The following is a 216,601-nucleotide window of genomic DNA, read 5'->3' as shown; positions in this document are numbered from 1 at the left end:
ACACTCAGAGATAATTGCGGGTAACCGGTTAGTTCCAGTACTCAGCTTTGTGGGTACAGGTTTGCAAAACTTAACGTGTGCAGAACTCTGTCTTCAGAGACAGACTAATTTTAATTAAGGTTTGTTTAATTTCTTTTAAATTCAACTTCTCCTTTGAATAAAAATATATTTTCCTCTGTCATGTGTCTCCCTTTAAAATAGCAGGAAACAGCTCTGAGCAGAGTTGAGAGGAAGCTTAGTGCCAACACAAACAAACTACCATCACGTTATCAGCTGAAGAAGCAGTGAAGCTACCTACAGCAGGAGGTACGATATCCAAAAAGCTGAGACACCAACTTGCTCTTCACACTGACGCTTGAAGTTTCATTACAAAAGGGAATTTTAGATTAATGGTCAATCAGTTCCTTCTGCTAGCCTGTGACATCTGATCCATTGAGGAATCCAGCAAAGGTTTCTGGGAAAGTTGAAACAAAAGCCAAAACTCACAAACTCACCCATTATGAAACAGACAAGTAGATCAAAGTGAGAGTGACTCAGAATGCATCCACCTTCTCTGCTCCCAGGTGGAGTCACAAGTCAGTCAGTGAAGGATCAAAGACAGAGAAAGACAAGAGTGTTGGATCCAGGAGTCAGTTCAGTACGTCTTCAACACGACAAGAGGACCCTGAATCCCTTCAACTGACTGACCTCCGACTGCACCGCACCAACGATTCAGGCGGAGGCTCGCAGACGTTACTTTCATGCTGCTTTCCTCACAGACACAAACACAAGCTGATCTGATCGCTGTCAGAAACGTGGGGAAATATTTTGGCTGAGTCACCTGAAAAGACATGAACTACACACAGGAGAGAAACTAAACTGCTGTTACCAAAGTATTACATAATGTTACCAATGAATTACGTAAAGAAACATTGCCGCATCTAAAATGCTGAAGACAAGGATTTGTGTCGGGGTAAAGATGCTTTCTGTGTACAGGTTGTTTTTCATTTATAATTCATATGGTGAGAGCACATGCAATGTAATGGCAGTTATTTTGTTTGTTTATTGAGAGAAACATTTTTTCTCCTACTCCACTTTTCTTAGGTTTGCTTTAAAGGGGCACTCCACAAATATCACAATTCTATAATGTTTGTGGCTTCAAGGAACCATCAGGATTATCAGTCTGCATTAAAAATGGAAGTGTGGAATTGAAATACTTAGAAAAGTATATAAGAAAAAAAAAATGTTCTAACTTAATCGTAGTAAGCAGTATAAAGTTATAAAGTAATTCAAAGTAGCTCCACCTCCAACAGCTACAACAGTGACATTACAGCGAGTGTTTCTGTGACAAAACACAGACCAGTCGTACTCTTCTGGGATGAAAGATCATATAAATATGTCACACTGTGTTGCTGATCAGTAGGGCTGCACAATTAATTTAAATATTGTCATAATCGCATTACGGCCAAGTGAAATATCCATATCACAGAAGCTGCAATTATTTGATAGAGGAAAAATGTGAGGCAATACAGCATTATAATAAAGTATTGTAGCACTGCAGAGATGCCCTGGTCTACAAATCTTTTACTCCAGATGTACACAAACTAACTATAAATCAAATAATAATATCATGCAGACCTACTGATCAGTCATGTAGAGTACAAAACACAGTTACTTCAACATTCCTGATTAAAAGACAGAAAGTTGTATAGTGTGAAGAATGCAGCCATCTGACAACTTTGAAAGTCATGTAGTGTGACCAAGGTATTACATTACCTGCTCTACCTCACTCTGACTGAGATGAGTTCACTATAGTTTGCCAGAATTATACTTGTGTTCGGTGAAGTCCTATTATCAGTCAGTACAGCTCACAAGAGTCACTTTTTGCTCTGTTGTTTATACAGTTGTTTTTAGCCGTTGTCTCACACCCCTTAACAGAATACAGATAGGCAAGAGTCTAAACAACTGATTAGCAGCACTACAAGTGAGTAAGGGCCACCTAGCTCACATTATTATTATTATTCTTTACTCTATCAGAACAAATACTTCAATAAAATCAGTGTCAGTCTGAAGGTGTAACACAGGCACATTCTGAAATGTTTTGAGGCCGTTTTTCCAGTTGAAATATTTTAGTTAAAACCTCACTTTTTGTTTGCCGTGTGACTTCATGTTAATGTCCACTCCTGAAGGTGGATTTGTGCAGAAAGGTACTACAAAATCCAAACTGTTCACTGTTCAAAAATTCACAGGGGAACATCTTAAGAAAAAAATATGTCCTGGGCTGTGTCCAGATTGTCTAAAATGTCCCTTTCTTCTTCTTCTCTTTTGTTCTACATCAAAGGAATCCTCAGAGGACTATCTAACAGCTCACTCCAGAATACTAAAAATCAATGAAAACACATCTAATAAAAACAGCTAAAAAAAATAAAAATAAAAGTCACATTGCTACATTATGTATGTCCCTCCTCATCACACACCTCAATTTGATGAAGGCTGTCATGTGAGACGACTCAACACTTTGAACAGAACCAGAGTTATAATATGTCCTCCACAGCTCTGAAATGTTAAAAATGTCCCATTATGAGACACTCAGTATGACCTAGACATAATTTCACCACAAACATTCGAAAGGGAAGCACAATCGGAGGTAAAAGCTCAGCTGACCCCGCCTCAACTCTAATCTTCTTTTAAAATAATGTAATTACAACTTAAAATATCAATTGTGTTGACGACAAAATGGACACATTAAACAGGATGGACAGTCAACACCTCATGTAGACTCAATCTTCAGGCTGCTTAATAACCTTGATCAGAAATTAAAATTTTCCCGTGTACAGTTTTGAGACTATTTTGTCTTTGCTCTTTGACGTCTTTTGTCTCCCAACCTGTGACAGCAGTAGGGCTAGACTGCAATCATAAAGTTTAGAGGCTGTGTTTGAAGTAAGCATTTGACAGCCAAACACGGAGGAAACGAAAAGATTTCACCACAGGAGCTGATGAGAGCTCTCAGCGCTGAGCAGAGTGAGTCAGCTCCACTGATCCCACAGCAGCGTCAGGTCTACGAAGACGAGCTGTATGAGGAGGTGGACGTGCTCCTGCCTGTCTTACGTTCGTAGTTCACCAGTCGCTGTCCAACCAGGTATCTGGAGGAGAAACGGGGTAGACGTGAGTCGTTGACAAATCATGTTTAACATTAATTCATACAACTAAATACACACATCTGTTTGCTGGCTGTAAGGTTCACAATCAATTTGGTGCTACCCACATAACTCCACAAAATCCCACAACACAGTGTGCTCTATGTATCCTTAAATTGCACAGCATGAAGATGATCCTTCTCACTTCTTGTCATCATGAATCTACCCACTAGAGCTGTGTGACTGAAACTATATAAACACCAACCATGATAGAAAATTTCCCCAACAACAAAATGAGAAATACTGATATAAAATACTCGGGGCTATAGGCTACTGATCAGCAACATCCACCATCCAATAGAATTCCCGGATTGAAATCTCTGAGGCTACTATCACAATAATATGCTTTCGTTTAAAAAAAAAACATTTTAAAAATTAAAACCACCTCTGTCCACACAAGTGTTTTAGAACTGTTTCAGGAATTCAGAAAATTAACACACCCAAAAACTGCTTAGATGTCACTAAGAATTAAAAACCAGCATTCAGACACGTTCCCTGCTCTGACTGTGATGCTATCTGCTTTGTCTAACATTGTACCCTACAGCCAATAATTAACTCCTGAATAACATCCTGTATGCTGATGCTTTTTTAAAGGACACTGTTGCAAACATGCAGAAAAAGATTTTCTGTTTGCAGCTCTAGTCCGATTTTGAAACTACTTCTGGGAAATTTTAAAGGGAATCTTTATGATCAACAGAAATATCAACTCATCTTATACTGTGATATATATGTAAATATTTATGATATGACAACAGTTATCAGAAAACAATGTTTTGCCATATCACACAGTCCTACTGACCACTGACTTTACTTTCTCTGGATCAGTAAACAACATGCCTGGAATAAACACTGAGCCTCTTTGGCCCCATGTGTTATTTAGTTCACAGATTTTTTGTTTCGACTGACTTGTCGTTCTTGATGTGTTCGTAGAGGCGTTTGAACTGTCGTATCTGGAAGGAGAGGATGGCCAACAGAATGACCACCATCAGCAGGAACGGGTAGATCCTCCTCTCCACCAGTGTCTGCATGTCTGGCTGCACACCTGTACAGGGAGAAAAGGAAGGGGGGGGGTATCAGGGGAGGCAGAGGAAAGAAAGAGAAGGTAGAGTAAACATTTGAACAGAGTCTCCTCTTAACGAGTGTGTGCGTGTCTGTGATGTCTTATCTGTAGGAGCCGTGGAGGGAACAGAGTAAATGAAAGACAAAAAGCAATCAATTGCACTTTGCCTTGCACAATGGCTAAAATCCTGATTACCACAGGGGCTGGGAATTCATAATTGACTAGCTGTTTAAATGCAAGTGTTGTCTGAGTCAACATCAAAAACACTTGTCTAAACAAAAATTGGCGCCTTGGGTAGGCTTTGCATAAAAAGCACTTCTCAAATGAGCCCTGCATCCATATTAGTAAGGATCTGCCTGTGCTGCGGCCTGATGAGCGTGTCTGCTGCCTCCTTGCCTGAATTTTATCTGACACAATTTCTAATTTAGTCACTACTCAAAAAAAGAGACCAAATAAAGTTAAGCTTCCTTTTAGTTGTACTTTCTTACATATACACTGGTAGGGCTGTCAGTTTTATTAAAGACCCTCTCAGGTGAAAATCATATTCTTAACCTTGTTAACATGCGCATGTGTTGTTTTTCATGTGTTACAAGACATGTCAGGAGTGAAATAAGTAGTAAACGCCATGCCAGAGCATTTCTTGCTTGCTCAAAAAGACAGATTCAGTCAGGCTGTGTATATGATGTCATAAACCTAAGGACCCAATCCCATTAATCTAGGGGTGGAGCTAAAAATACCATTAGCAGCGATGCCGAGCCCACAGAAGAAGCCTGGTGTCACTGGTTACTGTGATTAGCTAGCAAAACAGAGGAGAAGCCAGGTGCAGCTATTTAAAGTTAGGAATGGAAGGTGTGGAGAGGGTGGGGACAATTGCATATGCACAAATCATTGAATACTAAATGAAGATAAGGTGTAGACCTATACAAGTTTAATCTTATTTTACAAAAAAATAAAACATACACCATTTATTAATTCCTGCAGAGCATTTTATGTTGTTTAAAACATGACTGAAGGTGGACTGGAGGATAAAAACTGAAACAAAAATTCTATTGCTAATTCCCAGTAATTTGAGTGATTTTACAGTAAATTATTAATGCCAATTAATTATAGAATTTTCATTGAGTTCTTCTATTCATCTTGAAACAGTATAGAAGTTAAATGACATGTATGTACTGTAGCATTTCAAAAATTAAATTTAAAGAATGCTTGCATTGGAAACGTAACTTTCGATAGAAGGCAATGTGCCTATTTATGAGTGAGAATAAAATATGCAATGCATGACGAATGCAACTGAAAAAGTACAAGTGGAATGCCATTTTGTGTTATTTGCAGACATAAAATTCACATTCTGAGCTATTGAACAAAATTGAGTGAATCACCATTAATGTAAATGATCTTCCTCAACTAAAGAGAATAAAAACTGAAGGTATTTTTCTTCATTAGGCCAGCTTTGACCCCTCTCACAGAAAGTTGATGATGGATGGGAAACTGAAGCAGTGAGATCAAGGAAGCTTAAATCTCTTCACTAAACTGATGCTCTCTTAGAGTGCATGAAGGGACCAGAAAACTTGTGCTAAACACAGACACATAAGTACACATAAGAGACTCACCAAGCAGTGGAGTTACACCCTTTGAGATGGTGTAGGGCACACAGAGAGAAAGCAGCAGGACGCAGATGACTGGGGCAGCCAGCCCTCGCACGATGAAATGGAGGTCAATGTTACGGATACCATTAGCATATACCTACAGATAGAGAGAGAAGATACCGACAGGTTTGTTTTACTTCATTCCAGCTCAAGTTCAAATCTTTTGGACCTTAACAGTAAATTACCACAATAAACACACACATTTGAATAAGCAATCTTCAATACAAAGTGGACAATATGTATTTTGCGATGATATAGAGATATACACATAATGTATAATCGTCTTTACAAAGTATTTAAATAAAAGTAATTCCATTTTATTTTCATGAAGCTAGAAGGATGTGAGACTGACCTGCTCGATGACAGTTTTGAGCCACCACTGAGGGCCCATCAGAGTAATAGCAGCAATGATTTTAGCATGAAGCACACCCAGGGCCCAGTCCTGCCACACACAGAACAATAATTTAACAACCAACACACAATGAGATTTGTTTCAAAATTTTAGCATCTGCCAAGTTTCAAAGTCAAAACCTGTTTTTGTGTCCTTGACAAGACAGTGAATGCCAGCTGGTATTGTTTGAGATTTGACACTGATACCAGTGATACAAATTTTAGCAAATGTACCAAAAGTGTTTTCCCCCAATACCTTACTAACTTTAAGAAATATTAACAGTTTTTTCATGTCATGAAATATGCCAAATATTAAATGTCATAAACCCAAATAGCCTTCACAAGTAAAATAAAATTGTCTAAAAGTGTAAACATAATTATATTATATCACATATTATATTATACATTCAGCCATGACGTATGGAAACAAACAATAAGTAAGCAAGATTTGACCTGACATTTGATGTTTGAGATGATAGTAATTGTTGAAAATGAAAAAAATGAAGCCCTGAAGGCTTTTTTAAATACCAAAACTAATGTGCATTTTCTCAGCAACTGCTTTGGGGCACTTACAGCACACACGTTAACACTGCACTTGAATGTGGAGGCAATGGCAGATAGACGCAATTTCTGGAAGACTAAGGTAAATGATGGTGCGTTTGTAATGAAAGCTAATTTAGCTCATTTACGGCGGTAAACCGGACTGGATATCAAACCTCAGCAGCCACTTTTTGTGTTTGACAAATCATTTAGAAAACTCATCGGTGTGGATTCTCTGATTAATAGGTCAAAAGCCGTTTAAACTGTTGTGCTTATATCCTATTCCAGGTATACTGTCCATTTATTTAGTTCATTAGAAAGTGTGTGACAGTGATCCGACAGTAATAAGCCCTCTGGCTTGACCATATTTGTGAAAATACTGATTAAAATTAAACTAAGTTGATCTTATGTAGCACACCAATTTTGATTTGCCGATGTGTAATTATTTCACTGTACGTAATTATTTTAATACAAAATAACTGCTTCCATGTCATGTGATCCAGTAACTCCTTGCATTACTACACTGGACAAACTTTTTTTTTCCCTTTTTATCTCAGTTTCTTTCTCTGCCCTTAAGTTGCTAAGCCAAAAACAAATTTTGATTTTTTTCATTAAAATACAGGACATGCTATGGGTGTGTGCACAAAATGTACAGCCGCGTATGCTACTGACGTCATGTGCATGCACACACAGTCTAATCACTCATCAGCAAATAAATAATCCATGATTTCTCAGATGGGTAAAATCGAACAGTGTGTATTATCTGACATAACAACACATACAAACTCCACAGTCCTACCTGCCAGGGGTAGAAGAGAGGTGTCTGGTCCAGTGGGACTCTGAGAGGAGCTACGATGACCAGCTCAAACAGCAGACCCAACAGCAGAGGAATCACACCGGCTAACATCACAGCCACCACAATGGTCTTTAAAATCTGTTCTCACCAACACATCACATCCACACCATTCAAATCATTTGCAATTTAATAAAGAACAGACATCAGCTGGGAGGGCTACAGAGACATCCACATTACCATGAGCGTCCACTCGTGGACTTTGAGCATGATGACAGACCGTCCCTGTGGCATCCATGACAGCAGCACGGTGGCAGCTCTGATGGATAGCCAGCAGACATACAGACCGCTTGCCGCTGTGTACAGCTCATGAACCATGGCACTGCCCATCCAGAAAGACATCAGCCAGCGACCTGCACACACTGGGAGAGAGGAGAAAGAGGACTGGTAAGAATGGAGGTGTAAAGAAAGCCAGACCAGAACAGGAAAGAGGAAAGGTAAAAATGCCTTCTTGTGACCACAACTTACCTGGCAGTGTGAGGCAGATCAGACTGGCCAATAACAGTGTCACACACATGAAGACGACCAGCAGAATGATCTTAACAACCAAAAACACACAAAAGAAGAAAAATATAATAATTTTCAGGAATCAGCAGCAGTTCAGGCTTCCACAGTGACAGGACACATGAATATGTGATATGAATAATGATAACTAGGTCACCTTGAGGGGGAAGTTGAGGGGCCGGTGGTACGACTGGAAACCCACAGGACCACCCTGCTGAAGAATGGCCTGGTGGGCAGCGTGAAGCCCTTCCCCAAGGCCAGGGATCCTGTTGTTGTTATGGCGACCAGGAGGGTTGTTGTTTAGTTGGTTGTCTTCGTCTTCATGGTCCCCCAGCAGGTAGGAGTGAAGGTCTCTGTGGGGAAACCATTGGTGAATAATTATGTTGTCTGATTACTACGATTGAAGTGACATAATGACACTGGACATAAAGAGCACACTGTAATTTGTGGTTTTTCAAGCCCTGTCAAACTGTGGTCATTTTTTTCTGTGGCCCACACTATTCACAAATTCTGGAAGATGAAAAGTCTTAAAAATAACTGATAATTGAATATTAATTTTGCTTAATTTCTTAAGAAGAAAAGTCAAGATTCTCTTGATTCAAGCTTCTTAAATGGTAATATTTTCTGGTTTCTTTACTCCTCTATGAAGTAAATGTAATATCTTTGAGTTGTTGACATTTGAGGCACCATTTTCTGACAATTTATAGGCAAACAACTATTAATCAAGAAAATAATTGACTAAAAATACAGACTTTTTGCTGTAGTTTTTGGTGACAATGTTTTTTCATTTATGTTGTGATAGTCAAAATTTTCGTTAACAAAATTAAGACTGCCAGAAAGTTATTTTAATGCCATTGTATTATTTTAAATCTAAATTTGCAACTGGTGTATATGTTTGTCTCCAGCCTACAGCATGTATCCAGCGGTGAATGTCCAGGCGTGGACGAGCCGTTTAAGCCACTGGCGCGTGTGACCCTGCTCCAGCAACGCCGGCAGAACAACCTGAAGCAACAGCAGCTCCAGCGACAGCTCGCTAACCGGAGCATCACTGCACACATGAGACATAAACCAAACCCAATTCACATTCACTCTCTAACATACACATATCTAGAAAGTTAAATGATTATGTGACTGACAGTGTTGTCATGCGTACCTGTAAAGCATGACATTGTAAGGAAGGAAGGTTGGGAAGAGCAGTTTAATGATCCTGATGGGAAGCCAAAGCATCAGCAGAACTATGGACCCAAAAACCACCTGGAAAAACACACAGAAAAACACAATTTTTTCACCAGAGGTGTCACGATAAACCAATGTGCAACTTTTACAGGCTCAACTATTTCTAAATGAAATTCTGAAAAAAGAGGGAAAAAAGATATGGCTGCCAAAAAAAAATCTTTCCAATTAACTCTCCCTCCCTGCAACCCTGTGCCTCTACAACAGAGATTCTCAAAGTTGAGTGCCAATTTAGGCAGCCAGCATACAATTGAAGGGCGCACACGAGAACTCACAAAATTGTCATACTATTTGTGATTGGACTCATCTGCCATTCAAAATTAAATTCCTTGAGCACTGAATTCACATTTTTCCAGATGAGGCACATCACTCTATCTGTTCCCCAGCAGCTCAACAACATAAGAATTAATCCACTTTTCCTGAAACCTCCTTCTCTACTCAACCACACAGTATTTTCCTGGGTGGCTTTTCCATCTCACTTCCATATTAAAATGCTGCGTTGTCCACCGAAACCGCTAACCTTAGCTATCTGCACTAGCATTGATGACAGAACACAATCCCTGTGACACTCTTGAGGTGCTATACAGCCACTAGTTTTCCACACGTCGTAAATCTAACAAATGCTTGTTATCACAACCTAGGTTATGACAAGATATCTTAGACGGGCACAGTCTGACACAGTAGCCACATGGTGTACTAAATGTAGGCTACTGAAAATCAAAAGCGCTGAAGTGGAACACAGCTGATTTAAATATAATTCATGTTCAGGGACTGGACAAAATACTTTTAAGGGCTTCAATTAGCCTGTAGACCTCAATTCAAGAATCCCTGCTCTCTAGCATGTGTCTCAGTGTGAGCAACCCACACCTTTCCTGCTAGCTCACTACATCCTCCAATCACATATCTACTTCATGCCATCAACAATATTCACAGATCAAAGGAAATGTTTAATTTCAGACCATTCTGCTTTCACTTTCTTTCCATTGAGAATTCCTATTTTTTGCTTTTTCTAATTCCACTTTCCCACACTGTCATAATCGCTTTCATTCATTTCTGATGTCATCTGGTCGATGTTCTTTCTGCCCGTGTTCCTTCAGCCAATAAGTCCTCAGATGCAGTTCTTTAAATATCACTGTGTGTGTCTCATTGCATCTTTCAGACCTATGATTGCACAAACCACCACCTCCAAATCACTTGTGCCTCAGGATGATCCAGGTGTTTCAACTGAACGCTTCCATGGTTCTTCTCAACCACCACAAGCAACTCTGGGTAATTCAACCTCTCTCTTATCCATCCTACATTAGTAAAGTTCCTAACCGTTGTAACTTCAATAAACATTGTTGCGCTTGAATAAGTAGAGATCAGTTGAAAGTGTATTTCTAGCTACTCATATTGTTTTTAAAATCCCTAATTTTGTCATTTTTGCACTTTGACTTTGTTTAATGGCAATTCTAGCAGTGACAAATACAGAAATGTGGGCACCGTTTGGGAAAGAACAGAAGAGGAGAATGCTTGACTGACCACAGAGAGAATAAACCTCCGTAGATGTCTGTAGATGGGCAGGTGGATCATCTCTTGGACTGGGTTGAAGTCCGGATCATTCAGGTTCCTCAGGAACCACAGCACACCAGGTCGGAGGACCTGCAACCAAACAAACATATGAAAGCTTAAGATTTTAAGAGTTATGAATGGTTTGTGAGGTTTTCCGTAAGTCACAATGCATGACTGTGACCGTCTGAAGTCCTTCAACTTTACCTCTCTTAACAGAAGAATGAAGGAGGCGAAGTAGAAGACGTAGACCATGCCGACCAGCCAGTGGAGGAACATGGTGGTTCCGGGGGCAGAGTCAAAACTCTGCTCCCTGTCCTTCAGAGTCGCATCAAACATCTCCTGTGATGAACAAAGGACATGCTTTATTGTCTGTTTTTTCAATACCAATGATAAAATCTGTCTTTAGGAATTGGTCAAATTACTGTAACATTTTGAGATTTGTTTTTTTCAAATTGAGTGTTCATCAAGTTTCTTGATCAAATTTACACCCACTGAAGCATCATGATTGCATGCGGTCTGTTTTGTTAGACATTCAGAGCCAGCATGCGACTGTTTACTCTGCATGATTGTCTTACCAGCGAGCAAATGTCGAGCCACCAACCACAAATCAGTGGGAACAAGCCTATCTCCATGACAACCAGCAGGGACACCTGCAAAATATAAAATTAAAAATGCAATTTAGTTTCTGTTTTCATAATTTGTTCCTGTAATCATAATTTACCTAATTACAGTTTCAACTGAAAGCTTTGCAAGCGTGATAAAACAAAAATAAGCTTTCTGGAAACATTCCAATCTTTTATCTCTAATTTACCTTGACAACAATGTAGCAGACACCCAAGAGGCGTCTGGACCGCTGGAACTTCACTAATGAAGCCAGCGCCTGAAGGATGCACAGTTAAGGACTAACATCAAAATGTGAGATAAAGAACAGTCCGTCTGTATTTTAGGCATAGCAATTGAGGATTTCTCATTAACACATTTCGCCCAAACTTGTGGAGAAAGATACTTCTTGCAAAAAGCGGTGGCCTTGATTTAGGTTATACAGCATATTACAGAAAATTTAAATAACAATGCACAAAACAAGCAAAAATTACTAAACTGATACTAACTCAAGTATCACACAGCCATAATAACAATTTCTTGCATATACAGGATACATGGCAGACTATGAGAGCTCCAGCCAGGAGGATGTACCCCAGTATGGTGGTGATGAGTCCATCAAAATGTGAAGCTTTGATCTGCAAACAGATATAACATTATCATCATATACATTCTATCATTGCATAACAAACCCAAATACCCATAAGAAATCCCGTTATGTATTTCTGTGCACTTACATAGTCTTCAAATCCCAGTCCAACTACCGAGAAATGGCCGATGTGATACGGGCAAAAAGCTAAAGAAATACAGAGGAGGTTAGAATCTGCATATTATGGTGGACAACCTGCTTCAATGAGGGGTAATTCCCCTGTAATAGTACAACTAAGGCTTGATAGATTCTCACAGGTAATGACTGGATGTACAGTGTATCAGCACAACATTGCAGATTTAACTTACCAAAGACCAGGATGAAGAGAGTGTTGAGCGATACCACCCAGAACACATGCTCCTAGAGATGAGATGCACAACAAGTCAATGTTAAACTATTTCTAGCTTTAGAGCAATGAAGATTGTGCATGTGTCTTATCAGCATATAACTACTGAGGTTGTTAAAGGTAGATTCAACAGTCCGAGCCCTGGTCCCATTTGTCCAAGCTATTTGTGAGCACACCAGAACGATAGCTGATTGTTAATTTTAATTCCCGAGAAATCAAATACAGATATTTAGGGTTGGCAAAGCATCCCAAGCCCAGCAAAATAATGTGAAAATAAGGAAATACACCCAGAGGATGGGATCTCTGCAGATACAGACACAACCACACACTTTTAGTGGACCATAAGTGATGATTAAATAGGATGAGTCTGTACATTCTGTTATACAATATTTCAACCTGGCATATTTCCTATAAATGTGGCGATTGTGACTCTATGGGTATGCTAACTTTGCATTCACCACCTTCATTGTACAGGTTCGCAAAAACGAGGACTCACAAAACATGTGATTATGGGCGCCCCTATAGCTCAGTTGGTAGAGCACGCGCACCATGTATTGAGGCTGTCAGTCCTCTGCAGCGGCTGCTGGTTTGACTCCCGCCTGCGGCCAATTTGCTGCCTGCCTTCCCCTCTCTCCACCCCCTTTCCTGTCATATCTTCAGCTGTCCTATCACAATAAAGGAAAAAGCTCAAAAAATAATCTTTAAAAAAAAAACGTGATTATGTTTGAGCATGTATGTGTGTGTGACAGATTGTGGTATACTTTAGGACAGAATCAGTGACGAGCGCTTGAAAAGACTGCAAAAAATTGGGCTTATTTGGACACTGTTGTTGGATGTTTAAGCAACTTGCCCCTATACATATTGCATACATCCTTGTTCCCCCCAAATTCCTTCTAGTCCAACAAGGACAATTGCAAGTGCAAGGTTATGGCCAAAATACATGGGGCATGGACGCACCATGTCACATAGATGAAGTGGAGCTTTTATTATTATTATTATTATTTTACCAGCTTCACAGACTCAGATTTCACAGACATGTGGTTGCATGCCAGCCAAGGTTTCTAAGGAAATTTTTTCCCCTTAGATCCTAGGTTCCCAAACTGTGGTTTGAGTACTATTTCTAGACCATTTCAGGCAAACATGTTAATAGTGAAGTGTACAACAGTGGACCAAGCACAACTGCTAGTGGCTACTCCACTGTGCCTGTTAGCAACAAACGTTAGTACTTGGAGAGCTCATAATTTTTTGAGGTGGTACACGGTGTAAAAAGTCTGAGAAACACTGCCTCAGATGATCAGCTTCAATGTCTGCATTCTGACTTTTGCCAACTGATATTTAATTAACTAGACTGCTTTAACTTACAGGATCAGGGATATACATTGAATTGACTGATTCATTTTAATGTAAAAACACCAACATCATTACTCTGCTTTGTCACATTGCCTCTGGAATTTATTTCAATCATTTTTCAACATAATGTACTATGAAGTTTATGTAGTTTTTAGTTTAGTAGCTTTTTTTAATAATAAGAGATGAGCAGCACAAAGCATGGGCAGTTCTTGTTGTCAATGTAGCAGCTTCAGTTGATTATAATGGACATGCTCTACTGCAGCAGACAGTACAGTGCTGCATCCGTGCACCATACTTTTTGGCCTTTACCTTCCATGAAGTCACGATTGCCAAATTTATGGGAAATATGCTAGGTTCAAACATACAGGCAGCTCCCTTTATGCCACACATGAAACTGTGAGCAAGAGAAGAAAGAGAGCGTGAGCGCTTACCAGAAAAACTAGGGAGCCATCCAGCCCCAGCATCTGGAGCATAAACAGAAAGCAATGTCATAATAATCCTTTATGAGACATATAAATGAATATGGTAATACTACTAGTTTTACTACAACTGCTGCTACTATTAATACAACACTTCTAATAAAACAAAGAAGACATTTATTGACCCCAGGCTTGCTACAAACCCTGGAAGTAGCAAGAATTCATAGTGCTGCTTAAGCGCACTATAGCAAGATGGATATTCCCTGTTACAGGAGCTTTTAGGCCAAATTCATCTGCCAACCAACTGCTACCCTGCGTACACACTGCCTTTTTAACATCATGTCCTAGCTGTATCACACCACTTTATGGAGCAGGAGACAGAGGGATTAAAAAAAAACTCAATTCCAACCCTTTCCCAGGTCAGCTCCTCTGCTGCACGATCCCACTCCAGTGCGTTCCAGTTCAAGTCTTCTGTGAAGGACATGAGAACAGTGTAATTCCATTCCACAGAAGAGCTATAAGCACTTCACACTGTTAAGTAAAAAGCTTCAAAGCCACTATTTGAAAGTGCATCGTATGTCTACATTTTCATGCTCATGCAGACCTTGTCCACCATTATTGGCATCAGCAGCATCCTCTTCCCTGCCTTCCTCGTCGTCTTCCTCTTCCTCCTCTTCCTCTCCGTCGTCGTCTTCTTCCTCATCGTCAAGTTCAGCCTCATCTCCATTGTTGCCGGCTTCATGTGGGTTGGCGGGTGCCAGACCGTCTGGAGCGGGGTCTGCAGGGTGCTGGGCCACTGCGCCATCTGCAGCAGCCTGAGCGTTGTTACCACCTGCACCCTGTAGAATCATTAAACAATAATCACAGTTACAGCAAAGCCTGCACACAGTTAAAGCCACTATAAGGAGTTTTAACTGGTTGTGAAACAGTATCAGTTCATTACAGATGCCTCCATTTGACCTTTGTAAGTTAACAAAATCATCTACGTAAAGTCTGTAGAGTTATTCTCAATGGCAGCCACCAAGTGAGATTATCCTTGAAATCAGATGAAACAGGCCTGTGCTTACATATTTGCACAAAGAAGTACATTAGTTAAAAAGTTAGTCAGTTAAAAACAGGCATGATGTGATTTTTATTTAGATAATTATAGTTTTGGCATTATATTTTGTGGCTATTAAGTTGGAAACACTGATGCTTTTGTCCACAGGGGCCTCCAAAATCAGTAAAATACCAAAGTACTTTGTAGTAGCTTTAAAGTGATAATATCTGGTTCTTAAATGTTTAATAACCAATCTCATTATTTTCCCACAATTTCTGGAGCGGCTGTTCTCAAACTTAAAACATGATATAAAACAACTGCTTTGTCACTAACTAAGATATTTCAGACCTAAACTGTATTAGTCATTACCAAAAACAACAGCAGAGGCTTGATATAATCTGTCAGTCACTGCTTTACTCATTTGTCTATGTGTAAACACAAACAAATGTCAGGTCCAGCTTGGCAAGCACATTGTCTATCAGAGAAGATAAATATGCTACAATTTCCTCTGAGAGAACACAGAAAACTGGCAAAATGTGAAACAAAGTTAAACTTGTATTAATCATTTTTCATCAAACCAAAATACTTAATGTAACAAACAACAGTCTATTTCGAAATAGACCAAAACAATCTGAAAATAAATGAAAATCAAGTCCACTTGTTTATTGTTTTCAGATAAGAACCTGTCACTGTGCCAACTATGTCAGAGTGCATTAATGGTAGAATACACTGTACAGAGAAGAACTTGAGTAGGCCTCTCTCAGTTCTGTGTGCAAGAGGAAAAAGTTGGGGACAAACTGATCTCACCTCATTAGCTGGTGCAGGGCCGTTGGGCTGATTAGGAACCAGTGGAGGCTGGTTTTGCTCTAACCACTGAGGGGCGCCACCGTGGACAATCTGCTCTCTAAGCCACACCAGGCTGATGAAGGCACATAGCGTGCAAGTGACCACAAAACAGCCCTGGAGGCAGTCTGCAAGCAGGTTTTGTCTGTGATGAGGAGATGAAACATTAAAGGTTTAGAATACATTTTGCAACAATTTCACTCATTACACTTACAAAAGAACATAAAATATAACGTGATGGACGGAAGGAGCATCATGAATAACCCCACTTTGAACTCCCATCAGATTTTAACCATCTTCATGGAACTCCAGTGTAAAAAATATGGAAAACACACAATTACAATATACAGGAGCATGTCACTGAGAGAGGGAAGGGCCAAAACCAAAACCAGAGAGTAATTCAAACTTACGTTGAGAGCATATCTAATGGCAGGGTAAGGAGAGAGCTCACAGAGCCGGTAAATAAACACTTGTAGATACGACCTGGTAGACAAGCAAACACAAAAAAAAAGAATCAGAGAAAGTGATAGCTGGTGTACAAATAAAACCAAACTTAAAACTCAATTATTTTTTTAAATAAAATTTTAATGGTATTGCACCTCATGCTGAAATTATGTCCACCATACATGAATAAATTATCAAAGTACCTAAGCCTGCACACAGAGAGAGAAGGACTGAATTGATATACTTTATTTTTATTTTTATGAGTTGACTGTTTTGTTTGCAAGTCATGTTTCAGCAATTTTGTTTGTAGGCACAGTAAATACCGAGTTCTATTCCCTAAATAAAGCAGATATTTGTAGTATGAAACATTCACATTCATTTGTTGCTGCAAGCTGAGTAGAATGGTTAAATTTGAGTTGTTTTTTTTGTATTTGGGTTCAGTTCCTCTGAACTTTAAATGACTGCTAAACAGTCATTTTCTCCCCAGCTACAATGGAACGATGTGACATACATGCTGTCAGAGGCACCACTCCGAGCCAGGCAAAGGCCACCAGTGTGTAGTGGAACCAGTATCTGATGGCTGTTCCGATGCTGGTGACGAGGCCAGCAAATATGTCCTGGACCGGCAAACGGGATGGCATGTCTGGAGAGTAGACTAGAGGAAAGAGAGAACAGTGACAGAATGAGGATAGTGGAAGTGAGGGAAATAGACTGATCCAATTTGATTAAAAAAAAAACTTACTTGGTGTAAATGCAAATCGATGTTTGCATAATTCACAGTATTCTTTTCTGCTGTGTTTCAACCACTGCAATAAGCTGTGAAAACAAAAGGACATACTCTTTTTATTCTATGGAAACTTAACATTGTTTGTAGCCCTCGTCTGCAGCAAAATCACAAACATGCAAAGATTCTTCACAACTGAAAAGTGAGTGCTCCCTACCCCAAAAAGTATTTTCCCTTTCTGTTTGTGCCCTTCTGTTGTTATTATTGTGTGTCAGGTGAGTAATTATTTATGAACCACACTGAGGTTTATTCCTGTCAGGTGATCTCTTGGTTATAATTTCTGCTTTTTATAACCTCCTCAGAGTATTCTTTCCCCATGTCGGAATATATTGGAACAACAACATTCAAACAAATTCAACAACATCTGTGACAGAATGAAACTGTAGACAGATAAGATACATTTTAAGGAAACAAAGGAAGTAGAAAAGAATGGAATCATGCACATTTGTAGACGTACCATTCCTGATGGATAAATTTGATGCTGCCAGTGCAGACACAGGGGTGGTAGAGCGGCTTGTCCTGGGTTCCCTCTGAACGACATACCCGACAGATGTCTGCTGCACAGAAGGCACACAATAACATTACTTGGCATACCAAGACATCTTACTCAGAGTTCAATGTTCATATATATTTTTTTCACTTGCCCAGTCAGAGAAGTGGGTTAGAAATCTACTTGCCCAAAGTCTTGGGCAAGTTTTTTTTTTACTTGACCCTGTACAAACTGTTTTACTTATTAGTGGTTATCAAATAACAACAAAGAGTCAGGTAACTGTCATGTTTAATTTAGGGCAGCAACTTCTTAAAATGTCAGAAAAGTCCAAGGTGATATCTTTAAATGTCTCATTTTGTCTAAAACCCAAAGATACTCAGTTTAATATGATAATAAATTAAGAAAAGTGGCAAATCCCCATATTATAGAGGCTGGAAACAACATTTTGCATGAAGAAATTACTTAAATGATAAATCAATTTAGGGCTGGGCAATATATCGATATCGTATTGTGATATAAGACCAGATATCGTGATATGGCCTAAGAGTCATCTTTTCTGGGTTGCCATTGCAAAGTGATGTAATTTTCTGAACCTCTAGGACTGTTCTTTTATTTGACTTTACTCACTTAGTCAATATATCCACATTATTGATTTATTTGCAAAAATATTTCAGGTTAATATTTTGTGAAACATCAACAGTCATCCCAACAACATTGTCATAATAGTGAGGTAACAAAAGGTCAGAAATATTGTGATATAGTCTCATCTTATCTACTCAGCAGCTTCCACCCCTTAGACTACAAAACATATCGACGGTCACAACCTACACGATCGATATCAACCAATATTAAACTTCACCATCGTGATAGGTTTTTCAGTTATATGGCTCAGGCCTACATCAATTATCAAAATAGTTTAATACATTAATTCTTATTTTTTTATTTATTTAAATGCATTCCCATTAGCTAGTGCCCATGACACCACTTTTACAGCATCACATTAGTCTTACAATATGTTCATCACATGTGCATCTCAATTATTGTGCATCAAAAACAGTTAATACAAATTTCACAACCATTAATTCCAAAGTACATTCCTTTCTGACTCTGCTTACGCTGTGAGTGATGGTAGGTCAGGAGGAATTTTCATCATAAAGTAATATCACAGGCCAAAATCAGAGAAAACAACAAGACATTATACTTAAGCAACACTGGACTCTTGAGCAGCTGCATAAGTAATACATCTTTAAATGGTATTTGAATAAGGATTTACTATTAGGTTGACGTATGGAAATGGGACAGCTTTTATAATAATTGATGACACGATAAATAACTGTTTTTTTAACCACTTGGCCAGTCGGGACTGAGTCTCAGAAAAACAATGAACAATTTGGATTGTACATCAACACACTCAATAATTTCAGAATTTGATACTGAGACACATGAGTATGGCATGAGTATCTGTCTTTAGTGATCAGGACAGGTCATATACTGACAGTAGGGCAAACTGTAATCCTTGGATTACCTGTGTCACTAGATGCCCAAAATAAAATAAACTATAATTAGCCCTGGTTGCAAGACCATAATACCGTTAGGTTACCTAGAGTACATTTTGACTGACTGACTTTATCTTTAAAAAAAAAATTACGCTATATTCATAACATAAGAATAACACAATTTGTGAAAACAGAACAGTTGACCAGCAAGCTACCGACCAGTCATTTTTCCTGTAGCATTAAAACGTTCAGACAAAAGGTGCTGCGTTAACGTCATTTGTCCGAGGTTACATGAGTAAGAGAAATACTATTACAACATTAGAAGGTATGTTGAGCATGTTGGCCTTATTAGCTCTTTTAATCTTTGGTATCACTGTAACGTAGTAAACCAGCCTCATCAGCTGGCAGGGCTGACCGGTGTGTCAACATGACGTTAGCTGGTCACCGTGCTGTACGTAATGTTATGATAACGGTGGCATTAAACTTACTCAATATTAGCTTGTAACTAAATAATTGGGTAGTTTACATATAACTTTAACATGAAGTGACTGTATTCTGAGATTTCTACGACGACAAGCCATTTTGTGGCAGACAGACAGGTAGTGTTTTTGAAAGCAGAAACCAGCAACCTAACGTTGCTGACTTTATTCACAACAGCTGGTAGCTAACGGGAGTAAGCTAATGCTAGTTAGCTCCTTAGCTAACGCTAATTGGTTAGCGGTTTTTAAAATTCAGATGAACAGCTGTCAAGGCTACTGACAGAGGTCTGAAACTAGTTAAGAATGTGCTAATATAAGACACAGACATTGTTTAATCTGCAGATTTTACCGGCTGAATCTAACAGTTGGGGCAATTACGTTTTAACATAGCTAGCTACCTTCCTCGGCGGTGTCCATCTTGGCTGGCTGCTGAGGCAGCTCTGCTCCACAGTAGTCAGCCTAGGCAGTGTATAAGCGATGACTGCGAGCTATCTGCATATAAACATTTCAAGTTAGTGTTTAGTTTAAGCTCCTATTGTCTCTGACATGCTCACGTCAAGTTTGGAAACTATATAAAGCCTTTCCACTTCATAGTACATCAGCCAATGGTCAGGACATACTCAAAGCAACATGTGATTGTGTGGTACTTTCACCACTAGGTGGCACCCAAACGCAATCAGCTAGCTTGACAAATAGGCTACATGTTGATTTTACACAAACCTAAAAATAGGATGCACAATAATTTAATGTGGATATACAATATGGTAGCTGTATTTGTTTGAAGTGGATCCCACCTGGAATGATCTTGTGCAGGAATGCAGATAATGATTGTTACCACACTGGATTAATCTGATTATCCTCTCATTTAATCAATTGATTGGTTCATAAAAATTATGAAAACAGACATTACCCCACAATTACCCTGCGCACAACTTGACACCTTCACTGTTTGTTTTGTCCAACTAATTATTCTGTATTCTTTCCTAATAGTTAAAAGTACAGTTAAAGGTATTCAACATGAGTACGCTGTTGCAGTGTACTTGGGTAATTCTACAGAAACAGTTGAATCTGGTGACAGAAATGTGCTGAAATGTATTTCTTCTTACAGACCTAAAACTTATTTAATAGCAATAACCAACTTCTTGACTTGATGAATGAAATGAAAATGGTCCCTGTCACTGTCGTATTACTGAGTAAGATATTTCTGGATTAATATTACTGCTGCATTAATGTGTCTGTTGCATTTTACTGCAATGTTTTCTATAGAATTCTATGTTTGTATCTTCACTTTCCAAAAAAAGTGAAATTTTCATGGTGTCAAAAAAACAGGAATGTTTTAAGCTTTGTCACAATGTACTTTCAGCTCATCCAAGAGAGAGTTTATTTAGCTTAAAAAGAGACAGAACTTTCTCAACTGATAGAGAAACACTCAATCCTTCAGTTTATCAGAGACATTCAAAATCACCACATCGGGAGATACATGGTTTTCATTGGACAGGAAGGGTATGAAAAATTGGATTCTGAAAATTATGAACTAGTAACTAGAGATGTCAGACAAATGTAGTGGAGTAAAAAGTATAAAATTTCCCTCTGTGATATCACAGAGTAAATTTCTTAAAATGGAAAAAATAAAGAAGTAAAGGACCTCAAATTTGTACTTGTAAATATACTTGGTTTCATTCCACTGTCTGTAGAGGCTGTCATGAGTTCAAACATGTATAAACCTGTACTGCAAATTTCTATTCATGACCAAGTTATGGAGAGCACCACTGTTTCCTATTAGGAATTTATTTTTCAGTCATCACCTTTTACTGATTCCTGGTCTTGTTTTGGGCACCACACATGTACTGAATATGAAATGCATGTTTCATCAAGCAGCCCAGATTAAGAGCGAGCTTGCACGTCTGCAGAGATGCAGGTGACTCACTGTTCGCTGACTGTCCTATGAGGTATGGAACCATCTGACTTGAACATGGGGGTAACCACTTATCAAGATCAGGGCAGCATCTTTCTTTTTCCTACTTTTTTCATACCCAATCTCAAACTTGTCCACTGAGGTAGGAGGAGTAGAAGCTGCATGGATTTAAAAACATCCCAGTAACGCAACACATGATGACAACTTAGCAACAACATGTCAGTGTTTGCATTTATATGTGTGAGTCTGGTGTGTCCTCGTGTTCGGCTGTCCTTGTCCTTGTCATTCCATGTTGCTGGAGTGATTTAAATGTCTTGGCATCATACACCCACACAGTGTCTATGCCCTCCCCGGCGGTGAGTTCAGGGACCCACGTAGGGAAGGGAAAGCGGCAGGCCACCACCTTGGCTGTACTGGGTAACTCGCTTGCCAGCTTCAGCTCCAGCTGCTCCATCTACAGATACAGACAGTGACAATGAGACTGTGGAGTAATACTGTGGGATTCTGAAAACTTACTCGTTAAGGTCAAACATAGAGCTTTCAGGGGATTCAGTGACACTGCAGGTCTTCAGTTCTTCACCCAACAGAGACTAAGAACAGCTGATTATATTTGAATCAGAATAACTGTCTCCAGTGAACTGACTGGTGCCATTTCTCACCAGGGATGAAGAATTTCATCACCGATACATGCATCTATTGTATGTTATGTTACTGTCAAATTTCTCAAGGAGCCTGGACAGTAACTAGAAGTTGGAGTACTTTACAGTAGAAAATGAGCTAGAAATAATGTTATTTTACAGTTTCAGTGACTTAAATTGGGACACGATATTCTAAGAAAATGCAATGATTAAAATGTTAAGAAAAATGCTGTAAGACATCAGAAAAACTTACCATCTGAGGGACTCCAAAAATTACGACATTGGAGTACTGAGCAAAACTGACCTAGCAAAAAGAAAAAAAAATCAGAGAGATCAAACCTTTATTTTAAATTACTTTTTTTTTATTTTGCTTTATTTACTTATTTTAATTTGGGCAAGATAGCAGATCCATATTGATTAAACTCAGTTTAATTCCCGTTTATACACTTAAACTCAAATTTAGATTTTTTTTAATGGTGCAACAAAGCTGGATTAACTCATTTTAAAGCTAGTTTTACTTAACTCTGATTAGAACTAATCTAAGATTAAATTAAACCTTCTTGGTGCACCACAGTCTTAGTGAGATCTGTGGAAGGACTGAGAGGCAAGTGAGAAAAAAATAGTGACCCAGTCTTTTTGACTTAACAACAGATGGGAAAAAAGCTTTGGTTTTGATCATTTTTATACCTTCATTAAATTATTTTTCATCTTTGAAAGAGGTGGAAAAAGTTTTGCAGGTGATTTTTTCTGAGTTTGTTGTTGTAATGCTCATTTTGGCCACAAGAGGCTGCCGTGCATCACTACCCTTTTGTTCTAAAGGAGACTAAAAGCATTCATGTTTTCTTCCAGGTGAGTTTTAATTTCTCCATGCACTCTAAACACAAAGTCAATATGTTGTGTGTCGGCAAGTTATGTAAAATTACACACACATCCACAGAGAAATTAAAACTCACCAGTAGGAAAACATGCATTTATGATCCTGACAAAAAATATTTCTTAATGTTAATGACCTATTTTCACAAATGGAAAAAAACTTGATCCTGGGAAAACTTTATATTCACCTGTTCTCTCTAACAGATAAAGGAACACAGGCAAGAACATTTTAGATCAGACTGTTCTCCCATGCCTCTCAGGGCTTCCAGATACCAGATTTCTCTAACAAAAACAAGACATTAAATGCTATGGTAAAATAAAGGCACTTAACAAAAATTAAAGCTCCAGTGTGTAAGATTTAGGCGGAATCTGGTAGAAATGTAATATAATATTCCTAAGTATGTTTTCATTAGTATATAATCACCTGAGAATAAGAGTTGTATTGTCTTAGAATGAGCCATTTATTTCTACAGAGATCGTCCTTTCAGTTTCACAGCCACTGCAGATTCTCCTGAACACCTGAAAGTGGAGGTGAAAGCCTCATGGCTGCAAGCTGCAAGCTCATCACTAGATGCCACTAAGTCCTACACACTGGCCCTATGAGTCACAAGTCACTACACACTGTATTTTATTAATCACGTATGATGACTGACCTTCCACAAGTCAGATATGTGGAAAGAGGTGGAGCGGTGGACACCCTCTCTCCAGGCCTTGTAGCGAGAATACCACACCAGCCAAGGGTTCAGTTCAAAGCCTGATGCCTGAAAGCCATGTTTAGCTGCTGCTATCACCTGCAAGAGGAAGAAGGACGGAGGGACAGTCAGTTAGACTGGCTGGTACTTAAATGTTTTCACCACTTACCACCGCTGAAGTTTGAATGTGTGTAAGTGCTGCTTTTTTTAGATGTATAAAGGTGAGGTTAAAAAATATTCAAGGCTCAAATAAAGTGACAATAACCTGCAGTAATTGCCTCAATTGTTAGAGCTCAACCACTCTTGTGTCCCAAAAGGATGCTAAAGTGAAATTATTATGATTTTATATATGAGCGCTGCAACGATTAATCGAGTCATCAATTATTAATTGACTATTAAAATACTTCATATATTTTGATGATCGATTAATCGTTTTGAGTTATTTTTTTTCTATGAAAAAATGCCCAATTTTCTCATTTCAGATACTCAGATGTGAATATTTTCTGGTTTCTTTGGTCCTCTCCGACAGTAAACTGAATATCTTTGAGTTGTGGACAAAACAAGACATTTCAGCACGTCATCTTGGGCTTTTGGAAACACTGATCAACATTTTTCACCAATTTCTGACATTTTATGGACCAAAGAACTAACTGAAAATAACTGACAGATTAAATGATACTGAAAATAATCGTTAGTGGCAATAATAACTTGTGTTCCATTCAGGTCAACAGAGTCAGGGTGCTGCCGTGTGTCCTCACTGGAAGGGCTACACTAAATGGAACAAGACAGTTACTATCATTGATAACACCAGTTAGTCTTTCCCCATTATTTCATATATATTTTGTTCTGTTGTGGTTCTGTTTATCTTGAATAAAATCTCTTCTATGCCTTTGTATACCCACAGGATACCAGCCAGCACTTACTATTCTTCCATCTCCGCTCCCAATGTCCACCAGTGTTCCTGTTCTGGCTCGCAGCACCCTGAGGACATTTTCCACCTGAGCTGTGGTCGCTGGGACGAAGGGGAGGCACACTTTTCTCAGTGCAGGGGTGACAAACGGAGCAGCCACAGCGTACAGAACGACCAGCGACCCTCCCAGCACCCCGGTGACGATGACACCCAGCCGGCTTTTACTCTTCGTCTCCTTCACACCGCTCTGAAACTGTTCCGCCGGGGCTGAGTCGACAAAACCCCCCTCTTGTGACATGATACTATCTTAATAGAAACGGTACGCGTTATAAATTCAGTACACAGCGTTAGCTAACATTAAGTGCATGAATGACAGCTGGGACTGCTAAAGGTTAGCTAGACAAGCTAGCTGCCCGAGGTGAGTGTCATGAAAGAAATGAGATATTAAGCAAACCGAACATGCTCATCATGCTCAGTGCCAAGTCTTATCGTAAAACAAACAACTAAAACCCAAATATTTAGTTATAGATAGTGGTAGTTCTGTCCACTACCCATGCATTGTAAAAGATGACCTGTGCACCGCTATTTTACGTCCGTATGGATGACAAGGATAAGCTGACGAAGGTTCCTCTCAGCCTTCGTTCCGCACCAGATACTCAAGCAGCAAGCAGTGCTGAAAATCTATACTCAAGCAAAAGTTAAAAAATAAATAAATAAATAAATAAATAAAAGTAAATTAAACAAAAGTAAACTCTATACTCAAGTAAAAGTGCGCTCCAATAAAAATGTGAACACACTTTTACACATTTTTTAAAAATATTTTCTTTTAATTGCTCTATGCTATATATATTTCTCTATTCCTGAATGGGACCATCTGCAATGTGAACAATTTTCCGCATGGATCAATAAAGTATTTCTGATTCTGATCAAAGCTGCCAAACATTTTCCCCTGCAGACTAACTAGCTGTAACGAAGGTATAAATGTCAAATGTAGTGAAGTAAAAAGCACGTGCCTCAAAAATATACTTGACTAAGGACTACGGTCTTTAAAAAAGAAACATGAAAAGCACTTGTTCCCTATAAAACTACTTTCTGTGTTACCTGTAATTTGTTACTATGTACTTTTGACAATGGTGAGTAAATAAAAAGAAGTAAATAAAAAAATGCAGAGTAAAGGAAAAAGAAGATATTTAATGAAATAAATAGAGACAGTCATATAATAAATAAATCAGCCAGAAAATGTGGGACAAACCAAATTGAAAAATTGATACACGTAAATAAACACCAATAAATACTCCAAAACAAACAAAAAACAATAATTAAATAATTTATCCATTTACACAGCATCAGAAAAGTTTCAAGCCCACTGGGTATCCTATATTGCAAAACAGGATTTGGCATGAAACATGTTTGTGCGCCAACTTCACTGGGATGACTGATATGTTTCCACTATATGCTGTCCTCATTAATGTCAGGTTCAGTGTTTTTCCTAATTGATTCTAACAGAAGCATATTGCTGCCACACCAGAAAAAGAAAAACAGGTCAGTATCATGTCATAAGGTGAAAAATTCATTGTCATAACATTTGTCATAACATTTCATGTTATAATAAAATGTTTCACAACATAAAAACGTATAACATTTGGACACACTTCTCACCAATGTTTTTTCTTTACTTTTTCTACATTGTAGATTAATACTGGAGCCATCAAAACTATAAAATATGGAATTATGTAGTAAGCAAAAAATGTGAAAACAAGACAAAATATGTTTTTGCTTTCAAGAATCTAAAATTAAAAGTCTTGCACACTGTGTTTTGCAATTGCAATCAAAGATTTAATAATATCACTGTTATGAAACCTTAGATTGCAAGTGCAGAAGACAGTGTGCAAGACTTGTCGGTTTTTATTGTTGATACATGGTCCTCTCCTACACAGCTGTCAGCCTACAAGTGGGCAAAGGTTTTTTGCTCTTTGACTTTTTAGATTCTTCAAAGGAGCCAAATTTTGCAGCGTGAACACTACTGATATAATCTGAACCACCAAAGTGTGTCCAAACTTTTGATGGGTGCTGTATACTATATACTTATGTTGCTATAATGTGAAAAGTTTCATGTTATAATGTGGTAACATATATTGTTATAACATGACATTTTAAACATGTAAGTTATAGCAATATAGGTTATCACTTTATAACATGAAACATTTGATGCTAAGACAAAACTTATGTTATGACATGAAACATTTTACATTATAATAAGATAAATACTGTTGTTCTTTGTTGTAGTAATGCTAAAACAGCTTGTTATAACATGACAATATCTGTTATAATGTGAAAAACATCTTGTTATAACAATCAAGTTTTCACTTTACAACATGATAGTGATCTGTTTTTATTGGCGTGACAGTAATACTCTCCTGCTCTGGACCAGTTCTCACCACAAAACATCTTTTCTTTTGGAAGAAAAAGAATAGTTTAACAGTTGTGGCAAGTTTCTTCTTGATCCAGTGCAATAAAGTCTAAGCATACAGGAAATATTACAATGCATCATTCATTTATAAAATAATCTCAAATATAATGCAGTCATACATATATTCTACCCCAGAGTTGAAACTTCAAGCCAGGCAAGGAACAAAAAAGGACAAAAAAAAGAACAGTGATGCATTAGAACAAGTGGGAATTCAATTCTCTCCATATCTTTGGATATAAATACCTTTTTGATCCATCCCTGTCAAATCCTGACAGCTTATTTCCCTGTCTCGTCCATGCACAGTCACATTACTACAGCAATGTAATATTCAAGAAGCATGACAGATGCTGCTAAACTCTTTGATGGCGGGATATTTTTATTATAATTACAAGTGTGTGTTTCACAAACCATTCTGCATACAATATAAAATCTATTTATCTGGAATATGAGACCAACACTTACAAGAGCTGGAAAGATCAGCATTAATTTACATAAATTAAATAGAAATCTAATTCAAAAAGGAGTTTAAAGGAGGATATTTTAAACTTTTATTATACATATATGTCCTTACTTGCAATGTCTCCATCTAGTGGTGATTGTTTTTATTCTTATAATCAACAGAAAGAATTGAGATGATTATGTGCTTTTACCGTACATTAGAAGTCATTAGACAGTGTACGGTGGACAGTGTGATCCAGCCCTGATGGCCCATGATGCATCTGATGGTGGTGCATGTGGTGCTGGCTGGTGGTGGGACCATCGTCCATCATCAGATCATCCTCTTCCTCCGCCCTGTACCCCTCTGCCCCGTCCTGAGAGTAGCTATGCTTCATCACCAGGATGCTCCTTCGGCCTGCCGGTGTGGTGTGGTGCGAGAGGCGCGGTGACTGCTGGCTCACCATCACCGGCGGCAGCGGTGGCACGAGAGTCCCCCCGTCTGTCGCAATGGTGGCGTCCCTCATGCTCAGGTTGCTGCGGCTGCCGTGGACGCTGCCGTGCATGCTCCCCTGCTGGGAGCCGCAGTGGTGGTCGCGGATGCATTTGGAGGAGGACCGGCGGAGCTTGTGGAATTTCTCAAAGTCCTCAGCCAGGGCGGCATCAGTCAGGTCGCCGGACGGAGCGCGGCGCAGAGTGCAGAGCTCATAGTGAGGAGGCTCGAAACCAGGGTGGAGGAGGGCAGGGTCAAAGTCATCTCTGTGGATAAGTAGAGGAAAGAAGAGACATACACTCACACAAATACACCAACATATGAGAGAGACATTTTCTGAATCCAGAGGAAAAACTGTCAAATGGGAATGCTTTCAAATCCCTTAACAAATCATTTTGTCATTACTCTGTGACTTTCACTGACAATTTTCTCACCCAAAATTATGTTAATGTTATGTTAAAATTATGTTAATTCTACTAAATCCAGTAGGCAACTGGATTAGGGTGAATGAGAGGAGACACCTCTAAAATGACCAAAATCCACCTTGTTAACCTGCCAACCCCCTACTCCATCCTCCAGTAGCAGAGAGAGTGCAGGGGTCTTGTTTAGTTATGATATATGATATATGTTAATCTAATCACTGATCCTTTATCTGACTTGTGTTTATGCAGGTAAGAATCCCGACCATGGCTCTGAAACATAAGTAGTCTAACAGCTGAGTAATGATAAAGCCATGGCGCTGTCCAAGGTGGTAAGTAGGTGACAGGTTTATAATTGTACCATTTGCGCCCAGTTTCATCTCAGGGGAATTTAAAAATACAGAACCAATCGAGTCATTCATGAGTCAGTTTGCTAGCTGCAAGTCAGTAGTGGCCACCCCTTCTTTTAAAAATTAACAACTGCTTACTGTATAAATCGTTTATCGAATACCAACTAAATGAACTGGTCCATGTTGCATTTACCAAAATATGAGCTCTTTACACTGGAGTTTAAGCCCTTGTTCGCAAGTTTGCTACCTTGGGGCAGTAGATCTTGTTCAAAACACGACATTGACAAAAACATGACCTAAACTTGTTGGCAAGCTACGAAAGGTGAGAACAGCCATACATGTAAATATTTTTTTAATGCCATTATCTCAAGATCGAGTTGATTATACTGCTGTCTCTGGATAACAAAGCTTGTCTTCCCATGATAATAGGATAATTTATCTTCTTATCTCGAGAAAGAAAAGGCGGTTTTCTCAATATAATTTATCATGAGAAAATGATCACTGTTGTGCACTCTGTCCTCACCTGTGAAGTTGCAGCTGAGCCACATGAGGACTCATATGAATGTTCTCTCTAACAGAAAGACACAAGGCAACTTCTGTTTGTGTTAGAGCTTGGCTGAAGTACAGTTGGATGCATTGATCAATAATGGGTGCTCCATGACCTGATATGTTCAGCTTAAATCAGTTGCTGCATTTAGACACCATCTAATGTATGCTTGTGTAGCGGAGTTGACATTACTTGCCATTTAGTGCCATGCTGTGACTTCACTATTTTATTTTTGTCAATATTGTTTATAATGTGTTACTATTAGATAACAATCAGTCCTCATCATTTAAAGAGAAGACTAGTCCAGCTGACCCTTCTCAATAATGACCACTGATTAAAGGGTGTCTTGTTGTAACTGCATAGTTGACTGCTCCAACCTGTGGTTAATTTGACAGTCAGTAATGGAGGAGCCACAGCTGTGTGTCTCTGGCTAGTGTCTTTATTCACCAACATGCAACAGTACTTCTTGATCTGACATTTTCAACTTAAATCAGATGCTACTGATGTCAAGACACCATTTTTGCATACTGTCATGGCACTCCTGCACTCTGATAAACATTAACTAATACGATCATTAAATAAAATGATCTCATTACTTCAAGAAAATGACTTTTTGTTTTCTCAAGATAACAAGACATATGTTATATTGAGATCACAAGTTAATTAATTCGCTTCTTTTAGTTATTTGATCCATTGTTTCAATAAAAATATTGATTAGTGCAGAATGTAATTCCCCCAACTGTCTTAAGTACCTTGCCCAGAATATAAAATGTTGTAATGAGATATGCTGTAAGAATTACATTTCAGAGTGAAGTTTAAATATGTCACCTGCGGATGATGTATTTCTTGCGAGGCTGTTTGACCTGGATGATGACAGAGATGATGAGCAGGATGACAACCAGGCCACAGGTTACTCCAATGATGGTGAGGTTGGTGTTGTCCAGTGTGTCCAGGATGCTGGCTTTCCTCTTCTCTAGTTACGGAGAAAACATGGAGAAGAACGAATGACTTTATGCTCAGCCACAGCCAATATATTGCTGGTGTTGAGTTTCCCAGCCTGTGTGTCTGGGTACCTTTGCAGTGGTTCTCGTCCCATGGGTAAACACAGTTCTGGATACCGTTGCAGACCAAGGTGTGGTTGATGCACATGTTGCTGTGGCAAAAGAAAGTATCTCCTTCACATGGAGCTGAAAAACAAAAGAGTCATGCAGCTGTTGTACACAAACATCTGAATTTGCCTCCCTTGCTCTTAGAAGGATTTAATATTTCCTAGTCCTCTCTTTACATGGGTGAACACACAGTTATGTCAGGCCCGGTCATAGGTCATCTGACCTGAACATGCATTCTGACAGTTCTAGCTGTCTTCACACTTTATAGCAGGGTACAATACGTGAGCAAGGTCGACAGATACAGTAATTTAGAGCAAAAGAGGTATGCATAGCTTCTTGTTTTTCACTTAATGTCCAATAGAATTTGTGCACACATATGGATAGACACATTAGGTCCATACAAGGTAATGAGCGGGATTCCAGGGCATGTTAAGAGACAGTTAAATAACGTCACCCGAGAAGTAACCTTCAGAATTATGTTGGCAGTCACAATACCTCCTGTGTATTGCTAATCTGAATTCTCCTCAATCGAGCTTCTTTAAATACTCCTGTGTAAGTCATCTGGGACTCCCGAACTCTTATTCAGTGTCTGAGTGAACCACTCTTCAGAATTTCCACTACAGCAGGCAGTAAAACCAAAACAATTACCAAAACTATGACAGGTCAAAAGCTCTATGTAGTTGTATAGCTGCAGAGTCAGGTTCTAATTAAGAGGTCAAGTTTTCTGTTCCGTTTGTCAGCAGGATTAGGAAACTACAGCCCTGATTTTCATATTTCCATGTGGAAGGGTTTAACAAGGTCACAGAAAAAACAATTACATTTTGGAGCAGAATCAGGACACAGACTTATTTTTCACTTTTATGTAACTGTAATCCACCTAATTTGGTCGCATATCAATTAATGTCTTAATTAACTGATGATCTATGAAAGTAGAGTAGAGAACAGTAGCAGGCAGTTTATTTCTGGCATAATTTGGCAAGAATTCCATATTCCATCTCCAAATATTGTAATTCAAGTAGAGTTTGTCTGTGCCTGAACCCGACGGGACCGCTAGGTTTGGGTTTGGGTTGGGTTGGGCCTCATTTCTCACACATTTCACTGGCCCACATCGGGTTCGGTCTCAGATTTAATCCTGGAAAATACTTATAACATAATAGATTGTGGGCCTATTAGACCAGGACACAGCCTTCTGATGGAGGCCAGTTTGACAACCAGGACTGCAGCAGCACTGAAGTGACTTAACTGTACAGCAGCTCTGATCAGCATTGTGACTCCAGGGACGATGTTCAATTATATATTGAACAGGCTGTGGAGAAGCTATCGTTTAATTTTTGTGATTTCCTTGTAAAGAGAGTTCGTCGTGACACAGATGAATGGAACTGACACTCACGTTCGTGGAAGGTCGTGAAGAGGATCCTGAATTTGCTCTTCCTGCTCCCCTCGTCTGCCCACAGTCTCACCACGCCCACAGAGGACACCAGCATGACATCATTGGCGACAGTGGAGCAAAACTTATTCTTCAGGTGCTCAACCGAACTGCTGCCATCATAGATGGCAACAAAGTTACGCTTGCACTCATTGGAGTTGTGCATCTCATACTCCAGAAAACGCATGTAGATCTGTGGGTGAAAGGTTGAGTAGAATCAAGAAAAGGTGCAGTGAATGAACCAGGATTTGATGACATTTAGCTACTCCTCCTTGCTCATCTTTCATAACTTGTTTTTCTAACTTTCTTATGATGCATTTTAAAGGAATATACAAAAATATTTTTTTGACAGTGCATTTGTTGGAAGTTCTGGGATGTAAGCTATGATCTAATGGGGGACCATTATTTTGAAAAGTCACACATTCATTCAAGAAATTATCTATCTGTATTGGTAAAATTGCAAGAAAAAGTATCTGTATCATACTGAATTTAAAAGTTTGGTATCTCCCATCCCTGAGACACAAATAAGTGCAAACCAAAACTGACAAACAGCTACATGAAACACCACTCAACAAGACTAGCTTTTTGGCTTTTTGACATATACAGACCTTTGCTTTTGGTGGAGCCTTGATGTACCACCTGCAGTCTACAGCCTCAGTCTGCAGCGCCCGGTTTTCTCTGGTTATCTGTGTGGATTCTACAAAGCCTTCTGGACCGCTCAGCTCAAAATCACAAACTGTGGATAACAATATGTTTGCGTTAAAGTGGTGCTACTTTTGAGACCATAAAATTTGTCTGCCTGTAAAATTGTAGAAAGAGCAGAAACACATTAAATAAATTCATCACCTTTTATATGAGCAAAATATTATTCAGTTATCAGTAAATCTACATTAAATCAAAGCTGTTGACCTGCAGCAGGACAAATATTAAACACAAGCTGAAAACTCACACGGCAGAGCTGGCAGTTCCCCAAGATCTTTGAACTCAGGATCTAAAAGCAGAATATAATGCTGTTAGAAATAAAGACATATTTATAACATTTATTCAAGTCATTCCACAATTTGGGGCCCAAAGTGTGTCCCAAAGCAAAACAGCTCCAAACTTTTACTCTGCAAACACAGCACACAAAATGCATTTCACAGTCTAGTTATGGACTAATAAATGCTTTTAAAATTTTTGGAACAGAACAAGGCGCCTTAGATTATTTTTACATTTGTCCTATAGCTCAGTTAGTGGCGCATGGGCCCCATCTGCAGCGGCCACCAGTTCGATTCCTGCTCATTTGCTGCGTGCCATCCCTTCTGTCTCTACCCCCTTTCCTGCCATGTCTTCGCTGTCACTATCAAAAATAAAGGCAAAAGCCAAAAATAAAACAATGGAGTCAAACATATGTCTTCCCTTTTCTACATCAACATTATCTGAAGCGCTAAAAGTGTGTGCATGAAATATTCACCGCAACAAATGTTGTCTCAAGGGTAGAGATTAAAACAAAAACTAATACCAAGAAAAAATAATCACGAAAACAATAATATTAAAGACATACGTTATTGCAAGACAAAATAAAAACACAGCTGGTCAAGGCTTACATAATCTATGTACCAGCACACTCCCTCTGGCCTCATTTAAACTCCCTGAAACCCTGATGCCCTTCGTCAAAGAAGAAAAACACACACTTAGCATCAGACAGGGAAGAGAAATTGTGTTCTAAACCTTTGTGCTGATGAATCTACTTGCTAGGTGGATTATAAATCCTGATATACCAGCTTAGTTGGGGACAGATTAGGCCCCACCAGCAATGACGACCTGGTGATAAAAATGTCCCTTCTTTTTGTATTTTCAAAATTCTCCTAGAGGTATCCAGTTTGACACCGTGTGAGGGAAAAACCCAGAATTCAATAAAACAACCAAATAAAGGAACATATACAAATTACACAAAATGAAGTACACGGAAAATGTGCTTTAAAATGAGGCAGTGTGAAGCAGAGAATGAGGACATTTTACATAAAGTTTAATTTAAAATCTTACAAATTATTTTTATACTTGGTAATGCAACACATTGACCAGCTGCTGTGATGTAAGAAGAGCAGGTGATGGACTTAACTGACGCTCAAATCAACAAGGACTCTTATAATCCTCTCATGTTTCTTTCCCCTACTGCTGCTTCAGGCTTGTCCAGATAATTCACATTCATTCATTATGTGTGTGTGTGTGTGCGTGTGTGTGTATCATTGTGTGTGTTGCAACAATACATTCCCAAAGGCTTTATACCTAATATGAGGAAAAAACATAAAGATGAGACAAAGGCAAGATATAGGATGGCTTATGTAAATCCTCTCCTAATATTATTCAAAATGGGTGGTACACACAAGAACACTGGGGATTAATACAACATATATTTACTTAACTAATGTGGAACCACAAAACATGATTGCTGGGATATTTGACTACTGGGTTTTTAATTTTCCACTGTGACCTGTCTGGTACAAGGATGTCAAAAGCAAAGGCTTCAAGGTCCAGTCTGATTTAGGAGGATTTATTGGCTTAATGTGGCAGAAACTGAATATAATATTCATAACACAAGTTTTCATTAGAGTATAATTACTTGAAATTAAATATCACTGTGTTTTCATTATCTTAGAATGAGTCACATGTACCTACAGACTGTGCAGGTCCTCTTCCTCTCTAAAGTAACCCATAATGGACAAACTCTAAATATGCACTTCCACGTTTTGTGATTCATGGGTTTCGCTGCCACTAAATCCTATACACTGGTCCTTTAAAATATGAGTTTGCAAGACTCTAAACACTTCACTCAACAGAGACTGAGGACAATCTCTGGATGGAAACAATTACAGATGTTTTTTAAAAACCTGCATTGCCAAACTAATCCAAAGTCTTTAGGGTGGGTCGGCGATTACAATATATGCTTACTACCAAGGAGAATGAGGGAGAACATCTTTTCGGATAAGGCATGTCCTTGAGCACATAGGCATTTGCAGAACCTATAATGACATCACAGAAACTTTGGGTCTTCTCAGAATTTCAGTTCTTATAAACTCATTTATTACAAATAATGTTAAATGTTGCTGTGTTAGACGTATGCTACTGGATGCCCAAAGAATACTTAAAATAACATTATTTCAGTTAATTGATTAACTTAATTACTGATATTACTTCACACTGTGTGTCAGGTTGGCAGCTAAAATTAGCTCTGGGTCCTTTACCCGCAGACACTGTGATCCTCTTCGGTCTGAAAAGGTGAAGTGTTTTATACATTAATGTGTAAGATTTGTATTGCACAGTGCAAAGAAGCGCGCATTTCAGCTGCGTTTAAAGTATGATTTGGCGATTGTAGACTGTGATTAACGTCTTCAAATGGCTCTTAATACACACAGTATTTTTGGAAAGTGTTTACATTATAAATTCTGCAAAAACATTTTAATGCTTTCTGAGTCTTTTCTTAGTGTTAGAATAAGACCTAATCTAACCCGGCTTAGACCTGAGACACTGAGCCAGAGTGAGAGGCAGTGACGTTGGCCAACTTTGATTCCACACCAGCCCACATAGACCTCCTCTAATTGCCCACCTAACAAATGCAAATGCAGCGGAGGTAAGCTAGACTTTCAGACTCGGCGAGTATCGCTCTTCTCAGAGCCTTCTGCACACCACTTAAACATGTAGAGAAACGTTAAGCTTGACAGGCCTGCAGCGCCCTAGTTACAGTTGCTAAGCTATGATTGGACAGTTGCTGTTTGTCACAAATCACCGTCTGCTAACAGGAAACCATATGGGAATTAAGAAGTTTGGACTTGTTTTCTTTTAGTTTTTAAGTTCCAGTGTCAGTCAGTGAAGTGAAGTGAAGGAAGTATATTAGAACATGTGCATGTGGATGAATTAGTTCTCTCCTGCCACCAGTGATGAGTGGAATTAGACAGGAGATTAGCATTTGGCATGGAAGACACGATAGGTTTTATGTAAACAGACGAAAAACAGCTTCTTATGATCTGCCATTAAAGAAAAGTATCTTCTTAAAGGGATAGGTTCATGTTTTTAAGAGCCAGTTTTTTAATGGAAAAACTGCTTGCTGAAGTGTTTCAGTTTCTGAAAATATAAATGCTTAAGTATGCTTAGAAAGTTGTTAACACTGGAAGGTAGAGTGGCTGCACTGTTAAGGAATACAGAAGTTGTGTCTGATGTTTTCAGAAAAAAGCACTGAGCCCCAACACGCACAAGCAATCTACCACAGCCCCTAAGCAACTGAAAAACTAGGGTGCGTGGGACAGACTCACAAGTCTAAAACTGGAACATCGCTCACGGAATATAAAGATAATGTACAGAAGCTCAATCATACTACTGTAAGAAAGAAAGAAAGAAAGAAAGAAAGAAAGAAAGAAAGAAAGAAAGAAAGAAGGATGGCTGGATGGATGGACAGACAGTGGGATGCAGATTAATCTTTGCCCCTGTCTGTGTAGGTGGCCTATAAAATCTGCTGTTAATAAACCCTCTGCCTTGGACTCCCTTAAGCTGCTACTGCGGCTCAGCGCTGACAAGCTGTATTCCCCTGAAGACAAGCTTTCATTAACTGGTGTGTGTGTGTGTGTGTGTGTGTGTGTGTGTGTGTGTGTGTGTGTGTGTGTGTGTGTGTGTGTGTGTGTGTGTGTGACAGAGGGAACAAGTGCCTGCGTGTGTGTGTGTGCGTGTGTGTGTGTGTGTGTAGGCCTATGTGCATGTGTGTATATGCATGCGTTTGAATAAATGCTCCCTTCCTCTTCCCTTGCCGGCTGCAGCTGGTGTGCCTGCACTATAAATGGAGATGTGAGTACATTCCCAGCAGCACGCCACCAGACTACTGTTAAAGTTGCAACGTGCAACTTTTTGACAACACAAACATGATTAAAAACAGCATATATTGTACTCTGCCACACATCCTTTAATTTAATTTAAGAATCACAGGGTTTCTTTGTGGTATTTATCTTATTCCAGTACTTTACTTTGTGGCACCGGATATAGAAAGAGTGTCCAGTGTGCAGCCAAATGTGTGTTTTAATTGGACTATATAACAAACCAGATGACAAGGCAGGACTGTGTCAAAGAAGTAGCCAGTTTTGGCATGTGGCATCCAACAAACTCACAGCAGGGTGGTGGATTGGGAGAAAGTGCCAAGGAAAGGAGTCGAAGGCTTAGAGCCGTAGTAATACTCTACACACAAACATCCCCTGCCAGAAAGGGCTGCAGCTCCTATGATACAAGAGCAACAACATTGCAGAAATTCTGTGAAAAAATGACATTATTGTCTGTTTTCCACTTTTTTTTTGTCACAGTTCCAAAGGGAACTGACAGGAAGACTGTCCACAAAGGAAGCAGTGGATGGGTGGGTCAGCAACACTGGACTAACCCCTGACTCTAGCAAAGCCATTTTAACCCAAACCACAATGTTTTCCTAATCTTAATTAAGTACTCATTTTAACCCAAACAATGATGTCTAAATCTACCAAAGATGTTTTTGTGCCCAAATCTAACAAAACTTCTTCTTTTGGACAGACAAATGTCATCCTGCTGGGGTGGTCACCTTTCTATGTGATATTGTAGAGGGCGTGGACAAACATAGTGTTTTGTCATTTAATTTGGACTGTTGTACTGGACTAAGGTCTAATGCCATTTCACCGTATTCAAATTTTTATGTGCAATAACTTTGTTGAATCAAAAAATAGGATGCTGCCGTTACCTGACTTCTCTTAAGTGTCTGTATTTCATTTAAATTTTTTTTTTTTAACACAAAGTGCACAAAAGGCAAAGAAAATGCAGCCTTTTTTAATTATTTATTTCAGCTATAGGTGGTCAGACTGACCACACAGAAACTGTCATTATTTTTTTTCTTACTTTTTGCACAGTTTCAGATGCTTAGCAACTATCATGGTCTCTGTCAATAAAACTCCACAAGCGGTCTGCTGAATTAATAATGAATTAATTAGACTCAATTAAGTAAAAAGTAGGGGAGACCCGGGACAGGTGTAACATGTCAGTCCCTATAACTCACTGAATTTTTGTGTTACAGCACTCAAATTTTGAAACAAAGTACCCATACTTATTGCAAAGTCTCCAACTTTTTTGATTATATTTTTATACTTGTTTCCAGCCTTTTCCCATAGATTATGATCTTTTTGTGATGATTCCTGGCGGAAACTTCTGCTATTGGCATTCTGCTAATTCCAATTTAATCTAAAATTTGAATCAAATCACCGACTGTTATTATCCTACAGAAAAATAGTCTGGTATTTATCATGACAAATTGTAGGATTTAGAAGTCAAAATGACCTCTTATCTCTGACTTCTAGTGTTAACTTTGTCTAAAACAGGGGTTCTCAAAGTTTTGATGACTCAGAGCCATTTCTGTACAGGAAAACCCATTAACCTGTCGTAAGATTTGTGGCTGGTCTCACAATTTCACATTAAATTCCATGAGAACAAAATTTCATCTGTTTGCAGATATGAAAGATCATTTAATCTGCCTCCTGGGGTCCAAAAAAAGTCATTCTTCTTTTCTTCTCAACCATAAAGTGTGTTTCCAGTGGTGGCTTGTCCATCTGACTTCTATATTAAACTGCTCAGCCATCCAACAAAATCACTATTTTTTGCTAACTACACTGATGAACACTGAAGAAAGATGTTAAGGCTTCCCACACCTTTTCTGAAGCCAAATGTAAGCACTTTTCAAGTGTTTTCAAAGTACATTTTTAAGGTTTTCCAGCACTTTTTCCAGAAGGTTTTTCTGTATGCTGTGGTAAATGTTTAAATTAGATAGAAACATGTTCTGTTACATGACAGAATTCTACAGCAGTGAGACAAATTAAAGCAAAACAAAACAAAGTTTCATATTTCAAAATGTGTCCGTAAGTAGAGTTGGATATTAGAGCAAAAATAATTAATTAATCGGTTATTCAATTCTGATAATTGACTATCAGTTTGAATCATTTCTTAAGATGTCCAAATTCTCTGATTTCAGCCTCTTAAATTTGAATATTTTCTAGTTTCTTTTCTCCTCTTTGACAGTAAACTGAATATCTTTGTTTTGTGGACGAAACCATACATTCGGGAAACACTGATTAACATTTTTGACTATTCTCTGACATTTTATGGACCAAACAACTTATTGATTAATCAAGAAAATAATCGACAGATCAACAATGAAAATAATCATTAGATGCAGCCTTAACATCCTATATAACCTAGCTGAGCCAATATAAAACAATCACACAAACAATTACTGGACTTCAATTTCAATGAAATCATTTTCTTCTTTTTCCATCTTCATGCCAACACTCATTGAAACGACCTCCCCACGCGTTGAGTGGCTGGCGAGGCTCAAGTGTCTTCATTTTGAGCAAAGGGCAAAAGAAATTAGGCTCCCTCTGACTCATTTTATTTCCTTATCTTTATCGCTTTTCAAACATTGAAAACTCCACATTAAAATTCAAGCATTTGGAAGGATTTCCAGCGCCTGTAACAACCCTGAAATGTTTGTTAGGTACTGTGTCACAGTTTGACACAGTAGCCAAGTAGTGTATTAAATGTAGGCTATTAAAAGTCAAAGTACTGAAATGGACCACTAATGGTTAAAATATAATGCATGCATTTCATATCATGTTTGGGGGGGGACCGAACCCTGCTAACCTGTGTGAAAATCCAACATCTGATCCACCCATCTACCCTGGGATCCTCCCTAAGACGACTTTCTCACTCTTTATAATATATCCATTCCTACTATTTTGACAGTATATTGACAATTTGTGCCCATGTAGGCTTCACAAATCTATATCACACACTGCTGTGATACTGGGCTGGTACGACAGAGTCAGATGTAATTCTGTGGAGATGCAACACTATGAGCAACACCCATTCACACACGCAGTCACTTGATCCTCTTTTAATCAATGTTGACGACCTCAGCTTTAAGGCCATGTTTAGCTCATTTAGATTACTTTGTAATCACTCACCTTGTGTGAAATTATACCGGGCAGAGAAGCCAATGGCCTCCAGTTCACCATCAGCAACAAACTTGATGTAAAGATACCTCCCACTGGAGCGGACATATGACGGGCTTTCCTGCCCGCAGTAGCGACCAATGATGGGCGAGAAACCAAAGGGCCCATCGCGGACCTCGATGTGGTCGAACTTGCACTCCCAGGACGGCTCTATGGAATACTTGTCATCAAAGAATAAGTCGATGCACTGTCGCGGAGAGGCTGGAGGAGGACGACAGGTTGAGAGGAGGTGAGATGGGAGCAGAGGAGGTGAGTGAGAGGCTGGAAAACAAAAAGATTAAAGTTTTACCTTCTATGATGTAGACACATTCCCTCTCAGGTGGGTATTTATCAGGGTAGTTGGGTGAGGTGAAATACCCTCCATCAGGCTCCTTTATCCAGGTCCCACACTGCCCAGCTGGTGTCACACCTGAGTTATTCTTCACTGGAAACACACACAGCGTACAGACAGACAGATGAAAGTGTTAAGGTCACCGCAAGTTGGACAGCTGTCTGTCATGTCTTCCTTTTAAAAGTCTCAAACTGCAGTTACAAGTGTTGATTGGCTGTTGTATTAAAAGTGAATATAACTTTCCAGGATGTTATCTTTAAATTATAAGTGTACAGTTCATTTAAGTTTTATAAGGCACTGTGTTTCTTAGCATCACAAAGCTAACTTAGTGTAGGTTGAACTATCAATGATTAATTTAATGTAGTTCTAACCAGAGTTTTAGCAAAAATAGGTGTAAAATAATTAAATCCAGCAATAAATCCATCGAAGAAATTAATCAATATGGAGATGCTTCCTTACACAAATTAAAATAAATGAAGAAAAAAATCATTTGAGAGCTGTCAGGAACTAGTGAGTTTAAAAGAGAGGGGAAACCATTAACTTTCATTGTTCTGTATTCCTTAACAAAACCTTACATTGTTTGCTAGGTGGCTAAAACATTAGTTAGCCTGTTCATGACAGCTCAGTAGAGAAGCTGGATTAAAAAATGGACAACAGCACAGTAAGGAATAGGAACGGATAGACAGGCAAAACTAAAACTTCTCCAGTCTAAGTTTAAAGTCAATGCTGGATCACATTTTAAATGGGAGTTTAACTTTTTGGTGCAACAGAATTAAACTGAACCTAGGTTTAGAGCAATAACTAAACTGAGGTTTAACCATAAGTTTAATATGAATCTTTCTTATCATTATTATTGATTTTAAACTACTTTTAAAGTTTGGTCCAACATAATGTAAAATGAAACCATGATTTAATCAGATTTAAAAATGTATTCTTGTGGGTGCAGCCTACAACTAATGGAATTGAAATTGTATGAAATTGTTCAACTGACAAGAAAATTGCTTCCCAGAGCTCAAGGTGACGTCTTTAATTATTCAAATTACACAAACAACACTGGGTTATAAATTGACCTAATTTGGAGTCAATATGGCACCGACACAACACTGGATTAACTTCACCCAGTAACAGTGGTGTTATTTTTATATTACTGATCAAACAGTCCTTCTGTTGGGTGGTTTAACCCAGGAAAACAGTAAATCCTCACATCCTCAAATGTGTGGCTTTTTGCCTAATAAATTATTCAACTGCTTCATTATCAAAACAGCTGCTCATTAAGTTCCTGTGTATCAAACTAATCCATCAATCATTTAATTAGTTTAACTGAACCACATTTCAGTCATCTTGGTTTTTTCAAGTTAAACACTGAAACACACTGTTCAAAATCAGTCATTAATCCATATTAGTTCAAAACACTGTCCACTTTTTATGGGCTTTAAAACAAAACAGCCAAAGTCTTAGAATGGTTAAGAGTGAAGAATGAAGAGTGACTCAGTACGTGATACCTTGAGTTTTTGTTTTGGTGTCTGAAGCACCTGACAGCCCAGGTGAGATGAGGCTTGCTGCTAAAGCTGAGAGAAGAGACAAGTGATTAAAGATTGTGATTTTTGTTTGCAATTTGTCAGAAATGATGATAATTAAATAAAAAAAATACAAAGTCCTGAAACCAGAAACCGCTCATGCATTAAAATATGTATAAATGTATAAAATAACATAAAATCATAAAATATTGTTGTACTTACATCAGAGGGGTGAAGTACACCATAAACTTAACATATGTGCTTCAGGATTATGTTTTTTTTTTTCTAAAAAGCACCAAATGTAATGCTTCTACAAACAGGCGACATTATGAAACATGTTTACAGCAGTGAACTTACCGATGGGCAGCAGAAGTTTGTGCACCATTTCTGTTCCCTGAGGACGGGCAACCCTGTCTCAAATATTGCCATTAAATAGTCTTCACTAAATGTCCCATTATTGGGGAAAAATTGTTCTTCAGCCCATCAGCTCCTCACAAAACGCACCAAATCCGAGAGCAAAGACTTCGACATTTCCATCCCTGTCTCTCTGTCTCCCTGAGAGCTCAAAGGATTACAATCCCGTCCGCCACAAACCTTCACAATTTTTGCTCCACCTTTAGGCTGCATTAATCCTCTCAGAAGATATACGGTCATTGACAAAGCTGCACCCATTTAAAGTGGGCCGAGGCAACTGACAACTGCCTTGTGTGTGTGTGTGTGTGTGTGTGTGTGTGTGTGTGTGTGTGTGTGTGTGTGTGTGTGTGTGTGTGTGTGTGTGTGTGTGTGTGTGTGCATCAGTCAGCAGTTTAGCTCACCCTCTAGCCAGTAGCACAATCAACACCATTTTCAACGCTAAAATTTAATTAAATCAAATGCAATTTCATGAATTCATTTTCTAATATCTGTTTTTATTTATGGATTTGGATTTTAATCCATTTAGACCACAGAGTGGTTGTGCGCCAAAGGTGGAAAAAATATTCAGATTTTTAACTTAAGTAAAGAGAAAATATAAAAATACTCTGCAATACACTGCGAGTAAAAGTCCTGTATTGAAACTGTTACTGAAGTCAAGGTAATTTTTTCAGCAAAATGCAGGGATGTAACTATACCAAAAACTCACACCATGGTAAAAATTCCACGATACAATATTTATTGTGATATTAAAAAACAAAGAAAAATGATGACTTGAAAAATGTCTTGCATTAAACAAATCTTATTTGTACAGATTTTGTGCACATATTAACTAATTTATTTTTCTGTTTAACTTGTGCTTCTGCTTTCCTTTGTGAATAAGATAAAAATGAACGTAGCCAGCCATGACCTGAGCATATCATGTCAAGATTTGTCTGGCAATGGACGCTTGAATTGTGTATGCACAATTGCAAAAGAAAAACAATGCAGCAGTCAGTAGCACTGCTTTTATAAATGAAAATAAAAGTAATAAAACAAAATAATTAACTGTGTACTTGGTATATATCATCAATATTCATTGCGGTATTTAGACATTTTTTATCGCAATATCAAGATATTTGGTATATTGTTACATATTAAAATTAAAAGTTCTTATTATGCAGCAGAGTCTCACAGATTGTGTGAGTCAGTGAGTGACACACTGCACTCAAATAAAGATGTCACTTTATTATACATTATAATACTCTATAGCGTAGATTTTACTTATATATTTTATTGCATGTTATATTATATTTTATTCTTTTAGCTGCTGTGATATTTACGGCTTAGAGTATAGGGACAGACTTCTGAAGTCATTGGGCCACAAATCCCCTAAAATTTGTAGTCAAAGTACATTTTTTGGTGACCCAATGTAAACTTATGTAAAACATTAAGATTTGTTATAAAGCCTGACCGATATATCAGAAAAATATTGGCCTGTCACAGCTCTATCAGTCTATATTGGTATCAACATATATGTTGTCTGATATGCGCCGATATGAAAACATTTATATATCATATAGATATATCAGTATTGGAATAGTTTTACTCCCTTATAATGGGAACGTTGAGCTCTAACATGTCATATAAATATCACATTTTACAATAAGAAAAGACAATTTAGCACAAGTTATCACAGCCCTCTTTAATTGTCACACCTGTTGGAGTATTAAAAAGTAGCTAAAAGTTACTGAATTTACAGTACTTTTTGCATTAGACATGTAAGTAATTATTCTTTCAAATTAATAACACAATTGCCGTTACTGAAATATAACTGAAACCCGTTACTCGTTACTTTTAGCTTACCTGAAAACAACAGAAAACCGCAGAGGACAGCAGAAAACTGTTCATCATATAATTATTTATTAACTAGAGGAGTAACGTTTGGTTGACTTACACACTGCACGGTCTGTGGTCCACTGGTCTACACCAGAGGGACTGAAGTACAGCTTACAGGCAGGAGCGCGGGTCATTACTGCCCTCTGGTGGTCTGATGTATTAATAACTCATATCAATGAGTAGAATGATAGATAAAAAGTGACAGTTGTCATTAAAATAACATAGCTACACAAACATAATATAGCCACAATATAATAGCTCATATGGCTGTGTGCATTAATAAAATAATGAAATCAGACATCTGAAAGTAACACAAAAGTTGCTTTCCCTAGTAACTAATTGAATTTCTTTACCAATAACAACATTTAGTTTAAGTATTAAATGCAGTCACTGATTAAGTAAATATTTTTCTTTCATTTTATTTTATTTACTTAGAACATAAATAAATAAAATGAATAGAAAATGAAACATACAAAATATCATAAGGGAACAGATTTTAAATGACTTTTGAGAGAACTAGTAACTGTAAATAATTAGTAAATTTCCCATTAATTATGATGTGGTCATTCCCAATGTTTCTGAAAAAACATTAATGTTCAAGTTCAAGTAAACTTTATTATCCCAAACAGGGAATTAAAAACAGATTTAAAAAAAAAACATAAAATATATGGTCCAGTTCACATCATCCTGACACACATGCATGCACACACACACACACACACACACACACACACGCACACACACACACACACACACACACACACACACACACACACACACACACACACACACACTAACATCACTAAACAGAACCTTAATTACATTCGTATCATTGACAGCACGTCTTTACCCAGCTATTTCAGATTAAATATGGCTGATGTGAAAAAGATTTCCAAAACTCCTGTTACTTTTGATTGATCATCTTATTTAAGTATGCTGGCTGAAAAGTCCTCACTGAGGGTAAAGGATCTCACAGAACACAGGATCATTTTCACATGTCTGAGTTTTGCTTTTATTTGACTGAATTCAACATCAAAGCAGTAAAGTGTGCAAAGTTGGGTGCTGAAGGTGCTTCAGTGTGTTCAGTGAACAGCTGTGGTGACATCTGACTGGTTGTGCGATTGTGGCACATAAAGCAAGTATGAGAAAAGAACATCAGGCATCAACATCATGTATGATTCATTCTTACTCTTCTGTCCTATGTTGGTTATTCCTGCCTGATGTCTATACACATTTTATCAGTCACAATTCTGGCTTCATATATTCGACTGGTTTCATGTTGCATTATGTATGTTTTATTTATTTTTATTTTGAGCATAATCAAACTTTTTCACAGCTGGATTTGGAAAGTGGTCAGTGAACTACTCTGCCCAGTTGCCAAGGGCATTGGCCTTCAAGTCAAAATCTTCTCTTTGAGCAATCCTCGCACCATCCAAAAGTCCAATTCCACATGAGAGTTGGAACTTGGCATTTAACCATTCCAGCTCTGCAACCTGGAGCAGCATTGTCTTTCGTAAACCAGTTGACAAGTATCCTTTAAAGTACTGTTGGGTGCGGCTGTCGGATTTTTGCACTTGAGCCACAAAATCTTTGTCAGCTGCTTCTGGATCACAGTTGAGATTGAAGATAAGAACAGGTGGTGTTCTTTCATTAGACCTGCCCAGCTCATCAGCTGTACCATTTTTGATGCGGAGGAGATGAACCTGCAAACTGTTTTCAAACCACTTTCCCAGACCGCAATTTAGTGTTGTGATGTCTTCATATATTGGTATGCTGTGGTTTCCTCCCAGTTCAGACAAAGATCGGTCATCAGTTGCTAACCGCTTGACGTACCTTGGTGTGATAAAAAGACAAAATAATCACACAATCTGACATACAGTCCTATACACATTCAGTACTGGGAAACTGATTTTATAGGGTAGATATAGACAAATACTCATCACAGTACCTACCTCTCTGTCTCCTCTCTCATCCTGGTGGGGTTGTTTGCGATGTGGGGTACCAGCCTCAGGTACTCGCTGATGGTGTAGACATGTGGTGGGTAGTATCCTCTCAGGTCTTTGAAAAATAATCCTGGAATGGGCCCTGAGTCTGACACCCACTCACCCCTGACCTGTTTAGCAAGCGTGTCAAACAGCACAGCCAGGGACAGAGCCACTACCCCCACGCCACCAAGAGTGACCCTGCCCTCTCTCCCAAAAGTGGTCCTCAGGCTCTGGGTGAAGTCCTCCAGCTGCCTGGGGGTCAGGGAGGACTGCACTGCCATGTAGTGGTCCTTCAGCTGAAGTGAAGAGTTGGCAGACAGCATGTTGATGAAAAGAGGACTGGGGTTGTAGTCTGGGAAAGGGCAGACGTCTCGAGTGACAGAGACCAAAGGGGAGAAGTCCTCAGGAGGACAGATAGTCATCGCCATCTTGCCAGGAATTTGACTACCAGTGATCTCAGCAGAATAAGTTTAAACTGCACAATACCGCTTGTTCCGTGACCGACTGACAGGCTGTCCACAGACATCACAAATAAATTCACAGTGGGACTATGACGTCTGTAATTAATAATTCACCTGATTCCAACATACGTGCTCATGTCTGAGTCTGTGACTAATGTTTGATCTGCTGGTCATCTTGCCAAAGCACATCGATTTTTTTGGGAAACTTTTATGAGTGAGTCCAAAATAAAGATAATGGGCACAATGTGCCATGTTTGAGTAATAAGGTCATTTCCAGCTCAGCACATCAAAGCAGTGCAGCTGTACAAAAGCTAGTATTTTCCACTATGATGAAATTTAAAATTTTTCTGCTTACATACAAAAACATTTTGGTTTTGGAATTTTTCACAATAATGCAGTTACTTTGCAGATAACATTTACTTTCATCAGGAAAACAGTTTGTGTCAATGTCACTGTTTGTGGTGAGAACATAATATCTCTGTATTTTCCACTATGATGAAATTTACAATTTTTTCTCAATTTAAAGAAAATCAGAAAAAAACTCCTTCACACTGTCTCGCTTTCTTGTTGATTTATTAAGTATCCAACGTTTCGGTCTGGACGACCTTCATCATGTATACCTGAAGGTCGGGAGTTTTTTCTGATTTTCTTCAAGTTGAATCTTCCTCCGATGCACCTGTCATACATTCAGGTGTGCAGAGACATTTTTTTTTAAATGTTTTAGTATTTCTCAATTTAGAAAATATTTTTTCAAGTCGAGACAGTTTCAGCTTATTAGTTATAAATTATATATAGGGATTAATTATACATAGCTACATAAAACTATTATTTGTTTTATGAAGACGGCACTTTGATGTTGTACTACCACAATTTAGTGGGTATAATACTATATATTATGTTACTGGCAGACCAAGATCAAATCATCACACTTTAGTCACCAAGGCTGCGCTTTCACATAACAAGACAAACAGGAAAATCACAAAAAATTGTCAAGTAGACCGTTGAAAAAAAAATAAACACAAAAATGTCCAGTTTCCCATCCTTCCTGGAAAGGAAAGTGATCCCAAAAGGAGATTAATAACCATGTCTGAGCCTCCAAAAAGCAGTTATGCACCTTTAATACGGGCCAAAAAAAAACAAAACCCACTAACGCCTGCTAACATCTGCAAATTCATCTTGTGAATTTTGTGCAGCCTTGCAAGTTTGCAAATTTGACATCATACATGTACATCTCAATGAACTGACTCCTTGTTCTGTTTTATTTTTTGTTATTTTTTGCATTGTTATTTCTTTATTTTGTCACAGGTGCTGAAAAGAACAGACAATTTCTCTTCGTTATTGACATTTGTCAATGCTCTGTGCACTTCATCTACAAATAAAGCATATTTTGTTTCAGTTTTTGTACTCTTGAGCCTTTTTGGTGAAGTATAGGGTGTGGTTTTGTTCTTCCTGTGTGGGGTAATGATGAGATGCACAGCCACCTCCACCTGCTGAGAGCGGACTGCCCTCATTGTACTGGACTTGGCACTGCTATTTCAATTTATATAATCTAATCTAACACAGACAAGCGTTTAAAGAAGGTTTATCATTGGAGAAGTAGCTCTTGGCAGGTCACAGGTGATTAGAAAGCCTGTTAAATTTATACATGGTGCAGATTTAAAAATCTACTTAGGAACTAGTGCAGATTATCAGACTGATATCTCAGTGTATAACATTTAGACTCTCTCCTTCTCCTGCCGCTCTAGTCATAAATTATATTCCACTAAATATGTCAGTCACAATTATCATCTCCACCTCTGCTGGTGGTGAAATGTCCCAGAAAGCACCTGATTAAGTCTTACAAAATAAAACACCTAATAATAGCAGGTGTCTAGTTCCAGTTACTTCATCATTTATTATTATGCCATCCCTTCTGATTTGTCCATTACTGAAAACTGCAGCCCCAACATCATTGTCCACCCAAGCCTTACTGATAAATGATCTGATTCTGAAGCAATATCTTGACATGACTAGTTTATGTGAACCCAAATTAAAGGGCCTGGTAGCTCGGTTATTTAAAGCTCTGGAATTAAAACCATCCCCATTATCTAGAAACTCCCTTGTCCAAGAACTGGATTCCACCTTGTGATACTTTATAGACCATCTGGCCCTTACTCCAGATACTGGTGTCACCAACCTAACCAACCTGGTGTCACCTGAGAATCACACTCTGAAGTATAGACTTCCATTATTTGTTTCTCATGACATCTGTCAGTTTTTTCACTTCCTAAATACAAAATAGAGGCTCATGACTTGAAATGTAAATTTATTGACACATCAAACATTAACACATTGAAAATCCAGGGCATGTGTGCTGGGAATACAGTTTATACCTACATACATCACACTGATAGCCATTTTTCAATGATAATTACAAATGACACTCAGGTAGTAACTAGTAGCTGGAGATGCAACACTGTTACTCACAAAGAATCAATACAGAAAATTGGACAGAGAGTGACAAATGTTAGGTACAAAATGGTCTCAAAGGGTCAAACAAACAACCAGATTAAGCAAAAAAAGAACACTTCATCAGATGTCAAAACCATGACTGATCATACTCATTTTTCCCATGTTGCTTGGTTATTTCTGCATGATGTCTGTGCACATATTATCCTTCATTAATCTGGCTTTATATATTTAAGTTTCCTAGTTTCATGTTACACTTTATGTATCTGATCTTGATCTATCTATCTAAAAATTTAGTTTTCTTTTGAGTGTAGACTTTGGGATTTTTTATTTTTTTTTTTTCAGATGTATTTGGAAAGTGGTCAGAGAACTACTCTGCCCATTCCCCAAGGGCATTGGCCTTCAGGTCAAAATCTTCTCTTTGAGCAACAATCACTGATTCCTCGGTATTTCCAATTGCACAATAGAGCTTGCAACTAGAATTTAAGAGCTCCAGCTCTGCAACATGGGCCAGCCATGTCTCTCGTGAACGAATCGACATGTATCTTTTAAAAGCCGCTTCAGTGCGGTTGTCGGATTTTTGTATTTCAGCCAAAAAGTCTTTGTCAACTCCTTCTGGGTCACAGTTGAGGTTAAAGACGAGATTACGTAACCGTCTGTCATTAGAGTTGACCAACTCATCAGCTGAAGGGTTTTTGATGCGGAGGAAGTGAAGCCTCAAGCTGTTCTCAAACCACTTAGCTAGAATCAAATTTTGTGTTGTAATATCTTCATTTATGAGTATTGTGAGGTTTTCTTCCAGCTTGTCCAAAGACTGGTCATCAGTTGTTAACTGCTTGAAGTACCTTGGTGAGATAAAGAGAGAATAAAATCACACAAGCTGACAGAGTATACACATTCAGATGTGGCAAACTGATTTTGTGGAGCACACACAGACAAATACAGATCGCAGTACCTACCTCTCTGTCTCCTCTCTCATCCTGGTGGGGTTGTTTGCGATGTGGGGTACCAGCCTCAGGTACTCGCTGATGGTGTAGACATGTGGTGGGTAGTATCCTCTCAGGTCTTTGAAAAATAATCCTGGAATGGGCCCTGAGTCTGACACCCACTCTCCTCTTGCTTGTTTAGCAAGCGTGTCAAACAGCACAGCCAGGGACAGAGCCACTACCCCCACGCCACCAAGAGTGACCCTGCCCTCTCTCCCAAAAGTGGCCCTCAGGCTCCGGGTGAAGTCCTCCAGCTGCTTGGGTGTCAGAGAAGACTGCGCTGCTGTGTAGTGGTCCTTCAGGTGAAGCGAAGAGTTGATGGACAGCATGTTGAGGAAAAGAGGACTGGGGTTGTAGTCTGGGAAAGGGCAGAAGCCTTGGGCAACAGGGGTTAGAGCGGTTAGATCCTCAGGAGGGCAGAGAAAGAGTGCCATCTCAACAGGAATTTGACAAAGATCTGACTGTTAAGAGAAGGTTTAAACTATACAACACTGCTTGCCCCGCGTGTGTCTGACAGGCTGCCCCTGGACATCACAAATAAAGTCACAGCTGGATCGTGACGTCATATCTGTAATTAATTATTCACCTGATATATCCCATACTTGGCTGTGTCTGAGTCTGTGTCTTTCACTTATGTTTATTCTTGTTATATTTGGTTTTGGAGTTGGGGATGGGTTTATGGTGGGGTTGAGTTGATGGTTTGGGCATGAAGTAAGAAAAATTATTTATATAATATGTAGTAGCAGTGTCATAATGTCCAAATGCAATTGAAAACGGATCTAAGTGAGCGTTCAGTTTCAATAATCGAACTCAAAGGCAGAATCAGCTATTCTTTTTCATTTAACTATTTGCGGTGTGCAGGGCATCTGCATGCTACAGATGTATGAGAATTATGTTTCATGTCTTGAGCTTATTTGCAAGACGATGGACACAAATACTGACTTGCATGACTCAGCTCAAACATCACTCATGCATTGATGGTTAAGGTTTTAGTTCTTTTCGACTGAAGATCTCTTCTTTATCCAAGAGAGGGCAGCAGATGCTCTCAATAATCACTAAGAATTTTCAGACTTTCAACATTGCCTTTCTATTAACTAAGGACTGAAACAGGCTGTTGTCTGCACATAAGGCTGTCCTGACTAAACATATAAATTATACCAATTTTCCAAAGGACAAATATGTATAAGATAAGAACTGTCCAGACCATGGCCAAAGAGAAGCCTGTCCAATGACCTATAGTCCCTGTGGGCTGCTTGTCATTAGGCTGAACCAGAGACACTGCTGATAGTGTTCAAAGACATGTTTCACCCCCAAATCAAAAACACGTATTTTTCCTCTGGTCTGTAGTGCTATTTAACCATCTAAATTTTTTTTGGTGTGAGTTGCTGAGTTTTGGAGATATCAGCTGAAGAAACGTTACACGATGGGGCTACATGGCACTCGGTTTGTGGTTCTCCAAGAGCCAGAAAAAATACATTTAAAAAATTCAAAACCGGTGTCTCTTTCCAAAAGTCATGACCCAGTGACTCAAGATACTCCACAGACCTTGTTGTGAGCAATTTTATGTATGAACTACTTTCTTTCTAGTAGAGGAGAAAGTAGTTCTGGTTAGTAGGTCTGGTAAATTCTAATGTTTCCATGAGATCAGTTATTGTATATTTACAAGTTCCTGAATAAAAGCAAGAGCTACTGATTATTTTGGTTAGTGGACACTAGGATTCTGGGTGACATGTGATAATACCTAAATGTGATCCCACTGTCTGAGTGACAGTATCTTATTTAATATAATTTCCCACATGTACTTTTGTTAGCTTTTATTTGGATTATTCTATCTATTTCCCTTCATCTTGTTTTGTGTTTATACCTTTATGACAATTTAAAAGAAACAGTCTTCTTTCTGCAGGACAGTCAGAGTACAGAGGAAGCGGAAACACACACACACACACACACACACACACACACACACACACACACACACACACACACACACACACACACACACGTGGGCATGTTAAAGCAGATGAATCAGTGCTTTGTGGTCGTGTCGGAGGGAAATACTGGCCACCCTGCTGCTGCTGCCATTCTCACACACAGCAAAAAACTTGATGTGATCTCAGACATGTTAAGCCTTCAAGGAGAGAAATACACCACTCACTCACAGATGCTTGGTAATAAGATGCTTGATACATTATTATTACAGTATTATGTAATAATAGGTAATAGCAGAAAATATAGTAGCTATTTTCTATTGGATACTGTACAGATACGGCTGCAAGCTGTGTTGCATACAGTGATACCATAAGATGACAAGTGGAAGCTGAGGAGTGTTGTAACACGGTGTTCATTTGTAATACTCTCAGTTTGACCAATCAGAAAAGTGCTTTGGTGATGTCACTGATGCTGTTGTTACAACCCAATAGAAGTATCAATAGAAGTTAAAAGTAACCTGGGGAAAAAAGAAGAAGGGAAAACTGAGACAAATGTACAAACAAGTATTCTTTTGAATAAGAAATCTAATTCAAATTAAATTAGACATTTAAAAACACAGGAAAATTAACATAAAATGCTAAGCAGACAGTGAGTAGATTCCACATGACGCTAAAGACAACTAGTATTTGACAGCAAAGGAGGGTAGCAAAGAACATGATACACAAATAGACAACAAGTGTGTTTGCACAAGTATCGCACACTGTGGCACAGAACAATCGTACCCTGCAATTCTTCCTTGAGCTCAGAGGAGAAGTGACATGTCGTTGTGAGCAACACTGTGGATTTTGCAGCCAAAAAAAAAAAAAAAGATTATCAGGGAAGTTTTATGGTAAATGCTATTTGCACCCAGGGTGCAGTAGCCCGTGTGTATGTAGCCTAGCAGGGCAGAGGCAAGCACCCAAGTGTCTGTTAAGGCTGCTTGATTATGGCAAAAATCATAATCATAATTATTTTGATTGATATTTAAATAATTGTTGATTTGAGAACATCATAGATGACCCTAAAATAAGAAATAAATGAAAATGAAAATGGCCTAAATAAATAATATGTAAAACGTAGTAAAGATCTAAATAAATATCACCAACCATGTTGTACAGTGTGTCCTTTAACACAGCGAGTCAGCACTGCAGAATCAAAAGAGATGTGATAACATCTGCTCGTTTATAATCACACAAAGAGCTGATAACCTCATGGATTTATCACACAAAGTTTTTTATGTGTTCCTGGATAAACGGGCCGTAGCTCCCTCTGCTACAGACAAGTTAAAAAGATCACCTCGTGTGATGATCTGATGATGATTTCTCTCCTCCTGAATGTTTGCGTGTTTTTACTTAGTGCAGCTCTGTGTCAGCACTGTAAAAAGTGTCCCCCTCTCTCTCTGCTTAAACAGCTCACAAAAGTGCAGAATAAGTTCATTTCAATTCCACCTGACACAGACAGCAGCAAACATGTAACTCAGCAGCGTCCTGCCCCACCGTGCCGGCTTAGTTTTACCTTTCTTCTTGACCAAAGGTTGCCTTTCCGTCATCTTCCACAAGTTGTTTCAAATTCAGTCGGCATGAGCTGAAACCAAAACTGGCTGGAAAGGAGGGATGTGCGCTGCTTTTACAACACAAGACAAAACACCACCGCGGAATGCAGCACAAAAATCATTTTATTCTGATTATCTTCTTTTAATAATGGTGGGAAGCCAGTTGAAATCGAAGCTTGATTCACCACCCAGCTTGCATGAACAGTGCCATTTGAACCTGGTGGCAAAGGCAAACCACAATCCTTTCCTAAACCTAACCAAGTACTTTTGTTGCCCAAACCTAACCAAACTGCTAATGTAAAATGTAAATAGTAATAAAAAAACAACCAAAATAAAAAGTCAACCGTGTCTACAAATTTAATAAACGCTGACTTCTATTTTCACACTAGCACTACCAGACTAAGGGGGTCTGGTGTGAATAGCCACATATGCTATGTTACGCTATCTGTACAATATCCTCATTTATTAATGTTATTACATGTTACTATTCCAGATCCATGGCCCCAAACTTTGGCTGCGAGAGCTCTGGTTGCAGGCTGCTTTAATTTTCTGTAGTCGTACTTGTGGCTGGTTGCTGTGTTTTCAGTCTGGACCAGCTCTGCTGAGAAGAATGCCAGGGAGACACAGTAGTATAACTTCTTTTTCTCTTATCTGGCAGTGAACACAACACATGGTCTACATACTTTACAGCTGACTAAAGTAACTTAACTATCTCTGATAATGTAAAGCACTTTTCTGCAGCTATGTGTTGGTATTTCTTTCACATGCCAGAGGGTGATGCAACAATGGGCTCTGAGTTCATGTATGTCGGCAGGTACGCATAAATCATCCACCCAGCCAAACATGGCAAGAATTGTAGTAAATTCAAGTAACAAAACTAAAAAAAACTGTAGTTGGAAACCTGAGAGCACAGAGGATAAACTCCAGAGGAGAAAGATTGAAATAATCAAAGAAGTTGTGCTGCTGTTCCTTGTGCGTAGATGTGCACACAGCATCCTTCACTCTCCCTCTCTGTGCCTCTGGTGAGACGCAGCCTGTTTCCCACCCACAACCATTCCTCTATACGTCAGAATGTTCATTTTTAGGCCCACCTGATACGCAGATTAACCACACCACCTGCAGTTGTGACTGCATCACTTCCCCCCAATAAACCTGACACACAGCGTCACATACACCCACACCTTCCTTAAGAGGTCGGGGGGGTGCTTGATGACCATGAAGACACACTATACTTCATCATGTAAATTCACTATTACAGTTTTTTGTTGGCGGTGCAGACAGATTTTGAAAAAGTGGCTTCAGTATTGACCAATGCTTGTTAGTGACTGAAAAAACAGATGCCATTACTTTTTTGTAGTTCTTTCAAATGCCAGTTGAATTTATTGTCTATGACAATTTTATAATGTGTTTCTGCCTGTTTTGCATTAGGATTGGGGATCAGAAAGAAAGAAAAGTCTTCAGGAAAAAAAAAATAATAGTTGCACTTCACAGATTTTTTTTTCATCTTTTTGTTCAAAAATGGCTCTTTTGATTGCAAAGTTTGCAGACTCCTGGTATAGACTATTTTTAGCCTCCAATAACTAGTTTTGACCTTGTCTTCCTGTCAAACAAAAAAACCCTGGAAAAAGCAAAGTGTGCAATATTTGTAACAGGAGTGGGCTGCTCTCATAACATCTCCAAGTTTACTCTCACGTCACTTCTAGTCCGATCAGGTGCCTCCTCAAATAGATCAGCCCAACAGATCCCCGCCGGCTTGTGTGTGTGTGTGTGTGTGTGTGTGTGTTGGGTGGGGGTGCGGTTAAGGGGAGCAGCACAGAGGTTTTGCGGAGGCGTGGTCCTCCGGGTTGCGCGTTGCTAAGCGCAAATTTGGCATATAAGCGCAAAATGAGCAGCGGTCCCATGCAGCCAACAGCGCACTGAGCGACCTGAGGAATTCAACAGGTACCTAAAGACATTTCTGAGCTCTCTTTCAAGCGTGGATGTACAGTCTGAACGAGAACCGACTGCCTGCACTCCTTTTGTGTGATGGATGGAATTAAAGGCTCCCTGGACTGGAAAATTGCCGCTCTGCAGTGATCTCGAGGCGCTCTGGCATCTGGAATACTGCACCTGGGAGATACTTTGATCAGTTTGGCGGAGCTGAAAGGTAAACTGGCACTATTACTACCCAATAATGACTATATTATTATTATTTAGTGTCTTTGTTACTCACAAGTGATCTTACTGTTGTATGGAAGCCCATTCACGCCAAAGTGATTAAAGAAAAAACTGTAAGTCATTCTAACATTTATAATAATAATGACTTAGTATCTCAAAATATGAACTACTAATGAATAATATTTTGAGAGATACACTCATCATTTTGAGATACCAAGTCAATATATTAAAGGTACTAACTCAGTATTTTGAGATACTCATTATTCTTTGAAATACTAACTCAATATTTTGATACTGAATATTGTGCACTAAATCTCCTGCGCTGTATTTGATAAGGCAGTACTTTGAGGTATTAAGTCATTATTTTCTTGCTATTTGAAATATTGACTCAATATTTCCAGGTACTAACTGAATGATTTGAGATACTAAGTCGATATTTTCAGATAATAATTCATTATTTTTGAAATATTAAGTCATTTTTAAGATAAGTTAAGTTTCTCTTTTTTTATTACAATGGCAGAAATGGGCTTCTACAGAATAGCAACCATATCAGACTTTTTGTCTTTAAAAGTATTTCTGTGACATCACTAGAATGATTTTTTGGGTTGTGGAAGTTGTTGAAGTAATTGGAACTAGTTTTCCTGTATAAATAAATATAAAGTATTTTTCTACTTGAAGAGATGATTTAAAGAAAAGGTGAAATGTTTAGTATGATTTAATCCCTGTTTTTAAATCCAGAAATTGAAGTGCTGCAAGCCTCCCTGTGGTGCATGTTAGCACACACAGTGCAGTAACTCACGCATGTGCACTAAATCTCCTGCGCTGTAGCATAACGTGTGAAAAGTCCGTTTACACTGGTCCTACTGTGTGCAGTGATGCAGTGACCTGCAGATGCACTCAGGCTGCTGAAAGCTGTATTAGCTTTACTGTTTGAAGTGAAGTCCCCCTATAATTACAGCATTATTAAACAGGGACAGAGGACGGATTCAAGGTGTCTTTGGGCTTCTTATAAAGATGCTGCAGTGTAGAAAAGTTTGCTAAGAAGGGGGAAAAATTAATATGTACACTGATGTAAATGCTAATGTTTAGGCTGGATTTTAGGAGTCCAAATTCTGGTTTTATTTTTTAAAAAATGCCAGATGATTAGCTAATAATGAGCTGTGCATTATACAACATCACATATAAAACAGCTGCATGGAAACTTTGCTCTCATATGCGAAAAATAAACAGTCTGAATGAACACTGATGGACTGCCTGCCACCAGTGGTGGTCAACCCCCCACCCCCAACCCACCATGCCTCTATGGCACATAAAACATAAAAAGTGTCCTCTAGGGTGCCTTTCCAGTGGACAAAACATGACAAAGTGTCTCGTGAGGTACTCTTCCAGTGGATAAAACAAGTGCATATAGATTACCCTAGAGTACAGAAATAGAAATCTAAATCAGAGATTGGAAATGATTCCTGTGCCGCACTCATACATCTATTTATTTTGTCACCCTTGCCCCTCATACAACCAGACACCACCACCGCAAGAATGAATGAAGCTGAAATTGTACATAAACATGCACTCTGTGTTTTGCAGGCAAGTTTTTTTTTTCGTTCGGCAGCAGCAGTTTCCCCGTCATGAAGGGGTCTCTTCCTTTCCCGGGCTGGGTTAGAGCGGCGAGCTTGCTCCTGTATTTGACCCAGACTGTCCTGGCCATGGTCCTCACCAACTCCACAAAACTCGAGTCCATCCTGGACAAGTACAGGGACAAGGATGAGGATTGGTGGAGGGCCAGGTCGAGAGGGAAGAGGGCCATCAGCGAGGGAGACATGCACCTCATCCTGGACCTGCACAACAAGTTGCGGGGTCAGGTCCACCCTCCTGCCTCAAACATGGAGTACATGGTGAGTGCTGAGGACAGAGCTGTCTTATCACACCGGAATACGTCTTATCATTTGAAAGAATTCAAAGTTGGAGTTGGGGATAAGGAATCAGAATTAAATTCTTGAGTTCAGACAGGGCATTAGTATTGATCATTCACAAAACCCCGTCCAATCATACTTTAGCAACATGGAACAGCAAGTCTTTCAAGCTTTTGATTTCTAAAACCTTCTCCATTGGGCTCCAAGAAAAGCAATACTCTGCATTTAAAGGGATAGCTCCGGTTGCAGTGGGGTTGTGAGGTACTTATTGATGGTCAGTGGATTAGCTACAGTTGATGGCGGCTGACATGCCCCCAGTGTGAAGAGGCAGAGAGGATTACCACCACACAAGTAAAGCAATGCACTGCTGTGGACAGGGTCAGGAGCATAACACATTTTAGCCAATTCTTCACAGAAAAAAAAATCTGTATTCGTTTAAGTGTATGCTTTATTTAGAATATTTTCGCAGATTTACTTTGACATCAGACAGCCTTTTCCTATAGAGAGAATGATAAAATCATGAAAATATTATAAATAATATAATGTTAATAAATATAGTGTACACTAAAAGTGATATTAATTTTTTGGTGGATAAAATACATTGCTGACCCTGTCCACAGCAGTGCATTGCTTAGTTTCCCACACTGATACTCCTACTGCTTCTCCATACTGGGGGCACGCCGACTGCCATCTACTACTGACTGTCAGTTCCCTGCTTTATGGGCAAACTGAGCAGCTTTCATATATCTGTATCCAGTTCTGTCTTAGTACATCCATGTTTAGCCTCAGTCTTTTTGCGTGATATCATATGAAGTCATCAAGTGCCTATTTAAAGGACCAGTCTGTAGGATTTCATGGCATCTAGAGGTGAACTTGCAGACTGCAGACACCTTGTCTCACCCTCCCTTTTCAGCTGTGTAAGAGAACCTAGGCCGGCCACAAAACTCATACAAAACACACAAGGGTGTATCTAGAGTCAGTATTTGGTTTGTCCTTTCTGGGCTACTGTAGAAAAATAGTGGTGCAATATGGTAACCTCCGCATGCTCTGTAGGTACAAACGGCTCATTCTTAGGTAACACAAACACGATTCCTATTTTTTGGATTCATAGATTAGTGAACACATACTTATGAATATTATATTCTATTTCTGCCACATTCTGCAAATAGATCCCTCCAAATGTTACACACTGGCCTTTAAAACTATTTGATTTAAAATGCATCTAGAAATATTAAATAGTCAACTTATTCATGAACCTAATTTTAGTTTCATTATTTACCTCACTGATGAATTCAGCCGACAAAATCAACGTTCGCCAAGTAAAACTGACAAGCTACTTTCGTCCCTCTCACTGTCTGAAGTCAAGGATGAGTTCTGAACATTACTAAGAATTTTGTGTGGCAAATCTGCCACCGTAATCATTGCAAAATGCATTTGTCTCATGCTAGGTGTAGCAGGCATAGCTGCAGTAACGGACAGTAACTTGTATGTGTTCAGGATGAATAATGGGGATCAGTGTGTTTGTGTTTGTTCCCTTATGACTGACTGCATGCCCACATATACTGTAATACAGTTTTTCTCATGGGTACGCACATTGCTTCAGGTCTGTAAAGACAGAGTAGTAGGAAAGTCAAGACAGAGGGAGTGAAATCTGCAACCCAAAGCCACCATCTGGCTAGCTCTATACCTCCTGCCTCCTGCTTGCCCGCCCTTGCTGACCCTGGCCCGTATCCAGCTTTCACCCCCGCAGTGTTGTCCTCCACTCCACCTCAACCATCCTGCCCTCCCTCCCTCCCCTTCCTGCCCTGCGTCTCCTTACTCTATCACTCCATTCCTCCTCCTGCTGACTCTCTTTCTCCCTGCCTTGCTCTTTCGTTTTCTTGATCCTCAGCCTCACAAGCGTTCCCTCAGGCTTTTCTTCGCCCTCTCCCTCCGCCTCCTCTCTCCCCATCCATCGCAGCTCACTCAAACCTTGGCCGAGGCTGATGTTATCTTTTATTTGATCCTCCACGCATCTCATTTTGGGTGCCACAGCGGTGAATCTATTTCAAACATGTCGAGCCACGTCGTTTGAAGTGCGGGGCATGGTAGTGTAAATGTATGTTATGTACGTTAATCCAGTGTTTCTTTAGCAAGGGATACTATTACTGATGATAATGATGTGGTGAAGCTGGGGACTGATGAGGGCCACGTATTTGGTTTTCAGATTGCAGGATTTGGAGGCCAAGGGGGCTGCACTTTCATTGCAGCTTTGACTCCTTAATTTCATATAAAAGCAATTCAGCAAATGCCTTTAAAGCACTGTTGCGTCCGTTAATCTAAAGCACGTCACTTCTTGCCCAGCAGAGTTTCTTGAGAAATGGAGACCTCCTAAAAGGCTCCCATAATCACAAGCACTTTCTACACTGTAGGTTGAATTACAAGCATTTACGTGGAGCATTTTGCATACTTTAAATTCCAAACGCAAAGGATGGCTTCTTGTTTTCTTCCTCAACATATATGTATGTATATATATATATATATATATATATTTTTTTTTTTGTAAAGAGCTACTCTGAGCAGACTGCACATCTTGCACTTAGTTCTGAGCAGAGGTGGTCCTGGCAGATGGCTGGAGACAGCTCTGTATTTTAGGAACTTAATGCTCTTTGGAATGCAAAAGGAGATTGGTAGTTGTTACCGTGACCTTTCTCCAAAGGCTGGCGGGCAGTCCATCTTCCTCTCTGCTGGATAATTGAGGGTGAAGAATAACAAGAACATGGAGAGAATAATGAACTGGCAGAGATCATTAGTATCCGCTGTAGATTGTTTGCAGTGAAAGCTTTGTGCTGAACTCGAGTTTCATTATAACCTGTGGTGACACATGGGCTGTGCAGGTGGGCAGTATTGCCTTATAAGTAGAGTTAAGGGTTCAGTATGCTTCAAACAAACCAGGTTCTATGAGGGTTTGTCCAAATGTATCTAAAGGCAAAAGTGTTCGAAGGTCACAGAGAGGGGGCAAGACATGATGGTCGACAATTACGTGTATTGACACACACCTTCATTAAAGGAATCTATGGTAGTGCACTCGGTTGCACACATGAAAAATACCTCAGTAGTGAACTAATAAAAAAAAGAGCAAAGTCCATTACTTGCATACTATGTCATTTGTTGCGTTAAGCGGTCATGCTTGTCAGTTTGTCGATTTTGGAAAGTTAGAAATTGTCACATTCAACCCGTTTCAGGAAGGTGTCAGGAGATGTTAAATGTTTTGACAATCTGAAACACTTTCTTGAAGCATACTGATTCCTTCAGGAAATGCTACAAAAGTACAGTTTTGTAATTAAATAGTTTTTCCTCCAAAAGCAACTTATATATCAAAAATGTCTTGACCATTCCAAAAAAAAGACCAATATCAGATTTTTCAATGTTGTTACCACTATTTATACAATAAAAGAATTAAAATTACTTTTACATTTCTACACTCTTATATGGTTATGTTGCCCAGAATGGCTGACCCTGACTATACAGACTTGTATCTGTGCAAAGTTTGTCACTAGAGATGTGACTTCCTCTACTGAAGGGGGAGATGTCGGCACACTTCCCTTAAGTCTGAGAATCAAAAGCACTGTGGACAAGCTAGATTTGAAAACCAGTGTCAGCCACTGCCAGTTAGTAGCAAGCTACCTAGGAACATAAACAAATAAGAGATGCTAACTGCACGTAATATTTTGATACTGCCGCTAGTCTCTGACTTTGTTGCACAACAAAATTCTCATCTGGACCTGGGTCTAACTGAGACTCAAACATGTATGGCTGATTCTCTTGGATGTTTCATCTAATGTGAACTTGGTGCACACCGCTCTTTCACTGGTCATCCTACAGTGGTGCAGGCAGCAGTGCTAGGCTGTTACACAAAATATTAATTCAAGCAGAGTCAAAACTTATCTGGAGGGCAACTTTAAGAGAAACCAACATTGGTGGCCTGGTAGCTCAGCTGGTAGACCATGTGCCCTAGGTGCAGAAGCTATGGCAGCTCTGCAGCAGCAGAGAAAAATTCAGATTCACACAGCTTTTACATTCAATTGTCCAGCATCCCTAACATTAGCACTGCATGAAAAAATACAGTGTCCCCATTAATTTCACTGATACCACTGTGCTGATGGAAGGGGTTCCCGCTGTAGAAAAATGTTGGCTATGTGGCAAAAAAGTTAAATCTGTATATTTCTGCTACAACGCAGTGTTGTAAATGTCATTTGGAAAAAAAACATTGCATCCAAGCGCAAATTGTACAGATGCTCCAATGCCATTTTTTTCCTTCCTGATACCAATTCTGATACCTAATTTTGCACATGGGCCAATACCGAGCACCAATCCAATGTCAGTGTGTTGAAAAGATATTATTAATTTCAACAGTTCTATACTACTAACCCTATATACCAGATCCAGTATTTTAGACTGTATTGTTGTGTCAGTCAAGATTCAGTAGTTGAAACACAGGTCAAAATAATTTCTTCTTTGTGATTCTTTGTCATAGTCTTACACACTGTAAACCCTCAAATTCAGGGATTCTTACTCAAACCTGCCTTGCTAGATCATACTTGTTCGTGTTAATGGTACCTGCAGCAACACGCTCCCACCAACGCAGCCTCTTAAAGACCTTTTTGGTCATAATTACATCACGGCGTTAGCTGGAGGCAAAATGAAGGAAAAGCTGAAGCCCAACACAGAGTAGTATGTCACATAACCAAGCTTATTAAAAAATTTATCTAAAATGCCAGAATCTAAGTAGTAATGGCTCAAAATGGAAGTTTTACCGCATACCACCTGCTACTACAGCTGGGAGATTACCAAAAAATGTAGAGAAAGGAAAATTTGTCTTTTACTGAACTAAAACAAGTTTTAATCGCCTTGTCACCTCCGTAGAACACACTTCATTTAAACTCAACAGACAGAAACAAAGTATGACTCATCAAAAGCGTCTTAGTCAGTCTGGTCCCATTGGTTAAACTGAAACTTCATCAGTAACTTGCACGGTCCTGGAGGGTGACTGACTGTACCTTTTTCTTTAGCCATTGTTAAGAAACAACTTGAATTATTTTGAAAAAATATATAAATAGGATTATTTTGACTGATATTGCAAGTGTGATATGATTTGCAATATTAGAGGTCATGATAATTTTTACATCATTATTCTTATTTTGATTGAAAAACATGTAAAAATGACTATGGTGTGATTTTTTTTCAGGAATCTGCACCAAATGAAGATGTTTTTTTAAGTCTGTAGAATATGGTTTGTAGGACAGGACGTCTCTGCCATACCATTTAACAGAAAAGGAGTCTATATGCCCAGTGAAGGTTGTAATGCTACATCAATCTGAATCAATACATTGATTCAATGTTCATTGATCCAGTATTATCCATGCAAAGTGAAAATTTCATCTTCAAGATAAACTTTTATTTTGAAATTCCCATGGCATGTCTGCATCACAAATGTCTGTTAATCTAGTATTATTAGGTTAGATTAGTTTAGTTTGAGATTAGTGATTATTAATCAATTATTAATCGATTATTAAATTAAGTGCCAACTATTCGGATAATCAATGAATCTCTTTGAATTTTTTTCCAAGGAAAAAGTATTTGATTCCAGCCTCTTAAATGCGAATACTTTATGGTTTCTTTACTACTTTATGACAGTAAACTGAATATCTTTGGGCAAAATAAGACATTTGAGGACATCAGCTTGGACACTGATCAAGTTTTTTTTTTTTTTTTTTTTTTTACCATTTTCTGACATTTTATAGGCCAAACAACAAATCAATTTATCAGTGATGAAAATAGCTGTTAGTTCAAATGGACACATGATATCATCTGATCACTCTAACCCTAATATCGTATTGTGATGAAACTTGTGATTTTGACCCCATTTACCTCAAATAAAACCCCACACAACAGACAAATTCAAGCATGTGTTTCCTGTGCATTTTGAGTTTTTGCACAAACATCATTTGTCATTTTATAGCGAGTACAGTTTTCCTCAGCCTATAAGTCCCACACAATCTTTTAACTGTTGAAGCTGAATAAAGATAAAATCACCAACAAGTACAATATAATGTAATCATGGAAAAATACAGTATCACATGGAGCCATGCAGGAAGTTAGAGCAGAAAATCACCTCAGTGTTGGTATCTCAGCCACAGCTGGACTGTGGCCAAAGAAGTAAAGAGTCAAAATATCACTTCTCCAATCAGGCCTGAACAGTAAGCAGCACCACAGTGAACGGGCAAACAGTGTGTGCAGTGTGTTAGCCTTACCAAACATATGGAACACATTATGTTGGTCAATCAGAGCAGTTACAACTCCACACATCAGCATTATCCTGTTAGTTTTTACGTGTGATAGTCGTAATTCAACCAAATAGTATGCAGCACACTGCAGCTTTTCTTCTCCCTCCCCAACAAAGTCAATTAGTAATCAGTAAATTAACTTTGCTGCAACATTTGAGTTGCTCAATCCTATACCTATGGTCCGCTTTGTTCAAAACAAGAATTGCGTGAATAGTTTTTCAGGTGTTTTTGGTTCAAGTGAGTTTAAATATTTTCAAGTTTTTACAGTAAAGATGGCATCAAGCCTCGAAACAGAGCCTCACTGTTTTGGTAGCTTTTTTTTGTCAGCTGTTTCTCTCTCAGCTTGTTTTATGAGACCAAAACTTACTGGAAACAAGCTATGAAACAACCACATTGAATAGTAGCACAAAGCTGCAAGTTGCTGTGGTGGTGCTGGTGATACTTCTCTGTTTCCCTCCTCTCTCGTGTACGTGCCTGCGTGTAAGAGCGTGTGTGTTTCATAGGAGAGGCCTAGTTTTGACTACGCTGTGTTAAATTTGCGAGAGGCAGCCGAGTAAAGAGCAGGTTCATCTTTCAGGTTCACTTTGCCTCGAGTATGTAAGGTTACTTTCAGATTAGCCTCAGTGGAATTTGGTGTAGTTTGGTTCCCTCGAAGAGGACGATGTGATACGTGAAAAATGTAATGAGTAGCAATTAAAGCCGCAACTACGCTAAGTGGCCACTTAGCCCACTTCAATCATGAGGGTCATCCAGAGTGGAGTTTCAGGTCTGCAAACATCTGTCAGTAGACTCAAAAAAAAACTTGTTGAGTTTAACCTGGAGCCTGAGGAAAAACTAATATTACCAAACCTAATGCGTTAACTGCCAGCTGAAAAAAATATTAGCTACTCACCCCAACTGACCTCCAGAGGTGATCTTCTACTCAGAGGAGAATTTTGTTTCTCACTGTCTTTTCTTTTCCTTATGAGAAATAAACGAGATTCTTATTTTGAGCTTACTATAGTCTCATCCGTTTCTCTTTTGCTGCTCATAGGTGTCTCAGAGGTTTACTTAATATAGAGCAACAAGACTTTAATTTGACCACTGAGACAATTTTAAGATCTCATTTAAGACAACTGAGTTTTCTTTTAGATCTCAGAGTTATCTCAAGTGCTGATTATTTAAGACAAATTTAAGATCAGACAAAAAAAAAAAAAAAAAAACATTTTAGGATCTTCAGTTGGGCTCAAAATAGTCTCGGGCTGAGACGAAACAAAGTCTCTTTCTCAGGAGCCAAATTTAAGAAGTACGAGAAAATGATCTCATATTAGTCTTAAATTGAGCTCATTTGTGTCAAGGAGACACAGACTAGACAAGGACGAGATCTTATTTTGAAGTCTTCCTCTCGTCCGGGTAAGTTCATATTTTCAGAGGAGAAAACATTTTTAATGAAGAAACTGTGTGTTGTTCTGCGTGTGTGTGTGTGTGTGTGTGCTGCCCAGGTATGGGATTATGAGCTGGAGAGGAGCGCAGAGCACTGGGCACATACCTGCCGATGGGAACATGGACCAAGCCACATGCTGACACAAATAGGCCAAAACCTTGGAGCGCACTGGGGCAGGTGTGTATACAATGAAGGTGGGGGGAAGTATAGTAGTATAGTATATATAATTCACTTACTACTGGACCCATCAGTCTATTGTTTTTGTGTACATTTGTGTATACGTGTATTTACATCTGTATTATGTCTACTCTTGTGATTAACAATTTTTGAAAAAACTTTTTTTGTGTTTGCTCTAAAAGTTAACTATAACTGCAAAGCTAAAAACAAGGCTTAACTACTACTACTGTCACAGGCCACATTTTGACTCAGAAACTGACATCCACAAAAAAAGTTTCATTTCATCTTAAACTTGAGCTTCTTGCAGATTGATTCCATACATGATATGTGATCCATGAAAATTAGGCACAGTACAAGATAAATTAATCATTGTCTTTTTAGCATCACTGCCATCTCCGCCATGCATTTGTGTGGCTGTTGTATTGGAACATTCATTGTCTGCTATTAAACAAATGAGAGATGCAGACTTCACTACAAAATCGACTAATTCTAATTTCAATGAAATTTGTTCGAAAAATAAATAAAATATTGAGAGGGATGCTCGGTTACAATACCATTGAACTATGAGACTATACTAAAGATAATTCTGCATACATCTAGATAAGAAAATTTTACACTATACTAAACTATACTGTACAAAAAACTATTCAAAACTTAGCAAATCTTCACTGGAGTTGTGTTGGCATTGCAGTAGGTGCTTCTCCATCTGTTGTTTGGTGGAGATCTACAGTCTACTTAGTGACCTCTTCTAGCTGTCAAATGTTTTTTTTTTTCTTTTTTTGGTGATCAAATTAAAGGGTACAGTATAACATCCTGTCTGTTACTTTAGGGACCGCCCCCCTACCTACCATGTCCAGGCCTGGTACGACGAGGTGAGGTACTACAGCTATCCCTACGCCCAGGAGTGTAACCCACACTGCCCATTCAGATGTTCAGGGCCTGTTTGTACTCACTACACTCAGGTAAGGACTTTTCTGATTTCTATGTCTTAGAGGCCTTTGGAACATTTAAGGTTCTTGATTGCTATTGATTTGTTGGGGGAAAACACTGAACACTTGCTAAAATGTAATATTAAAACTCTAATATGGAATGGTGCCCACACAGGTGGTTATAATTAATCTGACTAATTAACCTCTAAGAATGTCCCTTACTAAAATGAGTAACACCTGTATGGTTGTACTCAGGGAGATTAGCAGCTTTAAGACTGTCTTTATCAGATCAATTCGATTAAAACAAGTCTTATCTTCTGAGGTGCATATACCAGAATAATGTAAAATCATGCCGTGCTGCAGGTACTAACATTTAATGGCTGCTGCCATGTGTGTGTGCGTGTGTATATGAATTTCCAGCTGGTGTGGGCGACGAGCAATCGTATCGGCTGTGCCATCAATGTGTGTTACAACATGAACGTGTGGGGAATGATCTGGGCTAAAGCTGTCTATCTGGTCTGCAACTACTCTCCACCGTAAGTTTCTGCTTCTCACAACACCATGTGTTTACTCAGGTTAAGTCATTTATAGTATTTATTTTCAGAACTTAGAAACATGAGTTCTTCCAACTTGTCCTTTGAATTGGAATGAGGTGAATATATACTGTTCAGAAAACTAATTAAATTAAGTTTCTAAAGAAACATGGTCAACATATTAGCAGACTTCCCAGCATACATTGTGTAAGACTTTAAGCTCTCCTGAGACCCTTTTTTTTATAGTTTAAAGAAAATATACATAATGAAACATTTCTGTGTCACTAATACACATTAAGATAAATCGTGGTTGCTTATTTTCACAATTATTGTGAACATGTTTTCTTGAGTAGAACTGAATTAACATCAAATTTATATGACTAGAGAAGTTTATTTTGTTTTAAATCATTGATGAACTGCGTCTTGCCTGGAAAGGAGGCGGTGATAAAAAGCTGCAGTCACGTCTGACAGTTTCCAGCAGACTTCGGAGAATAAACAGGACGAGACGCCAGGCTACCTGTAGTTTGTAGACTATATTCATACATGAAGAAATAAAGTGGGTTCTTGATTGCTGGTTGAGGCTGAAATGAAAGAAGACAACGCACCCTTGTTAAAGCACTTTGTCACTGTTAGTTTGATCAATCATATATATAACCATTATTATTGTTAACAGATTAAACCTTAATTGCACGGCAGGAGACTAATGTATGTAGTGTTAAAAATTACAGTCACATAGAATATTTGTGTTTTGTACAACACGTAATGTTTGTTGTCAAAATTAAGAGCCAATCTGAGCCTTTCAGCTCATCGATCAGGTGACAGCCAGGCGCTTGCAGTCGGTAGAGAGCAGCTGTGGCGCCTTGTCCCACAGACTACGGCCGCCTTGATCTTGTGAGGTTATCATTGACCACCTGTGCATGACGTCAGAGTCAGGACCATGCCGGACAGAAATCTAACCAGCATGCATTGATCGCTGGTGATCGATTCTGCGTAGGCCTGGTTCATCTTGAACGCACCTGTTATAAAATTCATTTAACTTGTCAATCAACTTATGATTTTAGGTCAGCCTAGACATTAAGATTATTAATGATTTCTTCTCAAAATAGAGACTTACTCATACACTGAGCTTTCTGTGTTAATTTGAAGTCTAATTAACATGAAATAGGCAAATAAAAACAGCCTGGAATAGAATTTTTAAAGACGGACACCACAGGTGTAGCCTTAATGTCAGATGAGCGAATATTTCAACTTAACAGGTTTCCTTGATCTCTGATGATATATCATTGTCATTTTATGATTTATTGCAGAAAAAATATCACAGACCTCTTTAAATTAGTGAAGAACCCTTTTAAGATCATTAAATAATTCACAAAAAATATACACCTAAAAACTAATCGGGCACGTTTCTGCAGAGAGCTGTTTCAACCAAAGAGTATTTCATTATGTTTTAGTAACAGTGTTGCAGACACCTGACACCACTGAATGCAGTAAACAAATATAATGAAATACTTTTCAGTAATTTACAATCATTTCTGGTAGTTTTTCATGGTTCTCCCTGTTTTGCTAATAACAACATTCAAATAAATCAGATTGTGTCGTGTATGCACGTTAAGCAGAGCAACTAAACAAGATAACGGACCCAAAAATGTCGACTGAGACTGAGCTGAAACAATTTGAAGTTAATAAGCAACAAAAAAGTAATTGAGCAACAGGTTTTCATAGACAGCTAAAGCTGGTAAAATCCAAAATCCAAAAACAAGGAAAAAGTCCACAATTACAAAAAGAGAACTGAGAAGGACTGAAATTGTCAACACAGAGGACAACGTTGAACTGTCAACTAAGGACAAACACATGACTGAATACAGATGGAAACCAATCAGGGGAAGGTGAAAACAATCAATGATCAAAAATGGAGGGAATAAGACAAAGACAGGAAGTAAAAGTAGAAACAAGAGGGAAGGTAAGAACTTCAAAAGAAAACAGGAAACAACTAAAAACCTCAAACCATGACATATTTTCTGCACAAACTTTGAACAAAGTCTATTCAAAAAAACTCAAAAAATGTTTTGGCCTTTTGTTTTAACTCTGACCAAATTCCTGTCCTTATTTTTTTTTTCAGGGGCAACTGGTGGGGTCATGCCCCGTACAAATATGGAGCTCCTTGTTCTGCCTGTCCTGCCAGCTACGGGGGAGGCTGCAGGGACAATCTCTGCTACAAAGGTGGGTTTGGGACAAAATTGTTGTTTTCTGTCATGTATGTAATATTTTTATGTGCCCAGTGTAGCTTCCCAAAATAAGAAAATATATTACCATATTAATTTTGAGTAGAGCTTGACTGATATGCTTCTTATTTTACAACCTACATAACTAACTGACAGTATTAAAAGCCAGCAAGTAACTGATTCTGATGTTTATTTAGCTTATTTATTTAGTTATTTTCTCAATTTTCATTTCTAGATAATGGTTGACAATGTTTAAATTAAAGTTATTAAAAATATTTAGATCAACTAAAGTATTCTTCCGTAAAGTTATTTGTTTAAGAAAGTAGCCTTTTAAGTACCTTTGCATCCTCATATTCATGCAACATCCACATAGATATTGTTTAAAAATTCACTATATCAGACGCTACATCGGTAATTGGTGAATTTTTCCCCACTAAAATTTGCATTTGCATTGGTCTCAAAAATTCCACATCTGTCAGGCTCTAATTTTTGAGACTGAAGTGCAACTTGTATCAGTGTAAGAAAAGAATAGCATGTATTGAAACAATATAATGGCAAACTGTAATCCATGTTTTCAGAGGGGGGTGTTGACAGGCGTCCAGCTCCTGAGATTGAGGAGACCAACTACATTGAGCCCGAACCGGAACCAGTTAGAGACAGGGAGCCCCAGCCCAGGGCGCAGACGCCAGACCCCTCGCCCAACGACAACCTAGAGAGAAACCAGGTCGTCAGCACAGAGCAGATGTGTAAGAACTGCTCCAAGTCCTCCCAAACAAAACTTCATCTCTCTGAATGGTGCAGTTTTAAGAACATACTGCACATTATTGCTTTTATTAAGCTCTTGTTTGTTTGTTATTTTAGGCCAACAGGTCGACTGTGAGACTAAACTGAGAGATCAGTGCAAGGGAACGACCTGTAACAGGTAAATGCAAAGGAATATGGTGACAACAGATGAATGTCAAATATATATGCAAAATATTTTATGTATAAAGATGGGTGAGAATTATCAGGACAGTAAGTGTAAGACTTGGGATTTGGGTGAATTTTGAATTGATTATTTCCTGTGAATATTTCATTAGAGATGAGTCCTGATAGTTTTAGGAACATTTTATACAATTCGATGTCTCTGTTATGTATTTTTTTTCCATTTATAATTATAATTATATTTTTTGCCAAATTCAGTGTTTTCTTCTTCCTGATGTTTAGTCATTCTTACAGTAGCTCTTTTGTTGTTTAACTGCATATCTAATCTAATACAGGGCGAGTCTGTTCAGCAGAGTGAAGACTGTGAATATAGCTTGTGTTTCTTCATCCTGCCCTTATCTAACTGTTGTTCCTGTCCACAGATATGAGTGTCTACCTGGCTGCCTTGACAGGCCTGGAAAAGTAGTTGGGACTGGATATTATGACATGGTAAATGATCACCAGTAGCATATTATTATATATTTATTATATTGCATACTATGGAAGTGTATAGCATTCATGGAAGAAGAGAAAATAGACTTAAGGGAACAGAATGGGCTGGAGAACAGCTGATTAAGTTACAGCTTTAATAATGTAAACAGACCAATATTTCAGCACTACTGTGTCTTTATCAGGGTCTAGTCAGAGTCAGACTAGTTTGTTTGAACTATTAAAGCTGTAAATTAATCAGTTGTGTTCCAGCCCCCTTTGTTCCTTCATATTTAATGTCCTCAAGCTGAGAGGCACCTGCACTGTAAAAACATGTTGAGACAACTTAAAATTTCAAGGCATGGCACTGAAATTTTTGAAATAAAATTTTGAAATAAACTTTAAAAAGTTTGGTGACCTGTAATCTTTAGTTGAGGTAATTGACTTTTCTTCTTCAGAAAAAATTGCATCTTTGAGTTTTAGAAGCCAAATAAAAAAATTCAAAAATTGGTCACAGTGAGCTGAAAAATGAAATAGTTTCACTTCAATAAATTCACTCAATATTTTTAAGTACAATGTTTTGACTTTCTAAAATTCGAGGCTTTAAGTTTATCTAAAGAAGAAAAGTAAATTATTCCAACAAAAGATCAGTAGTTGGTAAAACTTTTTAAAAACTTAAGAATTTGAGTTGGGTTCAAAACTCAAAACTATATTGCAGTCTGTTGCCTTGAAATCTTGAGTTTTCTCAACTTTGTTATTTTTACAGTGTAATTCAGATACATTTTGCTGGAATATAAACAGACAAAAAAAATAAGACACCTCATCTTGTAATTATGAGTTACTATCTTGTTATTACAAGAAAAGATATCATAATTACAAGACAGTCAGAATTAATTTTTCCCGAAGTCTCATGCCGAGAAGATAATTAATGCCATAGCGACATCGCTACCCACTGTCTTGTCCTCTAGCCAACATAAGCAACAGCTGATAACTACCTTTACTTTTACTTCACAGGTAATTAGATATTGACATATTTTCTCATAATTCCAATACCCTGATTTAATAATTAGGCAGTCTTTTCTGATAATTACTAGACACATCAATTCAATGTTCAATGGCCCAGTATTGTTGCAAAGTGACAATATCTATCTATATTGTCATTTTTTAAATGCACCTTTATTTTGAAAATCAAATGGCATGTGTCATAAATATCTGAAAAAGCTCAGTCATTAAATTGTCATAATTTAGTTGCTCTTTGTTAGTTGGCATTAATGTAACTGAATGTGTTCTCATTATTCTGATATAGATCATGATCTTGTAACTGTGTGATCTTTTCTCATAGTCACGTCTTTGTATTTCACTGTAGCAATCCAGTGTGTGTGGAGCTGGCTTACACGCTGGTGTTATTGACAATGATGGAGGATGGCTGGATGTGACCAGACTGGGCAGAAAACAACACTTCACCAAGTCATACAAGAATGGTATTCAATCCATTGGGTATGAATCAGTCTCTGTATTTAGTCTTCATCAAAAAATGCTCAGCCAGTATAAAATCAGAATCAGCTTTATTAATCAAGAATATGTAAACATACAAGGAATTTGTAAAAACTTGGACAAGAAAGCTGAACAAAGATAAAATACAAAAACATACATATACATGCAAGTAGGTGAAGAAGTAAAAAGTAACAATATGTAATGTCTGTATTAGAAGTCAAGTGTTTGTGTATTTTATATCTCATTTCATAGGATCTATTATTATAGATACACATTTGATCCCTTCATGGGGGATGTTCAACTCATGATGTGTGTAAATGAAACACAAACCATAACCTGATACAGTTTTCTATAAATTCACAGGAAAAACAGAAGCGCAAATTCCTTCAAAGTAGAGTCGGTGCCTGGTAAGGAGCATACAATCATTTCACTTTAAAAGGACTGTTCATGCCAAAATCAAAAATACATATTTTTTTCATCTTACCTGTACTGCTGTTTATCTATCTAGATTGTTTTGGTGTGAGCAGCTGAGTTTTAGAGATATCAGCTGTAGAGATGTCTGGATGAAACTACATTTGAAAAGCTCAACAGCAGCGTCTCTTTCCAGAAATCATGACCTGGTTACTCAAGATAACCCACTGACCTTGTTGTGACCAGTTTTATTAAGTTCGAGTAGATTCTACTTTGAAAGAAATGTGTTCCCTAAGAGAAACTGCTCCCATCTTTTATTGAGATCATTTACTTTAGAAATGCAAAAAAAAAATTGGTACTTCGAAAATTGTGCACAGTGAGCTGCGAACCCAATTTGTCATTAGTTGGGTGCTTGAAACATAAATAGTTGCAATTGAAAATATTAAATTATTAACCATTGCTCATGTTTTTTTTTTGTTTCTAAACCTCCCAGATTCAAGTTTGTTTACTTTTTAAGAACAAAAGGATATTAACAAAAGATTACAAGTTGGAATTTTCTTTTTAAAGTTTATTAATTAAAAACTAAAAAAAATATATATTTAAGACAATGCCTTTGAAATTATGAGTTCTCTCAACGCTTTTTTTACACTGTTTACTCACATTATATTTGAGAGAAAGCAGATATCTCTATGGCTGATATTTACAAAACTCACAACTCACACCAAAACAATCAAGATGAACAAATAGCACATGTATTTTTGATTTTGGGGTGTACTGTCCCTTTAAGGGATATAGTTACAGTAACATGTTGTCTGTGAACAAAATCATTTTAATCTTTGTGACTTTTTTTTTTCTCCCAGTCAAGGCGGTGAGATGTGATACCACCGTGGCGCTTTTCTGCCCTTATAAGAAACCTGTACGACACTGTCCCAGGTAACCCGCTGCTCTGGACTGAGTCATAGAGAACATCTGGAAACACTGTTTGAATTAAGAACCACGGTCGACAGAACCAATGATCTACAGTCACTATAAGTCATAAAAGATGACCCATGTGACCTTCCAAATTCTGAGTAATGTCTACATGAGTGAGGAACAATTACCATTAGGATTTTGATATATGTCATGTTTATATCTGAAGTTATATCTTAGCAAAAGTTATCTGCTCTGCCATTTATAGTTTTCTTTTATTTACAACCCAACAGCCTGTGGGTCTTTACTCAGTGAGATCGTTTCAGCCTGTAGATAGTTCTGTCTTCACGACAGCGAGAACGTTCTGTGGTTCTGGTGTATGCGCTGAAAATATCCAGGGACCTAACGTGAGCCCTTGCTTTTTCTTCAGGTTGTACTGTCCCAGGAACTGTCTACGTGACAGTCGAGCCCGGGTCATTGGGACAAAATACTACTCAGATGTGAGTTCTTGAGTCAGACTTTCATTGATTCTATTGGAAACAGTGGGTCTTTTTTCACAGAGGACATTTTGACTAATCATAGCAAGGAAAGCACAAGTGTAATTAACAACATTAATGATGGCTTGATTCCATACCAGTGAAACTTAAATTGCTGCGAGTGCTCGACCAATCAGAAATGTTCCGTACTATAAGCTCCACCCTCAGTGTTCCTGTACTTTTATAAAGCACTAACCCCAAGGTAGGGACTTTTTTCAGTTAAAATACTGCCCCTGGAACTTAATTCCACTAAGCCAGACCATCACTGCTGCATGCCAAGTCAGCATGAGCCTTTCAACTTGATTTATCTAAAGGCTAAAGATATCAGAGCCTTTAAACTTGACTTGACTTGACTGACTGAAATCCAGCCTACATTAATGTTATTTAATTAGGTTTTTGATGGAGATGTCATTAAAAATGTGATCTGCCAGGCCTACACACTCTTAAAAATGCTCTTAAAAGCAAAATTAGCTGTTTTGTAAACTTGGTTTTTATACCATGTTAACACAAATTATTTGTTCCTTTTTTAATTTTTTTTTATTTTTTTTATTTTTAAATTCCAGAAATCCAGTATCTGCCAAGCAGCGATTCATGCCGGAGTGATCCAGAATGAGTCAGGGGGGTACCTCGATGTGATGCCCGTGGACAAAAGGAGCCAGTACAGTGGCACTTACCAGAATAGCATCACATCAGAGAGGTATACTGAATGAATGTCAGATATGAGGACTAACTATTAACTATACAGATTTTTAATTTAAGCGCATTTTATTTTAAATTAAAATGTTTTGAGTTTAAAGTCTTATATGCAATAACATCTGTCAGTGTCAGCAAAGTTCAGTGACTAGTCAGTATTAAAATACATCTGGGTACTTACTATTAAAAACAACACAAACATATACAGTTAAATTGATCTATCTAAGTCGGGGTGGGCAATTATTTTTCATCGGGGAGCCACATGAGAAATTGATCAGGCTGCCGTGGGTAAGACACAAGTGATATAATGTCCTAATAATGAACAAATCTCTAATAATGAAATGATCAGAAATGTTCTATACAGGGCACTTCTACTGTTGGTCACTCTTTCTGAATTGCCATGTGATGAATTGTGGGGTAAAATTTTGTTGGCAATGTTCAAAACGTTGTTTACATACAGGTTGCAATGATGGTAGCAACAAAAGTAGAAGAAGAGCAACATAAACAACATGGATGTGAAGCACTGAGTGAATAAAGTTACAGTTTAATATAAAAGATACAGTTCATTGTTTTACCAATGAACACAGCACTGACCTTCCAAAATAAAAGTCTGATAACAGTTTAATGGTCAGCAAAGTGCTATAGACTTTCTTTTCTAGATTTTTTGGTATTTCCATGATGAGAAATGTGACTAAATTTTGACAATTACACCCTATTGTGTTATAAATAACATATATATATATATTATATTTTAAAAGTGGTGATGAGGTCGAAGAAGAACAGGAAGAACTCTGGGGTCTGGGGAGAGAGAAGAACAGTTTTTGAAGTTTTCCAGCAGCAGTGTGATTGGCTGTTGGAGATCGTAGCAAAATCTGATTGGTTTTAGCTGACAAAAGTGATTGTGAATGTTTGTGAATGAATGAAGTGTAAAGGTTGGTCTTCCTGATTGAAGTTACGCTGAGCTTCATTAAAACATTTTTGTTTTCTCCCTGTTCTTCCTCTTCCAGCCTACTGAACCCAACAGGTGGAAAAGCCTTCAGAGTGTTCGCAGTCATCTGAAAAACCACTCTCAACAGACAGAGCACCACCAAACATGGCCACTTCACATCCAGCAAACCCACTCATCATCATTGTACAACCTGTAATTACAGCCATTCCTTACAGTAAATAATTCAGCTTCTCAGCCTCTGACACCAAAAGTACGACGTGACTTTGCTCAGGGCTCAAAGTTTGGTCATGACTGAATCAGTGTCCAATAATAGCAAAGGATGTTTGGTGGATGATGATCCTGCATGTCTTTAGCCTTACATCTTTTCTACAGCCGACCGTAATAATCACATTTGGTCGCTGTGCATCTTTTGATGACATGATATCATGACATCATGTGTTTTAATACTTAAAGTTGAATATACCCTCACAGATTTAGCACCACTCCAAAGGCTTCCCATAATTTCAGACTTTGAAGGTTAAAATATGACATCAGTGGTTTACCAAAGTATTTTAAGATGCATCAGCTCTATGTAGAGATACACCTGGTAAATAACGGGGCAGCCAAATACAGAGTCATAAAATCTGTTCATTTTTAGCAGAGTCATAAAATCAGAATTTTGTGGGAACAAGATGAGCCAGTCACTGTGAAGTGAGAGCAGTCATGCTGAAATGAATTCTCTGCGCATGTGTTGCCCCTCACATGTACGAGTATAAATGATAAGGGGCAGAATTAACATTTATTCATATAGCACTTATCAAAACCAGCATTACATGGTGCTATACAGATAAAACACAACAATTAAGTAAAAGTAATGAATACAAAAACAAGCAAGCATAAGGAAAGCACAATGCATGATTAAAAACCCTAAAATACCAAAGATAAAATATACAAACAATTTGTTCATTAAAACTGCGGGAGACTGTGCGAGACTTAATGGAGAAATATGTGGGACCCTAGCATTGAAAAATGAGTACTACTGTTTATTAAATAGGTCAAATCCATATTTACTATGTAATCTATGGTTGAAGTGAGTGGCTTCCCTCTGTCCCGTCCTCCCCAGTCTTGAAGCTCATGCAGGTTGTCTGTACATGACGACACAACGACAGACTAACTCATTCAGCAAACATTCAGCATTAATTTGAACTCTAATAAACATGAAACAGGCGAACAAAAGAGTTGTTCCAGCCTGGTATTGCTTTTATTTTAGCCCCGGTTGTTTAAGTGAGATTGGCCAATTGCTGTTCAAGGGAGGGGTTTAGCGAGTTGTCAGTTCATGGGAGCACTGTATTGAGGTCCGGGCTGATTCAATCATGAGTTGGGCTCTACTCTCAATCAGGACATGAAACTCCCTTTTTATAGCATCAAATAATGAATTGTAATCAAACTTCTCAAAAAGTTAATAAGTGGACAAACATCAGCATGATACAAACCACCTAAAATGTTAGAAGACATCTTTGGGCATTGTGATTTTTTAAATTTGACTTTTAAATTTGACCAGGGGGCGATCAAGATGCTTTGGCCTCACATATGAAGAGAGCATGTTGTCTGTCTTTATAGACAGTGAGTGATTTAGTCTGGTTTGGGCCTCCAAGCATCCTTTGTTTTCGTTACAGTGGTAATACAAAGTATAGCAACAATGCAGGCAGTGAAATCCAGATTGTATATTTTTGTACATAATAATGTTGTAAATAGTATTGAACACTATGCTATGAAATGCTTGCTACTGTTGCTTTTTTCATTTACATTTCTAACACCTTGCCAGCCATCAGTCAAACGAGCAATAAACAAAAAGCATTAGATGCTGAATCAGATTCTGTATGCAAAAAAATGTATTGGTCTCTCAAGCTTTTATTTTTATAAAATACAAATTTCACAATTTTCATAATTTTAGTATATTCATATGTTTGTAAATATTGTGTATGTAACATATTGTTTTATTTTATGCTGCATTTCCCAGCTTTTGTTTATAGATTTATATAAATGGACCCTGGCTGGCCAGGAATGTGCATGGCAGAATTTCAATAAAAATACTTAAAGATAAAATTGAAATGTGTTTTTTGTGTCATATCTAATTGTATCAAAGTTTTTCTTCAAAACAAATTCTGCATGTTAGAAAATAGCTGCTGAAAACATGTGAAAAGACTGAGAACTATGTGGTACTGAATTGTGGAGTTAAACCATTAAACTGTTGTTCATGATTTGTGTTCAGGATTTTTCGCATGGAGCTGAAACATGACATGGCGATGTGCTGGAGCTTTGGTCCCCCGATACTGTATAAGCCACACAAATGACACCGGCCCCTCGGTCAGTTATAAACATACTTTGAGTAAAATCAGCCCAGCAGTTCACTTCAGCTCACTTCAGTTCCAACAACCCAACACAGAACAAACAAAAAAATACCATCCTGTCACCGTCCTCTGGCTCTGGTGGCTCAAACATATCTGGACGTGTCCGATAAAGCCGCTAGATGGAGCATCCATGTTTCAGCTCATTTTCAGGTTGTTGTGGTGTTTGACACTGCGACAGTACAGGGGACACGCCCCAAATGATTCAGAGCAGAGAAAACTGCAAATTTTGTGTCATTTTGAGACCAAATGTTATAGAATTATGGATTTCTTTAATAGTGTAAATTTGGCTGGGTGGTTAATAACCAGGGTTGGGAAGGTTAATGTATTCCAATACAGTTAATAATTACCTGTTAAAAAATGTAGTCCCTGCAGTACCCTAATCCAAGTATCACAATAAAGTGATTACTTTCTGTTACTTTTGGATTACCTCAATATAAAATATGGTGAAAGTGTTTAACCTAATACAGTATAATGTTTGATGTTCGTTGTTAGGTTTATTAGTTTGTCCAACTCTTCATTCCTCTGTTCTGTACAATTTATTGACTGATTGACTCAGAAGTCAAAAAAAAGGTGAACTTTCCACCCAGTGAAAGGATACTTTTTACTAGAGGACATGATAATGAATTGACAACTGTAAGATCAGCTGTTTTCACTGAGATCAGAGTGGTGCTGTGAGACTCATGCACTGGTGTGAATGCATGGTAGTACGTTGTTGTAATCTGTTACTCCCAAAACGTATTAATAAAACGTTTCTGTGGTGTGAGAAACTCACAACACACATTTATTGTTGCTTTACAGTATCTTTAAAGAGTGTGGTATAAAGTCATTAAACTATATTCTGCTGCTCAGGATTATATTCTCAGAAAATAATCAACCTAAATTCTGGAAACCGCTGCTCACAGGCTTGAATCTGCTTCTCAGTTTACATTGTATTAAATTACACTTGTTTTCAGTTTTTGCAGACATGTGGTCGAGTGGCCACATTATTTTAATATCGGTCCCCGCAGCGTCCAGATAGCCTGAGGAATCCAGGCATTAACATTTCAACCACCTCTCAAATTCAGCTGTGGATCAAACTTTCAAGTGAACGTTCTTTCGAGGAAGCTGTGGGTGTTTCCAGGAACTGTGGGGAGCACAGAGGAAGAGAAAGCTGCTTGTTTCAGGTCCAGAGAGGAGATCTTATCTACCAGTTGGCCTTAAATGTTTCAAGAACAGGGCGAAAAAGCTGTCAGTTCAGTCAAAACAGTAGATGTCATTACCAGCTAAACTAAACACATAAGCTTTTCACATACTGTCAATCCAACATAAGATCTGACATGACCAAATGCCTAAAATAACACCGCTCAGTTCAGGAGTGCTGATTTTGGATGCGGAAGATTCACAAAACTTTGCTTTCTAGGAATAAAATAAGTTTTAGAAACATCACAGTTCAAGTCTGTTCAGCAGAGGTGGCAAAAGTACACGCATTCATGAAGAAATACAGATACTAATTCATCTTCTTTACTCAAGTAAAAGTGAAAAAATACAGGCTCTGAAATGTACTCAAAGTATAAAAGTAAAAAAGTCTTCTGTCCTCATCTTGAGTATTTTATGTATTTATATCTTATTATGTCCTTTATGTCTCATTACTTTTTGTTTGTTTGTTTGTTTACTTGTCTTCTGCATCTGGTTAGGTTTTTTTTTTTTTTTTTACATCTTTTACATCTTGTTACATAATTTACATCTTGTTACCCCTTTGCATTGATTTTCATACACTTATAACTTTTTTGTCTCTACTTTACTTTGTAGTTACGCCTGTTATGCATGATATGCACTGATGTATACACCAAGGAATTGTAGTTTAGTGTGTTATTGTCCCGTCCATTTAGGTTGAAAACAGTCCTGATGTTAGGATGGCAGCTGCAATGATGCAAAGTAAAAATGTCTGAATGTCTGAAAAATAAATACTCAGTTAAACTGCAGATACCTGAAAATTCTATGTAAGTAAAGTCATAATTTACCACTTCTGCTATTTAGAAAAAAAACACAGCTTTAATACCACCAGCCTGACCTGAACTCTGTGTTAAAGGCTTCATCTGTCATAGTTAACTCATTTTGGATCTATCAGCACGACACTTGAAGGCATTACTTCATTTGTGTATATTCCTGTAGTGTTTTTTTTTTTTTTTATCACTTCTCGTTTTTCAGTTCAGCCTCAGTGAAAGGAGTTAACTGATGCTAAAGTGCTCAGAACCACTGGCTGTGCCAGCGCCCGGACAGAGACCAACTTTGTGTTTCGTTGATCTCAATCTCTCAACTTCCCAGGATGCATTTCCGTTCCTTCATCTGGATGGGGCACAGATGTGGTCAGGCTCCAGCTAAAAAGTCCCCATCAGTCACCTCTCAACACACCAAAGAAGAACCACACACACACACACACACACAGTGCACACATACATTACACATCAACATAAGACAGACACAGAAAAACATGCTCACTTTGCAAAACTTTGAAATTAAAGGTGAAATATCTGTTTGCTATGTAAAGATATGGTGGAGTGATAGAGTACTGCAGGGATGATATTTTGTTGGTCAACAAGAAAGGACATTTCAAGAGGGGGGACACAGGGGGCACTGGCCACCTCTAAAATCTGATTGGCCACCCCAAGTGTGATCCCATTATCCTCAATGATATGATACTGACATGTTTTGTTCAGCAATATCTTCACAAATGAACACCAATTTTGCAATTTTTAGTGTAAATGCAATACATAAAAGGCTAATATTAGTCTATAAATGAACTGCGCTAATATGTAGGTGTTTGACCATTTTCATGACTGTTAGATTACTGTTAGATTGCTGGAACATCTGAAAGAGAATTTAGACCACAGGACACTAAAATATCACACACAAAAACAACTGTAAAAGGCCAGTGTTGGTCAATATAGTCTAAACTTGCCAGTCTAACCAGCACATGGGATAAGTGTTATACCTATGAAGTGGACATGACCTTTTTCCCTGAATGTATATCACATAAAGAAACTATGAACCAAGACTAAATGTGCTACCTGGGTTTGGGCCAGGTCTCCTGGAGAAAAAAGGCAAGCATCGCAGTGCTGTCAAAATTCACAGGACCCTGTTGCAGAGGCGGCCATTGGCACAGGATCCCTGTGAACTGCTCTGGTCAGTCAGTCTGTCAGTCAGAAAAGAGTCACTCAGCCATCATGTGAGGCAATTAGAGGCTTATCCAAGCATAGTAGCAGCGGGGTAGACTGGCAAAACTTCACCAGTATGAAAGTCAGTTTGTACGTATTACTGAAAGTCTATCAGTCAGACAGGCATTTAGCTTGGTCAGACAAATAGCCACCCACTAACCCAAGCAGTCCATTACAGCAGAAAACAGACTTTTCAGTCAGTCAACCAGGCTGGAAGCAGTGGGAAATGGCGAGCCTAACTCTGTCCAAAGTCTTATCAGCAGAGGGCACAGCCACCACCTAGTGTGTCATTAGGTCAATATGTTTTTGAGTCTTTACGGAAAATGTTGCATATTATGACTTCAAGACCCCAGGACATTACTGCCAACAGCCATTTGCCAAAAAATACATTTAATACTTCTGATTAAGTTCCATAGTTCTTCACTACACACTTTATTTGAGTCTGGGCACACATGGATGTAAACTGTAACTTGACCGTGTGGTGGTGACATACAACTGTGAGACAGAAATTTTATTTTTTGATTGCTCTATTTCATACGCATTGACAGCTGACCTCTCACTCTTCTTCACAACTGATTCAGTTTGAAATCTTGTTCCAGCTCGGGACAATGTATGAGTGAGTCATGTTAATGTTGGCAGAACTTTGCAAACCTCCACAAGCTGCATCTGGCAGCGACATTGCAGAAGGTGCTTCACCATCTGTTGCCTGATGGGGATCTTCACTCTACTGATTGACCTTTTCTAGTTTGCTAATTTTGTCAAAATATAGTAAACTAATTAACATTAATGCTAAGATAATTGAGAAAAATAACCTCACCTTTACCAGCTGTGACATTAAAATGATTTTCACATTATGCATCAATTCTAAAATTGGCCATTATACATAATGAGTACTTTTACTTTTGGTACTTTACTCAGGTATTTTTCTGCACTGTGGTATGGCTACTTTTACTTAAAGCAGTGTGTAGGATTCAGGGGCACTGTGTGGTGAGCATGCAGATTGCAACCAACTCACCTCACCCTCACCATCAAAGCATATAAGAAAATCTATAGTGGCCTTAAAACTTGTGCAAAATATAAAAGGTTGTATTTATTTGATTATACACTAATGAAAACATATTTGGTAAGGTGAACTGTAAAATAGAGCAGGAATTCAGTGGCATCAACTATTCTTTTCCCATTAACTTAACACAAATACACAAGTTTTATTTACTTAGGTTAATTAAGCTTAAAATTTCTAGTATTTATTTTCAGAACACTTCAAAATACTTAAACTTATGAGTTCCTCTAACTTGAACTGATGAGCTGCACAAATGAACAGTAGAGAGTTCAATCAACCCATTAAGTTTCTAAAACTAAAAACTTCCCAGCATGCATAGTTTTAGAGTTAAAACTCCTGAGACTCTTCTTTTTTATATAGTTTGAAGAAAATGTATATGATGAAAACGTACTGTGTGTTTCTAATATACAACTGATGCTTAAGGTCTTGATGTGAAACTAAGAACTGACTGAGAAAATGCTCATGTTTGTCAGTCTGACTGAAGAGATGTTGTTTCAACTTAATATCTTAAGCTCATTGAACATGTTTTCTCAAGTACAGCTGAATTAACTCTTTCCCCGCTAGCGTTTTAAAAAAAAAAAAAAGTTGCCAGCCAGTGCCAGCATTTTTGACAAAATTCACTGATATTTCAACACCCAAAGAATATTCAGTTCTACGAATATGTTAACACGTAATATATCAAAAGAAAGAACAGATCTTGTAGTGTCAGACACAAAAACATGTTGCTTGTTTGCTTCATTCATTCTTTTTTATAAGTACTTAAATGTTGGTTGGTTGCATCAAAAAATCTACTTTTCAGACATAACATTGTCTCAAAAACGGAGCCTCAGGGGCTGCTGCTTTTTTAATTCCAGTGATACTCTTCTTCTTCTTCGAATGAGAAATTTTGTCAGATTATCCATCACAGCATCCCCTACTGCCTGGCAGTGAAAACAGAAATTGATGGAGTATCTCATCAATAGCAGGGAAGTGTTGCATCTTAAATGACAAGCTATTTTGTCAGCTGTGGGGAAAGAGTTTATATTAAGTTTATTTAACTCTGCAAAATAACCTCAACTAATCTTTTCAGATTCAGTCAACTTTAAATGTTAAGGCAGCCTAGACAATGTATTTTATGTTCACAGTGGATGTTCAATAGCACTGGATTAATAGCTGACACAACACATTCATTGAGAAGAAATTTGAAACAATGTATAACACTCAGAAGGTGTTTCTGTCTTCCTTGAAACATAGCAGAGTATGCAGTATTCGTAGCGGACCAGGTGCACTGCTAGGAGGTTTAGGCCCCCTGACAAGAAAGGAAACTTGACCCCTTGACCTTGACATGTTGAACTTAGCACCAGCATCTTTGAGCGGACCCTCACCGAGCGCGAGGACGGTGCTCGCCACACTTCTCAGCAAGCCACTGCATACGTTGAATGCTTCAGTAAATCTGCATCAGGGCCAAAGCCTTCTAAATGTTCACTCTCAAACCAAACTAAACCGAGTCACCCTACTTTACTTCTACTTATAGTCATAACTGTCATCTCATGATTCTTTAAATAATGCTAGTTACAGGCCTTGAAAACTTAATCCATAACATTTAGCTGTAAGGGAAAGTATGAGTCTTTTCATAGCAAATGAATAAATAGTCCTGGCTGGTATTTGTGTAAGTCTAACAACACACTCCTGTGTTGCCAGTTTTAGCAAAAAAACCTTTCTGATTGTGTATGTTGGTCAGTAAAATACAGAAACGTCAAATAGACGTAGCAATTATGAGGCTTTTTGAGATATGTTTGAAATTTGGACACAGCTGGCTATGCCTGAAACACACCGGTGTGTGTGCATATACATGTGTGTGTGTGTGTACACCTACATGGACAGATGTGTACTTCTGCATGTGTCGGGCATGTGTAGAAGTGAGACTCTTTCTAAATATGACTCGTGCAATCACTCTCATGCTTTATGGCCGGCTCCTCAGGCGGTTAACTCCTGGGCGGACACACACCGTGCATGTGGGCTAACAATCACTGCGGACAGGATGAGAAGTGACTTGTGTGTGTGTGTGCTGGTGTTTGAGTGTGTGGTTGCACTTCCTCTTCTCAGCCCTCCACCTCTCATAGATTTAGACGTTGTTATTATTTTAACATAGTTAGCAGCTGTGTTTTGGTGGCGAAACATGGTCATTATCTGCCCAATGGTGGGTTGTCTGATGGTTGAGGTGTATTTATAACTGTGAACTGTTTCGCTCCACTTTCTCATGACACCATGCTGATCTGGAAGCTTCTCAAAGTCACAGAATCATGTTTGGTCAGCTTTTATGTCAGCTCATTTGCCCTGATAGAAAATATAACATATTCCATTTGAGTGAAGTGATCTATAAGAGGATTTTCTGAGTTTATTCATTAACATATTGTTAGTTTACTAATACAAAAGCGATATGAATAATGAAAAAATGAAAGCATGAAATGCTGTCAAGACCTGCAGTTTCACAAACCAAAGTAAAAATAAAAAATAAAACATTAAGGTGTGGTGTGGTAAGGGATAGGGATTAGTATTTTCCTGAAAATTACACATGTCCTGTCCTGGGGGATAGGGATCACACTGTGCGTGTTTCACTATTCAACATAGTCAGCTTAATAAAGTTAATGATCACACAAAGTTAAAATGCAAAACTCTAACAAAGCTTGGATTTTGGCATCTTTATTCAGGGATGGGCACTTTTTGCCACAGCCAACTGCTGATGGTCCACCATAATCTATTTCACCCAGAAGTGTTTTGGATAAACTATAAATCCAGTGTTTTTGAAGCTTTGGGCTTTCATCTGGAATTTTGTATGACTGCACGGCTTCTTATTTGGCCTCTAATTTGCCCTCCTGCACAAAAGTACTTCCATTTGCCCACCAGGCTGTGACTCCATTTTACGCTCCTTTCTTTTGACACTCACCAGGACCCATCTGAAAAGTCTGAGCTGTCTAATTACTGATGGAATAAGCCTTTGACAGATCGAGAGTCAAAAAGAGTCCAGACATTTGCAAACATCTGCAATGCTGATTTCCTGTGAAACTCCAGCAATGTTTTGTGGACTAAACAACTAAACCTGGCCTTCTATCAGCATGAGGGTGAGTAGATAATGATTAGATTTTCATTTTTGGGTGATCTAACCCTTTCATCTACTAGGCCTATAAATGACATTTCAGTCCTAAAAGTTCAAACACCATTACTTGGTCCAAGAAATTTGCAGTAGACTATCCTTCCCTTTGGCAGACTGCCCTATCCATCATGTCTATGCTTCTGAAGGGACAGTGTTTAATAGAAGAGGAGGGGTGTGTCGTGTCCGTTTTATGTCAAGAAGCTAACATAAAGAAGATCATTGATTGTACTAAACAACAAACAAAAACAAAATTTTGAAGACTTATTTTTTGCAGCTTGAAAGCATTTCAAGGCTGGTGATTCTTGGCCTCACCGGGGCTCCACACCTCCTCTCCTACCCGCCAAACACACTCACACACACATACTGATCCCAAACTCAAATTATAGGCTTGGCAGCTCTCCCTCTCCTCCTGTTTTGTTGGTTGGCCACATGCAGACCTCCAGTGCCAGCAGAGTGTGGCAGAGGGTCACCGGTTCCCACAGTCCCACAAGAGTCACAGACTTTATTCTTACCCCCTGATCCTCTGCTGATGGTCCCCGCCACCGTAGAATCCCCGTCGAAAATTTTCCGCTTGTACCAAAAATAGTTGTCTGACTGCTGGCCGCGCTCGCCTGGTGCCCTCCTGTCGCTTACGGCAGGCTGAGTACACACACACCGACAACAAGACTATTTTCGTCTTAATAGTCATGAAATTCATTAATTTGTTGTTTTTGTTTTTTATGAACATCCAGTTTGTGTGAGACTGTGCGTGCTAAAAGGACTGAGAGTTTGAGAAAGTGGGAGATGAAATAAATGAAAATACTACTGGGTGTTCTGGGCATTGCTGTATGTAGAGTGGGCATGTCCCTAAAATAAGATGAGGGATGGGGACAAGGTAGGCACTGTATATGATCATCAATGCTACTATACAGTCGACTACTTGGCCAAAATAGCCAATTTCTTATTTAATGAAAGGCTAAAATTGTAAAATAATATGGTTTAAAGATTATATGCTCACACAGCACTGTTCACACATACTACACTCTTAAAATGCTCCCATGAAAAGGGTGAATAAGGTTCCTCATTGGTTCTGTTCCTCAAGAATCTTTTGCCACAAAAAAAAACTGATACAAGATTTATAGAGAAAAAAATGTACGATATATAAATTCTGCTGCTAAGGGTCTCTTACACTCAGATAATACAAGATGTACTTCAATAACATCGTGAAACAGTGAGGGATTATGGCAGAGATGTAAAATAATTAAGTACAAATACTTATTAACTTAACTTATTACTTTTACCTCCCTACATTTTAACACAAATCTCTACTTTCTTTAGTTTTGATGCATTTGAGGGCATTGTTGATTATTTTTATTTTTTCATTGTGTGCCGTCTTCCCAGCACCAAAACTGAAATGGACAATGAACAGTGCATGTCGCATATAACAAGACAAAAACATGTAACAGACGTGACAGGACAAAAAAACATGTACAAATGTAATAAGACAAAAACGACGTAAAAGACTTAACAAGAGAAAAAATATAAATGTAAAATACAAAACAAGACAACAATGACATTAAAGCCATATCGATGGAGGCAGAGGGCACACTGGCCAGTCTATCTATCCTTTATTTAACCAGGAAGGTCTCACTAAGATACTAGATCTCTTCTTTCTGCACATGCAGCTTCACACTGAACACACAATACATTAAAATAAAACAATACAAGGGAAATAGTAAAAGAGAAGAAGCATACAGGACATAGCAGCGATATCCATATCCTTTCAGCTTTAGCAAAGGTGTATATAAAACAGAAACATGTTTCCTTTAGGGCCATTTGTAAAAGGCCTTTGAAGGCATTCAAAGACAGGAACACTTCTAAGGTTATGATATTTTGCATCTCATTCATCTCATGCCCAGAGTGCATAAAAAGAAAGAATAGTTTGATCGAGATGATCGGAGATGCCACTGCAAGGACCAAAACACACCTATGATTAATTAAGAGACTAAATACAACTCCTTTGTGTCCTGAACTACTTTACACTCAGATTATACACCATTTAAATACCAAAAATGAAGTTGAACAAGCCCTAAACGCATTTGCACCATGCACTTTAGACTATGCGCTATACATTAATTAAATAGTGCCCTTAGTGATTTGGATTACTTGAAAACAATTTGTAGTAATAATAATAGTAATAATATAATTATCTAATCAAAATGCAAACTTTTTCTGTGACCCAGTAGAAGCTTTTAAAGCTTATATACAGGCATAAAGAACACTAGCTAAAAAGGTTTAATAAAGACCCACTTGTTTTAATAGTTTATGTTAGATAATGTTTGCTTAAGTTATGCAATGCTCAGTACATCTTCACAAAACACTGCACTGTTGCACTGTATTAAAGCAAACTGTGATGCATATGTTATCAGTATTAATAGTTAGAAGTTGTATTGTCATATCAGATGATTACAGAAATGAAGATACTGAAGCCAATCCACTGAGAGAATAAAAAGTGCATCCCAGCCCTGATAAACATGAATCCTTTCGCCCTCATATTGCGTTTTGTGGTCCAACAGCACAGTGCAGGCAGTTGAAATTTATCCCCGGTGTGATGACACAAGAGGTCGTCCAAACCCTCCAGTATGTTTGCGCAGCTACCTGGTTTTCGAGTGGGGGAGTCAGTAAACAGGTAAAATGCTACAAATAGAATCCAGCCACTTAAGAATATAGTCTTGAGGGAGGGCGGCCTGTTCCCGGGTCTGCGTCAGCACTGACCTTTTTGCTGTTTGCTGAAGGGATTTGATTTCACCTCGAACTCCCTTGCTTTTCCCTTTTTTTCAACATTCACACTTAAGCCATCTGAGGAGGATAAAATGGCAGTTTTGTGCATGAAGGAGAAGCTGCGGTGGTTCAGTCACGGGCCAAGTGATAGCACATGAACGATAAGCTGCTGATTCCAGCAAAGAAATGTTTGGCATTTTTTAAGCAAGGTGGTTGGAGGTTTTGCATCATTCCAAACACCTCTATGAGCAAGCATGCATACTTGTGAAAATACATGCATGTACACATTTTGCACAGTGGCGGACTCTGGCTGTTTGAGGAGCAGGAGTGAAACAAATAGCAAGGGCACCAGCTGTATGCAGGGGGGAACCATGTTGTGATGCATTTATGGTGCGTTTATTGCTTGAATTAAAGTACTAGACATACTACATGTTTGTAATAAAACCACATAGGGAACTATTAACTATTTAACAATTTAGAGGCATGTGGAGAATCATTTTTTAGCACATAGGGCAACCTACAGGACACTTTATCAAATTTTTCCCACCGGAAGGTACTCTATAATGCACTTTATTATATTTTCTCTACTAGAGGGGCACCCATCTGGGCATTTCATCATGTTTTCTCTGGAAGAGCATTCTCAAAGGCACTTCATCGTGTTTTCTCCACTGAAAGGAAGCCCTAGAGGTCAGTTTATCACATTTTTTTTGTCCCCCCTCTTCTCCCACCCCCTTGAGTCCACCAGTGACTAATCATTTCAGTAAGGGGTCAGAGGTCAGGGCCAGCACAAAACATTGATTGAGTGCCTTGCTGAGGGGAAAATTCAACAGTGTAGATGCTTGTTGTTTCAAGTCCTCAAACCATGAAATATGTATCTCTGATTATTGCCACTGCCTGCTGTGAACCATCACTAAAACCTATTTGCAGTCACCTCCTCACTGGTTACTCACAAACTATAAATATGTGAGTTGGACATGGGCCGAACATCTCTCACTTTCTACTGTTCATTCTCAGCTTTAATGCTTCGTCCTCATGAACCTACAGCACCCTCTGCTGGCATCACATGGACTGACCTGATGGCTTCACTTTATCCTGTCAGTGTGTGTTGGAGAAAGTTTATATATCTTAAAAAACCTACAGAGACTGATTAGAATAAGAATCATACCAACATGAGCCACTTACACATAAAAAAAAAAAAGACTGATTAAAGTGAAGGTCAATAAAAAAATAAAACTCATGTAGATGTAAGATGTTTTTGTCTTGTGTCTTGTAGAGCTGGAGAGGGGAAAAAAAAGGAAAAATAATACTTACAGCTCCATTATACACCACTGTCTGAACAAAGCTGAACAAATAGAAGTTTTCTTTTGTGGTATGCAGTGTGGCTTTTGTGGCAGGAAGACTATCTGATATCAAGCCAGCTGCACAAGGGGTGTCCACAGGTTAAACATGAGGCATGTTTGCTTTCCCTACTGTTCCAGTCCAGTTCTGTTTATTGACGTCTACATTTCATGGCACACTGTATTTCATATTAACTCTTACATGTTTCAGCAGTTTTGAAATTGGCCTGGGGACGAATCGTTTTCAAAGACAAGCATCTGGTCAAACATCAGTTTCTATTTTCAAGAGATCTAATCCAGTATCAAAAATACATGTAGTTATTTTATTGGCGTGAATTGCAATTGGAGTTTTGGAGATATTGGCTTTAGAGGCATCTGCCTTCTCTCCAATATAATGTGACTAAATGGCATTCAGCTTGTGCTGCTCAAAGCTGAGAAAATATTTTAAAAATTCAAAACCAGTGTCTCTTTATAAAAATTTTGACTCAGTTACTCAAGATAATCCATAGACCTTGTTACAAGCAGTTTCATGTAGGAACTATTTATATTTATCTTTCAAGTTGAAAGAAAGTAGTTCCAGTGATTCTACCGAAAAAATACAAAAGTACAAAACAGTAGTTCCTAGATTTTTTTCTGCATGAAGGAAAAAGAGAGTTTTTCTTCTAAACACATTATACATGTTAGGACATAGTTACTGAAAACATTTGAAAAGACACTAGAACTATGTGATACTGAATTGTGGTGTTCCCTGTTGTTCACGATTCCTGTGTTCAAGATTCTTTGGGTGGATCTGGATCTCGGTGACGTGCTGGAGCCATGGTCCCCCAAGACTACATAAACCCCACGAACTGACACACAAATGACACCGCCTCGCCCTCCATAACGGTCAGTTATGAACGTACCTTCAGCGACTCTCTCAGTCCAAATCAGCCCAGCAGTTCACTTCAGCTCACTTCAGTTTCAGCAACCCGACACAGAAGAAAAAAAATATCACCTTGTCACCGTCCTCTGGTTCTGGTGGCTGAAACATTGGACATGTCCAATGTTCAGCTGTTAGATGGAGCGTCCATGTTTCAGGTCATTTTCAGGTCGTAGTGGTGGTTGACAGCTGAGCGGACACACCCTCAGTATTTCAGAGCAGAGAAATCTGCTCTCATTTTCATGATTTTGAGACCAAATTTTATATAGAATTTTATAAATAATTTTTTTAATCATTTAAATTTGTCTGGGTGTGTAATAAAACTTTTCTGTGGTGTGACAAACTTAGAACACACATGTGTTGTTACTTTACAGTAAAAGGGACATTTATAATACAGTTGTACTGAAGTGTCCAACAGAAATCCTACAAAAAAATAGTTACTGATAAAGACTCTTTTTATTACTTGCACTATTGTTTGAAGCTTACAGTGACAAAGATAAATGTCCAAACTCTTTTAGAAAACCTACGTAAGAGTGCCAGTCAAATCATTCCCACAAACAGAAAGACAATTCATGTTTACTTGTATTCATTGTTATTAGTTCAGTCATTTCTCCCTGTGGAGAACAGAGGAAAGTCACTGTCCAAGGTGTTTCCTTTGCTTTCACAATGCTTGTGCGCATGTGAGCATGTGGTGTCACTCTCTCCTTAACATCAGCACTTCACCGCTACCCATAATGCACTGTGGGAAAGGTAACACCCATTTTGTTTACCTGGAGGAAACCAGAGGCAGCAACTCCCTGAAGAGAAGAAGAGGAAACAAAGCCAGAAAAGAAAAGTTTGTGTTTAACTTTTCCTCATTATATATGAGCCAGTTGTTTTTGTAGTAAAAGGGGATTTTAGAGATACTTTGGAGACTTTTTAATAGAGACTTTAGAATTTGTTTTCCTACCTTTTGGCATTACAAAGGTGTGCGTGAGAGAAGTAGGACAGTCAGAGTAATGGGAGGAGCTGCAGGGCTCTCCATGTATGGACTCCAGCCTCTGTTCATATGGTAAATAGAGGGTCACATGGGGCAATAGTCTTGGAGCAGTGGGGGGGAAAAGGGAGGGAAAGGAACAAGGAGAGAGTGAAGACTCACTGCAGGACTTTGGCCTGCCTCACGTGCAGGAAGAGGCACTTTCACCCTGAGTATAGAGGACACTGAACAACAAGAAGGAAACAAAACAGTTGGAGTAAGTGCCATGTTGTAGTAAATCTGAATTCCCAGCTTTCCCAACTGGGGACTTAAGTCTTCCACTTGAATTCCTTTGGATATATTTCTCTTTCCTTGTGAGGCTGAGTTCAACGGAGAGTGCCTTCCTGGTTGTCGTCCCTGGACACATCTTCATACTTTCTTCCGGACAGCTGAAGTGCCAAGATGCCCACTAACTTCACTGTGGTGCCAGTGGAGGATGCAGAAGGAGGCAGTAACAGCGCAGCTGCAGCTGGAGACAACAAACCGGTCAGTTTGGGAAAACTTTTTGGACAGGCGAAGGATGAAGACAATTCACAAGAACCAAACTCAGGTAAGAATTCAGTGTAGGACAAAACCAGACATACACTTAAGGGGGGTCTATTTTCAGTACTCCCCTATTCCTGTTCAGGGTCATGAGGGAACTTTATCCTATCCCAGCATGCACTGGGTGAGGGATAGGTGTTAAAATCAGGGTTCCCATGGGTGCTGGAAATCCTTGATAATGCTTGATGAATGAATGAAATGTTTAATTTAATTTAAAAAAAAGCAAGACAGCAGCTTGTGATGTGTTTCAGCACTGATTTCAGCAGATATCCAAATTCAGGTATTGGAACTGGATCAGAATCGCATCTTTAGTGGGGCTGCATGATTTGGTAACACACTCACATTGTGATTATTTTGACTGAAATTGCAAAATGCGATACAATTGGGAAAATGATCAGTTTTGCATTACAATTTTCATGCTCACTGAAAAAAAAACCTATCAAAATTGTGATGATGTGATATTTATTGAGGCCTGAACCAAACAATCTCATCTGGAGAACAAGATTTTTAGGACAGGTCATCTCTGCTGCACTATAGTACCTCATTGTAATGCTGATTTCTCATGCATTTTTCCCTTTTCAAAATGTTGCGATTTGGTTCTGCAATTTAGATATTGTAGTATGTGTATAAATATGTAATTTACCACTGCTGGTAGGTGCTGGAAAAGCTTGAAAATGCACTTTGAAAAAACTTGAAAAGTGCTTAAATTTGTCTTTAGAAAAAGTGTAGGAACCCTGCAAAATGTGTAAGAACTATATGTGTCACTGTATAATTGAACATGGAAGTATGCTGACACACAGTCAGATACATGCTAGGGCAGGCACAATACACAAGCAAACACACAAACACACAGAGCTTTTAAGTATGACGTTGTTTGACTAGTTCGAACTTGCAAGGCAGCTTGATTGGTGTGGTAAGAAGGTGACTGTATGTTGTTATTGAAGTCCACACAACCCTGATTGATGGTTGAGGCTCTTGGGCTGTAGTGGAGAGCTGTATGTCTGTTATAAAAGAACATAACTTACAAAACCAGAGAGCCCTCACAGCAAACTGTGCAGAAGTAGCGGAAAAAATGTGTAAACTTTAAGAATTCTGTGAAACACCCCCTGAAAGTAGACATTTTGAACTATCTTCACTTTATACCTTTTTTAAGGGTGATCAACTCCAAATGTATTTCCACAATACTCGTCTGACTCACCAGTGGTCTGTATTATGAACAAAGCTCAACACAGCCACACTGTCTTTGCATGAGCTGGCTTGACAAAACCTAAAACTCCTGTCAGAGATAACTGGTATAATGATGGTGGTTATCAACTTGCTTTGTAAACCCAGACTTTCTTCTTTAGGTGCTGTGCACAGTTACATAAAAAGGAGCATTTGGTGTGCAATTAGACTCTTCTTCTGCACAAAAGAAAGCGATCATGAGTCGCCCACTTCTGTCAAGATGAACAAGTGGTTATGATGGAGAACCATGAAGAATATAAGAAATATTTTTATGGCACTATTGCTGTAAATGAGGATAGAGAGGATCGCTGGCAGAAAATCTCTAATCAACTTGATACGCTTTTTTTTTTATTTCTATTTCTAACTGACAGCAGCACATTAAACAATTAACGGTAATTAAATGAAAAAACTGAATGTCATTGATTCAGTATTATGCATGATAAACAGGATAGGCTAATCAATTTTCCAATCAGTGTTTGAGCTGCAGTATTAGCAGTGCAACACAGACATGGCAGCAAATAAGTTTCAAGCTTATAAACATAATTTGGGTTGGGGGGGTGTTTGGGTTTTATGTGCCCCCAAAGTTAAAGATAGGGGTGCAACGCAATTTCACTGGGATTTGAAAGGACCACGAATAAAGTGTTAGCATATGCTATGTGGTTCCTAATATTTAATTTACATAACATTTATGTTTTATGCAAAACACTTCTGGGTAAAATACTGGCAGAGACGGCAGCGTATGATTGGCTGTAGCAACAAATGACCCTCACTGAAGGAAGACGGCCAAAGAAGACGCCTGAAGAATCAGTCTGAAATCTCACACAAAGTGAGAGCTTTATCAGACTTTTGCTTTTTACATTTGAGTGATGATTAACTTTATGAGGCCGACGATATTTGACATTGCAGCGCACAACATTCAGAGGCAGTGGAAGCCTCTGAACGTGAACAGAATATGAAATCTGTCTCAGCTCAGCAACTATCATGACTTTGAAAACACCAAATGACTTGATTAGTGAATTTTGTTAGTTTATAACATGAAGAACTGTAAAATATCGCTCAGACAGACAGTGACAGATCACAGGCAGTAAACTTGGCATTTCGTCCTCACAGCGTAGCGAAGGTCAAGCTGCATGCAGCATGCAGAGTTGATATATGTTCATTATAATGTTGATTAATGTTTTTGTGCTTCTGTAATTATTACCATCATGAGACTGGTCATCTAACATTATGTAGGCAAACATTTTTGTCCCCTCAATGTTTAAGCCAAGTCAGCACCCATGAATACGAAGATAGACTTAAGGGAAGGTATGACAGATCCGACTAGTCAAGTCGTTTGGGGATTAATATGAATACATGTGATCCACTTTAATCATTAATCTGATACAATATGACAGAAGACAGTATGTTCGGCTGCTAGGTGGCTGCATCTGATGAATTCTACTCCAGATGACCACATGCTTTCGTTTCCAGGCTGACTGGGCATGTTTTACAGCAACATGCATAAACATGGCAATTCCTGTTGAGCAGGAATCTGTGGTCTATTTTGTGTTGTGACACAGATCCAACTAATATGGGTTGGTTGTTCTCAGTAAAAGCTGTGACATCAGTGTGGAGGTATTTGGAGCTGAGTGGTTAAGTCCTGGAAATGAAAGTAAATCAACTGACAGCAGCAGAGAGAGGGACAGTTTGAAACTTTGACTGCAACAAGATGATTGGCTCATTGAGGTCAGCTGATTGAGCTGAAGGGGATGGGGTGGTAAATAATGAGTTAGTATGAAAATAGTCTTCCTGATTTACCTTAATTTGCAGGTATTCTACAACCTGTTCCTTTAAAGTATCTCCCAGTTTGTAGGAAATGACAGCTTTATATCTCTTTATCACACCCAGACAAAGACAAACTGATTGATCATGGATGTGTTTATTTATCTGTCTGCATGCAGTTTGAAGCTGTGAGACTTTAAGAATCACACACACATACAAACTGATCTTATAGACATGCAGTTACTAAGCTAAGCTAAGCTAATTTAAGGGTCATTGCAGCCTCAAAGTTCTCCTTGCAGAGACACTTTTTTGTTTCACTCTCACATAAGTCAGGGGGTGTACAAGACACAGACGTAAAGATCAACGATTGAACTGATGCAGAAGCAGAGATGCCTTCCTGCATTTCTCATCATGCAACTCAATAGCATGAAATTTCCAACTTCAGACCTCCAAGCATTCCGGGTGCATGATGCAAAATGCAAGCAAATAACATGGCCAACTGCGACAAAGTTGTTTGGCAAGCCTACACACAATCTCACCAGTGCAGGTCTCTTGTCTCTTGTCACTAAACTGAGGAGGAAATCGTAACCAGATACTTGATAGCATTGGCAACATATCAGAATCAAAATCAGACATACTTTATTGAATTCCAGAGGGAATATTATTATTACATCAATTTACATGCAGAAAAGTTTTTACTAGATGATATTATGCATCCCTTTTAGTTGATGGTTTGCCTTTTTAAATGTGTGCTTCCATGGGTGCTGCCAATGTTCTGTAACGTCAGACAGCTGCTTCTCCGTGTAGTCAGGGTAGATGGATTTGAGTTTATAGGAATTTAAATTCTGAGTGTTGCTCGATTGCATTTTCCTAGTAGGAGGTTGGAAATGTCCAGGTTCTGAGTTGTCTGGAATGTAGCCCCCCTGCCCATGTGAATAAAGACCCACATTTTTCAAACTCCATACCACCTGTTTGTGATAACAGTTTTCTCTTAGCTGAGTTCTCCACTGATTTATCTCTGGACTCACATTACATTAATGGACTCATGATGGACAGTTAAAAAAAAAGTAGCAAAGTTGCTGCAGCACAACCAGGGACAAAACCAGTGCCTGCATTACCCACAGTGCAACAGGACTGCCAGCGGTGCAGCCAGAGATTCAGGTTTCATGCTACTAGCCACTTATATGGTCTCAAGCAGATGCGGAGCTAGATGAGGCTAGCTCACGTTCTAACTACCCGGATATTATTTTATTTAGGGTTATTTTCTATGACTCAAGAAAGCTCCCCCAGATCCACAGAAGAATTTTACAACTGTTTTCACAGGCTGAGCTGTATCCCTTATAACAAGTTAAAGGAGCAATATGTAGGAATTCAACATGCTAGAGTTGGAGCCATCAACTGTATATTAGGTTGTAGTCCTGTTTAATATATTGTCTGTGGTTGAAGCTAGTTGTTTTCCTCCTGCCCCCTCCTCCCCACACTCAGGGAAGCTCAGACAGGCTGCATGAACACTGCAGGAGTGCAGGATGCATGCCACATCGTAAACTGACAATAACAAGTAATGACACATCCTCCACTTTAAGTTGGTCAGCTGTTTATAACCCTATAAGTTGTCTGTCAATGTAAACCTAAGCCCATTGTCCTGAAAACAAGAGCCCACTGCTCTGAAAATACACACTGGACTATGAGTTAAGTGATTGTCTCACTCTGCCAAACTCCATTAACGTTTTGCTCAATTTAACATTAATAAATATCTATGCTTTCTGCAAAATGATTAATGATTTCTTATGACTCATAAGCTAACTCATGTTTCTGTTATCTCTGATGACACATCATTGACATTTAATGTTTTGTCGCAGTAAATATATTACAGATTTATCCTTTAACTGAACTTGATGTGAAAGATTTCTGGAATCTGCTCTAGCAAAAAATCTACGCCTTTAATGAGAGTGCTGTAAAGTATCATACATTCTTTTGTTAGTGTCAGTTCAGTGGGCACTTTTAAAGTCACTGAGTGTGCAGTGCTCTAAAGGGCACACACCCATATATATGTACACACACTGTGCTGATTAGACACGATTCCATCTCGACAAACAACAACATCTCAGTCCCATCATTTTCCAAAGCAGTATCTTATGACCAGTGTCATGGTTCATATTGTTCCATTTTCTGCTGCTTTCCAGGTCTTGAAGAAACCTTTATTTATTTGTTTGTTTGTTTTTCTTTTGCTGCCTTTATAATTAATAAAGGATAGCCTAAGGTTAACAGGGAAAGAGGAGAAAGATAGAGGGGACGACATGCAGCAAAGGGCCATGGGCTGGAATCAAACCACTGTTGCTTCTGAGTACAGACCGTCAGTATAAGTGGCGATGTCCCCTGAGCATTTAACACAGAGCACTTCTAGCAACTGTATAGCAGAAAAGGATATTAATCATGTAGCATTGTTTCCTTTGTGTTTGTCTGGTGGGGTTGGCTAACTGCCAGAGGCTGCCGTCCTGCTTCAAAAATCCTCCTGCACAGAGAAAAGGAAGTGTATTTTTAGTTAAATCCCCTGTGACCTTTGTTTGGTTGGTTATCACTTGTGTAATTACTCAACAGGCCGGTTTTGACACTCAGTCTCTGACTGACTTGCATAGGGTGTGTGGATAGAGATATGGGTTTGACATATTGATTTAGCAGCATGTTGTTGTACACGTCTGTATTGTACATAATGTGATGCTGAGTCTGCTGCTGTATAAACAGAAATATGGACATCTGCTGGTTAACATGATGACTGCATGGGAAGCTTTTTAAAATCATGGATCTTGTCTAAGAAAATGAAAGAACAGCATGTGAGCATGTGAGAAAATTACCACAAGTAGTCTTAATAAAAATTAAGTTTCAAAATAAGGCATCGAATGAAGTACTCCATCGGTAGCCCTAATAATATATTTACTGTACTGAATCATAAAATGACCATGATATGTCATGAGAGATAAAGAAACTGCTAAACTTTGCTAAGCTAAAATGCCTGTTGGTCCAACAACAACTCTGCAGCCATGTTACCTGTTGAAATTTCCATTTTAGTCTGGAATGTCCGTTTTTGTTTGTCCGTTTCATGTTTATTAGAGTTCAAATTAACGATAAAACACTTTAATAGAGAGTCAATCTATACCATCTATGGCTCCAATTGACTATTTCAACTACTTGTTTTTGTCAGGGGCTTATAAATTTATTTTTCATCTCCAGTTTGAAGTGACTACATGGAGTTATTAACTGGTTATTGCAAGACAAAATTATACTTTTTAATCAAATAATGTTTTATGTTATATACTAAATGGTTCAACTGAATCGATGGAAAAAAGCTACTGTTACATCGGGCCAAAAATTAGCAATTATATTTATTGTATTTAACAGTCTGAAACACACTAAGGAACCTATAAAATACTTTTTCCAAAACAATACTATTAAGATGTTAAGGAGCAGTATTTTACTTATGGGTAAAGTAAATAATTGAGTTGGAAAACTGAAAGCCTTACACTGTTGATCTGACAGCAATCAGATTAAGTAAACTGGACTTAAAGCCGCTGTACTCACATAACACGTTATCTTGAGTTGAAAAACTTAATTTGTTTGTGTTACCACTTGAAGTGATTCTTCAAAGTCGGTCCAACAGTTCTCATTTTTCAGTTTATGTTGAAATGTTAAAAATAAGTGGGAGGAGATTCTTTTTCTTTACTTTTGTGGTTATTTGAGTGGAAACACTACCGTTTTGTACACAGGGACCTCTAAAAGCAGAAGAGAAAAGTTCCTTACTGCAGTTTAAAACGTAATCCAGCATCAACTTCAAACTTGCACTCGGGGATGTTTAACTTTTAAACTTGACACTCATTTTTAGATGCACTGAGCAAAAATAATCAAGTTCCTATAAGAAAGTTAAGGGACAAACTCAACTCAACAGACATTTTACACAGCGGCCATATTGATATGAAATAGTTTGGTAAACACAGGTGTTACCAATGATACTAATTAAGATTCTGTTCCATTTAGTGTAGCTGAGCCTTTCCATTGAGGAAACATGAACAACAGCAGCAGCCTGACTCTGTCTGACCTAAATGGAACAGAACCTTAATTAGTATCACTGGTAACACCTGTGTTTATCCCACCAGGTTGGCGCGCTCGTTTTTACCACCAGAGGGGGCTGCTCGTTACAGCAGCCTCATAAGTCTTCTTCTACTAAATCATTATTTGCGCTAGTTTTAGGGAAAACTGCAGTGGAAAAAAACTCAGCAACAAGTGTCAGGTGGACCAACAACATCACCACAGACGTCTTTTGAAGCTGAAGCTAGGGTGGAGAGAAAGGGCAGGAGGAAGACTGCACAGGAGGAAGGGTAGAAGTGGAAAGGTAAAGAGCTAGCTAAACTATTTTTGCTAATGCTCCTGTTTTTCCTGCGTCTACCCAGAGACCCCCCGGTGGCGGTCACTCTAATATAGTTTTATAGTATATTAGTAGCTTCGATTGAAGGTCAAGTTTAGTTTTTTTATTCCACAAAACACTGCTGGAGTTTTACAGGATAACAGCTTTGCAGAATCTTCCAGACAATGAGAGTGAATGGTGACCAAGTTTTAAATGGGGGAAAAACAACTGGAAAAACAAAAACACGATCGGCACTTTCCCTTTGAATGCAGAGTGTTCCTTAGTTATGCTGAAATGCTTTAATCAGAGATTGAGGAAATGTGCTACGCTGAAATACTTTCTTCTTTGACAGCAAGTCTTCAGTCAGTATGTCCTCTTTTGAAATTTCCATGTCAGTTTCTGACAGGCAGTGCCTTTTTTTTCTTTCTATGCTGTTATTCATTTTTTGCTGTCATTTGCTCACATTGCTGGATTAATTTGGCCAACAAGGTCTTCTCAAAGGAGGAGAATTTAGAGCTTCTCTGCCAAGTCATCATGAGTAGGCAAGTTTTAACTAACTTTTTTTTACTTAGCTAGCAAACAATGTAATGTTTTGTTAATCTTTTGTTTATCTTGCAAACAGTGCAACGTTTTGTTAACTTTATAGCAGGTAAGCACACATTGTAACATCATATTAATAATGTAGCTAGTTTGCAAACAATTGTTAGGGAATACAGAGCTGCCAAAAGGGGTTTCCTCCCTTTTTTTGCAGGCCCTGATTTATATTCAGAATTATTTATTATTTAGATCTTTTTTTTCATTCATTCATTCATTTATTTATTTTTAATTTGAGTAAGTATCTCCATACTGATTTAACTCTAAATTCGGTTTACACAAATAAAGTTGGATTTACTAAATGAAGATTAATTGTTAATTTGCTAATTTTAAACCTAAACTAATCTTAGATTAAATTCATCTTTGCTGGTATCAAGATTCAATCAAGAATCAACCAAGTCGAGATTAACAAGATTTGGTCAAGGTTCACACACAGTAAACATATGTGTGTTAGTTTCTAGAGTCCAAAAACAGTCCACATAATTAATAACAACAACAAACAACAACAAATAGTAATTACCAACAATTGTTAACATTTATTGCATGCGCTGCTGACAGAAATAAAGTATATAAGGTTAAGAGGTAAATATTGCCCTTTTTACAGCATGCATGTGCTGTTATCCAGCTGGTGTCCACATGAAATTTTACATGTGTGTGGTGTGAGAGGCCTTCGATGCACTGCAGTGTTTAAGCATCTACATATAGGAAGTTAGCTTGTGTATGACAACTTCATTATTGTTGTTTTCATGCTTTATCCTGCCTCCTGTTGGTTTTACATCACTGTGGTGAACACAGTTACCATAGAAGTTATGAAATATTTATCAATGTGGCATAGTTTGTCACAGCTGACTTGATGGAGCCCAGGTGTCTCTTTGTTTATTATTCAGTATTATTTAATACAATTTTATGTGAATATACAGATGATCACAAGAGTTATCTTGCCATATTCCTGAAACCACAATATCAGCACAGAAAAATATGACTTTATTCCCTGTGCAAACAAAGGCAGAGAAGTTGTCTTACTTCCTTATTTCCTTTCTTCAGCCTAATGTATTCCCTTGTGTCATTTATATTCCTGTAATAATCCAATCAACAGCTTAAGATAAAAAGAGAGTGACTTCTCAGTGCCGCAAAGCTAACACTGATTACAGATCTAACCCTGACCTTAACCTCTGCACAATGGTGTTATATATTTTTCAGAAAGAATCTTTCAGTTTGTTTAAAGGGCTGAGGTTCTGGCTTGCAGCCCACTGTGGACATGAATGTCAGAGAAACTATCCATTGTACTCAAATAATCTTCCTCATTGATTCCTTATTGCATGCTTGGATTTTGTTATAATCCTCACCGTGTCATGTGTCATCATTCACAGTAGAGTGTTCTTCTTATGGCACAGATCTTCAGTGATCTCACCGCTATTTAGGCCTTGGGTTCTTCGAGGCAATAAAGACATCAGTGTGCTACGTGATAACATATCAGACATATTAAACTGAGACCACTGACTGCAAAACAACCAGGGGCAAGAGAAATCAAACTGAGAAGCAGCTTGAAAGGCACTTCTTAATGTTACTCTATGCTGCTTTATCTCCTCAAGTGTGTACAAAAGCTGATTGTTGCCAAAGGAAACTGAAATCTTTGGCCTTTATTTACCATAAAGCATATCGGACCCTACTATCACAAAGTTTAAGAAGAAACAGCTGTATAAAAAGTCATTAAAGTATGGAGTGCTATGAATCCATATAGTAATTCGGACTGATACAGGTGTCATCTGTATCACATTGTTGGATGGTTTACTGGTTAACAACAAAGAGAAAGTAGTGATTTCAAAAATATCACTATATCAGTATTGAATATTTGAAGTAGTTTCAATACTTTGTTTTTGCAGTATTGATAGGGTGGCTTGACATTTCATGAGTTACACATGTGGATGCTACCTGTTCATGGCTGAAACCGATGCACCAGACTTTTGTAGTTCCTTCAATTTCCCGCCTATCAGTGGCTGTATAAGACGCTTCTGTGATTGGCTGTTGTAAAGACCGCCTGTGCTGTGACTCGCTTTTGTCAACTACTCCCGTGTGGTAATTGGCTTAGGGCTGCACGATATTGGAAAAAACTGACATTGTGATTTTTTTTAACCCTGCGATATATATTGCAATATGAAAAAATACAGGAATTTTCACCAGATGACTTGAATAGCACTTTATGTTACTGCTGCCATCTTGTGGACAATTAACCTGCACTGATCTTGCGACTCACTGCATATGCAGGGGCGTGGTCCACTTTGGCAAACTGATTAAGAACGATTGTGATTGGTGGATCGCTGCACGCGGTGTGTGTCAGGTACCCTTAAATTAGGTGATTTCGTTTGCCTCCTACATTGCAGGACCTGCGATGTGACTATTGCGCACACGTACATTGCGATGACGATGCTCAAACGATATATTGTGCAGCTCTAAATTGGCTGTTGTAAAATCCCTTTATGCTGTGATTGGAAGTTCTAAAAAACACCCTGTGCTGTGATTGGCTGTTGTTAAGTCCCCCTGTGTTGTGATTGGATGTTGAGAAAAATTGTATTTGCTGTGACTGGCTATTGTAAACTCTGTTATAAAATATATCAAAATGAGAAATTTCAGTATCGTGATAACACTCGTCCAGTGTGAAATATTTAGGGAGATTTATTGGCAGAATATAGCAGGAATGGAATAAAATATTCCTATGATTTCATTAGTATAGTCACCTGAAAATAAGAATTGCTGTTTTCATTAACTCAGAATGGACTGTTATATCTGCAGAAGACGTAGGTCCTCTTCCATGGAGGACAACATGTTGCATCTCCATGTTTCTATTGTAGCCCAACATGGACAGACCAAATACTGCTTCTAGCCTTTTGTGTTTTGCACAAGTTTCACAGCCGCTGTAGTTTCTCCTACATATTTGGGCAGGGAGGAGAGATGCTCGCAATGTGCAGGCTCACTATTAGATGCCACAAAATCTTAAACAATGGTCCTTGAATTTTACAGCGTGCATGTGAATTTTCAAATAAGTAGCCCCATTTATTCACAAAGACCTCACTGTTAACATGTAAATGTTCAGTGTCTGGCAATAATTGTTGGAAAGCCATATATATATAAAGATATAAAGCCTTAATTTTCATTTGTGTTGTTTCTTTTCTACAAAAACATCTCTCATTGTCTGAAAGTGCCCTAATCAGACAGCAGCAATAAGTTTCATTTTACCTGCATTTGTCAAAAAAAGTCGACTGATGATGACACAAATTAAATGCCATTGAAAATCAGCATCCTCCTTCCTTTGTTTTCTTGTTGCTCTATTAAAGTGTGCATCTTTCAGTATGGGTATTTTTCCTGTGTGCCCCACTAGGAGATGACAGTCAGAGAGAGTCCAGTCCATTCATCAGCTCAGACAATGACACAGAACACTATTATGAAGGCAAGAACATGGCCTTGTTTGAGGTAAGACAAAATGTTTTTTTTCAAATGTTCACTGTTAATGATGGTTAAAATATTTGATGCAGATAACAAAAATCTGTGTATGTTTAAAGCAAATTCAAGCATATGATCAGTGATGCAAGAAGATGCATTTTGTGTGAGATAACAAAATAACCAATTGCAGGTACATTATTGAAAGCTGACACAAAATGAAAGACTGGTATATAATCAGAAGGTTGCTAGTTCCAAACCACCACATGGGAAACAAAGTGCTTCACACTCTGCAGCAAATTGAAATCTACTAATTATATAAGCATTAGATGTTTGTCATAAGACAGATAAAACCAATTCCAGTAATGTAAGATAAAAGAAAAGAAAAAGACAATCAAGAATATGAAACACAATCCAAGTAAAATAAAAAAAAAAAAAACACAAGTGAAATCAATAAAACTATGAAGAGCCTGAACAATAATTAATAAGATCCTAACATAAGTTTTAAAAATCTTGGATAAAATGGGAGTGATGTGGTCAGGCCTCTTGGTTCTGGTTGTTAAAGTGCGCTCCTGTTGTATGTGGTTGTACTGTTCAGATGTGGTAAGGTGTTGATAGAAAAGAACGTGCCTGCTTTTTTCTCATTCTGTCTCTCTGCAGGAGGAAATGGACAGCACCCCTATGGTGTCATCACTTCTCAACAAGCTGGCCAACTACACCAACCTGACTCAGGGTGTTCGTGAGCATGAGGAGGCTGAGGACGGGGTCAGGAGGGTCACTGTCATGGTACGGACCACTTTTTTTAAGCTGCTGAAAATTTTAATGACAGAAATTACAGATTCAGGTTTACAGCCTGTATGATCTTTAGTCCGGATAGTCAGCAGCCTTGATACTTGCTGTGATGTCTTGAGAGGTCGGGAGCTTTTCTCTTGGGCTTTTGAGGTGTAGTTGCAGGGAATGATAAATTCATCAGAAATTCACTTTATTGAGTCTTTTCTTAACAGGACAACATATTCTCAGCAGATAAACAAAACCAAAACTGGGATTTAAATGAAACTGAATTATGCTGTCTTCTTTCTAACAGCAACTCTCGCCCTGGCTGTCCTCCTGACTATGGGTTTTGTAGTCCTTTAATGGATACCGTGATGGGTTGTAGTCCTTACTGCAGCAATTGGGATGGGATATATTTCTTATCTATGACACAACCTCTCATGACATCACATGCTGTAGAAACAAAGTCTGGCAGGTTTTTTTATCATCTAAGGGGCACTTCAGTAGTGAAGTCCTGCTTGGATAAATTTTCTTCAGCCCGCATTCAGAGTAAGCTCTGCCTTAAAAAACACACAACCCTCTCATTCATTTGAATGAATGCCACGCTCCCCTCAACACTGTGTAAGCCCCATGAACTGACAGACGTTGGAGTTTAAGACTTTTTTCTTAAAAAATGCTTAAACCAATTCATCAAGAATCAAAATTAATTTAATAACTGATTATTAATCGATTAAGTTTTCATGTGTGTTTGTTCTGAGTTATTGCAACAAGGCCTTATCACAGGCTATCAAATACCGATGTTGCTTTGTTATGCTATGTTATGTAACTTCAAACTCAAGTGACAATTCTTGGTTTTCACATGGGTACTAACCCCAGCCTCCTTGACAAAAGTCCTGTTTTTGTTTGAGTCAATGCCAATGTGGTGAAACTTGTTGAGCGTACAGGCAGAGGGCTCTATAAGATATAGACACCACCACACACTTGTAGTGGGTCATAAGTGCAGATTATACATTTAAATACATACCAGCATTTATCAACCAGTTAAATATTTCCATCTGTCATTATGAAACCCAATTCATATTTTTTATAAATGTATTAAATAAAACCACTGGAAAAGATATAGTAATTATTTATTGGGTATCTTATTTGTTATTCAGGAATCTTTAAGATAAAAAGCATGATAATAAATGGAATATCCTTCAGATTTTAGGTGTAGGATGAGTTTCAGCAGAAACAAGTTTTGCTTTTCAGTTTTCAAGTTTTACATACAGTTTACTGTGGACTTTGATCTCTGGAAAGATATCCCGAGGAGATCAAGTCGCTCATAAACACTTCTAAAGAATGGGCTGTATTGTAAGAGATGTGACTTTTAATAAGAATGACTGAAAGTCTTTCATCTTATAATTAGTAGATTTTGATGTTATACAGAAGACATACAGTTAACAGTTAGCTACTCAAAGGGACTCAACAATATGAAACTGCGTGATTGTTATGCTACAGATTTAGGTTTTAGAGACTGTTGTGTCATTGCTGAGTGGCAAACATGCACCACATGGGGTGTCTATTTAATTATACAAAAAATCTTTGATGTATTTGAGGACCAGTTTTGTTTTTGACATTTTTTGTAATCATTCATTTAATTTTTTAATTACTTTTTCTTTGCAGATTTGTTCCTCTATAATAATATTTAATCCTGTATTACATCAAGCTTTAAGATACACTTTATAATCTGACCATGTTAGCACAGTCGCACATGTTTTGTGTGTGTGCTTACATTCACTTTAGTTAACAGTGTAGAAATTGTTGCCATTTCAATGCACAAACCCGCGATTTTAGAGGACAGAGTTTAAGAAACGTTACATTAGTTCCATATGAATAAGGTGCTGAAATATTGCTGTCTAAATACTGTAGCTGCCTTTTGAATGCATTGTAGGTTTAAAACAAGTATTGAACAATATAATATTTATATTATGTATAAATTATGTATAAAAAATCCTATACATAAATATGCGTGGATGGAAATGGATAAAAAGTTATTTTAAAGCACTTTTCAGAGCTTCCAGTTTGCACAGTGCAATTTACTTCTGCTTTTCCAGTGAAGGACATAAGTAGGGCTGCAACTAATGATTATTTTCATGATTGAATATTTTGGTGACTTGGCCCTGGATTAGTCAGTTTTCCCAAGGTGGCATGTCAAATTGCTTTTTTTGATCATTGATAATTAATCAATTAGTCAACTAATTGTTGCAACTCAACACTAGTTAATTTCTGCAGTGGAATGTTGAATTCAGCACAAATTGTGAAAAATCTCTCTTAAAACTGTGTCTGAAATTAAGAAAAAAGTACCTTATTTTGGACACCGTAGGTTGTCAGTGCATCACTGTCTCCCAGTTGAGTGGCTGGATCTTTTTTAAATCTGACAAAGTGAAGTTTCTTTGACGATATTAGTGAAGAAGAAGGAGAAGTGGAAATGGGTTAGATAGCAAGAGGAATGGGGAGACAGAGGTAAGAGGTGTTTTGAGGCAGATAGTGAGGACCAAGATATCCTTCCCTTTAAAGTCTGTCTGTATTGAATCACTTGAGGTTCATGTGACACAATGGATGATCTGAGAGGTGAGGGCGGGCAGCCCATGAAAAAAAGGGAGGGGAAATTGCTGTGTAGCAGTGGCACTATAACATGCATGCAGCTATATGTTGGTAGGTTCCTTTTATCTGTCGCTTTAGTATCTATATTCTTTAGATTAATTCGCCTTATAGATATAGGCTTTTAATGTGAATTTATGTCCCTCAAAATTTCTGGGTGAAGCAGACAAGATGTAACTCTTTTTTGCAGCAGTAAAATGGCAGAAGCGAAGACACTAGAATAGAACTGAGTGAGTGCTGTTTTCAATCAACATAACAGCACAAATAACTGAATGATATTGTTGCATATTGGACAACATATATGCCGATATAGACTGATACAGCTTTGATCATGTTGATAATATTGGTCAACTGATATATTGGTTGGGCTCTGATATAAAGTGGAAGGTTAAGGGTAAGCTACAAAAACTGATTTTGTGAAGTTTTAAAATGCTCCTCCCAAAGTGTTTGAATATGTCAAATAATTTTCAGAATATTGCGCCGTTATTTTCGGGAAGGCCCCAGAATTCTGATGGTCCTCACACCAAATGTACATAATGTCCCAAATGTTATTAGCGTTACTAGTTAAACCAAACACATATCAACTGATTAATGACATAACACTCTCTGTGGGCCCTCTGTGAACAGTAGTGCTACTCACACTTAAGTGCTTTACAAACAACCTAATGTGGTTTCTTTGATAGTATCTTGATAACTGTAGTTATTATCAACCTTTGAACACAGTCACAAAGTCACAAGGTCAATCACATCACCTTTGTACACAGCCTGGTGTGTCATGTAAATAACCTGCTTAGCGTGGGAAAAAGACCTGATATCACAGTAACTTCACGAGTAAGACTTGTGTAAAGGTTGTGGTCAGGAAAGACACTTTTCCTCTGCTCAAATACAGAGTGCAGCTGTGAACTCAATGGGTGTGTGTAGCAGTCAGTCTTCTCACTGCTGGTTGGCTAACAGCTGTTCAATCTGCTCAGTAAACTTCCCCTCAGCCTTCACAGAGAGGAGAACTATGTCAGTGGTGTGGGAGTTTGCGTTTAAGCGCCAAGTGGACGTGGACACTGGAGGCGTTTCCTCCCTTTTGTGCCAGCTGGCATACTGGCTGCTGATAGTGTTTAAAATGACACACACAAAGATAGAGCTCCATGTTCATATGTGCTTCATGTGGTGTTTTAGTGGAATTTCTGACAAATTTTATCCATTCTTGATCGGTAAGAAAAATGTTACATTTTGCACCGAATCAGTATAACCTAAAAACCACTGTTTTAAGTTTTTTTTTAAACTTATGAGACATAATAGAGCATGGGAATGTCCATCATATACTTCCATCATTATGTTCCAAGCCCTTCTACACTCTGTGACTAGAAATACTTGACAAAGAGTGCATCGAATTAATTTTCAGGTTCCCAACTTTAAGATGATGCATACCACTTCTATGTGGCATATACTGTTGACCTGCTATCTCCCCCTAAAATACCCCATTAAAAATGTCAAAAATAATCCTTTGCTGAGGAGGGGTGGAGTTTTTTTTTTTTTTTCAAAGTTTCCCTTTTCCATTCATGGATGATGCCTACAGTTTATATTATATAAGGATACTGAGTGAGTTGTGTATAATTAAAATATCATCTGGTTGTGTGTGGGATTAAATGGACTGTGTCCATGTATCATCAGTGACAGACAGCTCTGTACTGTAAAAGTCAGTCTCTTTATTGTTGCTCATGAAGGGCAAAATCAGTTAAAGGAAACAGCTAAAGGATTAGTGTGACATTTTGGGTAATACTCTTTTTTTTTTCTTGAGGGTTAGATGAGAAGATTAGCACCACTCTCATATCTATCTATTGAAGCTACTACAGTTTTTAACTGGGTATGAAACAGTCCCAGTGTATCACTGATGCCTCTGTGTGACCTACATGACCAAAGGCAAACATCAGCCTGAAGATCGTCTATTTTTATATAGCTGTTCTTAATGGCTGCCACCAGGTTGGATTTTCCTTGAAACTAGATTAAATAAACCTGTGTTTACATTTTCCCAGGCGAAATTACAGTGAGTAGTACATTAGCCAATTAAAATGAGAAACACATGTACACATTTACATGTTTGTTTTGACAGTATATTTTGTGGTTATCACTTTTGTCCATCGGGGTCTCCAAACTCAACACAATATTAATGATCCTCGTAGTCACTTTAAATATGAAGCTACAGCCAGCAACACACTAGTAGTTTAGGATAAAGGCAGAAAGTGGGGGGATGTGCCAGTCTGACTCTGCTTGAAAAGAACAAAATCCTCCAGCTCTAAAAGTCACAAATTAACATTCATTCATTTTCTGTAACTGCTTGTTCCGTAAGGGTTGCGGGCTGCTGGAGCCTATCCCAGCTGACATTGGGCAAGAGACAGGGTTCACCCTGGACAAGTCGCCAGTTCATCGCAGGGCTGACACATAGACAGACAACCAGTTACACTCACATTCACACCTACGGGCAATTTAGAGTCACCAATTAACCTAGCATGCATGTCTTTGGACTGTGGGAGGAACCCGGAGAGAACCCACGCAGACACGGGGAGAACATGCAAACTCCGCACAGAAAGGCCCTGCCCCAGCTGGGGAGCTGGGGGATCAAACTCAGGACCGTCTTGCTGTGAGGCGGCAGTGCTAACCACTGCACCACCGTGCCGCCCACAAATCAACATGTTATATCTTATTCCATAGAAAACAGTATAAACAGTTGACAAGTTATAATTTTATGGGTGTTATGTGCTCCACTGTCTTGTGGCCAAGCATATTTGCTTTGTCCCTTGTTAACATGTTAATTAGTGAGTTTTAGAGTTGCTGGTAGGTGAGTTTTGTTACATCCAGACAAAGCCAGGCTAGCTTTTTCTCCATCTCCAATCTTAAGTTAGTAGTTACTGTAGTGTAGTTGGTGTCTGGGTTGCCTTAAAATTTTAAGGTGATTGAATTTGAAAAGACAAGTTGAGACAATTTTGTAATGATTCAAAACAAATAAACTTTTCTAGTCACAAGTCACTGAGAAGTCAGCTGATGTTGATGTTTCTTGAGAAACTTAATTTAATGAGTCGATTGAACTGCATTTCATTCACTGATCTCATCATTTCAAGTCAAAAGACTTGTAAGTTAGAGGATATTGTGTTAAGAAGTTCTCAAGTCTTTGAAATTGAAGTTGATTTGCTAATTGGCTGCTGGCTTTCCTCAGTTTCCAGTATTAATGCTATGCTAAGCTAGCTAGCTGTAGCTTTATATGTCACAGGCCTGATATGAGATCATTTGTATAGCCCAGGTTGAAAAATTTAATGCAATATACTGCAATAGATTTTTGACTTTTGAGAAAAACTTTAAAACCTCAGGGAGAGCCACAGAAGAGGGATCCCCCACTCAGGATGGACAGATGTGCAATAGATGTCACGTGTTAAATACAGAATTTGATGACAGAGTTTAAGCACAGCTCCCAAAATGTCAAACAATTCTTTTAAGGATAAGGTTTGTCCATAACGAAACTAAACTGGATTTGTAAGGCTGTTGCTCCAGTGCACAGCAACCAGTATGAGTGCAAAGCTATGTGTCACTTGCTTTAAAGTACATTTTACATGGAATAGATTACTATATTTTTGAAAATTTAGCCTACAGGCATTTAAAAAAGCAGATGGAATGTGAATTACTTGCATCTGATGACATTTTCATCCCCCCACACTGTGAGGAATATAATTCCTGCAGGGAAATACTGAACCCTGTATCCTGTGTAGGTAATCAAAGAGAGTTCATCTAAATATACTGAGTCTGAGGAGTCAAATCATATGAAATCACATGAGAATATGCTGCAGTTACTACACTATTTGCCTCCTTGAACATCCAGAATCTTTGGGTGAACACACAGGGGGACCTTGGACTGTGGCTTTGTATAGAGGCATTGATGATGTTTTACTAAAACCCGCCCCCTGAATGATAGCTGTGTTTCTTCTTTGAGAGATCTGAGGATTGAGACAAAAAAGAAGGAGTCAGCTTATGCAGACAGAGTGAGGGGGAGAAAAACGGAAAAGAAAAACAGAGTAACACAAGAGAGAAGATGTGGGAGATCTGGAAATCAACATCAGGCACGTCACAGTATTTAGACAGACAGCTGAGTGCAGTGGAGAAAGCCCAGGACAAAGTGTTTGTATCTCGAAAAATGGTATGTAAACTTGATTTTTGTGCTGTCTGTGTGATGCATACTGTTAATTTTATGGAAGACAATAAGAAGGGATAATGTTACTGTGACTGTTAGAGCCTAAACAAAATAATGTTGCTTTGTACCTAAAGCTGTTGTATGGATCAAGGATGATATTTTACCTGAAGAACCTGCTCCACGTTCAAGGTAGAATCAGTAGGGTTTGTATGAGCTGTTCATAAACACACCAGAAAGTTAGCTGATTGTTGGGTCTCATCTCCAGGATGTTGGTAAAGCATCCCAAGCACAGCAAAATAATGAGAAGATAAGGAAATGTTTATATGAGTGTATAAATTGGAGCGGCGGGGGTTGAATTTGGTGTACTTCGGTGTACTTTTACTTTATTAAAAATATTTTGCTTTTGTGTTTTTTAATATTGTCAGTGTGGATCTTTGAAATTTAACATTTAATTAATAATTTCATGTTCAACACAAAGAACAAAGCAATTACAGTTCTTAGTCCTAGTCTTCTCAGCTCCCTTCCCTCTTTTCTCTTCCCCCTGTTTTTTTTTTGTTTTTTTTTTGTTTTGATTTATTTCAATTTGTATTGCCTTCAGGCACATCCACCAAAATTGAAAATCCTTGTAAATCATTTTTGTAGGGTATCTTTGGGTCATAAATGACAAGCAAACAGCTGTGTTGTGTTTTTAAACTTTGAAGTCCCCCTCCTCTAGTGTTTTAATAGTAATAAATAATAATTATTTTTATTTATAGCGGCTCTCAAACAGGGGGTGTAACTCAAAGACATTTATAAAGAAGTGAGGAAACAAGATAATAAGTGTAAAGTGCAAAATCGGAGGATAAAACCAAGCAATCAGATGAATAACAAGTAAAAGAGGAAACAGATAGCAGATAGATAGTATGCTAAGAATGATAGAATATGTGAAACATAATAAGACACGCAGTGGCACTTAGAAGCAGTGTTAAATAAAAAGTTTTTAACTGTACTTTAGAAATGTTCTCAGGGCTTTCATCTCTCACAGCCTCTGGTAGGGGACTTAATGGTTTTGGGGCGCAGTTTAAAATGGCTTATTTGTGTGATGGTAAAAAAAAAAAAAAAATAGCAACAGAGGATCTAAGAGGCTGTGAATAATCATAAAACGACAAAGAATTGGTAATGTAGGCTGGTCCCAAACCTTTGAGAGCCTTGTAAACAAGTAAAACAAGATTTGGTTATTGTTCATTCACCTGGATATTTGAGCTTCACTGTGCAGAATAATGGCCTTTTGGCAAATTCATCCGCTGAAAGATGAAGGTTTTCTCTGTGCTCATCTTAGATCTCAGTATGTGCATATGAGCTGATTTTGTGACATTTTTGTGAAGGTTAGTGGGAATGTGGTATTTTGACACTTTTAGCGCACATACACGGAGAAATTTAGATGTTTCACTGATGTAGAAGACATCTTATATCCAGCAGTTTAAACTGAATGTAAAACATATGACATAAATTATTATTCAAAATAGAGTACTTTTTCATTTTTTTTTTCATTTGCATTTTGAAAGAAGTTCATTCTCTCAGTTAAGCCAAATAACCAAATAAGAGTCCTTACTACACAAATGGCCTGTAAAATTAAATTGCAATTGAAGCTGGCTTTGACAACAGCCCTAACCCTAACCCTAACCCAACTGAGCTTTAGGGACGCCACATAACATGCATGCTCTTGAGAGAGGCAGTGTCCCTCCCCTTCCAGCATTCTACATATGAACGTATTGGAAAACATATATCTGGTAGACCATGGTGAAAGATTAATCATTTTTTTGATCCTGTTTGAATTGTGCCATTAATTACACAGATGATGTTTATTTAAAAGAACATTTTACAAGGCAATAAAGTCACAATTAAATTTCCTCTATTGAAAACACAGCATTCTGAGCCAATTCAGGTTCTTTGTAAAACTCAACCATAGTTGTAGATTTTTTAAAATGCATGTTGATTAAAGGCCTTATGTATAACAGCACATTACGCAGTAATATGTCAAATCTCCAGCACTGACTTACTGTAGGGCCCTATGAAATCTGCGTGATGGCTGCAACTAATGGTTATTTTAATTATTTGTAATTAATTAATTGGGTGATTATTTTCTCAATTAACTGATTAATGGTTGTTTATTTTCAGATGTCAGAAAATGGTGAAAAATGTTGATCAGTGTTTCTTGAAGCCTGAGATGACGTCCTCAAATGTCTTGTTTAACTCACAACCCAGAGATATTCAGTTTACTATCAGAGAAGAAGAAGAAACTGGAAAATATTCACATTTTAGAAACTGAAATCAGAGAATTTTGACTTCTTTTTCCTTAGAAAATTGCTCAAACCGATTAATTATCAAATATTTGACAATTAATTTAATAATCAATTCAGCCCTAATTATGCTACCACAGAAACTATAGGGCCCAACCTTAATGCTGCCATCAGTCTGATTTCAGTCACATTTGTTGGGGGAGACGTTGAAATTGTTGCAAGTGATTCTTTGACAACCTGGGAATGAGATTCAACAAGCAATTGTCTTTCCTCAGAATCACTTGTAGCAGCTTTAAGTTATGATAAGATGCCAGGGCATGATTAGGATAGGACGCAAGCCATGAGCTTAGGAATTGATTCTGAAATAGGAAGATATTTTTTTCCTTTCCTTGATAGTAGTACTTGGTACAAATCAGAGGATGTTTACTGAATGCAGTCTGAATACAGTCATGGTGTAGGTTTGACTTGAACAGGATGATCAATGATGTGATGTACCAGATTGTTGAATTAATGACATTTTTCATTGGAATTCTCCTCTCTTCTCTTTCCCTCTCGTCTGTCTGCTCATCCACAGGTCTCCCAGATGGGAACCTTCATTGGAGTTTACCTGCCCTGCATGCAGAACATCCTGGGTGTGATCCTCTTTCTGCGTCTCACCTGGATCGTCGGCACAGCAGGGATCCTGGGATCCTTCGCCATCGTCTCCATGTGCTGCATCTGTGTGAGTCACTTATGAATCCAACAACTAAACATGCTTTCTGACAACAAGTAGGAAGCTAATCCTTTTCTGCACTTTTATGACTGTATGTTCATGTCTCAAACAGAGACCTCTACAGTTATATTTCATCTTAAACCAGAGTGTCTGTTGATTGATTCCATAACAGAGAAGTAATGATTCACCAAAGTTAGACATGATACATGATGAATAAATCTTTTTGTTGGCTTTGTGACCATCTCTGCTATACATCTGCGTTGTTGCCATATTGGAGTGTTAAAGATCCACTTTTCATGAAATTTAGTTCATGTTAACTCTGATGAATATAATAGTGGTCACTTGCTGGAATTAAATTACCAAAATCTTCTGCATAGCCACAACTTCCACTGGAACATGCAGGCTCCAGTCTATGAACAGGCAACATCAAGTGTAGATCAATTAGAAATTCAGCTTTTGTGAATTTCTCCAAAATTATAGATTTCTATATTAGTTATACAGGGTGTCCATAAAGTCTCTTTACATTTTAACAAATTTATTACAAAAGCAAATGAATCGACAAATCTGTGGAAATTATTACAAAATGAAAAGAAGATATTGAAGTTTTTTAATACACCTCTATATGAGCACCATTAGTTGCACGAAGCACATCAAGACGGTACCTGATTTCTTACCATGTTCACTGTAGCACAGCCTCATCAATGGTGGCAATGGCATCAGTGATCTTTTGCTTCATGTGTGAAGCATGAATGTGATTAAAACTTTGATAACCACTGAGTACATAGAACAAATCTGATTAACATATCTCATCAACTGATTTTGTAATGAATTGTGAAGAGACTTTGTGGACACCCTGTATTGTTGTGAAGCACCCAGCTTGTAGTGTTGTAAAGTAAAGGGATACTTCACCCAAAAATGATAATTCAGTTATTATCTGCTCACTCTCATGTTGATTGAGGGTTGGGTTTATTTTGTTAGTCCGCAAACATTGCTGGAGTTTCACAAAACAGTGTTGTAGAATCTCCCAAACAATGGAAAAGACTATACTATACAAAAACACTTCATTAAAAACTTTGTGTACATCTAGATAACAGGACATACACTATACTATGCTACAGGAAAATATTATTCAACACTTTGCAAATCTCCGCTCGTTGCATCTGGCAGTTGTGGCGACTTTGCAATAGGTGTGTCACCATCTGTTGCGTGGTGAAGATCTACACTCTCCTGAGTGACCTCTTCTAGTTTCACTGTGTGTTATCAAAATTTGAAGAGTGGCATCAATGATATTGTCTGTGAATGAAGGAAAGACTAACAAACAGAGTCGCTCTTGGCCATTCTTCATCATTTTATAAATGCTTGAACGGAACAATGACATGTCTGAGATTTAGAGTAAGATTTACAGCATGGAAGTCCAACTGGGAGGCCAATCAGTACACCCTCCTCTTAATTTATGATCATTAACGACACCATTAACTTCCACGCCTGAGTTCAGAGTAGACTCCCCAGAACAAGCGGAAAATTAATTTGCTTTACAACTGTGTCTCCTACGTCAGCAGCTCCACGTGGCCAAACAAAGAGTTGACTGTTTAAAAAGTTAGAACTTAATTGCTCAGCACTCATGTGATGTGTGATAAACTGCACAGAACACCGTCCTCCCATATAATCCCCACCATGTCAGCCTCTGATGCTGTAGACTGGTGGTCTGCAACCTGCAGCGCCAGAGTCGATATGGTTCTTTAGTTCTTTGGTTCCCCTCTCCAGTGGCTTCCTGATGCTTTAATAAAAAATTGAATGAAAATGTTGTTTTATCTTATTATTGTTGTAGGCCTAAAGTAATTCTGTAATGTATAGTCTATACACACGAAAGATACATTTTAAGATATCATCAACTACAATATGGATGCCAAATCCAAAAAGTGAAAAGTGAAAGTAAGCCTGGCAAGCCTCAACATGTTTTTTTTACTTACTTTTATTCCATAGTCCCCATCCAAACTGAAAATTTGCCATTTAGGTCATTTTATTTAAACAAACTACAACAACATTTAACATCTGAAAGTTCAGCTGTCACTCCTCTACCCTGTGGTCATCTCTTATAGATAATATGACTTGAAAAGATAGGACTTGAGAATAAATAAAGCAGTGTGTCTGTGTCTGTAAAGTTTCTGGTGCCCCACCACATATAGCTGGTGCCTTTTTATTTTTGTCACTCCTGCCCTCAGACAGCCAGAGAGCCTGAGAGTCGACCTTTAGGCTTGTAGAGTCAAATAGAGCTTATACACACATGCAGTGTCAGAAACAGGTCATGATAATGAAAAGGAATAAAAAAATGTGCAAGTTTGTCAGAAATCAAGAGAAATACAAGACAATTATGATCCCAGGAGGAATAATGACAAATGCGAAATCTGGAGGGTTGGCAAGTATGTTCTATTTACTCCCCCACTGGAGAAATAAAATAGCTGTGGAAAAATAGCTGCTGCTTCAGCTGCAAAACTTTTGCAGGGTACATCAAAGGTTCTGAGAAAGTATTTGTAGGAAGAGGATTTAGAGTTTTTCTATAGGTGATTGCAACTGGGGTTTTGCTGAAATACAATTTCAGATAATAAATCATTTCAAATATTAATACACAGAGTTGGAGACTTTAAGCTTTTTCAGTTCTACAGTTCTTGGCCTTTCTTTCATATTAGGAAGACTAGGACAGGGGGTGCTGCACAGGGTACAGTTTGTGAAGCCCCCTGAGGCAAATTGTGATTTGTGATGTTACAAATAAAATTTGACTTGACTTAAATAAATTTGAATGCACAGTCTGGACTGTAAACAGAGGACTTGGTGGACTGGCATGGGAATGACCGATTGTTGTGACTGGTAACTTGTAACTTTACTTATTTTTTTATTAATCTGTAAGACATGTTCTTATTATCATGTTTGACTGACCAGAAGCAGTATTTTTTTTATGTTTTACCCTCTCTTTTAAATTGTTTATGATTTAACAAGTAAAAAAAAAGTTTTTTTTGTTGTTGCTTCCATCCAGAACTTAACATCTGTCTTCTGTATCTTCACACAGACCCTACTCACAGCCATATCAATGAGCGCCATAGCAACCAATGGAGTTGTCCCAGGTACATTATAAGATGTTGCATTAAATATTTCATGTATTTATGTATTTTATATAAACAAAAAATCTGAACTTTTTTATATCTGAACCTTTAAATTCAATTAAAACAAAATACTACTGCCTTTTAATTGTGTTGTCTTTTACTGATGATCAGTTCTTGAGGAATTATGTGGAATTTAAACAAAAGGAATAAATCTGGCAGTAGTCTAACCAGGATTTAATTTCTCAAAAGCTGGTGGCTCGTACTACATGATCTCCAGATCACTGGGTCCAGAGTTTGGAGGAGCAGTGGGTCTCTGCTTCTACCTCGGAACCACTTTTGCTGGATCCTTGTACATACTGGGCACCATAGAGATTCTACTGGTATGTTGCCACGGACCAGATGTCAGCTACATTACATCAGTAGTCACTTTTACTGTGTATTCACATTCACTCTGTTTTTGTTTCTTCCTGCTGCCAGACGTACATCGTTCCTACAGCGACAGTGTTTGAAGAAGGACAAGACGCGGCAATGCTCAACAACATGCGTGTCTATGGCACATGCTGCTTGCTCCTGATGGCACTGGTAGTGTTTGTAGGGGTGAAGTAAGTGTACACACAAGCGCGCACACACACATGCACGCACACATGCCAGCACAAATACTCAAATTTACTCCCATTCCCCCTGCAGGTATGTGAACAAACTGGCTCTGGTGTTTCTGGCCTGTGTGGTTCTCTCCATCATGGCCACTTATGCAGGAGTCATCAAGACGCTGATCGGACCACCGGAGTTTAAGTGAGTGTTACCAACGGCTAAATAGGCCACTTCCCATCACATGTTGTCAAGACTGAAATATTCGTTTTAACAAATTGCAAAATAGATTGTCTAGACAGTTGTTGGTATTTGCTGCCATGATCTCTGGATTGACTCTAAATGCAGGCTCAGTGTGTTTGATTTGAATGCTTGGTTTTGGTTTATCTCAACATTTCTCTAAGTTTTGGAAGTTCCCATAGTAACTAGGAGGATGTAAACAGAAACTACAATGTTGCCATGGATTTAGTGAGTTTGCTGTGGGTCACAACTTGAGCCCTACTTTTATTAGCCTATATTTGTGTACATGTTGGTAAATTGGCACAATTAAAAGTAAAGCTGCAATGATAAATTAAATAATCGATTATTAATTGACTATTAAATTAATTGGCAAAATTTTGATAATTGATTAATTGTTTTGAGTTATTTTTTTAAGAAAAGATGTCTAAATTCTCTGATTTCAGTGTCTCAGATGTGAGTTTTTTGAGGTTTTTTTTTTACTCCTTTATGACAGTAAACTGAATATCTACGGGTTGTTGACAAACACAACATTTGAGGACGATTAATTTATTAATTAATCGATAAAATAATTGACAGATTAATAGATAATGAAAATAATCATTAGTTGCAGCCCTGTTTTAACTGATTGAATATTTGTGGGTCTTTTCTCATTTGTGCTAATCCGTAGCAGCAGCAGTTGTAGCAAAAGCTAATGTTAGGTTTATTAGCTTCACCCTCTGCATTTTTACTGGTGGTCTCTGGTGTCGAGGGGGAGCACCCTCAGGCTGGCTGAGCTGCAAATCTCTGTCATTGCAGCTCGATAAACACACGAGTTTATCATGTGTGTATCACTGATCACATGCAGGGGCTGTGTGTGTGTTGGGAATTGACATCATTGTGCTGGCTGAGCATCAGATTAAAACTATTGTATTCCTGAACATTTGTGTTCTGTTAGATTTGATAATAAAATACAATTCATCATCATCACTGGGACAGAATCGTATTTTAATAATATTTTTTACATTTTAATCCATGATTCGTATTGGTTTGGTTTTGAAGGGCTACAGAGTTGACATGTTATGGTTGAGACACATCTGATGCAATATTATTGAATGAATTTGTCAAAAAATCTTGCATAACATAAAACCTTTTAAGGCCTGATTAAATCATGTTTTTGTAACAATCAGATGAACATTGTTATAAAAAAATATATTTTAAAAATTAGATTAATGTAATAGCCCATTTTTAAACCCATGTTATCAGAAGCTATTGTTAGTAAATTTTGAAGGCTTTTAACACTATTTTTTAAACACTTTTTAAAAATAGACAGAGAGAGAGAGAAAAGCATTGTCAGTTCAAGATTTTAAATTGTGGATTCTTGTCTGTGACAAGAGTGTTTTCTGTCACATAACAGGTTTAGAAATTAAAGAAATTAAAGTGAACCAAAATTTCGTATATTTTATATGTGTGTGTATATATGTGTGTATATATACATACTCGATATTAGTGACTGAGTGACATTTGAAAGAGTAATCTTGGACATTGTTATGCATGAAATCCCCTCAAATGTGTGTTTTCTGTTAAACTGACCAAGGTTGAAAAATTGAAACAAAACCTTTTATCCTATTGTTCAATACCCCCAATTTTGTTTTAGCCTGAATCACTGTGATATGTTTGGAAGAGATTGATCAATAAAGTTTTGAGAAGATATATTCTTTATCTATCAAGAATAAATCACATTGTCACAATCATTTCATGAGAAGAGGTAAAAAATATTTTATTCCAACTTTATGGGTAACATGGAATTAGTTTTTGATTCTTATGAATGGATATAATATAATATAATATAATATAGTATAGAAGCACTGTGGTTTCAGGTTTAGGATGGATTAGAGAACCAGAGCTACTCAACAAATCCAGTTGCTTCCATCTAACTACACTTTTCTCTCCCCTGCAGCGTCTGTCTGTTGGGAAATCGATCTCTGAGGAATGACAAGTTTGAAACTTGCGCAAAGAGTCAGATGGTGAAAAACAACACTGTGACCACCGAACTGTGGAGCATTTTCTGTAACAGTAAATATCCCAATGCAACCTGTGATCAATACTTTGACTTAAACAACCTGACAGAGATGCCTGCCATACCTGGGCTCCTGAGCGGAGTTATCAAAGGTGAGAAGGCTGAAACATCTGCTTGGTCTACTTGAAAGTCTCTGCCCCACAGAATGAATCCTGAACTGACAATGCTTTTCTCTCTCTGTCTGTCTGTCTGACTGCTAGACAACTTGTGGGGTGACTATGGTCCAGCTGGTATGTACATAGAGAAGAAAAACCAGCCTTCAGTAGAAGTTCAGCAGACGTCCACAGATGTCGATAAGCGCTATGTCATCAATGACATCACCACCTACTTCACTCTGCTGGTGGGAATATACTTCCCCTCTGTCACAGGTAGATGATTACTTTGTCATATACCAAACAAATAATAATATGTCACAGTCAGAGATTATATCCAATAAGTAAAGACAGTATTTGTAAGGCTTTATGTGCTCAGTGTGTAATGACTTTTCAGACACTCTAATCTGTGGTGGAAAGTTCAATAAAAAGTTCTGTATTTAAAGGGAAAATTTAGCAGTTTTCATGTGGATGTCCAGATAGTGTTAGATAGTGTAGTCAATTGATTGAAGCAAGAAATTCCTTTGTGTGCTGTATTGACAGAAGAAACCTGAAAGCTGCTGCAAAATGTGTTGTTCTTCCTGCATCCAACGATGTCATAGTGATGTCGTAGAACTAAACGCCATTTCAGCTTGGATATCTAAAATCAGAATGGGTGTGGGCATCAGAAGCTCACACACATTGCATCCTGGTACATGTAGGCACTGGTGGCGCAGCTCCCAAGCAGGAGAATGCAGCTTTCTTGGTCAATATAGCAACACTGAGGGATTTATTGTTCCAATTTACTGTATTTACCATCAACACTGACTAAATGAACAGTACCAACTTTTCCCTTTAAGTACAACTGTGAGGTCATTTACTTTAGTATTTCCATTTCATTCTACTGCACTACATAAATTGTATATTGTAATATTGTACTTTTTCCTTGGGCTACAACTAACAATTATTTTCATAGTTGATTAATTGGTCTATTATTATCTTGATTAATTGATTAATATTTGTTTGATCTAAAAAATGTCTGAAAATAGTGAAGAATGTTAGTCAGTGTTTCCCAAAGTCCAAGAGGAGGTCCTCAAATCTCTTGTTTTGCTCACAACTCAGAGATATTCAGTTTACTGTCACACAGGGGTAAAGAAACCAAAAAAATTCAAATTTAAGAAGCTGAAATCAGAATTGAAAAAATGACTCGAAGAGATTAATCATTCATTAAAATTGTTGACGATTAAGTTACTAATCAATTAATTGTTGCAGCTCTATCTGATTGCTTGAGTTACTTAACATTTTGGATAATGCAAACCCTGCATCTAATCATACTAAGTGATTGACGCCTATCAAGACAAACTGTTTTAAGAAGATCCAGTTTTCCTTCAACAGGTTGAAAAATCTGGAATTGCACAGTTTGATAAATGACAATCAGTTCAATGATAAATGTAAAACAACCTGAAAAAACTTATTCTACATTAAGTACATTTTGCTTCTGAAACTATTTAATTTTTCTGAAGTGAAGCATTAAATGCAGCATCAACTGAAGTTAGCAACAGTCTCCCAGACAAAGCTCTATATAACAGTGGTTTGTTGTGCGTCAGTGAAAACGTGATGGAAGGAAAGATAGTTGAATGGGTCCTTATAGAAAGCAAAAACAAACATATTCTTTTCATTTAAAATCTGGGAGAAGTCCATGGACCTCAGGGCCCTACTAGGTTTGTATCCGTCGAGCGTATCAGAAATGTACTCTGAGTTTAAACCATTCATTGATTTATATAGAAGTAGCAGCACTTTAAAATCTATTCTATAGCTGAGAGGGAGCCTATGCAGAGATTTTAGGACTGGTGTAATATGAACTGTTTTCTTTGTCTTTGAGCAGCAGCATTCTGGATGAGCTGCAGTTGTTTAAAGGTCTTTTTAGGGAGTCCATTTAAGAGACCACTACAGTAGTCCACTGTCAGTACACTACCTGAATACTAACTAATGTGTGTGTCTTTCATTCCAGGTATAATGGCTGGTTCTAATAGGTCTGGTGATCTCAGAGATGCTCAGAGATCCATCCCAATAGGAACCATCATGGCTATTCTCACCACCTCTTTCATCTGTATCCTAAAGACTCTATATTGGATGTTTCTGCACAGCTGATGTGGGGAGAAATAAGAGTGATTTTATCAGTTCTGTTTTTATTTCTTTGTGTTATAATGTCACAGATCAGGCTGTCCCTGCAAGTATACAGTGCATGTTTTTCCTTCTTAACTTCATGGTCAGACATCTCTTGTGTGGTCTTGTTTGGAGCCTGTATTGAAGGAGTGGTGCTGAGAGACAAGTGAGTGTATTTTTATATCACTGTACTGTAGTCCATAGAAAAACATTATTTAGTTTTTGAGACAAATTCATCTACGTTGAAACAATTTAAGTTTGAAATCAATAACTAGTGGTTTACTGTGATGTCAAAAGTAAAATGTGAAATGTTCAGTTTTTCCATTTTTTGCTAAGGATGCTGTCCATTCATAGGGTACACAACATTAAATATTGAGACACTGCATAGTCAATTATTTACATACTGAGACAGAGGTGTAATATAATAATGTACAGACCAAGCACACTTGGTAAACTGTATGCATGCTTGTTGCTTTTTCAGGTTTGGTTACTCAGTAAAGACGAACCCAGTGATTGGTATCCTGGCCTGGCCATCACCCTGGGTGATTGTGATTGGCTCGTTTTTCTCCTGCTGCGGGGCGGGGCTTCAGAGCCTCACAGGCGCCCCACGGCTGTTGCAGGCCATCGCTCGGGACGGCATTATCCCGTTCTTACAGGTCAGTGTTAGAGAGAGCTTTATTTTCCGTATGTCACAGTCCTGTATATACAGTACATGCTTTACAATCAAGCTTCACCCAAACACAGAGTGATTTTGATTATTTGGTCTTGAATGAGTCTTTACACTTTTTTTTTTACATCTCATGCCACTTGATTTAGACCAACTTGTAACCTCAATTAAAACCAAGTAACAGTAATGTTACATAACCTGCTAACATACAGTGTATGTACCTTTGGAGTTCATGGAGAAATTAAAACTCACCTGGAAGAAAACATGAATGATTTTAGTCTTAGAATATGGGATAGTAGTACACTTCACCCTCATGTGGCTGAAATTAGTATTGCAATGACAAACCCTTGGAAAAATGACCCTGATACCCAACAAAACCTTTTTCCCCCTGGTTCACATATTTAGAAAAATCCTGGCAAGGCTTTTACTTCACAGGAGAGAAAGCAATGTAGATCAGACTCAAACGTTGTTGGGCTTGCTTTGGCCCCACTTCAGAGTAGGTCCATCTTGGACATGGCTCGGTGTGATAAGAGTGGTAATGCAAATGCAATCAGCGCAGCATGGTTTGACTTGGCGCAGCCAAAAGCACTAGTGGAAAATCCCCATTAGTAATAAGATGTGTTTGTATTTGTGTTTTTGTATTTTTTATTGTATGACTTTTTTTTCTCCGCGTTTGTCACAGGTCTTTGGTCATGGGAAGGCTAATGGTGAGCCCACCTGGGCTCTGTTGTTGACAGTTGGGATCTGTGAGATAGGAATCCTCATTGCTTCTCTGGATGCTGTGGCCCCCATCCTCTCAATGTGAGTGGTTTAAATACAAAAAAAATATCTCCATTCTGTCACACTTACTTCCAGTCCGTGTTACATTTCTTGTAACTGTTCAAGACAACGTGATATGCATTGAATTAAATTTCTTTCTCTCCTAATCTGTTCTGTCTGTGTGTCTGCTCAGGTTTTTCCTCATGTGTTATCTGTTTGTTAACCTGGCCTGTGCTGTTCAGACCTTGCTCCGCACACCCAACTGGAGACCTCGCTTCAAATTCTATCACTGGTAAGAACAGCTAGCAACAAAATAAATCCTGCAAACTTTGTGTAAGATTTACAGTAAAAGTTCCAAGGTATTAAAACCTTGGAACCACAGATTTTTGCTCTTTAACTTGTAATCATATGTACTGTATGTCTGTCCTGTAGGACCCTGTCCTTCTTAGGGATGAGTCTGTGTCTCTCTCTCATGTTCATCTCCTCCTGGTACTACGCTCTGGTTGCCATGGTGATTGCTGGCTGTATCTACAAATACATTGAGTACAGAGGGTGAGTCTCGGGGTTTCAGGTTAGTTAAGTATTGTGCAACTTTGGTAACATGTCAACCAACACTTCAGAACTACCTGATTGAGGCAGTGGTAGACCAGCAACTTCCATGTTATGTGAGGTAAAATTACTGATTTTGTCAAAGGAGTCTGGTGGCTTTGGAGAGGGGGATATAATTTTCCGACTGGGGCCCAGCTGTAAAGAAACAGAATTAGCCTATAACATCTTGCACACCAGTGAGACTGGATAGAACATTTGAATGTCCATTCTATTCATAGACATTTGGAAAAGAAGTGAAACGTTCCTGTTTGGACTGTTTGGTTGCAGAGCAGAGAAGGAATGGGGAGACGGGATCAGAGGTCTGTCCTTAAATGCAGCACGCTATGCTCTCATCCGGCTGGAGGAAGTACCACTACACACCAAAAACTGGAGGTGAGTGTGTGTGTAGTGATTTGTTTTAATCATAATGAGGCCAGGGAAACTGAGTACTGAGTAAGAGTGCTGCAGGAATGAGTCCAAAACCCTGGAAATGAGTAAGCACTTTTGCACTTAGGGTTCTCTCATCTGGAAGTCGATAGGTTTCTTGAACGGATTTTTGATTCTAATCCTAAAAGAAGGTCTGTGGTTAACACAAGATTAAGAGATTTTCATGTTTTGTTCTAGATTGTTTGATTGTTGTGGACATTAAACATCATCACACCGAATTAGTTAGTTTGTTTTTTAACTTCTGGAGATTGCATCTATGCTTCAGAAATAAAGAAGATTATCTTACCAAAGAAAATGTGTAAGTATCACACACTTTTGTTCACGACAGAAACTTTTTTACTTGCAAGAATTCAAAATCCAGTGAAAAAAAATCCCACTGGCCTTTTCCAGAGGGAATCAAAGCAATGCTAACATCAGGGTCGTACAAAAACACGTCACCCCTGCATCACACTATTATTTGTGGGGTATTTCTTGTTATGTATGGATTGTTTCTGAAGTTGTTTTCCATAATCTCTGCATTTATCATTTGAAATGAAAAAAATATATATATTATTACTTTATCACTATTACTTCCTCTTCCTTGTCAAAACTCGGTGCCTATATTACCCACAATGCACACCTGTATAACATTTTGATGTGTAAAATTGGTGCTTTCTCCCCTTTAATATAACATGGTAATGTATTAATATATATTTTTTTCTGTCTCCTCAGGCCTCAGCTGTTGGTGTTGTGTAAGTTGGACTCGGACCTGGCGGTGAAACACCCTCGTCTCTTGTCCTTCACCTCGCAGCTCAAAGCAGGAAAGGGACTGACCATCGTCTGTTCAGTTCTGGAGGGAACCTACATGACCCGGGGGGATGATGCCAAGACTGGAGAGCAGGTTTGTCAATTTGTTCAGGTCTCATGCATGGAAGTCAGGGTCACAGCAGCCATGTAGTGGTAGCACTGATAGAAAGGAAGTCTGTCCCATTCTGTTGTGGACCAAGCGGTCAAAGCACATGAAACACAAGTTTAAAATTCCCCTCAAAGCAAATAAAGCCTTTTCTTTACTCCACTTGCAGAGCCTGAAAGCAGCCATGGCTGCAGAGCGGACAAAGGGTTTCTCCCATGTAGTGGTGGCGTCCAACCTGCGGGATGGTTTCTCTCTGCTCATCCAGTCAGCAGGACTGGGTGGAATGAAACACAATGCTGTGCTGATGGCCTGGCCAATAGGTTGGAAACAAGCCCGTGACTCCTCCGCAAGGAAGAACTTCATAGGTAAATTATTCAGGAAGCATCCTGAAGAAAAATGACGATGAAGTTAATATGAATATGTGTAATATGTGTAATATGTACACGTTCCATATGTTTATCCTTATTTAATTAATTTTTCAAGGCAAGATTTCCCATATCTTTAGTAGGCATTTTTCTCTTCTGTTGCTAACAACTTTACTGGTTTAATTTTTTTCAAGATTCTATGGTTTTAAGACAGAAAGGAGTTCTAACAAGTAAAGGGAACCTTTATCTCTGCAAGAGAAACAGGGAAAGACTCAAGGAAAAGACTGAGGGACAGCAGACGGTGACAGACCTTATGTGGCATCATCCCACAGCCCTGACATACAGTGGAAACACTTGAAACACCGTGCCAATATTCTCTTTTCTCTCTTTCTGCAGAAACAGTGAGAGAAACTACATCCGCTCATCAGGCTCTGCTGGTTGCTAAGAACATTGACCATTTCCCCAATAACCAGGAGCGCCTGAAGGAAGGAACCATTGATGTGTGGTGGATCGTACATGATGGTGGACTGCTCATGCTGCTGCCATTTTTACTGAGCCAACACAAGGTGGGTCTGGTTGTGTCGTCTAAGTCGTTTTTTCCTTTTAACTTTATTAATTAATTAATATATTTATTATCATCAACCAGGACCATGGTTAGGTCAAGCTTCTTTTTCAGATTGATGTTATTGCTAGTTTTCAACTAATAAAATTAAGATTCAATTAAGATTAAGATATAATTAATCTAATCTAATTAAGATTCAATTAGCCTTCAATTAACCTTTAAACATCATCTTCTTTGCCCTTACTATGGTTGCTGCAGTATACCAGTTTGAAGGTATACTGATGCATGAAAATGACACGTATCATACTGTGTAAAATGGCTTATATACAGTATTAAGTTCTACCATATTAATTTTATTTTAAAAAAATCAAAGTTCACATCAAGTTTCAGGGTCTGTCAAGACAAAATATTTTGTGAAATTGTAGGGAAAAAAATCCATTTTCATTCCTTTGAAGGACAAGTGTGTTGTATTTAGTGACATCTAGTGGTTAAATAGCAGATTTCAACCAACTTATCTGCAAAGCATGTAGAAGAAACTGCAGTTGCCGCAAAACTGGCTGTATCTAGAGCAAGTGTGTAGTTTTCCCAGTCTGGGCTACTGTGGAAACATGGGGATTCCATGAAAGAGGGCCTGCAGTCCATATATATAAATGGTTCATTCTAAGGTGACAAAAACAACAATTCTCCTTTTCAGGTGATTATACACTAATGAAAACATACTTATGAATATTATATTCCATTTCTGCCAATAGATCCTCCTATGTTGCACACTTGGCCAGCAAGGATCATTGTAACTGATAATAATAAGCCGTGATATTTTAGGAGACTGTTATCATTCAATGAAAATCTCTGCCCTACCATTTTTTCTACCGGTTTAACATGTTAGTACAGAATGTTAGTACAAAAGCTTTAGCACAATTTGTCTTGCTCTATAAAGCAAAATCTGTTTGTGCCATAAAATAATCCAATGGCTATTCAGCTCAACATAGTCCGGTGTTAGTCCTCACTCAAAATAATAAAAAAAATTAAGATGGTTTAATTACTAAGAGTTTGTTGTTCACATGTCCCTCGTACTGTCAGATCACAGAGGACTTAGTGCTGTTGGCTTGGCAGCTGATACTGATACATGCCTTATCTCCGCAGGTGTGGAGGAAATGTAAAATGCGAATCTTCACCGTGGCTCAGATGGACGACAACTCCATCCAGATGAAGAAAGACCTCCAGATGTTTCTGTACCATCTTCGCTTGGATGCAGAGGTGGAGGTGGTGGAGATGGTGAGACTGTTCATACATTTCTCAAATTAATTTTTGCATCTCATGATGGTTGGTCCATGTTGTATTTTACCTTCAAGATACTGATATACATTAGCTACAGCAAATACATCAAAGGACTTTTATTTTTAGAAATCCAAAGTTGCAAATGTTCTGTGTCCCTCCAGCATGACAGTGACATCTCAGCCTTCACCTATGAGAAGACACTGGTGATGGAGCAGAGGTCTCAGATGCTCAAACAGATGCAGCTGTCCCGCACTGAGAGGGAGAGAGAGGTAACGTGACACTCGCTTTCTAACAGGTCCACTGTAAGAAATCAGCCACTGTAGAAACAATTAGGTAATAACTTCTTTACAAGTCATTACACAAATATTATAAAGACATTGTTCTGATTCAGTTAAAAGATAAGTTGTGTACATGTATGAGCAGTTAGCAATGTTAGCAAGATGTAGCATCAAGGAGTGACCAAACTCCGATAAAAATTATATTACAGCAATAATACACATAAGCAGCTATTTTCCACCCAAAGAAAAAGGGTAGCATATTCTTCTCATGGTCTCTTCTGCTGTTGTTGACCTTTGAACTCTTCCCCCGACCTGGCTTTGTGATTGGACAATGGGCTCAGATTCAGAGCATCACAGATATTTCACGTGGCTCCATCAAGCGGAAGAAGTCGCCTGTTGCTGGTACTCCATCCCTCCACACTCTGTGCATACCAGAGGATGAGGTAGCCTCAGCAGCCGACCATGATGCCATTGGTCCCTCCATTTATCATACCATCCTTTTTCGCCTCATCATCCATTCATTCATAACAACTCTGGGAACTCTGGGATATAATGTTCAGCCTCAGCCTTCTTCCTGCTATCCACAGTACTAGAGGTGCTAACCTGGCAGAGGCACAGAGACCAAGAGCTGCCACTAGAGGAAGACATATTCCTCATTGAGTGTCTTGATATTCACACCAGACTCACAGTAGTGGAGGTCCGTTCAATCAGTTTTCAGCTGAAAATCTGTCTGCTGCAGGGAAAATAAGACTATGGATTGTTCTTCACAGAGTGGGAACTAAGATGGAATACAGTTGTTTTGGATTATGTTTCTAGTTTTGAGTATCAAAATTTGGTTTTATTCCTGCAGGATCCCAATCCTGTTGTTATTAGTCAGTAATGATTGGCATACTCAAGTATGGTTTGAATTTGCATTGGAACTTTTATTTGGTTCACATTTTTCTTGACTAACGTGAAGAGTAATGTTACATTTAATACCAGAAAGTCGGCACTATTACCCTACCATATATTTTTTTGCACCAGGCAGCTGGATCACCAAACTTTAACTGCTAGGTAAGAGAAGAAATGTCCCGGTGCCTGCATGAAGCTCATTTGCTTTTGCTTTCAGTGTTGTTATAAAGACATTTCAGAGTCGATCTGGGCAATATAAAGATATAATATTGATACTGGGATATGAGTCTAGTATCGTCTTAGATTTTAGATATTGTCAATTTTTTTTTTCTTCTGAGATATTACTTATAAACCACATCACCCAGCTCTGTTTCAGAGTGAGTGATATGCTGCATTGTTTAATTGCTATAGTTGAAAGTTTAATAATGTTATAAAAAGATGGACAAGCATCGGAGCGGGGAAGGTGAGGATTCACCTGAGCGAAATATCACTGATCGTGTCATTTTTAGGCTCGTCGTCATCATCGTGTTCATTTTCAGTTGTGTTAATTTCCATATCAGCATTGTCACAGTTCAATCTGACATTTAAAATCCCTGTGATGAAAGGGAAGTTAGAGTGTGAGACAATTAGAACAGAATTAGAACTTGGAAACTGTATTTTCTTTAAAGGAGATCATTTAAACTGACCAGGAGGTTTGCTGTGTCCGCTGTAAAAGGCAGTGTGTGTGTGTTTCTGTGTTCTTTTACTGCATGTACTGTCATCACCATAAACCATCGCCAGACTGCCCTAAAAATAACTACATCTACATCTGTATAGTTTGTCTTCATACCTTCTTCTGGTCATATGTTCATGTCCCTCATAACTATAAAGCCATGACATTTTTGCAGTGATTTCCATCTTTGTGACAATGATGCTTTGTGGTTAAAACAGAAATGTAGAATCAGAATAATTCAGTTTTATTTTCAGAGAAGTTGTAAAATCATATTGTTGTTTATCCACAGACACAAGAGAGTTTGATCTTTTTGAATTAGGCCTTAAAGTATGAATACATATATCTAATATAAATTGAGTGCAACTGGAAATCTAATATTTTTTATTAGAAAAGAGTAAAGAACAAGGATGTAATATGGCTGAAAACTGCAACCACCAAACTATCATTTTATCATCCGTCCTTTGTTTAGGCCCAGTTGATCCACGACCGAAACACAGCGTCTCATTCTGCGATGAATGACAAAGCTGCAGGCACAACACCAGATCGTGTCCACATGACCTGGACCAAAGACAAGCTGGTCCATGAGAGGAACAGACACAGAGAAGGCATGGGTGTCAAAGACATATTCAATATGAAGCCGTAAGTACATCCATGAGGAGAATTTTTTGCTTGTTGTTGCTGTTGTACTGCACTTACCTATGAGCACCATTTATGATAAAGTTTTAGCTGTGGCTGTAAACCAACTAAATTGCTCAATCTTAGGAATATGAGCTCTTAAAGGTGCAATGTGTAAGAATATCAGTTTACAGAAATTGCTAAAATGATCAACAGAATATGATGAAATAACAGTTTTGGTGCTATTTCAAAGATGCATTTGCATTTTGTTTTTGCAGAGATAGCTACTGAAGTTAGCATGCTAACCAGCTAGCCCTGGCCCATCCTTTCTCATAATACCACTTTATACCAGAAGAGTATATTTAAGTATTTATATTTCCTCTATTTTCCTTACTAAACAGAAAAATACAACCATACATCTCCTGAATTCAAGTCTAAATTATCCTGCACTAAGACAAGGTTAACTGCCTTGTTAACTAATCATACGACAACACATCATTCAGACTTGAAAGTCACAAAATAAAACTTACCAAAACCCACCTTGGTTTTGTCCTTTGCTATAGTTATAAACAACATCACTCCCCTGAGTCAGCTAATAGGACAAGTTTGCAGGAGCTGGCAGCTTAACTGAAAAAATAATTGACTGATTAATCAGCTATTAATATAATCGTCAGCTGCAGTCCTATAATTCCTATGTATTGCACCTTTAACTGCTCATATCATATTGTATTATTGCAGGGTTGTACCCTGAAATGCAAGTTCAGTATTTTTGCTATTGGCTTGCATGTTTGTATTGTAATTTGTTGATACTGATTGATGATTGTTTAACCCCTTCTGCATCTAGATAATCAAAAAAATAACGAATGAAGATCTCAAGACAATAGAATCATCTAACTAAGCTGAGAGGATCAGCCATTGTTACTGTGTTAATGTCAGATGTTGTTTTTTGCTCCCTTCCTTTAGTGAGTGGGAGAATCTGTAAGTCCCATTATTTTTTTCTTTTTGTTTGCATTTGCATGAGCTTTCTCTGTACATATGCTGAGAATGATGAATTTTTGGCATGCAATTGTGTGATTTAGATCACAGGTTAGTTTGCATGAGCGTCAGAGTGCAGATATGCAGCTTGCATGTGTCTCTCGCCTACAAGATCATCAGATTCACAATCCCGTGCTTCATTGATGATTTTGAATTATATTATACTGAAACAGTCCTCTGCAAAGAATGTCACTATAACAGGGATTATTATTAATGCCTTTCATTTAATGTAGCAACCAGTCTAACGTGAGGAGGATGCACACAGCTGTGAAGCTGAACGAGGTTGTGGTCAAGAAATCCCAGAATTCCGAGCTGGTCTTGCTCAACATGCCAGGTCCACCAAAGAACAAGAAAGGGGATGAGAACTGTATCCTTTTCCAACCAATCAGTTGTTCATTCAGTCAACAAGTCATTCAGTCACATAGTCAGCTAAAGAAATGTTGGCTTATTAAAGGAAAAGCTTGACATTTTGGGAAATACACTCACTTTCTTTCCAAAAGTTGATGAGAAAACAATACCATTCTGATGTCTGTATACGAAATATCAATCTAGAGCCAGCAGGCGGTTAGATTAACTCAGCATAAAGACTGAAAATAGGGGGAAACAGCTAGACTTGCTCGACTGAATGTTAACCATTTTTGTTAGCCAAGCCGGGCACTGCCAAGATGGGGACAGCCAGAGCCACCATACTGAGAGCTTCACAGTGGCTCTTCAGAGGTCTATGGGTAACGTCACGGAGACTAGTCCATATTTTATACAATCTAATGTATCTAATGTACAGTATGTCCTTGACTGCAGTGTGTCTCTCAGATATGGAGTTCCTTGAGGTCCTGATGGACGGCCTGGACCGTGTCCTGTTGGTTCGAGGAGGAGGTCGGGAGGTCATTACTATCTACTCGTAGCACCCAGAGCTTCCTCATTGTTTGGAAGGGCGCTGGGAGGAAACATTGTTGGACAGTATGCCCTCAGATGTTTGGGGGGGGTTCGCCAGAGGTGGGTCATTACTTAGAGATGGGACATGGACAGAGATGTCATGTCAGACAGAGGAAGCACAGTGGACCCCGTCTCACACTGTCAGGAGAAAAAGCAACAGTGCCCCAGTTGCTGTGAAGGACAGGGAGTCTACCTGCAGTTCAGCCTGAAATCAGTGCATCGTCTGGGGGCACAGAAGTCTTTCTATACCCCCTCCTCCTGGGTCTCCTCAGCTTTGCCACATCTGAAATGACAACTTTGTGGCTGCACAGTGGAGTTCTTTCCTCATATAAAGAGCTGTCATTTTGATTTAACATGTTTTATTGCTTCACCAGGCACTTGTTGCAGGAAAGGACACTAACTACAGCTTGTTGTCTATTTTAGCATTTCACTGATTGTAGGAGCTGGCAACTAGCTCAGTGGTTTCAACGAGGAATGCTAACATAGCTGACTATCTTTACATATGACAAGCACTGACTTTGGAATCATGGGATGAGTTTTAAAGCCATTATATTTTCATCATGTTTGCCTCTTATTACTGTATCAAAGTTAAAGCCAAAGTTCAATTGATTACTATCAGGACAGTTAAAGGGCAAATATGGCAGTATTTATTGTAATCTGTAGATCTCTTGAACATTTCTTATTCACTGTTTGTGTTGTCACAAATAATATTAGTGTGTCATTTGTGATCAAAAAGGAAGAGATAGTGAAAATGTAACAAAGGAACTGGAGCTGATTTTAGCATTTTAGTGAATTTTAGTTGAGTCAGTGATTGCTGTGTTTAAGCAAAATCTTATGCTCCATGTGTGAGCTCAATTCTGAACTGAGAAACATGGACCCTAGTATGTAGTAGAATTTTAGTAGGACTATTTTTAAGCAGAGATAACTTTATCTACACTGTGTTGAGTTTGCTGAAGAAACACACATTAAACAACCCAAAAAGAAGTTAAGTCTGGAGCTCTGAGTCTTTGTGACATTGTTTTTTTTATATATTTCTTGTGTTCCTGTTGAAGGCCTAATCATGGAGGTATAATGTGAAAGACAGTTTCTGTCTTAATGTGGTGGGTTGAATGATATGTTTGCTCATTATGTACAACAGCAATGCACTCAAGTCAAGAAAGTATAGTAAGTATAATTACCATATATGTGGAAAGTTTAAATAAAAAGTAGAGCAATCATAAGTGGATTTGATAGAAGACAGTTACCAGAAACTGTTAAATCACACTTCTAAACTGGAAGCTGGTATTTAACCATAAATTGTTCAGCAAAGTAGCAAATAAATAAACAATAAATCTTGACAACAATAAATCAAGAATTGGATATTATTAACAGGTGAAAGATTCATGTAATGTATATGTAGCACTCATGTGAAAGTAAGAGATTAAAATGGGTTAGTTCCTAATAAAGTTGGATGAAAACAATTCAGTTAAAAATTAAACAAAGTAATTAATTTTAATAAAGGATGAAAAATTGTTAGCTGAGAGATTAAGGTAATTTAGTCATAAGGTAGGGTGTAAATAGTTAAATTTGTTCTTGAAACTGTTCTTAACAACACTGAAGGCAGACTAAATGAAAAAACCATTGAGCATTTAGTGTCGTGTATTATTTCATTGGTTATTGTATGTATCAATCACAGTGCCACCTGTGGTAATTAGCTGTAGGTAATTAAGACAGCGGGAGAGGGCGGGGTCAGAACAAAAAACATGGGAGAAACCAGGGTTGCCAGGTCAGATTGCAACTTACAATCGATAATATCCATATTATCCATCCATATTATAGCCATATTTGGACTGAAATTATGTTAATACCCAAATCCTATCAAAGTGACTCCAGTCCAAATCAGCACATATACACATGTACACAGACTTTACTGTATCATAACATAATTACACAATGCTTTTTTTAGGACCCAGGTGAAAGATTTTTGTCAGTAATTCATTTTGCAACGACAGCAATGCTGTTGGATGCTAAAAAAAAATGTATAGGGTTTTTTGTATGGGCATATTTTGAATTCTGTTATTGGGCTGGTTTTGTCACACACCTGGCAACCCTGGGGAGAAAGGAAGAAACATGAGCGGACAAGTGGAACAAAAGCTGAGAAGACCTTTGTAGACAGTCTGGTTATTTAAATAGAAAAGAAGAAAACTGTACTTTTGTGTAGACAAAACGCACATTTCTTGCATAATGACAGCAAGTAGGGCGAAAGTTTTGTGCTAATTTGTCGGTGCTAAGTTAAAGCTAACATAAAGTCGTTCAGACTTGGACCTTGTACTTCCTGACAAGAACTTTACCTCAGCTACTGTTTGGTTTCATCTTTCTAACTTTCTCCAGGACCAGGACCGAAGAAGAATTGTGGGTTGAATTTTCAGTGTTTCTTTCTGTTAAGGTTTTTGTTTGCCACTGCATGCTAAACAAACAGGAGGACTGCAACTTTTTAATAGTACTTTTCCACAGCAGCCATTTGTCATTAACTAGGAGGCTAAACACAGGTGCTAGCCTACCAATTATGCTAATTAAAGTGTGCTGCGCCTTGGCCATTGGAAAGGCTGTTATAATGAATGTAACAGACCTTAATTAGTATCATTGGTAACACCTGTGTTTATCCTGCTATTTCATATCAGTATTGCTGGTGAAAAGAGTCTATTTGTGTGTGTATGTGCCCACTGTGGTGTTAATTGACATAAGTCTGCTATAACTGCTACAGATAAATGGCATTAAAAGGAATTATAAATGGGGATTTCCCATCAATGGAGGTTTGGGGTTGTAGTATGTTCATATAGTGGTATTCAAACTGGGGGTCCTGAACCCCACTAAAAAAGATTTTGGGCATATGTCTCAGCGTTTCATTCGTTTCTGTGAAGAAAACTAAATGAAATTGTAATTTTTAAAGTTTTTCAAAATGTTATGTTAGGATGTTAAAATAAATTTCACAGGATAGGGACATGGTGAAGACCTGAACACAAACTATAAAAAGAGGCAAAGTACCCCTTCCGGTCTGCCCCATGGGATCTTACTTTGGAAAAAATATGAATGGTAGTGCATGGTGAGACAAATCAAATGTTCGAATTGTGTTATGAATTACACGTGATGTTTATCAGTTTGAAAGATAATTTTGCAAGTCAAGAATGTCCCAGTTAGTCAGTAGGTTTGATGTAGTTTTTTTGTGAAACCACTTGCACAATATACATCACCACCACCAACATCGCTGTCCCTTGTAATGTCTTACCTCAACTGTTTTGTCCAGTGAGTCCTGGTAGCCAGGAAGTGAAAGAACAAGCAAGATTCATTACTTGTATGACTACATCCTGGTACAAAAACACACAAGCACAGTATCTTCAGCATCTAGCATTAGCTTTGGGAGGGAGGGAGTCTTTACGCCACAACTTGGGTGTGTAGTGTTTCTAATTGCACATCTTCCCATTCTTGTACTTAAGCAGTTTTACGGCAAATTATTTTCTTAACTTGTAAAATTCTCTTTTAATTTACAATCATCATCTTTAATTTGTGGCACAATTCATATGGGATTAAAAATGTAATTGTCTCTTATCTACTCTGCTCATGTATTTACAGAAGTAAGGTCCCATGGTGGTTCATCGACTTAGGGTGTTTTTTTGCTTGGCTGGGTACGGGAGCGTTCTTTGTTTTTGACGCGCTTTAGTTGATGATGTCTAGACTTTGCCATGGATGTGGTTCCCAGATTATGAAGAATTCAACTTTAAAAAATGACTTTTTTATGACGATCAAAATGCCATGCTGTAATGACTAACTGACGTGAGCATGCCAGCGGTAAAAACCGTCAGATCTCCCCGCTACCCATGCTTCATTACCCAGTCTGTAGCATCTGTGCTATATAGATTCACCAACACCCACCTATGTGACAGCTATGCTCAGAGTTCATCTACCACAATAACCCACACTGCCACCCGTGATAGACTCGATATAGGCTATAAACCATAAACAGACACCACCTTAACTAATGGCTCCTAGAATATGTATGGCCTATATGAAATTCAGTCAGTAACCAGTCCTTCAGCGCAGGTATTTTCCCTCATTAACAGGCCAAGAGCTGTTAAAACTGCTGTGCTTGTATCGTACTCTGTGTGCTTTGTCAGATTAAAAAGTATGTGACAGCGATCCCGCAATAATGCAACTATATGTCAAACACATACAAAAGGCTGGTGAAGAGCAGACACACTCCCTCTTTCCTCCTACACACTCTGTGTGAACGAAGGAAAACCAAAATCCCGGTGCTTTCTAAATTCTTTTCCTTTCCTCCCAACACTTCTGTAAACTCAGTATATAAAGAGCTACAGTTGTCAGATGCAGAGCTGCAGTGTACTGTCACTGTGTGGACATTGCATAAATAAACATTCCTGACCATTTTTACTGCAACACCTTGTCTTATCTTGATGCATTTTATTGAAATCATACACATTTTCAATACTTCATTAATGAGAAATAATTTTATATAGGCTCAGTTAACAGGCCATCTTATTTATCTTTTTGTTTTATTTCCCCTCATCAGAAAAAAAAAATATATGGGACATTTTAGCCTGCTTCATAAATGAGACAAAATAAGTGCATTTTGGCAGAATTAACAGGCTCTCATTTTTTCCTCTCATCAGTAAAACAACATACACCTTTTTAATATTTGCTGAATTTCTTCCATAGTCTTTTATTTATATGGTGACACAAATAAAATCTTCTGTGACCCACCTGTGAGTCCTGACCCAGTGTTTGGGAATGACTGTTATAGACCAAACAACTAATTCATCAATCGAGAAAATAATTGTCAGAGTAATCATCTTTTAAAATAATGGTCGGTTGCAGCCCTAGAGCCAATATTCACAGGAAATAATTTGCTCAAAATTCATGCAAATTGCTATACAAACTTCCTGCAGTAATTGTGTTCACTATTTGGGTTAATTGTACAATTTACCAATTATTCTCTATTCTCATTGTTCGACACTGAATATGAATGAAATATCACTAGACTATATCACTTAGACAGGGGTTGTCAGTTTACTCAATAATAGAAAAGGGGTCCCTTGAGAAAAATTGCTGAGAAACATTGATATAGAGTGCTAGGGTGCATGTAGACATATATGTAGACATGTTCATCTCTATTGGAATTGAAGGGATCATTTGTGCCTACTGTATAAATAAGGAGCTGGCAGAGGTGTTTCTTCAGACTTGGATGGACACTCCCATAACATGACATGAAATGTGCATCTATAGACACACACAGACAAAAAGCAGGAAACATCAGAGCAGGAAGTCTGTATGCAAAGGAAATGAAGCAGAATGACAGATGTAGACCCTTTTTCTCTAATTGCTCTCTTTTCATCTCAGCTGTTTTTTTTTTTGTTTTTTTTTTTTTAACAAAATCATTCATGTCTATCGTAACGTACACCCTGAAGGTGATGTGTTCTTGTCACATGGCACATGGTTCCTGTCTGACCCACATGAGAGCTGAGCTGGACTGTTGTCATCTTTTACATAACTGGCCCAGGCTCACTTTCCAAAAATCAAATTAATCCTAAAATCATCATTGTCTCTTGGCTCGCAAAAGAACAAAGACAATCTTGGAGCTGCAGTAGGAAGCTTTCAGGGGAACTTGGCCTGGGATAAATGGCTTCCTGTTTGTCGCACAGAGCGGTTAGCTGGGTCAGCACGCACAGAGCAACAACAACAACAATCTCGGTCTGATGCTCTGATCGCTGTCTGAACTACAACTCTGCTGCATTCTGTGCTCGTCTGTAATCTTTGCTTGTTGCTCAGTTTAAAGTACAGCCTGTTTTTTGCTAAGATTCAGAACAGTTAACCTAATTTGACACTTTATTGTTTCCTCAATGGGAATCTTGTCTTGTGGCCAGGATCCACATAAAAAAAACACCATGACCACAAGTGTTACTGTATAAAAAAAATTCACAGGGCTCATGAAAAACGAGAAGGGAAAATAATGGGTTCGCTGAGGCTTACTTTCTGCAAACATGGGAGGTTTTGCCACCTAGAATATCTTGCTTCTGTTGTTTAAGTTCAGTTATAGATCCATAGACGTGCATGACTGCATGCTGCAGTCATTCACAGATAAGCAGTATTATAGATGGACGTATGGACAATGGTAGTTGGCCATGAAAGAATGTTTTCAGTGAGAGAGACCTCAAAAAGTTACAAGCTTCAATTATTGTTTTATTTAGAAAATAAAACTGAGGCCTACAATGATCAGTCTTCATTGAGACAAGATGACTGACTGGCTGCATGTACCTAGGGCTGGGCAATATGGCTTAAAAATAACATTAAATATTTTTAGGCTATTCTGCAACACCTATATAGATATCCACATTTTTTTCAAAATAACATTCCATAAACTCTCAAATAGTGCAAACATATCATTATAAAATATCTGTATCTTATAAAATATAATGCACAAACATACACATCAATACAGTAGTGATATTAATCCAGAAACCTTAGATACAACAGTGAAACACTGACAGGGACCATTTTGCTGCACAATAACTACTTTAAGTAAATATTGTTATAACACTTGCATACTTTTATCTTAGTCAAGTTTAGTATGCAGAATTTTTACTTGTACTAGAATATTTTCAACATGGGGGAGTGGTCCCTTTGCTTAAGTATTTAAGAATTATCCTCCCACTGTATCTGTTTTACCAAACAAGCCTTCCTTTAAGGAGTGGCTTGTGGGTAACCTGTGTGACAGAGGTCTAGAGGGTTTGTTGTGAAACCTCACAGAGCCACAGACTCTTTTCTTCCATATCCATATCATGGTAAACATTTGGCCCACCCAACATGACAGTGCAAGACACAACTATTTGTATATCAAACATGACATGACATCTTCTGGTGGCACATACACAACCAAAAGTAACCACTAATTATATGTATATATTATAATAAATTTGTAACATGTTTATGTCCAAAAGTTGAAATAAATTGTACAATGAATTAATTAAGAAAATAAATGCTTTAAGCCCAAAGTTTATCCTGACAAAGGTCTATTTTCCTCACCATCTACACTTTCTCCAAGTAACTGACTAATTTATGTTTTGTATGTTCATATAAATTTTCACTTTATTAGATAATTGTCATATCATATTTGCATATTTATACTTTATATTCTTAAATGTATGCAATTTTTGTTTAGCGTATTGTTGTAGGGCTGCATGATATGGTAAAAAGTCATAATGTGATTATTTAGGCTTTTGCTATTTGGATACTGCACTGGGCCATATTGTGATTTGATAATGTTGTGATCCGTTGTGCAGCTCTTATTTGTCATTAGCCCACTGTTCTTCACTCTCAGATCTCACTTACAATCAGCATGTCTGTCACTGAGGCCACAGCCATCATCTTCTCACAGCATCCACTGACCTTCCATCCAAAGCTTTGGCTAAACATCATTTTCTTCTATTTTGGAGAATCTGCCTATCTGAGAGCTAAATCTATGAGGAGAGCTAAAGAGGCAAAACACAAGTGGCTGAGGAAGGGCCTGTAAAGATGAGAAGGACAGAGTGTAGGGGGAAGAGGAGGAAAGGGAGGGTAACTTTCTTTCTCTCCAGGCCATTATCATTCCAGGATCTGCTAATAGTGGGGTGTTAACATCACAACATGGATAATTTCACTGAGACTCCCTCTGACCTTGATGACCCCAGATGCTTTGTCTTTGTGGCCTTGGGAGACAAAGTCCAGCTCCGACTGGGCCAGTTCTTTCTGCCTTTTGCTCTGAAATGTAAATTAAAATACAATTATAGTGAATGCTATATAGTGAATACTATTTTTTTCTAATTTTCCCGGGGCCCACCCTGGAACTTAACTCTGCCCCCCTAACCCCACTGTGAACTCCTGAACTTGTTCAAATACTGCTGCATGTTTTGCTAATATAATTGCTCTCTACAGTATATGACTTGACTGTTTATTCAAGAACAAAGCGACCTATTCTTTGACAATCTTTTTAGCAATTATGTTAAACTCATTCAGCCTGAGGCCACTCAGATTAATCTGATGATTGCAATCTAGAAATTGTCTGCCTTCAGTTGTATTTCTGTTCAAAAGATTATTGAACTGACAGTTGGGTCCATTTATTTGAGTCTCTTGGTCTTACATAAAACTAAAATTTTTTACATGTGGATTTTATTTATTTATTTATTTATTTTATTGGGTTTTTTTCTTCAAGAAACTCCTGGCCAAAGCTGGTCAGACTCCCATTCCCATTTGTTGTTTATTTTTTTGTAAAATGACTAAATACCATAAGACTTAGACTAATGGGTGTTTTTGCACTGTCAGACGTCACAGAGTTTGTGATCAGTACAGTCAGTGTGCCAGTATAAGGGTGTGACTATAATGGTTGGGAAATATTTTTGTTTGTCTGACTGATTAAAGGGCTGAAAATACTTGGAGCAACCAGACAACAATTGGTGATGCATAAATGACTCATCTGAGTCAAACAACCTTTCTGGAGCAAATGGTCTTTGTGTAAGTTCCATTTCAGTTTTGGAAACCAGACGTTTACTGGTCAGATATCGGCAACTCCTTCCTGTTCATAAGAGGACTGTGTTACACTTGCAGGGGCCAGTGACTGGGCCAAGTTAACATCTAGTATAAGATCAACATTTTAACAGAAATTATGCAACTGGTAAACAGTAGGACTAAACTGTTAATAATGCATTTCAGCTGACAGGCTGTGCAATGATTTATTATCCCCTTCTTTAGCCACAATTATTTTTTTAGAGATGTTCCTATACCATTTGTTCCTCTAGATACTGATACCTCAACTTTGCCTATTGACTGATACCAGACGTGGATCTGACACCAGTGTATTGAAAAATGGATATATAACTGCTGTAAACTCCTAACCCTGTATAGATGTAATATGATTGCTATCAATTTTGAATGGCCTGGCTCAGGTTAAAATCAGGTTTAAAATTCGATTTACAAGCTGCACTTTGGGGCTAACAACTTGCGGGATATTGGATTGTTGTGTAGACTCACGTATTGACTGATATCCCAGTCAGCACTTTAGGCTGTATCTGAGGCATTTTTGATACCAGTGTTGCTATTGGAACAAGTCTGTGCTTTTGAAAACTGCACTAAATGTACAAAAACCTTTTATCTATAAAATGCTGACATGTAAAGTGGGTACCTGCACCACAGACCCAGGTCTACAGGGGACTCCAAAGTCATTGTGCATCAGTTTGATTATTTGCACATTTCAAGAGAATTTACACCACTAAATCAACATGGTAACCAAGGTGGATCCTACATTATTACCTGATGATGTGGCCCAGTCTTGTAGAGGGGCAAAATCTAGCTTCAAAGTGGAATGACATAACCTTTTGCACTCAGAGTTTAGCTGCTACAGCCTTACTTGGTCTTGTTTGAGCAACAGTTTATGGTAGCTAAGGTTAGCTAATATAAACCTCAAACAAATACTGTGTGATATTACTTAATCAATGCACTGATTTTATGACCCAACTTTATTAGTGATAAACTTGTGATGACTCTGTGATTGCGTTCTTTTTTTCTGTGTCTGATTGTGTGAGTGGAGTCAGGTGTGTTGGAGTCAGCAGAGCCATACCAGCTGCATCTCATCTCAGTAATCAAGACCTCTACAAACACTAGGCCCTGCAACTTCCACTCTGCCTGATGCTACAGTAGCTTCTGCTTCAGTCGGTCTACACTTCAAACTATTTTTGTGCATTTATCCTGGTTTATGTCTGAAATAGTTTACTCACTCACTATCCCCTACTCACTACCTGGGGATTTCAATGTAGAGAATTATAGTGAGCTTACTATAATAGTGAAAAGAAATGTTTTTTGGACACTAATTGCTGCGCTGTTAATTATGTCATTGTTTTTCTTTCAGCATAATGCATTGTGGTATATAATGCTTGATTACTGACCATCACTTAGTGACTATCAGTTGTAAACTACTTTTCACCATGTATGGTGGGATACTTTGAGTCGTCTGTAGATGGTATAATAATTCTCACTATACATTTGCATACACCACACTATTTTCTTGCTATGTCCTCTTTTCTCCTGCTTAACCCTGTCTCATGTTCCCTACAATTCCATCTACTTTGTTTCTGGTCTCTCTCTACTGTTCCCTTGTCTTCTTGGCCCTGCTTATGTGGGAGAGCTAAGTATAGGCAGTTTTTGTGTATGTATTACTATTTCAATACATGCACAGGAACACACATTATTATTAATAACACACATTTATATAATTTAATAATAGTGAAAGGAACTTGACTTAAGTAGCAGCAGGTTAGGAGAGAGGGTCCACTGAGTGGGTAAGGGGGGAGTTTTTTTTTTTCTCAAAGGAGTCAAATTTCCCAACTCTGTGGGTCTGAGAGAGAGAGAGAGTCACTCAGCTCAGAACTGAGAGAGGCTTTGTACCGACAGAGAGAGAGAGAGAGAGGGAGAGCAGCAGTGTGACTTCAGGTCTGCACACTGAAGCAGAAGGACCAGAGGGTTTACCAGAATTTCATCACACACATGCACTTGGAGTTCACTTCTAAACCTGGATCTTTATTAATTTGCTCGCTAAAATGTTTCAAGGGTAAGGGAACTAAATATTACCTCAATGTTTTCTGCATGCAAGGAAAGCAGAGTGGATTGTAATCCACTTTACCTTTCACTTCATATCTTCACTTTAGTTACATCTCAGACTAGACTTGTGATGTAGCAACATTTCTTCTACATGTAGCTTTTTTGTGCTCTACATTGAAAATTTCACTTGAAAAATAAGCTCTTCTGTATGAATGTTTTGACATTTTAAACACATTTTTAATGTTTTGACATCTGCTTAAAACTTACCCAAACTCAACTTACATTACATTGCTGATGTGTGTCCCCAGGTGGTCTCTTGCCCTGCATCTTGTCCTGCTGTGCTGGCTGACTGCTGCCCTGCAGGTTATAAAAGGTAAGACTCATGCTACTCTGTCCCAACACTACCACTGTAAAGACATATACAGCTGGGATGAATCCATGAGAGGAGAATGTGAGGGCTAAAACAGTTTGGTATTGACCCAACAGATGTTTTATTAAAGGAGTGAGGTGAAGCTCTTCATCATGTTGATGATGTATGTCCAACTATAATCTTTGAATACCACTAGAAAATGGGAGGCAATTCAGTCTGTGATATTTACCCATCATATAGCATTTTTTAAAGTGATTTATTTAATTTGATACAGTGCCTCAGATTGTGGCTGGGGTATCTGCTGACGGGTCAGTGAAATTCTAATGCAGCCTAGTCAGGGTAAGAATATTTATCATGTGGCAGTAAATACCAGATTCTCAGCTATTCAGAATTATGAAATTAAATGCTTAATCATCAGAATCGTCAGACTATGATCTCATAGCCCAGATGTTATAGCTGCTCATGTGATTGCTTCAGAAAAGCACACAGCACAAGACAGTCGCAGCTATTCTTAATGTTAGGAGGAAGGTTTGAACATGAAGAGATTTCAGGGTAATGTGTGCATATGTCGACTATTAAATCATAAAATATACAGTAAGATGATTCTATCAAAATTATTCATTCTGTGTCATTGATTATGAAGTTGGCAGAATTATTACAGGTTATAAAAATTTGCAACCTGGCTTTACATTGCATTTTATATTGCGCTAGATTTCGTAGGGAAATTTACTTGGTTGCTTTTAGGTGGAAAACATGAAAAGGTTTCCTCTGAGAATAACGGGCAACTTTATGCCTAGTGACTGACAAACAACTTCAACAAATGTGATAATCACAACTTAGCAGCCATAACTAACTGAAGGTTGGCAGGCTGTCAAGCTGTGAATGTTGAAGCGCTATGTATGGAGCTGTAGTAAGAACTGATTCTCTGGTATATAAAGAGGTTGGATGGCGGTTTCTTTAATTATCCTCTCCAAAAAGTACAAACAGTATGGATGGACAATGGATATTTAGTCTCTTGTATAAATGTTCCAGGGGGGAATGTTGTGTCGTTACTCCACCTCGTTGTTCTATCAAAAGGTACAAACACGTAATCAGGGACATTTATATTCCGCCTTCAAACTAGCAGTGGAAAACTGAATTGATGTCTGGGAACCATCAGGATGGGACACAACACTGTTGTGTTACTCAGTGATGCTGTTTGTGATTTAAATTTCTTATTCCACATATTTTTCTGGTTTGTCTAAGCAAAGAGGGAGACACAAAGACAAACACACACACACACACACACACACACACACACACACACACACACAGGCAGGAGAGAAGCCTCTCCTCATAGATCATCATAGTTGATGGTCCTTTTAAATTGTTGCTGAACAAGTTACGCCCAGTTAAGCCAGGAACATATAAGAGCTTTATTTTATAAATTCATGAGGTCGTCCAGAATCACTTGATGATCGAGACAGGCTAATGCTCCTGTGTATTGACATATCATGGCGCTTCACAGAACTCTGAACCCAGCATCACGCCTCTTTTGCTTCTAGAACACTGGCTTGCTATGTAGAATCACACATTAGAATGATATTATGCTCTTGTTCTTGTTTTTGTCTTCTGCTTTTGCCTGGTAAGAAAGAAAATTGACGTGTAACTAAACACAAGAGACAAAATGCTAGATCGACTACACGAAGGACCCACTTGACTCATTGTACTATAAGCATGTATAATTTGGACAATGATCAGGGATTAAATATCTTTTTGGACTTTTAGAAGATTTACCAAAAGGATGCAGTAAAATGTGTAATGGCAACGAACTAAGGTAAAAAGTATTTGATCCACACCTCCCTCAGAGACCCATTACGAGACACATACTGTGGGTCAGCCCACCTTTTAATTTCCATTTTCACACCTCTGTCTGCTGCTGCTGCTGTGGTTTTCATTTAGTTACTCCCTGCTGTGGGGCTCCCCTTATACAGCTCTGTAGGAGAGAGATAGTTTGTTTGTTTGGCAATAGACCAGGCTTCCTCTGCCCTCTTTATCCTCTTTGTGTGTGTGTACATTGAGGTACTTGGAAATGGCAGGCGAGTCAAACGCTACACCAGGGTGAGAAATGAAGTGTTTAGTTTGTATGGTAATGGTGTGAGGGGTTTCATCTGCACTGCACTTGCCGTTTGTGTGTCTGAGAAAATCAAAGAGCAATGTGTGGACTGGTTCACTGGGCTCTGAAGTGAGAGAACAAACTTGTCAGCATGCCAGTTTAATGTCAGCATGTGAAGGTACGGGTGGGTGATTTTTGACAATGGATGACGGAAATAATTTTCTATTTTGAACATTTAAAGAAAGAACTAATCCAGGACAAAGCTTTTCTGCAGGATGCTATTGGTGCTGGAGTTATTTATTATTCATACACTGAACACAGCTCATCACATTGTGGACTGCCAGAGGCTTGATGGTTAGAGAGACTGTCTTGTGACTAGGAAATCATATGTTCAAATCCCCAAATCAGCTTGGAACATCAGACTGTTTCAACTGTACCCTTGAGCAAAACACTTGAGCACCAAACTGCTGAAGTGCAGCTACATCAATGTTTTTGAGCAATAAATATCAGCTCTTTTCACTATCACTGATACCTGGAATGCAGTATTTATTCCCACTTTATCCATTTATGCCAGCAGCCTTTGCATTACCTGTTGGTGTTTGGGTGTTTGGTAGTTGGGTAACACTTTATTTGAAGGGGTGTGCATAAGTCTGACATGACACTGTCATAACCATGACATGACACTGTTATGAACAGTGAGTCTTTATGAATGTTTCTGACAGCCATTAAGTACCATTTGGTCAATTGTCATTTTTAATACAAAGTTGATATTGTTTGAGATGTATAAATTATGTCAACTTGACATAAACCAAACCAAACAAAAATGTCTTTGTTATGACAACTTGACCTTAGCCAAGACAAAAATGTCTTTTTTCATTATGATAATTTGACATTAACCAAGACACTGTAACCTGTCATAAGCTGTCAGCATGCCATAGCAGGCCTAATTATCAAACTTAAGGAAACTGTTTAATTTTTTATTTTTACCATTGTAAGTGTTCCATGAACATTTTCCTCTATCTTGACTTGGACTTGTCCATGGACTGCGTTATTAAATGTTATAAAGCCAGCTTGATGTCATAGTGCGGTACCAAGTTGATGTACAGAATTCCCTGATAGACAGATAGCTTGCTTTGCTTGTTGCTAAAGTAGGTTAACCAAACTGTAGCTGGCATTAGCCAGTTAGCCCAGTTAGCCAAGCAGCTAACTGTGCTATTAACCGACTCTGTGACAGGGTGCCAGGAGCCAGACCCAGCAAGAAAACCACCTCAGTGTTGTATTCCCAGTCAAACTGGCCACCACCGATCTTGGAGGCTGTGTTAGGTCCTGGTCCAGCCATGTCCAGTACATCTTGTGTCAGTACAGTGATCAAGTCGATGTCAGTGGTTTATGCTGCTGCCATACTTAAAATATGTGCCAAATGAACTCCGAATGACAATGGCTTTGTCAGAAAACAGAGGTGACCATCTTGGGGGTTTGTAGTTGTTTCATGTAATGACGGAGACTTTGAAAACAGTAACGAACAGATAGCAGAAGGAGAATTATGACCTAAATAATAGCAGGCTTATGCACACATCCTTCTTCCTGTGTGTCAAACCAGTTTGAAACCATCTAGTTTGTACAACGCAGCATTTGACCACACCAGATGGCAAAAATGCTAATAGCTGCTTGGAACTGCCACACTCAAAGGATGGATTAAAAGCCCGCTGTCAAAGAGAGGGTCAAGATGCAATAATTGTTTAAATAGTAGGATAACGGCAGACAGTTTGGGACAAATGGTGGAAATAGCTGTGTCCTGCCACACTGCATGAAGTGGGTGTGATTGTTGGATGGGCAATTTCAGATAGTCACAAACTTTTTTTTGGATGCAGCCCACACCAACCTCAACAGTGGACTGGTTTGTGTGTTGTGAGGGAGTGGGGTTGGGGGGTCAGATTGTCCAAAGCATACTGGGTGGAGTTTGGAGTTTGGGGTGATGGAGGGCATGCAGGAGACTGGAGTTGCCTGTTATTACAGATCAGACACAGTGAATCACCATATTTTATTTGCTATAACCACTATCTTTCCCCAACCCTATGTAGTTCATACCAGTTTCCATGTGCAGACATTATAGAATCTAAATGTCATACAGACACTGGTACTGGATAATAATGATAATAACAACAACAACAATAATACATTTTATTTAGTGGCTCCTTTTATGACACTCAAGATCACCTTACATCAGAAAATGACAACAGCATAGATCACACATAGAAAGCATACAATCAGAAACAACAGTAGCAAAACATACAGAGCAGAAATAAATTAAAATCAGTAACTGTACAAGATAAATGAGATTCCATCAAAAGAGTTAGAGTAAGTATGTTAGTTTGAACAGATGGGTTTTCTGGGCGATTTTAAATTTTGCAGCAGAAAAAACAGTTCTTTTGCAGAGTCATCCAACAGCAAGGTTCTTTAGGTAGGTTTTAGCTGGTTAGAGTTACACATTTAAAAATCTATTTTACTGGCTATTATGGCACAACAGTTGCCAGATAAGTGTTTCTGACATCTTTTCAGACGTTGATGAATCTTATCCCTTACATTTGTCCATTCTCCTATTGTGTATTTGTTTCAGTGTTGATAGGTAACTTAACAAAAAAGAAATCCTGGAACACTTATCTGAAGACGCACATTTTACACATTTTAAGCATCTTTTTCTTTTTTTTATTTAGATTATTATTTTATTTAGATTTAGTCAGTTTAGTGTGAGCAGAGAGCATCATTGTTCTAAATTTCCAGGCACACTTCAGCTGAAAAAGGACATTTTATCTTACTGTTTCCACACAAACTTCAACCCTGTCCCCCCAGAAATACTCTTACTCCTGGCTCCAGGAACCTTCACTTTCCATTTACCGTTGGTTGAGTTGCTCTGAAAGGATTCCATGTTTAGCCAATATAAATGATTGTGAGGTGAGCCCAGTAGGAGTCCGTTTTCGCCGAGACATTCCTCTGTACAGTAGAACTTAGTCGCATTATTTTATTGTTGACAGTTTCATCATATTTAATTTCAGATCTACAATATCGGGCATGTTTTGGTTCCCCCTGTTGTTGAATGTTTGCTGTATAAACTGCTGTATTCACCTGTAAGAAACCAGTTTACTGCTGTCAGAAACACTTTCTTTCAGTCATGTTCAGTCCTACCTATATGCGTTTCAGCTGCTTTCACTCTTGACCTTATTTGGTCTATGATGTTACTGGAATAAAAAAAAAACCCACCAGCTCCCTTTAGTGTTTTATGAGCCTTAAAACCTGGCAAGCGAACATGTCATAGGGCTGTATGAAAGAGCCTCTACCTAAATGTCTTCAGTATATGAGAGAACTGAACGCCCTCACTGCAGCGGCGTCCTGTCTGGAATGTGCTCATTGAGCCAGAGTGACTTTGATTTGAACACAGTTGGGCACAATGGGCCAACTGTAAAAGGTGTCATTGCTGTTATGTGTGTAACGGTCAGCTCTATGGGATTTTGATGGAAAAAAAATCAGTCAGTGGAAACTTAAAAATAAGAATGGGTGTTTCTTTTAGGGTGTCTTGACTTTCCGTTGAAAACGGTTTGTATGTTCCATGATGTGACGCTCACTAAGATGATGTAGTTCTTTAACTTCATTGCCATATAGTGGAAAAGAGACTGTGCTTGGATTTAAAACAAGGAGAGAAAGAGCTGTTGTTGTTGCAGACGACGTTAAACTAACATCAGAAGCAGTTATTAGATTGACCTGATTATTTTTAGGATAAAAACTCAGATTTACAGTTCATACTGTAATATTTTCAAGAAAGGAAACATTGAAATGTCACTGCTTTTCTGTTTATAGCTGTTTGGGTACACCGTTTCTATGGTTACTGTATAAAAGGTTGATGATGAATCATTATCATTGTGTATCTGTTGCGTGCTGTCTAGGCTTTGGGGCAACAAACATGCAAAGGAAGTCTTTCTACTGAGAGAGTCTAAATCTTCATTTACTTGAGGAGAGTGTTAACATGCGGTTTATGTGGACACTTTTATTTGAGATATTTACATGCATTGTCATTGCCTGCTCTGTATTAAAATACAAGATTAGAAAATTACTACTTAGTAAAACTTGGTAAATCTTAGTAATAGGAGCTGTAACATCAAACTTTTGTTTGTTCAGTTTAGGGCTGCAACTAAGTATTATTTTTATTATCAGTTCCTCCTTCAATAATTTTCTCAATAAATTTATGAATTATATTCTGTCAGGATTTAGATAAGACCAAGAATAACAGCAAATCAGGTGATTGTTTTTAATGATTAATCTACAAAGTAAAATCAGGGGAGTGTCCACACTTTTTTAACAAGGGCAGCCCAAGTGGGGCACTGATGCAGGGGTGACATGAAGTGTGTGCGTGTACACACACATACATGCCTTAGAATAGCGTTAATTAACCATTTCTAGTATCTGTATCTTTCATTACCAACATTATACTACCTTACAGTTTCTTGCATTCCTGTGTTTAACATTTTTATGTAAAAGATAAATAGTCCTACCAATGACAACACAACAGAGTGACACCATAAAAATACAATGTACAGCTTCCATACAAATCAATTGTATCTCCATTCTGCCTCTATCCTCAGGCTGCTCAGGAGACTCCTCAATTCAGCCTCAGTATTTCACCATGAATAATATTGTTATGATTTATCATTTATTTTCCTGTTTGTATATATTGTTTTGTGTACGATTTTATTTTTGTTAGTAGCATGAAGAGAACTGCTACTCAGTTCTCATTTTACAACCCTTTGTTGTAAAATGTTCAATCAAGTAAATTAACCTAGTAAAAAATTAAAGGTGGGCTAAATACAAAAGAAAAAGAGTGTACATTTAAAAATACTTCTCACCTCTCCCTGGGTAGATAGCCAATCATCCTTGATGGTAATGGGGTTAGTTTTAGGATTGAGACTTCCATCAACAGTTTAATCAAATTATTTTCATAAATTTTCTGTATATCAATTAATCCCTTTATTAGCCAACTGTTTCAGCTCAGCTCAATTACTCAGCTTCTGTGTGGTCATGTTTTAGGAGAAAAGACAGGTGTTGGCCATGTCAAACCAATTCATGTCAATTACTTATGGATTTTAACGCAACAATAGTCAGGAATTTATAGAAGATAAAAGTTTCAAGCCTAAATGTTTGGTGCAGCCTCAAGCTAACAAAGTAAGTTTTTGTTTCTTACAAAGTAGTATTTTTATAACTTCTCTTTACTCTAAAAGTCTGTGTCTTAGTACAATCGTGCAGTTACCTTTCGCAGGTAACAGAAGAAGAAAAGGATCTACTCTCGTTCGATTCACTCTTGTCTTGCACTACTGCTTCATCCCCAGAAGTGTTTTGGTTATAGACACACCTGGAGAGAGGACACACAGCTCTAAATATGTGTCATCTCACACACACCTTTTATGAGATCTGTCTTTCTCCATTTGACACACAAAAACACATCTGTACCCATCACCAGTGGCAACCCGCTGCATCTGCTGTCTGTCACGTAACACCTGTCGCTCCTCAGCCCACAATCATTCACAGCTTGTACACTCTGTCCACTGATAATCAGGTAAAAGTATTTGAATGACTGTTGAACACCTCTGCAGAGAAGAAAGTGATTATAGAGAGCTAATGAGATGGCATCAGCCAGAAGCTGGCAGACTGACAATAACAACCTGACCTAGTCCTGGCAACAAGATTGATAAAATGTGTCAGATATATGATAGATTACTACAACACACAACAGTTATACGGAAAGTAGATCTTGTAGGCATATTGTGTTTTTTGTATGCATCTTTCTGTAGTTTTGTGGCTCTTTGTGGTTATTTTGTGTCTCTGTGATCATTTTGTTTCTCTTTTCAGTAGAGCTGGGCAATATATCAGTATTATATTGATATTGTGATAGGAGACTAGATATCGTCTTAGATTTTGGATATCGCTGCATAGTGATATGGCATAAGTGTCACCTTTACAGTTTCTGAATGTACCAGACCCTTACCACTGTTCTGTTATTTGTCTTTACTCACTTAGTTGTTTTATCTACATTACTCGTGATTATTCATCAAAAATAATGATTTTGTCCACAACACCCTCCCTACTTTGCAGTGTTTTAGTCTCAGTGTGGTTGCATTGTGTCCTTTTGTAGTCATTTTGCATATATTTGTGATCATATTGTGTCTCTTTTGGTCATTTTGTGTCTCTTGCTGGTCATTTTGAGTCTCGTTGTGGTCATTTTCCATCTCCTTATGGTGGTGGTTTCTTTTTGTAATCAGTTTTGTGTGTCTGTGAATGACATGTTGTAGGTGAAGCCCAGGGGGACCCCTGACCCGTTGGGCCCCTGGACCTGTGCCAGGTAGGCCTGTTCAGTAATCCATCCATGCCGAGTAGAAGATTTTTTATTTCAGTATCTGCTTGAAATTAAGAAAACCAAATTCTGTGGGGCGGCTGTTTAGCTCAGGTGGTAGAGCGTCTGTCCTATGTATGGAGACTATCAGTCCTCTGCAGTAGCCGCTGGTTCAACCTTTGCTGCGTGTCATCCCCTCTCTCTTCACCCCCTTTGCTGTCTACTCTTCAGCTATCCTATCTAATAAAGGCAAGAAAAGCCCAAATACATTACTTTAAAAAAAAATATAAAAAAATTCTGAGATTAGTGGCATGGAGGTTTCCTTCATCATGAATAGCTCAAAAGATCAGTTCTTTTTTCCATTAAATGTAAAAACATTTGGATATTTTTTTAACCTGTGACGAAAGATTACATTTCTGTAAATATGAGAAAGAAAGATTCTCTCTTAAGTTGTCTGCATCTCCAGCCAGGATTAATATCTAATAAAACAAAAACCTCTCAAGATCTCGACCTAGCCTGATAATCAGTCTGAATTGCCACTAGACTTCAGTCCTGTATTATTAGTAAATTATCTATTGCTGAAAAAAAAATCTGACATTTTGACAGCAATGCAGAAGTCTGCAGCCAAGTCAATCTGGTACATGGACCTTAAAAGACCTTTTTGTGGGGTTTTATTCAGCTAATTTGTCCAGATGACTCACAGTGAATGTCACATACTGTCCTCCTGTGGTGTCTTTAATGCTTGACTTTATGTAACTACTGCTGTGCAACATCTTGTCCACTTTCACATTGAGGTAACCTTTAATAAGTGCCTCAGTTTTAAAGGAAAGGTTGAAAGGACACTGTTCTTCTGTGTGCATGTTTATGCTCAGGTATGCTTTTGCATATTTGGGTCTGAGTCTGTGGCTGAAATTATGGCCATTTGGCTGTTTGCAGTAGGAGAGAAACACACAAACACACACGCACACCAACACTTCCTCCTTTTAAGGACAAATGTGTTTGTCAAAGTACTACATTTTAACAGTGCACCTAACATCCTGGCACATGTTACATTCTTCCTGTCCTCTATGAGGAGGTAAGACACATACACTTTGTCAATTCCTGTGTTATAAAATTGAAGAATCAACTGGAAAACTGTTTTTTTAAAGTTGCCTGTTATTCAAAAAGCAATTAGAACTAGTTTAAAATATCTATCTCTAATTTACAGCAACTTGGAATACAATAGGCATTTTGCATCCTTTTTGATTGTATGCAGCCCAAGCCCTCCATCCATCAGCTTTTCCACAGGTTCTGTGTTTTGACATTCTGTGCCACAGCTGGCCTTTTACTATTTACTTTTGGATTAGATACGGCAGCTCAAATCCTTCTCCTTCATTTTTCCTCTGTCCTCCCCTGAGGCGTTGTGGATGTGCTAAGTGCCAGCTCTTTGGTCTCTGTCTTGGTTGTTGGTGTTCTTAACGAGTGCTATTATATCACTGCTGAGTCAGATGAACATACCTGTGAAAAATATGCAGTGTGTAGTGAAAGATGTTGGTCAGACATTAACAGCAATGATCAAAACAGGACTGTGCTGCAAAATCATCTGCCATGCATATGTCATAATGAAATAATGAAATAATGTGTTCATTCTATTATAGGAGTGTGTTGATGTTCCCTGCAATTAGGTGGAAAAAATATGTATGTATGTCAGCATCAACTTCAGCAATCGACCAAAATTAATTGCAAAATATTAGATATCAACAAAAATCCGACTTTTACATCCCTACTCTGTAACATGTTAAGAATAGCCCTATTTGAGGCAAGCTTAGGTAACAGTGTTACATCTCACTCTGGTGTTCACTGCACCTGTACATGTCCCCACCTGCACTACCCTACAAGAAAGTCTCAACAGACATACAAGCAGAAACGCAGAAGGAACAATACAACATTGCACAACATTTTACTTCTGCACTTCTGAACAATGGTGAATTTTGTGTGCGGCATCAGTGGGTGGATGTCAATAGATGGTACTCTGCCAGAGGGACTGTGGAGCGAAAATGAGATAATATTTTCCTGTCACATTTCTCTGAAGGTTGCCTTTCATTCTGAGCAAATGTCTGTCACAATACACAATGTGGAGCACTTCCAAAAATACAAAGATGACATCAGTGACCTGCAGGACTTCAGTGTGCTCACAGACATGGTCCAAAGCGCTTAACAGTGCCATGAATGCCTTCATTTGTCACATCAAGGGTCCCACATGGGAATCACACCTTACACAATGACAGTGATAGACACTTTCTACAGTATTGCATGTGTAAAAGAATTCTCCATTACTGTGCTTCCCCTGGGCTTCATTAACATTCGTATTGGGGGAGGAGATGAGCCCATGCGAGAAGCTCCAAGAGGTTGTTTGCACTGACAACAACACTTGCAGCTGAGCAAACAACGCCAACACCCTACATGCGTGCACGCACACACAGAATCTCACTTACAATGCCTTGTGCCCTATGCATAATCAGGACATAAACAGATGTAAATATCCAGCTTGTATCTATGATACCACATATTTGGTTGGTTTGATACAAATCAGTTAAAATCTGTCTGCACTCACTGTAAAACGCATTGATTAGATACTACTGCAATCACAAAAAAGTTTTATAATGCACCTAGAACTTAGTAGAATGATCTTATTTAAGATGATGATGGTAATAAACACTTTCTCTGACGCTCATGTCTATAATGCATTATAAACCCACTTAAAATGCAGTATACTATAATGGCAATGTAAAGTTATAGCCTAGTTATAAGCATTCATAAAAAATCATAATGCTTTATAATAATTATACCACATAAAACATAACAACTTGTACAGTCAGGTATCATAATTATTGACATTTATTTTTTTATTTTTTGGCAAGGATCACAGTGTATTATATTTCTCATAGTTGTTATACATTTTAACGGTTTTAAAATCAATTATAATAATGTTTATATGTATAGTTATAATGCATTACAGAAAGTGTCACAGAAAGCAACTTTTGTCATTTCTAGAAAATGTGCCTTAATTTGCAAAAATGCAACTTTTTCTAAAGCATTTACTTGTATTCATATACTACAATGAAATCAGCAAAAGCTTTTCTTCATTGCTGCAAGATAAGTTATAATACTACAGTATTCTTAATATATATATTTTATTTCCTATTATGAAAACTGTAAACTACAGTATGCAGTATGTCATGACATTACAAATCTGTTGTGTTGTAAAACAAAGATTTACAGTAGAGGCTGGAAAAACCTTTGTAAGTTCATGACAGTTGTATTAATTCTCAAATTTAATGTGTTATCACTTTATTACATTAAGCATAAGATTAAGTCAAAGCAAATTGTCCGCAGAGGTTTGGAGCAAGATGAGATTTTGAAAATATGTTCAGTGATTTGACAGCTGAGGACTGTTTATGAAATGACAAAACTACCACAGAGGAAATGGGGTTAAAGAGCAAACTGAGCACCAAGCCTGGTGAGATCAGTCGAGTCTACCTGTCTGTCTGTCTGCCTGTGTGTCTGTCCCGCTCATTACACTGTCGATCTGTCCCTGTTATCTCAGCAGGCACTAGCTTATGAAGAAAAAAAAAGTCGCCGAGCTGCACGCTAGATGACCTCTTTCTTTCTGCCTGTGTCCCTGTAGTTGTGTATTTCCGAGGGTGAAATGAGAGGGTAGCAGGGGGTTTGGGGGGGAGGGGAGGCAGGATGGGGTGAAATCCGGGGACACTTGATGTAATGGAAACTGTCCCTCTGCAGATGTCTGCCTCTGACCTCCTAACAACTCCAAACAATGCATTCTTTGATCTGAAATATGCTGTAAGCCTTACAGTGTGGCATTGAGTGAACTTGTCTGAGTATGTGTGTGTGTATAATGTTAGTGCATGTGTGTGTCAAAGTCAGAAGTTCATCTGTAGTGGTATATGAGTCAGTTGGTTATTGTCTTAATAACCTGTGGATCAGCAGACAACCTGTAAACCATTAAACCATTCAGCTGTCATGTTGCAGAGCACATGCTCTAATCACATGTCATCTGCCATAAGACCAATTTAACTTCATTTATGACTAAAACTCAAAATTTATGTTTGTTTAACAGTTGGCAGCATGCTCTTTAATTTACTTTAAGCACAGTAGCACAGTATTTTTTGGCCCTTTGAGTGCTATAAGCTGAGAGCCATCTAGTAAATATCAGACAATAATGTAAAATGCCCATCCCATTTTTTTAATAGTTCTTTTCAGGTAATGTCATAATATGTATCAGATATTCAGTTTAATATGATTATAAATAAAGAAAAGCAGGAGATCATATTTGAGAGGCTTGATAGAGCATTTTCTGCCATTTTTCATGAAAAACATCTTTAAAAATTAATTGATTAAAAAAATAATTTAATAGTTGCCCGACTTGGCAAGTGAGTTGCAAGATTTACTAGCCCAACAGGGCATTTTACTTACCCTGGGTAAGTGGGCAGAGATTAATATCGAGCCCTGAGCAGGCTGATTTTTTTTTTCTTCCTTTGAATCATTTTATCTGAGATGAAATATCTGACTCTTTAGCTGCTAAAATGCTCCACTTTGTTCACCAGCTAGTCATTAATTTTGTACCTAAATCAGCTAGAGACAACCAAAGTTTCAGGTCTTAAAATCAGAACATTGAGATGAGCGGCACTAAAATGCACTGACAAAGCTCCTTCCAGAGGGAGGGCAGAGGTCACATAGGGCTACAGGACAAAACTCAAAGCTTTTAATCTTTGAGTCATCTTGTTAAAGCACTGTCTGTCCACTCAGTAACATTTAGAGCATCTTAAGAATGGAGGAAACCATTTAAGAAAGTTAGATAAACTGAATTTTCCCTAATCCACATTCCTGACTTGTCTTGTCAGCTGTGTTGCTGTCTGAGGATGTGCTGTGTTGGCCCCATGACTGCTCTAATGTAATTTGCTGGATGCCTGCCACAGTCATTATGCAGTTATTATTATGTCTTAACTGTAGTGATGCAGGCTTTCATCACTGTAAGTCTGAAATGGATTTAAAAGTTAAGATAAACATGAGTTTTTTTTCCTGATATGCTTTTGAATGACAGAGCCAGCTCAATCTGCTGCTCCCTTGCTAAAATTACCTACTAAACAAGCAGATAAAACAGTATATGTATATACAGTATGTCTGCTGTTATAGAAGCTAATGACTGTCAGCCATCAGTGAGACCAGGACTGGTCTGTACTTTGTTTATTTGATAGGATCAAGCCAGCATGCAGTATAACATGATTTGTCATTCAGCACAATGCAATATAAATTCCACTTACACTCGCTCTATTGGCTTTAAATAGGAGCTCAGACTGTCAGTGACACACACACAGACACACACACACACACACACACACACACACACACACACCTTCACAATGTGGATAAATCTAGCACACAAGACAAGATCTTCTCTACAGAGATCAGCAGGTGCAGCTGAAGTTTTGGTGTATACCATCCATGTCTTTGGTTAGTTTTTGTGTGTCTCTGTGTGTTCGGGCAGGTCAGTTGTTTGGGTTAATCCCACCCTGGGGTGAGACACTCCTCCTGATAACCTCTCTGACTCCCAATTTTCTCCTGTTTTCTTTTCTTCTCTTATTATCTTTCCTCCTTTATTTTCCTGTCTTCTGTTCTAAAGACGTCCTCTGCTTCTTTTCTCTTCTTCTGTCTCTCTTGCTCTGCATCCTCCCCCTCTATTCCCATGTTTAAGATTAATTTAAAAAATATTTTAATAGACATACTTAAAAACTATATACTGGGCTACTGCTGATAATAATAATTAGGGCTGTAACTAACCATTTTTTTCATTGTCAATAAATCTGTTTCTTTTCTCAATTGATTAGTTGTTTGGTCCATAAAATGTCAGAAAATGGTAAAAATTCTCAATCAGTGTTTTCCAAAGCCCAGGATGACATCCTCAAATGTGTGTTTCTTCTTCCACAACCCCAAGATATTCAGTTTACTGTCATAAAGGAGTAAAGAAAACAGAAAATATTCATATTTAAGTAATTGAACTATTGAATTATTTTTCTTAAAACTTACTCAAACGATTAATTGATTATGAAAATAGTTTGCAATTAATTTAATAAATGATAATAATCAATTAATTGTTGCAACTCTATATTAATAATATAGTAATAATAATCACAAATGAAAACAGTGGTAGTAGTCGCAATTCTAAATCAAGATATCTACAATTAATTTCTCACTTATCAAAATGTTGAATCTTGATATAATTATTAATGAATTTCCTCCTATCAGAAATGTTCATTATAGATCTCTATAACATTAACAAAGAACTTTCACCACTGATTTCTATTCAGACTCCATCATGGATATCTATAATTCTATTTTAATGTGTTGTTATTCAAAGTCGACATTAATTATATCTACAATTCACTTCTCACACGTGAACCACACTTGTTCTTACAAAATAGATATCATTAATGGAATTCTGGATAAAATTCTATTCTGACTGGTCAAAATTAGATTATTGATTTATCAGCTTCAAACTGTTACTAGTGAGAATGCAGTTTCTGATTTCAGACATCTGAAGTGAAATTGTAATTAGTGAAAAGTATATTTGTACTACTAACAACTATCGGAAATGCGATTGCTGTCATCACAATCCTTTTTTAACGTGAAAATTCAATTGTAGATACCCATAATTTATTTGTATTAGTGAAAAATGAATTACTGATGTCTATAGTTACATTAAAGATATCTGTAAATATGTTTTTGACTAACTGAAATGTAATTGGTACATGTCAAAACTGTTTTACAGATATCTTAAATTAACATGTCGATGTGTCAAAATGTCCACGTCCACCAGTGAAAACTAAATTGCTGCCAGTCAGCCTCACTGATTAAATGTTAAAAAGGCTTGCCATATTAATACTACACCTGATATTTCTGCCACATCTCCACCACTGGTTCTACTACTGATGAGGATGTCTTATAGTCATATATTCCTACAGTCAGGGTTTAGTGGTTCTGTTTTGTTTCTGCCGTAACAATCTGATGTTTGTGCTTACACTCAGAGGAGAACTGATGGAGACTAATAGATTGTACCTCACTCTCTGGCCATACCGCCCCTTTCCCCGCAGGTTGTTCCTTTTGTCTTCACTGAGGTTGGAGGTTGAGCTCAAGGTTCAAAGAGTGTGCAACTGCGCGACTGCATGTCTAACATCATCTCTGACATTCCGGGCATTTTTCTTGTCTCCCACCTGCCGTCCTGGACACAAAGAGCAGACAGGTCCCTCCCGTCCCACTCATGCAGTCGCCACTGAACCTTAACTGTGTGCAGAGCCACAGCTAGAAAGTGATGCTGCCCCTCAGTGATGTAGTCGTAAATTACAAGTTGTTCATTTGACAAATCATATTAAAAAACTTTTGTGTGAGGAAATGGCAGGGGAGGAATAGAAGTACATTTACTCATGTACCATACTTAAGTACAAAACTGAAGTACTTGTACTATACTTGAGTATTTCAGAGGTAAATGTAATGTGTTGTAAACTTACTTGACTAATTTTGTCTGCCAGCTTTTGTTACCAGTTACAGATTATAATTCCTGTCCAGTGAAAACCATGCATCTCTAGATGTGTTGATTTTGAATGTGTGTGATAGACTGAAGGGTCTGTTGTTCCTGTATTGGCTGAGGAAATTACATAAACTCTTTTAAAAAAAAACCCTTGGATTAGCTGGAAAATGCACTCAATGTAGCCATGTTTTTCAGAGCTCATGAAAATGTGACTTTTTAGTCTCTACAGTGATATGATAATCAGTCAGTGAAGTAGATTAAACCACCCAAAGGTAAATAAAGTAGTTAAAATCAGCACAACCTTGAACATCTACAGAGGTAAAATGCAACATAAAAATTAATGCAGCAGTAATATTAATCCAAAAATGTCATACATAATAGTAAAACACTATCAGGAACCATTTTACTGCACAATGAGTACATTTACATGTCATACTACTTTACATGTCCACTAGTAATAAAAATGTGAATGTACCTTACAACATTTGTGTCAGTGTAAATAGGTTAAAATAACTTTATTGTAAATAATAGTGGAGATCTGTTAATTCCTTTTTCATCTTTCTATCATTTAAGCCTGTTTCTTTTAGCATCAGTGACAGATCACATCCATCACATCCACATTGCTGCCAGGTATTTGCAGTGGTTTCCTGAAGTAATTTTGTTAAAAAGTGACCGCTTCTCTAATGATTAAATGACTTCATTCTGTTTTTTCCCAGTGTTTTTATTAGTCATGTTATTGATGCATATCAGCAGCTGAATTACGCTAAATGTGGATAATGACTCACCACTCCACATGATAATAATGTTAGTTTTTAGTGGCTGAACAGCCTTTTCTTGGCTGCTCTTTCCAATAAGAGCCTATAAAAGTACTCCAACATTTCCTGACTGAACATGGCCTAGAAATATGAAATAAAAACACACCGTAGGAGGAGGAGCGGAAGAGGGGGATGCAGGGGGGAGGTGCATGAGAAAAACAGCTTTGCAACACAGGCTTCATTGATGACTTGCCCGGTGGCTACAGTGTGTATGTGTGTGTGTCTGAAAATGTGCATGTGTGGTATACCATTACCTGAGAACAGGTCCTCTCTGTTGACCTCTGCAGCCCACCCACCGAAATTTCTGCTTTAGGGTTGGTTTTGAGAACGTGTCAGTCAAACCTAATGGGTAATAGTAAAATATACTGTACAGACACACACACAGAGGGAAAACAACGCAAAAGCCCCTTTCAGTGGCACAGATGATCTTGTGCTGGTTTGACGGAACCAGTCTGAAGTGTCCAAAGTTGAATGCTGTTGTCAGTCTTATGAATTTAGCTGTTTAAAGAGACAATCCACCCCAAAATCCAAGATACAGACGTTTTCCCCTGACCTGTAGTGCTATTTAACTAGCCAGATCTAGCTAGCTAGATTTTTTGGTGTGAGTTGCAGAGTTTTGGAGATATCGGCTGCAGAGATGCCTGCCTTCTCTCCAGTATAACACGACTAAGTGGCACTCAGCTTGTGGTGGTCAAAGCACCAGAAAACACATTTGAAAATTTAAAAACCAGTGTCTCCTTCCTTCTTGTTAGTAGAAAAAAGTAGTTCCTACGTGAAACTGCTTACAACAAGGTCTGTGGATTATCTTGAGTAATGATTTTAGAAGGAGCCGCTGGGTTTTGACTTAATAAAATTTATATTTTTGATATTATGAGCACCACAAACTGAATGCCATTTAGTCCCATTATATTGGAAAGAAGGCTGACATCTCTGTGGCTGATGCCTCACACCAAAACAATATAGATGGATAAATAGCACTGCAGGCCATTGTATTTTTGATTTTAGGTATGACCTGTCCCTTTAAGAGATTTAAAAATCATTGTTATTATCTGTAGTGCCTCATAAATGAGTTCTTGTGTTGTTCTGGCACAAAAAAGTCGCCAGTGAGCCAAAACTTCTTTCGCTCTAATTGGCAGAGTGGACCAACTTGTACACTCAAACACACACGTAGGACTGATAAACACACAGCAAGAGGAAAAACACTCCATTGTAATCACTTAGTCACACTATTATAGAAATACTGTCGGCTCATACAGTAGACTAGTTAGCCATTGTTTCTTTTATCTCCCACAGTTAATTTGTCTGTCTTGCAGTTTGGCCCTTTTTTTGGCAGAGATGCTTGTATGAGTGGGACTATTTTAAACAAGTGAGATATTTTTCATCTGATACTCACACAGACCTATTATGAGCTTGAATAAGCCTTTATCAACACAAATAGTTGCAATGATTTTGTTGAAACTATATAAAAGTGATCCTGTAAATTTCTATTTAAGTTTCAGCTCTCTTTTTTAATCATTTTCATTAGGTTTGGTCTGATTTGCATTCATTCCAATATCACCATCTATCGATTCTGTCTATCGATTTTGACTTCTCTGCTCACTTGTAAAGAGCAGTATGTGGTATTAAAGTGTTGCAGCAGACCTGGGTTGGTGGGATGTGTGATCTATGCCATCAGCCTGTTAGTTTATTGTGACAATAAATATACTAAACAGCCACACCCCAACTGGTTAATTTTCCCCCTAAACACAAATTTCATCATATATTAAATTGTAATTCCCTCTGTTTTTATTAGCCAAGCTAATACACAAGCACTCCCTTGAGATAAGAGTACACCTGGTTGTAAATCACTGATTTAGAGCACATGATAAGCAGATGTCCCCAAATTAAAAACTTGATAGATTGCTAAATTGTTTTCACTACCTTAACCTAGAAACCTTCATGCTGAATGTGTAGATGTTTCTAACTTTGTTTAGTGGTTTCAGTCTAAGTAACATGACTAAGTTTAAACCACAGACTATGTGGTTTGACCATTCTTAACTCCAATCTGCATGCACTACTGAATTTGACCATTAGGTGGTGCCAGAGTGTCAGTATATGTGGACAAGGAATGTTAAGCTTTTTACATTGTCCTGTTTGTGTCCTCATAATTGTGTCGCCTCTGTTGTGCAGATTTTGAAGTTACTGACAATAGTAATAGGTTGATATTACTATAAAGTATAAGTTAAGGCGCACAGACTTTGTGGCTGCTTTGCCTGTTTTTTTCAGTTGCTTAATATTTTTGTGCCTTTTTGTGGTCTTTTGCTTAGTCTCTTTGTAGCTGTTATGCATCTTTCTGTAGTTTTGTGTCTCTTTGTGGTGATTCTGTAGCTTTTGATGAATGTTTTGTGTCTCTTTGTGGTCGTTTTGTGGCATCATGTGCCTCTGTTCATTTTGTACTGGTCGTCTGTTTCTCTTTGTGGTTTTCTCTCTGTAGTTATTTTGTGTCTCTTTTTGCTTGTTTTGCGCCTTTTCAATGTTATTTTGGATCTCTTTGTGGTCATTTTGTGTCTTTTTGTGATTATTTTGCATTTCCTCATGATCGTTATGTGTCTCCTTTCCTTGTAGTCTATTTGTATCTCTTTGAGTGACATTTTGCAGGTGAAGCCCAGAGGGGCCCCTGACCCTTTGGGCCTCATGGGCCTGTGCCTAGAAGGCTTGTTCAGTAATGCTTCTATTATAATAATGTGATAGATCACAGTGGCTGAAGCATCAAGCAACCGATTAAAAACTGATTAAGATTTCAACATGTCACATAGACACATGTCTCTTGGTCCTGTGATTTCCGGTCTGTCTCCTGAAGCCACTTAAAATGTTATTTCTGTGAATAAAATCATAGCATCCCTGTGCGATAGGCTGTGACAGTAAACCAATTAGAGTATATTGTTGGGACGGTTGCTAGGTAGAGCGGGAAGTGAGAGAGAGGTGAAGGGTGAAGGGGTTACTCTTCCTGGAATCCAGAGGCCCTAAATGGGGTCACCATGTATAGAAAAAAGAGGGTCTGAAAATACTCATAAGAATGTGGCGGCTTTTCACCAGCTAATGCACATGAAAGTTGCCGCTTTCTTTTTGATACTTGTTGACACCATAATGCCTGATAGACCATGTTAACTATCCCTTACATCCCTTCAGCTCATTCATACCTCATTCATAACATGGCCACTGGTCCTACAGTTCAGTAGGTAACAGCTTAGTGACCTCAATCTATTTTTCTGTAACTGACATTCTGGTATTGCCCCCTCAGCTCAGACACCACAGCCTAATATCAAAACATTTCTGATTAATTACAACAGTGATGATGCATATTTATGAAACATGAATTTTGCTGCTTAATTTGACAGGCAACAAATAAAACCATAGCCACAACAACACAGTTTTTACCTATTATTAAGGAGGAAAAATTAAAAAAAAAAAAAAAAAAAACTAAAAACAATAGCTACATTCTAGATATATTACAAACTTATTATTTTGTATTGTGTTTTTTTTTTATGGTCATTGGTTACGATGTGCATTGCATTGTGTTTTTGGATGAATCCACAGTGCACAGAAATGCAAAATTCACAACTTTTTCCAGGAAGAGCACCACAGGTCATGTGATAAGAATGAACCAGTCAGCTCCACAGGATCTGGTTCACCCTTTCTGTCCATGGACATGACAACATCTGGTTGAAAGGTTGACCAAACTGAAGATGGAACAGCAGCTAATTATACTCATTCAGGGATACCCAAAGTTGTGCAGCTTGTCAATTTCAAACAATTTACCTGAAAATATATCAGCTCAGAATTTTGGATAACAGGTGAGCATGATGATATGCTGTAATACGCTGTAATGGTTAATGGCTGTTATAGCTAGCGTATCATCATGCTAACCAGTGTATACCAGGATATCCCTGAATGAGTATAATCGGCCGCTCTTCCATGTGCAGTGGGGCTGACCCCTTAGTAACAACTATTGCGAGAGTGGCACAACCTCCAAAGCACCTTGGATAAAAAGATGAAAGCGGCATGGCTGGCGTTTTTCAAGTGTTTTTTGGTGACCCCTAACTCTGCACTTTCTCTGCTCTACCGTGCTTTTTTTAGATTCTTTTATCTAATTGTTTTGCAAGCTTTACAGTTTTGGCTCACTCTCACTATTCTACTAGCTGCAGCAGGAACTGTTTTCAGCAAATTAAAATTCTGTTAAATCCACTGAATGTGACCTGCCCAGCAGATGGACAAAGTTAAGTCAAGAATACTAAATCAAGGCAAGGTATTTGGGGGGGAAGAATTATTGGGCATAATTTATTACTTCTTGCAGAGCATTTTACATTGTTTAAGACATAACTGGGCGTAGACTTTAAGAGGGAATTGTGGGTTAACAATCTTGGCTATTATCAATTTTATATTTAATATTTTGTAAGCGGTTATGGACAATGAATTAATAAATGAATAATATTGTGTCTTTACATAAACCTGTATAACTGTGAACCATTATAATGAGAAAAGGCCCCCTCAGATTACCTCAGTATAATAGGGTCCAGATAAGGGTCAGTGGTTGGTAGGAAGTTCAGAGGCTATGATTATACAGTACATGCGTAGGATGCTGTGATGGAGTGTCAGAGTTCCTCCCCCAGGTCTCTCTTCCTGACCCCCTCTAACCCATCCTCACCCCATCCCACTCTACATCCCGTAACCCTGGCTAATCCATGACTAATCAAGCTTCTCCCCCTGGGGGTTTTCCACCCTCACCCTCTCTTTAAATCTTAAACCTATCATCTGCTCCATTAGAGACCACCCCACCCTTTTCCTCCCACAGCTATTTTTGTTAGTGTGTTGGAACTCCCAAGGTCTGATCAAGTTTATCAAAATGGCATCAACAGCCAACAACCCCAGGTGAAGGCAGTTTGGAGAGAGAACAGTGTAGTGGAGGATGATGTCACAAAAGTGGGGGTAGAACAGGCACTAAAAAAAGAATCAATCAATCAATCAATCAATGTTTTTAATGCTTAAGGCCCAAAAGCACTGGCTATGAGAATCTCTGATGAATATGTATCTTTTGTTTCATTTTAATTTGCAGTAAACATGTATTCAGATTATGAACAAGTCCTGATAATTCTCTATGGAGCTGTAGCAAACAGCACAACAAAAAATAGTGTGTGCACAGTCAACAAGCTTTAAACTGAGAAAAATGGCCATAGCTGGTCTTTTTGCTGTCAACAGCCAATCAAGTTTCTTCCCACACTACCCACATCAGTGACCAAGTCAATTGCAGCATAAATAGCGTGGTATACATAATATGTGTGTGAGATGCTCTGATTGCATCTCTGTGGTGGTTTTATTTGACTACAAGAGATTTGAAACAGCAAGAGTTGTTGATGCTGTGTGGCATTGGTTGTCATATTTCAAGTGAATGAGTGACAATAACTATTTAGTTTTGGGCGCAGATCTGCAGGAAGTCAGAGGGGACAAGTCTGTTGTCAATTTTCTGAAAAACATGACGTTGTCTTTCCCCAATAAATAATTTCTAAATCTGTTGTTATTGAAAATAATTAATTAATAGAATCTTACTCAACTTTTTGAAATAATTCACACATAAAGACTTCTTGAAGGTATTCTCTATGTCCCACCAATGTATTCTGTGGTTTATAGTTGTCCATACCATTACTAAACTCAATGGGAATTTGGGAAATTAAGTTTATTTCATCCTGATACCTCTTAGGGTAATTTTGGAGTTTGAGAGTAGGCACACTGGTGCAAGTCAAAAGCAAGTCTCAAAGTCCTAAGCAAGTTTCAAGTTACTGTAGTGAGAAACAAGCAAGTCAAATTGAGTCCATGCTGCAGTCAAGGAAGTCAGGTAATTACTCTTGTCAAGCAAGACAAGTTAGCTAGTAGCATACCTGGTAGGGTTGGGTACCGAATGTGGTACTTGTAATGGTACTGACCAAATTATGCTGGTGCTACCAAGTACTAATTCATGTTAAATCAAGGTACCAAATTTTGATATCTCAGAGCGCTCGACGCAGACAACATTCACCACTGTCTACGTAATGTGAAATGAAAATCTGGTGAGGGCAACAACTCTCACACGAAATACAGTACATATAAGGCTAAAGAGTGCACCGTTTTCATTGCTTGTAGGCTAAATTTCCCACAGCAGCTGCGGCCAACATAGTTACGCCTGCAGCCAGCATCTAATCAGTGTAAATTAATCCTCATTGACACCTCATATACATCTTCATGTGATTAATTAGCTTGTTGGATATGTTGTTGTTGGAGATAACTGAGCTTTCTTCACTGTCTTGTTTGGCTTATACTAGTGTTAGCCAACACTAAGCCACTGGCTGTGTCTGAAACTTGTCACCAACATGATAACAGTGTGCGAGATTAATTTATTAGTATGTCAGAAACCTTAGTATGAAACCAGTATTTGTGAATTGCAGATTATTAACAGGGAAATATTCCCACTGTGAGAACAGTGGTTGTAACGACAACAGGATATCACAAGTCTGCTCTGTTACCATGCCCTCATATGTTAAACTATGATCCTGAACAAACACCTCCACCCAATGATCCTCCTCACCAGGACTCCTCCAACTGTCATCCTGGACCTCACTAAGCATTTAGAGAAGCACAATACAGCAGAACAGGCATCCCTTTGTCATCAGCGACATGGGGCCTCTCTCCCGCTCCCTGATCACTGATAGGCAACAGAGAGAAAGTCCACACTTTATAAATTATTTTGACCTTAATTTTCAGTCAACTTTTGAATATTTGCCTAAGAGTTAAGTAATTTTAAAAGTCTAGTGTGTAAGATTCAGGGGAATTTGCGGAATATGGCAGATATGGAATATAATATTCTAATTATATTATAATATATATAATTATTGGATTCCATAGTATGTAATCTCCTGAAAATAAAAATTGCATGTCTGTTTTCTGTCAGAAGGTTACAGTGTTGCACCGTCATTTCTCAGAACAGACAAACCAAGCACCTTTTGTGTTTTTAGTAAGTTTTGCAGCCCTTATAGGTTCTTCTGCATGCGTGGAAGGGGAGGTTAAAGAGAGGGGTTTGCAATCTGCAAGCTCACGGCTAAGATGCAACTGAATCCTATACACTGATCAATTGAGTTAGTTCAGTTTGATTCATTTCAGTCAGCAGAGATTGGCTGACAGATGATAATTGTTGATACAATTAAGTGTGGGCTCATTCTTGGGTTGATGGAGATGAGCCTTACAGTTGGTCATCATGAAACCCAAGCTTAGCCATAAACATACAAATTTTAGAGGATTTTAGAGTTTTAGTGGCCGTCACTTGTCATCAAAGTGATTAGAGAATCTGTTTGAGCTGGTGATTGGAATGGTTTCCTGACTAAATGGTGGACAATGATAAAGGGGAGCATAAAAAGAGGTTTAAATACAGTAAGGAAAAGTAGAGGTGACAGAATATTATAATCATACTAATGTTACAAATCTCTAAATCTTACTAAGATCTGTTTAAACATAAAGGCACAATCATGCATAATATATATGCCTACATAAAAACTCAAGTCAGAAAATAAGACTATATGGTCTGTAAAACCAAATCACTCTTCTTCCTATCTCAAAAGGTCCCCACACGTAGACAGCATCGTTGATGTTGTTAATATTATGAAACAGTTTGTTTAGTTTTAGGCGACTAGTTAGTTAGGTTTAGAAAAATAAGTTTGTTAAATTACGTAAGTCGGTTGATATAAAGTAAATGAAGGGACTTTAAACTTCAAATAAGTCAACTTTGACTTCTGGTTTCATTGTTCAGAGCAGTGAGCTTTCATATTCAACAATGTGTTCAACACAGTGTTCTTTCCTTTTAGATAAACATTTTGCTATTTTGTCAGAGCTGAGTGCTCACCTCTCCTGTGCCAAAGTCATGTGTTTGTTGTTTTTAACCAATCAATCCATTTCCTCTCATCCATTTGCAGACTTAGCCACTCTTTATATTGCTTTCTTATAATTACTACAGCAGCTGCAACTGCTAGCCACCAGAGGTCTCCGCCAAACAATAAGCACAAATATGGGCTGTAAAAAGCTGCTTGGTGAGGACGGCTTGTCCTTTTATGTGCATAATCAATCTGAGCGAACCATGTAAAAAAAATATTAAAGCTGTAGTAAAGGGCAGTACATACTTATAAAATACATTTCAGTCCAATATATTTTTTTCCTTTGGCTTGATTAAACCTACAGTGAGTAAGATTAGTTTTAATAGTAAAATATTGGAGCAGTAAATCAATTGTTTGTATCTATGGCAAGCTTTATCTCCAAACTCCAGTCACTTTATGGCCATTTGCTTATGACAAATGAGTGACTTTCAGGTCCTTTGTAGTTATTTATGACTCTCTCACACTATTCTGAGTGTACCATGTAGCTTGAAAAAGCATTTTATGTCCCAGAGGAGCCGAGGGAGGAATGCTTCACTCCCATGTCCTAATGAAAAACCTCCCTGCTAATGTTTTTTCTGAAGTCCTGTGTTTGTGTTTTTTGGTAATTGTTTTAGTATTGGCATCTTGTTTGTTTATGAACAATATTCTTTTGTTATTTTAATAGCTTCTTTCACCTTGTATTTTTTGATTTGTATCTTTTGTTTTTATGTTGTGTCTTTTAAACCATTGTGTAGTCACCATTAATATAAATCAGGGCCAGCCTTCAATGATTTTCGACTTTACGTTAAGATGGGCATGTGATGACTTTTTTTTTTTTTTTTTAACGAATCACATTGTGTTCCTTAAGGTGCTTTTCTTCTGACCTTTCTGTGTATTAGCTGATGAACAGGGGGCTGAGGATGACTGACAACAAAGGTTTTTTGCACCTGCAGCATTATGAATGATGCGCCTCGGCCCAAATATGTGTGTCTGTGTGTGCTGACACATTGAACATGTGGTGTGAGGGGTGGACTGAGAGACCACAAGTAGGCTATGACCCAGAGAACGCACACACTTGGATAGGAGGAGAGGAGAGAGGAAAAGAGGCGGAGGAGGAGGAGGGAATAGTGAACTAACTAACTCTCTAATCTGCCTGTCTGAGAGAAAAAGGGAGAGAAAATCAAGTCTGCTGTGCTGAGTTCTAGAGGAGGGGGAGTCTGTAATTACACAGGGAGAGAGGAGGGGAGGGAGAGGAGAGGAGAAAAGGAGAGAGATGTCAAAGAGTTACAAACACAGCAAGAGACAAAGACGGACAGAGAAAGGGAGGACACAACAAGAGAGGAGAAGAAAAGGCAGGAGAAGGACCAACAGAGGACAGTGAGAATATTCAATATTTTTGTGCCACTGGATCTCCTGGATTGCTGAGATTTAATTTCACACACTCTGCAGGACTCGTGCATGTACATCCTTTCATAGTTGGCATCATATTTTGCTTATATGCCTATTTGCACATTCATGCAAGACATAGTAAGAAGATGGGAACACTTCACCTCTCTCTTACTCTCTTCCTCCTCCTCTCCTCTCCCGTGCGAGCCCAGTGGTGGAGTTTACTCTGGGCAAACCCTAAAACTACCACAGTCTCTCCTTCTCCTCCTCCCTCCATCACCTCTCCATCCATCACCTCCCTGGGCCCTTCTGACTCCCCAGGGACGACAGAATGGGTGGTAACAGAGAATGGGGTGGCAGAGAAAGCTCTGGAGGGTAACACTCAGACAGAGGGGTCTGTGCTGACCCCTACACCAAGCCCAGGGGTGTCAGTCTTGGGCCACAGCACTGTAGAGCCTGGGACGTTACCTCAAGAGGAAAACGCAGGGGGAGGCAGCAAAGCCAGGGCCCAAAACAAACCACTGAAACACTGGAAGAGCGGTGAGTGTTTTACTGATTATGGCATCAAGAGGCTTTTAAAACTGGAGGCTCTAACTGGAGGTTAGACCAGTAGTTCTAAACCATTTTGGCTTCTGGACCTTTAAAGAGATCTGATGTCTACATACAACCCCTCATATTGCTTATGTTTATGAGTTACAGGCAGTTAAAACAAAAAGTGATGCATTTCACAATAAAAATGAAGATTCATCAAAGATAAGACAAATGGACATAATTTTTGTATCAAATGTTTCCCCTCATTTCCTATCTTGTTCATCATCTCCCATGTAGGTAGCCAACTGGATTAGACCACTCTGTAACTATAACATCACACAATCTATAGCAAGTCAAAGCAAAGTGAATGCAGGGAGCATTCCAGTTGAAATTTCCAACTGGGATCTCAGAAATTCTGACTTACCACTTCAAATGGAACACGAATCAACCAGTCCTCTTACTGGCTACAAGTATCAGTCAATGGGAGCAGTGTGCAAATTTATATGCCCATGCAGAGCAACTCTCATTGCTGAATATCTGAAGAAAATAGTGCTTTAAATACTAAGAAAGCAATTTTGTGTAATTGTGACACCCATGTTGACATGTGTTCTAGGGTCAATTGTAAATTGTTTTAGAGTGTTTACTCTGCCATCATCTGTAACTGATCACCATGCTAAACTAGCATTACCTGTCATTGGTTCAGTTGGATATTTTGATCAGTCAGTGGTTCAGTCCTTACACTTATCTTTAAATCATGACTGATATTTTAAATGTTCTCATGTCATGTCCCAGTATACCTCCCAAATCAGAACAGTGGCCCCAGTTGTTGTTTCTGTAGCGTGTTGGTATGTGACACAGTTGTACCCCGATGTGCTCTGCTCTAAATCTCTTAGTCTGAGTCTGACAGATCCAGAGAGAGTGGGCTAAGCAGCGGGAAGCCTTTGTGTGGCACAGCAGGGTCGAGGTGGGTTTAAAAGGTTATATGTGGCAGTTCTAGGGGGGTTGTTAATATTGGTTTTATAAGTCGACACAAGCTGATCAAGAATCCATGTGGCCAACATGACGAGGATTAGGTTCAGGAGGAGAGAGTTAGAGTGGAAAAATGTGACGTGAAATGAGTGAGTTATAAGATGACCAGCAGTTTGACTGGTCCTCAGTCTGATCAACCACCTAATTGCCTTCTTGATAGTCTGCTTATGCAGTAGAATAAGACAATTGATAAAAGCAGTGTTGGTTAATAAATAATCAGAAATCTATGATCAGAAATCTATGTTTACCAAAGATATGTATGTAAAATTGTGTTTTTATTACAGTGTTAATTATGTCAAAGTATCAACTAGATTATCCATATCACATGATGTCATTAGAATGGGATTTGACCACAGACCTTGCTGGTGCTGTGACTTTGCATAGGCCTGTGTGTGTGTGTTTTTGTTGGGGGGTGTCTCCAAACCAGTGTTGAAAAGAGAATATTAGAATACTTACTTAAGTACTGCTAATCTACAGTTTTGATTTATTGTGCCTGAGTTTTTCCATTATATGCAACTTTACAAACACAATGCACTACACTTAGTACACTTACTTATAGTAGAGTTTTTACCATGTTGGTGTTATTCTTTTAATTAGAGTTACATTAGTCAACTTTTGGCTTCTTTGTGGGACAAGCTGAAAATGCAGCATTGACATTTTAGAGACATCTCAAAGTTGATACGACCTCTAGCTCACAGTTGCCTATAGACTATTTTCACAGCAGCCTATTGATATGAAATATTAGGATAAACACAGGTGTTACCAATGATACTAATTAAGGTCCTGCTCATTTTAGTTAAGCAGCGCCTTTCCAGTGAGCTAACATGTACAATAGCAGCACCCTGATGATAGAAAAAAGTAAAGAACTATATTAATATTGAATGGAATGATACCTTTTTAGTATCACTGGTAATACCTGTGTTTATAAGACTATTTAATGTCAAAATGGCTGCTGTGAAAAAGGTTCATTTACACATTAATCAGACCAGACAGTTGTGTTTCTGGACACCTGATGCATGTCTAAAATTCACTTTTTAGCATTAGTCTGGTCTTAATCAACTCATGAGGTAAATATATGGCTAATGAGCTGTTACATTGTCTGCTATGTTCACCCAGCTGCTATTGCTAACTTAATCTTTATGGAGCTTGGTGCTGGGCAGTGTACACTGTGTTTATCAGTATTTGTTAAGTGTTAGGCTGCTTAACATAAATTTGTTTTAAATATAAAACTTTTTATGGCAAGAAGAGAAAGAAAGCAGCATGTAAAATGTACATTCTTCAAAACATATCTAAAAATTGAAACAAACAGTCAACCTTAAGTAAAGATAGGTAGGCTAAATCCAATTGAAGCTGACTAATGCAAACTGTTGAGATCTCTACAGCTAGCCTTGGCTAAAGCTAAATTTACTCACTTTTCACTAGCTATTCCTGTTGTTGAAATCTATACTTTTAGATTCACTGTTTTGATAATGAGTTTGTTATAATTTGTCACCCTGCTAAAAGGTCATTAGCCTGGCTTAACAGAGTAGAAGTAAGGTCATGTCTAGAGGGGAAACCTTGATTTGTGAAACTCTCATGACATTTTTTATGCACTGACTCACCTTTGCACATGCTGTTCAAACTATGTGTTTTTAAACGTGACAGCGCTGTGCTTAAAATCTGGGTAGGTCTGACAGAAAACACTTGGTAAGGGTTAGGAAAAGATCATGGTTTGTGGTTAAAATGCTCACTCTTACAACTTTTTTTGTGGCTCCCAGACCTGCCGAAGATCTTGCAAGAGTGATAACTTCTAGACAGACCATAGCAGTAGCTGCCATCTCAGCTTTGGCTCTACTGGTGTTGTTAAGCTACTTTTAAATCACACATGTACGTGTATTAAATTTCGTGCTGCACAAGTTATTGCACTATTGTCAAAATTGCAGTATGGCCAAGACCAATACCCAGATCACACAACCAGAACCAAACCCCAGTTTTTGAAAAAGAAAAATTGAGTGTTGTAGTGCTGCAGAGATGCCCTGATCTACAAATCTAAGTCTCCAGATGTAAGAAGACATGTTTCTTTGGTACAGACAGATGTGACGATTAGTTATTGCAATTGCAATTTCAGTCGAAATAATCGCAGTATGACTTCTTTTTTTTACCATATCTTGCAGCCCTATATTCATTCTAAAAGTAAATATTAGCAAATGGTGTAAAAAAACTGATTTTATCTATGCCCTTTTTCTCAGCCTCAGCATTTCTAGAGTTACTGCTCTCTGCTTTGTAGAGTAATGTGGCTGGTTACAACATTGAAGACAGTGGAGTTTGTGGAGTGAAAACAATGAGCTAAAAGAGGCTTAAATTTTTAAGTATTTTTGTAATACACTTTGTAGATCTTTCAGTAGACTGACTTCACAAAATTGTGTTGAGCGATTCCAGCCTTTTTCTGCCCTTTCTCACAAATCCATACATTTTATCCCCTTTTTTCTTCTTTTTTGGCCAACTTGGTCTTCTGTATCTTGAAATGGCTGCTGTCCAAATTGTGACTGGTAATCACCACCAGGTCGCTGCTGCCAAGTCAGTCTCAGACCAGATTCCAACAGTAACATTGGCCATTAGTTTCAGCTGTGTCTCACGGTGCAGGAATGAAAAGTTAAACCTCTGCAGTCAGTGGACACCGGACAGCACGCTGGTTAAAGCATGAGTTCACCCAGAGCAGCGATTGTCTGTTTCTGTCAGTCATTACAGAGCACTAATGACTTCACATCTGGACTGGAGGTGTGAGGGCTTTGGTGTGTTTGTGTGTGTGCCCACCTGTGTTTGCAACAATAAATGTGTTAATGTGCAGAGCTCCACTAGTGGTGTGAGTGGTGCACAGAAGCCCACCCTCTCTGTCTCTGTCTCTGTCTCTCTGTCTCTGTCTCTGTCTCTGTCTCTGTCTCTCTCTCTCTCTCTCTCTCTCACTCTCTCTCACTCACTCACTCACTCACTCACTCACTCACTCACTCTCTCACACACACACACACACACACACACACACACACACACACACACACACACACACACACACACACACACACACCTTAAACCCTCTAATCAGGCATGTTTCCAGTTGGTCAGGCTGATGAATTAGAGACCCCCAAATGCTGGTCTGTCTGGTGTGGGGTTTATGTCTGTTCATGTGGGTGAGGTGTGTGTTTGATGTCTGTGTAGTGTATGCAAATTAATTTATAGCTGTCTCTTTGTGTGTTTAAGCATATATGACAGAGGTGTAGGTAGCTGGGGTGAGCCTGGCTGGAATGCTGAGGTGATTTTGGCGCTACAGGAGGCAGGCTCCACAGTGGGGGGAATCAAGGGAATGTGAAGCCATCTCTTCACATGCACACTAAACACTCTAATTGCCAGCCATGGTGTGTGCATTTCTGTTTCGGAGGATTATGTCCGTGCGAGGTAGAGCAATGAGGCGTGGGCAGGGTCTGGATCAGATCAAGTCAAATTAGAGCTATGTCAAGACAATTCTGGTGCATCTCTTCCTCACTCTAATGTGTTGTGTGAACCAGCAACACACAGGTATCAAACAAAAGAAGCTGCCAGAACAGCTTCTGTGCACCTCGAGGACATGTGGTTGACTCACAGGTAGATGTTTCAGTTAAATCTCACTGTCAAGAAACACAAGATTCAGTTCGGAGATCATGGTTAATGGATCATGGATGGCTGAAAGTGTAAGTGTAAGCCTAATTTGAGATATTTGGGGAAGCTCTAAAAGAATGTCCATTTTTAAGTTAGATTTTGTTTTATGTGCATGAAGGTTCCTAAAATAAATAATAATGATAATAAATATGTCAGTGTTGTGTATTTGTCTAATTATTATGCTCTGATTAGGCATATTCTTTGATTTTGAGTCAATAGCCTTGTGTTGTTGTTATACCCCCTATGAAATGTGTAATATGTAACTGACGGTATTAACCATCCATAGTTTTAAAAGTTGAACTTTTTTCACAGTAACCCTGCAGCTGACAGTGTTGACACACAGTTCCATGTGTGCATGTGGGATGCTTGTTTTAGCTGGGCACACCAGAAAATAGTGCTCCTCCAAAAGCCATTGTGTAAACCCTGGGGGAGATAAAAAGCGAGAAATAAACTTGAGTAAGAACAACATGATGTTGGATAATAAATATTTTGCTAGGTTAGTTATTTTTTTTTATGGAAGCACAGAACAGAACTGCACATGCTAGTTAGTTTTTTAATGCCATAATCTGGAGATCACAAATTATTTTGAGATAACCAAGCTTATTTTTTCATGTTAACTGGTTAATTTATCACATTGTCAAAAGAAAATAAAAGGTTGATACCTTAAGACAATGAGAAAATGACTTTTGGTCTCAAGATAATCAAATTTCAAAAAACAATGCAAGCATGGCCTTTCTTGGCTTCCACAATATTTCATCTTCTAATTCACAAATGTTTCTTTGGCTACTTCTGTAGGATATGTTGATGAGTGTAATTTAGAACGTGCACATTAAACTAAAAAGTCACATGTGAACAACAATACAAATAGTCTTCATTACATGTCACACCAAAAGCAATGGCCATCTTTTTCTTTCTGTTTTTTAAATCTTTGCCTTGTCTCTGTACCAATCAGAACGAGGCTCTGGAGGTCATCTGGACCTGATAGACTTAATCGGCGTCCCCCTCCCGCCCGCCGTCTCCTTCACTGCTGGCTATGAGGGCTTTCCAGCCTTCAACTTCGGGCCTGAAGCCAACATCGGCCGGCTCACCAAGACCTTCATACCAGGGTCATTCTACAGGGACTTTGCCATCATTGTCACGGTAACGCTAGAGAACTGAACCCTTCAACCTTTTAAACCTCCTTCATGCCGTCATTCTGTTTTTAAGGGGGTCACCACGGTTTTAAATGCAGTGTTCAAGAGACCTGCTCAAATTCAGTCTGAAGTACCTCATGTTGCATGACTTTTGCTTTATGTTAAATAACAATCTTCATGGTCTGCTAAAGTCATGTAATATAACTTATCATAACTATCATAATGCAAGACTTCATGTCCAGGTCCTTAATTTTTTCTGTATGTCACATTTTCTCTTTTATGTCCTACTCTTTCACTAAAGGTGCAATATGATAGAATTTTGGTTTAAAGTTTTAAAAAATTAACTAAATTGATCAATACAAAGTGAAAAAAATAACAGTTTTGATTATACGTAAAGGCATCTATTTATTGTGTTGCAGAGACCCTTTCCTGTCCTGTATTACCACTTTTTACCACAAGAGGCAGTAGTCCCATGAATAGCTTAGACCTCCCCCCTCTAGTTTCAGCTGAGAGATGTGTTGTGAGCAAGCATTTTGCCACTTTACACAAGCCGTCTTAGTTTAAATGTGAAGAAAGTAAATATTCTTAGGACTATTCCACTACTAAATGAAAAAATACACCATCTGATTCAAGTTTCTTGCTTTTACAGAATGTAGACTAGTTTAATTGCCATATTAATTCCTCATAAAACACAATTTACTTCAAACTCGACAGAAACAAAATGGCCTAAAACAGTCTGTTTTTTCTTTCCACTGTTTTAGCAATCACCAAGTCTGGTTCGATTGAAATAAACTCTTAATTTACTGCGTTAGATGTGAAAATATTCTGCTATTACAGACCGTTTTTTCCGCTGCTGATGCCTGACTTCCCTCTTGCTCCTCTTGTGGTCCTTAATTAGCATAGAAGTACTAGCTGCAAGTTAAACTGAGCTAACTAGCTAAGTTAGCAGCAGTTAGCAGCTACTTGTGCTGTCCCCTATTTGTTTGTGAATTCAGCAGATGGCCAGTTCTTTCATATTGAACCTTTAATTTGCATGAAAAAATATTATTAATGCTTTAGATCTGTACATTTATTCCATGATAACCATTTCATTTGTGCTGGAACATATGTGACATACATTAATGTATTTATATATCTTTTGCTATGACTGTAATGTTAATATAATTGGAGCAAGATACCAAATCAATGAGCTTTAGTCACCTACGATGTCATGCCTTTACTCCAGGTGCGTCCAGCCAGTCAGAGAGGAGGCGTGCTCTTTGCCATCACAGATGCCCGTCAGAAGGTGGTGGAGCTGGGTTTGGCCCTCACTCCAGTCCGCGGGGGCCTTCAGAGCATCTTACTGTACTACACTGACAGAGAGCAAGCTTCTCACAGCCACAAAGCTGCTGCCTTCAGTGTCCCAGAAATGACTGACCAGTGGACACGATTCACGGTGAGCAGTAAAGGCAATACATATTTGACAAATTATAGGGATAAATGCATATCGTGTGCAAATCTTTTTAAATATGTTTATGCTTCACATCAGCAACAAAACCATAAAATGATTAATTGATTTCCCTTCTTGGCCTATTTTATTTACTGCTGAATAGAAAGAGTCAAGTATTGAACGTTGTCCTCAATTGTTTTGTCAGAAGAGTTTTTTAAACACTGTAAACCCAAATAAGTCAGCACTACTACAATTTTCTTGAGTTCATCAGCTCAACAGTTGGAGGTTATTAGAACTTGAATCTTTGGAGTTTGTGTCACATGAACTCTTTGATTACAGTTAAATTAAAAGTATAAGTTAACAGAACTGAATAAATTTGTATAGTACAGTATATAGTATGTACGTATGTAATATAATAAGCATATTAGCCTGTTACTTAGTGTTCAGTGAATTCAATGTAGTAAAATATTTGTGTTTTAGGGACCTTAGTCCCCTCATTAATCAAAAATTAATTTAATAAGCACAATTCTGCAAGCATGCAACATTTTTAAGTTTGTAGAACTTCTAAACAAATTTATTTATTTTATTGACGTGTCAAAATGTTATTTCTACATGACAAAAGAATTTAGGAGTTAAGGGATTTAACATCTTTTTTATATTGTAAAAATATAAATACAGCTTGGTCACCATACAGCAAGGTGGCAACGTGCAAAGTCCATGTGTTGTAATATATTTCTTTTTGACATTAATCAGAAAAACAAAATGGGAAACAGCTTAGGAACACTAAAGTTTATTTACTTAACCAGTATTGCCACAGAGTTATCAGAGACCGATATGAAATTAAGATGTTATGGCTGAATATTGGCAGACTTGATGGTGTGACTGGAGTCTCTTGAAAGAGAGAATTGAAAATAAAATGTTTCTTCAAGAAGGAGCTTTTCTTTGTCTTTAATTAATGTACACAACTAAAGCACCAAATCAAACTATTCTCTGTTAAAACACTATATAAAATGGGCTTATTTGTTTTGTCTGTCAGTTGGTGGTGGAGCATGATGAGGTGCGTCTCTACATGGACTGTGGAGAAGCCGAGAGGACGACTTTCCGTCGGAGGCCAGAAAGACTCACTTTCTCACACAATTCGGGCATTTTCGTAGCTAATGCAGGAAGCACGGGGCTTGACAAGTTTGTGGTGAGTGAAGAAATCCTCTTAGTGTAGGTATGTCTGTGGGTGTCTTTGTATCTTTTGGAGGGCAAGGAGTTTTTCCTCCGCAAAAAGGGCAGAAAGGAGAAAGAATGAGACTGCCTGTGTCAATATCAGTATGCAGTTGGTCTCAGGATTACATTTATTTGTGCATGTATGTGTGCTTGTGTGTTCTGGCCTCTCATTACCATGAAAAAGAGCTGACATGTCATCTGCTCTCAGTCCGTCTCCTCTGGAAACTTCCCAGCATTCAGTCTGCTGGAACAATTTATGTTTCAACCGAATTCTTGCACAAAATACTGTCCATTCTCTGAGTAACTTGTTGTGTATAAATAAAAGAAGGTTTTCTAAGTGTTTCCAATTTATAGGGTTTCAGGTAGTCTAATCACTCAAATACTTTATCTCAATGAGCAGAAAGATAGAAGAATAAAAGAAAGAGCAAGGATACTTTAAGGCTATATCACAAAATTCCCTGTTTTGTGTTTTTTTAAACCACTTTTCTCAACTGCTTCTCTACACTTGCATACACACTCACACATACTTAGAATCCTCCACAACGAACTGCCCTTCACTCCACATCAATAGAACTATAGCACCTTGGTCATATCAGTTTCAATTCATATTTCACACTAACCTGTTTTGTTTTGTTGTGTTTTTTTGCTTTTGCCATTGTATGTACCCAATGCATGTTTTGCCCCATGATGTCAGCCTTGTGTATCACCCAGTGTATGACGTTGACATGTGCTGGAGGATGGGGGTAGTATTCAGAGAAAAAACAAGATCTAAGTAGTGCAGATACGAGTTAAAACTCAAAAATTTACAAGAAAAATATTCTCTGACATTTTAGTCATAAATTTGACAAAAAAAAAGGTAGAAATTCTGTGAGATTAAAATCAGACATTTGCAAGAAAAGACACTTGTTTTTTTTTTTTTGTTTTTTTTTTTTTTCATGGAACCATATCGCTTCACTTTGTAAGGTTGGCCCAAACTCATCACACCTCAGATGCTGCTGCTTGCCTGTGTGTTATGCCAGCAGTGGATGATCTAATCAAGGGCCCTGCAAGCCAGTCACAGTTGGGGGTGCTGAGAGTGAGAAGCATGATTCAGTAACTAATGTACTATTTTCAGTTCATATTCACAGAGGAACTCATTATGTTGTGTAATTCAGAAAAAAAATCTTCAAAACTGCTGCTTTTTGAAAGAAAAACCTTTACCTGCAATGTAATTTCCACTGTGATACCACTGACAAGGCCTCAAACCCAAGACACATACTCACTGAACATAGTGCCAGACCATAATGAGCAAAGTGACTGACTGATGACTGACTTTCTGACATTGATCAGGATACATCCAGGTCTAAACAGGGTCGCAATTTCATGACCGACTCTACTACTACTGCCTGAGCTGGCTCTGATAAATACTTTACTAGATAAAACTGTGAAGGTCAGAGACAAAGGCGAAGCTTGACGGGAGGAAAGAATAGAGAAGGAGGGGAAGGAGGGAGAGGGATGAGATATGGAAGGGAGGAGAGACCGGGGGAGTGAGTCGATGGCAGATGTGGAAGTCACAGATGTCAACAAGGCTTAGTTGTGGTCAGATCAAGGGCTTAACTCAAGCCTTTGAGTGGGCTACTATCTCAAGTATGATGGTACTTTAAGGCTGAACTTTTGTGCCAATTAGAAAAAGTAGAAATCTGTGTGAAATCTACAGGCTAAATAAATGTTGTTATTTACAAAGGAGTGACAGCATACTGCAGAGGTTCTCAAAGTGTGAATTTAGGGAGCCAGCTTATGTTTGATGACCACAAATGAGGATTTATAATTGGTATCATAATGGCATCAGACAAAGCAAGAGTTGATACATTTTCCTTGTCAACCATACAGCATTTTTCTGTGGTTGATTTTCTATCCCACTTCCACATTAAACTGCCGAGTTGTCCAATGAAACAAAGCACTGGAATTGATGACGGAGTGTAATTCCCACAGCACTCATGAGGTACCACTGCTTGCCATGCAGCCAGTAGCCAGTAGTTCACACGCTGGTTTTAGGGTTGTCGTGGCTAAAATGCCTGATTTCATGGCAGCTTTTCTAAAACATTGCGATGCATGTTGCAACGTTTCTAGACATCTTTTGCACAGAAATTGTTGTAGCAGGTGGAAAAATTGTAATAGAAAGGTGGATTTTTTTAGTATAATTCTTTAAAATCAGAGGCAGACTTGTTCCAGGGAGAATGAAACCACACTTTACTCTGAGTGTTGTAAGAACCCTTAACAAAAAGCCTCACAAGTACATAAACTCTATTAGTATTCCACAAAGAACCTAAATCTCTTTGGAGCTCAAACCGAGCCACAACAGACATATAAATGTCAACAACAATGACAAAGATTGTGTTCTTTTCAGTACCAGTGACAAAACAAAAAAATATGAATGCAAAAAAATAGTCAATAATAAAATGAAGTATTGAGTTGGTTCACTGAGACATATATGTAAGACATTTGCACAGAAAACTGCTGTGGTAGTGGAACTCATGAGAAGCCACGAAATGTGCAGTTTGGACAAAATTGCAAGGCTACGCTGCAGCTTCCTAGAGGGACTGGTTCGTACTGGTTCATACCAGATAGTTTTGTTGTTGACCAAACTGTAGAAGAAACTAGAAAACCTTAAATATATTTTTTTAAATCCCTTACATGATTTAAGTCCAATAAGCTACACACAGGGATCAAACCTGAATGGAAGGTCTGCCCCCATTCATCCACTATAACTCAAAGGATTTTTTGATTTTCAGAAAGTTTTCTGATTGACAGCTGTGAAGGGTAAATTTTTCCTTGTGCTGTTATATTAAATGTAGGCTATTGAAAGTGAACCTATTGAAATGGAATGACTGAAATATAATGTATGCATTTTTTGTCATGTTCGCTGGCCACCCCTGGTTTACTGTGTAAAGGGTAAAGACTCCTACTAAAACTCGATTTACATTGACATTATTACTGGAATTATTGTCTGTCCGTTTTCAGTTCAACGATGCTCACAAATAGGAGCTGCTAGTCACTCTTTGTTGCCATGGTGAGTGGATGCGGCCCACTTTATTCTGCTTTGTTCAGCATAGCCTGACTTTCTGAACAGGTTTTCTGAAGCATGACGACTGAATATGTGCGTTGTCAGTCATGTCCAGTCTGAAATATCTGGGTCACTTTGTGTTTGTGTGTGTGTCCTTGGTTTGTTGTCTTGGCCTTCAAAGGAGAGCAGTAATGGCATGGGGCCCTTTTTAATCAGCATGTCTCTGTGTGTGAATGCTGTTGACAAGAGGTATTGACATCTCTCTCCGTGTTCCCATAGAACTAGATAAACCAGCACTGTTACGACCATGCTGTGAGTTTGAGTGTTATGCATGTGCGTCTTTGGGAATCTGGTCTCTATGGTGATATCAGCAAGTGGACTGAACTTCATTCTGTGTGTGGTGCTCCTCTGTTTATAGAGAGAGAGGCTACAACACAGTTCGTCACACTTTAGAGCGGTGCCTCCAGCAAAAACATATCTCATTTCATTAATCATGAACAGTACCTGGGGGATAACTCATAAAACAAGCTGACTTTTATTGAAATAAACTGAAGAGGTTAGCAAGATACCCATACAAGCATTACCAGAATTTTGTTTTTTTTTATGTTTTTATACCACATTAATAACTATAGTGCAATTTTAGGTCTGCTCATCATTCTTCCTCCAGTCACCAACACCCCCCTGCAGTGGCTCTTTACCCCCTGTTGGAAAGCCATTGTTTTAGATATGTTCTTGATGACAGTGGAAATTAACTTTTTGCCTTTTTAATCTTTCATAGAAGTTTAAAAAAAAAAAGTGGAATTAGTTAAATTTTTTGTAATTTGATAACAAATTGTTCCTCCACTGACAGGAGTGGCATTTACAGACATGAATTGTGTTATGACTGTAAAACCTGCTCGTCTTTTCTTAAGACTTTGTGCTCAGAACTGGTTGACTTTGGCTCATATCAAGTTGTATTGAGTACATTTGGATGCACACGTGTCCCAATTATGATCAGGATTGTGGAGTATCTTTGTTATGTGTTCGCATGTTCACTGCCCGCCACCTGGATTTAACTAAGCAATCAGACTAGCTCAAACTAGTCTGACACACTTTACTAAAATCAAGATAATTAAAAGGAAAAGCAGCAAATCCTAGCATTTGTGAAGCTGGAACCATGAAATGTTTTTGTATAAAAAATTACTTAACAATTATCAAAATAGTTTTTCTGTCAATTAATGAATTGACCAATTATGTTTACTTGTAGATACTACTGGATAGCTTAATTTATAATAAAAGCATCATATAAGCTTGTTGTATGTTCTGTGTGCAAAAGTTTGTCAAGTAACTGATAACTAAAGCTGTACATTTAAATAAGTAAAAAGTACAATATTTGTGTCTGAGATGAGAAACAGTAAAAATGGCATGAAAAAAAGACTCAAGTTATGTACAGGTACTTGAAATTGCACTGCACATAACTGATTAACTGTGAATACCAAGATTAAGATGATTGTTCGGTGAATCCTAATTTTCTGTCTCTCTCTCTCTCTGTAGGGAAGCATTCAGCAGCTGGTGATAAAAGATGATCCCAGAGCAGCTGAGGAGCAGTGTGAAGATGATGATCCTTATGTGAGAAAAACACACACACGTACACACACAGTAGAGGTGGCCGACACACAAGAACCCACTATTAAAGACAAAACTGGAGTTTGTTCTACTAATGATGTAAAACTCTGCACATATACATGGATCAACAGTACCACCTAGTGGTCAAAGGACTTCACTGAAGTGCTTAGTTACCTGATTTCTGCAGAAATCTGACAACTTTTGTTTGTTTCCTGCCCACTGTAAGTGTCATAAGGTGTGCTTTATACATTATATCATTACTTCGTACACGATTTCAATTGGACAGCGAATGTTTACAGTTGAATTTCTTTTCATTCTCTTGTTCTTTCTTTTTCTATTAACTTTGTTTCATTAGGTGTAGGTCATTTGTAGCAACACCTGTAACTCTCAAAAATGTGGGACACTACATCATCATTGGCATACAGATTTTCTATGCTATGACCTTGATTTCTCAAATCAACATTAAGCTATGTCTGCTAAAGGCTTCAGGATACACCAGTGGAGATGATGCCCTGGATGACAGAGAGACAGAGGATGAAGTAATGAAGAGCACACACGGGAGAAAACACGGTACAGCACAGGTAGGTTGGCTGGATGAGGTGCTGAGAGAGATTACCTAAAGAAAGTCTGTCAGTGGTGCTCACAATAGCATGTTTGGTTGACTGCATCATTACATCAAATGGAAACACAGTAGATGTAATTTCCTAAACATTCCTAGACACATTTAGACAAATTCATCCTGAAATATATTCATATGGAAGGAAAGGTTTTTAACAACCACTGAAAGAAAAATGTTGTATTAAAATCATCACAGTATTTATGCCAATACCAGTACCCTTAAAGTAATACAGATACAAAGTACTTAATTTGATAAATTTTTATTAAAACTTTAAAATTCCATCAAATACACTGCACTCGACTTCACCATACCACAGACCATAGGGGTTGCGGTTAGACTTGTGTTGATTGGCTGCAAACGAATCCATACAAACTGTCATTGTTTTCCTAGATCTGGGTACAAAAAGGATATAATGCAGGTATTGTTTGACTGGAGAAGTTCAGATACAACTTGCCACTGGGTTATTTTGATTAGTACCTTAAAGCAGTCATCCCAGATGCTGGGTCATGACCAACAGGTGGGTCACAGGATATTTTATTTAGGCCACTAAATGAATAACAGAATTTCATCAAGTTTAAGATTTATATCTGCAGTACACTTTTTATAAAGCACTTGAAATATGTATATTGTATTACTGATAAGAGGAAAAAACAAGAATGCAGAAATGCAATGCATTTGTTTTGTCTCCTTTATGAAGTGGGCTAAAATGTTCTATGTTGTAAAAATGAAAAAGCTGAGAAAGCTCAGAATTTCAAGGAAACTTACTTCAATAGATTTTTGAATTTTGAGCGCAACTCATACTCTTAAGTTTTGAAGTGAAAGCGAATAATGGTTAATATTTGAATATTTTCCATTAAAACTATAACTGTTTTCGAGCACCCAAATAATGGCAAATCAGGCACACAGCTCATTGTGAACAGCTTTTGAAAGATTTTTTTTTCTAAACCTAAAAAAAATCAAGTTTATCAAAAGAAGAAAAGTAGATTATGTCAACTAAAGACTTTAGTTTAGCAAAACTTTTTGTTTTAAAACTTGAGAGTATGAGTTTGCTTCAAAATAATAAAAAAAATCTATTATAGTTAAGTTGCCTTGAAATTTTGTGTAGTCTCACTTTTTTTTTACTTTTTTTTTCTTGATGAGAGGAAGTAAAAACAAAGGCTCTGAATACTGTAATGACCGTTGGAAAAACATGCAGATCCTGAAAAAGAAGCCTAATGGAAATGTATTTTAGCTAAATGTGAGTGAGTCAGCTTGTTGTGTCTGATGATGCTATGTTTAACACACACCCTCCTTATCATCACGACCCTTAAACAGCAGTCTTCAAGGAGCTTCAAAGGAAACTTTCCTTCAGAAGCTGAATAAATGTTACCAGATATTAAAGTCATTATGTAGCTGGAGACATTCAGCAGCAACACTGTGGAAAAATAACAGATCAAGTATTATTATTTGATGTTTTCTTTCAGATCCTGTTCATTGAACTCATCATTTTCTGTTTCACTTATACAACATGAATCCTCCTGTTTTAATTAGTTGTCCTTGATCAAGAGACACTAGCCCTTTACATTCAGACAAAGCATTTTTCATTATGGCGCACTGTTTTAAAAAAAGAGGCAGATGTTTCAATTTGTTACATCCAGAGAATCTCAGGAGGTCATGTTGAATCCCATCACTCATGTGGCCCGGCTCTGAAATGGTCTCAAAACATGTTTTTCATTAATTTTACAAAATGAAACATTAGGGGTCCCTTTAATAGATGACTAAAGAGTAATTGTTTAATTGTAATTAAGAAATGGAAAACTGTTAAAATGTAAATGTTGCAAATGCCTTGAAGTTAGAATATACCACTATGGATTCATATCACATTTTTTGGTATTTGGTATGTATTTACATTAATATCCTGTTCAACCAGTATAAGACAGGGTGCAAAATTTATTGCTAACTATTTAATTTTGTTTTAACTCAAAAACAAAAACAGCAGTGAGCCAGAGACGCAGCAAGACAACACATACTGTACCTCAGGAAAGACACACAACAAGAAACTGATAGACTGTTGAAATATGCTGACACTCTTTTTTCATTCCTTAACATCATTGTATGGTGTTGTTTTAAGGTAAAGTTTACCCTAAAAAAATTATTTTGAACATTTCTTCAAATCATGTTTACTCTATTTTTTTTTTTTTTGTCTTTTAACCAGCTGCGTGCTATAACACAAGTTAGACATTATGATGTTCCGGACCTTTGCTTTAGGAAATTTTCTCTAACTGGACCTCTTTGAATTTTAGTTGAATACCCCTGCTATAGAGGGTTAAGTTCATGACTGTTTGACCTACTTGTTTTTTTTTTTAAATAATTTGTTTTAGGAGGAAGACAGTGTTCCTGTCAGAGCTCCACCCACTGAGGCTCCAGAGGTGGAGCTTGATGAGTACTCCGGTCAGCAGACCCCAACAGAGGCCAAAGAAGAAATACTGAGAGGTTAGAACGAACTTCATTTGTGTCTGTCTTTTGTTCTTCATTGAACCTCTGATGTTTGATCAGTCTGGTCTGCTTTTGTAGTGACTAATGTGTGAGTAACACACTGTACTGTGCTAACAGGAACACGTGATATTTTAGTAAGATTTTCATTAGCCACTTCATGAAGGGCAGTGGGGGCCTAAAGCTCACAGAAGCAGGCTTGTGACCTATTTGATCCCAGGACTAGCATCATAAATTTGTGAAATGAAAGAGTAATGTTTAGCCCTCCTTCTTTACCTCTTCTGGGGTGACCTTTAGGAAGTCATGTTACAGCTACTGTCTACTCCAGTGGTACTACTAAAAGATCATTATACTAGTTTAAAAAAGAGCAAAAAGCTGTAATTATGTACTTAGTTCATCCTGATGAGAGCAGATAAGCAAATGGTTTGATGTAGCATCAACACGCCAGAAACAAGGTTTGTAGAAAGTCTTGAATTGTTCAATCCAATCCAATCCAACTTTATTTGTAAAGCACTTTATAAGCAACCGCAGTGGACCAAAGTGCTGTACAGAAATAAAATACAAGAAGAGATTAAATGACATAAAACAACTATACAATTTAAAGCAATAGAAAAATAAAATTTAAAACAAATATATATATATAAACATATACATACACACATACATATGCACATACATACAATACATTCAACATCTCACATGATGTTAAAAGCCAGGGAGAAGAGATGGGTTTTAAGATGTGATTTAAAAACAGGCAGCGAGGAGGCCTGTCTGATGTGGAGAGGCAGATCATTCCACAGTTTAGGAGCTGCTACAGCAAAGGCACGGTCACCTCTGAGCTTTCGCTTAGTTTTAGGTACACTCAGGAGCAGCTGATCAGCTGACCTGAGAGAGCGGAGGGGTGTATAAGGCTGCAGCAGTTCGGAGAGGTAGGGCGGGGCGAGACCATTTAGGGATTTAAAAGTAAATAAAAGAATTTTAAAATTGATCCTAAAATGGATGGGCAACCAGTGAAGTGAGGCTAAAATGGGGGAAATGTGCTCGTGCTTATGTGTGCCAGTTAAAAGACGTGCCGCAGCATTTTGCACCATCTGAAGACGAGCGACAGAGGACCCACTAACCCCCACATAAAGTGCATTACAGTAATCCAGCCTAGTGGTCACAAAGGCGTGGATTACTGTTTCAAAGTGCTGTTTTGAAAGAATCGGTTTAATTTTGGCAAGTTGCCTCAATTGGAAAAAGCTTGACTTAACAACTGACCTGATTTGACAGTCGAGCTTGAGATCAGCATCTACTTTAACCCCAAGATTAGTGACAGTTGGCTTAATGAACTGGGCCAGGGAACCCAGATCTACAGGGGGAGCCCCAGAGGTGCCACCAAAAACCATCACCTCTGTCTTTTTCTCATTAAAATTTAAAAAGTTTAAAGCCATCCAGGCCTTTATGTCATCAAGACACCTGAGTAGCGGTTTGACAGAATAGGAGTCTTTCTTTTTGAGAGGGACATAAATCTGACTGTCATCTGCGTAACAGTGGAATGAGATACCATGATTTCTCAGTATGGAACCAAGTGGAAGCAAGTAGAGAGAGAAGAGAAGAGGCCCTAAAACTGAGCCCTGTGGGACCCCACATGAGAGATGAGCAGAGGAGGACACAGAGTCACCAAGGCTGACACAAAAAGTTCGATCAGCCAAGTATGACCTGAACCACTCCAGTGCTACACCCCTGATACCCACCCACTGTTCCAAACGAGAGATTAAAAGTTCATGGTCCACTGTGTCAAATGCAGCAGTTAAATCTAAAAGCACAAGAATAACACAGTCACCGGCATCAGTGGCTAAAAAGATATCATTAAAAACTCTTAAAAGAGCTGATTCGGTGCTGTGCAAGGTTTTAAAACCAGATTGGAAGACCTCAAGAATGTTGTGCTCATCCAGAAAAACCATTAATTGGCTGCAAACTATCTTCTCAAGGATTTTTGAGATAAAAGGCAATTTAGAGATTGGTCTGTAATTTGAGAGAACAGTAGTATCTTGGCCTGGTTTTTTAATCAAAGGTTGTACTACTGCATGTTTGAGATTTTTAGGGACCACACCTGAGGACAAACTACTATTGATAAGTGTCAGAACAGAGGACCCTATAGTGGGGAGAACCTCTTTAAAAAGTCGAGGAGGGACCACATCATTCGGAGAACCTGAGGGCTTCAACTGACCAACAGTCTTCTGTAACAACAACAGAGTTACAGGCTCAAACCTGTTACTGTTATGTTTTCAAGGTTACAAATATGCTTGGATTTGACTATACTCCTTGAGTAGTGCTTGATTTTCAACATAATCTGGTGTTATTCATCGATACAATCACTCATTATATAATATTTGCAGTGAATTGATCCTGTCATTGTCTTGTGTAGCTTGATAAGTTCTCTGCTGATCCCTTACTCTGGAAAATAGCATGCTATAAATAATCATGATCACAACACACAATCAACATTAATATGAACAGCTGATAAAATAAAGGGACAATATACATTAATGTCTGTGGTCTGTTAACTCTATTTTTCTCAATTTGATTTATATTAATAATTTTAGATATGATTATAAAGGCTGAGATTAGAAATTCTTGTTTTAGGTACCTTTAAAAAGTAACCCCTAAAAAATGCTTGAATTTTACCCTTAAAAAGCTGCAAATAGGTACTTAAAGCCCTGTGAACTTTTTCAGTTTGGCTCTTTGATTGTCATTAAAGTCATCTGTTACAGTTCATTTGTCTGTGCGATGCTTGAAAAGCACGACTTACAATGGCACCTCATAAGATTCTGATTGGTCAAACATGTTGATGATGTCATATGCTGTATACAGGGCCACACCAGACAGAAGAGCTCGGGGAGAGGTCAGGAGATGTAAGTACAGATGTGTTATTTTGCTCTCCATGTTGTTCAAAGCACTATAACATATTTCAAATCTTCTGCATAAGTCTTTTTTTACAGGTTTTTACACAGGTAATATGAGAGTTTTATTTGACTTTCCAGGGTCACATCAGACAGAGGTTTAAAGGAGAGCCTGGAGAGCGTGGGGATCCTGGACCCAGAGGCCCACCTGGCCCACCAGGCCCCACCCCCCCACCAGGACCTACTCAGCCTGGACCAAGAGGGACACAAGGACCACCAGGAGCCCCTGGATCTCCAGGACTGCCAGGGAGAGATGGACAGAAGGTGTGTGTGATAGAGAGCATGTGTCTGTGTATTTATAAACCTCTGAGGTCATAAGATTTCCTAAATCCTTCTCTCTCCTCACAGGGAAGCAAGGGTGAGAAAGGAGATCCAGTAAGTTATTTATCTCTTCAGATCTTCTTTTTGTCTTCTTAGTTCTGCTTTATATCACATTAAATAATACAACTGTGTTCTTATATCCAGGGTCAAAGAGGATCTCAGGGATTTCCAGGTTTGAATGGAGAAACTGGAGCTAAAGGAGAGAAGGTATGGTAAAAGCAACCATAGTTTCAGTGAATAAGTATTTAGTGGTAAGCTCTTTATTCCAAATTCTCCTCTTCTCTTCTTCCTGCCTTTCCTCTCTACAGGGAGACCCAGGAGTTGGTTTACCAGGCCCTCCCGGCCTCCCTGGACCACCCGGACCCCCCAGATCACGCAGTGTACCTGTGAGTATCACAGTCTATAATTTTACTCTGTGTATTTTTTATTTTTTAAATGTGAGGGCAGTAATGCGATTAAATCTTTGCCTAGGTAGACAGTGACCTATCAATGTGGCTTATATATTTACAGTCAGTTAATGCCATAGCCCAACTTCATATAACGCTTTCATCAACAAACTTCCCCAACTTCAGCATGCCACAGCCCAGTTTATAATCTGAAAATCTTCTGTGGCCCACCAGAACTTTTATTCTCAACTCATTACACACAAGACTAATCACGCCAATGGAGAGATAAAAGATTTGTTCTGGTGTTAATGTGACGGGTAACCAAATATACCTGTTAAACTAGATCAGATAAATGAATAATATTACATAATTTGAATCCAATGGCTTTGTTTCATTGGTTCTGATTACTTTTTTAAATAATCATAATTATTTCATGGTAATTTCTGATTTATAAAATTGAAACTTATACACGTATACACGTATACACTTATACATAATACATTTATTTATTTTGCATGACATCGCAAGACCCACCTGCAGAGCCTTCATAGCCCACCAGTGGGCTGGTCTAAATTATTTAAGCTATAAATCAACTGATAAGTCAGGGGTGTACTGTGAAGTAAAGCTAATGCACTATCAAATCTAACCATTGGACAGATCTTTCAGGTCAGATTTTGGTTTCCTTTTAGCTACTACGACTTTTTATGTTTTCTATTCGTCCATTGTTTGTCCAATTCTCATTAACATGATATCTCAATAATGCTTCAATGGAATTTCTTAAAATTTGGTACAAACGTCCACTTGGATTTCAAACAAACTGGTTTGATTTTGGTCAAAGGTCAAGGTCACTGTGACCTTACCCGACATACTTTTGGCCATAACTCAAGAATTCACATGCTGAGTTTGACAAAATTTCACAAAAATGTCTACTAAGATTAAATGATGAGGTGATGGCTTTTTGGTCTGATAGCCATCACTGTATGATGTAACAAGCTAACCATTTAGCTCACTCACAGCAGATAGTCACACATGCCTAAGCAAGCTGGTGCAAAAGGAGCATACTATACATGAAAAACAACTCCTCTGACTAGTTTTACTGGAGTACTTTTAATCCTGAGACAATTGAACAATGAAAATTTTAAATAAAATTGTGAATATGAAGAACGATCAATAAATACAACTATAATGTAATCTCAGCATTTCTCTTTAGCTTTAGTGGGGCACTGCATACCCTGACTGCACATCACTTTGATTTGAGGGTCAGGCCTTGTTGGCAGCCAGAGTATAGGACAAGATACTTGTAGCATTACAAACATGTGTTCAACATTATTTGTGTTACAGTATGGAGCAGATGCCCTGGGTTCTGGCTTTGAAGACCTGGAGAGTGACACTGAACTCATCAGGGTAAGAAGAAAAGCTGCAGAGATCAATGGGATATTCTCATAATTTCATTTATACAAAAGAAAAAAATAAAAACTCTCTTCCCACCAGGGTCCTCCTGGTCCACCAGGGCCACCAGGACCTCCTGGTCCCCCAGGAACCAGCCTGTCATCATCGGAAACAGCTGAAGACCTCTCTCCTGGGCATGCTAGTCCAGTCGGTGCCCCTGGTAGAGACGGACCCCCAGGCAAACCTGGAATACCAGTAAGATACCCAGAAAAATCCACACACACAGTATTAATTTCATTGCAAGTATTTAGCCATTTAACGGTCCATGAGTTTGCCTATTGTTTTATGAATTCATTAATTAATTAAAAAGTAGGCTGAGGCTTCCAGTAGGATGCACAGACAATTTCCATTAGTACAGAGTACACCGTTTTAAATGCTGTTTCAAAAAAATATCCACTCTAACAATAATAAAGACTCTATTCTTAATCAAACATTGTCAGTAAGGCAATGGTCAAATTTGAATCTATGTCAGCACAGCATTGGCTTACATGTCTTCAGTCTGAAAATCCATGTGATAAATGTTTTGTTTACTTCAGTTACATCATCAGACCATCACACCCAGCATTATCAGAGCATGCATGCTGGCATGGCAGTTCTCATCTTGGAAAAACATTATAAGTAATAAAAAAAAAAATTCTTACATGATAATGGGCTGATTATCTAATTGTCTCGTGATAACAAAGCTCATTTTCTAAAGATAACGAAAAAATTAACTTGCAATCTCGAAATAACAGCAACAGCAGCAAAACAATTGCAAGCAGAGCTTTTCTTGTCCAAAGTTGTAAGCATCTGTCAGTTGTCAAGTTTATATCCACTCAGAAATAGCAGCCACAAACACATTTCGTATTTTCCCAAACAAAGTATCACCTAGTTATTCATGTTTTATCGAGCAGAATGGAGCCCAGAGGAATTCGAGACTTCTATGCTAGTGGGCATAGGAGTGGTGTTATGATTACAATACAGCCTTTCCCTTTTTGTTCTTTTGTTGTTGCTGTATTTTTGTCTTTATTGTCATTATGTACTGTCTGTCTGTCTTATTCTCTACGTTTTAGTCTCTGTTTAATTTCTTTATGCTTTTATCCAGATCTAGTTCAATCTTTTTTCCATTTCCAATTAAGAATAACTTATGGTTTGTTTCTTCTTAAATCATAGTGTAGTGATTTATATCTGTGTGTGACCAGTCTGTCTTTTATCCTCCCTCTACCTCTGTTCTCGTCATCTCCTGCCAACTCCTCCTCCTCTCCACTCTGTTTCAGATGTTTGAGGATTGTTTTAGTGGCTCTGGACCCGATGGCTCAGGTTTGAGCTCAGAGTTGTCCTCTGATCTCGCCTCTGGCCTCGGCTCTGGTTTCAGCTCTGGGTTCAGTCCTGAAGCCAGTTTTGCCTCTGGTTCTGGGTTTGACTTTGGCTCTGCTTGGGGTTCAGGAGAGGTATAATGTGCTGGTTTGCTCAGTGAACCAGCAAACAATAAAAGGCAGAATTACAGTCAGAAGCCTGATTATTGCGGAAACAACACTCATCTACTTACTGAACAACATTAAATGCTTATCTGAGACGATCACAATGCTTTATTTATATCAAGTGGTCTTTTAGCTTGTTTAAACAATGACACATATGCCAACTTGCCTGACTGCCTCAATGCTCAGGCTAATGACTGTACATCATCTCCAACCATGTTGTCTTAATTGCTGGCAGCTGGCTAAACTGCAGCTCTTTCTACCAAGCTTGCTGAGGTGCTGTGTGTGTATGTGAAAGTGTGTGTATGGCTTTGATAATCTACCTGACAGCCGATGTCACTGCTTACGTACTGTTTGACCTGCTTGGAATTCGGTCAGTTACTTTTGATTCATTCACTTTCAACTAAGATGTTGTCATTAACAAATGAAATATTTCAGCATGAAGTTTCACCTTTCATGAGCAAGTGAATGAACTGAAGGGAGCTGACCTCAAACTGGCTGCATAACCTCAGTTTGAGCTGCCATTTTGCTTTTTTCATACAACATGGTCAAGGAGCAAATCTGCCTTTTCAGTGATATTCACCGTTTGATTTTCTGTTTTGTATATTGCTGTATTTTTCCTGTTCTCAGTCAATGCACAGTACCAAGGCATACTGATGTGTTCCAGTTTTGCTCAAAATCTAAAGAGTTAGTACATTTTCCACACAAATTTTATTTATGACTCATACCTAGCTTCATTTTACAAAACAGTTCCAAAACTGCCACTGTGTTTTTCAGTTATGATTAAACAAGGCTACACAGTTCCTACAGGCTGCCCCACTGACACAAGCAACATAAGTACAAGTTTGCAGGGTTGCACCGATCGACCAGCCAGAGAACTGGCCGGTTTTCAATGTGACCAGCCGGTCAGTATCACATATATGATTCCGTGCTGGCCAAATTCACACACATGCTCTACATAATGGTCATGTCATGCATGTACCTGTTCACAGCCACACACTCAGACACATGCTGGCATGAAGTCGGGGTTAGCAATAGATTCAAAGAACAGGATAAAGAGAAGAAAGGCAGTCTACAAGGTCAAGGATCAACAGACAGACTGTCCAATACCGCCATCCTTAGGTCCCACCTGTGGACACATACAAGAATTGGCTTTTAGTAGTCAGTAATCTCATGATCAGTCATCATCAGTCAAAAGTCAATTAATCAGTGTGTCATGGTACAGGCCTCTGGTACACTTTGTTTTCAGTTTGTACAAAGAAATTGTACAGAAACATTGCTGTACTTGGTATGATGCTGCTTACTTATACAAGGAATGCCTGCATTTTTAATAACTTCAGCTTTCCTGTTATGATGAGGAAAGACAAAATTGTCCTTCCTCTATGGTTGCTGAGCCCACTGCTTCATGCTACATTTTAGCTAACTGACAGTGAGTGAGTAAGTCAGAACAGTCTCTATCTCAAGCATAAGGAGCTGAAGAGGAGATACATGTACATTTTATTCAATTATTGAATTATATTCAGGAAATTCTGTTAGTCTCTGTCCTTTTGGAATATTTCAATGAATATATGAAACTTGACTGTGAATGTGTCAACAATCAATCAACACTGTCTAAACTTAAGTGTGAGCATGTTGTCATCCTGTGGTGACTCAGAACAACGATGGTATGGATGATCTTATCACTTAAGGAAACTGTCTAATTATCCAGTTTCCCTCAGAAATGAGAGTATTCCTTTAAAGTGACTGACTGTCACCTCTGGATTCGTTGGGCCCTATTGGATGGCTAAAGGGTCAACAAACAGCTTAACATGACATTACTCTGTTTTTCCATACTGGCATATTATCTGTGACTTATCACTCTTTTATTTGTCTACCTCTACTTGTCTGTGTCTGTCTGCATTTGTATGTCCAGGGTCCAGAGGGAAAAGATGGGGCTCCAGGTCTGCCAGGAGCTGTGGGACCAAAGGTATGACCATCAAAATGGATTGTGTTCTGGTCACATAGACCATCCTCTTTTTTGCTTGTTGTGGTTCAGTGTAGAGCGAGAAACTGATATCCACAGGAAAGAAAGTAAAACTCCTTATCAGTTTGCTGAATTACCACATTTAGGCACTACTGAACTGAGCCAAATGAGCACAGTTTTGTTATTATATACAAAGAAGCCATTTCTGATAATATTCTATACTAGTCTACCAGTCTACTACTTTGGTATGGTCAAAATATATCCTTAATTGAGCACTGAGCATGCAGGGCAGGAAAGCAGCTGCAGCACTGCTGCAGAGATGCTCTGTAGGTCCACTGATTTTCTAGGTGAATTATGGGAAACACTATAGTTTTGCTGACTTCACATCACAGAGGATGAAGAAAGACATTTAAATGTGAATATTCGTATTTAACATCTTAGTCGGGGACCGCTCTATTCTGTACTATACATGTACCTAATCTGGTTTGATGCCCATGTTCTATCATGTATGGACTCCCTATATTAGTATTGACCTTTTATTATCCCAGCTTCCATCAAAGCTAAATAAAGTCAAAGTGCTCACTCCAGAAATAATACTTCTTTCTTACTTCATTTCTTACATCCTTAGGGTGACCAAGGGTTACCTGGGCCACCTGGACCAAAGGTAATATACTACTCAATATAGACTAAGCCAAAACAATGTACTGCACACCACCAAATTCTGCCTGTTTTTCAGTTAATGATTAATATTCTAAAAAAAAAAAAGTTTCCCATGTTTTTTTTTATTTTATTTTATTTTTTTTCATTTCCTTTATCTCCTCAGGGTGAATGTGGATCTAATGGTACAGCAGGCTCTGCAGGGCCACCAGGGCCTCCTGGTCCACAGGGAAAGAGAGGCCTAGCAGGTCCTCCAGGACCCCCTGGCCCCCCTGGACCTCCAGGAACCAAATTCTTTGTAGAGGTGACCCCATCTACACACTTATCACTGCTGTTGACAAACATACTTAAATCTCTAAGCCAAAAAAAGAGACAACAGGTTCATTTAGAGCAGAGATGATCAAAGGTTGTCATCGTCCTCACTACATGGGTGATTTCTGTTCAGTGTGTCACATCAGACTGTGTTTTTGTTTTCAGGATATGGAGGGATCTGGGAAGAGTGACATGCTCATTGGAGCTGGAGTCAGAGGCCCACAGGTCAGTGCAGAGAGTGTGTGTTTTTATGTAGTGCGTGTATATTGTTTCCTATACATCAAGTGTTTTCTGTTTTGTTTTTTCCAGGGTCCTCCTGGCCTACCTGGCCCACAGGGACCTAAGGTAAGAATGAATGGAAATTCACTAAATGTACACATGATGCTTTCAGAGGTAGCTAGTTATCTATTTTAAACAGCTAATAATCATAGACTTTACAAAAGAAGTGGATGTAGCCACTGTGACATCACTCATTGGTTCATTGGTTTGTGAACTACTGCTTTCTTTGAATCCTCAAGTTTGGCATTTTGGTCGTTGTCATCTTGTTTTTTTTGTTTGTTTGTTGTTGTTTTTTTTTGTTTTATTTGGTCCAAGAAAGTACCATATTTGGATGAGAGAGTGGACTTGGGGAGAAGCAGAGAGTGGACAGTCTATGGTTAACACAGTTACCAGCCTGGCAGGGCCTGGTACCGTTAGCATAGAAACGCTAAGTTATCAGGTAATGTTAGTATCTGTAATTCATACCATAAACGCATCAGGAAACTGTTTACTGAAGTCATACATAAAGTGAGAAGTAGGGTCATTTTCTCATAGACTTCCGTACTGTCGAACTTATATTTGCAACCTGCAGAGAGACCCCCTGCTGGCCATTAAAAAGAATGCAGGTTTAAGGAACTTCTGCATTGTCTTCACTTTTCAGACCTGGAAGCTACATCCACTTCTTTTATACATATAGTCTCTGTTTATATAGTCTCTGCATATAACACTGTCTGTATGACTGCTCTGTGAGTAGTGTACCCTGGCATACACTAGTTATTGCTCCATCTTGCTCAGTGGTTGAAGACGCTCATATCTCATGTCTTCTGCAGGGTGATGATGGACCTCCAGGTGCTCCAGGGATCTCTGTTAAGGTAAGCTGATTGTGAGATGGCTCTGATTTAGATTTATTTGTCATATATAGTATATGATCTTCATGAATTTCTTTTATTTTTATTCTTAACTGTGTATTTGGTGGTCAGTCAATGTTATTTTCAGGGTCTTCTTATCATTTGACTGTAATATATAGATTAATATTTCTCACAATTTCTAAAATTATTAAGTATTTGAATTTAAAAATTACTGAAGAAGTTGAACATGTAGCAGTGAAATTTCCTCTCAACCTTTGTGTCCATGCTGTGTATGCTCGCAGGGCGAGCCAGGGGACCCAGGACCAGACGGTCTTCAGGGTCCTGCTGGACTACCAGGTGCTAGGGTAAGTAGCAGTTCTTTACACAACAAACCTGTTGATGATTTGCAGTTGTTGGTTGTGAAATAGTTTGTTAACCCATAAAGTTGAAATGGCTCTGTCAAATGTTGACCAGATGTTTAATATAAATTGATGATTGGGATGGATGTGGAAACAGTATGCATGAATAGCTCTTAGTTAAAATGACATTTTGTTGTGCACATAATAGGTGGTTGACAGTAATATTTATTTTCATATTAGAATGAGCACTGGCAACTGGTTCCAGTGGTGGGCAGCAATGGGGAGTATATGATTTCAAATTCTAATTTCCATTACATCCCTTGTTACAAGCTCCTGTTAGTTTGACATTTTGGAAAATACGCTTGTTTGATGTCGTAGGACTTGACATCGACACTAGACATGATACACATGACTTAATACTAGACATCATTTTCATTCCCGTACATTCAAATAAGAGGTTTAGCGTTAATATAGCATAAAACTAGAGGCACACGTAATCAGCTATCATCCATTAAATGAGGGGAAAAAACAAACTTCCCAACAGTTTGACTCTTATTTACATGTTAGCTATATCTTCCTATCTAGCTAGCTGGCAACTTAGACTCAACTTGCCAGCAACAGCACACAAACTATTGGTATTACACTATTCTAGTTACCAGAATCAGAAACACAATGAGATTAACACCTAAAATACCCTGAAAGTAGCAAGGACGTTTGGCAGGAGTGCTACTAAGAGCAAGAAACTAGGTAGTTAATTTGGTAGCTAATCAGTAGGTTCTAGTTTGGTAGCTAGAACCTCATGCACCTGTGCTTAAATGTGACACAAATTGGTGACATCCATTCATTTGTGAATGCTTTCGTAATCCATATTTGAACAGGTAGATGTTTGCATGTTGCATCCTGCCTTGCACATATGGCATTACAGCACTAAATTGGCTTCAGTGAACAGTTTACAAATAAAATCCCCTTTCCAGTGTGTGATAATGTGTAAAAAAAAAAAGACATTATTGAAACTCATTAATTACTTTGTATGTCTCTTTACTCTACCAAACAGGGCGCCAAAGGAGAAAAAGGCAGTCCAGGACCCAAGGTACAGCTGCTGAACAAAACATAATGTGGATATTATCTCACAGAGTCTAATGCCGTCTGCATAGTTTGATAGCTGGATGTTTTGCAACTATAATCTGTATTTTTGTAATAACAGTGTACAAATGATGATATGAAAGGTGGAGCTTAAAGTGATGTACTTACAGAGAATTATCATCTGAATCTGCAGCTTCACTTGGTTTTACGAAGCTTGAATTTAAGCGCATTGTTCATCTGTCCAACCACAGCTTTACTGTTTGGGTTCCCTCTCACGGCTCTCGTGGATCATTTTCAGCCGCAGTAGGCAGCTGTTGTCAGAGAAGAGAGGTTGGTAGAGACCAAAAACAGAGCTGAAAGAGAGTCAGTATTGGACTCAGGTGGACTGAAATCCAGCTACATGCTAGCCAGTTAAAATCTTTATTCAGATTACAGTGAACACACTACCACACAGGAGCCTCCAAAATCAATACAGTATAAAGGTTCCTGGTAGTAGCTTTAAGTAAACTTCCCTGATTACTTCTTGGTTGTCTCATGCACTTCAAATTCCTGTTTATTGCTGCCTTCTCAACCTTCAAAGCCAGATGGTCTGCCCTTTATTTAATTTACATGTACATGACCAATAATTCTCTGTTTTTTCTTGTGAAGGGTGATCAAGGTGTTGATGGACTCAGTATCCCAGGACCACCTGGGCCTCCTGGACCTCCTGGACCTATGGCTAATATACAGGATGTAAGTGTATAGACTCAAACGCACACATATACACACATTTTTTTTTCCTGAAGTTCTTTTGCATTGCCTCACAATACTTTTTGTATTGTATTTGGCATAACACTAACTACATGCAGGGATTCTGTGTGTATGTGCAATGCTACTGTTTTCCTGAACTCTTGTGGTGTATTGGTAATACATCTGTCACATCTGGTAGAGGTGCCCCATGCTCAAATTCCATGTAGCTTAACAATGTCTTTCAGCTAATGTGAATAGGAGCAGTAAAGAATCACAGTACAGCTACTGTAACAGTATCGTAGCACCACGCAACCCGAGCAATGACCCAGTTAGCGACAGCCAGAGCTTCATCCATCACAGCCAGACAGAGCAGCTGCCATTATGCATACAGCCAATGGCTGTATTCTGTCGGAGCTCAGTCTTTTGAAAATAGGAATGAGCAATAAAAGCATAATGTATCATCATTAACTGTTCGGGGGAATGCACAAAATATTGGCAGAGAACGTAAACCTAGTTCACAGGCCTTTGGGAACTGAAGTTTTGATATGACACTTCACTTTTTCTACCATTCAAAAATTGGTAGTTTTGCCTTCACAGATAACAGATATTTGTAATGGAATCTGGTGTCAGTTTTTACAGTGCAAAAGAATAGTGAGCAAAACGGCAGTTGTTCATCAAAATATGGCAAAAACAATGTAAAACATTCCAAAAGTGCCCAAACTTACTTATGGTATATTCTGTCTGCAGCTGCTCCTGAATGTTACAGATGGTGTCTTCAATGTTGAATCTATCAGAGGACCTCCGGGGCCAAGGGTGCGTAATGCAGAGTGTCTTTTACAATACTGCAATGCAAGGAGCCTTTTACTGTAATTTAACCTACAATACTGAAATATAAATCCTTGTATTACCCTACAGTGTACTTCACTGGAGCATTAGCAGTGAATTTTTGAGATGCTTTGGCTGCAGTTGTGTGATATGATGCTGTGTTTGATGAGCATGTCATTTCTGCCTTTGTCAGTGAAGATCATTAACCGAGCACTATTGCTTTTGCATCCATGTTTATGTCTGTGCATGCATGCATGTGTATGTGTGAATGTGTGTGTTGTGTCTGCGTGTTGCAGGGCCCTGAAGGCTTGCCTGGCAGAGCTGGATTTCCTGTAAGAGCATTGTGCAACACAATCTTATGCTGAGCACTTGTATTACCTGAGAACATTTGATAGAAGTGCATGTACATTGAGTACTCTGCAGTTTATGAACAAAGATGCAACAGTCATTTAAAAGCAATGTAACTTTTTTTCCCCCAATTTTGCTTTTGCTTTCTTTGGGCTAAACAGGGTAGGTACCAGAAGTGCTAAAATGTTATTGCCACAAACAGTGTTTTTTCTTCTAGGTTAATTGAACATAAGTTTTAGGCCTCTGTAAATCCAGGACCCATTCTTTTTTATATCAACTGAAGAGTTTACAAAGCCACACAACCTTCATTTTAAAATATTAACATCTTCTCTAAACCTCCCAACTCTGCCTCACTACTCTTTCATCCCTCCCCAGGGCCCCAGGGGACCAAAGGGAGACTTAGGACCTCCAGGTATCCAGGGGCCACCAGGGTTCAAGGTGAGAACTAGGCCCCAGAATGAAGACAGAGCTGCAAAGCAGAACGTTTATAACGATTGTAACAAATATATTGTCATGTCTGTAAGCAAAATAATGGTTGAACTTGTAACAGTTAAGACAAGGAAGCCCTGCTGTGTATGCACACGTTTATATGTTTGTATATGTTTACAGGGAGAGAAGGGAGAGCCGGGGGTAACCATCGCTGCTGATGGATCCATCTTATCAGCACCAAGAGGCCCCTCGGGGCCCAAAGGCAACAAGGTACAAGACAAGTGATCCCTTACCCTTAGACAACCTTACCTAGTAACTGATTCTTATGATAGTAATAAGGGAGTGCATCAAATGAGAACACCTGAAAGATCACTGGTTGTCATTTTCACGCTCGGGTCCCTCCATGTTCTGCCCTCACCAGAATCCCTACACCACATGCACACAGTTGTGGACAAGAATAAAGACTCAAAGTCTACCTGCACAACTTTATATCAACATTTATTAGAGTTAGCTCTATGTGCTTGTGTTGGTGTATCAGGAGCACAATAAAGTGTCTCTAATATTCTCTCTTAGTGGTAAATATATTAGGTCATATTTTAGTATAAAATCTTTATTGTTTTGATCCACTGACATTTGCCCCATTATTGTTACTACTAGTTACTGTATTCCATTCTTAAAAGCTCACTAGTGTTTCAGTGGACAGAAACCCTTCATGTACAAGCTTTTATTATAAATACATTTGCAAGAATGTGTTGTGCAAAACATATTACTTACTTCAACTGCAGAAGGTACTAGGCCTTTATTTGAATCAGGCTTCTATTATAGGCAGGCCTTAGTTTGTCATTCTCTCTGTTTGCTAAGTATAACATATGAAGGTTTGTTTTGATCCACGCCTGTTTGCCCTGATAAGGTTACTACACTATGCTGTTAATCCAACCTCAATACTACCTGTGTCCATTTTCTAGAAGCCTTCTAGTGTTTCAGTGGACAGAAGATTTTAATTTCTTAACAAGGCTTTTATTGTAAAAAAAAAAAAAAAAAAAAAACATTTGCAAGACTGTGTTATGTAAAACTCAAGGACTTGTAAAGTTCCCATACAGCACTTCAGATGTAGCTACTTTCATCCTGTGGCACTTGTACGTTACTACAAAATACAGTTCTACATAGACGTTAACACGCATTCACCCACAGCAACTGAAACTGGACAATAACACTTTAAATTCGTAATCCAGTTAAGTATTTCAACAACTCCCAGAGAGTGAATGAGGATAAGATCTGGGGTTTTGTGAGGATGGGAAGAATTCCTCATTTTTTCAAGTAACAGAACTTGTTTATTACTGTCATTAATGTAAATTTCATGCCATATCCTCGTCGCGTCTTCGTCTGACATTTTGATGTATTGCTTTGTAATGTCATAGGGTGACCGTGGGTTCCCTGGACCTGCTGGACTTATGGTGAGTTTCTTCTTGCAAACTTTTACATTTGTTAATGTTGGCAAGCAAATCTGATTATTTTTATCGTTATGAACTACTAGAGGAAACTGTATAGCGAGGGAGAATAATTGAGGTGTTTCTGTTTATTTCAGGGCCCAATCGGACCGACTGGACAAAAAGGAGAATATGGCTTCCCTGGTCGCCCAGTGAGTACCTGTTTGTTGTATATTTGTCAGGCAATGAACATCCCCTTTGTAGGCAGAGAATCTACTGAGACATGGGTATTTAAAACTCAGTGTGACCAGTGAATGAAGAGATGTATTTCTCAGTGCTAAGACAAACCACATTTGTTCATTTAAATATGCTAAAAGTAACTTTTCAGGAAGGAACCTTGCACACTCGTTACCTGAGATATTGATTCTCTAGTTAAGACTGTATCTCTAAAAAGAAATGTTTAATGGTAGACACTACAAGTAAATGATCAAATTAGTTAGTTTACAACAGATTTTCACATCTTGGCATTTTTGCAGGATTTAGTTGACTTGTACTCAAATTACATGTTGCACTTGTATGTATGTGTATGCATGTGATTAATGACTTTTTATTAACAGTGGCAAACAATGGCCGTGTCTCAATTAATGCTTCTTCAGGCTCACAGGGGCAGAAATAGCCCACCTTTTCATGTACTAATGTACTGATGTTTCAGAAAATTACTCAATCAGAACAGGAATTAATCATGTTAATCAACATAATCAATCCATCACTACTTGTGGAAACATTATACAGAGCACCCCAGAACTGTTCATTCCTGGAGGATGTCAGCATTTAATGCTTTGCACTACATACTGTGTTTAAAGTCTTTTTGCCTTTCACAAACACTCATTTGTTTCTTTCCCTCTCTTTCTGCAGGGACGACCTGGCATGGCTGGGAGGAAAGGTGACAAAGGCGACTCTGTCGGTCTGCCGGTAAGAGGAAAAGAGAATGATGGAAGAGATCTGTGATTTTCTTGTTGTTAAGGCTCTACTCAATAATCAGTTTGACCTTTTAGGGTAGAAATATTCAGACGTGGATAAGACATAAGCCTTTGTTTCCAGGCATTTCACAAGTAAACAAATATATCTGGCACCAATCCATGTCAATGTTTTATCATGAATTTTGGTGGTGAGGTGACCCTTTTGCTTTGATTCCCTTAAGTTACGATTCACTTCACTTTGTGACTGTCTCATCTGTCAGGGCCCTCCAGGTCCTCCAGGCCCACCTGGACTTCCAGGAAGAGTCATTGGGCTGAACGGAGTAAGTTTTATCTGATGCTTTTTAATTCTCCTATTTACAATTTTCCAGGACGGTGATGATGTTGATGATAAACAGCCAAGACTTTTCGCTGCCATGTTTAAAGGCATGTTTCACAGACATATGTCGGTCATAGTTTAAAACAAGTCCAGAAAATGCATCCAGGAAATGTATTTTTATTGATGATCTGAAGACATCATAATAATGATAATGAAAGATGTTGCAGTCACATAAGTCACATAGTAGTAGTATCAGTCTTCGGAGCACTTATATCACTGTGAGCTAGTTCTCTTTATTTATCTTTTAATCGTCTACAGTACAGTGTTAGGCCTGACACATTCCAGCTGATAGTTGATTGATCGTTTAGTCTGATGACGCTGCTCTTCTTTGAATTCTAAAGACAGTGTTTCCGGTGCGCCCCAGACCGCACTGCAAAAAGGGACGAGTAAGTCTGAGTCGGACCATCTGATTGGTCTGTTTCAGTGTGAAATCGGACCATCTGGTGGTTCTGTTGGTGTGTGGGTGTAGCAGCATGGCAGCTCTGGTCTGGGCTACAAACAGCACCCCATCTCTCCCCAATGTCTTCTACCTCCCTTCATTTTCTCCTCCCCTCTCTCCTGGCTCTTCTTCTGTCCTAATGATCTTTGGAAAGGCTACATGTCTGTGGGTCTGGTCTCCTCTCACCAGGCGTTAACATTCATCTTGTATACAGGTTCTTTGTAGACATGTATTTCATTGTCTTACCTAAATTCAAAATGTATTGAAATTAGTTGCCAGATAGAGATTAAAGATGAGCCATCTATAAATGTGATGTATCTGGTTAGATCTTGAATTCATTTCCACCAAGACTTTCTTTGTCCTTGTGGTCCAATCTGATCACCCAGGATGAATGTTAATGCCAGGTGTTAAAGGGTTTCTGAGTCTGACTCCTGCTTGCCTCTTTGTCTGTCCTTATTGTTCTCATCATCTCAGGGAAGAGGAAGCTGGGTGAACCTCTGACGGGGAGGGGGGAAAAAGAATTGACAGTGTTTATACTCTTTTACGCTATGCGTATATCACAGTTGGTACCAAATCACTTTTCAGCTCAATCAAGTCAAAAACGAAATCTATAGAGAATGTCTGGTAACAGTTGATTCGAAAGGGTGTGAATGCTGTAAGACTGACATGACGCCATCATAACCATGACATGAAACCTGTCATGAGCTTGAAGGAGTCAACATAACCTGTCGTAAAGATTGCAGTCATCAAACTTGAAAAAAATATTTAGCTTTATCCTTGAACATTAGATTAAATGTCACATGTGGATGGTTTTGACATTGGCTGTCGTGAGACCATTATAATGGTGTCATGACTACTTTCCTCTCAAATATAGTGGTACATTTTGGATTTGTCATAAAGATGTCATTAAGTGTCACTAACATGCCAAACACTTATATAATAGTGCCATGAATAATCCCTCTGACATCAACTAAAGTGGTACCGTTTGGGTTGTCATAAAGATGTCATAAAATGTTAGAAATCCAATTTGACGGCAGAGCACAGTACCAAGGTGATTTACAGAATTTCCTGATTGACAGCTAGCTTAATTCATTGCTAAGCAGGCTAACCACTAACTGCTGCTAACTCCAGCTAGAGTTAGTATGTTTTCCTGGTTTGCCATGCAGCTGACTCAGCACCAGGGTGTCAGGAGCCAACCCCACCAAACCACCTTGCTACTGTACTCTCTGTCAAACTTCACTGTGTCATGGTTATGATGGTGTCATGTCAGTCTTATGCACACCCCTTTAAGTAAAGCATTACTAAATATATTCCTAAAATGTTGGCCATGTTCCCTTTTAATTTATTCCAACTAAAAGCTCCTTCTTGAATTGGTTGCATTTAAAGTGAAATACCAAACTCTGGCCTGCATCTCCTTAGGTAGATAGAAATGGTTTCAGACATACACCATTTGTTCTCATAGTGCCGGGTTTTTGGGTTCTACTCTGAAATGTAGTGTGTCTCCTGTGATGTCTCCTACTTGGCTGAATTCCAATCAAGTAAAGAGGTGGAGGCCTCTATGCAGGAATTATGCACACATTCTTATCAGAATACCAATAGCTGTGCACAGTTCAATATAGTTGTGTCAACAGCTGATTCCTGAAATTTGATGAAAAATATAATTTTATAACTTTTGTTGGACATTACTTGGAAGAATTCTGATTGGAATTTGGCTCCTTTTTTTCTTCAAATGTCACTTTGTAGGTTTTAGGTGTGGTGAAGGGCTCCTTCATATAAATGCATGAAAATGAATCTCTAAACTTTCACCTGTCTTATTAAATGGGAGTCATGATGCTATGATAATTAAATGTGCTGTAGGTTAACATTCAACTCATACTAGGGCTGTCAAGTGATTAAATAAATTAATGTAATTGAATATATGCTTTGTGTGTGATTCTAAATTGCTAACATATATTTTTTTGCAGTGAAAAACAAAATATTTCAGTTTAAAAGGATTTTGGTAGATGAGTGAATCAATGCATGAACTGTATAAACTTTAAAGTTCAACGTTTCTTTTATTCCAGAACTGTTCATATGCAATAATGACAATAACAATCAAAAATATGAATGAATACCCTGAGGAAATACGATCAGAAATGTTTTGGCAAGAACACTGATAGAACTAAGTTCCCGAGTTTCTCAGTCTATCCTTGGTATTGTGATAATTGTCACTGTCATGCATTTTAACATACAGGACATCTCATGCTACAGTTATACACTTAAATCTCATTATGTTTGGCCTGGTCAGTTATTGAAGCTCACTGCAGTGATTTTATCCACTGTCAGCCTTCTTGTCTTAATAGGCCTTCAGTGTAATCATAAGGGAAAGTAATATAGCTCAACTGTACAATGGGACATCATTTGTGACATTTCCAAATAATCACAAGCTGACAGTTAAAAGGGATATGACTGTAGTGCACCTGTTATAACCTCCTGTCCCCTAACCTGTTGTATTTTAACCACCGAAGTCAAGGCAGGTCTGTATGTGCTGCTGTCCTAAGCATGCGTCCCTTGTATTTAACAGGTGTTTTTGCTCAGCTGACAAAATGTTTTTAACTATTGATACCTATATCTTTTATATTATAAAACCCAAGTTTGACAATGCTTAACATGTTCTTTAGACGTTTGGCCTAAAAAACAAATTAATCAATGTGTTCTGCAGTCTGTATATTGGTGTTGACTTTTTGTCTGCTATCTTATACATGCTGATATCCATGTAATGTTAATGGGTGTATGTGTGCGTGTGTGTGTAGGAGACAGAGACAGTGGGAACTAAAGGAGACAAAGGAGATATTGGACTACCTGGAGAGCCAGGTACACCTGGTAAGATCTTTCTCATTTGCTGCCATTGACTTCCTTGAACATCTGGGTCTCCATTTGGTTTGAATGGATTTGCTTAAAAATACATTTTTGAATGGTAACTGACTGCATGAACTTGCACTGTTTGTATCTTTTATTTTTCTCCTCAGCACCCAGCTTTCCAGATGGAATTGTGGTGAGTACCATTTTATAATACATTACAGGTCTAACGTCAACAGGGTCAGGAAAAAAGGCAAATGAAAAAGAGCAGTTTCCAGAAACAAAAAAACACACCCACTAACAACATCCTTTCCTGTAACACTTAACAGCAGTGCTGTTCACATTGTTATTATCAGCATATTGACTCTACTGGTCATAAAGCACCTCGGAATTCCTTATTTTTCATGACAGTATTCTGCAACTACTAGACCATTCATTAGGTTTTCTGATTATTGTTACAAATTATCCTGAAGTGAGGCTTCATGTAATGTTAAAGGTGAACCGATCAATATTTTCATATGAACTATAGATCAAATGATGTCTTATGTGATGGGGGACTGATAGTAAAAAAAATTATCATCTGATTCTCCGGTTCCCCTCAGCTCTCACCTCTCAGTGTTTTATTGTCTTTCAGTTCATTGATTTGGATTTTTATGGCCTGAAACTTTACTGTTTTGGTTCAGTCACACCGTTCTCATCAACAGCAGCATCTTTCAGCTGTAAGCCACTGTAGCGACAGACACAGTTAGCTACTAGCTTGTAAATTAAGTGGAGTATTTAGCAGCTAAGGTGCCAGATATTTTTCTAAGGAGTTGGTGGAGACCAAAACAGAGCTTAGAGAAGAGTGATCATGGGACTGAATTCATCAGGTGGCCACAAACACAAGTCCAAGTAAATGTGATTGTTGTTCAGTTTTTGCTGAATGTGCTACAGGCAATTGTTTGCTAACACTTTATAATATAATAACTTGTTCTTTTAACTGAGTTTCTCAGATAATTGATGCTGCTGATTTTGCCGATTAAGTAATGTATGGTTTTTATAAACATGTATAGTTTGGGAGAAGAAAAAAATCCAACAAATAACTAGCTGTATTGAACTTAAATTTGAATGTCGGGTTGTTGATCTCTATATGTTTGTGTGTGTTTTTTGTGAATGTCTCAGGGTGCTAGAGGTGATCAGGGATACCAAGGTCAGAAGGGAGAGAAGGGTGACAGTGGTCTGCCTGGTCCTCCAGGACTGCCCGGGAGGTCAGGACTTGTGGTAAGTTCTAATAATAATAAGCTACTTCCTGAAAATTCTCCTCTGATTCGTTAGTAATTACTCAGGTATTGGAATGATGAGCTGCTCACAGCAGATCTTCTTTGCTCATATTTACTGCTGTTGAATATATTTGAGTATCAGAGTGAAAATGTTCAGCTCCAATGGAACTTCACTTTGGAAATGCAGGTATTAGATGAATTACTGTGTTTAAACAATCCTGCAGGGTCCAAAAGGTGAGTCCATCGTGGGTCCTCCAGGACCTGTCGGTTCTCCAGGTGAGCCTGGAGCTCCTGGGTTTGGACGACCCGGTCCCCGAGGACCCCCTGGCCCTGCTGGACCCCCAGGACCACCATCTGCATATGGATCAGGTATGTGTGTGTGTATAAAAGTGAGACCTCAGCTTGAGTCCATAGAAGTTATAGACCTCATGCTTATGCATAAGTCTGTCTTGTATCTGTTAAATGTATTTGTGATATGTCATCATCAGCTGTGAGTATCCCCGGACCTCCTGGTCCTCCCGGCCCACCAGGAGCTCCAGGATATGCCAACCCAGTAAGATACCTGCCAATGAGCAAGACACTTAACTCCTGCTCTGCTGTTTTTTCACTGGTCATGTACACTACAAGAAATGCTAACATTTAATTGTGTTTAGAAAGCTCTCTCTTTGTAGATTTTTTGTGAATCTAGTGAAATTATCTGCCTTATGATTTGCCCTAATCCTGCCACCTATAGTGTGACAAATGTCTGGAGTAAATGTATCTGTAGTGGAAAGAAATAAAATTAAAATTACTGTAACTAGCAGACACCCAAACTGATGCTGTGATGCTGTGTACATCAAGGTGACCATCTATAAGACGGTCCACGCTCTGAGCAGAGAGACTCACCGAGCTGCAGAGGGAACACTGGTCTACGTGTCTGAGAAGGGAGGAGAGCTGTACATCAGAGCACGCAATGGCTGGCGCAAGATCCAGGTGTGTATTGTGTGTCCGGACACGTGTATGTTTGGTTTGATGTGTGGACTGTCCGATCCTTCTCGTCATTATGTGTAATTTATCACCAGTATACAAATTTCTTTTATAGAAGATGATATATGTCAAAAATACCACCTGTTCATGAGACATAATTCACAAGCTGCACAAGCTCTGTATATGAAGCGCTATTCCTAATTTTGAGTTTGATCTAAAGTCAGGTTGCAAAATGAACTTTTTTGCCTATTAGCCAAATGGATAATGAATTTTCATTTTTTACCAGTCACTAAATAGATTAGCATTGTTTTTTGTTGCCTGGTGAGAGAAGGAAACCTAGCAGTCACTTGCAATTTTACCAGCATTTGGCTTGTGGCTGGTCTTAATGTTGGTCCCTGCCTACAGTCAGTAACTCAGATGGTCTCCAACATTTGTGTTGTCATCTAAAGTGTATTTAACCTTACAAAGCAGGTTTGACAGCCCACCAAACTCCATTGACAAATGCAGGAATTTTACCTTGCAAATCATTGCAAAACATACTTCATTCAAGCTCAACAGAAACAAAAAACATTCGCCCAGCCTGGTTTGGTGGAAATATGCTGTTAATTCACCGGGTTAGATGTGAAAATATTATGGCTCCTCTCCTCAGCTGATGTCTGTAAAATGGCCTGCAATGGCTGCAACATAATACTTGGAGGTAAATGCGGCTATCAGAGTACAACCACTAAAAGTACTTGTTTTGCCAGTGACAGGCTCAGGTTCTTATTTTAAGTGTCTGATAAGTGTCTGATGGAAAGGATCCCTTTTGTCAAAGAGTTAGTTTGCTTTCACACCTACAAGTCCAAGGTTCATTTCAAGTCCAATGTTTACATTTAGTCAGGTTAGTTTTGGATTTACATTACAGTTATCTAAGTGCACTAAAGAACTTTACATGTCATACCTATGTCCTGTCATCATCACAGACGTGGGCTGTGTGTCCCTATATTTGATACTGACTGGTTCATAGATGGGCGTGTGTCTGATGTTGGTGTGTTTACAGTTTGGCAGGTAGCTTGACTTCAGTGGCCGTTTATGGGAGAGAGATGAATGAATGAACAGATTGACATTGTTGTCACTATAATACCGTTATTATTGCACTACTATCAGCAGCACCAGAGTGAAACAACAACAGAAAAGCATCTGCATTTTTATGAGTTTTTTCCAGTTGAGTCTATAAATTTGTCAGACCACATATCAGTTAAACATCTGGTCTCCTCCTGTCCCCATCTGCACCCATGGCTCATTTTGTTTTGGTGTGTTGTTTTTCCTTCTTCCAACTTTTATGACATCTTGTCATAATTTCTTATAATTGCTCCAAAGTCTGAACCATCCAAACAATGTTTTCACACTAGAAACAAACTGATCCCCGGTCCACTTTGATCCGGATCGAGGCCACCTCTTTTTGCTGGACCAAAGTCTGTTCTTTTGGTTGATTTGGTCAACCAAATCAACCAATTCAGTAAAACTTGAATTCACTGAGTTAGAAGTATCAAGAAATAGCTGTTATATCACTCTCCTCTAAGCCACCAGTTTCACAGGGAGAGACTCACACACACTAACATGTACACACTACCAAAACAAAGAGCAGAAAGGCTCAGATTACTATTTCATTCTCTGCCATTGTTCTACTATATACATAACAAATAGTTGTTTGATATTATATTAATGTTCAGAACCTCATATATAAAACCTCTTACCAGATCCTGTATGTGTGTGTCCTTTCAGCTTGGAGAGTTGATCCAAAGTCAAAGTGGACCGTCTGCTGCAGCTGCATCTCAGTCCCTCAGCAGACCTGGAGAATGGAGCAGACCACACAGGATCCACAGCCAGGTTCTGACACACACTCACACACACACATGCACGCACGCACGCACGCATATACACACACACACACACACACACACACACACACACACTGCTGTTTATTTACCTACATATTTTGGTGTGAGTTGCTTCGTTATGGAGATATTGGTCATGAGATGTCTGCCTTCTCTCAAATATAATATGACCAAATGGCACAAGTCCTGTATTGCTCCAACCACCAAAAAATACATCTGGAAAAAACAGTATCTCTTTCTAAAAATCATGACCCGGTTGCTCAAAATAATCCACACACCTCTTTGTGAGCAGTTTCTTGTAGGTACTACTTTCTTTCTGCAGTAGAATTTATCAGAACTAACTTAAAATCTACAGGAAACTAACTTCTTTCTAATAGAAAAAAGTAGTTCCTACATGAAACTGCTCACAACAATGTCTGTCGTAACCAGGTCATGATTTTTGGAAAGATACTCTGGTTTTGAATTTTTCAAATGTATTTTGTTGGTGCCTTGAGCAACACAGGACTTGTACCATTTAGCTCCATTGTATTGAAGCGAAGGCAGACATCTCTACAGCCCATATCTCCAAAACTCTGCAGCTCACACCAAAAAAGATCTAGATGGCTAAAAAGCACTGGGCACCAGGGCAAACATATGTATTTTTGATTTTGGGGTGAACTGTCTCTTTAAAACTTATCCTAATGATTCATGTTTTTGTTGAACAGGAGCTTCAGGAGGGTGTTAGAGGGTATCAGCCCAGCTATAATGTACTACCACAGACCTTCAATGCTGTACCTGGGGTGAGTGTAACACACCTTTACACGCACCTATTTACATATACATGCATTCAGACATAAAATCATACACTCCTTACCATGACCAGGCAGCTCAACATTTCCTGACCAAACAACAGCGCTAACTCTGATCTGTATTTCTCTGACCCAGCTCCACCTGGTTGCACTGAACGCACCTCTGAAAGGTGACATGCGCGGCATCCGGGGGGCAGACTTCCAGTGCTACCAGCAGGCCCGCGCCATGGGCCTGACAGCCACCTACAGGGCCTTCCTGTCCTCACACCTCCAGGACCTGGCAACCATCGTGAGGAAGGCAGACCGCACTGACATGCCTGTGGTTAATATCAGGGTGAGGAAACATTGTACTTACTTTTACAGTGTTTCTGACCTTTCTGAGAGTTTTTTTTTATTACTTGGTGTTGAGACATATCACCCACTGTGCTCTAACTTGTTTAAAGTTACAGTCAGCAATCATAATAAATGATAAATTTACTGCTGACATCTTCTTTTAAAATCATTCCGTTCACTTTTATTCATCTCTTCTCTCAGGGTGAAGTGTTGTTCAGCAGTTGGATGTCCATCTTCTCTGGAAATGGAGGCACATTTAACCCGTCCATACCCATCTACTCCTTTGATGGACGCAATGTGATGACTGACTCAGCATGGTGAGTGAAAGAGAGAGTGTGTGTATGTGTGTGTGTGTGTGTGTGTGTGTGTGTGTGTGTGTGTGTGTGTGTGTGTGTGTGTGAGAGGGAAAGTAAAGCCAATCATCCAAACTGATGATTTTATGAGACCCAATTTGCCTGAAAAGACTCGACAAAATAAATGTTTTATCACAGAAAGATCATAGATGTCATGTGTACATGGACACCAACTATCACTGAAACAGACAGTAATGATATTATCTGTGGTGGACATATTTTTGTCTTCATGAGACAGGAGCCAGCAGAGGATGAAGAGGAAATGAAACGAGAAATGGTGGATGATGTATAAAATAGTAGAAACAGGGTTATCTGCATGCTAATTAATTCACAGCCAATTAATTATTGTACAATTAAAGGCTGTGAATTAATCAGTGTGCTCCAGTCCCTTGTTTACCATAAAAAAAGATCACCAGAGGGCATTAAGATGGCTGTCAGTTTGGCAATTCCAAATACTGTAGCTGCCATAGCCATCAATGTAAAAAAATATCCTGACATTAGCAAGACTGAGTGGGTTATAGACAGCTTTATGCCAGTATCTGCATATATTCTTCATCTTTTTTTGGTCAGGGTCACAGGGTCTGGGGCCCAGCATGCATTTGGTGACAAATTGGGTAAAACAAATATCTACATGTAACACTTTAAACAGGCTCGTGTCAGATTGAAGTTTGGTCATTTTCAAATTGGCAATTCCATTAATGAATGCTTTTCTACATTTTATTTATAGTATCCATTCAATTGTTAGTAATTTTTGTAAGAAAATTATCTCTGAGGCAGTGTTATTTGGAAAGAAATTTTTGATTTAGTTTTAGTCATGGTCTTCACTAAGTCAGCATTTAGTTTAGTCATATTTTAATTATCTGGATTGTTGTAGTTGTAATCAAATTTTAGTTGACTAAATATCATAAGATTCTAGTTGATTTAAGTCACAGTAGATTTAGTTTTTACTTGTTAGTGTAATGCATACATCATATGTCTAACATTAAATAGACTACATGTCTGTAAACATCCAGTGAATCTTTACACTTACTGACATGTCAGTCGCTCTTTTAATTTAATAAAATAAAAGATTTGCAACTCTGGGTCATTCACTTCTCTGATCAGTACAAGACAGCAGTGGTTTCTTTTAGCTCACACTGTATTTCAAGTTCAGTGCTCAAGTTAGCTAATAAAATAACATTAGCATGCAAAACTTTTTCAGTGGGTTGCGTCTCAGTTTTAGGTCTTTGCAGAACTCAGAACACCTCTGGGCATATTATAGTCTCCAGTTACCTGACTTGCGTGTCTCCCCCTCTTCCCCCAGGCCCGAGAAGTTGGTGTGGCACGGCTCCAGTGCTGTGGGCATCCGTCTGACCAATAACTACTGCGAGGCGTGGAGGACGGCTGACATGGCGGTGACGGGCCAGGCCGCACTGCTGCAGACGGGACGACTACTGGGACAACACACGCAGTCCTGCTCCAACCACTACATAGTGCTGTGCATAGAGAACACATACGTGGGCAACACACATCAAAGGAGAACCTGAAGAGACGCAGGAAACACACACACAGAAACACACACGCAGGCATGCTGAACATGCAGAGTAGACATGCGACACAGTGCACATACATGTTAATTTGAATGGGAAACACATGCAGGCACATACACACATGATGACACATCACTGCATAGACATCACATTCAAGTGTACAGACAGAAGGCACTTGTGTTCATACATGCACCCATGCAGATAAAATACACACATCAACATGCAGAAGCAGACATCTACAGAAAAATGACACGCGCAACACACACACACACACACACTTTGTTTAGCTTCATCTTTAGTGCCAATGTGTAATCCAACACTTTATGTTGCCACGAGTCCGTCCCACTCTAGATTTAAGTTATTTATATTCACTATGAACATGTAACATCAGGATGTACAGGATGTGATGCTGAAGTGAAAGATGTCAGTAGAACTGAATGACTTAAAGGGATAGTTTGGGTTTTTTGAAGTGGGGTTGTATGAGGTTATATACCGGTGTGGGAAGCTAAGCAATGTAAAGCATTAAAATGTATTTTGGCCTCCTAAAAAATAGTTTAAGTGTATCTTACATTACATATATAGAATATTTTCACAACTTTACCTTGCTGTCACACAGGCTTTTTTGACAGGAAACTGGTGTTATACAAGCCAAATATTGCTCTCTCCAAAGCCACCAGACTACTGTGACAAAAACAATTTTACCTCACAAAACACAGGAGTTGCTGCCTCACTCAATTAGTTTGTTTGTGTAATTTTGTGACGTCAGTGAATCCTAATTAACATTTTAGAATGCAGAAGTCACACAATAACACAATAACAGATCAAGGCAGCAGTATACCAGCAACTCCAGTGTTCTGCAAGGTAAAAATACTGTTTTTGCCAAAGGAGAGAATGATATAGTCCCTGTCAGAAAAGACAAAATAAGGCAGTGTAAATATTCTGAATATACTGAAAACTGATACTGATCTTGATATTTTAGGGTGGACCTTTTTTTAATTGTCTAAAATATGTTTAGGTGCTGACCTCGTTCACAGCAGAACATTACTCAGCTTCCTACACTGGTGCTCCTGGTGCTTCTCCAGACTGGGGGGTGTGCCAACAGCCATCAACTGCAGGTGATACACTGAATACAGATAAGCGCCTCATACAACCCCACTTCAAACGGTCCCTTTAACAGACCAGACCAGTGTTTTATGTCCTTAAGTCCTTGATTCTTCACATTTTTGATGATCCTTTTCAAACATATGGACTGGGAGGATTTTTCCCTGAAACAAGTTTTCCTGAAAGCTTGTTTGAGTTGTTTGGTCAATCACTGTGAACATCAAGTCTGCAGTTTTTCACCTAGTGTTACGTTACTGTTGCCTGATTCAGACTAAAGTAATGTAGATGATGATGTTCACTGTGATGGATTAAATACCTAAGTAATCTGTCAATGACTTTCATATTGGGAAATGGATGGAACCTGTTAAAAACAGTACAAAAATATATCAAATATTCTAAAATACAACAGCACAGTTTGCAAAATGGTTAGCCATGACGTAACATACATAGTATGATTTATTATTTGTAGTAAATGGGCTAAAACTGTCCAAACCATTGGTTTCAATCCCTGTTGAATTTCCTGTGCGGGGGAACAAAGTATTGTAGTCGTTATCATTACTGTTGTGGATTCTTGTGATCTTTTTTATTTTGATGGAACAGAAGGTTGGGTAAACATCGTCCATGTACTAATTTCACTGTGATTTCTGAACATGACAGTGTTGTAGTTTAGAATCATGTGTTGTGTATCAAAGCTAGCTCTTTTTGAAGGTTATAATTTACACTGCAGGTTATGTAAGAGGTATGTGTGAGTCATTTAGGATGGTGCTTTCCTTCAAAAGGATACGTCTGGCAACATTCAATATTTCTGTTATTGTCAACAAATCCCATGAAAAGAGCAACATTGACAGTCTGTCTCCGAATGGTGAAATTTGACTCTTCTCAGACCACTGGTTGCTAAGGATGAAATCTTAGAAACAGGTAACTGATATATACTATTAAAAGGAAGAGGAAAACAGGAAACAGGAAGTCACTGTTATTTTTATCAAATGTTACTCAAACGAGAAGAAATTTGCATTTGTTTGGGACTATTTTCAGCGACAGATTCATATTTGGTCATATAGGACAACAGTGGAGCTCTGTGGCACAGAGGAAGAATCTGTATCAGGCTACATACATACACAGACAAGACTTAGAACTAGGACACATTCATTATTGGTTTGGGTCTTTAAATGGATTGTTGGCAATGAGAAGAATATAGAATATCGCCAGACTGACATTATAAGTATGAGCACCATTTGAACCATTAGTAAAACACAGAGTATACTTTACACTCTAAGGAGATATTTCTTTTTTCAGACTTTTTATTTGAGTGACTGTTACCCTCTTATGCCAGACATCAGTGTTGATTTCTTACTGTCATATTTTAGATGTAAATACACTGTATGTAAATGACTTCTCCTGGCAGTCAACCAATCACAGCATTACTTATGTTTCCTCAATATTTTTTTTTCTTCCAGGCCACTGAAAAGCCAAAAAACTGGCTGGAATTTACCAAAAAACATTTTACCACTAAGATCTTTAAAGAGATTAGTCATGCAAGAGAATCCCTCTGCTGAAAACTTGACACACCAGCTTTGTGTTGCATTTATTTATCAGTTTAATGCATTACTAATTGGCATCCCATAATCCAGTGTTAAAGATTGATTGTCCAGGATATTATAGCATTTTTTCCTGTTTTCTGCT

General features: G+C 38.4%; 8 protein-coding genes across 11 annotated transcripts; 3 read left to right on the top strand and 5 right to left on the bottom strand.

The window, feature by feature from the left end:
- Positions 1 to 264: 264 nt before the first annotated feature.
- Positions 265 to 21,185, bottom strand: LOC146318263 (E3 ubiquitin-protein ligase MARCHF6-like). The gene is made up of 26 exons (XM_084732020.1): positions 20,291 to 21,185; positions 17,885 to 17,984; positions 17,386 to 17,459; positions 17,155 to 17,298; positions 16,610 to 16,682; positions 16,164 to 16,344; positions 14,922 to 15,156; positions 14,727 to 14,788; positions 14,330 to 14,362; positions 12,511 to 12,562; positions 12,291 to 12,349; positions 12,111 to 12,191; positions 11,765 to 11,833; positions 11,529 to 11,603; positions 11,158 to 11,292; positions 10,924 to 11,043; positions 9,323 to 9,423; positions 9,080 to 9,217; positions 8,327 to 8,522; positions 8,134 to 8,203; positions 7,846 to 8,027; positions 7,612 to 7,746; positions 6,235 to 6,324; positions 5,847 to 5,979; positions 4,083 to 4,218; positions 265 to 3,122 (listed from the first exon to the last, which is right to left on the bottom strand). Exons 1-26 carry the CDS (start codon positions 20,307 to 20,309, stop codon positions 3,038 to 3,040), a joined length of 2,778 nt encoding a protein of 925 aa, XP_084588146.1. The 5' UTR covers positions 20,310 to 21,185; the 3' UTR covers positions 265 to 3,037.
- An 803-nt stretch (positions 21,186 to 21,988) lies between these two features.
- Positions 21,989 to 25,538, bottom strand: atpsckmt (fATP synthase c subunit lysine N-methyltransferase). Its single transcript, XM_084732019.1, has 4 exons — positions 24,934 to 25,538; positions 23,972 to 24,109; positions 22,699 to 22,749; positions 21,989 to 22,261 (listed from the first exon to the last, which is right to left on the bottom strand). Exons 1-4 carry the CDS (start codon positions 25,216 to 25,218, stop codon positions 22,040 to 22,042), a joined length of 696 nt encoding a protein of 231 aa, XP_084588145.1. The 5' UTR covers positions 25,219 to 25,538; the 3' UTR covers positions 21,989 to 22,039.
- Positions 25,539 to 27,798: 2,260 nt separating this feature from the next.
- Positions 27,799 to 42,621, bottom strand: LOC146318261 (neuropilin and tolloid-like protein 1). Its single transcript, XM_084732977.1, has 10 exons — positions 42,417 to 42,621; positions 42,045 to 42,110; positions 40,501 to 40,635; positions 40,164 to 40,412; positions 33,119 to 33,160; positions 32,778 to 32,905; positions 32,134 to 32,362; positions 30,708 to 30,821; positions 30,463 to 30,607; positions 27,799 to 28,584 (listed from the first exon to the last, which is right to left on the bottom strand). Exons 1-10 carry the CDS (start codon positions 42,442 to 42,444, stop codon positions 28,047 to 28,049), a joined length of 1,674 nt encoding a protein of 557 aa, XP_084589103.1. The 5' UTR covers positions 42,445 to 42,621; the 3' UTR covers positions 27,799 to 28,046.
- A 3,035-nt stretch (positions 42,622 to 45,656) lies between these two features.
- On the bottom strand, positions 45,657 to 46,858 carry LOC146318260 (uncharacterized). Its single transcript, XM_084732427.1, has 2 exons — positions 46,301 to 46,858; positions 45,657 to 46,181 (listed from the first exon to the last, which is right to left on the bottom strand). The coding sequence occupies exons 1-2, from the start codon at positions 46,759 to 46,761 to the stop codon at positions 45,710 to 45,712; spliced, it is 933 nt and encodes a 310-aa protein (XP_084588553.1). The 5' UTR covers positions 46,762 to 46,858; the 3' UTR covers positions 45,657 to 45,709.
- A 2,705-nt stretch (positions 46,859 to 49,563) lies between these two features.
- LOC146318259 (uncharacterized) lies at positions 49,564 to 50,747 on the bottom strand. Its single transcript, XM_084732322.1, has 2 exons — positions 50,202 to 50,747; positions 49,564 to 50,087 (listed from the first exon to the last, which is right to left on the bottom strand). Exons 1-2 carry the CDS (start codon positions 50,660 to 50,662, stop codon positions 49,613 to 49,615), a joined length of 936 nt encoding a protein of 311 aa, XP_084588448.1. The 5' UTR covers positions 50,663 to 50,747; the 3' UTR covers positions 49,564 to 49,612.
- A 6,637-nt stretch (positions 50,748 to 57,384) lies between these two features.
- On the top strand, positions 57,385 to 76,711 carry crispld1b (cysteine-rich secretory protein LCCL domain containing 1b). Its single transcript, XM_084732080.1, has 14 exons — positions 57,385 to 57,797; positions 65,623 to 65,741; positions 66,571 to 66,703; positions 67,091 to 67,206; positions 69,323 to 69,423; positions 70,004 to 70,171; positions 70,287 to 70,347; positions 70,772 to 70,838; positions 72,184 to 72,314; positions 72,675 to 72,718; positions 73,583 to 73,655; positions 74,062 to 74,131; positions 74,731 to 74,864; positions 75,868 to 76,711. The coding sequence occupies exons 1-14, from the start codon at positions 57,531 to 57,533 to the stop codon at positions 75,917 to 75,919; spliced, it is 1,536 nt and encodes a 511-aa protein (XP_084588206.1). The 5' UTR covers positions 57,385 to 57,530; the 3' UTR covers positions 75,920 to 76,711.
- Positions 76,712 to 91,979: 15,268 nt separating this feature from the next.
- LOC146318257 (solute carrier family 12 member 7-like) lies at positions 91,980 to 133,367 on the top strand. Of its 3 annotated transcripts, XM_084732011.1 has the most exons (26): positions 91,980 to 92,167; positions 103,512 to 103,603; positions 104,231 to 104,356; positions 114,009 to 114,155; positions 117,211 to 117,265; positions 117,494 to 117,624; positions 117,722 to 117,846; positions 117,932 to 118,036; positions 120,009 to 120,220; positions 120,329 to 120,496; positions 122,211 to 122,309; positions 122,474 to 122,531; positions 122,847 to 123,021; positions 123,715 to 123,833; positions 123,985 to 124,083; positions 124,224 to 124,343; positions 124,668 to 124,772; positions 125,538 to 125,706; positions 125,888 to 126,083; positions 126,480 to 126,649; positions 127,789 to 127,920; positions 128,085 to 128,192; positions 128,543 to 128,644; positions 130,274 to 130,443; positions 131,688 to 131,821; positions 132,265 to 133,367. In XM_084732011.1, the coding sequence occupies exons 1-26, from the start codon at positions 92,020 to 92,022 to the stop codon at positions 132,354 to 132,356; spliced, it is 3,357 nt and encodes a 1,118-aa protein (XP_084588137.1). In that variant the 5' UTR covers positions 91,980 to 92,019; the 3' UTR covers positions 132,357 to 133,367. The 3 variants fall into 3 exon arrangements, with proteins under 3 accessions (XP_084588137.1, XP_084588135.1, XP_084588136.1); XM_084732009.1 differs by lacking the exons at positions 91,980 to 92,167; positions 103,512 to 103,603; positions 104,231 to 104,356 and adding an exon at positions 111,017 to 111,161; XM_084732010.1 differs by lacking the exons at positions 91,980 to 92,167; positions 103,512 to 103,603; positions 104,231 to 104,356; positions 128,543 to 128,644 and adding an exon at positions 111,019 to 111,161.
- A 36,204-nt stretch (positions 133,368 to 169,571) lies between these two features.
- Positions 169,572 to 214,625, top strand: col15a1b (collagen, type XV, alpha 1b). 2 transcript variants are annotated; one of them, XM_084732001.1, is made up of 44 exons: positions 169,572 to 170,078; positions 175,720 to 175,907; positions 177,126 to 177,335; positions 178,366 to 178,518; positions 183,121 to 183,195; positions 183,675 to 183,773; positions 186,172 to 186,283; positions 189,140 to 189,180; positions 189,310 to 189,492; positions 189,577 to 189,603; positions 189,694 to 189,756; positions 189,858 to 189,935; positions 191,277 to 191,339; positions 191,427 to 191,579; positions 192,641 to 192,814; positions 194,754 to 194,807; positions 195,433 to 195,468; positions 195,628 to 195,765; positions 195,939 to 195,998; positions 196,083 to 196,118; positions 196,862 to 196,903; positions 197,182 to 197,244; positions 198,293 to 198,328; positions 198,970 to 199,053; positions 199,798 to 199,863; positions 200,172 to 200,207; positions 200,599 to 200,661; positions 200,833 to 200,922; positions 202,071 to 202,106; positions 202,238 to 202,291; positions 202,995 to 203,051; positions 203,320 to 203,379; positions 203,777 to 203,821; positions 206,667 to 206,736; positions 206,883 to 206,908; positions 207,874 to 207,972; positions 208,196 to 208,340; positions 208,460 to 208,524; positions 208,812 to 208,943; positions 210,702 to 210,806; positions 211,519 to 211,593; positions 211,739 to 211,936; positions 212,137 to 212,252; positions 213,592 to 214,625. In XM_084732001.1, exons 1-44 carry the CDS (start codon positions 169,688 to 169,690, stop codon positions 213,812 to 213,814), a joined length of 4,320 nt encoding a protein of 1,439 aa, XP_084588127.1. In that variant the 5' UTR covers positions 169,572 to 169,687; the 3' UTR covers positions 213,815 to 214,625. The 2 variants fall into 2 exon arrangements, with proteins under 2 accessions (XP_084588127.1, XP_084588129.1); XM_084732003.1 differs by lacking the exon at positions 192,641 to 192,814.
- The last annotated feature ends 1,976 nt before the right edge of the window (positions 214,626 to 216,601 follow it).

This window comes from Lutjanus erythropterus, chromosome 12 (genome assembly GCF_056507025.1).
Source record: "Lutjanus erythropterus isolate fLutEry1 chromosome 12, fLutEry1.hap2, whole genome shotgun sequence".
Lineage (NCBI taxonomy): Eukaryota > Metazoa > Chordata > Actinopteri > Lutjaniformes > Lutjanidae > Lutjanus > Lutjanus erythropterus.
The sequence above is the reverse complement of the archived record's forward strand: the minus strand, read 5'-3'. Positions and strand labels throughout refer to the sequence as shown.

What these genes read in the sequence shown, in the direction of transcription:
- atpsckmt (XM_084732019.1), bottom strand. Translation starts at nt 25,218, where the DNA reads ATGTCACAAGAGGGGGGTTTTGTCGACTCAGCCCCGGCGGAACAGTTT. An exon ending in GGAGCGGAGATGGAAGAATA is followed by an intron (nt 24,110 to 24,933) that starts GTAAGTGCTGGC and finishes TTCCTCTTGCAG; the next exon opens with GTGATAGCAGCAGCTAAACA. An exon ending in TTTTTGGAGTCCCTCAGATG is followed by an intron (nt 22,262 to 22,698) that starts GTAAGTTTTTCT and finishes CTGTATCTGTAG; the next exon opens with ATGGAGCAGCTGGAGCTGAA.
- LOC146318260 (XM_084732427.1), bottom strand. Translation starts at nt 46,761, where the DNA reads ATGGCGATGACTATCTGTCCTCCTGAGGACTTCTCCCCTTTGGTCTCT. An exon ending in ATGAGAGAGGAGACAGAGAG is followed by an intron (nt 46,182 to 46,300) that starts GTAGGTACTGTG and finishes TATCACACCAAG; the next exon opens with GTACGTCAAGCGGTTAGCAA.
- LOC146318263 (XM_084732020.1), bottom strand. An exon ending in TCTGCTACATTGTTGTCAAG is followed by an intron (nt 11,604 to 11,764) that starts GTAAATTAGAGA and finishes TATATTTTGCAG; the next exon opens with GTGTCCCTGCTGGTTGTCAT. An exon ending in GAACACATCAAGAACGACAA is followed by an intron (nt 3,123 to 4,082) that starts GTCAGTCGAAAC and finishes TTTCTCCTCCAG; the next exon opens with ATACCTGGTTGGACAGCGAC.
- LOC146318261 (XM_084732977.1), bottom strand. Translation starts at nt 42,444, where the DNA reads ATGGTGCACAAACTTCTGCTGCCCATCG. An exon ending in CACCAAAACAAAAACTCAAG is followed by an intron (nt 40,636 to 42,044) that starts GTATCACGTACT and finishes GTGTGTTTCCAG; the next exon opens with TGAAGAATAACTCAGGTGTG. An exon ending in AAGAAATACATCATCCGCAG is followed by an intron (nt 28,585 to 30,462) that starts GTGACATATTTA and finishes ACTTATCCACAG; the next exon opens with AGATGACTTTGACCCTGCCC.
- crispld1b (XM_084732080.1), top strand. Translation starts at nt 57,531, where the DNA reads ATGAAGGGGTCTCTTCCTTTCCCGGGCTGGGTTAGAGCGGCGAGCTTG. An exon ending in GTCTGCAACTACTCTCCACC is followed by an intron (nt 67,207 to 69,322) that starts GTAAGTTTCTGC and finishes TTTTTTTTTCAG; the next exon opens with GGGCAACTGGTGGGGTCATG. An exon ending in CAAAGTAGAGTCGGTGCCTG is followed by an intron (nt 72,719 to 73,582) that starts GTAAGGAGCATA and finishes TTTTTCTCCCAG; the next exon opens with TCAAGGCGGTGAGATGTGAT.
- LOC146318257 (XM_084732011.1), top strand. Translation starts at nt 92,020, where the DNA reads ATGCCCACTAACTTCACTGTGGTGCCAGTGGAGGATGCAGAAGGAGGC. An exon ending in TTCACAAGAACCAAACTCAG is followed by an intron (nt 92,168 to 103,511) that starts GTAAGAATTCAG and finishes GTGCCCCACTAG; the next exon opens with GAGATGACAGTCAGAGAGAG. An exon ending in GACATATTCAATATGAAGCC is followed by an intron (nt 130,444 to 131,687) that starts GTAAGTACATCC and finishes CATTTAATGTAG; the next exon opens with CAACCAGTCTAACGTGAGGA.
- LOC146318259 (XM_084732322.1), bottom strand. Translation starts at nt 50,662, where the DNA reads ATGGCACTCTTTCTCTGCCCTCCTGAGGATCTAACCGCTCTAACCCCT. An exon ending in ATGAGAGAGGAGACAGAGAG is followed by an intron (nt 50,088 to 50,201) that starts GTAGGTACTGCG and finishes TATCTCACCAAG; the next exon opens with GTACTTCAAGCAGTTAACAA.
- col15a1b (XM_084732001.1), top strand. Translation starts at nt 169,688, where the DNA reads ATGGGAACACTTCACCTCTCTCTTACTCTCTTCCTCCTCCTCTCCTCT. An exon ending in CTGGAGCTAAAGGAGAGAAG is followed by an intron (nt 189,757 to 189,857) that starts GTATGGTAAAAG and finishes TCCTCTCTACAG; the next exon opens with GGAGACCCAGGAGTTGGTTT. An exon ending in GCTTTCCAGATGGAATTGTG is followed by an intron (nt 206,909 to 207,873) that starts GTGAGTACCATT and finishes TGAATGTCTCAG; the next exon opens with GGTGCTAGAGGTGATCAGGG.